Source organism: Calliopsis andreniformis, unplaced genomic scaffold, assembly GCF_051401765.1.
Source record: "Calliopsis andreniformis isolate RMS-2024a unplaced genomic scaffold, iyCalAndr_principal scaffold0008, whole genome shotgun sequence".
NCBI lineage: Eukaryota > Metazoa > Arthropoda > Insecta > Hymenoptera > Andrenidae > Calliopsis > Calliopsis andreniformis.
Genome location: NW_027480426.1, coordinates 5,071,850 through 5,360,207, shown reverse-complemented (window position 1 = coordinate 5,360,207; position 288,358 = coordinate 5,071,850).

Genomic DNA, 288,358 nt, shown 5'->3' with positions numbered 1-288,358 from the left:
TTATTGCATTTTATGCTTCGGGCATTGACTTCTAAGGCCCTAACTATTCAATCTGCTGGAGCAACGCCCTAGGGTGTAGCCTAGGTTGCCCGGAAAGTAGAAATGACCACAACTTTCATACTGGTTGCAATTACTCGTTTTATATGATGGAAAGACTGTTGTATTTATATTGTATTTTATGCTTCTGGCGTTCACTTCTTAGGCCCTAACTATTCGATCTGGTGGAACAACGCCCTAGGGTGAAGCCTAGGTTGCCCGGAACGTAGAAATGACCATAACTTTTACACTGGTTGCAATTATTCGTTTTATATGATGGAAGAACTGTTGTATTTATATTGTATTTTATGCTGCTGGCGTTCACTTCTTAGGCCCTGACTATTCAATCTGTTGGGTCAACGCCCTAGAGTGAAGCCTAGGTTGCTCGGAATGTAGAAATGACCATAACATTCACACTGGTTGCAATTAATCCTTTTATACGATGGAAAAACTGTTGTATTTTTATTGCATTTTATGCTTCCGGCGTTGACTTCTAAGGCCCTAACTATTCAATCTGTTGGAGCAACGCCTTAGGGTGAAGCCTAGGTTGCCCGGAAAGTAGAAATGACGTTAACTTTCATACTGGTTGCAATTATTCGTTTTATACGATGGAAAAACTGTTATATTTATATTGTATCTTATGCTTCTGGCGTTGACTTCTTAGGCCCTAACAATTCGATCTGGTGGAACAACGCCCTAGAGTGAAGCCTAGGTTTCCTGGAACGTACAAATGACCATCACTTTCACACGGGTTGCAATTATTTCTGTTATAGGATGGAAAGACTGTATTATTTTAATTGTATTTTATGCATCAGGCATTAACTTCTGAGGCCGTAGCCATTCGATGTGGTGGAAGAACGCCATAGAGTGAAGCCTAGGTTGCCCGGAACGTAGAAATGACCATAACTTTCATACTGGTTGCAATTACTCGTTTTATATGATGGAAGAACTGTTGTATTTATATTGTATTTTATGCTGCTGGCGTTCACTTCTTAGGCCCTGACTATTCAATCTGTTGGGTCAACGCCCTAGAGTGCAGCCTAGGTTGCTCGGAATGTAGAAATGACCATAACATTCACACTGGTTGTAATTATTCGTTTTATACGATGGAAAAGCTGTTGCATCTTTATTGTATTTTATGCTTCTGGCATTGACTTCTAAGGCCCTAACAATTCGATATTGTGGAGCAACGCGCTAGAGTGTAGCCTAGGTTGCCCGGAACGTAGAAATGACCATCACTTTCAAACTGGTTGCAATTAATCCTTTTATACGATGGAAAAACTGTTGTATTTTTATTGCATTTTATGCTTCCGGCGTTGACTTCTAAGGCCCTAACTATTCAATCTGTTGGAGCAACGCCCTAGTGTGAAGCCTAGGTTGCCCGGAAAGTAGAAATGACGTTAACTTTCATGCTGGTTGCAATTATTCGTTTTATACAATGGAAAAACTGTTGTATTTATATTGTTTTTTATGCTTCTGGCGCTGACTTCTAAGGCACTAGCTATTCGATCTCGTGGAGCAACGCCGTAGAGTGAAGCCGAGGTTGCCCGGAACGTAGAAATGACCATAACTTTCACACTGGTTGCTATTATTCGTTTTATACGATGGAAAAACTGTTATATTTATATTGTACTTTATGCTTCTGGCGTTGCCTTCTTAGGCCCTAACTGTTCGATCTGGTAGAACAACGCCCTAGAGTGAAGCCTAGGTTACCCAGAATGTAGAAATGACCAGTACTTTCACACTGTTTGCAGTGACTCCTGTTATACGACAGAAAAACTGTTGCATCTTTATTGAATTTTATGCTTCTGGCGTTGACTTCTAAGGCCCTAACTATTCTATCTGGTGAATCAACGCCCCAGACTGCAGCCTATGTTGCTCGGAATGTAAAAATGACCATAACATTCACACTGGTTGAAATGATTCGTTTTATACGATGGTAAAACTGTTATATTTAAATTGTATTTTATACTTCTGGCGTTGATTTCTTAGGCCCCAACTATTCAATCTGTTGGAGCAACGCTCTAGGGTGAAGCCTAGGTTGCCCGGAAAGTACAAATGACAATAACTTTCACACTGGTTGCAATTATTCGTTTTATACGATGGAAAAGCTGTTGCATCTTTATTGTATTTTATGCTTCTGTCGTTGACGTCTAAGGCCGTAGCTATTAGATGTGGTGGAGCAACGCACTAGAGTGACGCCTAGGTTGCCTGCAACGTAGAAATGACCATTACTGTCGCAATGTTTGCAATTATTCATTTCATACGTTGGAAAAACTGTTGTACTTATATTGTATTTTATGCTTCTGGCGTTGACCTCTTATGCCATAACTATTCCATCTGGTGGAACAACGCCCTAGGGTGAAGCCTAGGTTGCCCGGAACGTAGAAATGGAAATAACTTTCACACCGGTAGCAATTATTCGTTTTATACGATGGAAAAACAGTTCTATTTATTTTGTATTTTATGCTTCGGCCGTTGACTTCTAAAGCCCTGACTATTCGATCTGTTGGAGCAACGCCCTAGGGTGAAGCCTAGGTTGCCGGAAAGTAGAAATGACCATAACTTTCATACAGGTTGCAATTATTCGTTTTATACGATGGAAAAACTGTTGTATTTATATTGTATTTTATGCTTCTGGCGTTCACTTCTTAGGCCCTAACTATTCGATCTGGTGGAGCAACTCCCTAGAGTGAAGCCGAGGTTGCCCGGAACGTAGAAATGACCATCACTTTCAAACTGGTTGCAATTCTTCCGGTTATATGATGGAAAAACTGTTGTATTTTTATTGCATTTTATGCTTCGGGCATTGACTTCTAAGGCCCTAACTATTCAATCTGTTGGAGCAACGCCCTAGAGTGAAGCCTAGGTTGCTCGGAATGTAGAAATGACCATAACATTCACACTGGTTGCAATTAATCCTTTTATACGATGGAAAAACTGTTGTATTTTTATTGCATTTTATGCTTCCGGCGTTGACTTCTAAGGCCCTAACTATTCAATCTGTTGGAGCAACGCCCTAGGGTGAAGCCTAGGTTGCCCGGAAAGTAGAAATGACGTTAACTTTCATACTGGTTGCAATTATTCGTTTTATACGATTGAAAAACTGTTGTATTTATATTGTTTTTTACGCTTCTGGCGTTGACGTCTAAGGCCCTAACTTTTCGATCTGGTGGAACAACGCCCTAGAGTGAAGCCTAGGTTGCCCGGAACGTAGAAATGACCATCACTTTCACACTGGTTGCAATTATTCCTGTTATACGATGGAAAAGCTCTTGTATATTTAATGTATTTTATGCTTCGGGCGTTGACTTCTATGGCCCTACCTATTCGATCTGGTGGAGGAACGCCCTACAGTCAAGCCTAGGTTGCCCGGAACGTAGAAATGACCATAACTTTCACACTGGATGCTATTATTCGTTCTATACGATGGAAAGACTGTTATATTTATATTGTATCTTATGCTTCTGGCGTTGACTTCTTAGGCCCTAACAATTCGATCTGGTGGAACAACGCCCTAGAGTGAAGCCTAGGTTGCCTGGAACGTACAAATGACCATAACTTTCACATGGGTTGCAATTATTCCTGTTATAGGATGGAAAGACTGTTGTATTTTTATTGTATTTTATGCTTCAGGCGTTAACTTCTGAGGCCCTAACTATTCGATCTGGTGGAGCAACGCCCTACAGTCAAGCCTAGGTTGCCCGGAACGTAGAAATGACCATAACTTTGACACTGGTTGCTATTATTCGTTTTATACGATGGAAAAACTGTTCTATTTATTTTGTGTTTTATGCTTCGGGCGTTGACTTCTAAGGCCCTAACTGTTTGATCTGGTGGAGCAACGCCCTAGAGTGAAGCCTAGGTTGCCTGGAACGTACAAATGACCATAACTTTCACATGGGTTGCAATTATTCCTGTTATAGGATGGAAAGGCTGTTGTATTTTTATTGTATTTTATGCTTCAGGCGTTGACTTCTGAGGCCCTAACTATTCAATCTGTTGGAGCAACGCCCTAGGGTGTAGCCTAGGTTGCTCGGAATGTAGAAATGACCACAACTTTCATACTGGTTGCAATTACTCGTTTTATATGATGGAAAAACTGTTGTATTTTTATTGCATTTTGTGCTTCGGGCATTGACTTCTAAGGCCCTAACTATTCAATCTGTTGGAGCAACGCCCTAGGGTGTAGCCTAGTTTGCCCGGAACGAAGAAATGACCATAACTTTCACACTGGTCGCTATTATTCGTTTTATACGATGGAGAAACTGTTATATTTATATTGTACTTTATGCTTCTGGCGTTGCCTTCTTAGGCCCTAACTGTTCGATCTGGTAGAACAACACCCTAGAGTGAAGCCTAGGTTACCCGGAACGTAGAAATGACCAGTACTTTCACACTGTTTGCAGTGACTCCTGTCATACGACGGAAAAACTGTTGCATCTTTATTGAACTTTATGCTTCTGGCGTTGACTTCTAAGGCCCTAACTATTCTATCTGGTGTATCAACGCACTAGAGTGAAGCCTAGGTTGCTCGGAATGTAAAAATGACCATAACATTCATACTGGTTGAAATTATTCGTTTTATACGATGGAAAAACTGTTATATTTATATTGTATCTTATGCTTCTGGCGTTGACTTCTTAGGCCCTAACAATTCGACATGGTGGAACAACGCCCCAGAGTGAAGCCTAGGTTGCCTGGAACGTACAAATGACCATCACTTTCACACGGGTTGCAATTATTTCTGTTATAGGATGGAAAGACTGTACTATTTTAATTGTATTTTATGCATCAGGCGTCGACTTCTGAGGCCGTAGGCATTCGATGTGGTGGAAGAACGCCATAGAGTGAAGCCTAGGTTGCCCGGGACGTAGAAATGACCATAACTCTCATACTGGTTGCAATTATTCGTTTTATATGATGGAAGAACTGTTGTATTTATATTGTATTTTATGCTTCTGGCGTTGACTTCTAAGGCCCTAACTATTCGATCTGGTGGAGCAACGCCCTAGAGTGAAGCCGAGGTTACCCGGAACGTAGAAATGACCATCACTTTCAAACTGGTTGCAATTATTCCTGTTATAGGATGGAAAGACTGTTATATTTTTATTGTATTTTATGCTTCAGGCGTTGACTTCTGAGGCCCTAACTAGTCAATCTGTTGGAGCAACGCCCTAGTGTGTAGCCTAGGTTGCCCGGAAAGTAGAAATGACCACAACTTTCATACTGGTTGCAATTACTCGTTTTATATGATGGAAAAACTGCTGTATCTATATTGTATTTTATGCTTCTGGCGTTCACTTCTTAGGCCCTAACTATTCGATCTGGTGGAGCAACGCCCTATAGTGAAGCCTAGGTTGCCCGGAACGTAGAAATGACCATAACTTTCACACTGGATGCTATTATTCGTTCTATACGATGAAAAGACTGTTATATTTATATTGTATCTTATGCTTCTGGCGTTGACTTCTTAGGCCCTAACAATTCGATCTGGTGGAACAACGCCCTAGAGTGAAGCCTAGGTTGCCTGGAACGTACAAATGACCATAACTTTCACATGGGTTGCAATTATTCCTGTTATAGGATGGAAAGGCTGTTGTATTTTTATTGTATTTTATGCTTCAGGCGTTGACTTCTGAGGCCCTAACTATTCAATCTGTTGGAGCAACGCCCTAGGGTGTAGCCTAGGTTGCCCGGAATGTAGAAATGACCACAACTTTCATACTGGTTGCAATTACTCGTTCTATACGATGGAAAAACTGTTATATTTATATTGTATCTCATGCTCCTGGCGTTGACTTCTTAGGCCCTAACAATTCGATCTGGTGGAACAACGCCCTAGAGTGAAGCCTAGGTTGCCTGGAACGTACAAATGACCATAACTTTCACATGGGTTGCAATTATTCCTGTTATAGGATGGAAAGGCTGTTGTATTTTTATTGTATTTTATGCTTCAGGCGTTGACTTCTGAGGCCCTAACTATTCAATCTGTTGGAGCAACGCCCTAGGGTGTAGCCTAGGTTGCCCGGAATGTAGAAATGACCACAACTTTCATACTGGTTGCAATTACTCGTTCTATACGATGGAAAAACTGTTATATTTATATTGTATCTCATGCTCCTGGCGTTGACTTCTTAGGCCTTAACAATTCGATCTGGTGGAACAACGCCCTAGAGTGAAGCCTAGGTTGCCTGGAACGTACAAATGACCATCACTTTCACACTGGTTGCAATTATCCCTGTTATACGATGGAAAAGCTCTTGTATATTTAATGTATTTTATGCTTCTGTCGTTGACTTCTTAGGCCCTAACTATTCGATCTGGTGGAACGACGCCCTAGAGTGAAGCCTAGGTTGCCCAGAACGTAGAAATGACCATCACTTTCACACTGGTTGCAATTATTGCTGTTACATGATGGAAAAGCTGTTGTATTTTTATTGCATTTTATGCTTCTGGCATTGACTTATAAGGCCCTAACTATTCAATCTGTTGTAGCAACGCCCTAGGGTGAAGCCTGGGTTTCCCGGAACGTAGATATGACCATAACTTTTACACTGGTAGCAATTATTCGTGTTATACAATGGAAAAACTGTTCTATTTATTTTGTATTTTATGCTTCGGGCGTGACTTCTAAGGCGCTAACTGCTGGATCTGGTGGAGCAACGCCCTAGAGTGTCGCCTAGGTTGCCCGGAACGTAGAAATGACCATAACTTTCACACTGGTTGCTATTATTCGTTCTATACGATGGAAAAACTGTTATATTTATATTGTATCTCATGCTCCTGGCGTTGACTTCTTAGGCCCTAACTATTCGATCTGGTGGAGCAATGCCCTAGGGTGAAGCCGAGGATACCCGGAACGTAGAAATGACCATCACTTTCAAACTGGTTGCAATTATTCCTGTTATATGATGGAAAAACTGTTGTATTTTTATTGCATTTTGTGCTTCGGGCATTGACTTCTAAGGCCCTAACTATTCAATCTGTTGGAGCAACGCCCTAGGGTGTAGCCCAGTGTGCCCGGAACGAAGAAATGACCATAACTTTCACACTGGTCGCTATTATTCGTTTTATACGATGGAGAAACTGTTATATTTATATTGTACTTTATGCTTCTGGCGTTGCCTTCTTAGGCCCTAACTGTTCGATCTGGTAGAACAGCGCCCTAGAGTGAAGCCTAGGTTACCCGGAACGTAGAAATGACCAGTACTTTCACACTGTTTGCAGTGACTCCTGTTATACGACGGAAAAACTGTTGCATCTTTATTGAATTTTATGCTTCTGGCGTTGACTTCTAAGCCCCTAACTATTCTATCTGGTGTATCAACGCCCTAGAGTGAAGTCTAGGTTGCTCGGAATGTAAAAATGACCATAACATTCATACTGGTTGAAATTATTCGTTTTATACGATGGAAAAACTGTTATATTTATATTGTATCTTATGCTTCTGGCGTTGACTTCTTAGGCCCTAACAATTCGACCTGGTGGAACAACGCCCTAGAGTGAAGCCTAGGTTGCCTGGAACTTACAAATGACCATCACTTTCACACGGGTTGCAATTATTTCTGTTATAGGATGGAAAGACTGTTCTATTTTAATTGTATTTTATGCATCATGCATCGACTTCTGAGGCCGTAACCATTCGATGTGGTGGAAGAACGCCATAGAGTGAAGCCTAGGTTACCCGGAACGTAGAAATGACCATAACTTTCATACTGGTTGCAATTATTCGTTTTATATGATGGAAGAACTGTTGTATTTATATTGTATTTTATGCTTCTGGCGTTGAATTCTAAGGCCCTAACTGTTCAATCTGTTGGAGCAACGCCTTAGGGTGTAGCCTAGGTTGTCCGGAAGGTAAAAATGACCACAACTTTCATACTGGTTGCAATTACTCGTTTTATATAATGGAAAAACTGTTGTATTTATATTGTATTTTATGCTTCTGGCGTTCACTTCTTAGGCCCTAACTATTCGATCTGGTGGAGCAACGCCCTAGAGTGAAGCCGAGGTTGCCCGGAACGTAGAAATGACCATCACTTTCAAACTGGTTGCAAATATTCCTGTTATATGATGGAAAAACTGTTGTATTTTTATTGAATTTTGTGCTTCGGGCATTGACTTCTAAGGCCTTAACTATTCAATCTGTTGGAGCAACGCCCTAGGGTGTAGCCTAGGTTGCCCGGAACGTAGAAATGACCATAACTTTCACATTGGCCGCTATTATTCGTTTTATACGATGGAGAAACTGTTATATTTATATTGTATTTTATGCTTCTGGCGTTCACTTCTTAGGCCCTAACTATTCGATCTGGTGGAACAACGCCCTAGGGTGAAGCCTAGGTTGCCCGTAACGTAGAAATGACCATACCTTTTACACTGGTAGCAATTATTCGTTTTATACAATGGAAAGACTGTTCTATTTATTTTGTATTTTATGCTTCGTGCGTTGACTTCTAAGGCCCTAACTGTTGGATCTGTTGGAGCAACGCCCTAGAGTGAAGCCTAGGTTGCCCCGAATGTAGAAATGACCATAACTTTCACACTGGTTGCTATTATTCGTTTTATACGATGGAAAAACTGTTATATTTATATTGTATCTCATGCTCCTGGCGTTGACTTCTTAGGCCTTAACAATTCGATCTGGTGGAACAACGCCCTAGAGTGAAGCCGAGGTTGCCCGGAACGTAGAAATGACCATAACTTTCACACTGGATGCTATTATTCGTTCTATACGATGGAAAGACTGTTATATTTATATTGTATCTTATGCTTCTGGCGTTGACTTCTTAGGCCCTAACAATTCGATCTGGTGGAACAACGCCCTAGAGTGAAGCCTAGGTTGCCTGGAACGTACAAATGACCATAACTTTCACATGGGTTGCAATTATTCCTGTTATAGGATGGAAAGGCTGTTGTATTTTTATTGTATTTTATGCTTCAGGCGTTGACTTCTGAGGCCCTAACTATTCAATCTGTTGGAGCAACGCCCTAGGGTGTAGCCTAGGTTGCCCGGAATGTAGAAATAACCACAACTTTCATACTGGTTGCAATTACTCGTTTTATATGATGGGAAAACTGTTGTATTTATATTGTATTTTATGCTTCTGGCGTCCACTTCTTAGGCCCTAACTATTCGATCTGGTGGAGCAATGACCTAGGGTGAAGCCGAGGTTACCCGGAACGTAGAAATGACCATCACATTCAAACTGGTTGCAATTATTCCTGTTATATGATGGAAAAACTGTTGTATTTTTATTGCATTTTGTGCTTCGGGCATTGAGTTCTAAGGCCCTAACCATTCAATCTGTTGGAGCAACGCCCTAGGGTGTAGCCCAGTTTGCCCGGAACGAAGAAATGACCATAACTTTCACACTGGTCGCTATTATTCGTTTCATACGATGGAGAAACTGTTATATTTATATTGTACTTTATGCTTCTGGCGTTGCCTTCTTAGGCCCTAACTGTTCGATCTGGTAGAACAACGCCCTAGAGTGAAGCCTAGGTTACCCGGAACGTAGAAATGACCAGTACTTTCACACTGTTTGCAGTGACTCCTGTTATACGACGGAAAAACTGTTGCATCTTTATTGAATTTTATGCTTCTGGCGTTGACTTCTAAGCCCCTAACTATTCTATCTGGTGTATCAACGCCCTAGAGTGAAGCCTAGGTTGCTCGGAATGTAAAAATGACCATAACATTCATACTGGTTGAAATTATTCGTTTTATACGATGGAAAAACTGTTATATTTATATTGTATCTTATGCTTCTGGCGTTGACTTCTTAGGCCCTAACTATTCGATCTGGTGGAGCAACGCCCTAGAGTGAAGCCGAGGTTGCCCGGAACGTAGAAATGACCATCACTTTCAAACTGGTTGCAATTATTCCGGTTATATGATGGAAAAACTGTTGTATTTTTATTGCATTTTATGCTTCTGGCATTGACTCCTAAGGCCCTAACTATTCAGTCTGTTGGAGCAACGCCCTAGGGTGTAGCCTAGGTTGCCCGGAAAGTAGAAATGACCACAACTTTCATACTGGTTGCAATTACTCCTTTTATATGATGGAAAGACTGTTGTATTTATATTGTATTTTATGCTTCTGGCGTTCACTTCTTAGGCCCTAACTATTCGATCTGGTGGAGCAACGCCCTAGAGTGAAGCCGAGGTTGCCCGGAACGTAGAAATGACCATCACTTTCAAACTGGTTGCAAATATTCCTGTTATATGATGGAAAAACTGTTGTATTTTTATTGAATTTTGTGCTTCGGGCATTGGCTTCTAAGGCCTTAACTATTCAATCTGTTGGAGCAACGGCCTAGGGTGTAGCCTAGGTTGCCCGGAACGTAGAAATGACCATAACTTTCACATTGGCCGCTATTATTCGTTTTATACGATGGAGAAACTGTTATATTTATATTGTATTTTATGCTTCTGGCGTTCACTTCTTAGGCCCTAACTATTCGATCTGGTGGAACAACGCCCTAGGGTGAAGCCTAGGTTGCCCGGAACGTAGAAATGACCATACCTTTTACACTGGTTGCTATTATTCGTTTTATACGATGGAGAAACTGTTATATTTATATTGTACTTTATGCTTCTGGCGTTGCCTTCTTAGGCCCTAACTGTTCGATCTGGTAGAACAACGCCCTAGAGTGAAGCCTAGGTTACCCGGAACGTAGAAATGACCAGTACTTTCACACTGTTTGCAGTGACTCCTGTTATACGACGGAAAAACTGTTGCATCTTTATTGAATTTTATGCTTCTGGCGTTGACTTCTAAGCCCCTAACTATTCTATCTGGTGTATCAACGCCCTAGAGTGAAGCCTAGGTTGAGCGGAATGTAAAAATGACCATAACATTCATACTGGTTGAAATTATTCGTTTTATACGATGGAAAAACTGTTATATTTATATTGTATCTTATGCTTCTGGCGTTGACTTCTTAGGCCCTAACAATTCGACCTGGTGGAACAACGCCCTAGAGTGAAGCCTAGGTTGCCTGGAACTTACAAATGACCATCACTTTCACACGGGTTGCAATTATTTCTGTTATAGGATGGAAAGACTGTTCTATTTTAATTGTATTTTATGCATCATGCATCGACTTCTGAGGCCGTAACCATTCGATGTGGTGGAAGAACGCCATAGAGTGAAGCCTAGGTTAGCCGGAACGTAGAAATGACCATAACTTTCATACTGGTTGCAATTATTCGTTTTATATGATGGAAGAACTGTTGTATTTATATTGTATTTTATGCTTCTGGCGTTGAATTCTAAGGCCCTAACTGTTCAATCTGTTGGAGCAACGCCATAGGGTGTAGCCTAGGTTGTCCGGAAGGTAAAAATGACCACAACTTTCATACTGGTTGCAATTACTCGTTTTATATGATGGAAAAACTGTTGTATTTATATTGTATTTTATGCTTCTGGCGTTCACTTCTTAGGCCCTAACTATTCGATCTGGTGGAGCAACGCCCTATAGTGAAGCCTAGGTTGCCCGGAACGTAGAAATGACCAGAACTTTCACACTGGTTGCTATTATTCGTTTTATACGATGGAAAAACTGTTCTATTTATTTTGTGTTTTATGCTTCGGGCGTTGACTTCTAAGGCCCTAACTGTTTGATCTGGTGGAGCAACGCCCTAGAGTGAAGCCTAGGTTGCCCGGAACGTAGAAATGACCATAACTTTCACACTGGATGCTATTATTCGTTCTATACGATGGAAAGACTGTTATATTTATATTGTATCTTATGCTTCTGGCGTTGACTTCTTAGGCCCTAACAATTCGATCTGGTGGAACAACGCCCTAGAGTGAAGCCCAGGTTGCCTGGAACGTACAAATGACCATAACTTTCACATGGGTTGCAATTATTCCTGTTATAGGATGGAAAGGCTGTTGTATTTTTATTGTATTTTATGCTTCAGGCGTTGACTTCTGAGGCCCTAACTATTCAATCTGTTGGAGCAACGCCCTAGGGTGTAGCCTAGGTTGCCCGGAATGTAGTAATGACCACAACTTTCATACTGGTTGCAATTACTCGTTTTATATGATGGAAAAACTGTTGTATTTATATTGTATTTTATGCTTCTGGCGTCCACTTCTTAGGCCCTAACTATTCGATCTGGTGGAGCAACGCCCTAGAGTGAAGCCGAGGTTGCCCGGAACGTAGAAATGACCATCACTTTCAAACTGGTTGCAATTATTCCTGTTATATGATGGAAAAACTGTTGTATTTTTATTGCATTTTGTGCTTCGGGCATTGACTTCTAAGGCCCTAACTATTCAATCTGTTGGAGCAACGCCCTAGGGTGTAGCCTAGTTTGCCCGGAACGAAGAAATGACCATAACTTTCACACTGGTCGCTATTATTCGTTTTATACGATGGAGAAACTGCTATATTTATATTGTACTTTATGCTTCTGGCGTTGCCTTCTTAGGCCCTAACTGTTCGGTCTGGTGGAACAACGCCCTAGAGTGAAGCCAAGGTTACCCGGAACGTAGAAATGACCAGTACTTTCACACTGTTTGCAGTGACTCCTGTTATACGACGGAAAAACTGTTGCACCTTTATTGAATTTTATGCTTCTGGCGTTGACTTCTAAGGCCCTAACTATTCTATCTGGTGTATCAACGCCCTAGAGTGAAGCCTAGGTTGCTCGGAATGTAAAAATGACCATAACATTCATACTGGTTGAAATTATTCGTTTTATACGATGGAAAAACTGTTATATTTATATTGTATCTTATGCTTCTGGCGTTGACTTCTTAGGCCATAACTATTCGATCTGGTGGAGCAACGCCCTAGAGTGAAGCCGAGGTTGCCCGGAACGTAGAAATGACCATCACTTTCAAACTGGTTGCAATTATTCCGGTTATATGATGGAAAAACTGTTGTATTTTTATTGCATTTTATGCTTCTGGCATTGACTCCTAAGGCCCTAACTATTCAGTCTGTTGGAGCAACGCCCTAGGGTGTAGCCTAGGTTGCCCGGAAAGTAGAAATGACCACAACTTTCATACTGGTTGCAATTACTCGTTTTATATGATGGAAAGACTGTTGTATTTATATTGTATTTTATGCTTCTGGCGTTCACTTCTTAGGCCCTAACTATTCGATCTGGTGGAGCAACGCCCTAGAGTGAAGCCGAGGTTGCCCGGAACGTAGAAATGACCATCACTTTCAAACTGGTTGCAAATATTCCTGTTATATGATGGAAAAACTGTTGTATTTTTATTGAATTTTGTGCTTCGGGCATTGACTTCTAAGGCCTTAACTATTCAATCTGTTGGAGCAACGCCCTAGAGTGAAGCCTAGGTTGCCCGGAACGTAGAAATGACCATAACTTTCACACTGGTTACCATTATTCGTTTTATACGATGGAAAAGCTGTTGAATTTATATCGTATTTTATGCTTCTGGCGTTGACTTCTTAGGCCCTAACTATTCCATCTGCTGGAGCAACGCCCTAGGGTGTATCCTAGGTTGCCCGGAAAGTAGAAATGACCATAACTTTCATACTGGTTGCAATTATTCGTTTTATATGATGGAAAAACTGTTGTATTTATATTGTATTTTATGCTTCTGGCGTTCACTTCTTAGGCCCTAACTATTCGATCTGGTGGAACAACGGCCTAAGGTGAAGCCTAGGTTGCCCGCAACGTAGAAATGGCCATAACTTTTACACTGGTAGCAATTATTCGTTTTATACAATGGATAAACTGTTCTATTTATTTTGCATTTTATGCTTGGGGCATTGACTTCTAAGGCCCTAACTATTTGACCTGGTGGAGCAACGCCCTAGAGTGAAGCCTATGTTGCCCGGAACGTAGACCATACCATTACCTTCACACTGTTTGCAATTATTCCGGTTATACGATGGAAAAACTGTTGTACTTATATCATATTTTATTCTTCTGGCGTTGACTTCTTAGGCCCTAACTATTTGATCTGGTGGAGCACCGCCCTAGAGTGAAGCCTAGGTTGCCCGGAACGTAGACCATACCATTACCTTCACACTGGTGGAAATTATTCCTGTTATGCGATGGAAAAACTCTTTCATCTTTATTGTATTTTATGCTTCGGGCGTTGACTTCTAAAGCCCTAACTATTCGTTCTGGTGGAGCACGCCCTAGAGTGAAGCCTAGGTTGCCCGGAACGTAGAAATGACCATAACTTTCACACTGGTTGCTATTATTCGTTTTAAACGATGGAAAAGCTGTTCTATTTATATTGCATTTTATGCTTCTGGCATTGAATTCTAAGTCCCTAGCTATTCGGTCTGGTGGAGCAACGCCCTAGAGTGAAGCCTAGGTTGCCCGGAACGTAGAAATGACCATAACTTTCACACTGGTTACCATTATTCGTTTTATACGATGGAAAAGCTGTTGAATTTATATCGTGTTTTATGCTTCTGGCGTTGACTTCTTAGGCCCTAACTATTCCATCTGCTGGAGCAACGCCCTAGGGTGTATCCTAGGTTGCCCGGAAAGTAGAAATGACCATAACTTTCATACTGGTTGCAATTATTCGTTTTATATGATGGAAAAACTGTTGTATTTATATTGTATTTTATGCTTCTGGCGTTCACTTCTTAGGCCCTAACTATTCGATCTGGTGGAACAACGGCCTGAGGTGAAGCCTATGTTGCCCGCAACGTAGAAATGGCCATAACTTTTACACTGGTAGCAATTATTCGTTTTATACAATGGATAAACTGTTCTATTTATTTTGTATTTAATGCATCGGGCGTTGGCTTCTAAGGCCCTAACTGTTTGATCTGGTGGAGCAACGCCCTAGAGTGAAGCCTAGGTTGCCCGGAACGTAGAAATGACCATAACTTTCACACTGGTTGCTATTATTCGTTTTATACGATGGAAAAACTGTTATATTTATATTGTATTTTATGCATCAGGCGTTGACTTCTGAGGCCGTATCTATTCGATGTGGTGGAAGAACGTCACAGAGTGAAGCCTAGGTTGCCCGGAACGTAGAAATGGCCATAACTTTCACACTGGTTGCTATTATTCGTTTTATGCGATGGAAAAACTGTTATATTTATATTGTATTTTATGCATCAGGCGTTGACTTCTGAGGCCGTAGGTATTCGATGTGGTGGAAGAACGTCATAGAGTGAAGCCTAGGTTGCCCGGAACGTAGAAATGTCCATATCTTTCACACTGTTTGCAATTATTCATTTTATACGGTGGCAAAGCTGTTGCATTTATATTGTATTATATGCTTCTGGCGTTGATTCCCTAGGCCCTAACTATTCAATCTGGTGGAGCAATGCCTCAGAGTTAAGTCTAGGATGCCCGAAACGCCGAAATGGTCATTACTTTCACGCATGTTGCTATTATTCCCCTTATACGATGAAAAGACTGATGTATTTTTATTGTATTTTATGCTTCAGGCGTAGGCTTCTAAGGCCGTAGCTATTCGATATGGTGCAGCACCGCCTTAGACTGAAGCCTAGGTTGCTCGGAACGCAGAAATGACCACTACTTTCACACAGTTTGCAATTATTTATTTAATACGATGGAAAAGCTGTTGTATTTATATCGTATTTTATGCTTCGGGCGTTGACTTCTTAGGCCCTAACACTTCGATCTGGTGGAGCAACGCCCTACAGTGAAGCCTAGGTTGCCGGAACGTAGATATGACCATAACCTTCACACAGGTTGCAATTATTCGTTTTATACGGTGTAAAGGCTGTTGTATTTATTTTGTATTTTATTCTTCTGGTGTTGACTTCTTAGGCCCTAACTATTCGATCTGGTGGAACAACGCCGTAGAGTGAAGACTAGGTTGCCCGGAACGTAGAAATGACCACTACTTTCACACAGTTTGCAATTATTTATTTAATACGATGGAAAAGCTGTTGTATTTATATCGTATTTTATGCTTCGGGCGTTGACTTCTTACGCCCTAACACTTCGACCTGGTGGAGCAGCGCCCTACAGTGAAGCCTAGGTTGCCCGGAACGTAGATATGACCATAACTTTCACACTGGTTACCATTATTCGTTTTATACGATGGAAAAGCTGTTGTATTTATATCGTATTTTATGCTTCTGGCGTTGACTTCTTAGGCCCTAACTATTCGATCTGGTGGAACAACGGCCTAAGGTGAAGCCTAGGTTGCCCGCAACGTAGAAATGACCATAACTTTCACACTGGTTGCTATTATTCGTTTTATACGATGGAAAAACTGTTATATTTATATTGTATTTTACGCTTCAGGCGTTGACTTCTGAGGCCGTAGCTATTCGATGTGGTGGAAGAACGTCATAGAGTGAAGCCTAGGTTGCCCGGAACGTAGAAATGTCCATATCTTTCACACTGTTTGCAATTATTCATTTTATACGGTGGCAAAGCTGTTGCATTTATATCGTATTTTATGCTTCTGGCGTTGACTTCTGAGGCCGTATCCATTCGATTTGGTGGAAGAACGTCATAGAGTGAAGCCTAGGTTGCCCGGAACGTAGGAATGGCCATAACTTTCACACTGGTTGCTATTATTCGTTTTATACGATGGAAAGACTGTTATATTTATATTGTATTTTATGCATCAGGCGTTGACTTCTGAGGCCGTAGGTATTCGATGTGGTGGAAGAACGTCATAGAGTGAAGCCTAGGTTGCCCGGAACGTAGAAATGTCCATATCTTTCACACTGTTTGCAATTATTCATTTTATACGGTGGCAAAGCTGTTGCATTTATATTGTATTTTATGCTTCTGGCGTTGATTCCCTAGGCCCTAACTATTCAATCTGGTGGAGCAATGCCTCAGAGTTAAGTCTAGGATGCCCGAAACGCCGAAATGGTCATTACTTTCACGCATGTTGCTATTATTCCGCTTATACGATGAAAAGACTGTTGTATTTTTATTGTATTTTATGCTTCAGGCGTAGGCTTCTAAGGCCGTAGCTATTCGATATGGTGCAGCACCGCCCTAGACTGAAGCCTAGGTTGATCGGAACGCAGAAATGACCACTACTTTCACACAGTTTGCAATTATTTATTTAATACGATGGAAAAGCTGTTGTATTTATATCGTATTTTATGCTTCGGGCGTTGTCTTCTTAGGCCCTAACACTTCGCTCTGGTGGAGCAACGCCCTACAGTGAAGCCTAGGTTGCCCGGAACGTAGATATGACCATAACCTTCACACAGGTTGCAATTATTCGTTTTATACGGTGTAAAGGCTGTTGTATTTATTTTGTATTTTATTCTTCTGGTGTTGACTTCTTAGGCCCTAACTATTCGATCTGGTGGAACAACGCCGTAGAGTGAAGCCTAGGTTGCCCGGAACGTAGAAATGACCACTACTTTCACACAGTTTGCAATTATTTATTTAATACGATGGAAAAGCTGTTGTATTTATATCGTATTTTATGCTGCGGGCGTTGACTTCTTAGGCCCTAACACTTCGATCTGGTGGAGCAACGCCCTGCAGTGAAGCCTAGGTTGCCCGGAACGTAGATATGACCATAACTTTCACACTGGTTACCATTATTCGTTTTAAACGATGGAAAAGCTGTTGTATTTATATCGTATTTTTTGCTTCTGGCGTTGACTTCTTAGGCCCTAACTATTCGATCTGGTGGAACAACGGCCTAAGGTGAAGCCTAGGTTGCCCGCAACATAGAAATGACCATAACTTTCACACTGGTTGCTATTATTCGTTTTATACGATGGAAAAACTGTTATATTTATATTGTATTTTACGCTTCAGGCGTTGACTCCTAAGGACCTAACTATTCGATCTGGTGGAGCAACGCCCTAGAGTGAAGCCTAGGTTGCCCGGAACGTAGAAATGACCATAACTTTTACACAGGTAGCAATTATTCGTTTTATACAATGGGAAAGCTGTTCTATTTATTTTGTATTTTATGCTTCGGGCGTTGACTTCGTTGGCCCTAACAATTCGATCTGGTGGAGCAACGCCCTAGAGTGAAGCCTAGGTTCTCTGGAACGTACAAATGACCATCACTTTCACACGGGTTGCAATTATTCCTGTTATAGGATGGAAAGACTGTTGTATTTTTATTGCATTTTATGCTTCTGGCGTTCACTTCTTAGGCCCTGACTATTCGATCTGGTGGAACAACGCCCTATGGTGAAGCCTAGGTTGCCCGGAACGTAGAAATGACAATTACTTTCACACTGTTTGCAATAATTCCTTTTATACGATGCAAAAGTTGTTGTATTTATATCGTATTTTATGCTTCTGGCGTTGACTTCTAAGGACCTAACTATTCGATCTGGTCGTGTAACGCCCTAGAGTGAAGCCTAGGTTGCTCGGAATGTAGAAATAACCATAACTTTCACACTGGTTGCAATTATTCGTTTTTTACAATGGAAGAGCTGTTGTATTTATATTGTATTTTATGCCTCTGGCGTTGACTTCTAAGGCCCTAGCTATTCGATCTAGTGGAGCAACGCCCTAGAGTGAAGCCTAGGTTGCCCGGAACGTCGAAATGACCATCACTTTCAAACTGGTTGCAATTAATCCTGTTATACGATGGAAAAACTGTTGTATTTTTATTGTATTTTATGCTTCTGGCGTTCACTTCTTAGGCCCTAACTATTCGATCATGTGGAACAACGCCCTAGGGTGAAGCCTAGGTTGCCCGGAACGTAGAAATGACCATAACTTTTACACTGGTAGCAATTATTCGTTTTATACAATGGAAAAACTGTTCTATTTATTTTGTATTTTATGTTTCGGGCGTTGACTTCTGAGGCCCTAACTGTTTGATCTGGTGGAGCAACGCCCTAGAGTGAAGCCAAGGTTGCCCGGAACGTAGAAATGACCATTACTTTCACACTGTTTGCAATTATTCCGTTTACACGATGGAAAAGCTGTTGTATTTATATCGTATTTTATGCTTCTAGCGTTGACTTCTATGGCCCTAGCTATTCGATCTAGTGGAGCAACGCCCTAGAGTGAAGCCTAGGTTGCCCGGAACGTAGAAATGACCATCACTTTCAAACTGGTTGCAATTAATCCTGTTATACGATGGAAAATCTGTTCTATTTATTTTGCATTTTATGTTTCGCGCGTTGACTTCTAAGGCCCTAACTATTCAATCTGTTGGAGCAACGCCCTAGAGTGAAGCCTAGGTTGCTCGGAATGTAGAAATGACCATAACTTTCATACTGGTTGCAATTATTCGTTTTATACGATGGAAAGGCTGTTGTATTTATATCGTATTTTATGCTTCTGGCGTTCACTTCTTAGGCCCTAACTATTCGATCTGGTGGAACAACGGCCTAAGGTGAAGCCTAGGTTGCCCGCAACGTAGAAATGGCCATAACTTTTACACTGGTAGCAATTATTCGTTTTATACAATGGAAAAACTGTTCTATTTATTTTGTATTTAATGCTTCGGGCGTTGGCTTCTAGGGCCCTAACTGTTTGATCTGGTGGAGCAACGCCCTAGAGTGAAGCCTAGGTTGCCCGGAACGTAGAAATGACCATAACTTTCACACTGGTTGCTATTATTCGTTTTATACGATGGAAAAACTGTTATATTTATATTGTATTTTATGCTTCAGGCGTTGACTTCTGAGGCCGTAGCTATTCGATCTGGTGGAGCAACGCCCTACAGTGAAGCGTAGGTTGCAAGGAACGTAGATATGACCATAACCTTCACACAGGTTGCAATTATTCGTTTTATACGGTGTAAAGGCTGTTGTATTTATTTTGTATTTTATTCTTCTGGTGTTGACTTCTTAGGCCCTAACTATTCGATCTGGTGGAACAACGCCGTAGAGTGAAGCCTAGGTTGCCCGGAACGTAGAAATGACCATTACTTTCACGCAGTTTGCAATTACTCATTTTATACCATGGAAAAGCTGTTGTATTTATATCGTATTTTATGCTTCTGGCGTTGACTCCTAAGGACCTAACTATTCGATCTGGTGGAGCAACGCCCTAGAGTGAAGCCTAGGTTGCCCGGAACGTAGAAATGACCATAACTTTTACACTGGTAGCAATTATTCGTTTTATACAATGGAAAAACTGTTCTATTTATTTTGTATTTTATGCTTCGGGCGTTGACTTCTTTGGCCCTAACAATTCGATCTGGTGGAGCAAGGCCCTAGAGTGAAGCCTAGGTTCCCTGGAACGTACAAATGACCATCACTTTCACACGGGTTGCAATTATTCCTGTTATAGGATGGAAAGACTGTTGTATTTTTATTGCATTTTATGCTTCTGGCGTTCACTTCTTAGGCCTTGACTATTCGATCTGGTGGAACAACGCCCTATGGTGAAGCCTAGGTTGCCCGGAACGTAGAAATGACAATTACTTTCACACTGTTTGCAATAATTCCTTTTATACGATGCAAAAGTTGTTGTATTTATATCGTGTTTTATGCTTCTGGCGTTGACTTCTAAGGACCTAACTATTCGATCTGGTGGTGTAACGCCCTATGGTGAAGCCTAGGTTGCCCGGAACGTAGAAATGACAATTACTTTCACACTGTTTGCAATAATTCCTTTTATACGATGCAAAAGTTGTTGTATTTATATCGTATTTTATGCCTCTGGCGTTGACTTCTAAGGCCCTAGCTATTCGATCTAGTGGAACAACGCCCTAGGGTGAAGCCTAGGTTGCCCGGAACGTAGAAATGACCATAACTTTTACACTGGTAGCAATTATTCGTTTTATACAATGGAAAAACTGTTCTATTTATTTTGTATTTTATGCTTCTGGCGTTAACATCTAAGGACCTATCTGTTTGATCTGGTGGAGCAACGCCCTAGCGTGAAGCCTAGGTTGCACGGAACGTAGAAATGACCATTACCTTCACACTGGTTGCAGTTATTCGTTTTATACAATGGAAAAACTGTTCTATTTATTTTGTATTTTATGCTTCTTGCGTTGACTTCTGAGGCCCTAACTGTTTGATCTGGTGGAGCAACGCCCTAGAGTGAAGCCTAGGTTGCCCGGAACGTAGAACTGACCATTACTTTCACACTGTTTGCAATTATTCCGTTTATACGATGGAAAAGCTGTTGTATTTATATCGTATTTTATGCTTCTGGCGTTGACTTCTATGGCCCTAGCTATTCGATCTAGTGGAGCAGCGCTCTAGAGTGGAGCCTAGGTTGCCCGGAACGTAGAAATGACCATCAGTTTCAAACTGGTTGCAATTAGTCCTGTTATACGATGGAAAAACTATTGTATTTTTATTGCATTTTATGCTTCGTGCGTTGACTTCTAAGGCCCTAACTATTCAGTCTGTTGGAGCAACGCCCTAGAGTGAAGCCTAGGTTGCTCGGAATGTAGAAATGACCATAACTTTCACACTGGCTGCAATTATTCGTTTTATACGATGGAAAAGCTGTTGTATTTATATCGTATTTTATGCTTCTGGCTGTGACTTCTAAGGACCTAACTATTCGATCTGGTGGAGGAACGCCCTAGAGTGAAGCCTAGGTTGCTCGGAATGTAGAAATAACCATAACTTTCACACTGGTTGCAATTATTCGTTTTTTACAATGGAAAAGCTGTTGTATTTATATTGTATTTTATGCCTCTGGCGTTGTCTTCTAAGGCCCTAGCTATTCGATCTAGTGGAGCAACGCCCTAGAGTGAAGTCTAGGTTGCCCGGAACGTCAAAATGACCATCACTTTCAAACTGGTTGCAATTAATCCTGTTATACCATGGAAAAGCTGTTGTATTTATATCGTATTGTATGCTTCTGGCGTTAACATCTAAGGACCTATCTGTTTGATCTGGTGGAGCAACGCCCTAGCGTGAAGCCTAGGTTGCACGGAACGTAGAAATAACCATTACCTTCACACTGGTTGCAGTTATTCGTTTTATACAATGGAAAGACTGTTCTATTTATTTTGCATTTTATGCTTCGGGCGTTGACTTCTAAGGCCCTAGCTATTCCATCTGGTGGAGCAACACCCTAGCGTGAAGTCTAGGTTGCCCGGAACGTAGAAATGACCATTACTTCCACACTGTTTGCAAATATACATTATATACGATGGAAAAGCTGTTGTACTTATATTGTAATTTATGCTTCTGGCGTTTACTTCTTAGGCCGTAACTATTTGATCTGGTGGAGCACCGCCCTAGAGTGAAGCCTAGGTTGCCCTGAACGTAGAACATACCATTACCTTCACACTGGTTGCAATTATTCCTGTTATACGTTGGAAAAACTGTTGCACCTTTATTGTATTTTATGCTTCTGGCGTTGACTTCATAGGCCCTAACTATTCGATCTGGTGGAGCAACGTCCTAGAGTGAAGCCTAGGTTGACCGGAACGTAGAAGTGACCATTACTTCCACACTGTTTGCAAATATACATTATATACGATGGAAAAGCTGTTGTACTTATATTGTAATTTGTGCTTCTGGCGTTGACTTCTTAGGCCCTAACTATTTGATCTGGTGGAGCACCGCCCTAGAGTGATGCCTAGGTTGCCCGGAACGTAGAACATACCATTACCTTCACACTGGTTGCAATTATTCCTGTTATACGATGGAAAAACTGTTGCACCTTTATTGTATTTTAGCTTCTGGCGTTGACTTCATAGGCCCTAACTATTCCATCTGGTGGAAAAACGCCCTGGAGTGAAGCCTAGGTTCCCCGGAACGTAGAAATGACCATAACTTTCACACTGGTAGCAATTATTCGTTTTATACGATGGAAAAGCTGTAGTATTTATATCGTATTTTATGCTTCTGGCGTTGACCTCTTAGGCCCTAACTATTCCATCTGGTGGACCAGCGCCCTAGAGTGAAGACTAGCTTGCCCGGAACGTAGAAATGACCATTACCTTCACACTGTTTGCAATTATTCATTTTATACGATGGAAAAGCTGTTGCATTTATATTGTATTTTATGCTTCTGGCGTTGACTTCTAAGGCCGTAGCTATTAGATGTGGTGGAGCAACGCCCTAGAGTGACGCCTAGGTTTCACGGAACGTAGAAATGACCATCATCTTCACTCTGGTTGCAATTATTCCTGTTATACGATGGAAAAACTACTGCATTTTTATTGCATTTTATGCTTCGGTCGTTGACTTCAAAGCACATAGCTATTCGATGTGGTGGAGCAACGCCACAGAGTGAAGCCTAGGTTGCCCGTGACGTAGAAATGACCATCACTTTCACACTGGTTGCAATTATTCCTGTTATACGATGGAAAAAATCTTGTATCTTTATTGTATTTTAGGCTTCGGGCATTGACTTCTATGGCCGTACCTATTCGATCTGGTGGACCACCGCCCGAGAGTGAAGCCTAGGTTGCCGGGAACGCACAAACGACCGCTACTTTCACAATGTTTGCAATTATTCATTTTATACGATCGAAAAATGTTGTATTTACGTTGTATTCTATGCTTCTGACGTTGACTTCTAAGGCCGTAGCTATTCGATGAGGTGGAGCAACGCCCTAGGGTGAAGCCTAGGTAGCGCGGAACGTAGAAATGACCATCATCTTCACACTGTTTGCAATTATTCATTTTATACGATGGAAAAGCTGTTGTATTTATATTGTATTTTATGCTTCTGGCGTTGACTTCTAAGGCCGTAGCTATTCGATGTGGTGAAGCAACGCCCTAGAGTGAAGCCCAGGTTGCCCGGAACGTTGAAACGACCATTACTTTCACACTGGTTGCAATTATTCCTGTTATACGATGGAAAAGCTGTTGTATTTATATTGTATTTTATGCTCCTGGCGTCGACTTCTAAGGCCGTAGCTATTAGATGTGGTGCAGCAACGCCCTAGGGTAACGCCTAGGTTGCCCAGAGCGCAGAAATGACCATCACTTTCACACTGTTTGCAATTGTTCATTTTATATGATGGAAAGCTGTTGTACTTATATTGTATTTTATGTATCGGGCGTTGACTTCTATGGCCCTACCTATTCGATCTGGTGTAGCAACGCCCTAGAGTGAAGCCTAGGTTCCCGGAAGGTAGAAATGACCATTACTTTCACACTGTTTGCAATTATTCCTTCTATACGTTGGAAAAGCTGCTGTATTTTTAACGTATTTTCTGCTTCTGGCAATGACTTCTAAGGTCCTAGCTACTCAATCTGGTGGGGCAACGTCCAGAGTGAACCCTATGTTGCCCGGAACGAAGAAATGACCACAACTTTCACACTGGTTGCAATTATTCGTTTTACACAATGGAAAAACTGTTGTATGTATGGTGTATTTTATGCCTCTGTCGTTGACTTCTAAGGCCGTAGCTATTCGATGTGGTGGAGCAACGCCCTATAGTGAAGCCTAGGTTGCCCGGAAGGTAGGAATGACCATTACTTTCACACTGTTTGCAATTATTCCTTCTATACGTTGGAAAAGCTGCAGTATTTTTATCGTATTTTCTGCTTCTGGCAATGACTTCTAAAGTCCTAGCTACTCAATCTGGTGGGGCAACGTCCAGAGTGAACCCTATGTTGCCCGGAACGAAGAAATGACCACAACTTTCACACTGGTTGCAATTATTCGTTTTACACAATGGAAAAACTGTTGTATTTATGGTGTATTTTATGCCTCTGTCGTTGACTTCTAAGGCCGTAGCTATTCGATGTGGTGGAGTAACGCCCTATAGTGAAGCCTAGGATGCCCGGAACGTAGAACTGAAAATTACTTTCACACTGGTTGCAATTATTCGTTTTATACGTTGGAAAAACTGTTGTATTTATTTTGAATTTGGAGCTTCTGGCGTTGACTTCTTAGGCCCTAACATTTCGAACTGGTGGAGCAACGCCCTAGAGTGAAGCCTAGGTTGCCCGGAACGTAGAAATGACCATCACTTTCACACTGTTTGCAATTGTTCATTTTATATGATGGAAAAGCTGTTGTACTTATATTGTATTTTTGTATCGGGCGTTGACTTCTATGGCCCTACCTATTCGATATGGTGTAGCAACGCCCTAGAGTGAAGCCTAGGTTGCCCGGAAGGTAGAAATGACCATTACTTTCACACTGTTTGCAATTATTCATTCTATACGATGGAAAAGCTGTTGTATTTTTATCGTATTTTCTGCTTCTGGCATTGACTTCTAAGGTCCTAGCTATTCAATCTGGTGGGGCAACGTCCAAGAGTGAACCCTATGTTGCCCGGAACGTAGAAATGACCATTACTTTCACACTGTTTGCAAATATACATTATATACGATGGAAAAGCCGTTGTATTTATAATGTATTTTATGCTTCTGGCGTTGACTTCTAAGGCCGTAGCTATTCGATGTGGTGCAGCAACGCCCTAGAGTGAAGCCTATGTTGCCCGGAACGTAGAAATTACCATTCCCTCCAAACTGTTTGCAATTATTCGTTTTATACGATGGAAAAACTGTTGTATTTATTTTGTATTTGCTGCTTCTGGCGATGACTTCTTAGGCCCTAGCTATTCGATGTGCTGGAGCAACTCCCTAGAGTGAAGCCTAGGATGCCCGGAACGTAGAAATGACCATTATCTTCACACTGGTTGCAATTATTCGTTTTATGCGATGGAAAAACTGATGTATTTATTTTGTATTTGGTGCTTCTGGCGTTTACTTCTTAGGCCCTAACTATTGGATTTGTTGGTCCAACGCCCTAGAGAGAAGCCTAGGTTGCCCGGAACGTAGAAATGACCATCACCTTCAAACGGGCTGCAATTATTCCCGTTGTGCGATGGAAAAACTGTTATATTTTTATTGTATTTTATGCTTCTGGCGTTGACTTCTGAGGTCCTAACTATTCGGTCTGGTGGAGCATCTCCCTAGAGTGAAGCCTAGGTTGCCCGTGACGTAGAAATGGCCATCACTTTCACACTGGTTGCAATTATTCCTGTTATACGATGGAAAAAATCTTGTATCTTTATTGTATTTTATGCTTCGGGCATTGACTTCTATGGCCGTACCTATTCGATCTGGTGGACCACCGCCCGAGAGTGAAGCCTAGGTTGCCGGGAACGCACAAACGACCGCTACTTTCACAATGTTTGCAATTATTCATTTTATACGATCGAAAAATGTTGTATTTATGTTGTATTCTATGCTTCTGACGTTGACTTCTAAGGCCGTAGCTATTCGATGAGGTGGAGCAACGCCCTAGGGTGAAGCCTAGGTAGCGCGGAACGTAGAAATGACCATCATCTTCACACTGTTTGCAATTATTCATTTTATACGATGGAAAAGCTGTTGTATTTATATTGTATTTTATGCTTCTGGCGTTGACTTCTAAGGCCGTAGCTATTCGATGTGGTGAAGCAACGCCCTAGAGTGAAGCCCAGGTTGCCCGGAACGTTGAAACGACCATTACTTTCACACTGGTTGCAATTATTCCTGTTATACGATGGAAAAGCTGTTGTATTTATATTGTATTTTATGCTTCTGGCGTCGACTTCTAAGGCCGTAGCTATTAGATGTGGTGCAGCAACGCCCTAGGGTGACGCCTAGGTTGCCCAGAGCGCAGAAATGACCATCACTTTCACACTGTTTGCAATTGTTCATTTTATATGATGGAAAGCTGTTGTACTTATATTGTATTTTATGTATCGGGCGTTGACTTCTATGGCCCTACCTATTCGATCTGGTGGAGCAACGCCCTAGAGTGAAGCCTAGGTTCCTCGGAATGTTGAAATGACCATAACTTTCACACTGGTTGCAATTATACATTTTATACGATGGAAAAACTGTTGTACTTATATTGTATTTTATTCTTATGGCGTTGAATTCTAGGTCCCTAGCTATTCCATCTCGTGGAACAACGCCCTAGGGAAAGGCCCAGGTTGCGCGGAACGTAGAAATGACCATAACTTTCACACTGGTAGCAATTATTCGTTTCATACGATGGAAAAACTGTTTTATTTATTTTGTATTTTATGCTTTGAGCGTTGACTTCTAAGGCTTTAACTATTCGATCTGGTGGAGCAACGCCCTAGAGTGAAGCCTAGGTTGCCCGGACCGTAGAAATGACCATAACTTTCACACTGGTTGCTATCATTCGATTTACACGATGGAAAAACTGTTATATTTACATTGTATTTTATACTTCTGGCGTTGACTTCTTAGGCCCTAACTGTTCGATCTGGTGGAACAACGCCCTAGAGTGAAGCCTAGGTTATCCGGAACGTAGAAATGACCAGTACATTCACACTGGTTGCAGTTACTCCTGTAAAACGATGGAAAAACTGTTGCATCTTTATTGTATTTTAAGCTTCTGGCGTTGACTTCTAAGGCCCTAACTATTCGATCTGGTGGAGCAACGCCCTAGGGTGAAGCCTAGGTTGGCCGGAATGTAGAAATATCCATAACTGTCACACTGGTTGCAATTATTCGTTTTATACGTTTGTCAAGCTGTTGTATTTATATCGTATTTTATGCTTCTGGCGTTGACTTCTTACGCCCTAACTATTTAATCTGGTAGAGCACCGCCCTAGAGTGGAGCATAGGTTGCCCTGGACGTAGAACATACCATTACCTTCACACTGGTTGCAATTATTCCTGTTATACGATGGAAAAACTGTTGCATCTTTATTGTATTTTCTGCTTCTGGCGTTGACTTCTAAGGCCCTAACTATTCGATCAGGTGGAGCAACGCCCTAGAGTGAAACCTAGGCTACCCGGAACGTAGAAATGACCAGTACTTTCATACTGTCTGCAGTTATTCCTGTTATACGACGGAAAAACTGTTGTACTCATATAGTATTTTATTCTTATGGCGTTGAATTCTAAGTCCCTAGCTATTCGATCTGGTGGAGCAACGCCCTAGAGTGAAACCTAGGCTACCCGGAACGTAGAAATGACCAGTACTTTCATACTGTCTGCAGTTATTCCTGTTATACGATGGAAAAACTTTTGCATCTGCATTGTATTTCATGCTTCTGGCGGTGACTTCTAAGGCCCTAACTATTTTATCTGGTGGAGCACCGCCCTAGAGTGCAGCCTAGGTTGCCGGAACATAGAAATGACCATAACTTCCACACTGGTTGCAATTAGTCGTTTTATAGGATGGAAAATCTGTAGTATTTATATCGTATTTTATGCTTCTGGCGTTGACTTGTTAGGCGCTAACTATTGTATCTGGTGGAACAACGCCCTAGGGTAAAGCCCAGGTTGCGCGGAACGTAGAAATGACCATAACTTTCACACTGGTAGCAATTATTCGTTTTATACGATGGAAAAGCTGTTGTATTTATATCGTATTTTATGCTTCTGGCGTTGACCTCTAAGGCCCTAACTATTCCATCTGGTGGAACAACGCCCTAGGGTGAAGCCTAGGTTGCCCGGAACGTAGAAATGACCATAACTTTCACACTGGTAGCAATTATTCGTTTTATACATGGAAAAACTGTTCTATTTATTTTGTATTTTATGCTTTCGGCGTTGACTTCTAAGGCCCTACCTATCCGATCTGGCGGAGCAACGCCCTCGAGTGAAGCCTAGGTTGCCCGGAACGTAGAAATGACCATCACTTTCACACTGTTTGCCACTGTTCATTTTATATGATGGAAAACCTGTTGTACTTATATTGTATTATTGTATCGGGCGTTGACTTCTATGGCCCTACCTATCCGATCTGGTGTAGCAACGCCCTAGAGTGAAGCCTAGGTTGCCCGGAAGGTAGAAATGACCATTACTTTCACACTCATTGCAATTATTCCTGTTATGCGATGGAAAAACTGTTGTATTTTAATTCTATTTTATGCTTTTAGCGATGAATTCTAAGTCCCTAGCTATTCGATCTGGTGGAGCAACGCCCTAGAGTGACGCCTAGGTTGCTCGGAACGTTGAAATGACCATTACTTTCACACTGGTTGCAATTATTCGTTTTACACAATGGAAAAACTGTTGTATTTATGGTGTATTTTATGCTTCTGGCGTTGACTTCTAAGGTCGTAACTATTAGATGTGGTGGAGCAACGCCCTAGAGTCAAGCCTAGGTTGCCCGGAACGTAGATATGACCATAACTTTCACAGTGGTTGCAATTATTCATGCTATACGGTAGAAATACTGTTGCATTTTTATAGTATTTTCTGCTTCTGGCTTTGACTTCTAAGGTCCTAGCCGTTCCGTCTGGTGGGGCAACGTCCAAGAGTGAAGCCTATGTTGCCCGGAACGTAGAAATGACCATCACTTTCAAACTGGTTGCAATTAATCCTGTTATACGATGGAAAAACTATTGTATTTTTATTGCATTTTATGCTTCGGGCGCTGACTTCTAAGGCCGTAGCTATTGGATGTGGTGGAGCAACGCCCTAGAGTGAAGCCTAGGTAGCCCGGAACGTAGAAATGACCAGCATTTTCACACTGTTTGCAATTATTCATTTTATACGATGGAAAAGCTGTTGTATTTACATTGTATTTTATGATTCTGGCGTTGACTTCTAAGGCCGTAGCTATTCGATGTGGTGGAGCAACGCCCTAGGGTGAAGCCTAGGTTGCCCGGAACGTAGAAATGACCATTACTTTCACACTCTTTGCAAACATACATTATATACGATGGAAAAGCTGTTGTATTCATATTGTATTTTCTGCTTCTGGCGTTGACTTCTAAGGCCTTAACTATTTGATCTGGTGGAGCAACGGTCTAGAGCGAAACCTAGGCTGCCCGGAACGTGGAAATGACCATTACTTTCACACTGGTTACAATTATTCGTTTTATACGATGGAAAAACTATTGTATTTGTTTTCTATTTGGTGCTTCTGCCGTTGACTTCTTAGGCCCTAGCTATTGGATCTGGCGGACGAACGCCCTGGAGTGAAGCCTAGGTGGCCCGGAACGTAGAACTGACCATATCTTTCAGACTTGTTGCAATTATTCGTTTTATACGATGGAAAAGCTGCTGTATTTATATTGTATTTAATGCTTCTGGCGTTGACTTCTTAGGACCTAACTATTCGATCTGGTGGAGCAACGCCAAAGAGTGAAACCTAGGTTACCCGCAACGTGGAAATGACCAGTACTTTCACACTGGTTGCAGTTATTCCTGCTATACGATGGAAAAACTGTTGCATCTTTACTGTATTTTATGCTTCTGCCGTCGACTTCTAAGGCCCTAATTATTCGATCTGGTGAAGCAACGCCCTAGAGTGAAGCCTGGGTTGCTCAAGATGTAGAAATGTCCATAACTTTCACACTGGTTGCAATTATTCGTTTTATACGATGGGAAAACTGTTGTATTTATTTTGTATTTTATGCTTCTGGCGCTGACTTCTTAAGCCCTATCTATTGGACCTGGTGGACCAGCGCCCTAGTGTGACGACTAGGTTGCCCTGAACGTAGAAATGACCAGTACTCCCAAACTGTTTGCAATTTTTCTTTTTATACAAAGGAAAACCTGTTGTATTTATATTGTATTTTATGCTTCTTGCGTTGACTTCTAAGGCACTCACTATTCGATGTGGTGGAGCAACGCCCTAGAGCGAAAGCTAGGTTGCCCGGAACGTAGAAATGACCATTACTTTCACACTTGTTGCAATTATTCGTTTTATACGATGGAAAAGCTGTTGTATTTATTTTGTATTTTATGCTCCTGGCGTTGACTTCTAAGGACCTAACTATTCGATCTGGCGGAGCAACGCCCTAGAGTGAAGCCTAGGATGCTCGGAATGTAGAAATGACCATAACTATCACACTGACTGCAATTATTCGTTTTATACGATGGAAAAGCTGGTGTATTTATTTTGTAGTTTATGCTTCTGGCATAGACTTTTAAGGCCCTGACTATTCGATCTGGTGGAGTTACGCCCTAGAGTGAAGCCTAGGCTGCCCGGAACGTCGAAATGACCATTACTTTCACACTGTTTGCAATTATTCATTTTATACGATGGAAAAGCTGTTGTATTTATATTGTATTTTATGCTTCTGGCGTTGACTTCTAAGGCCGTAGCTATTAGATGTTGTGGAGCAACGCCCTAGGGTGACGCCTAGCTTGCCCGGAACGTAGACACGATCATTGCTTTCACAATGTTTGCAATTATTCATCTTATACGGTGGAAAAACTGTTGTACTTAGATTGTGTTTTATTCTTCTGGCATTGAATTCTAAGTCCCTAGCTATTTTATCCGGTGGAGCAGAGCCCTAGAGTGAAACCTAGGTTACCCGGAACGTAGAAATGACCAGTACATTCACACGGTTTGCAGTTATTCCTGTTATACGATGGAAAAACTGTTGCACCTTTATTGTATTTTACGCTTCTGGCGTTGACTTCTAAGGCCCTAACTATTCGATCTGGTGGAACAACGCCCTAGAGTGAAGCCTATGTTGACCGGAACGTAGAAATGACCATAACTTTCACACTGGCAGCAATTATTCGTTTTATACGATGGAAAAACTGTTCTATTTATTTTATATTTTATGCTTCGGGCGTTGACTTCTAAAGCCCTAACTATTCGATCTGGCGGAGCAACGCCCTAGAGTGAAGCCCAGGTTGCCCGGAACGCAGAAATGACCATAACTTTCATACTGGTTGCTATTATTCGTTTTATACGATGGAAAAACTGTTGTATTTGTATTGTATTTTATGCTTCTAGCGTCCACTACTTAGGCCCTAACTATTCGATCTGGTGGAACAACGCCCTAGAGTGAAGCCTAGGTTGCCCGGAACGTAGAAATGACCATCACTTTCACACTGGTTGCAATTATTCGTTTTATACGATGGAAAAACTGTTGTATTTATATTGTATTTTATGCTTCTGGCGTTGACTTCTAAGGCCGTAGCTATTAGATGTTGTGGAGCAACGCCCTAGAGTGACGCCTAGCTTGCCCGGAACGTAGACACGATCATTGCTTTCACAATGTTTGCAATTATTCATCTTATACGGTGGAAAAACTGTTGTACTTAGATTGCGTTTTATTCTTCTGGCATTGAATTCTAAGTCCCTAGCTATTTGATCCGGTGGAGCAACGCCCTAGTGTGAAGCCTAGGTTGCTCGGAACGTAAAAATGACCGTTACCTTCACACTGTTTGCAAATATTCATTTTATACGATGGCAAAGCTGTTGTATTTATTTTGTATTTTATGCTCCTGGCGTTGACTTCTAAGGACCTAACTATTCGATCTGGTGGAGCAACGCCCTAGAGTGAAGCCTAGGATGCTCGGAATGTAGAAATGACCATAACTGTCACACTGATTGCAATTATTCGTTTTATACGATGGAAAAGCTGTTGTATTTATTTTGTAGTTTATGCTTCTGGCATAGACTTTTAAGGCCCTGACTATTCGATCTGGTGGAGTTACGCCCTAGAGTGAAGCCTAGGCTGCCCGGAACGTCGAAATGACCATTACTTTCACACTGTTTGCAATTATTCATTTTATACGATGGAAAAGCTGTTGTATTTATATTGTGTTTTATGCTTCTGGCGTTGACTTCTAAGGCCGTAGCTATTATATGTTGTGGAGCAACGCCCTAGGGTGACGCCTAGCTTGCCCGGAACGTAGACACGATCATTGCTTTCACAATGTTTGCAATTATTCATCTTATACGGTGGAAAAACTGTTGTACTTAGATTGTGTTTTATTCTTCTGGCATTGAATTCTAAGTCCCTAGCTATTTGATCCGGTGGAGCAGAGCCCTAGAGTGAAACCTAGGTTACCCGGAACGTAGAAATGACCAGTACATTCACACTGTTTGCAGTTATTCCTGTTATACGATGGAAAAACTGTTGCACCTTTATTGTATTTTACGCTTCTGGCGCTGACTTCTAAGGCCCTAACTATTCGATCTGGTGGAACAACGCCCTAGAGTGAAGCCTATGTTGACCGGAACGTAGAAATGACCCTAACTTTCACACTGGCAGCAATTATTCGTTTTATACGATGGAAAAACTGTTCTATTTATTTTATATTTTATGCTTCGGGCGTTGACTTCTAAAGCCCTAACTATTCGATCTGGCGGAGCAACGCCCTAGAGTGAAGCCCAGGTTGCCCGGAACGCAGAAACGACCATAACTTTCATACTGGTTGCTATTATTCGTTTTATACGATGGAAAAACTGTTGTATTTGTATTGTATTTTATGCTTCTAGCGTCCACTACTTAGGCCCTAACTATTCGATCTGGTGGAACAACGCCCTAGAGTGAAGCCTAGGTTGCCCGGAACGTAGAAATGACCATCACTTTCACACTGGTTGCAATTATTCGTTTTATACGATGGAAAAACTGTTGTATTTTTATTGCATTTTATGCTTCGGGCGTTGCCTTCTAAGGCCCTAACTACTCGATCTGGTGGAGAAACGCCCTAGTGTGAAGCCTAGGTTGCCCGGAACGTAGACACGATCATTGCTTTCACAATGTTTGCAAGTATTCATTTTATACGATGGAAAAGCTGTTGTATTTATATTGTATTTTATGCTTCTGGCGTTCACTTCTAAGGCCGTAGCTATTAGATGTTGTGGAGCAACGCCCTAGAGTTACGCCTAGCTTGCGCGGAACGTAGACACGATCATTGCTTTCACAATGTTTGCAATTATTCATCTTATACGGTGGAAAAACTGTTGTACTTAGATTGCGTTTTATTCTTCTGGCATTGAATTCTAAGTCCCTAGCTATTTGATCCGGTGGAGCATCGCCCTAGTGTGAAGCCTAGGTTGCTCGGAACGTAGAAATGACCGTTACCTTCACACTGTTTGCAAATATTCATTTTATACGATGGCAAAGCTGTTGTATTTATATTGTATTTTTTGCTTCCGGCGTTGACTTCTAAGGCCGTAGCTATCAGATGTGGTGCAGCAACGCCCTAGAGTGACGCCTAGGCTGCCAGGAACGCAGAAATGACCATAACTTTCACACTGGTTACCATTATTCATTTTATACGATGGAAAAGCTGTGGTATTTATATCGTATTTTATGCTTCTGGCGTTGACTTCTTAGGCCCTAACTTTTCGATCTGGTGGAACAACGCCCTAGAGTGAAGTCTGGGTTGACCGGAACATAGAAATGACCATCGTTTTCACACTGGTTGCAGTTATTCCTGTCATACGATGGAAAAACTGTTGCATCTTTATTGTATTTTATGCTTCTGGCGTTGACTTCTAAGGCCCTAACTATTCGATCAGGTGGCGCAACGCCCTAGAGTGAAGCCTAGGTTTCTCGGAACGTAGAAATGACCATTACCTTCACACTGTTTGCAATTATTCATTTTATACGATGGCAAAGCTGTTGTATTTATATGGTATTTTATGCTTCTGGCGTTGACTTTTAAGGCCGTAGCTATCAGATGTGGTGCAGCAACGCCCTAGAGTGACGCCTAGGTTGCCAGGAACGTAGAAATGGCCATTACTTTCACATTGTTTGCAAATATTCATTTTACACAGTGGAAAAGCTATTGTATTTATATTGTATTTTATGATTCTGGCGATGACTTCTTAGGCCCTTACTATTCGATCTGGTGGAGCAATGCCCTAGAGTGAAGCCTAGGTTGCCCGGAACGTAGAAATGACCGTTACTTTCACAGTGTTTGAAATTATTCATTATATACGATGGAAAAACAGTTTAATTATATTGTATTTTATGCTTCTGGCGTTGACTTCTAAGGCCATATCTATTCGATGTGGTGGAGCAACGCCCTAGAGTGAAGCGTAGGTTGCCCGGTACGTAGAAATGACCATTACTTTCACATTGGTTGCAATTATTCCTGCTATACGAATCAAAAACTGTTGTATTTATATTGTATTTTATGCTTCTGGCGTTGACTTCTAAGGCCGTAACTATTCGATCTGGTGTAGCAACGTCCTAGAGTGAAGCCTGGGTTGCCCGGAACGTAGGAATGACCGTTACTTTCACACTGTTTGCAATTATTCATTTTATACGATGGAAAAACTGTTTTACTTATATTGTATTTTATGCTTCCGGCGTTGACTTCCAAGGCCCTAACTATTCGATCTGGTGGAGCAACGCCCTAGGGTGAAGCCAAGGTTGCCCTGAACGTAGAAATGACCATCACATTCACACTGGTTGCAATTATTCCTGTTATACGGTGGAAAGACTGTTGTATTTTTATTGTATCTTATGCGCCTGGCGTTGACTTCTAATGCGCTAGCTATTCAATCTGGAGGAGCAACGCCCTAGTGTGAAGCATAGGTTGCCCGGAACGTAGAAATGACCGATAGCTTCACACTGTTTGCAATTATTTATTTTAACCGATGGAAAAACTGTTTTACTTATATTGTATTTTATGCTTCTGGCGTTGAATTCTAAGGCCATAGCTATTCGATGTGGTGGCGCACCGACCGAGGGTGAAGACTAGGGTGCCCGGAACGTAGAAATGACCGTTACCGTCACACTTGTTGCAATTATTCCTGTTATACGATTGAAACATTGTGTATTTTTACTTTATTTTATGCTTTTGGCGTTGGCTTCAAAGGCCCTAGCTGTTGGATCTGGTGGAGCAGCGCCCTAGAGTGAAGCCTAGGTTGCCCGAAACCTAGAAATGACCATTACTTTCACTCTGGTTGCAATTATTCCTGCTATACGATGGAAAACCGGTTGGATTTTTATTGTATTTTATGCTTCGGGCGTTGACTTCTAAGGCCCTATCTATTCAGTCTGGTCGAACAACGCCCTAGAGTGAGGCCTAGGTTGCCCGGAACGTAGAAATGACCATAACTCTCACACTGGTAGCAATTATTCGTTTTATACATGGAAAAACTGTTCTACTTATTCTGTATTTTATGCTTCGGGCGTTGACTTCTAAGGCCCTAACTATTCGATCTGGTGGAGCAACGCCCTAGAGTGAAGCCTAGGTTGCCCGGAACGTAGAAATGGTGATTACTTTCACACTGGTTGCAATTAGTCATGCTATACGATGAAAAATCAGTTGCATTTTTATTGTATTTTATGCTTCTGGCGTTGACTTCTAAGGCCGTAGCTATTAGCTGTGGTGGAGCAATGCCTTAGAGTGACGCCTAGGTTGCCCGGAACGTGGAAATGACCATTACTTTCACAATGTTCGCAATTATTCATTTCATACGATGGAAAAACTGTTGTACTTATATTGTATTTTATTCATCTGGCGTTGACTTCTTAGGCCCTAGCTATTCGATCTGGTGGAGCAAGGCCCTAGAGTGAAGCCTAGGTTGGCCGGAGCGTAGAAATGACCATAACTTTCACACTGGTTGCCATTATTCATTTTATACGATGGAAAAGCTGTTGTATTTATATCGTATTTTATGCTTCTGGCGTTGACTTCTTAGGCCCTAACTATTCCATATGGTGGAAGAACGACCTAGGGTGAAGCCTAGGTTGCCCAGAACGTAGAAATGACCATAACTTTCACACTGGTAGCAATTATTCGATCTATACCTGAAAAAACTGTTATGTTTATATTGCTTTTTATGCTTCTGGCGTTGAATTCTAAGTCCCTAGCTATTCGATCTGGTGGAGCAACGCCCTAGAGTGAAGCCTAGCTTGCCCGGAACGTAGAAATGACCATTACTTTCACACTGTTTGCAACTATTCATTCTATACGATGGAAAAGCTGTTGTATTTATATTGTATTTTATGTTTCTGGCGTTGACTTCTAAGGCCGTAGCTATTAGATGTTGTGGAGCAACGCCCTAGAGTGTCGCCTAGCTTGCCCGGAACGTAGACACGATCATTGCTTTCACAATGTTTGCAATTATTCATCTTATACGGTGGAAAAGCTGTTGTATTTATATTGTATTTTACGCTTCTGGCGTTGACTTCTAAGGCCCTAACTATTCGATCTGGTGCAGCAACGCCCTAGAGTGACGCCTAGGCTGCCAGGAACGCAAAAATGACCATAACTTTCACACTGGTTACCATTATTCGTTTTATACGATGGAAAAACTGTGGTATTTATATCGTATTTTATGCTTCTGGCGTTGACTTCTTAGGCCCTAACTTTTCGATCTGGTGGAACAACGCCCTAGAGTGAAGTCTAGGTTGACCGGAACATAGAAGTGACCATCATTTTCACACTGGTTGCAGTTATTCCTGTTATACGATGGAAAAACTGTTGCATCTTTATTGTATTTTATGATTCTGGCGTTGACTTCTTAGGCCCTAACTATTCGATCTAGTGGAGCAATGCCCTAGAGTGAAGCCTAGGTTGCCCGGAACAGAGAAATGACCGTTACCTTCACAGTGTTTGAAATTATTCATTATATACGATGGAAAAACAGTTTAATTATATTGTATTTTATGCTTCTGGCGTTGACTTCTAAGGCCATATCTATTCGATGTGGTGGAGCAACGCCCTAGAGTGAAGCCTAGGTTGCCCGGTACGTGGAAATGACCATTACTTTCACATTGGTTGCAATTATTCCTGCTATACGAAGGAAAAACTGTTGTATTTATATTGTATTTTATGCTTCTGGCGTTGACTTCTAAGGCCGTAACTATTCGATCTGGTGTAGCAACGCCCTAGAGTGAAGCCTGGGTTGCCCGGAACGAAGGAATGACCGTTACTTTCACACTGTTTGCAATTATTCATTTTATACGATGGAAAAACTGTTGTACTTATATTGTATTTTAATCATCTGGCGTTGACTTCTTAGGCCCTAGCTATTCGATCTGGTGGAGCACCGTCCTAGAGTGAAGCCTAGGTTGCCCGGAACGTAGAACATACCCTTACCTTCACACTGGTTGCAATTATTCCTGTTATACGATGGAAAAACTGTTGCATCTTTATTGTATTTTATGCTTCTGGCGTTGACATCTTAGGCCCTAACCATTCGATCTGGTGGAGCAAGGCCCTAGAGTGAAGCCTAGGTTGCCCGGAGCGTAGAAATGACCATAACTTTCACACTGGTTGCCATTATTCATTTTATACGATGGAAAAGCTGTTGTATTTATATCGTATTTTATGCTTCTGGCGTTGAGTTCTTAGGCCCCAACTATTCCATATGGTGGAAGAACGAGCTAGGGTGAAGCCTAGGTTGCCCAGAATGTAGAAATGACCATAACTTTCACACTGGTAGCAATTATTCGTTTTATACCTGGAAAAACTGTTCTATTTATATTGCTTTTTATGCTTCTGGCGTTGAATTCTAAGTCCCTAGCTATTCGATCTGGTGGAGCAAAGCCCTAGAGTGAAGCCTAGGTTGCCCGGAACGTAGAAATGGTCATTACTTTCACACTGGTTGCAATTAGTCGTGCTATACGATGAAAAATCAGTTGCATTTTTATTGTATTTTATGCTTCTGGCGTTGACTTCTAAGGCCGTAGCTATTAGCTGTGGTGGAGCAATGCCCTAGAGTGACGCCTAGGTTGCCCGGAACGTGGAAATGACCATTAGTTTCACAATGTTTGCAATTATTCATTTCATGCGATGGAAAAACAGATGTACTTATATTGTATTTTATTCTTCTGGCGTTGACTTCTTAGGCCCTAGCTATTCGATCTGGTGGAGCACCGCCCTAGAGTGAAGCCAAGGTTGCCCCGAACGTAGAAATGACCATCACATTCAGACTGGTTGCAATTATTCCTGTTATACGGTGGAAAAACTGTTGTATTTTTATTGTATCTTATGCGTCTGTCGTTGACTTCTAATGCGCTAGCTATTCAATCTGGAGGAGCAACGCCCTAGTGTGAAGCATAGGTTGCCCGGTACGTAGAAATGACCGTTAGCTTCACACTGTTTGCAATTATTCATTTTAACCGATGGAAAAGCTGTTTTACTTATATTGTATTTTATGATTCTGGCGTTGACTTCTAAGGCCATAGCTATTCGATGTGGTGGCGCACCGACCTAGGGTGAAGCCTAGGGTGCCCGGAACGTAGAAATGACCTTTACCGTCACACTTGTTGCAATTATTCCTGTTATACGATTGAAACATTGTGTATTTTTACTTTATTTTATGCTTCTGGCGTTGGCTTCAAAGGCCCTAGCTATTCGATCTGGTGGAGCGACGCCCTAGAGTGAAGCCTAGCTTGCCCGGAACGTAGACACGACCATTGCTTTCACAATGTTTGCAATCATTCATCTTATACGGTGGAAAAACTGTTGCACTTAGATTGTGTTTTATTCTTCTGGCATTGAATTCTAAGTCCCTAGCTATTTGATCCGGTGGAGCAGCGCCCTAGAGTGAAACCTAGGTTACCCGGAACATCGAAATGACCATCATTTTCGCACTGGTTGCAGTTATTCCTGTTATACGATGGAAAAACTGTTGCATCTTTATTGTATTTTATGCTTCTGGCGTTGACTTCTAAGGCCCTAACTATTCGATCAGGTGGCGCAACTCCCTAGAGTGAAGCCTCGGTTTCTCGGAACGTAGAAATGACCATTACCTTCACATTGTTTGCAAATATTCATTTTATACAGTGGAAAAGCTGTTGTATTTATATTGTATTTTATGATTCTGGCGTTGACTTCTTAGGCCCTAACTATTCGATCTGGTGGAGCAATGTCCTAGAGAGAAGCCTAGGTTGCCCGGAACAGAGAAATGACCGTTACCTTCACAGTGTTTGAAATTATTCATTATATACGATGGAAAAACAGTTTAATTATATTGTATTTTATGCTTCTGGCGTTGACTTCTAAGGCCATATCTATTCGATGTAGTGGAGCAACGCCCTAGAGTGAAGCCTAGGTTGCCCGGTACGTAGAAATGACCATTACTTTCACATTGGTTGCAATTATTCCTGCTATACGAAGGAAAAACTGTTGTATTTATATTGTATTTTATGCTTCTGGCGTTGACTTCTAAGGCCGTCACTATTCGATCTGGTGTAGCAACGCCCTAGAGTGACGCCTAGGTTGCCAGGAACGTAGGAATGACCGTTACTTCCACACTGTTTGCAATTATTCGTCTTATACGATGGAAAAACTGTTTTATTTATATTGTATTTTATGCTTCGGGCGTTGACTTCCAAGGCCCTAACTATTCGATCTGGTGGAGCAACGCCCTAGAGTGAAGCCAAGGTTGCCCTGAACGTAGAAATGACCATCACATTCACACTGGTTGCAATTATTCCTGTTATACGGTGGAAAAACTGTTGTATTTTTATTGTATCTTATGCGTCTGGCGTTGACTTCTACTGCGCTAGCTATTCAATCTGGAGGAGCAACGCCCTAGTGTGAAGCATAGGTTGCCCGGTGCGTAGAAATGACCGTTAGCTTCACACTGTTTGCAATTATTCATTTTAACCGATGGAAAAGCTGTTTTACTTATATTGTATTTTATGATTCTGGCGTTGACTTCTAAGGCCATAGCTATTCGATGTGGTGGCGCACCGACCTAGGGTGAAGCCTAGGGTGCCCGGAACGTAGAAATGACCTTTATCGTCACACTTGTTGCAATTATTCCTGTTATACGATTGAAACATTGTGTATTTTTACTTTATTTTATGCTTCTGGCGTTGGGTTCAAAGGCCCTAGCTATTCGATCTGGTGGAGCAACGCCCTAGAGTGAAGCCTAGCTTGCCCGGAACGTAGAAATGACCATTACTTTCACACTGTTTGCAAATATTCATTTTATACGATGGCAAATCTGTTGTATTCATATTGTATTTTATGCTTCCGGCGTTGACTTCTAAGGCCGTAGCTATCAGATGTGGTGCAGCAACGCCCTAGAGTGACGCCTAGGCTGGCAGGAATGCAGAAATGACCATAACTTTCACACTGGTTACCATTATTCGTTTTATACGATGGAAAAACTGTGGTATTTATATCGTATTTTATGCTTCTGGCGTTGACTTCTTATGCCCTAACTTTTCGATCTGGTGGAACAACGCCCTAGAGTGAAGTCTGGGTTGACCGGAACATAGAAATGACCATCATTTTCACACTGGTTGCAGTTATTCCTGTTATACGATGGAAAAACTGTTACATCTTTATTGTATTTTATGCTTCTGGCGTTGACTTCTAAGGCCCTAACTATTCGATCAGGTGGCGCAACTCCCTAGAGTGAAGCCTAGGTTTCTCGGAACGTAGAAATGACCATTACCTTCGCATTGTTTGCAAATATTCATTTTATACAGTGGAAAGGCTGTTGTATTTATATTGTATTTTATGATTCTGGCGTTGACTTCTTAGGCCCTAACTATGCGATCTGATGGAGCAACGCCCTAGTGTGAAGCATAGGTTGCCCCGAACGTAGAAATGACCATTACTTTCACACTATTTGCAAATATACATTATATACGATGGAAAAGCTGTTGTATTTATATTGTATTTTATGCTTCTGGCGTGGACCTCTTAGGCCCTAACTATTTTATCTTGTGGAGCACCGCCCTAGAGTGAAGCCTAGGTTGCCCGGACGTAGAAATGACCATTACCGTCACACTTGTTGCAATTATCCCTGTTATACGATTGAAACATTGAGTATTTTTATTTTATTTTAAGCTTCGGGCGTTGACTTCCAAGGCCCTAACTATTCGATAGGGTGGAGCAACGCCCTAGAGTGAAGCCAAGGTTGCCCTGATCGTAGAAATGACCATTACCTTCACACTGGTTGCAATTATTCCAGTTATACGATAGAAAAACTGTTGTATTTTTATTGTATTTTATGCTTCTGTCGTTGTTTTCTAAGGCCCTAACTATTCGATCTGGTGGAGCAACGCCCTAGAGTGAAGCATAGGTTGCCCGGAACGTTGAAATGACCACTACCTTCACACTGTTTGCAATTATTCATTTTATAAGATGGAAAAACTGTTGTATTTATATTGTATTTTATGCTCCTGGTGTTGACTTCTCAGGCCCTAACTATCGATCTGGTTGAGCAACGCCTCAGAGTTATATCTAGGCCGCCCGGACGTAGAAATGGCCGTCACATTCACACTGGTTGCAATTATTCGTTTTATACGATGGAAAAGCTGTTGTATTTATATCGTATTTTATGCTTCTGGCGTTGACTTCTTAGGCCCTAACTATTCAATCTGGTGGAACAACGCCCTTGGGTGAAGCCTAGGTTGCCCGGAACGTAGAAATGACCATTACCTTCACACTGTTTGCAATTATTCCTGTTATACGACAGAAAAACTGTTGTATTTTTATTGTATTTTATGCTTCTGTCGTTGTTCTCTAAGGCCCTAACTATTCGATCTGGTGGAGCAACGCCCTAGAATGAAGCCTAGGTTGCCCGGGACGTAGAAATGACCATAACTTTCACACTGGTTGCTACTATTCGTTTTATACGATGGAAAAACTGTTATATTTATATTGTATTTTATGCTTCTGGCGTTGACTTCTGAGGCCGTTGCTTTTCCATGTGGTGGAAGAACGCCATAGAGTGAAGCCTAGGTAGCCCGGAACGTAGAAATGTCCATATCTTCCACACTGTTTGCAATTATTCGTTTTATACGATGGAAAAACTTTTGTACTTATATTGTATTTTATTCTTCTGGCGTTGACTTCTTAGTCCCTAACTATTCGATGTGGTGGAAGAACGCCATAGAGTGAAGCCTAGGTAGCCCGGAACGTAGAAATGTCCATATCTTTCACACTGTTTGCAATTATTCGTTTTATACGATGGAAAAACTTTTTTACTTATATTGTATTTTATACTTCTGGCGTTGACTTCTAAGGCCCAAGCTATTCGATATGGTGTAACAACGCCCTAGGGTGACGCCTAGGTTGCCCGGAACGTAGAAATGACCATAACTTTTACACTGGTAGCTATTATTCGTTTTATACAATGGAAAAACCGTTCTATTTATTTTGTGTTTTATGCTTCGGGCGTTGACTTCTAAGGCCCTAACTGTTTGATCTGGTGGAGCAACGCTCTAGAGTGAAGCCTAGGTTGCCCGGGACGTAGAAATGACCATAACTTTCACACTGGTTGCTACTATTCGTTTTATACGATGGAAAAACTGTTATATTTATATTGTATTTTATGCTTCTGGCGTTGACTTCTTAGGCCCTAACTGTTCGATCTGGTGGAACAACGTCCTAGGGTGAAGCCTAGGATCCCTGGAACGTAGAAATGACCATAACTTTTACACTGGTAGCAATTATTCGTTTTATACAATGGAAAAACCGTTCTATTTATTTTGTGTTTTATGCTTCGGGCGTTGACTTCTAATGGCCTAACTGTTCAATCTGTTGGTGCAACGCCCTAGAGCGAAGCCTAGGTTGCCCGGTACATGGAAATGACCATAACTTTCACACTGTTTCCAAATATACATTATATACAATGGAAAATCTGTTGTATTAATGTTGTATTTTATGCTTCTGGCGTTGACTTCTTAGGCCCTAACTATTTGATCTGGTGGCGCAACGCCCCAGAGTGAAACCTAGGTTGCCCGGAACGTAGAAATGACCATAACTTTCACACTGGTTGCTATCATTCGTTTTATACGATGGAAAAACTGTTCTACTTATTTTGTGTTTTATGCTTCGGGCGTTGACTTCTAAGGCCCTAGCTATTCTATCTGGACGAGCGACGCCCTAGAGTGAAGCCTAGGTTGCCCGGAACGTAGAAATGACCATAACTTCCACACTGGTTGGAATTATTCGTTTTATACGATGGAAGAGCTGTTGTATTTATATCGTATTTTATGCTTCTGGCGTTGACTTCTTAGGCCCTAACTATTCGATCTGGTGGAACAGCGCCCTAGAGTGAACGCTAGGTTGCCCGAAAGATAGAAATGACCATTACCTTCACACTGGTTGCAATTATTCCTGTTATATGATAGAAAAACTGTTGTATTTTTATTGTATTTTATGCTTCTGTCGTTGACTCCTAAGGCACTAGCTATTCGGTCTTGTGGAGCAACGCCCTAGAGTGAAGCCTAGGCTGCCCGGAACGTAGAAATGACCATTACCTTCACAGTTGTTGCAATTATTCCTGTTACACGATGGAAAAACTGTGGTATTTTTGTTGCACTTTATGCTTCTGGCGTTGGCTTCTAAGGCCCTATCTATTCGATCTGGTGGAGCAACGCCCTAGAGTGAAGCCTAGGTTGCCCGCAACGTAGAAATGACCATTACTTTCACACTGTTTGCAATTATTCATTTTATACGATGGAAAAACTGTTGTATTTATATTGTATTTTATTATTCTGGCGTTGGCTTCTTAGGCCCTAACTATTCGATGTGGAGGAAGATCGCCATAGAGTGAAGCCTAGGTAGCCCGGAACGTAGAAGTGTCCATATCTTTCACACTGTTTGCAATTATTAGTTTTATACGGCGGAAAAACTTTTTTACTTATATTGTATTTTATGCTTCTGGCGTTGACTTCTGAGGCCCTAGCTATTCGATATGGTGGAACAACGCCCTAGGGTGAAGCCTAAGTTGCCCGGAACGTAGAAATGACCATAACCTTCACACCGGTTGCTATCATTCGTTTTATACGATGGAAAAACTGTTATATTTATATTGTATTTTATGCTTCTGGCATTGACTTCTTAGGCCCTAACTGTTCGATCTGGTGGAACAACGTCCTAGGGTGAAGCCTAGGATGCCCGGAAAGTAGAAATGACCATAACTTTCACACTGGTTGCAATTATTCGTTTTATACGATGGAAAAGCTGTTGCATCTTAATTGTATTTTACTCATCTGGGGCTGACTTCTAAGGCCGTAGCTATTAGATGTGGTGGAGCAACGCCCTAGAGTGACGCCTAGGTTGCCCGGAACGTAGAAGTGACCATCACTTTCACAATGTTTGCAATTATTCATTTTATACGATGGAAAAGCTTTTGTACTTATATTGTATTTTATTCTTCTGGCGTCGACTTCTTAGGCCCTAACTATTCGATCTAGAGGAACAACGCCCTAGAGTGAAGACTTGGTTTCCCGGAACATGGAAATGACCATTACTTTCACACTGTTTGCAGTTATTCCTGTTATACGATGGAAAAACTTTTGCATCTTTATTGTATTTTATGCTTCTGGCGTTGACTTCTAAGGCCCTAGCTATTCGATTTGGTGGAGCAACTCCCGAGAGTGAAGCCTAGGTTGCCCGGAACGTAGAAATGACCATTACATTCACACTGGTTGCAATTATTCGTCTTATACGATGGAAAGGCTGTTGTATTTATATCGTATTTTATGCTTCTGGCGTTGACTTCTTAGGCCCTAACTATTCCATTTGGTGGAACAACGCGCTTGGGTGAAGCCAAGGTAGCGGGGACCGTAGAAATGTCCATAACTTTCACACTGGTAGCAATTATTCGTTTTATACGATTGAAAAACTGTTTTATTTATATTGTATTTTATGCTTCTGGCGTTGACTTCTAGGGCCCTAACTATTCGATCTGGTGGAGCAACGCCCTAGAGTGAAGCCTAGGTTGCCCGGAACGGAGAAATGGCCATAACTTTCACCCCGGTAGCAATTATTCGTTTTATACGATGGTAAAACTGTTCTGTTTATTTTGTATTTTATGCTTCGGGCGTTGACTTCTAAGGCCCTAACTATTCAATCTGTTGGTGCAACGCCCTAGGGTGAAGCCTAGGTTGCCCGGAAAGTAGAAATGATGTTAACTTTCATACTGGTTGCAATTATTCGTTTTATACGATGGAAAAACTGTTGTATTTATATTGTATTTTAGGCTTCGGGCATGGACCTCTAAGGCCCTAACTACTCAATCTGTTTTAGCAACGCCCTACGGTGAAGCCTAGGTTGCCCGGAAAGTAGAAATGACCATAACTTTAATCCTGGTTGCAATTATTCGTTTTATATGATGGAAAAACTGTTGTATTTATATAGTGTTTTATGCTTCTGGCGTTGACTTCTTGGGCCCTAACTATTCCATCTGGTGGAACAACGCGCTTGGGTGAAGCCAAGGTAGCGGGGAACGTAGAAATGTCCATAACTTTCACACTGGTAGCAATTATTCGTTTTATACGATTGAAAAACTGTTTTATTTATATTGTATTTTATGCTTCTGGCGTTGACTTCTAGGGCCCTAACTATTCGATTTGGTGGAGCAACGCCCGAGAGTGAAGCCTAGGTTGCCCGGAACGTAGAAATGACAATAACTTTCACACTGGTTGCTATCATTCGTTTTATACGATGGAAAAACTATTATATTTATTTTGTATTTTATGCTTCTGGCGTTGACTTCTTATGCCCTAACTATTCCCTCTGGCGGATCAACGCCCTAGAGTGAAACCTACGATGCCCGGAACGTAGAAATGACTATTACTTTCACACTGGTTGCAATTATTCGTTTTATACGATGGAAAAGCTGTTCCATTTATTTTGTATTTTATGCTTCTGGCGTTGACTTCTAAGGCCCTAGCTATTCGATTTGGTGGAGCAACGCCCGAGAGTGGGGCCTAGGTTGCCCGGTACATAGAAATGACCATTACTTTCACACTGTTTGCAAATATACATTATATACGATGGAAAATCTGTTGTATTTATGTCGTATTTTACGCTTCTGGCGTTGACTTCTTAGGCCCTATCCATTTGATCTGGTGGAGCACCGCCCTAGAGTGAAGCCTAGGTTGTCCGGAACGTAGAAAAGACCATTACCTTCACACTGGTTGCAATTATTCGTTTTATACGATGGAAAAACTGTTCTATTTATTTTGTATTTTATGCTTCGGGCGTTGACTTCTAAGGCCCTAACTATTCAATCTGTTGGTGCAACGCCCAAGGGTGAAGCCTATGTTTTCCGGAAAGTAGAAATGACGTTAACTTTCATACTGGTTGCAATTATTCGTTTTATACGATGGAAAAACTGTTTTAGTTGTTTTGTATTTTGTGCTTCGGGCGTTGACTTCTAAGGCCCTAACTATTCGATCTGGTGGGGCAACGCCCTAGAGTGAACCCTAGGTTGCCCGGAACGTAGAAATGACCATAACTTTCGCACCGGTTGCTATCATTCGTTTTATACGATGGAAAAACTGTTATATTTATATTGTATTTTATGCTTCTGGCATTGACTTCTTAGGCCCTAACAGTTCGATCTGGTGGAACAACGTCCTAGGGTGAAGCCTAGGATGCCCGGAAAGTAGAAATGACCATAACTTTCACACTGGTTGCAATTATTCGTTTTATACGATGGAAAAGCTGTTGCATCTTTATTGTATTTTATTCATCTGGGGTTGACTTCTAAGGCCGTAGCTATTAGATGTGGTGGAGCAACGCCCGAGAGTGGGGCCTAGGTTGCCCGGTACATAGAAATGACCATTACCTTCACACTGGTTGCAATTATTCGCTTTACACGATGGAAAAACTGTTCTATTTATTTTGTATTTTATGCTTCGGGCGTTGACTTCTAAGACCCTAACTATTCGATCTGGTGGGGCAACGCCCTAGAGCAAAGCCAAGGTTGCCCGGAAAGTAGAAATGACCATAACTTTCATCCTGGTTGCAATTATTCGTTTTATATGATGGAAAAACTGTTGTATTTATATAGGATTTTATGCTTCAGGCGTTAACTTCTTAGGCCCTAACTATTCCATCTGGTGGAACAACGCCCTAGTGTGAAGCGTAGGTTGCCTGGAACGTAGAAATGACCATCACTTTCACACGGGTTGCAATTATTCCTGTTATAGGATGGAAAGACTGTTGTATTTTTATTGTATTTTATACTTCAGGCGTTGACTTCTAAGGCCCTAGCTATTCGATCTGGTCGAGCAACGCCCTAGGGTCAAGCCTAGGTTGCGCGGAACGTAGAAATGACCATAAGTTTCACACTGGTAACAATTATTCGTTTTATACGATGGAAAAACTGTTTTATTTATTTTGTATTTTATGCTTCTGGCGTTGACTTCTTATGCCCTAACTATTCCCTCTGGCGGATCAACGCCCTAGAGTGAAACCTACGTTGCCGGGAACGTAGAAATGACCATAACTTTCACACTGGTTGCTATCATTCGTTTTATACGATGGAAAAACTGTTATATTTATATTGTATTTTATGCTTCTGGCGTTGACTTCTTAGGCCCTAACTGTTCAATCTGGTGGAACCACGTCCTAGGGTGAAGCCTAGAATGCCCGGAAAGTAGAAATGACCATAACTTTCACACTGGTTGCAATTATTCGTTTTATACGATGGAAAAGCTGTTGCATGTTAATTGTATTTTACTCATCTGGGGTTGACTTCTAAGGCCGTAGCTATTAGATGTGGTGGAGCAACGCCCTAGAGTGACGCCTAGGTTGCCCGGAACGTAGAAATGACCATTACATTCACACTGGTTGCAATTATTCGTCTTATACGATGGAAAAGCTGTTGTATTTATATCGTATTTTATGCTTCTGGCGTTGACTTCTTAGGCCCTAACTATTCCATCTGGTGGAACAACGCGCTTGGGTGAAGCCAAGGTAGCGGGGAACGTAGAAATGTCCATAACTTTCACACTGGTAGCAATTATTCGTTTTACACGATTGAAAAACTGTTTTATTTATTTTGTATTTTATGCTTCTGGCGCTGACTTCTAGGGCCCTAACTATTCGATCTGGTGGAGCAACGCCCTAGAGTGAAGCCTTGGTTGCCCGGAACGGAGAAATGACCATAACTTTCACACCGGTAGCAATTATTCGTTTTATACGATGGTAAAACTGTTCTGTTTATTTTGTATTTTATGCTTCGGGCGTTGACTTCTAAGGCCCTAACTATTCAATCTGTTGGTGCAACGCCCTAGGGTGAAGCCTAGGTTGCCCGGAAAGTAGAAACGATGTTAACTTTCATGCTGGTTGCAATTATTCGTTTTATACGATGGAAAAACTGTTTTAGTTATTTTGTATTTTGTGCTTCGGGCGTTGACTTCTAAGGCCCTAACTAGTCGATCTGGTGGCGCAACGCCCTAGAGTGACGCCTAGGTTGCCCGGAACGTAGAAATGACCATCACTTTCACAATGTTTGCAATTATTCGTTTTATACGATGGAAAAGCTTTTGTACTTATATTGTATTTTATTCTTCTGGCGTCGACTTCTTAGGCCCTAACTGTTCGATCTAGTGGAACAACGCCCTAGAGTGAAGACTTGGTTTCCCGGAACATGGAAATGACCATTACTTTCACACTGTTTGCAGTTATTCCTGTTATACGATGGAAAAACTTTTGCATCTTTATTGTATTTTATGCTTCTGGCGTTGACTTCTAAGGCCCTAGCTATTCGATTTGGTGGTGCAATTCCCGAGAGTGAAGCCTAGGTTGCCCGGAACGTAGAAATGACCATTACATTCCCACAGGTTGCAATTATTCGTCTTATACGATGGAAAGGCTGTTGTATTTATATCGTATTTTATGCTTCTGGCGTTGACTTCTTAGGCCCTAACTATTCCATCTGGTGGAACAACGCGCTTGGGTGAAGCCAAGGTAGCGGGGAACGTAGAAATGTCCATTACTTTCACACTGGTAGCAATTATTCGTTTTATACGATTGAAAGACTGTTTTATTTATTTTGTATTTTATGCTTCTGGCGTTGACTTCTAGGGCCCTAACTATTCGATCTGGTGGAGCAACGCCCTAGAGTGAACCCTAGGTTGCCCGGAACGTAGAAATGACCATAACTTTCACACCGGTTGCTATCATTCGTTTTATACGATGGAAAAACTGTTGCATTTTTATTGTATTTTATTCATCTGGGGTTGACTTCTAAGGCCGTAGCTATTAGATGTGGTGGAGCAACGCCCGAGAGTGGGGCCTAGGTTGCCCGGTACATAGAAATGACCATTACTTTCACACTGTTTGCAAATATACATTATATACGATGGAAAATCTGTTGTATTTATGTTGTATTTCATGCTTCTGGCGTTGACTTCTAAGGCCCTAACTATTCGATCTGGTGGCGCAACGCCCTAGAGTGAAGCCTAGGTTGACCGGAACGTAGAAATGACCATAACTTTCACACTGGTTGCTATCATTCGTTTTATACGATGGAAAAACTGTTATATTTATATTGTATTTTATGCTTCTGGCGTTGACTTCTTAGGCCCTATCTGTTCAATCTGGTGGAACCACGTCCTAGGGTGAAGCCTAGAATGCCCGGAAAGTAGAAATGACCATAACTTTCACACTGGTTGCAATTATTCGTTTTATACGATGGAAAAGCTGTTGCATGTTAATTGTATTTTACTCATCTGGGGTTGACTTCTAAGGCCGTAGCTATTAGATGTGGTGGAGCAACGCCCTAGAGTGACGCCTAGGTTGCCCGGAACGTAGAAATGACCATTACATTCACACTGGTTGCAATTATTCGTCTTATACGATGGAAAAGCTTTTGTACTTATATTGTATTTTATTCTTCTGGCGTCGACTTCTTAGGCCCTAACTATTCGATCTAGTGGAACAACGCCCTAGAGTGAAGACTTGGTTTCCCGGAACATGGAAATGACCATTACTTTCACACTGTTTGCAGTTATTCCTGTTATACGATGGAAAAACTTTTGCATCTTTATTGTATTTTATGCTTCTGGCGTTGACTTCTAATTCCCTGGCTATTCGATTTGGTGGAGCAACTCCCGAGAGTGAAGCCTAGGTTGCCCGGAACGTAGAAATGACCATTACATTCACACTGGTTGCAATTATTCGTCTTATACGATGGAAAGGCTGTTGTATTTATATCGTATTTTATGCTTCTGGCGCTGACTTCTTAGGCCCTAACTATTCCATCTGGTGGAACAACGCGCTTGGGTGAAGCCAAGGTAGCGGGGAACGTAGAAATGTCCATTACTTTCAGACTGGTAGCAATTATTCGTTTTATACGATTGAAAAACTGTTTTATTTATTTTGTATTTTATGCTTCTGGCGTTGACTTCTAGGGCCCTAACTATTCGATCTGGTGGAGCAACGCCCTAGAGTTAAGCCTAGGTTGCCCGGAACGGAGAAATGACCATAACTTTCACACCGGTAGCAATTATTCGTTTTATACGATGGTAAAACTGTTCTGTTTATTTTGCATTTTATGCTTCGGGCATTGACTTCTAAGGCCCTAACTATTCAATCTGTTGGTGCAACGCCCTAGGGTGAAGCCTAGGTTGCCCGGAAAGTACAAATGATGTTAACTTTCATACTGGTTGCAATTATTCGTTTTATACGATGGAAAAACTGTTGTATTTATATTGTATTTTAGGCTTCGGGCATTGACCTCTAAGGCCCTAACTACTCAATCTGTTTTAGCAACGCCCTGGGGTGAAGCCTAGGTTGCCCGGAAAGTAGAAATGACCATAACATTAATCCTGGTTGCAATTATTCGTTTTATATGATGGAAAAACTGTTGTATTTATATAGTGTTTTATGCTTCTGGCGTTGACTTCTTGGGCCCTAACTATTCCATCTGGTGGAACAACGCCCTAGGGTGCAGCCAGGTTGCCCGGAACGGAGAAATGACCATAACTTTCACAATGTTTGCAGTTATTCCTGTTATACGATGGAAAAACTTTTGCATCTTTATTGTACTTTATGCTTCAGGCGTTGACTTCTAAGGCCCTAGCTATTCGATTTGGTGGAGCAACGCCCGAGAGTGAAGCCTAGGTTGCCCGGAACGTAGAAATGACAATAACTTTCACACTGGTTGCTATCATTCGTTTTATACGATTGAAAAACTGTTATATTTATATTGTATTTTATGCTTCTGGCGTTGACTACTTAGGCCCTAACTGTTCGATCTGGCGGAACAACGTCCTAGGATGAAGCCTAGGATGCCCGGAAAGTAGAAATGACCATAACTTCCGCACTGGTTGCAATTATTCGTTTTATACGACGGAAGAGCTGGTCTATTTATATCGTATTTTATGCTTCTGGCGTTGACTTCTTAGGCCCTATCTATTCCATCTGGTGGAACAACGCCCTAGGGTGCAGCCAGGTTGCCCGGAACGGAGAAATGACCATAACTTTCACACTGTTTGCAGTTATTCCTGTTATACGATGGAAAAACTTTTGCATCTTTATTGTACTTTATGCTTCAGGCGTTGACTTCTAAGGCCCTAGCTATTCGATTTGGTGGAGCAACGCCCGAGAGTGAAGCCTAGGTTGCCCGTAACGTAGAAATGACAATAACTTTCACACTGGTTGCTATCATTCGTTTTATACGATGGAAAAACTGTTATATTTATATTGTATTTTATGCTTCTGGCGTTGACTACTTAGGCCCTAACTGTTCGATCTGGCGGAACAACGTCCTAGGATGAAGCCTAGGTTGCCCGGAAAGTAGAAATGACCATAACTTTCACACTGGTTGCAATTATTCGTTTTATACGATGGAAAAGCTGTGGCATCTTTATTGTATTTTATTCATCTGGGGTTGACTTCTAAAGCCGTAGCTATTAGATGTGGTGGAGCAACGCCCTAGAGTGACGCCCAAGTTGCCCGGAACGTAGAAATGACCATTACCTTCACACTGGTTGCAATTATTCGCTTTATACGATGGAAAAACTGTTCTATTTATTTTGTATTTTATGCTTCGGGCGTTGACTTCTAAGACCCTAACTATTCGATCTGGTGGGGCAACGCCCTACAGCAAAGCCAAGGTTGCCCGGAAAGTAGAAATGACCATAACTTTCATCCTGGTTGCAATTATACGTTTTATATGATGGAAAAACTGTTGTATTTATATAGGGTTTTATGCTTCAGGCGTTAACTTCTTAGGCCCTAACTGTTCGATCTGGTGGAACAACGTCCTACGGTGAAGCCTAGGACGCCCGGAAAGTAGAAATGACCATAACTTTCACACTGGTTGCAATTATTCGTTTTATACGATGGAAAAGCTGTTGCATCTTTATTGTATTTTATTCATCTGGGGTTGACTTCTAAGGCCGTAGCTATTAGATGTGGTGGAGCAACTCCCTAGAGTGACGCCTAGGTTGCCCGAGACGTAGAAATGACCATTACTTTCACAATGTTTGCAATTATTCATTTTATACGATGGAAAAGCTTTTGTACTTATATTGTATTTTATTCTTCTGGCGTCGACTTCTTAGGCCCTAACTATTCGATCTAGTGGAACAACGCCCTAGAGTGAAGACTTGGTTTCCCGGAACATGTAAATGACCATTACTTTCACACTGTTTGCAGTTATTCCTGTTATACGATGGAAAGACTTTTGCATCTTTATTGCATTTTATGCTTCTGGCGTTGACTTCTAAGGCCCTAGCTATTCGATTTGGTGGAGCATCGCCCGAGAGAGTAGCCTAGGTTGCCCGGAACGTAGAAATGACAATTACATTCACACTGGTTGCAATTATTCGTCTTATACGATGGAAAAGCTGTTGTATTTATATAGTATTTTATGCTTCTCGCGTTGACTTCGTAGGCCCTAACTATTCCATCTGGTGGAACAACGCCCTTGGGTGTATCCTAGGTTGCGCGGAACGTAGAAATGACCTTAACTTTCACAGTGGTAGCAATTATTCGTTTTATACGATGGAAAAACTGTTCTATTTATGTTGTATTTTATGCTACGGGCGTTGACTCCTAAGGCCATAACTATTCAATCTGTTGGTGCAACGCCCAAGGGTGAAGCCTATGTTTCCCGGAATGTAGAAATGATGTTAACTTTCATACTGGTTCCAATTATTCGTTTTATACGATGGAAAAGCTGTTTTATTTATTTTGTATTTTATGCTTCTGGCGTTGACTCCTAAGGCCCTAGCTATTCGATCTAGTGGAGCAACGCCCTAGAGTGATGCCTAGGTTGCCCGGAACGTAGAAATGACCTTCACTATCAAACTGGTTGCAATTAATCCTGTTATACGATGGAAAAACTGTTGCATTTTTATTGCATTTTATGCCTCTGGCGTTCACTTCTTAGACCCTAACTATTCGATCTGGTGGAACAATGCCCTAGGGTGAAGCCTAGGTTGCCCGGAACGTAGAAATGACCATAAGTTTCATAATGGTTGCAATTATCCGTTTTATACGATGGAAAAACTGTTGTATTTCTATTGTATTTTATGCTTCGTGCGTTGACTTCTTAGGCCCTAACACTTCGATCTGGTGGAGCAACGCCCTACAGTGAAGCCTAGGTTGCCCGGAACGTAGATATGACCATAACCTTCACACAGGTTGCAATTATTCGTTTTATACAATGGAAAAACTGTTCTATTTATTTTGTATTTTATGCTTCGGGCGTTGACTTCTTTGGACCTAATAATTCGATCTGGTGGAGCAACGCCCTAGAGTGAAGCCTAGGTTGCCCGGAACGTAGAAATGACCATAACTTTTACACTGGTAGCAATTATTCGTTTTATACATTGGGAAAACTGTTCTATTTATTTTGTATTTTATGCTTCGGGCGTTGACTTCTAAGGACCTAACGGTTTGATCTGGTGGAGCAACGCCCTACAGTGAAGCCTAGGTTGCCCGGATCGTAGATATGACCATAACCTTCACACAGGTTGCAATTATTCGTTTTATACGATGGAAAAGCTGTTGTATTTATATTGTATTTCATTCTTCTGGCTTCGACTCCTTAGGCCCTAACTATGAGATCTGATGCAGCAACGCCCTAGATTGAAGCCAAGGTTGCCCGGAACGTAGAAATGACCATGACTTTCACACTGGTAGCAACTATTCGTTTTATACCTGGTAAAACTGTTATATTTATATTGCTTTTTATGCTTCTGGCGTTGAATTCTAAGTCCCTAGCTATTCGAACTGGTGGAGCAACGCCCTAGAGTGAAGCCTTGGTTGACCGAAACGTAGAAATGGTCTTTACTTTCACACTGGCTGCAATTAGTCATGCTATACGATGAAAAATCAGTTGCATTTTTATTGTATTTTATGCTTCTGGCGTTGACATCTAAGGCCGTAGCTATTAGCTGTGGTGGAGCAATGCCCTAGAGTGACGCCTAGGTTGCCCGGAACGTGGAAATGACCATTACTTTCACAATGTTTGCAATTATTCATTTCATACGATGGAAAAACTGTTGTACTTATATTGTATTTTATTCATCTGGCGTTGACTTCTTAGGCCCTAGCTATTCGATCTGGTGGAGCACCGCCCTAGAGTGAAGCCTAGGTTGCCCGGAACGTAGAACATACCATTACCTTCACACTGGTTGCAATTATTCCTGTTATACGATGGAAAAACTGTTGCATCTTTATTGTATTTTATGCTTCTGGCGTTGACTTCTTAGGCCCTAACCATTCAATCTGGTGGAGCGAGGCCCTACAGTGAAGCCTAGGTTGCCCGGAGCGTAGAAATGACCATAACTTTCACACTGGTTGCCATTATTCATTTTATACGATGGAAAAGCTGTTGTATTTATATCGTATTTTATGCTTCTGGCGTTGAATTCTTAGGCCCTAACTATTCCATCTGGTGGAACAACGCCCTAGCGTGAAGACTAGGTTGCACGGAACGTAGAAATGACCATAACTCTCACACTGGTAGCAATTATTCGTTTTATACATGGAAAAACTGTTCTATTTATTTTGTATTTTATGCTTCGGGCGTTGACTTCTAAGTCCCTAGCTATTCGATCTGGTGGAGCAACGCCCTAGAGTGAAGCCTAGCTTGCCCGGAACGTAGAAATGACCATAACTTTCACACTGGTTGTCATTATTCGTTTTATACGATGGAAAAGCTGTTGTATTTATATCGTATTGTATGCTTCTGGCGTTGACTTCTTAGGCCCTAACTATTCGATCTGGTGGAACAACGCCCTAGAGTGAAGCCTAGGTTGCCTGGAACGTAGAAATGACCATAACTTTCATCCTGGTTGCAATTATACGTTTTATATGATGGAAAAACTGTTGTATTTATATAGGGTTTTATGCTTCAGGCGTTAACTTCTTAGGCCCTAACTGTTCGATCTGGTGGAACAACGTCCTACGGTGAAGCCTAGGATGCCCGGAAAGTAGAAATGACCATAACTTTCACACTGGTTGCAATTATTCGTTTTATACGATGGAAAAGCTGTTGCATCTTTATTGTATTTTATTCATCTGGGGTTGACTTCTAAGGCCGTAGCTATTAGATGTGGTGGAGGAACTCCCTAGAGTGACGCCTAGGTTGCCCGAGACGTAGAAATGACCATTACTTTCACACTGTTTGCAGTTATTCCTGTTATACGATGGAAAGACTTTTGCATCTTTATTGCATTTTATGCTTCTGGCGTTGACTTCTAAGGCCCTAGCTATTCGATTTGGTGGAGCATCGCCCGAGAGAGTAGCCTAGGTTGCCCGGAACGTAGAAATGACAATTACATTCACACTGGTTGCAATTATTCGTCTTATACGATGGAAAAGCTGTTGTATTTATATCGTATTTTATGCTTCTCGCGTTGACTTCGTAGGCCCTAACTATTCCATCTGGTGGAACAACGCCCTTGGGTGTATCCTAGGTTGCGCGGAACGTAGAAATGACCTTAACTTTCACAGTGGTAGCAATTATTCGTTTTATACGATGGAAAAACTGTTCTATTTATGTTGTATTTTATGCTACGGGCGTTGACTCCTAAGGCCATAACTATTCAATCTGTTGGTGCAACGCCCAAGGGTGAAGCCTATGTTTCCCGGAATGTAGAAATGACGTTAACTTTCATACTGGTTCCAATTATTCGTTTTATACGATGGAAAAGCTGTTTTATTTATTTTGTATTTTATGCTTCTGGCGTTGACTCCAAAGGCCCTAGCTATTCGATCTAGTGGAGCAACGCCCTAGAGTGATGCCTAGGTTGCCCGGAACGTAGAAATGACCTTCACTATCAAACTGGTTGCAATTAATCCTGTTATACGATGGAAAAACTGTTGCATTTTTATTGCATTTTATGCCTCTGGCGTTCACTTCTTAGACCCTAACTATTCGATCTGGTGGAACAATGCCCTAGGGTGAAGCCTAGGTTGCCCGGAACGTAGAAATGACCATAAGTTTCATAATGGTTGCAATTATTCGTTTTATACGATGGAAAAACTGTTGTATTTCTATTGTATTTTATGCTTCGTGCGTTGACTTCTTAGGCCCTAACACTTCGATCTGGTGGAGCAACGCCCTACAGTGAAGCCTAGGTTGCCCGGAACGTAGATATGACCATAACCTTCACACAGGTTGCAATTATTCCTGTTATACGATGGAAAAACTGTTGCATCTTTATTGTATTTTATGCTTCTGGCGTTGACTTCTTAGGCCCTAACCATTCAATCTGGTGGAGCGAGGCCCTAGAGTGAAGCCTAGGTTGCCCGGAGCGTAGAAATGACCATAACTTTCACACTGGTTGCCATTATTCATTTTATACGATGGAAAAGCTGTTGTATTTATATCGTATTTTATGCTTCTGGCGTTGAATTCTTAGGCCCTAACTATTCCATCTGGTGGAACAACGCCCTAGCGTGAAGACTAGGTTGCACGGAACGTAGAAATGACCATAACTCTCACACTGGTAGCAATTATTCGTTTTATACATGGAAAAACTGTTCTATTTATTTTGTACTTTATGCTTCGGGCGTTGACTTCTAAGTCCCTAGCTATTCGATCTGGTGGAGCAACGCCCTAGAGTGAAGCCTAGCTTGCCCGGAACGTAGAAATGACCATAACTTTCACACTGGTTGTCATTATTCGTTTTATACGATGGAAAAGCTGTTGTATTTATATCGTATTGTATGCTTCTGGCGTTGACTTCTTAGGCCCTAACTATTCCATCTGGTGGAAGAACGATCTAGGGTGAAGCCTAGCTTGCCCACAACGTAGAAATGACCGTTACTTTCACACTGGTAGCAATTATTCGTTTTATACATGGAAAAACTGTTCTATTTATTTTGTATTTTATGCTTCGGGCGTTGACTTCTAAGTCCCTAGCTATTCGATCTGGTGGAGCAACGCCCCAGAGTGAAGCCTAGCTTGCCCGGAACGTAGAAATGACCATTACTTTCACACTGTTTGCAATTATTCATTTTAAACGATTGATAAGCTGTTGTATTTATATTGTATTTTATGCTTCTGGCGTTGACTTCTTAGGCCCTAACTTTTCGATCTGGTGGAGCGACGCCCTAGAGCGACGCCTAGGCTGCCAGGAACGCAGAAATGACCATAACTTTCACACTGGTTACCATTATTCGTTTTATACGATGGAAAAACTGTGGTATTTATATCGTATTTTATGCTTCTGGCGGTGACTTCTTAGGCCCTAACTTTTCGATCTGGTGGAACAACGCCCTAGGGTGAAGTCAGGGTTGACCGGAACATAGAAATGACCATCATTTTCACACTGGTAGCAATTATTCATTTTATACGATGGAAAAACTGTTGTATTTATATCGTATTTTATGCTTCTGGCGGTGACTTCTTAGGCCCTAACTTTTCGATCTGGTGGAACAACGCCCTAGGGTGAAGTCAGGGTTGACCGGAACATAGAAATGACCATCATTTTCACACTGGTAGCAATTATTCGTTTTATACCTGGAAAAACTGTTATATTTATATTGCTTTTTATGCTTCTGGCGTTGAATTCTAAGTCCCTAGCTATTCGATCTGGTGGAGCAACGCCCTAGAGATAAGCCTAGCTTGCCCGGAACGTAGAAATGACCATTACTTTCACACTGGTTGCAATTATTCCTGTTATACGATGGAAATACTGTTGCATCTTTATTGTATTTTATGCTTCTGGCGTTGACTTCTAAGGCCCTAACTATTCAATCTGTTGGAGCAATGCCCTAGGGTGAAGCCTAGGTTGCCCGGAACGTAGAAATGACCATAACTTTCACAGTGGTTGCAATAATTCGTTTTATACGATGGAAAAGCTGTTGTATTTATATCGTATTTTATGCTTCTGGCGTTGACTTCTTAGGACCTAACTATTCGATCTGGTGGAACAACGCCCTAGAGTGAAGCCTAGGTTGCCTGGAACGTAGAAATGACCATAACTTTCATCCTGGTTGCAATTATACGTTTTATATGATGGAAAAACTGTTGTATTTATATAGGGTTTTATGCTTCAGGCGTTAACTTCTTAGGCCCTAACTGTTCGATCTGGTGGAACAACGTCCTACGGTGAAGCCTAGGATGCCCGGAAAGTAGAAATGACCATAACTTTCACACTGGTTGCAATTATTCGTTTTATACGATGGAAAAGCTGTTGCATCTTTATTGTATTTTATTCATCTGGGGTTGACTTCTAAGGCCGTAGCTATTAGATGTGGTGGAGGAACTCCCTAGAGTGACGCCTAGGTTGCCCGAGACGTAGAAATGACCATTACTTTCACACTGTTTGCAGTTATTCCTGTTATACGATGGAAAGACTTTTGCATCTTTATTGCATTTTATGCTTCTGGCGTTGACTTCTAAGGCCCTAGCTATTCGATTTGGTGGAGCATCGCCCGAGAGAGTAGCTTAGGTTGCCCGGAACGTAGAAATGACAATTACATTCACACTGGTTGCAATTATTCGTCTTATACGATGGAAAAGCTGTTGTATTTATATCGTATTTTATGCTTCTCGCGTTGACTTCGTAGGCCCTAACTATTCCATCTGGTGGAACAACGCCCTTGGGTGTATCCTAGGTTGCGCGGAACGTAGAAATGACCTTAACTTTCACAGTGGTAGCAATTATTCGTTTTATACGATGGAAAAACTGTTCTATTTATGTTGTATTTTATGCTACGGGCGTTGACTCCTAAGGCCATAACTATTCAATCTGTTGGTGCAACGCCCAAGGGTGAAGCCTATGTTTCCCGGAATGTAGAAATGACGTTAACTTTCATACTGGTTCCAATTATTCGTTTTATACGATGGAAAAGCTGTTTTATTTATTTTGTATTTTATGCTTCTGGCGGTGACTTCTAAGGACCTAACTATTCGATCTAGTGGAGCAACGCCCTAGAGTGAAGCCTAGGTTGCCCGGAACGTAGAAATGACCATCACTTTCAAACTGGTTGCAATTAATCCTGTTATACGATGGAAAAACTGTTGTATTTTTATTGCATTTTATGCTTCGGGCGTTGACATCTAAGGCCCTGACTATTCAATCTGTTGGAGCAACGCCCTAGAGTGAAGCCTAGGTTGCTCGGAATGTACAAATGACCATAGCTTTCACACTGGTTGCAATTATTCGTTTTATACGACGGAAAAACTGTTGTATTTATATTGTATTTTATGCTTCTGGCGTTCACTTCTTAGGCCCTAACTATTCGATCTGGTGGAACAACGCCCTAGGGTGAAGCCTAGGTTGCCCGGAACGTAGAAATGACCATAACTTTTACACTGGTAGCAATTATTCGTTTTATACAATGGAAAAACTGTTCTATTTATTTTGCATTTTATGCTTCGGGCCTTGACTTCTAAGGCCCTAACTGTTTAATCTGGTGGAGCAACGCCCTAGGGTGAAGCCTAGGTTGCCGGGAACGTAGAAATGACCATCACTTTCGCACTGTTTGCAATTATTCCTTTTATACGATGGAAAAGCTGTTGTATTTATATCGTATTTTATGCTTCTGGCGTTGACTTCTATGGCCCTAGCTATTCGATCTAGTGGAGCAACGCCCTAGAGTGAAGCCTAGGATGCCCGGAACGTAGAAATGACCATCACTTTCAAACTGGTTGCAATTAATCCTGTTATACGATGGAAAAACTGTTGTATTTTTATTGCATTTTATGCTTCGGGCGTTTATTTCTAAGGCCCTAGCTATTCAATCTGTTGGAGCAACGCCCTAGAGTGAAGCCTAGGTTGCTCGGAATGTAGAAATGACCATAACTTTCACACTGGTTGCAATTATTCGTTTTATACGATGGAAAAACTGTTGTATTTATATTGTGTTTAATGCTTCTGGCGTTCACTTCTTAGGCCCTAACTATTCGATCTGGTGGAGCAATGCCTCAGAGTTAAGTCTAGGATGCCCGAAACGCCGAAATGATCATTACTTTCACGCTTGTTGCAATTACTCCTGTTATACGATGAAAAGACCGTTGTATTTTTATTGTATTTTATGCTTCAGGCGTAGGCTTCTAAGGCCGTTGCTATTCGATATGGTGGAGCAACGCCCTAGAGTGAAGCCTAGGTTGCCCGGAACGTATAAGTGTCCATAACTTTCACACTGGTTGCAATTATTCGTTTTATACGATGGAAAAGCTGTTGTATTTATATTGTATTTCATTCTTCTGGCTTCGACTCCTTAGGCCCTAACTATGAGATCTGATGCAGCAACGCCCTAGATTGATGCCAAGGTTGCCCGGAACGTAGAAATGACCATGACTTTCACACTGGTAGCAACTATTCGTTTTATACCTGGTAAAACTGTTATATTTATATTGCTTTTTATGCTTCTGGCGTTGAATTCTAAGTCCCTAGCTATTCGAACTGGTGGAGCAACGCCCTAGAGTGAAGCCTAGGTTGACCGAAACGTAGAAATGGTCTTTACTTTCACACTGGCTGCAATTAGTCATGCTATACGATGAAAAATCAGTTGCATTTTTATTGTATTTTATGCTTCTGGCGTTGACATCTAAGGCCGTAGCTATTAGCTGTGGTGGAGCAATGCCCTAGAGTGACGCCTAGGTTGCCCGGAACGTGGAAATGACCATTACTTTCACAATGTTTGCAATTATTCATTTCATACGATGGAAAAACTGTTGTACTTATATTGTATTTTATTCATCTGGCGTTGACTTCTTAGGCCCTAGCTACTCGATCTGGTGGAGCACCGCCCTAGAGTGAAGCCTAGGTTGCCCGGAACGTAGAACATACCATTACCTTCACACTGGTTGCAATTATTCCTGTTATACGATGGAAAAACTGTTGCATCTTTATTGTATTTTATGCTTCTGGCGTTGACTTCTTAGGCCCTAACCATTCAATCTGGTGGAGCGAGGCCCTAGAGTGAAGCCTAGGTTGCCCGGAGCGTAGAAATGACCATAACTTTCACACTGGTTGCCATTATTCATTTTATACGATGGAAAAGCTGTTGTATTTATATCGTATTTTATGCTTCTGGCGTTGAATTCTTAGGCCCTAACTATTCCATCTGGTGGAACAACGCCCTAGCGTGAAGACTAGGTTGCACGGAACGTAGAAATGACCATAACTCTCACACTGGTAGCAATTATTCGTTTTATACATGGAAAAACTGTTCTATTTATTTTGTATTTTATGCTTCGGGCGTTGACTTCTAAGTCCCTAGCTATTCGATCTGGTGGAGCAACGCCCTAGAGTGAAGCCTAGCTTGCCCGGAACGTAGAAATGACCATAACTTTCACACTGGTTGTCATTATTCGTTTTATACGATGGAAAAGCTGTTGTATTTATATCGTATTGTATGCTTCTGGCGTTGACTTCTTAGGCCCTAACTATTCCATCTGGTGGAAGAACGATCTAGGGTGAAGCCTAGCTTGCCCACAACGTAGAAATGACCGTTACTTTCACACTGGTAGCAATTATTCGTTTTATACATGGAAAAACTGTTCTATTTATTTTGTATTTTATGCTTCGGGCGTTGACTTCTAAGTCCCTAGCTATTCGATCTGGTGGAGCAACGCCCTAGAGTGAAGCCTAGCTTGCCCGGAACGTAGAAATGACCATTACTTTCACACTGTTTGCAATTATTCATTTTAAACGATTGATAAGCTGTTGTATTTATATTGTATTTTATGCTTCTGGCGTTGACTTCTTAGGCCCTAACTTTTCGATCTGGTGGAGCGACGCCCTAGAGCGACGCCTAGGCTGCCAGGAACGCAGAAATGACCATAACTTTCACACTGGTTACCATTATTCGTTTTATACGATGGAAAAACTGTGGTATTTATATCGTATTTTATGCTTCTGGCGGTGTCTTCTTAGGCCCTAACTTTTCGATCTGGTGGAACAACGCCCTAGGGTGAAGTCAGGGTTGACCGGAACATAGAAATGACCATCATTTTCACACTGGTTGCAATTATTCATTTTATACGATGGAAAAACTGTTGTATTTATATCGTATTTTATGCTTCTGGCGGTGACTTCTTAGGCCCTAACTTTTCGATCTGGTGGAACAACGCCCTAGGGTGAAGTCAGGGTTGACCGGAACATAGAAATGACCATCATTTTCACACTGGTAGCAATTATTCGTTTTATACCTGGAAAAACTGTTATATTTATATTGCTTTTTATGCTTCTGGCGTTGAATTCTAAGTCCCTAGCTATTCGATCTGGTGGAGCAACGCCCTAGAGATAAGCCTAGCTTGCCCGGAACGTAGAACTGACCATTACTTTCACACTGGTTGCAATTATTCCTGTTATACGATGGAAATACTGTTGCATCTTTATTGTATTTTATGCTTCTGGCGTTGACTTCTAAGGCCCTAACTATTCAATCTGTTGGAGCAATGCCCTAGGGTGAAGCCTAGGTTGCCCGGAACGTAGAAATGACCATAACTTTCACAGTGGTTGCAATAATACGTTTTATACGATGGAAAAGCTGTTGTATTTATATCGTATTTTATGCTTCTGGCGTTGACTTCTTAGGCCCTAACTATTCGATCTGGTGGAACAACGCCCTAGAGTGAAGCCTAGGTTGCCTGGAACGTAGAAATGACCATAACTTTCACACTGGTTGCTATTATTCGTTTTATGCGATGGAAAAGCTGTTCTATTTATTTTGTATTTTATGCTTCGTGTGTCGACTTCTAAGGCCCTAACTATTCAATCTGTTGGTGCAACGCCCAAGGGTGAAGCCTATGCTGCCCGGTAAGTAGAAATGACGTTAACTTTCATACTGGTTGCAATTATTCGTTTTATAAGATGGAAAAACTGTTTTAGTTATTTTGTATTTTGTGCTTCGGGCGTTGACTTCTAAGGCCCTAACTATTCGATCTGGTGGCGCAACGCCCTAGAGTGAAGCCTAGGTTGCCCGGAATGGAGGAATGACCATAAATTTCACACTGGCTGCAATTATTCATTTTATACGATGGAATAACTGTGGTACTTATATTGTATTTTATTCTTCTGGCGTTGAATTCTTAGGCCCTAACTATTCCCTTTGGCGGATCAACGCCGTAGAGTGAAACCTACGTTGCCCGGAACGCAGAAATGACCATAACTTTTACACTGGTAGCAATTATTCGTTTTATACAATGGAAAAACTGTTATATTTATATTGTATCGTATGCTTCTGGCGTTGACTTCTTAGGCCCTAACAATTCGATCTGGTGGAGCAACGCCCTAGAGTGTAGCCTAGGATGCCTGGAGCGTACAAATGACCATCACTTTCACACGGGTTGCAATTATTCCTGTTATAGTATGGAAAGACTGTTGTATTTTTATTGTATTTTATGCTTCAGGCGTTGACTTCTGAGGCCGTAGCTAATCGATGTGGAGGAAGAACGCCATACAGTGAAGCCTAGGTTGCCCGGAACGTAGAAATGACCATCACTTTCACACGGGTTGCAATTATGCCTGTTATAGGATGGAAAGACTGTTGTATTTTTATTGTATTTTATGCTTCAGGCGTTGACATCTGAGGCCGTAGCTATTCGATGTGGTGGAAGAACGCCATAGAGTGAAGCCTAGGTTGCCCGGAACGTAGAAATGACCATAACTTTCATACTGGTTGCAATTATTCGTTTTATATGATGGAAAAACAGTTGTATTTATATTGTTTGTTATGCTGCTGGCGTTCACTTCTTAGGCCCTAGCTATTCGATCTGGTTAAACAACGCCCTTGGGTGAAGCCTAGGTTGCCCGGAACGTAGAAATGACCATAACTTTTACACTGGTTGCTATTATTCGTTTTATACGATGGAAAAACTGTTATATTTATATTGTATTTTATGCTTCTGGCGTTGCCTTCTTAGGCCCTAACAGTTCGATCTGGTGGAGCAACGCCCTAGAGTGAAGCCTAGGTTGCCCGGAACGTAGAATCGGCCATCACTTTCAAACTGGTTGCAATTATTCCTGTTATATGATGGAAACACTGTTGTACTTTTATTGCATTTTATGCTTCGGGCATTGACTTCTGAGGCCGTAGCTATTCGATGTGGTGGAAGAACGCCATAGAGTGAAGCCTAGGTTGCCGGGAACGTAGAAATGACCATAACTTTCATACTGGTTGCTTTTATTCGTTCTATACGATGGAAAAACTGTTATATTTATACTGTATCTTATGCTTCTGGCGTTGACTTCTAAGGCCCTAACTATTCGGTCTGGTGGAGCAACGCCCTAGAGTGAAGCCTAGGTTGCCCGGTACGTAGAAATGACCATCACTTTCAAACTGGTTGCAATTATTCCTGTTATAGGATGTATAAACAGTTGTATTTTTATTGCATTTTATGCGTCGGGCATTGACTTCTAAGGCCCTAGCTATTCCACCGGTTTGAGCAACGCCCTAGGGTGAAGCCTAGGTCGCCCGGAAAGTAGAAATGACCATAACTTTCATACTGGTTGCAATTATTCGTTTTATATGATGGAAAAACTGTTGTATTTATATTGTATTTTATGCTTCTGGCGTTCACTTCTTAGGCCCTAACTGTTCGATCTGGTGGAGCAACGCCCTACAGTGAAGCCTAGGTTGCCCGGAACGTAGATATGACCATAACCTTCACACAGGTTGCAATTATTCCTGTTATACGATGGAAAAACTGTTGCATCTTTATTGTATTTTATGCTTCTGGCGTTGACTTCTTAGGCCCTAACCATTCAATCTGGTGGAGCGAGGCCCTAGAGTGAAGCCTAGGTTGCCCGGAGCGTAGAAATGACCATAACTTTCACACTGGTTGCCATTATTCATTTTATACGATGGAAAAGCTGTTGTATTTATATCGTATTTTATGCTTCTGGCGTTGAATTCTTAGGCCCTAACTATTCCATCTGGTGGAACAACGCCCTAGCGTGAAGACTAGGTTGCACGGAACGTAGAAATGACCATAACTCTCACACTGGTAGCAATTATTCGTTTTATACATGGAAAAACTGTTCTATTTATTTTGTATTTTATGCTTCGGGCGTTGACTTCTAAGTCCCTAGCTATTCGATCTGGTGGAGCAACGCCCTAGAGTGAAGCCTAGCTTGCCCGGAACGTAGAAATGACCATAACTTTCACACTGGTTGTCATTATTCGTTTTATACGATGGAAAAGCTGTTGTATTTATATCGTATTGTATGCTTCTGGCGTTGACTTCTTAGGCCCTAACTATTCCATCTGGTGGAAGAACGATCTAGGGTGAAGCCTAGCTTGCCCACAACGTAGAAATGACCGTTACTTTCACACTGGTAGCAATTATTCGTTTTATACATGGAAAAACTGTTCTATTTATTTTGTATTTTATGCTTCGGGCGTTGACTTCTAAGTCCCTAGCTATTCGATCTGGTGGAGCAACGCCCCAGAGTGAAGCCTAGCTTGCCCGGAACGTAGAAATGACCATTACTTTCACACTGTTTGCAATTATTCATTTTAAACGATTGATAAGCTGTTGTATTTATATTGTATTTTATGCTTCTGGCGTTGACTTCTTAGGCCCTAACTTTTCGATCTGGTGGAGCGACGCCCTAGAGCGACGCCTAGGCTGCCAGGAACGCAGAAATGACCATAACTTTCACACTGGTTACCATTATTCGTTTTATACGATGGAAAAACTGTGGTATTTATATCGTATTTTATGCTTCTGGCGGTGACTTCTTAGGCCCTAACTTTTCGATCTGGTGGAACAACGCCCTAGGGTGAAGTCAGGGTTGACCGGAACATAGAAATGACCATCATTTTCACACTGGTTGCAATTATTCATTTTATACGATGGAAAAACTGTTGTATTTATATCGTATTTTATGCTTCTGGCGGTGACTTCTTAGGCCCTAACTTTTCGATCTGGTGGAACAACGCCCTAGGGTGAAGTCAGGGTTGACCGGAACATAGAAATGACCATCATTTTCACACTGGTAGCAATTATTCGTTTTATACCTGGAAAAACTGTTATATTTATATTGCTTTTTATGCTTCTGGCGTTGAATTCTAAGTCCCTAGCTATTCGATCTGGTGGAGCAACGCCCTAGAGATAAGCCTAGCTTGCCCGGAACGTAGAAATGACCATTACTTTCACACTGGTTGCAATTATTCCTGTTATACGATGGAAATACTGTTGCATCTTTATTGTATTTTATGCTTCTGGCGTTGACTTCTAAGGCCCTAACTATTCAATCTGTTGGAGCAATGCCCTAGGGTGAAGCCTAGGTTGCCCGGAACGTAGAAATGACCATAACTTTCACAGTGGTTGCAATAATTCGTTTTATACGATGGAAAAGCTGTTGTATTTATATCGTATTTTATGCTTCTGGCGTTGACTTCTTAGGCCCTAACTATTCGATCTGGTGGAACAACGCCCTAGAGTGAAGCCTAGGTTGCCTGGAACGTAGAAATGACCATAACTTTCATCCTGGTTGCAATTATACGTTTTATATGATGGAAAAACTGTTGTATTTATATAGGGTTTTATGCTTCAGGCGTTAACTTCTTAGGCCCTAACTGTTCGATCTGGTGGAACAACGTCCTACGGTGAAGCCTAGGATGCCCGGAAAGTAGAAATGACCATAACTTTCACACTGGTTGCAATTATTCGTTTTATACGATGGAAAAGCTGTTGCATCTTTATTGTATTTTATTCATCTGGGGTTGACTTCTAAGGCCGTAGCTATTAGATGTGGTGGAGGAACTCCCTAGAGTGACGCCTAGGTTGCCCGAGACGTAGAAATGACCATTACTTTCACACTGTTTGCAGTTATTCCTGTTATACGATGGAAAGACTTTTGCATCTTTATTGCATTTTATGCTTCTGGCGTTGACTTCTAAGGCCCTAGCTATTCGATTTGGTGGAGCATCGCCCGAGAGAGTAGCCTAGGTTGCCCGGAACGTAGAAATGACAATTACATTCACACTGGTTGCAATTATTCGTCTTATACGATGGAAAAGCTGTTGTATTTATATCGTATTTTATGCTTCTCGCGTTGACTTCGTAGGCCCTAACTATTCCATCTGGTGGAACAACGCCCTTGGGTGTATCCTAGGTTGCGCGGAACGTAGAAATGACCTTAACTTTCACAGTGGTAGCAATTATTCGTTTTATACGATGGAAAAACTGTTCTATTTATGTTGTATTTTATGCTACGGGCGTTGACTCCTAAGGCCATAACTATTCAATCTGTTGGTGCAACGCCCAAGGGTGAAGCCTATGTTTCCCGGAATGTAGAAATGACGTTAACTTTCATACTGGTTCCAATTATTCGTTTTATACGATGGAAAAGCTGTTTTATTTATTTTGTATTTTATGCTTCTGGCGTTGACTCCAAAGGCCCTAGCTATTCGATCTAGTGGAGCAACGCCCTAGAGTGATGCCTAGGTTGCCCGGAACGTAGAAATGACCTTCACTATCAAACTGGTTGCAATTAATCCTGTTATACGATGGAAAAACTGTTGCATTTTTATTGCATTTTATGCCTCTGGCGTTCACTTCTTAGACCCTAACTATTCGATCTGGTGGAACAATGCCCTAGGGTGAAGCCTAGGTTGCCCGGAACGTAGAAATGACCATAAGTTTCATAATGGTTGCAATTATTCGTTTTATACGATGGAAAAACTGTTGTATTTCTATTGTATTTTATGCTTCGTGCGTTGACTTCTTAGGCCCTAACACTTCGATCTGGTGGAGCAACGCCCTACAGTGAAGCCTAGGTTGCCCGGAACGTAGATATGACCATAACCTTCACACAGGTTGCAATTATTCGTTTTATACAATGGAAAAACTGTTCTATTTATTTTGTATTTTATGCTTCGGGCGTTGACTTCTTTGGACCTAATAATTCGATCTGGTGGAGCAACGCCCTAGAGTGAAGCCTAGGTTGCCCGGAACGTAGAAATGACCATAACTTTTACACTGGTAGCAATTATTCGTTTTATACATTGGGAAAACTGTTCTATTTATTTTGTATTTTATGCTTCGGGCGTTGACTTCTAAGGACCTAACGGTTTGATCTGGTGGAGCAACGCCCTACAGTGAAGCCTAGGTTGCCCGGATCGTAGATATGACCATAACCTTCACACAGGTTGCAATTATTCGTTTTATACGGTGTAAAGGCTGTTGTATTTATTTTGTATTTTATTCTTCTGGCGGTGACTTCTAAGGACCTAACTATTCGATCTAGTGGAGCAACGCCCTAGAGTGAAGCCTAGGTTGCCCGGAACGTAGAAATGACCATCACTTTCAAACTGGTTGCAATTAATCCTGTTATACGATGGAAAAACTGTTGTATTTTTATTGCATTTTATGCTTCGGGCGTTGACATCTAAGGCCCTGACTATTCAATCTGTTGGAGCAACGCCCTAGAGTGAAGCCTAGGTTGCTCGGAATGTACAAATGACCATAGCTTTCACACTGGTTGCAATTATTCGTTTTATACGACGGAAAAACTGTTGTATTTATATTGTATTTTATGCTTCTGGCGTTCACTTCTTAGGCCCTAACTATTCGATCTGGTGGAACAACGCCCTAGGGTGAAGCCTAGGTTGCCCGGAACGTAGAAATGACCATAACTTTTACACTGGTAGCAATTATTCGTTTTATACAATGGAAAAACTGTTCTATTTATTTTGCATTTTATGCTTCGGGCCTTGACTTCTAAGGCCCTAACTGTTTAATCTGGTGGAGCAACGCCCTAGGGTGAAGCCTAGGTTGCCGGGAACGTAGAAATGACCATCACTTTCGCACTGTTTGCAATTATTCCTTTTATACGATGGAAAAGCTGTTGTATTTATATCGTATTTTATGCTTCTGGCGTTGACTTCTATGGCCCTAGCTATTCGATCTAGTGGAGCAACGCCCTAGAGTGAAGCCTAGGATGCCCGGAACGTAGAAATGACCATCACTTTCAAACTGGTTGCAATTAATCCTGTTATACGATGGAAAAACTGTTGTATTTTTATTGCATTTTATGCTTCGGGCGTTTATTTCTAAGGCCCTAGCTATTCAATCTGTTGGAGCAACGCCCTAGAGTGAAGCCTAGGTTGCTCGGAATGTAGAAATGACCATAACTTTCACACTGGTTGCAATTATTCGTTTTATACGATGGAAAAACTGTTGTATTTATATTGTGTTTAATGCTTCTGGCGTTCACTTCTTAGGCCCTAACTATTCGATCTGGTGGAGCAATGCCTCAGAGTTAAGTCTAGGATGCCCGAAACGCCGAAATGATCATTACTTTCACGCTTGTTGCAATTACTCCTGTTATACGATGAAAAGACCGTTGTATTTTTATTGTATTTTATGCTTCAGGCGTAGGCTTCTAAGGCCGTTGCTATTCGATATGGTGGAGCAACGCCCTAGAGTGAAGCCTAGGTTGCCCGGAACGTATAAGTGTCCATAACTTTCACACTGGTTGCAATTATTCGTTTTATACGATGGAAAAGCTGTTGTATTTATATTGTAATTCATTCTTCTGGCTTCGACTCCTTAGGCCCTAACTATGAGATCTGATGCAGCAACGCCCTAGATTGATGCCAAGGTTGCCCGGAACGTAGAAATGACCATGACTTTCACACTGGTAGCAACTATTCGTTTTATACCTGGTAAAACTGTTATATTTATATTGCTTTTTATGCTTCTGGCGTTGAATTCTAAGTCCCTAGCTATTCGAACTGGTGGAGCAACGCCCTAGAGTGAAGCCTAGGTTGACCGAAACGTAGAAATGGTCTTTACTTTCACACTGGCTGCAATTAGTCATGCTATACGATGAAAAATCAGTTGCATTTTTATTGTATTTTATGCTTCTGGCGTTGACATCTAAGGCCGTAGCTATTAGCTGTGGTGGAGCAATGCCCTAGAGTGACGCCTAGGTTGCCCGGAACGTGGAAATGACCATTACTTTCACAATGTTTGCAATTATTCATTTCATACGATGGAAAAACTGTTGTACTTATATTGTATTTTATTCATCTGGCGTTGACTTCTTAGGCCCTAGCTACTCGATCTGGTGGAGCACCGCCCTAGAGTGAAGCCTAGGTTGCCCGGAACGTAGAACATACCATTACCTTCACACTGGTTGCAATTATTCCTGTTATACGATGGAAAAACTGTTGCATCTTTATTGTATTTTATGCTTCTGGCGTTCACTTCTTAGGCCCTAACCATTCAATCTGGTGGAGCGAGGCCCTAGAGTGAAGCCTAGGTTGCCCGGAGCGTAGAAATGACCATAACTTTCACACTGGTTGCCATTATTCATTTTATACGATGGAAAAGCTGTTGTATTTATATCGTATTTTATGCTTCTGGCGTTGAATTCTTAGGCCCTAACTATTCCATCTGGTGGAACAACGCCCTAGCGTGAAGACTAGGTTGCACGGAACGTAGAAATGACCATAACTCTCACACTGGTAGCAATTATTCGTTTTATACATGGAAAAACTGTTCTATTTATTTTGTATTTTATGCTTCGGGCGTTGACTTCTAAGTCCCTAGCTATTCGATCTGGTGGAGCAACGCCGTAGAGTGAAGCCTAGCTTGCCCGGAACGTAGAAATGACCATAACTTTCACACTGGTTGTCATTATTCGTTTTATACGATGGAAAAGCTGTTGTATTTATATCGTATTGTATGCTTCTGGCGTTGACTTCTTAGGCCCTAACTATTCCATCTGGTGGAAGAACGATCTAGGGTGAAGCCTAGCTTGCCCACAACGTAGAAATGACCGTTACTTTCACACTGGTAGCAATTATTCGTTTTATACATGGAAAAACTGTTCTATTTATTTTGTATTTTATGCTTCGGGCGTTGACTTCTAAGTCCCTAGCTATTCGATCTGGTGGAGCAACGCCCTAGAGTGAAGCCTAGCTTGCCCGGAACGTAGAAATGACCATTACTTTCACACTGTTTGCAATTATTCATTTTAAACGATTGATAAGCTGTTGTATTTATATTGTATTTTATGCTTCTGGCGTTGACTTCTTAGGCCCTAACTTTTCGATCTGGTGGAGCGACGCCCTAGAGCGACGCCTAGGCTGCCAGGAACGCAGAAATGACCATAACTTTCACACTGGTTACCATTATTCGTTTTATACGATGGAAAAACTGTGGTATTTATATCGTATTTTATGCTTCTGGCGGTGACTTCTTAGGCCCTAACTTTTCGATCTGGTGGAACAACGCCCTAGGGTGAAGTCAGGGTTGACCGGAACATAGAAATGACCATCATTTTCACACTGGTTGCAATTATTCATTTTATACGATGGAAAAACTGTTGTATTTATATCGTATTTTATGCTTCTGGCGGTGACTTCTTAGGCCCTAACTTTTCGATCTGGTGGAACAACGCCCTAGGGTGAAGTCAGGGTTGACCGGAACATAGAAATGACCATCATTTTCACACTGGTAGCAATTATTCGTTTTATACCTGGAAAAACTGTTATATTTATATTGCTTTTTATGCTTCTGGCGTTGAATTCTAAGTCCCTAGCTATTCGATCTGGTGGAGCAACGCCCTAGAGATAAGCCTAGCTTGCCCGGAACGTAGAAATGACCATTACTTTCACACTGGTTGCAATTATTCCTGTTATACGATGGAAATACTGTTGCATCTTTATTGTATTTTATGCTTCTGGCGTTGACTTCTAAGGCCCTAACTATTCAATCTGTTGGAGCAATGCCCTAGGGTGAAGCCTAGGTTGCCCGGAACGTAGAAATGACCATAACTTTCACAGTGGTTGCAATAATTCGTTTTATACGATGGAAAAGCTGTTGTATTTATATCGTATTTTATGCTTCTGGCGTTGACTTCTTAGGCCCTAACTATTCGATCTGGTGGAACAACGCCCTAGAGTGAAGCCTAGGTTGCCTGGAACGTAGAAATGACCATAACTTTCACACTGGTTGCTATTATTCGTTTTATGCGATGGAAAAGCTGTTCTATTTATTTTGTATTTTATGCTTCGTGTGTCGACTTCTAAGGCCCTAACTATTCAATCTGTTGGTGCAACGCCCAAGGGTGAAGCCTATGCTGCCCGGTAAGTAGAAATGACGTTAACTTTCATACTGGTTGCAATTATTCGTTTTATAAGATGGAAAAACTGTTTTAGTTATTTTGTATTTTGTGCTTCGGGCGTTGACTTCTAAGGCCCTAACTATTCGATCTGGTGGCGCAACGCCCTAGAGTGAAGCCTAGGTTGCCCGGAATGGAGGAATGACCATAAATTTCACACTGGCTGCAATTATTCATTTTATACGATGGAATAACTGTGGTACTTATATTGTATTTTATTCTTCTGGCGTTGAATTCTTAGGCCCTAACTATTCCCTTTGGCGGATCAACGCCGTAGAGTGAAACCTACGTTGCCCGGAACGCAGAAATGACCATAACTTTTACACTGGTAGCAATTATTCGTTTTATACAATGGAAAAACTGTTATATTTATATTGTATCGTATGCTTCTGGCGTTGACTTCTTAGGCCCTAACAATTCGATCTGGTGGAGCAACGCCCTAGAGTGTAGCCTAGGTTGCCTGGAGCGTACAAATGACCATCACTTTCACACGGGTTGCAATTATTCCTGTTATAGTATGGAAAGACTGTTGTATTTTTATTGTATTTTATGCTTCAGGCGTTGACTTCTGAGGCCGTAGCTATTCGATGTGGAGGTAGAACGCCATACAGTGAAGCCTAGGTTGCCCGGAACGTAGAAATGACCATCACTTTCACACGGGTTGCAATTATGCCTGTTATAGGATGGAAAGACTGTTGTATTTTTATTGTATTTTATGCTTCAGGCGTTGACATCTGAGGCCGTAGCTATTCGATGTGGTGGAAGAACGCCATAGAGTGAAGCCTAGGTTGCCCGGAACGTAGAAATGACCATAACTTTCATACTGGTTGCAATTATTCGTTTTATATGATGGAAAAACAGTTGTATTTATATTGTTTGTTATGCTGCTGGCGTTCACTTCTTAGGCCCTAGCTATTCGATCTGGTTAAACAACGCCCTTGGGTGAAGCCTAGGTTGCCCGGAACGTAGAAATGACCATAACTTTTACACTGGTTGCTATTATTCGTTTTATACGATGGAAAAACTGTTATATTTATATTGTATTTTATGCTTCTGGCGTTGCCTTCTTAGGCCCTAACAGTTCGATCTGGTGGAGCAACGCCCTAGAGTGAAGCCTAGGTTGCCCGGAACGTAGAATCGGCCATCACCTTCAAACTGGTTGCAATTATTCCTGTTATATGATGGAAACACTGTTGTACTTTTATTGCATTTTATGCTTCGGGCATTGACTTCTGAGGCCGTAGCTATTCGATGTGGTGGAAGAACGCCATAGAGTGAAGCCTAGGTTGCCGGGAACGTAGAAATGACCATAACTTTCATACTGGTTGCTTTTATTCGTTCTATACGATGGAAAAACTGTTATATTTATACTGTATCTTATGCTTCTGGCGTTGACTTCTAAGGCCCTAACTATTCGGTCTGGTGCAGCAACGCCCTAGAGTGAAGCCTAGGTTGCCCGGTACGTAGAAATGACCATCACTTTCAAACTGGTTGCAATTATTCCTGTTATAGGATGTATAAACAGTTGTATTTTTATTGCATTTTATGCGTCGGGCATTGACTTCTAAGGCCCTAGCTATTCCACCGGTTGGAGCAACGCCCTAGGGTGAAGCCTAGGTCGCCCGGAAAGTAGAAATGACCATAACTTTCATACTGGTTGCAATTATTCGTTTTATATGATGGAAAAACTGTTGTATTTATATTGTATTTTATGCTTCTGGCGTTCACTTCTTAGGCCCTAACTGTTCGATCTGGTGGAACAACGTCCTAGGGTGAAGCCTAGGTTGCCCGGAACGTCGAAATGACCATAACTTTCACACTGGTTGCTATTATTCGTTTTATACGATGGAAAAACTGTTATATTTATATTGTATTTTATGCTTCTGACGTTGACTTCTTAGGCCCTAACTATTCGATCTGGTGGAACAACGCCCTAGAGTGAAGCCTAGGTTGCCTGGAACGTAGAAATGACAATTACTTTCACACTGTTTGCAGTTATTCCTGTTATATGATGGAAAAACTGTTGCATCTTTATTGTATTTTATGCTTCTGGCGTTGATTTGAAAGGTCCTAACAATTCGATCTGGTGGAGCAACGCCCTAGAGATAAGCCTAGCTTGCCCGGAACGTAGAAATGACCATTACTTTCACACTGTTTGTAATTATTCCTGCTATACGAAGGAAAACCGGTTGGATTTTTATTGTATTTTATGCTTCGGGCGTTGACTTCTAAGGCCCTATCTATTCGGTCTGGTGGAACAACGCCCTAGAGTGAGGCCTAGGTTGCCCGGAACGTAGAAATGACCTTAACTGTCATACTGGTTGCAATTATTTGTTTTATACGATGGAAAAACTGTTGTATTTATATTGTATTATATGCTTCTGGCGATGACTTCTTAGGCCCTAACTATTCGGTCTGGTGTAGCAACGCCCTAGAGTGATGCCTAGGTTGCCCGGAACGTAGGAATGTCCATTACTTTCACAATGTTTGCAATTATTCATTTCATACGATGAAAAATCAGTTGCATTTTTATTGTATTTTATGCTTCTGGCGTTGACTTCTAATGCCGTAGCTATTAGCTGTGGCGGAGCAATGCCCTAGAGTGACGCCTAGGTTGCCCGGAACGCAGAAATGACCATAACTTTCACACTGGTTACCATTATTCGTTTTATACGAGGGACAAACTGTATTAATTATATTGTATTTTATGCTTCTGGAGTTGACTTCTAAGGCCGTAGCTGTTAGCTGCGGTGGAGCAACGCCCTAGAGTGACGCCTAGGTTGCCCGGAACGTGGAAATGTCCATTACTTTCACAAGGTTTGCAATTATTCATTTCATACGATGGAAAAACTGTTGTACTTATATTGTATTTTATTCATCTGGCGCTGACTTCTTAGGCCCTAGCTATTCGATCTGGTGGAGCACCGCTCTAGAGTGAAGCCTAGGTTGCCCGGAACGTAGAACATACCATTACCTTTACACTGGTTGGAATTATTCCTGTTATACGATGGAAAAACTGTTGTATTTATATTGCTTTTTCTGCCTCTGGCGTCGACTTCTAAGGCCCTAACTATTTGATCTAGTGGAGCAACGCCCTAGAGTGAAGCCTTGGTTGCTCGGAATGTAGAAATAACCATTACCTTCACGCTTGTTGCAATTATTCCTGTTATACGGTGAAAAAACTGTTGTATTTTTATTGCATTTTATGCTTCAGGCGTTGACTTCTAAGGCCGGAGCTATTCCATGTGGTGGACCTACGCCCTAGAGTGAAGCCTAGGATGCCCGGAACGTAGAAATGACCATTACTTTCACACTGTTTGCAATTAGACATTATATACGAGGTAAAAGCTGTTGTATTTATATTGTATTTTATGCTTCTGGCGTTGACTTCTTAGGCCCTAGCTATTCGATCTGGTGGAGCACCGCCCTAGAGTGAAGCCTAGGTTGCCCGGAACTTAGAACATACCATTACATTCACACTGGTTGCAATTACTCCTGTTATACGATGGAGATACTGTTGCATCTTTATTGTATTTTATGCTTCTGGCGTTGACTTGTAAGGCCCTAACTATTCAATCTGTTGGAGCAATGCCCTAGGGTGAAGCCTATGCTGCCCGGAAAGTAGAAATGACGTTAACTTTCATACTGGTTGCAATTATTCGTTTTATACAATGGAAAAACTGTTTTAGTTATTTTGTATTTTGTGCTTCGGGCGTTGACTTCTAAGGCCCTAACTATTCGATCTGGTGGTGCAACGCCCCAGAGTGAAGCCTAGGTTGCCCGGAACGCAGAAATGACCATAACTTTCACACTGGTTGCAATTATTCCTGTTCTACGATGGACAAGCTGTTGTATTTATATCGTATTTTATGCTTCTGGCGTTGACTTCTAAGGACCTAACTATTCGATCTGGTGGAGCAACGCTCTAGAGTGAAGTCTAGGTTGCTCGGAATGGAGGAATGACCATAAATTTCACACTGGCTGCAATTATTCATTTTATACGATGGAATAACTGTGGTACTTATATTGTATTTTATCCTTCTGGCGTTGAATTCTTAGGCCCTAACTATTCCCTTTGGCGGATCAACGCCGTAGAGTGAAGCCTACGTTGCCCGGAACGCAGAAATGACCATAACTTTTACACTGGTAGCAATTATTCGTTTTATACAATGGAAAAACTGTTATATTTATATTGTATCGTATGCTTCTGGCGTTGACTTCTTAGGCCCTAACAATTCGATCTGGTGGAGCAACGCCCTAGAGTGTAGCCTAGGTTGCCTGGAGCGTACAAATGACCATCACTTTCACACGGGTTGCAATTATTCCTGTTATAGTATGGAAAGACTGTTGTATTTTTATTGTATTTTATGCTTCAGGCGTTGACTTCTGAGGCCGTAGCTATTCGATGTGGAGGTAGAACGCCATACAGTGAAGCCTAGGTTGCCCGGAACGTAGAAATGACCATCACTTTCACACGGGTTGCAATTATGCCTGTTATAGGATGGAAAGACTGTTGTATTTTTATTGTATTTTATGCTTCAGGCGTTGACATCTGAGGCCGTAGCTATTCGATGTGGTGGAAGAACGCCATAGAGTGAAGCCTAGGTTGCCCGGAACGTAGAAATGACCATAACTTTCATACTGGTTGCAATTATTCGTTTTATATGATGGAAAAACAGTTGTATTTATATTGTTTGTTATGCTGCTGGCGTTCACTTCTTAGGCCCTAGCTATTCGATCTGGTTAAACAACGCCCTTGGGTGAAGCCTAGGTTGCCCGGAACGTAGAAATGACCATAACTTTTACACTGGTTGCTATTATTCGTTTTATACGATGGAAAAACTGTTATATTTATATTGTATTTTATGCTTCTGGCGTTGCCTTCTTAGGCCCTAACAGTTCGATCTGGTGGAGCAACGCCCTAGAGTGAAGCCTAGGTTGCCCGGAACGTAGAATCGGCCATCACTTTCAAACTGGTTGCAATTATTCCTGTTATATGATGGAAACACTGTTGTACTTTTATTGCATTTTATGCTTCGGGCATTGACTTCTGAGGCCGTAGCTATTCGATGTGGTGGAAGAACGCCATAGAGTGAAGCCTAGCTTGCCGGGAACGTAGAAATGACCATAACTTTCATACTGGTTGCTTTTATTCGTTCTATACGATGGAAAAACTGTTATATTTATACTGTATCTTATGCTTCTGGCGTTGACTTCTAAGGCCCTAACTATTCGGTCTGGTGCAGCAACGCCCTAGAGTGAAGCCTAGGTTGCCCGGTACGTAGAAATGACCATCACTTTCAAACTGGTTGCAATTATTCCTGTTATAGGATGTATAAACAGTTGTATTTTTATTGCATTTTATGCGTCGGGCATTGACTTCTAAGGCCCTAGCTATTCCACCGGTTGGAGCAACGCCCTAGGGTGAAGCCTAGGTCGCCCGGAAAGTAGAAATGACCATAACTTTCATACTGGTTGCAATTATTCGTTTTATATGATGGAAAAACTGTTGTATTTATATTGTATTTTATGCTTCTGGCGTTCACTTCTTAGGCCCTAACTGTTCGATCTGGTGGAACAACGTCCTAGGGTGAAGCCTAGGTTGCCCGGAACGTCGAAATGACCATAACTTTCACACTGGTTGCTATTATTCGTTTTATACGATGGAAAAACTGTTATATTTATATTGTATTTTATGCTTCTGACGTTGACTTCTTAGGCCCTAACTATTCGATCTGGTGGAACAACGCCCTAGAGTGAAGCCTAGGTTGCCTGGAACGTAGAAATGACAATTACTTTCACACTGTTTGCAGTTATTCCTGTTATATGATGGAAAAACTGTTGCATCTTTATTGTATTTTATGCTTCTGGCGTTGATTTGAAAGGTCCTAACAATTCGATCTGGTGGAGCAACGCCCTAGAGATAAGCCTAGCTTGCCCGGAACGTAGAAATGACCATTACTTTCACACTGTTTGTAATTATTCCTGCTATACGAAGGAAAACCGGTTGGATTTTTATTGTATTTTATGCTTCGGGCGTTGACTTCTAAGGCCCTATCTATTCGGTCTGGTGGAACAACGCCCTAGAGTGAGGCCTAGGTTGCCCGGAACGTAGAAATGACCTTAACTGTCATACTGGTTGCAATTATTTGTTTTATACGATGGAAAAACTGTTGTATTTATATTGTATTATATGCTTCTGGCGATGACTTCTTAGGCCCTAACTATTCGGTCTGGTGTAGCAACGCCCTAGAGTGATGCCTAGGTTGCCCGGAACGTAGGAATGTCCATTACTTTCACAATGTTTGCAATTATTCATTTCATACGATGAAAAATCAGTTGCATTTTTATTGTATTTTATGCTTCTGGCGTTGACTTCTAATGCCGTAGCTATTAGCTGTGGCGGAGCAATGCCCTAGAGTGACGCCTAGGTTGCCCGGAACGCAGAAATGACCATAACTTTCACACTGGTTACCATTATTCGTTTTATACGAGGGACAAACTGTATTAATTATATTGTATTTTATGCTTCTGGAGTTGACTTCTAAGGCCGTAGCTGTTAGCTGCGGTGGAGCAACGCCCTAGAGTGACGCCTAGGTTGCCCGGAACGTGGAAATGTCCATTACTTTCACAAGGTTTGCAATTATTCATTTCATACGATGGAAAAACTGTTGTACTTATATTGTATTTTATTCATCTGGCGCTGACTTCTTAGGCCCTAGCTATTCGATCTGGTGGAGCACCGCTCTAGAGTGAAGCCTAGGTTGCCCGGAACGTAGAACATACCATTACCTTTACACTGGTTGGAATTATTCCTGTTATACGATGGAAAAACTGTTGTATTTATATTGCTTTTTCTGCCTCTGGCGTCGACTTCTAAGGCCCTAACTATTTGATCTAGTGGAGCAACGCCCTAGAGTGAAGCCTTGGTTGCTCTGAATGTAGAAATAACCATTACCTTCACGCTTGTTGCAATTATTCCTGTTATACGGTGAAAAAACTGTTGTATTTTTATTGCATTTTATGCTTCAGGCGTTGACTTCTAAGGCCGGAGCTATTCCATGTGGTGGACCTACGCCCTAGAGTGAAGCCTAGGATGCCCGGAACGTAGAAATGACCATTACTTTCACACTGTTTGCAATTAGACATTATATACGAGGTAAAAGCTGTTGTATTTATATTGTATTTTATGCTTCTGGCGTTGACTTCTTAGGCCCTAGCTATTCGATCTGGTGGAGCACCGCCCTAGAGTGAAGCCTAGGTTGCCCGGAACTTAGAACATACCATTACATTCACACTGGTTGCAATTACTCCTGTTATACGATGGAGATACTGTTGCATCTTTATTGTATTTTATGCTTCTAGCGTTGACTTGTAAGGCCCTAACTATTCAATCTGTTGGAGCAATGCCCTAGGGTGAAGCCTATGCTGCCCGGAAAGTAGAAATGACGTTAACTTTCATACTGGTTGCAATTATTCGTTTTATACAATGGAAAAACTGTTTTAGTTATTTTGTATTTTGTGCTTCGGGCGTTGACTTCTAAGGCCCTAACTATTCGATCTGGTGGTGCAACGCCCCAGAGTGAAGCCTAGGTTGCCCGGAACGCAGAAATGACCATAACTTTCACACTGGTTGCAATTATTCCTGTTCTACGATGGACAAGCTGTTGTATTTATATCGTATTTTATGCTTCTGGCGTTGACTTCTAAGGACCTAACTATTCGATCTGGTGGAGCAACGCTCTAGAGTGAAGTCTAGGTTGCTCGGAATGGAGGAATGACCATAAATTTCACACTGGCTGCAATTATTCATTTTATACGATGGAATAACTGTGGTACTTATATTGTATTTTATCCTTCTGGCGTTGAATTCTTAGGCCCTAACTATTCCCTTTGGCGGATCAACGCCGTAGAGTGAAGCCTACGTTGCCCGGAACGCAGAAATGACCATAACTTTTACACTGGTAGCAATTATTCGTTTTATACAATGGAAAAACTGTTATATTTATATTGTATCGTATGCTTCTGGCGTTGACTTCTTAGGCCCTAACAATTCGATCTGGTGGAGCAACGCCCTAGAGTGTAGCCTAGGTTGCCTGGAGCGTACAAATGACCATCACTTTCACACGGGTTGCAATTATTCCAGTTATAGTATGGAAAGACTGTTGTATTTTTATTGTATTTTATGCTTCAGGCGTTGACTTCTGAGGCCGTAGCTATTCGATGTGGAGGAAGAACGCCATACAGTGAAGCCTAGGTTGCCCGGAACGTAGAAATGACCATCACTTTAACACGGGTTGCAATTATGCCTGTTATAGGATGGAAAGACTGTTGTATTTTTATTGTATTTTATGCTTCAGGCGTTGACATCTGAGGCCGTAGCTATTCGATGTGGTGGAAGAACGCCATAGAGTGAAGCCTAGGTTGCCCGGAACGTAGAAATGACCATAACTTTCATACTGGTTGCAATTATTCGTTTTATATGATGGAAAAACAGTTGTATTTATATTGTTTGTTATGCTGCTGGCGTTCACTTCTTAGGCCCTAGCTATTCGATCTGGTTAAACAACGCCCTTGGGTGAAGCCTAGGTTGCCCGGAACGTAGAAATGACCATAACTTTTACACTGGTTGCTATTATTCGTTTTATACGATGGAAAAACTGTTATATTTATATTGTATTTTATGCTTCTGGCGTTGCCTTCTTAGGCCCTAACAGTTCGATCTGGTGGAGCAACGCCCTAGAGTGAAGCCTAGGTTGCCCGGAACGTAGAATCGGCCATCACTTTCAAACTGGTTGCAATTATTCCTGTTATATGATGGAAACACTGTTGTACTTTTATTGCATTTTATGCTTCGGGCATTGACTTCTGAGGCCGTAGCTATTCGATGTGGTGGAAGAACGCCATAGAGTGAAGCCTAGGTTGCCGGGAACGTAGAAATGACCATAACTTTCATACTGGTTGCTTTTATTCGTTCTATACGATGGAAAAACTGTTATATTTATACTGTATCTTATGCTTCTGGCGTTGACTTCTAAGGCCCTAACTATTCGGTCTGGTGGAGCAACGCCCTAGAGTGAAGCCTAGGTTGCCCGGTACGTAGAAATGACCATCACTTTCAAACTGGTTGCAATTATTCCTGTTATAGGATGTATAAACAGTTGTATTTTTATTGCATTTTATGCGTCGGGCATTGACTTCTAAGGCCCTAGCTATTCCACCGGTTGGAGCAACGCCCTAGGGTGAAGCCTAGGTCGCCCGGAAAGTAGAAATGACCATAACTTTCATACTGGTTGCAATTATTCGTTTTATATGATGGAAAAACTGTTGTATTTATATTGTATTTTATGCTTCTGGCGTTCACTTCTTAGGCCCTAACTGTTCGATCTGGTGGAACAACGTCCTAGGGTGAAGCCTAGGTTGCCCGGAACGTCGAAATGACCATAACTTTCACACTGGTTGCTATTATTCGTTTTATACGATGGAAAAACTGTTATATTTATATTGTATTTTATGCTTCTGACGTTGACTTCTTAGGCCCTAACTATTCGATCTGGTGGAACAACGCCCTAGAGTGAAGCCTAGGTTGCCTGGAACGTAGAAATGACAATTACTTTCACACTGTTTGCAGTTATTCCTGTTATATGATGGAAAAACTGTTGCATCTTTATTGTATTTTATGCTTCTGGCGTTGATTTGAAAGGTCCTAACAATTCGATCTGGTGGAGCAACGCCCTAGAGATAAGCCTAGCTTGCCCGGAACGTAGAAATGACCATTACTTTCACACTGTTTGTAATTATTCCTGCTATACGAAGGAAAACCGGTTGGATTTTTATTGTATTTTATGCTTCGGGCGTTGACTTCTAAGGCCCTATCTATTCGGTCTGGTGGAACAACGCCCTAGAGTGAGGCCTAGGTTGCCCGGAACGTAGAAATGACCTTAACTGTCATACTGGTTGCAATTATTTGTTTTATACGATGGAAAAACTGTTGTATTTATATTGTATTATATGCTTCTGGCGATGACTTCTTAGGCCCTAACTATTCGGTCTGGTGTAGCAACGCCCTAGAGTGATGCCTAGGTTGCCCGGAACGTAGGAATGTCCATTACTTTCACAATGTTTGCAATTATTCATTTCATACGATGAAAAATCAGTTGCATTTTTATTGTATTTTATGCTTCTGGCGTTGACTTCTAATGCCGTAGCTATTAGCTGTGGCGGAGCAATGCCCTAGAGTGACGCCTAGGTTGCCCGGAACGCAGAAATGACCATAACTTTCACACTGGTTACCATTATTCGTTTTATACGAGGGACAAACTGTATTAATTATATTGTATTTTATGCTTCTGGAGTTGACTTCTAAGGCCGTAGCTGTTAGCTGCGGTGGAGCAACGCCCTAGAGTGACGCCTAGGTTGCCCGGAACGTGGAAATGTCCATTACTTTCACAAGGTTTGCAATTATTCATTTCATACGATGGAAAAACTGTTGTACTTATATTGTATTTTATTCATCTGGCGCTGACTTCTTAGGCCCTAGCTATTCGATCTGGTGGAGCACCGCTCTAGAGTGAAGCCTAGGTTGCCCGGAACGTAGAACATACCATTACCTTTACACTGGTTGGAATTATTCCTGTTATACGATGGAAAAACTGTTGTATTTATATTGCTTTTTCTGCCTCTGGCGTCGACTTCTAAGGCCCTAACTATTTGATCTAGTGGAGCAACGCCCTAGAGTGAAGCCTTGGTTGCTCGGAATGTAGAAATAACCATTACCTTCACGCTTGTTGCAATTATTCCTGTTATACGGTGAAAAAACTGTTGTATTTTTATTGCATTTTATGCTTCAGGCGTTGACTTCTAAGGCCGGAGCTATTCCATGTGGTGGACCTACGCCCTAGAGTGAAGCCTAGGATGCCCGGAACGTAGAAATGACCATTACTTTCACACTGTTTGCAATTAGACATTATATACGAGGTAAAAGCTGTTGTATTTATATTGTATTTTATGCTTCTGGCGTTGACTTCTTAGGCCCTAGCTATTCGATCTGGTGGAGCACCGCCCTAGAGTGAAGCCTAGGTTGCCCGGAACTTAGAACATACCATTACATTCACACTGGTTGCAATTACTCCTGTTATACGATGGAGATACTGTTGCATCTTTATTGTATTTTATGCTTCTGGCGTTGACTTGTAAGGCCCTAACTATTCAATCTGTTGGAGCAATGCCCTAGGGTGAAGCCTATGCTGCCCGGAAAGTAGAAATGACGTTAACTTTCATACTGGTTGCAATTATTCGTTTTATACAATGGAAAAACTGTTTTAGTTATTTTGTATTTTGTGCTTCGGGCGTTGACTTCTAAGGCCCTAACTATTCGATCTGGTGGTGCAACGCCCCAGAGTGAAGCCTAGGTTGCCCGGAACGCAGAAATGACCATAACTTTCACACTGGTTGCAATTATTCCTGTTCTACGATGGACAAGCTGTTGTATTTATATCGTATTTTATGCTTCTGGCGTTGACTTCTAAGGACCTAACTATTCGATCTGGTGGAGCAACGCTCTAGAGTGAAGTCTAGGTTGCTCGGAATGGAGGAATGACCATAAATTTCACACTGGCTGCAATTATTCATTTTATACGATGGAATAACTGTGGTACTTATATTGTATTTTATCCTTCTGGCGTTGAATTCTTAGGCCCTAACTATTCCCTTTGGCGGATCAACGCCGTAGAGTGAAGCCTACGTTGCCCGGAACGCAGAAATGACCATAACTTTTACACTGGTAGCAATTATTCGTTTTATACAATGGAAAAACTGTTATATTTATATTGTATCGTATGCTTCTGGCGTTGACTTCTTAGGCCCTAACAATTCGATCTGGTGGAGCAACGCCCTAGAGTGTAGCCTAGGTTGCCTGGAGCGTACAAATGACCATCACTTTCACACGGGTTGCAATTATTCCAGTTATAGTATGGAAAGACTGTTGTATTTTTATTGTATTTTATGCTTCAGGCGTTGACTTCTGAGGCCGTAGCTATTCGATGTGGAGGAAGAACGCCATACAGTGAAGCCTAGGTTGCCCGGAACGTAGAAATGACCATCACTTTCACACGGGTTGCAATTATGCCTGTTATAGGATGGAAAGACTGTTGTATTTTTATTGTATTTTATGCTTCAGGCGTTGACATCTGAGGCCGTAGCTATTCGATGTGGTGGAAGAACGCCATAGAGTGAAGCGTAGGTTGCCCGGAACGTAGAAATGACCATAACTTTCATACTGGTTGCAATTATTCGTTTTATATGATGGAAAAACTGTTGTATTTTTATTGCATTTTATGCTTCAGGCGATGACATCTGAGGCCGTAGCTATTCGATGTGGTGGAAGAACGCCATAGAGTGAAGCCTAGGTTGCGCGGAACGTAGAAATGACCATAACTTTCATACTGGTTGCAATTATTCGTTTTCTATGATGGAAAAGCTGTTGTATTTATATTGTATTTTATGCTGCTGGCGTTCACTTCTTAGGCCCAAACTATTCGATCTGGTGGAGCAACGACCTAGACTGAGGCCTAGGTTGCCCGGAACGTAGAATCGGCCATCACTTTCAAACTGGTTGCAATTATTCCTGTTATATGGTGGAAACACTGTTGTACTTTTATTGCATTTTATGCTTCGGGCGTTGACTTCTGAGGCCGTAGCTATTCGATGTGGTGGATGAACGCCATAGAGTGAAGCCCAGGTTGCTCGGAACGAAGAAATGACCATAACTATCATACTGGTTGCAATCATTCGTATTATATGATGGAAGAACTGATGTATTTTTTTGTATTTTATGCTGCTGGCGTTCACTTCTTAGGCCCTAACTATTCAGTCTGGTGGAACAACGCCCTGGGGTGAAGCCTAGGTTGCCCGGAACGTAGAAATGACCGTAACTTTCACACTGGTTGCTATTATTCGTTTTATACGATGGAAAAGCTGTTATATTTATATAGCATTTTATGCTTCTGGCATTGAATTCTAAGTCCCTATCTATTCCATCTGGTGGAGCAACACCCTAGAGTGCAGCCTAGGTTGCCCGGAACGTAGAAATGACCATTACTTTCACAATGTCTGCAATTATTCATTTCATACGATGGAAAAACTGTTGTACTTATATTGTATTTTATCCTTCTGGCGTTGAATTCTAAGTCCCTAGCTATTCGGTCTCGTGGAGCAGCGACCTAGTGTGAAACCTAGGTTACCCGGAACGTAGAAATGTCCAGTACTTTCAGACTGGTTGCTGTTATCCGTTTCATACGATGGAAAAGCTGTTATATTTATTTTGCATTTTATGCTTCGGGCGTTGACTTCTAAGGCCCTAACTGTTTGGTCTGGTGGAGAAACGCTCTAGAGTGAAGCCTAGGTTGCCCGGAACGTAGAAATGATCATTACTTCCGCACTGGTTGCAATCAGTCATGCTATACGATGGAAAAACTGTTGCATTTTTATTGTGTTTTATGCTTCTGGCGTTGACTTCTATGGCCCTACCTATTCGATCTGGTGGAGCAACGCCCTAGAGTGCAGCCTAGGTAGCCCGGAACGTAGAAATGACCACAACTTTCACACTGATTGCTATTATTCGTTTTATACGATCGAAAAACTGTTATATTTATGTTGTATATTATGCTTCTGGCGTTGCCTTCTAAGGCACTACCTATTCGATCTTGTGGAGCATCACTCTACAGTGAAGCCTAGGTTGCCCGGGACGTAGAAATGTCCATCACTTCCATACGGGTAGCAATTATTCGTTTTATACGATGGAAAAACTGTTGTATTTATATTGTATTTTATGCTTCTGGCGTTGACTTCTAAGGCACTAACTATTCGATCTGGTGGAGCAACGCCCTAGAGTGAAGCCTAGATTACCCGGAACGTAGTAATGACCAGTACTATCACACTGTGTGCAATTATTCATTTTATACGATGGAAAAGCTGTTGTATTTATATTGTATTTTATGCTTCGGGCGTTGACTTCTAAGGCCCTAACTATTCGATTTGGTGGAGCAACGCCCTAGAGTGAAGCCTATGCTGCCCGGAACTTAGAACATACCATTACATTCACACTGGTTGCAATTACTCCTGTTATACGATGGAGATACTGTTGCATCTTTATTGTATTTTATGCTTCTGGCGTTGACTTCTAAGGCCCTAACTATTCAATCTGTTGGAGCAATGCCCTAGGGTGAAGCCTATGCTGCCCGGAAAGTAGAAATGACGTTAACTTTCATACTGGTTGCAATTATTCGTTTTATACAATGGAAAAACTGTTTTAGTTATTTTGTATTTTGTGCTTCGGGCGTTGACTTCTAAGGCCCTAACTATTCGATCTGGTGGCGCAACGCCCTAGAGTGAAGCCTAGGTTGCCCGGAACGCAGAAATGACCATAACTTTCACACTGGTTGCAATTATTCCTGTTCTACGATGGACAAGCTGTTGTATTTATATCGTATTTTATGCTTCTGGCGTTGACTTCTAAGGACCTAACTATTCGATCTGGTGGAGCAACGCTCTAGAGTGAAGTCTAGGTTGCTCGGAATGGAGGAATGACCATAAATTTCACACTGGCTGCAATTATTCATTTTATACGATGGAATAACTGTGGTACTTATATTGTATTTTATCCTTCTGGCGTTGAATTCTTAGGCCCTAACTATTCCCTTTGGCGGATCAACGCCGTAGAGTGAAACCTACGTTGCCCGGAACGCAGAAATGACCATAACTTTTACACTGGTAGCAATTATTCGTTTTATACAATGGAAAAACTGTTATATTTATATTGTATCGTATGCTTCTGGCGTTGACTTCTTAGGCCCTAACAATTCGATCTGGTGGAGCAACGCCCTAGAGTGTAGCCTAGGTTGCCTGGAGCGTACAAATGACCATCACTTTCACACGGGTTGCAATTATTCCTGTTATAGTATGGAAAGACTGTTGTATTTTTATTGTATTTTATGCTTCAGGCGTTGACTTCTGAGGCCGTAGCTATTCGATGTGGAGGAAGAACGCCATACAGTGAAGCCTAGGTTGCCCGGAACGTAGAAATGACCATCACTTTCACACGGGTTGCAATTATGCCTGTTATAGGATGGAAAGACTGTTGTATTTTTATTGTATTTTATGCTTCAGGCGTTGACATCTGAGGCCGTAGCTATTCGATGTGGTGGAAGAACGTCATAGAGTGAAGCCTAGGTTGCCCGGAACGCAGAAATGACCATAACTTACACACTGGTTGCAATTATTCCTGTTCTACGATGGACAAGCTGATGTATTTATATCGTATTTTATGCTTCTGGCGTTGACTTCTAAGGACCTAACTATTCGATCTGGTGGAGCAACGCTCTAGAGTGAAGTCTAGGTTGCTCGGAATGGAGGAATGACCATAAATTTCACACTGGCTGCAATTATTCATTTTATACGATGGAATAACTGTGGTACTTATATTGTATTTTATCCTTCTGGCGTTGAATTCTTAGGCCCTAACTATTCCCTTTGGCGGATCAACGCCGCAGAGTGAAACCTACGTTGCCCGGAACGCAGAAATGACCATAACTTTTACACTGGTAGCAATTATTCGTTTTATACAATGGAAAAACTGTTATATTTATATTGTATCGTATGCTTCTGGCGTTGACTTCTTAGGCCCTAACAATTCGATCTGGTGGAGCAACGCCCTAGAGTGTAGCCTAGGTTGCCTGGAGCGTACAAATGACCATCACTTTCACACGGGTTGCAATTATTCCTGTTATAGTATGGAAAGACTGTTGTATTTTTATTGTATTTTATGCTTCAGGCGTTGACTTCTGAGGCCGTAGCTATTCGATGTGGAGGAAGAACGCCATACAGTGAAGCCTAGGTTGCCCGGAACGTAGAAATGACCATCACTTTCACACGGGTTGCAATTATGCCTGTTATAGGATGGAAAGACTGTTGTATTTTTATTGTATTTTATGCTTCAGGCGTTGACATCTGAGGCCGTAGCTATTCGATGTGGTGGAAGAACGCCATAGAGTGAAGCGTAGGTTGCCCGGAACGTAGAAATGACCATAACTTTCATACTGGTTGCAATTATTCGTTTTATATGATGGAAAAACTGTTGTATTTATATTGTTTGTTATGCTGCTGGCGTTCACTTCTTAGGCCCTAGCTATTCGATCTGGTTAAACAACGCCCTTGGGTGAAGCCTAGGTTGCCCGGAACGTAGAAATGACCATAACTTTTACACTGGTTGCTATTATTCGTTTTATACGATGGAAAAACTGTTATATTTATATTGTATTTTATGCTTCTGGCGTTGCCTTCTTAGGCCCTAACAGTTCGATCTGGTGGAGCAACGCCCTAGAGTGAAGCCTAGGTTGCCCGGAACGTAGAATCGGCCATCACTTTCAAACTGGTTGCAATTATTCCTGTTATATGATGGAAACACTGTTGTACTTTTATTGCATTTTATGCTTCGGGCATTGACTTCTGAGGCCGTAGCTATTCGATGTGGTGGAAGAACGCCATAGAGTGAAGCCTAGGTTGCCCGGAACGTAGAAATGACCATAACTTTCATACTGGTTGCTATTATTCGTTCTACACGATGGAAAAACTGTTGTATTTATACTGTATCTTATGCTTCTGGCGTTGACTTCTAAGGCCCTAACTATTCGGTCTGGTGGAGCAACGCCCTAGAGTGAAGCCTAGGTTGCCCGGTACGTAGAAATGACCATCACTTTCAAACTGGTTGCAATTATTCCTGTTATAGGATGTATAAACAGTTGTATTTTTATTGCATTTTATGCGTCGGGCATTGACTTCTAAGGCCCTAGTTATTCCACCGGTTGGAGCTACGCCCTAGGGTGAAGCCTAGGTTGCCCGGAACGTAGAAATGACCATAACTTTCATACTGGTTGCAATTATTCGTTTTATGTGATGGAAAAACTGTTGTATTTATATTGTATGTTATGCTGCTGGAGTTCACTTCTTAGGCCCTAGCTATTCGATCTGGTTAAACAACTCCCTTGGGTGAAGCCTAGGTAGCCCGGAACGTAGAAATGACCACAACTTTCACACTGATTGCTATTACTCGTTCTATACGATGGAAAAACTGTTATATTTATATTGTATATTATGCTTCTGGCGTTGCCTTCTAAGGCACTAACTATTCGAACTGGCGGAGCAACGCCCTAGAGTGAAGCCGAGGTTGCCCGGAACGTAGAAATGACCATCACTTTCAAACTGGTTGCGATTATTCCTGTTATATGATGGAAAAACTGTTGTATTTTTATTGCATTTTATGCTTCGGGCATTGACTTCTAAGGCCCTAACTATTCAATCTGCTGGAGCAACGTCCTAGGGTGTAGCCTAGGTTGCCCGGAAAGTAGAAATGACCATAACTTTCATACTGATTGCAATTACACGTTTTATATGATGTAAAAACTGTTGTATTTATATCGTATTTTATGCTTCTGGCGTTGACTTCTTAGGCCCTAACTATTCCATATGGTGGAAGAACGACCTAGGGTGAAGCCTAGGTTACCCGGAACGTAGAAATGACCAGTACATTCACACTGTTTGCAGTTATTCCTGTTATACGATGGAAAAACTGTTGCCCCTTTATTGTATTTTACGCTTCTGGCGTTGACTTCTAAGGCCCTAACTATTCCATCTGGTGGAGCAACGCCCTAGTGTGAAGCCTAGGTTGCTCGGAACGTAGTGAATGACCGTTACCTTCACACTGTTTGCAAATATTCATTTTATACGATGGCCAAGCTGTTGTATTTATATTGTATTTTATGCTTCCGGCGTTGACTTCTAAGGCCGTAGCTATCAGATGTGGTGCAGCAACGCCCGAGAGTGACGCCTAGGCTGCCAGGAACGCAGAAATGACCATAACTTTCACACTGGTTACCATTATTCGTTTTATACGAGGGACAAACTGTTTTAATTATATTGTATTTTATGCTTCTGGAGTAGACTTCTAAGGCCGTAGCTGTTAGCTGCGGTGGAGCAACGCCCTAGAGTGACGCCTAGGTTGCCCGGAACGTGGAAATGTCCATTACTTTCACAATGTTTGCAATTATTCATTTCATACGATGGAAAAACTGTTGTACTTATATTGTATTTTATTCATCTGGCGCTGACTTCTTAGGCCCTAGCTATTCGATCTGGTGGAGCACCGCTCTAGAGTGAAGCCTAGGTTGCCCGGAACGTAGAACATACCATTACCTTTACACTGGTTGGAATTATTCCTGTTATACGATGGAAAAACTGTTGTATTTATATTGCTTTTTCTGCCTCTGGCGTCGACTTCTAAGGCCCTAACTATTTGATCTAGTGGAGCAACGCCCTAGAGTGAAGCCTAGGTTGCTCGGAATGTAGAAATAACCATTACCTTCACGCTTGTTGCAATTATTCCTGTTATACGATGAAAAAACTGTTGTATTTTTATTGCATTTTATGCTTCAGGCGTTGACTTCTAAGGCCGGAGCTATTCCATGTGGTGGACCTACGCCCTAGAGTGAAGCCTAGGTTGCCCGGAACGTAGAAATGACCATTACTTTCATACTGTTTGCAATTAGACATTATATACGAGGTAAAAGCTGTTGTATTTATATTGTATTTTATGCTTCAGGCGTTGGCATCTGAGGCCGTAGCTATTCGATGTGGTGGAAGAACGCCATAGAGTGAAGCCTAGGTTGCCCGGAACGTAGAAATGACAATTACTTTCACACTGTTTGCAGTTATTCCTGTTATATGATGGAAAAACTGTTGCATCTTTATTGTATTTTATGCTTCTGGCGTTGATTTGAAAGGTCCTAACAATTCGATCTGGTGGAGCAACGCCCTAGAGTGAGTCCTAGGTAGCCCGGAACGTAGAAATGACCATTACATTCACACTGGTTGCAATTATTCGTTTTATACGATGGAAAAGCTGTTTTATTTATTTTGTATTTTATGCTTCGGGCGTTGACTTCTAAGGCCCTAACTATTCGATCTGGTGGAGCAACGCCCTAGTGTGAATCCTAGGTTGTCCGGAACGAAGAAGTGACCATAACTTTCACAGTGGTTGCTATTATTCGTTTTATACAATGGAAAAACTGACATATTTATATTGCATTTTATGCTTCTGGCGTTGACTTCTTTGGCCCTAACTGTTCGATATGGTGGAACAACGCCCTAGAGTGAAGCCTAGGTTGCCCGGAACGAAGAAATGACCATCACTTCAAACTCGCTGCAATTATTCCTGTTATATGATGGAAAAACTGTTGTACTATTATTGCATTTTATGCTTCAGGCATTGACCTCTAAGGTCCTATCTATTCAATCTATTGGAGCAATGCCCTAGGGTGAAGCCTAGGTTGCCCGCAAAGTAGAAATGACCATAACTTTCACACTGGTTGCAATTATTCCTGTTCTACGATGGACAAGTTGTTGTATTTATATCGTATTTTATGCTTCTGGCGTTGACTTCTAAGGACCTAACTATTCGATCTGGTGGAGCAACGCTCTAGAGTGAAGTCTAGGTTGCTCGGAATGTAGGAATGACCATAAATTTCACACTGGTTGCAATTATTCATTTTATACGATGGAATAACTGTGGTACTTATATTGTATTTTATCCTTCTGGCGTTGAATTCTTTGGCCCTAACTATTCCCTCTGGCGGATCAACTCCGTAGAGTGAAATCTACGTTGCCCGGAACGCAGAAATGACCATAACTTTTACACTGGTAGCAATTATTCGTTTTATACAATGGAGAAACTGTTATATTTATATTGTATCTTATGCTTCTGGCGTTGACTTCTTAGGCCCTAACAATTCGATCTGGTGGAGCAACGCCCTAGAGTGAAGCCCAGGTTGCCTGGAACGTACAAATGACCACCACTTTCACACGGGTTGCAATTGTTCCTGTTATAGTATGGAAAGACTGTTGTATTTTTATTGTATTTTATGCTTCAGGCGTTGACTTCTGAGGCCGTAGCTATTCGATGTGTAGGAAGAACGCCATACAGTGAAGCCTAGGTAGCCCGGAACGTAGAAATGACCACAACTTTCACACTGATTGCTATTACTTGTTCTATACGATGGAAAAACTGTTATATTTATATTGTATATTATGCTACTGGCGTTGCCTTCTAAGGCACTTCCTATTCGAACTGGCGGAGCAACGCCCTAGAGTGAAGCCGAGGTTGCCCGGAACGTAGAAATGACCATCACTTTCAAACTGGTTGCGATTATTCGTGTTATATGATGGAAAAACTGTTGTATTTTTATTGCATTTTATGCTTCGGGCATTGACTTCTAAGGCCCTAACTATTCAATCTGCTGGAGCAACGTCCTAGGGTGTAGCCTAGGTTGCCCGGAAAGTAGAAATGACCATAACTTTCATGCTGGTTGCAATTACACGTTTTATATGATGTAAAAACTGTTGCATTTATATTGTATTTTATGCTTCTGGCGTTCACTTCTTAGGCCCTAGCTATTCGATCTGATGGAACAATGCCCTAGGGTGAAGCCTACGTTGCCCGGAACGTAGAAATGAGCATAACTTTCACACTGGTTGCTATTATTCGTTCTATACGATGGAAAAACTGTTGTATTTTTATTGCATTCTATGCTTCTGGCGTTTAATTCTAAGTCGCTAGCTATTTGATCTGGTGGAGCAACGACCTAGAGTGAAGCCCAGGTTGCGCGGAACGTAGAAATGACCATTACTTTCACACTGTATGCTATTATTCATCTTGTACGATTGAAAAGCTGTTGTATTTATATCGTATTTTATGCTTCTCGCGTTTACTTCTAAGACCGTAGCTATTCGATGTGGTGGAGCAACGCCCCAGAGTGACGCCTAGGTTGCCCGGAACGTACAAATGACCATTACTTTCACAATGTTTGCAATTATTCATTTCATACGATGAAAAAACTGTTGTACTTATATCGTATTTTATGCTTCTGGCGTTGACTTCTTAGGACCTAACCATTCGATCTGGTGGAGCAACGCCCTAGAGTGAAGCCTAGGTTGCCCGGAACGTAGAAATGACCATAACTTTCATACTGGTTTCAATTATTTGTTTTATGGAGTGAAAAAACTGTTGTATTTATATTGTATTTTATGCTTCTGTCGTTCACTTCTTAGGCCCTAACTATTCGAACTGGTGGAACAACGCCCTAGGGTGAAGCCTAGGTTGCCCGGAACGTAGAAATGACCATAACTTTCACACTGGTAGCAATTATTCGTTTTATACAATGGAAAAACTGTTCCATTTATTTTGTATTTTATGCTTCGGGCATTTACTTCTAAGGCCCTAACTGTTTGATCTGGTGGAGCAACGACCTAGAGTGAAGCCTAGCTTGCCCGGAACGCAGAAATGACCATAACTTTCACACTGGTTGCAATTATTCCTGTTCTACGATGGACAAGATGTTGTATTTATATCGTATTTTATGCTTCTGGCGTTGACTTCTAAGGACCTAACCATTCGATCTGGTGGAGCAACGCTCTAGAGTGATGTCTAGGTTGCTCGGAATGTAGGAATGACCATAAATTTCACACTGGCTGCAATTATTCATTTTATACGATGGAATAACTGTGGTACTTATATTGTATTTTATCCTTCTGGCGTTGAATTCTTAGGCCCTAACTATTCCCTCTGGCGGATCAACGCCGTAGAGTGAAACCTACGTTGCCCGGAACGCAGAAATGACCATAACTTTTACACTGGTAGCAATTATTCGTTTTATACAATGGAAAAACTGTTATATTTATATTGTATCGTATGCTTCTGGTGTTGACTTCTTAGGCCCTAACAATTCGATCTGGTGGAGCAACGCCTTAGAGTGAAGCCTAGGTTGCCTGGAACGTACAAATGACCATCACTTTCACACGGGTTGCAATTATTCCTGTTATAGTATGGAAAGACTGTTGTACTTTTATTGCATTTTATGCTTCGGGCATTGACTTCTGAGGCCGTAGCTATTCGATGTGGTGGAAGAACGCCATAGAGTGAAGCCTAGGTTGCCCGCAACGTAGAAATGACCATAACTTTCATACTGGTTGCTATTATTCGTTCTATACGAAGGAAAAACTGTTATATTTATACTGTATCTTATGCTTCTGGCGTTGACTTCTAAGGCCCTAACTATTCGGTCTGGTGGAGCAACGCCCTAGAGTGAAGCCTAGGTTGCACGGTACGTAGAAATGACCATCACTTTCAAACTGGTTGCAATTATTCCTGTTATAGGATGTAAAAACTGTTGTATTTTTATTGCATTTTATGCGTCGGGCATTGACTTCTAAGGCCCTAGCTATTCCACCGGTTGGAGCAACGCCCTAGGGTGAAGCCTAGGTCGCCCGGAAAGTAGAAATGACCATAACTTTCACACTGGTTGCAATTATTCCTGTTCTACGATGGACAAGCTGTTGTATTTATATCGTATTTTATGCTTCTGGCGTTGACTTCTAAGGACCTAACTATTCGATCTGGTGGAGCAACGCTCTAGAGTGAAGTCTAGGTTGCTCGGAATGTAGGAATGACCATAAATTTCACACTGGTTGCAATTATTCATTTTATACGATTGAATAACTGTGGTACTTATATTGTATTTTATCCCTCTGGCGTTGAATTCTTTGGCCCAAACTATTCCCTCTGGCGGATCAACGCCGTAGAGTGACACCTACGTTGCCCGGAACGCAGAAATGACCATAACTTTTACACTGGTAGCAATTATTCGTTTTATACAATGGAAAAACTGTTATATTTATATTGTATCTTATGCTTCTGGCGTTGACTTCTTAGGCCCTAACAATTCGATCTGGTGGAGCAACGCCCTAGAGTGAAGCCTAGGTTGCCTGGAACGTACAAATGACCATCACTTTCACACGGGTTGCAATTATTCCTGTTATAGTATGGAAAGACTGTTATATTTATTTTGTATTTTCTTCTTCTGGTGTTGACTTCTTAGGCCCTAACTATCCGATCTGGTGGAACAACGCCGTAGAGTGAAGCCTAGGTTGCCCGGAAAGTAGAAATGACCATAACTTTCATACTGGTTGCAATTACACGTTTTATATGATGGAAAAACTGTTGTATTTATATTGTATTTTATGCTTCTGGCGTTGACTTCTAAGGCACTAACTATTCGATCTGGTGGAGCAACGCCCTAGAGTGAAGCCTAGATTACCCGGAACGTAGTAATGACCAGTACTATCACACTGTGTGCAATTATTCATTTTATACGAAGGAAAAGCTGTTGTACTTATATTGTATTTTATGCTTCGGGCGTTGACTTCTAAGGCCCTAACTACTCGATTTGGTGGAGCAACGCCCTACAGTGAAGCCTAGGTTGCCCAGAACGTATAAATGACCATTACTTTTACACTGTTTGCAGTTATTCCTGTTATACGATGGAAAGCTGTTGCATCTTTATCGTATTTTATGCTTCTGGCGTTGACTTCTAAGGCCCTAACTATTCGATTTGGTGGAGCAACGCCCTACAGTGAAGCCTAGGTTGCCCGGAACGTAGAAATGACCAGTACTTTCACACTGGTTACAGTTATTCGTTATATACAATGGAAAAACTGTTCTATTTATTTTGCATATAATGCTTCGGGCGTTGACTTCTAAGGCCCTAACTATTCGAACAGGTGGAGCAACGCCCTAGAGTGATGCCTAGGTTGCCCGGAACGTGGAAATGACCATAACTTTCACACTGGTTGCTATTATTCGTTTTATACGATGGAAAAGCTGTTATATTTATATTGCATTTTATGCTTCCGGCATTGAATTCTAAGTCTTTATCTATTCCATCTGGTGGAGCAACACCCTAGAGTGCAGCCTAGGTTGCCCGGAACGTAGAAATGACCATCACTTTCACAATGTCTGCATTTATTCATTACATACGATGGAAAAACTGTTGTACTTATATTGTATTTTATCCTTCTGGCGTTGAATTCTAAGTCCCTAGCTATTCGATCTGTTGGAGCAACGCCCTAGTGTGAAACCTAGGTTACCCGGAACGTAGAAATGACCAGTACTTTCAGACTGGTTGCTGTTATTCGTTTCATACGATGGAAAAGCTGTTATATTTATTTTGCATTTTATGCTTCGGGCGTTGACTTCTAAGGCCCTAGCTATTCCATCTGGTGGAGCAACACCCTAGAGTGCAGCCGACGTTGCCCGGAACGTAGAAATGACCATTACTTTCACACTGTTTGCAATTATTCATTTTATACGATGGAAAAGCTGTTGTATTTATATTGTATTTTATGCTTCGGGCGTTGACTTCTAAGGCCCTAACTACTCGATTTGGTGGAGCAACGCCCTACAGTGAAGCCTAGGTTGCCCAGAACGTATAAATGACCATTACTTTTACACTGTGTGCAATTATTCATTTTATACGATGGAAAAGCTGTTGTATTTATATTGTATTTTATGCTCCTGGCGTTGACTTCTAAGGCCGTAGCTATTAGGTGTGGTGGAGCAACGCCCTAGAGTGACACCTAGGTTGACCGAAACGTAGAAATGACCATTACTTTCACACTGTTTGCAACTATTCATTTTATACGATGGAAAAGCTGTTGTATTTATATTGTATTTTATGCTCCTGGCGTTGACTTCTAAGTCCCTAGCTATTCGATCTGGTGGAGCAACGCCCTAGAGTGGCACCTGGGTTGACCGGAACGTAGAAATGACCATTACTTTCACAATGTCTGCAATTATTCATTTTATACGATGGAAAAACTTTTGTACTTATATTGTATTTTATCCTTCTGGTGTTGAGTTCGAAGTCCCTAGCTATTCGGTCTGGTGGAGCAGCGACCTAGTGTGAAACCTAGGTTACCCGGAACGAAGAAATGTCCAGTACTTTCAGACTGGTTGCTGTTATCCGTTTCATACGATGGAAAAGCTGTTATATTTATTTTGCATTTTATGCTTCGGGCGTTGACTTCTAAGGCCCTAACTGTTTGGTCTGGTGGAGAAACGCTCTAGAGTGAAGCCTAGGTTGCCCGGAACGTAGAAATGATCAATACTTTCGCACTGGTTGCAATCAGTCATGCTATACGATGGAAAAACTGTTGCATTTTTATTGTGTTTTATGCTTCTGGCGTTGACTTCTATGGCCCTACCTATTCGATCTGGTGGAGCAACGCCCTAGAGTGCAGCCTAGGTAGCCCGGAACGTAGAAATGACCACAACTTTCACACTGATTGCTATTATTCGTTTTATACGATCGAAAAACTGTTATATTTATGTTGTATATTATGCTTCTGGCGTTGCCTTCTAAGGCACTACCTATTCGATCTTGTGGAGCATCACTCTACAGTGAAGCCTAGGTTGCCCGGGACGTAGAAATGTCCATCACTTCCATACGGGTAGCAATTATTCGTTTTATACGATGGAAAAACTGTTGTATTTATATTGTATTTTATGCTTCTGGCGTTGACTTCTAAGGCACTAACTATTCGATCTGGTGGAGCAACGCCCTAGAGTGAAGCCTAGATTACCCGGAACGTAGTAATGACCAGTACTATCACACTGTGTGCAATTATTCATTTTATACGATGGAAAAGCTGTTGTATTTATATTGTATTTTATGCTTCGGGCGTTGACTTCTAAGGCCCTAACTACTCGATTTGGTGGAGCAACGCCCTACAGTGAAGCCTAGGTTGCCCAGAACGTATAAATGACCATTACTTTTACACTGTGTGCAATTATTCATTTTATACGATGGAAAAGCTGTTGTATTTATATTGTATTTTATGCTCCTGGCGTTGACTTCTAAGGCCGTAGCTATTAGGTGTGGTGGAGCAACGCCCTAGAGTGACACCTAGGTTGACCGAAACGTAGAAATGACCATTACTTTCACACTGTTTGCAATTATTCATTTTATACGATGGAAAAGCTGTTGTATTTATATTGTATTTTATGCTCCTGGCGTTGACTTCTAAGTCCCTAGCTATTCGATCTGGTGGAGCAACGCCCTAGAGTGAAGCCTAGGTTGCCCGGAACGTAGAAGTGATCATTACTTTCGCACTGGTTGCAATTAGTCATGCTATACGATGGAAAAACTGTTATATTTATGTTGTATATTATGCTTCTGGCGTTGCCTGCTAAGGCACTAACTATTCGATCTGGTGGTGCAACGCCCTAGGGTGAAGCCTAGGTTGCCCGGAACGTAGAATCGGCCATCACTTTCAAACTGGTTGCAATTATTCCTGTTATATGATGGAAACACTGTTGTACTTTTATTGCATTTTATGCTTCGGGCGTTGACTTCTAAGGCCGTAGCTATTAGATGTGGGGGAGCAACGCCCTAGAGTGACACCTAGGTTGACCGAAACGTAGAAATTACCATTACTTTCACAATGTCTGCAATTATTCATTTTATACGATGGAAAAACTGTTGTACTTTTATTGTATTTTATCCTTCTGGCGTTGAATTCTAAGTCCCTAGCTATTCGATCTGGTGGAGCAACGCCCTAGTGTGAAACCTAGGTTACCCGGAACGTAGAAATGGCCATTACCTTCACACTGTTTGCAAATATTCATTGTATACGATGGAAAAGCTGTTGTATTTGTATTGTATTTTATGCTCCTGGCGTTGACTTCTAAGTCCCTAGCTATTCGATCTGGTGGAGCAACGCACTAGTGTGAAACCTAGGTTACACGGAACGTAGAAATGTCCAGTACTTTCAGACTGGTTGCTGTTATCCGTTTCATACGATGGAAAAGCTGTTATATTTATTTTGCATTTTATGCTTCGGGCGTTGACTTCTAAGGCCCTAACTGTTTGGTCTGGTGGAGCAACGCCCTAGAGTGAAGCCTAGGTTGCCCGGAACGTAGAAATGATCATTACTTTCGCACTGGTTGCAATCAGTCATGCTATACGATGGAAAAACTGTTGCATTTTTATTGCGTTTTATGCTTCTGGCGTTGACTTCTATGGCCCTACCTATTCGATCTGGTGGAGCAACGCCCTAGAGTGCAGCCTAGGTAGCCCGGAACGTAGAAATGACCACAACTTTCACACTGATTGCTATTATTCGTTTTATACGATCGAAAAACTGTTATATTTATGTTGTATATTATGCTTCTGGCGTTGCCTTCTAAGGCACTACCTATTCGATCTTGTGGAGCATCACTCTACAGTGAAGCCTAGGTTGCCCGGGACGTAGAAATGACCATCACTTCCATACGGGTAGCAATTATTCGTTTTATACGATGGAAAAACTGTTGTATTTATATTGTATTTTATGCTTCTGGCGTTGACTTCTAAGGCACTAACTATTCGGTCTGGTGGAGCAACGCCCTAGAGTGAAGCCTAGATTACCCGGAACGTAGTAATGACCAGTACTATCACACTGTTTGCAGTTATTCCTGTTATACGATGGAAAGCTGTTGCATCTTTATCGTATTTTATGCTTCTGGCGTTGACTTCTAAGGCCCTAACTATTCGATTTGGTGGAGCAACGCCCTACAGTGAAGCCTAGGTTGCCCGGAACGTAGAAATGACCAGTACTTTCACACTGGTTACAGTTATTCGTTATATACAATGGAAAAACTGTTCTATTTATTTTGCATATAATGCTTCGGGCGTTGACTTCTAAGGCCCTAACTATTCGAACAGGTGGAGCAACGCCCTAGAGTGATGCCTAGGTTGCCCGGAACGTGGAAATGACCATAACTTTCACACTGGTTGCTATTATTCGTTTTATACGATGGAAAAGCTGTTATATTTATATTGCATTTTATGCTTCCGGCATTGAATTCTAAGTCTTTATCTATTCCATCTGGTGGAGCAACACCCTAGAGTGCAGCCTAGGTTGCCCGGAACGTAGAAATGACCATCACTTTCACAATGTCTGCATTTATTCATTACATACGATGGAAAAACTGTTGTACTTATATTGTATTTTATCCTTCTGGCGTTGAATTCTAAGTCCCTAGCTATTCGATCTGTTGGAGCAACGCCCTAGTGTGAAACCTAGGTTACCCGGAACGTAGAAATGACCAGTACTTTCAGACTGGTTGCTGTTATTCGTTTCATACGATGGAAAAGCTGTTATATTTATTTTGCATTTTATGCTTCGGGCGTTGACTTCTAAGGCCCTAGCTATTCCATCTGGTGGAGCAACACCCTAGAGTGCAGCCGACGTTGCCCGGAACGTAGAAATGACCATTACTTTCACACTGTTTGCAATTATTCATTTTATACGATGGAAAAGCTGTTGTATTTATATTGTATTTTATGCTTCGGGCGTTGACTTCTAAGGCCCTAACTACTCGATTTGGTGGAGCAACGCCCTACAGTGAAGCCTAGGTTGCCCAGAACGTATAAATGACCATTACTTTTACACTGTGTGCAATTATTCATTTTATACGATGGAAAAGCTGTTGTATTTATATTGTATTTTATGCTCCTGGCGTTGACTTCTAAGGCCGTAGCTATTAGGTGTGGTGGAGCAACGCCCTAGAGTGAAGCCTAGGTTGCCCGGAACGTAGAAGTGATCATTACTTTCGCACTGGTTGCAATTAGTCATGCTATACGATGGAAAAGCTGTTGTATTTATATTGTATTTTATGCTGCTGGCGTTGACTTCTAAGTCCCTAGCTATTCGATCTGGTGGAGCAACGCCCTAGAGTGAAGCCTAGGTTGCCCGGAACGTAGAAGTGATCATTACTTTCGCACTGGTTGCAATTAGTCATGCTATACGATGGAAAAACTGTTATATTTATGTTGTATATTATGCTTCTGGCGTTGCCTGCTAAGGCACTAACTATTCGATCTGGTGGTGCAACGCCCTAGGGTGAAGCCTAGGTTGCCCGGAACGTAGAATCGGCCATCACTTTCAAACTGGTTGCAATTATTCCTGTTATATGATGGAAACACTGTTGTACTTTTATTGCATTTTATGCTTCGGGCGTTGACTTCTAAGGCCGTAGCTATTAGATGTGGGGGAGCAACGCCCTAGAGTGACACCTAGGTTGACCGAAACGTAGAAATGACCATTACTTTCACAATGTCTGCAATTATTCATTTTATACGATGGAAAAACTGTTGTACTTTTATTGTATTTTATCCTTCTGGCGTTGAATTCTAAGTCCCTAGCTATTCGATCTGGTGGAGCAACGCCCTAGTGTGAAACCTAGGTTACCCGGAACGTAGAAATGGCCATTACCTTCACACTGTTTGCAAATATTCATTGTATACGATGGAAAAGCTGTTGTATTTATATTGTATTTTATGCTCCTGGCGTTGACTTCTAAGTCCCTAGCTATTCGATCTGGTGGAGCAACGCACTAGTGTGAAACCTAGGTTACACGGAACGTAGAAATGTCCAGTACTTTCAGACTGGTTGCTGTTATCCGTTTCATACGATGGAAAAGCTGTTATATTTATTTTGCATTTTATGCTTCGGGCGTTGACTTCTAAGGCCCTAACTGTTTGGTCTGGTGGAGCAACGCCCTAGACTGAAGCCTAGGTTGCCCGGAACGTAGAAATGATCATTACTTTCGCACTGGTTGCAATCAGTCATGCTATACGATGGAAAAACTGTTGCATTTTTATTGCGTTTTATGCTTCTGGCGTTGACTTCTATGGCCCTACCTATTCGATCTGGTGGAGCAACGCCCTAGAGTGCAGCCTAGGTAGCCCGGAACGTAGAAATGACCACAACTTTCACACTGATTGCTATTATTCGTTATATACGATCGAAAAACTGTTCTATTTATGTTGTATATTATGCTTCTGGCGTTGCCTTCTAAGGCACTACCTATTCGATCTTGTGGAGCATCACTCTACAGTGAAGCCTAGGTTGCCCGGGACGTAGAAATGACCATCACTTCCATACGGGTAGCAATTATTCGTTTTATACGATGGAAAAACTGTTGTATTTATATTGTATTTTATGCTTCTGGCGTTGACTTCTAAGGCACTAACTATTCGGTCTGGTGGAGCAACGCCCTAGAGTGAAGCCTAGATTACCCGGAACGTAGTAATGACCAGTACTATCACACTGTTTGCAGTTATTCCTGTTATACGATGGAAAGCTGTTGCATCTTTATCGTATTTTATGCTTCTGGCGTTGACTTCTAAGGCCCTCACTATTCGATTTGGTGGAGCAACGCCCTACAGTGAAGCCTAGGTTGCCCGGAACGTAGAAATGACCAGTACTTTCACACTGGTTACAGTTATTCGTTATATACAATGGAAAAACTGTTCTATTTATTTTGCATATAATGCTTCGGGCGTTGACTTCTAAGGCCCTAACTATTCGAACAGGTGGAGCAACGCCCTAGAGTGATGCCTAGGTTGCCCGGAACGTGGAAATGACCATAACTTTCACACTGGTTGCTATTATTCGTTTTATACGATGGAAAAGCTGTTATATTTATATTGCATTTTATGCTTCCGGCATTGAATTCTAAGTCTTTATCTATTCCATCTGGTGGAGCAACACCCTAGAGTGCAGCCTAGGTTGCCCGGAACGTAGAAATGACCATTACTTTCACAATGTCTGCATTTATTCATTACATACGATGGAAAAACTGTTGTACTTATATTGTATTTTATCCTTCTGGCGTTGAATTCTAAGTCCCTAGCTATTCGATCTGTTGGAGCAACGCCCTAGTGTGAAACCTAGGTTACCCGGAACGTAGAAATGACCAGTACTTTCAGACTGGTTGCTGTTATTCGTTTCATACGATGGAAAAGCTGTTATATTTATTTTGCATTTTATGCTTCGGGCGTTGACTTCTAAGGCCCTAGCTATTCCATCTGGTGGAGCAACACCCTAGAGTGCAGCCGACGTTGCCCGGAATGTAGAAATGACCATTACTTTCACACTGTTTGCAATTATTCATTTTATACGATGGAAAAGCTGTTGTATTTATATTGTATTTTATGCTCCTGGCGTTGACTTCTAAGGCCGTAGCTATTAGATGTGGTGGAGCAACGCCCTAGAGTGACACCTAGGTTGACCGGAACGAAGAAATGACCATTACTTTCACACTGTTTGCAATTATTCATTTTATACGATGGAAAAGCTGTTGTATTTATATTGTATTTTATGCTCCTGGCGTTGACTTCTAAAGCCGTAGCTATTAGCTGTGGTGGAGCAACGCCCTAGAGTGAAGCCGAGGTTGCCAGGAACGTAGAAATGACCAGAACTTTCATACTGGTTGCAATTATTCGTTTTATATGATGGAAAAACTGTTGTATTTATATTGTATTTTATGCTGCTGGCGTTCACTTCTTAGGCCCTAACTATTCGATCTGGTGTAACAACGCCCTGGGGTGAAGCCTAGGTTGCCCGAAACGTAGAAATGACCATAACATTCACACTGGTTGCCATTAATCGTTTTCTACGATGGAAAAGCTGTTGTATTTGTATTGTATTTTATGCTCCTGGCGTTGACTTCTAAGGCCGTAGCTATTAGATGTGGTGGAGCAACGCCCTAGAGTGACACCTAGGTTGACCGGAACGTAGAAATGACCATTACTTTCACACTGTTTGCAATTATTCATTTTATACGATGGCAAAGCTGTTGTACTTATATTGTATTTTATGCTTCGGGCGTTGACTTCTAAGGCCCTAACTATTCGATTTGGTGGAGCAACGCCCTACAGTGAAGCCTAGGTTGCCCGGAACGTATAAATGACCATTACTTTCACACTGTTTGCAGTTATTCCTGTTATACGAAGGAAAGCTGTTGCATCTTTATGGTATTTTATGCTTCTGGCGTTGACTTCTAAGGCCCTATCTATTCGATCTGGTGGAGGAAGGCCCTAGACTGAAGCCTAGGTTGCCCGGAACGTAGAAATGACCATAACATTCACACTGGTTGCCATTAATCGTTTTCTACGATGGAAAAGCTGTTGTATTTATATCGTACTTTATGTTTCTGGCGTTGACTTCTTAGGCCCTAACTATTCGATCTGGTGGAACAACGGCCTAGGGTGAAGCCTAGGTTTCCCGGAAAGTAGAAATGACCATAACTTTCATACTGGTTGCAATTATTCGTTTTATATGATGGAAAAACTGTTGTATTTATATTGTATTTTATGCTTCTGGCGTTCACTTCTTAGGCCCTAACTATTCGATCTGGTGGAACAACGGCCTAGGGTGAAGCCTAGGTCGTCCGGAACGTAGAAATGACCATAACTTTTACACAGGTAGCAATTATTCGTTTTATACAATGGAAAAACTGTTCTATTTATTTTGTATTTAATTCTTCGGGCGTTGGCTTCTAAGGCCCTAACTGTTTGCCCTGGTGGAGCAACGCCCTATAGCGAAGCCTAGGTTGCCCGGTACGTAGAAATGACCATCACTTTCAAACTGGTTGCAATTATTCGTTTTATACGATGGAAAAGCTGTTATATTTATATTGCATTTTATGCTTCCGGCATTGAATTCTAAGTCTTTATCTATTCCATCTGGTGGAGCAACACCCTAGAGTGCAGCCTAGGTTGCCCGGAACGTAGAAATGACCATTACTTTCACAATGTCTGCATTTATTCATTACATACGATGGAAAAACTGTTGTACTTATATTGTATTTTATCCTTCTGGCGTTGAATTCTAAGTCCCTAGCTATTCGATCTGTTGGAGCAACGCCCTAGTGTGAAACCTAGGTTACCCGGAACGTAGAAATGACCAGTACTTTCAGACTGGTTGCTGTTATTCGTTTCATACGATGGAAAAGCTGTTATATTTATTTTGCATTTTATGCTTCGGGCGTTGACTTCTAAGGCCCTAGCTATTCCATCTGGTGGAGCAACACCCTAGAGTGCAGCCGACGTTGCCCGGAATGTAGAAATGACCATTACTTTCACACTGTTTGCAATTATTCATTTTATACGATGGAAAAGCTGTTGTATTTATATTGTATTTTATGCTCCTGGCGTTGACTTCTAAGGCCGTAGCTATTAGATGTGGTGGAGCAACGCCCTAGAGTGACACCTAGGTTGACCGGAACGAAGAAATGACCATTACTTTCACACTGTTTGCAATTATTCATTTTATACGATGGCAAAGCTGTTGTATTTATATTGTATTTTATGCTCCTGGCGTCGACTTCTAAAGCCGTAGCTATTAGATGTGGTCGAGCGACGCCCTAGAGTGGCACCTGGGTTGACCGGAACGTAGAAATGACCATTACTTTCACAATGTCTGCAATTATTCATTTTATACGATGGAAAAACTTTTGTACTTATATTGTATTTTATCCTTCTGGTGTTGAGTTCGAAGTCCCTAGCTATTCGATCTGGTGGAGCAACGCCCTAGTGTGAAACCTAGGTTACCCGGAACGTAGAAATGACCAGTACTTTCAGACTGGTTGCAGTTATTCGTTTTATACAATCGAAAAACTGTTCTATTTATTTTGCATTTTATGCTTCGGGCGTTGACTTCTAAGGCCCTAGCTATTCCATCTGGTGGAGCAACACCCTAGATTGCAGCCTAGGTTGCCCGGAACGTAGAAATGACCATTACTTTCACACTGTTTGCAATTATTCATTTTATACGATGGAAAAGCTGTTGTATTTATATTGTATTTTATGCTCCTGGCGTTGACTTCTAAAGCCGTAGCTATTAGCTGTGGTGGAGCAACGCCCTAGAGTGAAGCCGAGGTTGCCAGGAACGTAGAAATGACCAGAACTTTCATACTGGTTGCAATTATTCGTTTTATATGATGGAAAAACTGTTGTATTTATATTGTATTTTATGCTGCTGGCGTTCACTTCTTAGGCCCTAACTATTCGATCTGGTGTAACAACGCCCTGGGGTGAAGCCTAGGTTGCCCGAAACGTAGAAATGACCATAACATTCACACTGGTTGCCATTAATCGTTTTCTACGATGGAAAAGCTGTTGTATTTATATTGTATTTTATGCTCCTGGCGTTGACTTCTAAGGCCGTAGCTATTAGATGTGGTGGAGCAACGCCCTAGAGTGACACCTAGGTTGACCGGAACGTAGAAATGACCATTACTTTCACACTGTTTGCAATTATTCATTTTATACGATGGCAAAGCTGTTGTACTTATATTGTATTTTATGCTTCGGGCGTTGACTTCTAAGGCCCTAACTATTCGATTTGGTGGAGCAACGCCCTACAGTGAAGCCTAGGTTGCCCGGAACGTATAAATGACCATTACTTTCACACTGTTTGCAGTTATTCCTGTTATACGAAGGAAAGCTGTTGCATCTTTATGGTATTTTATGCTTCTGGCGTTGACTTCTAAGGCCCTATCTATTCGATCTGGTGGAGGAAGGCCCTAGACTGAAGCCTAGGTTGCCCGGAACGTAGAAATGACCATAACATTCACACTGGTTGCCATTAATCGTTTTCTACGATGGAAAAGCTGTTGTATTTATATCGTACTTTATGTTTCTGGCGTTGACTTCTTAGGCCCTAACTATTCGATCTGGTGGAACAACGGCCTAGGGTGAAGCCTAGGTTTCCCGGAAAGTAGAAATGACCATAACTTTCATACTGGTTGCAATTATTCGTTTTATATGATGGAAAAACTGTTGTATTTATATTGTATTTTATGCTTCTGGCGTTCACTTCTTAGGCCCTAACTATTCGATCTGGTGGAACAACGGCCTAGGGTGAAGCCTAGGTCGCCCGGAACGTAGAAATGACCATAACTTTTACACAGGTAGCAATTATTCGTTTTATACAATGGAAAAACTGTTCTATTTATTTTGTATTTAATTCTTCGGGCGTTGGCTTCTAAGGCCCTAACTGTTTGCCCTGGTGGAGCAACGCCCTATAGCGAAGCCTAGGTTGCCCGGTACGTAGAAATGACCATCACTTTCAAACTGGTTGCAATTATTCGTTTTATACGATGGAAAAGCTGTTATATTTATATTGCATTTTATGCTTCCGGCATTGAATTCTAAGTCTTTATCTATTCCATCTGGTGGAGCAACACCCTAGAGTGCAGCCTAGGTTGCCCGGAACGTAGAAATGACCATTACTTTCACAATGTCTGCATTTATTCATTACATACGATGGAAAAACTGTTGTACTTATATTGTATTTTATCCTTCTGGCGTTGAATTCTAAGTCCCTAGCTATTCGATCTGTTGGAGCAACGCCCTAGTGTGAAACCTAGGTTACCCGGAACGTAGAAATGACCAGTACTTTCAGACTGGTTGCTGTTATTCGTTTCATACGATGGAAAAGCTGTTATATTTATTTTGCATTTTATGCTTCGGGCGTTGACTTCTAAGGCCCTAGCTATTCCATCTGGTGGAGCAACACCCTAGAGTGCAGCCGACGTTGCCCGGAATGTAGAAATGACCATTACTTTCACACTGTTTGCAATTATTCATTTTATACGATGGAAAAGCTGTTGTATTTATATTGTATTTTATGCTCCTGGCGTTGACTTCTAAGGCCGTAGCTATTAGATGTGGTGGAGCAACGCCCTAGAGTGACACCTAGGTTGACCGGAACGAAGAAATGGCCATTACTTTCACACTGTTTGCAATTATTCATTTTATACGATGGCAAAGCTGTTGTATTTATATTGTATTTTATGCTCCTGGCGTCGACTTCTAAAGCCGTAGCTATTAGATGTGGTCGAGCGACGCCCTAGAGTGGCACCTGGGTTGACCGGAACGTAGAAATGACCATTACTTTCACAATGTCTGCAATTATTCATTTTATACGATGGAAAAACTTTTGTACTTATATTGTATTTTATCCTTCTGGTGTTGAGTTCGAAGTCCCTAGCTATTCGATCTGGTGGAGCAACGCCCTAGTGTGAAACCTAGGTTACCCGGAACGTAGAAATGACCAGTACTTTCAGACTGGTTGCAGTTATTCGTTTTATACAATCGAAAAACTGTTCTATTTATTTTGCATTTTATGCTTCGGGCGTTGACTTCTAAGGCCCTAGCTATTCCATCTGGTGGAGCAACACCCTAGATTGCAGCCTAGGTTGCCCGGAACGTAGAAATGACCATTACTTTCACACTGTTTGCAATTATTCATTTTATACGATGGAAAAGCTGTTGTATTTATATTGTATTTTATGCTCCTGGCGTTGACTTCTAAAGCCGTAGCTATTAGCTGTGGTGGAGCAACGCCCTAGAGTGAAGCCGAGGTTGCCAGGAACGTAGAAATGACCAGAACTTTCATACTGGTTGCAATTATTCGTTTTATATGATGGAAAAACTGTTGTATTTATATTGTATTTTATGCTGCTGGCGTTCACTTCTTAGGCCCTAACTATTCGATCTGGTGTAACAACGCCCTGGGGTGAAGCCTAGGTTGCCCGAAACGTAGAAATGACCATAACATTCACACTGGTTGCCATTAATCGTTTTCTACGATGGAAAAGCTGTTGTATTTATATTGTATTTTATGCTCCTGGCGTTGACTTCTAAGGCCGTAGCTATTAGATGTGGTGGAGCAACGCCCTAGAGTGACACCTAGGTTGACCGGAACGTAGAAATGACCATTACTTTCACACTGTTTGCAATTATTCATTTTATACGATGGCAAAGCTGTTGTACTTATATTGTATTTTATGCTTCGGGCGTTGACTTCTAAGGCCCTAACTATTCGATTTGGTGGAGCAACGCCCTACAGTGAAGCCTAGGTTGCCCGGAACGTATAAATGACCATTACTTTCACACTGTTTGCAGTTATTCCTGTTATACGAAGGAAAGCTGTTGCATCTTTATGGTATTTTATGCTTCTGGCGTTGACTTCTAAGGCCCTATCTATTCGATCTGGTGGAGGAAGGCCCTAGACTGAAGCCTAGGTTGCCCGGAACGTAGAAATGACCATAACATTCACACTGGTTGCCATTAACCGTTTTCTACGATGGAAAAGCTGTTGTATTTATATCGTACTTTATGTTTCTGGCGTTGACTTCTTAGGCCCTAACTATTCGATCTGGTGGAACAACGGCCTAGGGTGAAGCCTAGGTTTCCCGGAAAGTAGAAATGACCATAACTTTCATACTGGTTGCAATTATTCGTTTTATATGATGGAAAAACTGTTGTATTTATATTGTATTTTATGCTTCTGGCGTTCACTTCTTAGGCCCTAACTATTCGATCTGGTGGAACAACGGCCTAGGGTGAAGCCTAGGTCGTCCGGAACGTAGAAATGACCATAACTTTTACACAGGTAGCAATTATTCGTTTTATACAATGGAAAAACTGTTCTATTTATTTTGTATTTAATTCTTCGGGCGTTGGCTTCTAAGGCCCTAACTGTTTGCCCTGGTGGAGCAACGCCCTATAGCGAAGCCTAGGTTGCCCGGTACGTAGAAATGACCATCACTTTCAAACTGGTTGCAATTATTCGTTTTATACGATGGAAAAGCTGTTCTATTTATATCGTATTTTATGCTTCTGGCGTTGACTTCTTGGGCCCTAACTATTCCATCAGGAGGAACAACGCCCTAGGCTGAAGCCTAGGTTGCCCGGAAAGTAGAAATGACCATAACTTTCACACTGGTAGCAATTATTCGTTTTATACGATGGAAAAGCTGTTGTATTTATATCGTATTTTATGCTTCTGGCGTTGACTTCTAAGGCCGTAACTATTCGATCTGGTGGAGCAACGCCCTAGAGTGACGCCTAGGGTGCTCGGAACGTAGAAATGACCATAACTTTCATACTGGTTGCAATTATTCGTTTTATATGATGGAAAAACTGTTGTATTTATATTGTATTTTATGCTTCTGGCGTCCACATCTTAGGCCCTAACTATTCGATCTGGTGGAACAACGGCCTAGGGTGAAGCCTAGGTTGCCCGGAACGTACAATTGACCATAACTTTTACACTGGTAGCAATTATTCGTTTTATACGATGGAAAAACTGTTCTATTTACCTTGTATTTTATGCTTCGGGCGTTGACTTCTAAGGCACTACCTATTCGATCTTGTGGAGCATCACTCTACAGTGAAGCCTAGGTTGCCCGGGACGTAGAAATGACCATCACTTCCATACGGGTAGCAATTATTCGTTTTATACGATGGAAAAACTGTTGTATTTATATTGTATTTTATGCTTCTGGCGTTGACTTCTAAGGCCCTAACTATTCGATTTGGTGGAGCAACGCCCTACAGTGAAGCCTAGGTTGCCCGGAACGTAGAAATGACCAGTACTTTCACACTGCTTACAGTTATTCGTTATATACAATGGAAAAACTGTTCTATTTATTTTGCATATAATGCTTCGGGCGTTGACTTCTAAGGCCCTAACTATTCGAACAGGTGGAGCAACGCCCTAGAGTGATGCCTAGGTTGCCCGGAACGTGGAAATGACCATAACTTTCACACTGGTTGCTATTATTCGTTTTATACGATGGAAAAGCTGTTATATTTATATTGCATTTTATGCTTCCGGCATTGAATTCTAAGTCTTTATCTATTCCATCTGGTGGAGCAACACCCTAGAGTGCAGCCTAGGTTGCCCGGAACGTAGAAATGACCATTACTTTCACAATGTCTGCATTTATTCATTACATACGATGGAAAAACTGTTGTACTTATATTGTATTTTATCCTTCTGGCGTTGAATTCTAAGTCCCTAGCTATTCGATCTGTTGGAGCAACGCCCTAGTGTGAAACCTAGGTTACCCGGAACGTAGAAATGACCAGTACTTTCAGACTTTTTGCTGTTATTCGTTTCATACGATGGAAAAGCTGTTATATTTATTTTGCATTTTATGCTTCGGGCGTTGACTTCTAAGGCCCTAGCTATTCCATCTGGTGGAGCAACACCCTAGAGTGCAGCCGACGTTGCCCGGAACGTAGAAATGACCATTATTTTCACACTGTTTGCAATTATTCATTTTATACGATGGAAAAGCTGTTGTATTTATATTGTATTTTATGCTCCTGGCGTTGACTTCTAAGGCCGTAGCTATTAGATGTGGTGGAGCAACGCCCTAGAGTGACACCTAGGTTGACCGGAACGTAGAAATGACCATTACTTTCACACTGTTTGCAATTATTCATTTTATACGATGGCAAAGCTGTTGTATTTATATTGTATTTTATGCTCCTGGCGTCGACTTCTAAAGCCGTAGCTATTAGATGTGGTCGAGCGACGCCCTAGAGTGGCACCTGGGTTGACCGGAACGTAGAAATGACCATTACTTTCACAATGTCTGCAATTATTCATTTTATACGATGGAAAAACTTTTGTACTTATATTGTATTTTATCCTTCTGGTGTTGAGTTCGAAGTCCCTAGCTATTCGATCTGGTGGAGCAACGCCCTAGTGTGAAACCTAGGTTACCCGGAACGTAGAAATGACCAGTACTTTCAGACTGGTTGCAGTTATTCGTTTTATACAATCGAAAAACTGTTCTATTTATTTTGCATTTTATGCTTCGGGCGTTGACTTCTAAGGCCCTAGCTATTCCATCTGGTGGAGCAACACCCTAGATTGCAGCCTAGGTTGCCCGGAACGTAGAAATGACCATTACTTTCACACAGTTTGCAATTATTCATTTTATACGATGGAAAAGCTGTTGTATTTATATTGTATTTTATGCTCCTGGCGTTGACTTCTTAGGCACTAACTATTCGATCTGGTGTAACAACGCCCTGGGGTGAAGCCTAGGTTGCCCGAAACGTAGAAATGACCATAACATTCACACTGGTTGCCATTAATCGTTTTCTACGATGGAAAAGCTGTTGTATTTATATCGTATTTTATGCTTCTGGCGTTGACTTCTTAGGCCCTAACTATTCGATCTGGTGGAGCAACGCCCTAGAGTGCAGCCTAGGTTGCTCGGAACGTAGAAATGGCCATTACCTTCACACTGTTTGCAATTATTCATTTTATACGATGGCAAAGCTGTTGTACTTATATTGTATTTTATGCTTCGGGCGTTGACTTCTAAGGCCCTAACTATTCGATTTGGTGGAGCAACGCCCTACAGTGAAGCCTTGGTTGCCCGGAACGTATAAATGACCATTACGTTCACACTGTGTGCAATTATTCATTTTATACGATGGAAAAGCTGTTGTATTTATATTGTATTTTATGCTCCTGGCGTTGACTTCTAAGGCCGTAGCTATTAGATGTGGTGGAGCAACGCCCTAGAGTGACACCTAGGTTGACCGGAACGTAGAAATGACCATTACTTTCACACTGTTTGCAATTATTCATATTATACGATGGCAAAGCTGTTGTACTTATATTGTATTTTATGCTTCGGGCGTTGACTTCTAAGGCCCTAACTATTCGATTTGGTGGAGCAACGCCCTACAGTGAAGCCTAGGTTGCCCGGAACGTATAAATGACCATTACTTTCACACTGTTTGCAGTTATTCCTGTTATACGAAGGAAAGCTATTGCATCTTTATGGTATTTTATGCTTCTGGCGTTGACTTCTAAGGCCCTATCTATTCGATCTGGTGGAGGAAGGCCCTAGACTGAAGCCTAGGTTGCCCGGAACGTAGAAATGACCATAACATTCACACTGGTTGCCATTAATCGTTTTCTACGATGGAAAAGCTGTTGTATTTATATCGTATTTTATGTTTCTGGCGTTGACTTCTTAGGCCCTAACTACTCGATCTGGTGGAACAACGGCCTTGGGTGAAGCCTAGGTTGCCCGGAACGTAGAAATGACCATAACTTCTACACTGGTAGCAATTATTCGTTTTATACAATGGAAAAACTGTTCTATTTATTTTGTATTTAATGCTTCGGGCGTTGGCTCCTAAGGCCCTAACTGTTTGATCTGGTGGAGCAACGCCCTCGAGTGACGCCTAGGGTGCTCGGAACGTAGAAATGACCATAACTTTCATACAGGTTGCAATTATTCGTTTTATATGATGGAAAAACTGTTGTATTTATATTGTATTTTATTCTTCTGGCGTTCACTTCTTAGGCCCTAACTATTCGATCTGGTGGAACAACGGCCTAGGGTGAAGCCTAGGTTGCCCGGATCGTAGAAATGACCATAACTTTTACACTGGTAGCAATTATTCGTTTTACAAAATGGAAAAACTGTTCTATTTATTTTGTATTTAATGCTTTGGGCGTTGGTTCCTAAGGCCCTAACTGTTTGATCTGGTGGAGCGACGCCCTAGAGTGAAACCTAGGTTGCCCGGAACGTAGAAATGACCACAACTTTCACACTGGTTGCTATTATTCGTTTTATACGATGGAAAAACTGATATATTTATAATGTATTTTATTCTTCTGGCGTTCACTTCTTAGGCCCGAACTATTCGATCTGGTGGAACAACGCCCTAGGGTGAAGCCTAGGTTGCCCGGAACGTAGAATTGACCATAAATTTTACACTGGTAGCAATTATTCGTTTTATACAATGGAAAAACTGTTCTATTATTTTGTATTTTATGCTTCGGGCGTTGACTTCTAAGGCCCTAACTGTTTGATCTGGTGGAGCAACGCCCTAGAGTGAAGGCTAGGTTGCCCGGTACGTAGAAATGACCATCACTTTCAAACTGGTTGCAATTATTCGTATTACGATTGAAACGCTGTTGTATTTATATCGTATTTTATGCTTCTGGCGTTGACTTCTTAGGCCCTAACTATTCCATCAGGTGGAACAACGCCCTAGGGTGATGCCTAGGTTGCCTGGAACGCAGAAATGATCAATACCTTCACACGGGTTGCAATTATTCCTGTTATAGGATGGAAAGACTGTTGTATTTTTATTGTATTTTAGACTTCAAGTGTTGACTTCTGAGGCCGTAGCTATTCGATGTGGTGGAAGAACGCCATAGAGTGAAGCCTAGGTTGCCCGGAACGTAGAAATGACCATAACTTTTACACTGGTAGCAATTACTCGTTTTACACAATGGAAAAACTCTTCTATTTATCTTGTATTTTATGCTTCGGGCGTTGACTTCTGAGGCCCTAACTGTTTGATCTGGTGGAGCAACGCCCTAGAGTGAAGCCTAGGTTGCCCGGAAAGGAGAAATGACCATCACTTTCAAACTGGTTGCAATTAATCCTGTTATACGATGGAAAAACTGTTGTATTTTTATTGCATTATATGGTTCTGGCGTTCACTTCTTAGGCCCTAACTATTCGATCTGGTGGAACAACGGCCTAGGGTGAAGCCCAGGTTGGCCGGAACGTAGAAATGACCATTACTTTAACACTGTTTGCAATTATTCCTTTTATACGATGTTAAAGCTGTTGTATTTATATCGTATTTTATGCTTCTGGCGTTTACTTCTAAGGACCTAACTATTCGATCTGGTGGAGCAACGCCCTAGAGTGAAGCCTAGCTTGCCCGGAACGTAGAAATGACCATAACATTAACACTGGTTGCTATTATTCGTTTTATACGATGGAAAAACTGTTATATTTATATTGTATTTTATTCTTCTGGCGTTCACTTCTTAGGCCCTAACTATTCGATCTGGTGGAACAACACCGTAGAGTGAAGCCTAGGTTGCCCGGAACGTAGAAATGACCATTACTTTCACACTGTTTGCAATTATTCCTTTTATACAATGGAAAGGCTGTTGTATTTATATCGTATTTTATGCTTCTGGCGTTGACATCTAAGGACCTAACTATTCGATCTGGTGCAGCAGCGCCCTAGAGTGAAGCCTAGGTTGCTCGGAATGTAGAAATGACCATTACTTTCACACTGGTTGCAATCATTCGTTTTATACGATGGAAAAGCTGTTGTATTTATACTGTATTTTATGCCTCTGGCGTTGACTTCTAAGGCCGTAGCTATTAGATGTGGTGGAGCAACGCCCTAGAGTGACGCCTTGGGTGCTCGGAACGTAGAAATGACCATTACTTTCACACTGGTTGCAATTATTCGTTTTATACGATGGAAAAACTGTTGCATTTATATTGTATTTTATGCTTCTGGCGTTCACTTCTTAGGCCCTAACTATTCGATCTGGTGGAGCAACGCCCTAGAGTGAAGACTAGGTTGCCCGGAACGTAGAAATGACCATCACTTTCAAACTGGATGCAATTAATCCTGTTATACGATGGAAAAACTGTTGTATTTTTATTGCATTTTATGCTTCGGGCATTGACTTCTAAGGCCCTAACTATTCAATCTGTTGGAGCAACGCCCTAGCGTGAAGCCTAGGTTGCCCGGAAAGTAGAAATGACCATAACTTTCATACTGGTTGCAATTATTCGTTTTATATGATGGAAAACCTGTTGTATTTATATCTTATTTTATGCTTCTGGCTTTCACTTCTTAGGCCCTAACTATTCGATCTGGTGGAACAACGGCCTAGGGAGAAGCCTAGGTTGCCCGGAACGTAGAATTGGCCATAACTTTTACACTGGTAGCAATTATTCGTTTTATACGATGGAAAAACTGTTCTATTTAACTTGTATTTTATGCTTCGGGCGTTGACTTCTACGACCCTAACTATTCAATCTGTTGGAGCAACGCCCTAGGGTGAAGCCTAGGTTGCCCGGAAAGTAGAAATGACCATAACTTTCACACTGGTAGCAATTATCCGTTTTATACAATGGAAAAACTGTTCTATTTATTCTGTATTTTATGCTTCGGGCGTTGACTTCTAAGGCCCTAACTATTCGGTCTGGTTGAGCAACGCCCTCGAGTGAAGCCTACGTTGCCCGGTACGTATAAATGACCATCACTTTCAAATTGGTTGCTACTATTCCTGTTATATGATGGAAAAACTGTTGTATTTTTATTGCATTTTATGCTTCGGGCATTGACTTCTAAGGCCCTAACTATACAAGCTGTTGGAGCAACGCCCTAGGGTGAAGCCTAGGTTGCCCGGCAAGTAGAAATGACCATAACTTTCATACTGGTTGCAATTATTCGTTTTATATGATGGAAAAACTGTTGTATTTATATTGTATTTTATGCTTCTGGCGTTCACTCCTTAGGCCCTAACTATTCGATCTGGTGGAACAACGGCCTAGGGTGAAGCCTAGGTAGCCCGGAACGTAGAAATGACCATAACTTTTACACTGTTAGCAATTATTCGTTTTATGCAGTGGAAAAACTGTTCTATTTATTTTGTATTTAATGCTTCGGGCGTTGGCTTCTAAGGCCCTAACTGTTTGATCTGGCGGAGCAACGCCCTAGAGTGAAAGCTAGGTTGCCCGGAACGTAGAAATGACCATAACTTTCACACTGGTTGCTATTATTCGTTTTATACGCTGTAAAAACTGTTATGTTTATATTGTATTTTATTCTTCTGGCGTTCACATCTTAGGCCCGAACTATTCGATCTGGTGGAACAACGCCCTTGGGTGAAGCCTAGGTTGCCCGGAACGTAGAAATGACCATAACTTTTACACTGGTAGCAATTATGCGTTTTATACAATGGAATAACTGTTCTATTTAATCTGTATTTTATGCTTCGGGCGTTGACTTCTAAGGCCCTAACTGTTTCGTCTGGTGGAGTAACGCCCTAGAGTGAAGCCTAGGTTGCCCGGTACGTAGAAATGACCATCACTTTCAAACTGGTTGCAATTATTCGTTTTATACGATGGAAAAGCTGTTGTATTTATATCGTATTTTATGCTACTGGCGTTGACTTCTTAGGCCCTAACTATTCGATCTGGTGGAACAACGCCCTAGAGTGAAGCCTAGGTTGCCTGGAACGCAGAAATGACCATCACCTTCACACGGGTTGCAATTATTCCTGTTATAGGATGGAAAGACTGTTGTATCTTTATTGTATTTTAGATTTCAGGTGTTGACTTCTGAGGCCGTAGCTATTCGATGTGGTGGAAGAACGCCATAGAGTGAAGCCTAGGTTGCCCGGAACGTAGAAATGACCATAACTTTTACACTGGTAGCAATTATTCGTTTTACACAATGGAAAAACTCTTCTATTTATCTTGTATTTTATGCTTCAGGCGTTGACTTCTGAGGCCCTAACTGTTTGATCTGGTGGAGCAACGCCCTAGAGTGAAGCCTAGGTTGCCCGGTACGTAGAAATGACCATCACTTTCAAACTGGTTGCAATTATTCGTTTTATACGATGGAAAAGCTGTTGTATTTATATCGTATTTTATGCTTCTGGCGTTGACTTCTTAGGCCCTAACTATTCCATCAGGTGGAACAACGCCCTAGGGTATAGCCTAGGTTGGCCGGAAAGTAGAAATGACCATAACTTTCACACTGGTAGCAATAATTCGTTTTATACGATGGAAAAGCTGTTGTATCTATATCGTATTTTATGCTTCTGGCGTTGACTTCTTAGGCCCTAACTATTCCATCATGTGGAACAACGCCCTAGGGTGAAGCCTAGGTTGCCCGGAAAGTAGAAATGACCATAACTTACACGGGTTGCAATTATTCCTGTTATATGATGGAAAGGCTGTTGTATTTTTATTGCATTTTATGCTTTGGGCTTTGACTTCTAAGGCCCTAGCTATTCAATCTGTTGGAGCAACGCCCTACGGTGAAGCCTAGGTTGCCAGGAAAGTAGAAATGACCATAACTTTCATACTAGTTGCAATTATTCGTTTTATATGATGGAAAAACTGTTGTATTTATAATGTATTTTATGCTTCGGGCACTGACTTCTAAGGCCCTAACTATTCAATCTGTTGGAGCAACGGCCTAGGGTGAAGCCTAGGTCGCCCGGAAAGTAGAAATGACCATAACTTTTATACTGGTTGCAATTATTCGTTTTATATGATGGAAAAACTGTTGTATTTATATTGTATTTTATGCTTCTGGCGTTCACTTCTTAGGCCCTAACTATTCGATCTGGTGGAGCAACGCCCTAGAGTGAAGCCTAGGTTGCCCGGTACGTAGAAATGACCATCACTTTCAAACTGGTTGCAATTATTCGTTTTATACGATGGAAAAGCTGTTGTATTTATATCGTATTTTATGCTTCTGGCGTTGACTTCTTAGGCCCTAACTATTCCATCAGGTGGAACAACGCCCTAGGGTATAGCCTAGGTTGGCCGGAAAGTAGAAATGACCATAACTTTCACACTGGTAGCAATAATTCGTTTTATACGATGGAAAAGCTGTTGTATCTATATCGTATTTTATGCTTCTGGCGTTGACTTCTTAGGCCCTAACTATTCCATCATGTGGAACAACGCCCTAGGGTGAAGCCTAGGTTGCCCGGAAAGTAGAAATGACCATAACTTACACGGGTTGCAATTATTCCTGTTATATGATGGAAAGGCTGTTGTATTTTTATTGCATTTTATGCTTTGGGCTTTGACTTCTAAGGCCCTAGCTATTCAATCTGTTGGAGCAACGCCCTACGGTGAAGCCTAGGTTGCCAGGAAAGTAGAAATGACCATAACTTTCATACTAGTTGCAATTATTCGTTTTATATGATGGAAAAACTGTTGTATTTATAATGTATTTTATGCTTCGGGCATTGACTTCTAAGGCCCTAACTATTCAATCTGTTGGAGCAACGGCCTAGGGTGAAGCCTAGGTCGCCCGGAAAGTAGAAATGACCATAACTTTTATACTGGTTGCAATTATTCGTTTTATATGATGGAAAAACTGTTGTATTTATATTGTATTTTATGCTTCTGGCGTTCACTTCTTAGGCCCTAACTATTCGATCTGGTGGAACAACGCCCTAGAGTGAAGCCTAGGTTGCTCGAAATGTAGAAATGACCATAACTTTCACACTGGTTGCAATTATTCATTTCATACGATGGAAAAACTGTTGTACTTATATTGTATTTTATTCTTAAGGCGTTGAATTCTACGTCCCTAGCTATTCGATCTGGTGGAGCAACGCCCTAGCGTGAAAACTAGGTTACCCGGAACGTAGAAATGACCAGTACTTTCATACTGTTTGCAGTTATTCCTGTTATACGATGGAAAAACTTTTGCATCTTTATTGTATTTTATGCTTCTGGCGTTAACTACTAGGGACCTAGCTATTCGATTTGGTGGAGCAACGCCCTAGAGTGGAGCCTAGGTTGCCCGGTACGTAGAAATGACCATTACTTTAACACTGTTTGCAAATATACATTATATACGATGGAAAAGCTGTTGCATTTATATCGTATTTTATTCTTCTGGCGTTGACTTCTTCCAAACCCTAACCATTCCGTCTGGTGGAACAACGCCCTGGGGTAAAGCCCAGGTTGCGCGGAACGTAGAAATGACCATAAGTTTCATACTGGTTGCAATTATTTGTTTTATACGATGGATAAACTGTTGTATTTATCTTGTATTTTATGCTTCGGGCGTTGACTTCTGAGGCCCTAACTGTTTGATCTGGTGGAGCAACGCCCTAGAGTGAAGCCTAGGTTGCCCGGAAAGTAGAAATGACCATAACATTCACACTGGTAGCAATTATTCGTTTTATACGATGGAAAAACTGTTCTATTTATTTTGTATTTAATGCTTCGGGCGTTGGCTCCTAAGGCCCTAACTGTTTGATCTGGTGGAGCGACGCCCTAGAGTGAAACCTAGGTTGCCCGGAACGTAGAAATGACCACAACTTTCACACTGGTTGCTATTATTCGTTTTATACGATGGAAAAACTGATATATTTATATTGTATTTTATTCTTCTGGCGTTCACTTCTTAGGCCCGAACTATTCGATCTGGTGGAACAACGCCCTAGGGTGAAGCCTAGGTTGCCCGGAACGTAGAATTGACCATAAATTTTACACTGGTAGCAATTATTCGTTTTATACAATGGAAAAACTGTTCTATTATTTTGTATTTTATGCTTCGGGCGTTGACTTCTAAGGCCCTAACTGTTTGATCTGGTGGAGCAACGCCCTAGAGTGAAGGCTAGGTTGCCCGTTAGGTAGAAATGACCATCACTTTCAAACTGGTTGCAATTATTCGTTTTATACGATTGAAACGCTGTTGTATTTATATCGTATTTTATGCTTCTGGCGTTGACTTCTTAGGCCCTAACTATTCCATCAGGTGGAACAACGCCCTAGGGTGAAGCCTAGGTTGCCTGGAACGCAGAAATGATCAATACCTTCACACGGGTTGCAATTATTCCTGTTATAGGATGGAAAGACTGTTGTATTTTTATTGTATTTTAGACTTCAAGTGTTGACTTCTGAGGCCGTAGCTATTCGATGTGGTGGAAGAACGCCATAGAGTGAAGCCTAGGTTGCCCGGAACGTAGAAATGACCATAACTTTTACACTGGTAGCAATTACTCGTTTTACACAATGGAAAAACTCTTCTATTTATCTTGTATTTTATGCTTCGGGCGTTGACTTCTGAGGCCCTAACTGTTTGATCTGGTGGAGCAACGCCCTAGAGTGAAGCCTAGGTTGCCCGGAAAGGAGAAATGACCATCACTTTCAAACTGGTTGCAATTAATCCTGTTATACGATGGAAAAACTGTTGTATTTTTATTGCATTTTATGGTTCTGGCGTTCACTTCTTAGGCCCTAACTATTCGATCTGGTGGAACAACGGCCTAGGGTGAAGCCCAGGTTGGCCGGAACGTAGAAATGACCATTACTTCAACACTGTTTGCAATTATTCCTTTTATACGATGTTAAAGCTGTTGTATTTATATCGTATTTTATGCTTCTGGCGTTTACTTCTAAGGACCTAACCATTCGATCTGGTGGAGCAACGCCCTAGAGTGAAGCCTAGCTTGCCCGGAACGTAGAAATGACCATAACATTAACACTGGTTGCTATTATTCGTTTTATACGATGGAAAAACTGTTATATTTATATTGTATTTTATTCTTCTGGCGTTCACTTCTTAGGCCCTAACTATTCGATCTGGTGGAACAACACCGTAGAGTGAAGCCTAGGTTGCCCGGAAAGTAGAAATGACCATAACTTTCATACTGGTTGCAATTATTCGTTTTATATGATGGAAAACCTGTTGTATTTATATCTTATTTTATGCTTCTGGCTTTCACTTCTTAGGCCCTAACTATTCGATCTGGTGGAACAACGGCCTAGGGAGAAGCCTAGGTTGCCCGGAACGTAGAATTGGCCATAACTTTTACACTGGTAGCAATTATTCGTTTTATACGATGGAAAAACTGTTGTATTTAACTTGTATTTTATGCTTCGGGCGTTGACTTCTACGACCCTAACTATTCAATCTGTTGGAGCAACGCCCTAGGGAGAAGCCTAGGTTGCCCGGAAAGTAGAAATGACCATAACTTTCACACTGGTAGCAATTATCCGTTTTATACAATGGAAAAACTGTTCTATTTATTCTGTATTTTATGCTTCGGGCGTTGACTTCTAAGGCCCTAACTATTCGGTCTGGTTGAGCAACGCCCTCGAGTGAAGCCTAGGTTGCCCGGTACGTATAGATGACCATCACTTTCAAATTGGTTGCTACTATTCCTGTTATATGATGGAAAAACTGTTGTATTTTTATTGCATTTTATGCTTCGGGCATTGACTTCTAAGGCCCTAACTATACAAGCTGTTGGAGCAACGCCCTAGGGTGAGGCCTAGGTTGCCCGGCAAGTAGAAATGACCATAACTTTCATACTGGTTGCAATTATTCGTTTTATATGATGGAAAAACTGTTGTATTTATATTGTATTTTATGCTTCTGGCGTTCACTCCTTAGGCCCTAACTATTCGATCTGGTGTAACAACGCCCTAGGGTGAAGCCTAGGTAGCCCGGAACGCAGAAATGACCATAACTTTTACACTGTTAGCAATTATTCGTTTTATGCAGTGGAAAAACTGTTCTATTTATTTTGTATTTAATGCTTCGGGCGTTGGCTTCTAAGGCCCTAACTGTTTGATCTGGCGGAGCAACGCCCTAGAGTGAAAGCTAGGTTGCCCGGAACGTAGAAATGACCATAACTTTCACACTGGTTGCTATTATTCGTTTTATACGCTGTAAAAACTGTTATGTTTATATTGTATTTTATTCTTCTGGCGTTCACATCTTAGGCCCGAACTATTCGATCTGGTGGAACAACGCCCTTGGGTGAAGCCTAGGTTGCCCGGAACGTAGAAATGACCATAACTTTTACACTGGTAGCAATTATGCGTTTTATACAATGGAATAACTGTTCTATTTAATCTGTATTTTATGCTTCGGGCGTTGACTTCTAAGGCCCTAACTGTTTCGTCTGGTGGAGCAACGCCCTAGAGTGAAGCCTAGGTTGCCCGGTACGTAGAAATGACCATCACTTTCAAACTGGTTGCAATTATTCGTTTTATACGATGGAAAAGCTGTTGTATTTATATCGTATTTTATGCTACTGGCGTTGACTTCTTAGGCCCTAACTATTCGATCTGGTGGAACAACGCCCTAGAGTGAAGCCTAGGTTGCCTGGAACGCAGAAATGACCATCACCTTCACACGGGTTGCAATTATTCCTGTTATAGGATGGAAAGACTGTTGTATCTTTATTGTATTTTAGACTTCAGGTGTTGACTTCTGAGGCCGTAGCTATTCGATGTGGTGGAACAACGCCATAGAGTGAAGCCTAGGTTGCCCGGAACGTAGAAATGACCATAACTTTTACACTGGTAGCAATTATTCGTTTTACACAATGGAAAAACTCTTCTGTTTATCTTGTATTTTATGCTTCAGGCGTTGACTTCTGAGGCCCTAACTGTTTGATCTGGTGGAGCAACGCCCTAGAGTGAAGCCTAGGTTGCCCGGTACGTAGAAATGACCATCACTTTCAAACTGGTTGCAATTATTCGTTTTATACGATGGAAAAGCTGTTGTATTTATATCGTATTTTATGCTTCTGGCGTTGACTTCTTAGGCCCTAACTATTCCATCAGGTGGAACAACGCCCTAGGGTATAGCCTAGGTTGGCCGGAAAGTAGAAATGACCATAACTTTCACACTGGTAGCAATAATTCGTTTTATACGATGGAAAAGCTGTTGTATCTATATCGTATTTTATGCTTCTGGCGTTGACTTCTTAGGCCCTAACTATTCCATCATGTGGAACAACGCCCTAGGGTGAAGCCTAGGTTGCCCGGAAAGTAGAAATGACCATAACTTACACGGGTTGCAATTATTCCTGTTATATGATGGAAAGGCTGTTGTATTTTTATTGCATTTTATGCTTTGGGCTTTGACTTCTAAGGCCCTAGCTATTCAATCTGTTGGAGCAACGCCCTACGGTGAAGCCTAGGTTGCCAGGAAAGTAGAAATGACCATAACTTTCATACTAGTTGCAATTATTCGTTTTATATGATGGAAAAACTGTTGTATTTATAATGTATTTTATGCTTCGGGCATTGACTTCTAAGGCCCTAACTATTCAATCTGTTGGAGAAACGGCCTAGGGTGAAGCCTAGGTCGCCCGGAAAGTAGAAATGACCATAACTTTTATACTGGTTGCAATTATTCGTTTTATATGATGGAAAAACTGTTGTATTTATATTGTATTTTATGCTTCTGGCGTTCACTTCTTAGGCCCTAACTATTCGATCTGGTGGAACAACGCCCTAGAATGAAGCCTAGGTTGCTCGAAATGTAGAAATAACCATAACTTTCACACTGGTTGCAATTATTCATTTCATACGATGGAAAAACTGTTGTACTTATATTGTATTTTATTCTTAAGGCGTTGAATTCTACGTCCCTAGCTATTCGATCTGGTGGAGCAACGCCCTAGCGTGAAAACTAGGTTACCCGGAACGTAGAAATGACCAGTACTTTCATACTGTTTGCAGTTATGCCTGTTATACGATGGAAAAACTTTTGCATCTTTATTGTATTTTATGCTTCTGGCGTTAACTACTAGGGACCTAGCTATTCGATTTGGTGGAGCAACGCCCTAGAGTGGAGCCTAGGTTGCCCGGTACGTAGAAATGACCATTACTTTAACACTGTTTGCAAATATACATTATATACGATGGAAAAGCTGTTGCATTTATATCGTATTTTATTCTTCTGGCGTTGACTTCTTCCAAACCCTAACCATTCCGTCTGGTGGAACAACGCCCTGGGGTAAAGCCCAGGTTGCGCGGAACGTAGAAATGACCATAAGTTTCATACTGGTTGCAATTATTTGTTTTATACGATGGAAAAACTGTTGTATTTATATTGAATTTTATGCTTCTGGCGTTGACTTCAAAGGCCCTAGCTATTCGATCTAGTGGAGCAACGCCATAGAGTGTAGCCTGGGTTGCCCGGAACGTAGAAATGACCATAACGTTTACACTGGAAGCAATTATTCGTTTTATACAATGGAAAAACTGTTCTACTTATTTTGTATTTAATGCTCCGGGCGTTGGCTTCTAAGACCCTAACTGTTTGATCTGGTGGAGCAACGCCCTAGAGTGAAACCTAGGTTACCCGGAACGTAGAAATGACCATAACTTTCACACTGCTTGCTATTACTCGTTTTATACGATGGAAAAACTGTTATATTTATATTGTATATTATGCTTCTGGCGTTGCCTTCTAAGGCACTAACTATTCGAACTGGGGGAGCAGCGCCCTAGAGTGAAGCCGAGGTTGCCCGGAACGTAGAAATGACCATCACTTTCAAACTGGTTGCGATTATTCCTGTTATATGATGGAAAAACTGTTGTATTTTTATTGCATTTTATGCTTCGGGCATTGACTTCTAAGGCCCTAACTATTCAATCTGCAGGAGCAGCGTCCTAGGGTGTAGCCTAGGTTGCCCGGAAAGTAGAAATGACCATAACTTTCATACTGGTTGCAATTACACGTTTTATATGATGGAAAAGCTGTTATATTTATACTGTATCTTATGCTTCTGACGTTGACTTCTAAGGCCCTAACTGTTTGATCTGGTGGAGCAACGCCCTAGAGTGAAGCCGAGGTTGCCCGGAACGTAGAAATGACCATCACTTTCACACGGGTTGCAATTATTCCTGTTATAGGATGGAAAGACTGTTGTATTTTTATTGTATTTTATGCTTCAGGCGTTGACTTCTGAGGCCGTAGCTATTCGATGTGGTGGAAGAGCGCCATAGAGTGATGCCTAGGTTGCCCGGAACGTAGAAATGACCAGAACTTTCATACTGGTTGCATTATTCGTTTTATATTATGGAAAAGCTGTTGTATTTATATTGTATTTTATGCTGCTGGCGTTCACTTCTTAGGCCCAAACTATTCGATCTGGTGGAGCAACGACCTAGACTGAGGCCTAGGTTGCCCGGAACGTAGAATCGGCCATCACTCTCAAACTGGTTGCAATTATTCCTGTTATATGGTGGAAACACTGTTGTACTTTTATTGCATTTTATGCTTCGGGCGTTGACTTCTGAGGCCGTAGCTATTCGATGTGGTGGATGAACGCCATAGAGTGAAGCCCAGGTTGCTCGGAACGAAGAAATGACCATAACTATCATACTGGTTGCAATCATTCGTTTTATATGATGGAAGAACTGATGTATTTTTTTGTATTTTATGCTGCTGGCGTTCACTTCTTAGGCCCTAACTATTCAGTCTGGTGGAACAACGCCCTGGGGTGAAGCCTAGGTTGCCCGGAACGTAGAAATGACCGTAACTTTCACACTGGTTGCTATTATTCGTTTTATACGATGGAAAAGCTGTTATATTTATATAGCATTTTATGCTTCTGGCATTGAATTCTAAGTCCCTATCTATTCCATCTGGTGGAGCAACACCCTAGAGTGCAGCCTAGGTTGCCCGGAACGTAGAAATGACCATTACTTTCACAATGTCTGCAATTATTCATTTCATACGATGGAAAAACTGTTGTACTTATATTGTATTTTATCCTTCTGGCGTTGAATTCTAAGTCCCTAGCTATTCGGTCTGGTGGAGCAGCGACCTAGTGTGAAACCTAGGTTACCCGGAACGTAGAAATGTCCAGTACTTTCAGACTGGTTGCTGTTATCCGTTTCATACGATGGAAAAGCTGTTGTATTTATATTGTATTTTATGCTTCGGGCGTTGACTTCTAAGGCCCTAACTACTCGATTTGGTGGAGCAACGCCCTACAGTGAAGCCTAGGTTGCCCAGAACGTATAAATGACCATTACTTTTACACTGTGTGCAATTATTCATTTTATACGATGGAAAAGCTGTTGTATTTATATTGTATTTTATGCTCCTGGCGTTGACTTCTAAGGCCGTAGCTATTAGGTGTGGTGGAGCAACGCCCTAGAGTGACACCTAGGTTGACCGAAACGTAGAAATGACCATTACTTTCACACTGTTTGCAATTATTCATTTTATACGATGGAAAAGCTGTTGTATTTATATTGTATTTTATGCTCCTGGCGTTGACTTCTAAGTCCCTAGCTATTCGATCTGGTGGAGCAACGCCCTAGAGTGAAGCCTAGGTTGCCCGGAACGTAGAAGTGATCATTACTTTCGCACTGGTTGCAATTAGTCATGCTATACGGTGGAAAAACTGTTATATTTATGTTGTATATTATGCTTCTGGCGTTGCCTGCTAAGGCACTAACTATTCGATCTGGTGGTGCAACGCCCTAGGGTGAAGCCTAGGTTGCCCGGAACGTAGAATCGGCCATCACTTTCAAACTGGTTGCAATTATTCCTGTTATATGATGGAAACACTGTTGTACTTTTATTGCATTTTATGCTTCGGGCGTTGACTTCTAAGGCCGTAGCTATTAGATGTGGGGGAGCAACGCCCTAGAGTGACACCTAGGTTGACCGAAACGTAGAAATGATCATTACTTTCGCACTGGTTGCAATCAGTCATGCTATACGATGGAAAAACTGTTGCATTTTTATTGCGTTTTATGCTTCTGGCGTTGACTTCTATGGCCCTACCTATTCGATCTGGTGGAGCAACGCCCTAGAGTGCAGCCTAGGTAGCCCGGAACGTAGAAATGACCACAACTTTCACACTGATTGCTATTATTCGTTCTATACGATCGAAAAACTGTTATATTTATGTTGTATATTATGCTTCTGGCGTTGCCTTCTAAGGCACTACCTATTCGATCTTGTGGAGCATCACTCTACAGTGAAGCCTAGGTTGCCCGGGACGTAGAAATGACCATCACTTCCATACGGGTAGCAATTATTCGTTTTATACGATGGAAAAACTGTTGTATTTATATTGTATTTTATGCTTCTGGCGTTGACTTCTAAGGCACTAACTATTCGGTCTGGTGGAGCAACGCCCTAGAGTGAAGCCTAGATTACCCGGAAAGTAGTAATGACCAGTACTATCACACTGTTTGCAGTTATTCCTGTTATACGATGGAAAGCTGTTGCATCTTTATCGTATTTTATGCTTCTGGCGTTGACTTCTAAGGCCCTAACTATTCGATTTGGTGGAGCAACGCCCTAGAGTGAAGCCTATGCTGCCCGGAACTTAGAACATACCATTACATTCACACTGGTTGCAATTACTCCTGTTATACGATGGAGATACTGTTGCATCTTTATTGTATTTTATGCTTCTGGCGTTGACTTCTAAGGCCCTAACTATTCAATCTGTTGGAGCAATGCCCTAGGGTGAAGCCTATGCTGCCCGGAAAGTAGAAATGACGTTAACTTTCATACTGGTTGCAATTATTCGTTTTATACAATGGAAAAACTGTTTTAGTTATTTTGTATTTTGTGCTTCGGGCGTTGACTTCTAAGGCCCTAACTATTCGATCTGGTGGCGCAACGCCCTAGAGTGAAGCCTAGGTTGCCCGGAACGTAGAAATGACCATAACTTCTACACTGGTTGCTATTATTCGTTTTATACGATGGAAAAACTGTTATATTTATATTGTATTTTATGCTTCTGGCGTTGCCTTCTTAGGCCCTAACAGTTCGATCTGGTGGAGCAACGCCCTAGAGTGAAGCCTAGGTTGCCCGGAACGTAGAATCGGCCATCACTTTCAAACTGGTTGCAATTATTCCTGTTATATGATGGAAACACTGTTGTACTTTTATTGCATTTTATGCTTCGGGCATTGACTTCTGAGGCCGTAGCTATTCGATGTGGTGGAAGAACGTCATAGAGTGAAGCCTAGGTTGCCCGGAACGCAGAAATGACCATAACTTTCACACTGGTTGCAATTATTCCTGTTCTACGATGGACAAGCTGTTGTATTTATATCGTATTTTATGCTTCTGGCGTTGACTTCTAAGGACCTAACTATTCGATCTGGTGGAGCAACGCTCTAGAGTGAAGTCTACGTTGCTCGGAATGGAGGAATGACCATAAATTTCACACTGGCTGCAATTATTCCTGTTATAGGATGGAAAGACTGTTGTATTTTTATTGTATTTTATGCTTCAGGCGTTGACTTCTGAGGCCGTAGCTATTCGATGTGGTGGAAGAGCGCCATAGAGTGATGCCTAGGTTGCCCGGAACGTAGAAATGACCAGAACTTTCATACTGGTTGCATTATTCGTTTTATATTATGGAAAAGCTGTTGTATTTATATTGTATTTTATGCTGCTGGCGTTCACTTCTTAGGCCCAAACTATTCGATCTGGTGGAGCAACGACCTAGACTGAGGCCTAGGTTGCCCGGAACGTAGAATCGGCCATCACTTTCAAACTGGTTGCAATTATTCCTGTTATATGGTGGAAACACTGTTGTACTTTTATTGCATTTTATGCTTCGGGCGTTGACTTCTGAGGCCGTAGCTATTCGATGTGGTGGATGAACGCCATAGAGTGAAGCCCAGGTTGCTCGGAACGAAGAAATGACCATAACTATCATACTGGTTGCAATCATTCGTTTTATATGATGGAAGAACTGATGTATTTTTTTGTATTTTATGCTGCTGGCGTTCACTTCTTAGGCCCTAACTATTCAGTCTGGTGGAACAACGCCCTGGGGTGAAGCCTAGGTTGCCCGGAACGTAGAAATGACCGTAACTTTCACACTGGTTGCTATTATTCGTTTTATACAATGGAAAAGCTGTTATATTTATATAGCATTTTATGCTTCTGGCATTGAATTCTAAGTCCCTATCTATTCCATCTGGTGGAGCAACACCCTAGAGTGCAGCCTAGGTTGCCCGGAACGTAGAAATGACCATTACTTTCACAATGTCTGCAATTATTCATTTCATACGATGGAAAAACTGTTGTACTTATATTGTATTTTATCCTTCTGGCGTTGAATTCTAAGTCCCTAGCTATTCGGTCTGGTGGAGCAGCGACCTAGTGTGAAACCTAGGTTACCCGGAACGTAGAAATGTCCAGTACTTTCAGACTGGTTGCTGTTATCCGTTTCATACGATGGAAAAGCTGTTATATTTATTTTGCATTTTATGCTTCGGGCGTTGACTTCTAAGGCCCTAACTGTTTGGTCGGGTGGAGAAACGCTCTAGAGTGAAGCCTAGGTTGCCCGGAACGTAGAAATGATCAATACTTTCGCACTGGTTGCAATCAGTCATGCTATACGATGGAAAAACTGTTGCATTTTTATTGTGTTTTATGCTTCTGGCGTTGACTTCTATGGCCCTACCTATTCGATCTGGTGGAGCAACGCCCTAGAGTGCAGCCTAGGTAGCCCGGAACGTAGAAATGACCACAACTTTCACACTGATTGCTATTATTCGTTTTATACGATCGAAAAACTGTTATATTTATGTTGTATATTATGCTTCTGGCGTTGCCTTCTAAGGCACTACCTATTCGATCTTGTGGAGCATCACTCTACAGTGAAGCCTAGGTTGCCCGGGACGTAGAAATGTCCATCACTTCCATACGGGTAGCAATTATTCGTTTTATACGATGGAAAAACTGTTGTATTTATATTGTATTTTATGCTTCTGGCGTTGACTTCTAAGGCACTAACTATTCGATCTGGTGGAGCAACGCCCTAGAGTGAAGCCTAGATTACCCGGAACGTAGTAATGACCAGTACTATCACACTGTGTGCAATTATTCATTTTATACGATGGAAAAGCTGTTGTATTTATATTGTATTTTATGCTTCGGGCGTTGACTTCTAAGGCCCTAACTACTCGATTTGGTGGAGCAACGCCCTACAGTGAAGCCTAGGTTGCCCAGAACGTATAAATGACCATTACTTTTACACTGTGTGCAATTATTCATTTTATACGATGGAAAAGCTGTTGTATTTATATTGTATTTTATGCTCCTGGCGTTGACTTCTAAGGCCGTAGCTATTAGGTGTGGTGGAGCAACGCCCTAGAGTGACACCTAGGTTGACCGAAACGTAGAAATGACCATTACTTTCACACTGTTTGCAATTATTCATTTTATACGATGGAAAAGCTGTTGTATTTATATTGTATTTTATGCTCCTGGCGTTGACTTCTAAGTCCCTAGCTATTCGATCTGGTGGAGCAACGCCCTAGAGTGAAGCCTAGGTTGCCCGGAACGTAGAAGTGATCATTACTTTCGCACTGGTTGCAATTAGTCATGCTATACGATGGAAAAACTGTTATATTTATGTTGTATATTATGCTTCTGGCGTTGCCTGCTAAGGCACTAACTATTCGATCTGGTGGTGCAACGCCCTAGGGTGAAGCCTAGGTTGCCCGGAACGTAGAATCGGCCATCACTTTCAAACTGGTTGCAATTATTCCTGTTATATGATGGAAACACTGTTGTACTTTTATTGCATTTTATGCTTCGGGCGTTGACTTCTAAGGCCGTAGCTATTAGATGTGGGGGAGCAACGCCCTAGAGTGACACCTAGGTTGACCGAAACGTAGAAATGACCATTACTTTCACAATGTCTGCAATTATTCATTTTATACGATGGAAAAACTGTTGTACTTATATTGTATTTTATCCTTCTGGCGTTGAATTCTAAGTCCCTAGCTATTCGATCTGGTGGAGCAACGCCCTAGTGTGAAACCTAGGTTACCCGGAACGTAGAAATGGCCATTACCTTCACACTGTTTGCAAATATTCATTGTATACGATGGAAAAGCTGTTGTATTTATATTGTATTTTATGCTCCTGGCGTTGACTTCTAAGTCCCTAGCTATTCGATCTGGTGGAGCAACGCCCTAGAGTGCAGCCTAGGTAGCCCGGAACGTAGAAATGATCATTACTTTCGCACTGGTTGCAATCAGTCATGCTATACGATGGAAAAACTGTTGCATTTTTATTGCGTTTTATGCTTCTGGCGTTGACTTCTATGGCCCTACCTATTCGATCTGGTGGAGCAACGCCCTAGAGTGCAGCCTAGGTAGCCCGGAACGTAGAAATGACCACAACTTTCACACTGATTGCTATTATTCGTTCTATACGATCGAAAAACTGTTATATTTATGTTGTATATTATGCTTCTGGCGTTGCCTTCTAAGGCACTACCTATTCGATCTTGTGGAGCATCACTCTACAGTGAAGCCTAGGTTGCCCGGGACGTAGAAATGACCATCACTTCCATACGGGTAGCAATTATTCGTTTTATACGATGGAAAAACTGTTGTATTTATATTGTATTTTATGCTTCTGGCGTTGACTTCTAAGGCACTAACTATTCGGTCTGGTGGATCAACGCCCTAGAGTGAAGCCTAGATTACCCGGAACGTAGTAATGACCAGTACTATCACACTGTTTGCAGTTATTCCTGTTATACGATGGAAAGCTGTTGCATCTTTATCGTATTTTATGCTTCTGGCGTTGACTTCTAAGGCCCTAACTATTCGATTTGGTGGAGCAACGCCCTAGAGTGAAGCCTATGCTGCCCGGAACTTAGAACATACCATTACATTCACACTGGTTGCAATTACTCCTGTTATACGATGGAGATACTGTTGCATCTTTATTGTATTTTATGCTTCTGGCGTTGACTTCTAAGGCCCTAACTATTCAATCTGTTGGAGCAATGCCCTAGGGTGAAGCCTATGCTGCCCGGAAAGTAGAAATGACGTTAACTTTCATACTGGTTGCAATTATTCGTTTTATACAATGGAAAAACTGTTTTAGTTATTTTGTATTTTGTGCTTCGGGCGTTGACTTCTAAGGCCCTAACTATTCGATCTGGTGGCGCAACGCCCTAGAGTGAAGCCTAGGTTGCCCGGAACGTAGAAATGACCATAACTTCTACACTGGTTGCTATTATTCGTTTTATACGATGGAAAAACTGTTATATTTATATTGTATTTTATGCTTCTGGCGTTGCCTTCTTAGGCCCTAACAGTTCGATCTGGTGGAGCAACGCCCTAGAGTGAAGCCTAGGTTGCCCGGAACGTAGAATCGGCCATCACTTTCAAACTGGTTGCAATTATTCCTGTTATATGATGGAAACACTGTTGTACTTTTATTGCATTTTATGCTTCGGGCATTGACTTCTGAGGCAGTAGCTATTCGATGTGGTGGAAGAACGTCATAGAGTGAAGCCTAGGTTGCCCGGAACGCAGAAATGACCATAACTTTCACACTGGTTGCAATTATTCCTGTTCTACGATGGACAAGCTGTTGTATTTATATCGTATTTTATGCTTCTGGCGTTGACTTCTAAGGACCTAACTATTCGATCTGGTGGAGCAACGCTCTAGAGTGAAGTCTAGGTTGCTCGGAATGGAGGAATGACCATAAATTTCACACTGGCTGCAATTATTCATTTTATACGATGGAATAACTGTGGTACTTATATTGTATTTTATCCTTCTGGCGTTGAATTCTTAGGCCCTAACTATTCCCTTTGGCGGATCAACGCCGTAGAGTGAAACCTACGTTGCCCGGAACGCAGAAATGACCATAACTTTTACACTGGTAGCAATTATTCGTTTTATACAATGGAAAAACAGTTATATTTATATTGTATCGTATGCTTCTGCCGTTGACTTCTTAGGCCCTAACAATTCGATCTGGTGGAGCAACGCCCTAGAGTGTAGCCTAGGTTGCCTGGAGCGTACAAATGACCATCACTTTCACACGGGTTGCAATTATTCCTGTTATAGTATGGAAAGACTGTTGTATTTTTATTGTATTTTATGCTTCAGGCGTTGACTTCTGAGGCCGTAGCTATTCGATGTGGAGGAAGAACGCCATACAGTGAAGCCTAGGTTGCCCGGAACGTAGAAATGACCATCACTTTCACACGGGTTGCAATTATGCCTGTTATAGGATGGAAAGACTGTTGTATTTTTATTGTATTTTATGCTTCAGGCGTTGACATCTGAGGCCGTAGCTATTCGATGTGGTGGAAGAACGCCGTAGAGTGAAGCCTAGGTTGCCCGGAACGTAGAAATGACCATAACTTTCATACTGGTTGCAATTATTCGTTTTATGTGATGGAAAAACTGTTGTATTTATATTGTATGTTATGCTGCTGGCGTTCACTTCTTAGGCCCTAGCTATTCGATCTGGTTAAACAACGCCCTTGGGTGAAGCCTAGGTAGCCCTGAACGTAGAAATGACCACAACTTTCACACTGATTGCTATTACTCGTTCTATACGATGGAAAAACTGTTATATTTATATTGTATATTATGCTTCTGGCGTTGCCTTCTAAGGCACTAACAATTCGAACTGGCGGAGCAACGCCCTAGAGTGAAGCCGAGGTTGCCCGGAACGTAGAAATGACCATCACTTTCAAACTGGTTGCGATAATTCCTGTTATATGATGGAAAAACTGTTGTATTTTTATTGCATTTTATGCTTCGGGCATTGACTTCTAAGGCCCTAACTATTCAATCTGCTGGAGCAACGTCCTAGGGTGTAGCCTAGGTTGCCCGGAAAGTAGAAATGACCATAACTTTCATGCTGGTTGCAATTACACGTTTTATATGATGTAAAAACTGTTGCATTTATATTGTATTTTATGCTTCTGGCGTTCACTTCTTAGGCCCTAGCTATTCGATCTGATGGAACAATGCCCTAGGGTGAAGCCTACGTTGCCCGGAACGTAGAAATGAGCATAACTTTCACACTGGTTGCTATTATTCGTTCTATACGATGGAAAAACTGTTGTATTTTTATTGCATTCTATGCTTCTGGCGTTTAATTCTAAGTCGCTAGCTATTTGATCTGGTGGAGCAACGACCTAGAGTGAAGCCCAGGTTGCGCGGAACGTAGAAATGACCATTACTTTCACACTGTTTGCTATTATTCATCTTGTACGATTGAAAAGCTGTTGTATTTATATCGTATTTTATGCTTCTCGCGTTTACTTCTAAGACCGTAGCTATTCGATGTGGTGGAGCAACGCCCCAGAGTGACGCCTAGGTTGCCCGGAACGTACAAATGACCATTACTTTCACAATGTTTGCAATTATTCATTTCATACGATGAAAAAACTGTTGTACTTATATCGTATTTTATGCTTCTGGCGTTGACTTCTTAGGACCTAACCATTCGATCTGGTGGAGCAACGCCCTAGAGTGAAGCCTAGGTTGCCCGGAACGTAGAAATGACCATAACTTTCATACTGGTTTCAATTATTTGTTTTATGGAGTGAAAAAACTGTTGTATTTATATTGTATTTTATGCTTCTGTCGTTCACTTCTTAGGCCCTAACTATTCGAACTGGTGGAACAACGCCCTAGGGTGAAGCCTAGGTTGCCCGGAACGTAGAAATGACCATAACTTTCACACTGGTAGCAATTATTCGTTTTATACAATGGAAAAACTGTTCCATTTATTTTGTATTTTATGCTTCGGGCATTTACTTCTAAGGCCCTAACTGTTTGATCTGGTGGAGCAACGACCTAGAGTGAAGCCTAGGTTGCCCGGAACGCAGAAATGACCATAACTTTCACACTGGTTGCAATTATTCCTGTTCTACGATGGACAAGCTGTTGTATTTATATCGTATTTTATGCTTCTGGCGTTGACTTCTAAGGACCTAACCATTCGATCTGGTGGAGCAACGCTCTAGAGTGATGTCTAGGTTGCTCGGAATGTAGGAATGACCATAAATTTCACACTGGCTGCAATTATTCATTTTATACGATGGAATAACTGTGGTACTTATATTGTATTTTATCCTTCTGGCGTTGAATTCTTAGGCCCTAACTATTCCCTCTGGCGGATCAACGCCGTAGAGTGAAACCTACGTTGCCCGGAACGCAGAAATGACCATAACTTTTACACTGGTAGCAATTATTCGTTTTATACAATGGAAAAACTGTTATATTTATATTGTATCGTATGCTTCTGGTGTTGACTTCTTAGGCCCTAACAATTCGATCTGGTGGAGCAACGCCCTAGAGTGAAGCCTAGGTTGCCTGGAACGTACAAATGACCATCACTTTCACACGGGTTGCAATTATTCCTGTTATAGTATGGAAAGACTGTTGTACTTTTATTGCATTTTATGCTTCGGGCATTGACTTCTGAGGCCGTAGCTATTCGATGTGGTGGAAGAACGCCATAGAGTGAAGCCTAGGTTGCCCGGAACGTAGAAATGACCATAACTTTCATACTGGTTGCTATTATTCGTTCTATACGAAGGAAAAACTGTTATATTTATACTGTATCTTATGCTTCTGGCGTTGACTTCTAAGGCCCTAACTATTCGGTCTGGTGGAGCAACGCCCTAGAGTGAAGCCTAGGTTGCACGGTACGTAGAAATGACCATCACTTTCAAACTGGTTGCAATTATTCCTGTTATAGGATGTAAAAACTGTTGTATTTTTATTGCATTTTATGCGTCGGGCATTGACTTCTAAGGCCCTAGCTATTCCACCGGTTGGAGCAACGCCCTAGGGTGAAGCCTAGGTCGCCCGGAAAGTAGAAATGACCATAACTTTCACACTGGTTGCAATTATTCCTGTTCTACGATGGACAAGCTGTTGTATTTATATCGTATTTTATGCTTCTGGCGTTGACTTCTAAGGACCTAACTATTCGATCTGGTGGAGCAACGCTCTAGAGTGAAGTCTAGGTTGCTCGGAATGTAGGAATGACCATAAATTTCACACTGGTTGCAATTATTCATTTTATACGATGGAATAACTGTGGTACTTATATTGTATTTTATCCCTCTGGCGTTGAATTCTTTGGCCCAAACTATTCCCTCTGGCGGATCAACGCCGTAGAGTGACACCTACGTTGCCCGGAACGCAGAAATGACCATAACTTTTACACTGGTAGCAATTATTCGTTTTATACAATGGAAAAACTGTTATATTTATATTGTATCTTATGCTTCTGGCGTTGACTTCTTAGGCCCTAACAATTCGATCTGGTGGAGCAGCGCCCTAGAGTGAAGCCTAGGTTGCCTGGAACGTACAAATGACCATCACTTTCACACGGGTTGCAATTATTCCTGTTATAGTATGGAAAGACTGTTATATTTATTTTGTATTTTATTCTTCTGGTGTTGACTTCTTAGGCCCTAACTATCCGATCTGGTGGAACAACGCCGTAGAGTGAAGCCTAGGTGGCCCGGAACGTAGAAATGACCATAACTTTCACACTGGTTGCTATTATTCATTTTATACAATGGAAAAACTGACATATTTATATTGCATTTTATGCTTCTGGCGTTGACTTCTAAGGCCCTAACTGTTCGATATGGTGGAACGACGCCCTAGAGTGAAGCCTAAGTTGCCCGGAACGAAGAAATGACCATCACTTCAAACTGGTTGCAATTATTCCTGTTATATGATGGAAAAACTGTTGTACTTTTATTGCATTTTATGCTTCGGGCATTGACCTCTAAGGTCCTATCTATTCAATCTGTTGGAGCAATGCCCTAGGGTGAAGCCTAGGTTGCCCGGAAAGTAGAAATGACCATAACTTTCACACTGGTTGCAATTATTCCTGTTCTACGATGGACAAGCTGTTGTATTTATATCGTATTTTATGCTTCTGGCGTTGACTTCTAAGGACCTAACTATTCGATCTGGTGGAGCAACGCTCTAGAGTGAAGTCTAGGTTGCTCGGAATGTAGGAATGACCATAAATTTCACACTGGTTGCAATTATTCATTTTATACGATGGAATAACTGTGGTACTTATATTGTATTTTATCCTTCTGGCGTTGAATTCTTTGGCCCAAACTATTCCCTCTGGCGGATCAACGCCGTAGACTGAAACCTACGTTGCCCGGAACGCAGAAATGACCATAACTTTTACACTGGTAGCAATTGTTCGTTTTATACAATGGAAAAACTGTTATATTTATATTGTATCTTATGCTTCGGGCGTTGACTTCATAGGCCCTAACAATTCGATCTGGTGGAGCAACGCCCTAGAGTGAAGCCTAGGTTGCCTGGAACGTACAAATGACCATCACTTTCACACGGGTTGCAATTGTTCCTGTTATAGTATGGAAAGACTGTTGTATTTTTATTGTATTTTATGCTTCAGGCGTTGACTTCTGAGGCCGTAGCTATTCGATGTGGAGGAAGAACGCCATACAGTGAAGCCTGGGTTGCCCGGAACGTAGAAATGACCATCACCTTCACACGGGTTGCAATTATTCCTGTTATAGGATGGAAAGACTGTTGTATTTTTATTGTATTTTATGCTTCAGGCGTTGACATCTGAGGCCGTAGCTATTCGATGTGGTGGAAGAACGCCATAGAGTGAAGCCTAGGTTGCGCGGAACGTAGAAATGACCATAACTTTCATACTGGTTGCAATTATTCGTTTTCTATGATGGAAAAACTGTTGTATTTATATTGTATGTTATGCTGCTGGCGTTCACTTCTTAGGCCCTAGCTATTCGATCTGGTTAAACAACGCCCTTGGGTGAAGCCTAGGTAGCCCGGAACGTAGAAATGACCACAACTTTCATACTGGTTGCAATTACACGTTTTATATGATGGAAAAGCTGTTATATTTATACTGTATCTTATGCTTCTGACGTTGACTTCTAAGGCCCTAACTGTTTGATCTGGTGGAGCAACGCCCTAGAGTGAAGCCGAGGTTGCCCGGAACGTAGAAATGACCATCACTTTCACACGGGTTGCAATTATTCCTGTTATAGGATGGAAAGACTGTTGTATTTTTATTGCATTTTATGCTTCAGGCGTTGATTTCTGAGGCCGTAGCTATTCGATGTGGAGGAAAAACGCCATAGAGTGAAGCCTATGTTGCCCGGAACGTAGGAATGACCATCACTTTCACACGGGTTGCAATTATTCCTGTTATAGGATGGAAAGACTGTTGTATTTTTATTGTATTTTATGCTTCAGGCGTTGACTTCTGAGGCCGTAGCTATTCGATGTGGTGGAAGAGCGCCATAGAGTGATGCCTAGGTTGCCCGGAACGTAGAAATGACCAGAACTTTCATACTGGTTGCATTATTCGTTTTATATTATGGAAAAGCTGTTGTATTTATATTGTATTTTATGCTGCTGGCGTTCACTTCTTAGGCCCAAACTATTCGATCTGGTGGAGCAACGACCTATACTGAGGCCTAGGTTGCCCGGAACGTAGAATCGGCCATCACTTTCAAACTGGTTGCAATTATTCCTGTTATATGGTGGAAACACTGTTGTACTTTTATTGCATTTTATGCTTCGGGCGTTGACTTCTGAGGCCGTAGCTATTCGATGTGGTGGATGAACGCCATAGAGTGAAGCCCAGGTTGCTCGGAACGAAGAAATGACCATAACTATCATACTGGTTGCAATCATTCGTTTTATATGATGGAAGAACTGATGTATTTTTTTGTATTTTATGCTGCTGGCGTTCACTTCTTAGGCCCTAACTATTCAGTCTGGTGGAACAACGCCCTGGGGTGAAGCCTAGGTTGCCCGGAACGTAGAAATGACCGTAACTTTCACACTGGTTGCTATTATTCGTTTTATACGATGGAAAAGCTGTTATATTTATATAGCATTTTATGCTTCTGGCATTGAATTCTAAGTCCCTATCTATTCCATCTGGTGGAGCAACACCCTAGAGTGCAGCCTAGGTTGCCCGGAACGTAGAAATGACCATTACTTTCACAATGTCTGCAATTATTCATTTCATACGATGGAAAAACTGTTGTACTTATATTGTATTTTATCCTTCTGGCGTTGAATTCTAAGTCCCTAGCTATTCGGTCTGGTGGAGCAGCGACCTAGTGTGAAACCTAGGTTACCCGGAACGTAGAAATGTCCAGTACTTTCAGACTGGTTGCTGTTATCCGTTTCATACGATGGAAAAGCTGTTATATTTATTTTGCATTTTATGCTTCGGGCGTTGACTTCTAAGGCCCTAACTGTTTGGTCTGGTGGAGAAACGCTCTAGAGTGAAGCCTAGGTTGCCCGGAACGTAGAAATGATCAATACTTTCGCACTGGTTGCAATCAGTCATGCTATACGATGGAAAAACTGTTGCATTTTTATTGTGTTTTATGCTTCTGGCGTTGACTTCTATGGCCCTACCTATTCGATCTGGTGGAGCAACGCCCTAGAGTGCAGCCTAGGTAGCCCGGAACGTAGAAATGACCACAACTTTCACACTGATTGCTATTATTCGTTTTATACGATCGAAAAACTGTTATATTTATGTTGTATATTATGCTTCTGGCGTTGCCTTCTAAGGCACTACCTATTCGATCTTGTGGAGCATCACTCTACAGTGAAGCCTAGGTTGCCCGGGACGTAGAAATGTCCATCACTTCCATACGGGTAGCAATTATTCGTTTTATACGATGGAAAAACTGTTGTATTTATATTGTATTTTATGCTTCTGGCGTTGACTTCTAAGGCACTAACTATTCGATCTGGTGGAGCAACGCCCTAGAGTGAAGCCTAGATTACCCGGAACGTAGTAATGACCAGTACTATCACACTGTGTGCAATTATTCATTTTATACGATGGAAAAGCTGTTGTATTTATATTGTATTTTATGCTTCGGGCGTTGACTTCTAAGGCCCTAACTACTCGATTTGGTGGAGCAACGCCCTACAGTGAAGCCTAGGTTGCCCAGAACGTATAAATGACCATTACTTTTACACTGTGTGCAATTATTCATTTTATACGATGGAAAAGCTGTTGTATTTATATTGTATTTTATGCTCCTGGCGTTGACTTCTAAGGCCGTAGCTATTAGGTGTGGTGGAGCAACGCCCTAGAGTGACACCTAGGTTGACCGAAACGTAGAAATGACCATTACTTTCACACTGTTTGCAATTATTCATTTTATACGATGGAAAAGCTGTTGTATTTATATTGTATTTTATGCTCCTGGCGTTGACTTCTAAGTCCCTAGCTATTCGATCTGGTGGAGCAACGCCCTAGAGTGAAGCCTAGGTTGCCCGGAACGTAGAAGTGATCATTACTTTCGCACTGGTTGCAATTAGTCATGCTATACGATGGAAAAACTGTTATATTTATGTTGTATATTATGCTTCTGGCGTTGCCTGCTAAGGCACTAACTATTCGATCTGGTGGTGCAACGCCCTAGGGTGAAGCCTAGGTTGCCCGGAACGTAGAATCGGCCATCACTTTCAAACTGGTTGCAATTATTCCTGTTATATGATGGAAACACTGTTGTACTTTTATTGTATTTTATCCTTCTGGCGTTGAATTCTAAGTCCCTAGCTATTCGATCTGGTGGAGCAACGCCCTAGTGTGAAACCTAGGTTACCCGGAACGTAGAAATGGCCATTACCTTCACACTGTCTGCAAATATTCATTGTATACGATGGAAAAGCTGTTGTATTTATATTGTATTTTATGCTCCTGGCCTTGACTTCTAAGTCCCTAGCTATTAGATCTGGTGGAGCAACGCCCTAGTGTGAAACCTAGGTTACACGGAACGTAGAAATGTCCAGTACTTTCAGACTGGTTGCTGTTATCCGTTTCATATTATGGAAAAGCTGTTGCATCTTTATCGTATTTTATGCTTCTGGCGTTGACTTCTAAGGCCCTACCTATTCGATCTGGTGGAGCAACGCCCTAGAGTGCAGCCTAGGTAGCCCGGAACGTAGAAATGACCACAACTTTCACACTGATTGCTATTATTCGTTTTATACGATCGAAAAACTGTTATATTTATGTTGTATATTATGCTTCTGGCGTTGCCTTCTAAGGCACTACCTATTCGATCATGTGGAGCATCACTCTACAGTGAAGCCTAGGTTGCCCGGGACGTAGAAATGACCATCACTTCCATACGGGTAGCAATTATTCGTTTTATACGATGGAAAAACTGTTGTATTTATATTGTATTTTATGCTTCTGGCGTTGACTTCTAAGGCACTAACTATTCGGTCTGGTGGAGCAACGCCCTAGAGTGAAGCCTAGATTACCCGGAACGTAGTAATGACCAGTACTATCACACTGTTTGCAGTTATTCCTGTTATACGATGGAAAGCTGTTGCATCTTTATCGTATTTTATGCTTCTGGCGTTGACTTCTAAGGCCCTAACTATTCGATTTGGTGGAGCAACGCCCTACAGTGAAGCCTAGGTTGCCCGGAACGTAGAAATGACCAGTACTTTCACACTGGTTACAGTTATTCGTTATATACAATGGAAAAACTGTTCTATTTATTTTGCATATAATGCTTCGGGCGTTGACTTCTAAGGCCCTAACTATTCGAACAGGTGGAGCAACGCCCTAGAGTGATGCCTAGGTTGCCCGGAACGTGGAAATGACCATAACTTTCACACTGGTTGCTATTATTCGTTTTATACGATGGAAAAGCTGTTATATTTATATTGCATTTTATGCTTCCGGCATTGAATTCTAAGTCTTTATCTATTCCATCTGGTGGAGCAACACCCTAGAGTGCAGCCTAGGTTGCCCGGAACGTAGAAATGACCATTACTTTCACAATGTCTGCATTTATTCATTACATACGATGGAAAAACTGTTGTACTTATATTGTATTTTATCCTTCTGGCGTTGAATTCTAAGTCCCAAGCTATTCGATCTGTTGGAGCAACGCCCTAGTGTGAAACCTAGGATACCCGGACCGTAGAAATGACCAGTACTTTCAGACTGGTTGCTGTTATTCGTTTCATACGATGGAAAAGCTGTTATATTTATTTTGCATTTTATGCTTCGGGCGTTGACTTCTAAGGCCCTAGCTATTCCATCTGGTGGAGCAACACCCTAGAGTGCAGCCGACGTTGCCCGGAACGTAGAAATGACCATTACTTTCACACTGTTTGCAATTATTCATTTTATACGATGGAAAAGCTGTTGTATTTATATTGTATTTTATGCTCCTGGCGTTGACTTCTAAGGCCGTAGCTATTAGGTGTGGTGGAGCAACGCCCTAGAGTGACACCTAGGTTGACCGAAACGTAGAAATGACCATTACTTTCACACTGTTTGCAATTATTCATTTTATACGATGGAAAAGCTGTTGTATTTATATTGTATTTTATGCTCCTGGCGTTGACTTCTAAGTCCCTAGCTATTCGATCTGGTGGAGCAACGCCCTAGAGTGAAGCCTAGGTTGCCCGGAACGTAGAAGTGATCATTACTTTCGCACTGGTTGCAATTAGTCATGCTATACGATGGAAAAACTGTTATATTTATGTTGTATATTATGCTTCTGGCGTTGCCTGCTAAGGCACTAACTATTCGATCTGGTGGTGCAACGCCCTAGGGTGAAGCCTAGGTTGCCCGGAACGTAGAATCGGCCATCACTTTCAAACTGGTTGCAATTATTCCTGTTATATGATGGAAACACTGTTGTACTTTTATTGTATTTTATCCTTCTGGCGTTGAATTCTAAGTCCCTAGCTATTCGATCTGGTGGAGCAACGCCCTAGTGTGAAACCTAGGTTACCCGGAACGTAGAAATGGCCATTACCTTCACACTGTCTGCAAATATTCATTGTATACGATGGAAAAGCTGTTGTATTTATATTGTATTTTATGCTCCTGGCGTTGACTTCTAAGTCCCTAGCTATTAGATCTGGTGGAGCAACGCCCTAGTGTGAAACCTAGGTTACACGGAACGTAGAAATGTCCAGTACTTTCAGACTGGTTGCTGTTATCCGTTTCATATTATGGAAAAGCTGTTGCATCTTTATCGTATTTTATGCTTCTGGCGTTGACTTCTAAGGCCCTACCTATTCGATCTGGTGGAGCAACGCCCTAGAGTGCAGCCTAGGTAGCCCGGAACGTAGAAATGACCACAACTTTCACACTGATTGCTATTATTCGTTTTATACGATCGAAAAACTGTTATATTTATGTTGTATATTATGCTTCTGGCGTTGCCTTCTAAGGCACTACCTATTCGATCATGTGGAGCATCACTCTACAGTGAAGCCTAGGTTGCCCGGGACGTAGAAATGACCATCACTTCCATACGGGTAGCAATTATTCGTTTTATACGATGGAAAAACTGTTGTATTTATATTGTATTTTATGCTTCTGGCGTTGACTTCTAAGGCACTAACTATTCGGTCTGGTGGAGCAACGCCCTAGAGTGAAGCCTAGATTACCCGGAACGTAGTAATGACCAGTACTATCACACTGTTTGCAGTTATTCCTGTTATACGATGGAAAGCTGTTGCATCTTTATCGTATTTTATGCTTCTGGCGTTGACTTCTAAGGCCCTAACTATTCGATTTGGTGGAGCAACGCCCTACAGTGAAGCCTAGGTTGCCCGGAACGTAGAAATGACCAGTACTTTCACACTGGTTACAGTTATTCGTTATATACAATGGAAAAACTGTTCTATTTATTTTGCATATAATGCTTCGGGCGTTGACTTCTAAGGCCCTAACTATTCGAACAGGTGGAGCAACGCCCTAGAGTGATGCCTAGGTTGCCCGGAACGTGGAAATGACCATAACTTTCACACTGGTTGCTATTATTCGTTTTATACGATGGAAAAGCTGTTATATTTATATTGCATTTTATGCTTCCGGCATTGAATTCTAAGTCTTTATCTATTCCATCTGGTGGAGCAACACCCTAGAGTGCAGCCTAGGTTGCCCGGAACGTAGAAATGACCATTACTTTCACAATGTCTGCATTTATTCATTACATACGATGGAAAAACTGTTGTACTTATATTGTATTTTATCCTTCTGGCGTTGAATTCTAAGTCCCAAGCTATTCGATCTGTTGGAGCAACGCCCTAGTGTGAAACCTAGGATACCCGGACCGTAGAAATGACCAGTACTTTCAGACTGGTTGCTGTTATTCGTTTCATACGATGGAAAAGCTGTTATATTTATTTTGCATTTTATGCTTCGGGCGTTGACTTCTAAGGCCCTAGCTATTCCATCTGGTGGAGCAACACCCTAGAGTGCAGCCGACGTTGCCCGGAACGTAGAAATGACCATTACTTTCACACTGTTTGCAATTATTCATTTTATACGATGGAAAAGCTGTTGTATTTATATTGTATTTTATGCTCCTGGCGCTGACTTCTAAGGCCGTAGCTATTAGATGTGGTGGAGCAACGCCCTAGAGTGACACCTAGGTTGACCGGAACGTAGAAATGACCATTACTTTCACACTGTTTGCAATTATTCATTTTATAGGATGGCAAAGCTGTTGTATTTATATTGTATTTTATGCTCCTGGCGTCGACTTCTAAAGCCGTAGCTATTAGATGTGGTCGAGCGACGCCCTAGAGTGGCACCTGGGTTGACCGGAACGTAGAAATGACCATTACTTTCACAATGTCTGCAATTATTCATTTTATACGATGGAAAAACTTTTGTACTTATATTGTATTTTATCCTTCTGGTGTTGAGTTCGAAGTCCCTAGCTATTCGATCTGGTGGAGCAACGCCCTAGTGTGAAACCTAGGTTACCCGGAACGTAGAAATGACCAGTACTTTCAGACTGGTTGCAGTTATTCGTTTTATACAATCGAAAAACTGTTCTATTTATTTTGCATTTTATGCTTCGGGCGTTGACTTCTAAGGCCCTAGCTATTCCATCTGGTGGAGCAACACCCTAGATTGCAGCCTAGGTTGCCCGGAACGTAGAAATGACCATTACTTTCACACTGTTTGCAATTATTCATTTTATACGATGGAAAAGCTGTTGTATTTATATTGTATTTTATGCTCCTGGCGTTGACTTCTAAAGCCGTAGCTATTAGCTGTGGTGGAGCAACGCCCTAGAGTGAAGCCGAGGTTGCCAGGAACGTAGAAATGACCAGAACTTTCATACTGGTTGCAATTATTCGTTTTATATGATGGAAAAACTGTTGTATTTATATTGTATTTTATGCTGCTGGCGTTCACTTCTTAGGCCCTAACTATTCGATCTGGTGTAACAACGCCCTGGGGTGAAGCCTAGGTTGCCCGAAACGTAGAAATGACCATAACATTCACACTGGTTGCCATTAATCGTTTTCTACGATGGAAAAGCTGTTGTATTTATATTGTATTTTATGCTCCTGGCGTTGACTTCTAAGGCCGTAGCTATTAGATGTGGTGGAGCAACGCCCTAGAGTGACACCTAGGTTGACCGGAACGTAGAAATGACCATTACTTTCACACTGTTTGCAATTATTCATTTTATACGATGGCAAAGCTGTTGTACTTATATTGTATTTTATGCTTCGGGCGTTGACTTCTAAGGCCCTAACTATTCGATTTGGTGGAGCAACGCCCTACAGTGAAGCCTAGGTTGCCCGGAACGTATAAATGACCATTACTTTCACACTGTTTGCAGTTATTCCTGTTATACGAAGGAAAGCTGTTGCATCTTTATGGTATTTTATGCTTCTGGCGTTGACTTCTAAGGCCTATCTATTCGATCTGGTGGAGGAAGGCCCTAGACTGAAGCCTAGGTTGCCCGGAACGTAGAAATGACCATAACATTCACACTGGTTGCCATTAATCGTTTTCTACGATGGAAAAGCTGTTGTATTTATATCGTATTTTATGTTTCTGGCGTTGACTTCTTAGGCCCTAACTATTCGATCTGGTGGAACAACGGCCTAGGGTGAAGCCTAGGTTGCCCGGAAAGTAGAAATGACCATAACTTTCATACTGGTTGCAATTATTCGTTTTATATGATGGAAAAACTGTTGTATTTATATTGTATTTTATGCTTCTGGCGTTCACTTCTTAGGCCCTAACTATTCGATCTGGTGGAACAACGGCCTAGGGTGAAGCCTAGGTCGCCCGGAACGTAGAAATGACCATAACTTTTACACAGGTAGCAATTATTCGTTTTATACAATGGAAAAACTGTTCTATTTATTTTGTATTTAATTCTTCGGGCGTTGGCTTCTAAGGCCCTAACTGTTTGACCTGGTGGAGCAACGCCCTATAGCGAAGCCTAGGTTGCCCGGTACGTAGAAATGACCATCACTTTCAAACTGGTTGCAATTATTCGTTTTATACGATGGAAAAGCTGTTCTATTTATATCGTATTTTATGCTTCTGGCGTTGACTTCTTGGGCCCTAACTATTCCATCAGGAGGAACAACGCCCTAGGCTGAAGCCTAGGTTGCCCGGAAAGTAGAAATAACCATAACTTTCACACTGGTAGCAATTATTCGTTTTATACGATGGAAAAGCTGTTGTATTTATATCGTATTTTATGCTTCTGGCGTTGACTTCTAAGGCCGTAACTATTCGATCTGGTGGAGCAACGCCCTAGAGTGACGCCTAGGGTGCTCGGAACGTAGAAATGACCATAACTTTCATACTGGTTGCAATTATTCGTTTTATATGATGGAAAAACTGTTGTATTTATATTGTATTTTATGCTTCTGGCGTTCACTTCTTAGGCCCTAACTATTCGATCTGGTGGAACAACGGCCTAGGGTGAAGCCTAGGTTGCCCGGAACGTAGAAATGACCATAACTTTTACACTGGTAGCAATTATTCGTTTTATACAATGGAAAAACTGTTCTATTTATTTTGTATTTAATGCTTCGGGCGTTCGCTCCTAAGGCCCTAACTGTTTCATCTGGTGGAGCGACGCCCTAGAGTGAAACCTAGGTTGCCCGGAACGTAGAAATGACCACAACTTTCACGCTGGTTGCTATTATTCGTTTTTTACGATGGAAAAACTGTTATATTTATATTGTATTTTATTCTTCTGGCGTTCACTTCTTAGGCCCGAACTATTCGATCTGGTGGAACAACGCCCTAGGGTGAAGCCTAGGTTGCCCGGAACGTAGAATTGACCATAAATTTTACACTGGTAGCAATTATTCGTTTTATACAATGGGAAAACTGTTCTATTATTTTGTATTTTATGCTTCGGGCGTTGACTTCTAAGGCCCTAACTGTTTGATCTGGTGGAGCATCGCCCTAGAGTGAAGGCTAGGATGCCCGGTACGTAGAAATGACCATCACTTTCAAACTGGTTGCAATTCTTCGTTTTATACGATGGAAACGCTGTTGTATTTATATCTCATTTTATGCTTCTGGCGTTGACTTATTAGGCCCTAACTATTCCATCAGGCGGAACAACGCCCTAGGGTGAAGCCTAGGTTGCCCGGCAAGTAGAAATGACCATAACTTTCACACTGGCAGCAATTATTCGTTTTATACGATGGAAAAACTGTTCTATTTATCTTGTATTTTATGCTACGGGAGTTGACTGCTAAGGCCCTAACTATTCGATCTGGTGGAGCAACACCCTCGAGTGAAGCGTAGGTTGCCCGGTACGTATAAATGACCAGCACTTTCAAATTGGTTGCAATTATTCCTGTTATATGATGGAAATACTGTTGTATTTTTATTGCATTATATGCTTCGGGCATTGACTTCTAAGGCCCTAACTATACAATCTGTTGGAGCAGCGCCCTAGGGTGAAGCCTAGGTTGCCCGGAAAGTAGAAATGACCATACCTTTCATACTGGTTGCAATCATTCGTTTTATATGATGGAAAAACTGTTGCATTTATATTGTATTTTATGCTTCTGGCGTTCACTTCTTAGGCCCTAACTATTCGATCTGGTGGAGCAACGCCCTAGAGTGAAGCCTAGGTTGCCCGGAACGTAGAAATGACCATTACTTTCACACTGTTTGCAATTATTCCTTTTATACGATGGAAAAGCTGTTGTATTTATATCGTATTTTAGGCTTCTGGCGTTGTCTTCTAAGGACCTAACTATTCGATCTGGTGGAGCAACGCCCTAGAGTGAAGCCTAGCTTGCCCGGAACGTAGAAATGACCATAACATTAACACTGGTTGCTATTATTCGTTTTATACGATGGAAAAACTGTTATATTTATATTGTATTTTATTCTTCTGGCGTCCACATCTTAGGCCCTAACTATTCGATCTGGTGGAACAACGGCCTAGGGTGAAGCCTAGGTTGCCCGGAACGTACAATTGACCACAACTTTTACACTGGTAGCAATTATTCGTTTTATACGATGGAAAAACTGTTCTATTTACCTTGTATTTTATGCTTCGGGCGTTGACTTCTAAGGCACTACCTATTCGATCTTGTGGAGCATCACTCTACAGTGAAGCCTAGCTTGCCCGGAACGTAGAAATGACCATAACATTAACACTGGTTGCTATTATTCGTTTTATACGATGGAAAAACTGTTATATTTATATTGTATTTTATTCTTCTGGCGTCCACATCTTAGGCCCTAACTATTCGATCTGGTGGAACAACGGCCTAGGGTGAAGCCTAGGTTGCCCGGAACGTACAATTGACCACAACTTTTACACTGGTAGCAATTATTCGTTTTATACGATGGAAAAACTGTTCTATTTACCTTGTATTTTATGCTTCGGGCGTTGACTTCTAAGGCACTACCTATTCGATCTTGTGGAGCATCACTCTACAGTGAAGCCTAGGTTGCCCGGGACGTAGAAATGACCATCACTTCCATACGGGTAGCAATTATTCGTTTTATACGATGGAAAAACTGTTGTATTTATATTGTATTTTATGCTTCTGGCGTTGACTTCTAAGGCACTAACTATTCGGTCTGGTGGAGCAACGCCCTAGAGTGAAGCCTAGATTACCCGGAACGTAGTAATGACCAGTACTATCACACTGTTTGCAGTTATTCCTGTTATACGGTGGAAAGCTGTTGCATCTTTATCGTATTTTATGCTTCTGGCGTTGACTTCTAAGGCCCTAACTATTCGATTTGGTGGAGCACCGCCCTACAGTGAAGCCTAGGTTGCCCGGAACGTAGAAATGACCACAACTTTCACACTGATTGCTATTATTCGTTTTATACGATCGAAAAACTGTTATATTTATGTTGTATATTATGCTTCTGGCGTTGCCTTCTAAGGCACTACCTATTCGATCTTGTGGAGCATCACTCTACAGTGAAGCCTAGGTTGCCCGGGACGTAGAAATGTCCATCACTTCCATACGGGTAGCAATTATTCGTTTTATACGATGGAAAAACTGTTGTATTTATATTGTATTTTATGCTTCTGGCGTTGACTTCTAAGGCACTAACTATTCGATCTGGTGGAGCAACGCCCTAGAGTGAAGCCTGGATTACCCGGAACGTAGTAATGACCAGTACTATCACACTGTGTGCAATTATTCATTTTATACGATGGAAAAGCTGTTGTATTTATATTGTATTTTATGCTTCGGGCGTTGACTTCTAAGGCCCTAACTACTCGATTTGGTGGAGCAACGCCCTACAGTGAAGCCTAGGTTGCCCAGAACGTATAAATGACCATTACTTTTACACTGTGTGCAATTATTCATTTTATACGATGGAAAAGCTGTTGTATTTATATTGTATTTTATGCTCCTGGCGTTGACTTCTAAGGCCGTAGCTATTAGGTGTGGTGGAGCAACGCCCTAGAGTGACACCTAGGTTGACCGAAACGTAGAAATGACCATTACTTTCACACTGTTTGCAATTATTCATTTTATACGATGGAAAAGCTGTTGTATTTATATTGGATTTTATGCTCCTGGCGTTGACTTCTAAGTCCCTAGCTATTCGATCTGGTGGAGCAACGCCCTAGAGTGAAGCCTAGGTTGCCCGGAACGTAGAAGTGATCATTACTTTCGCACTGGTTGCAATTAGTCATGCTATACGATGGAAAAGCTGTTGTATTTATATTGTATTTTATGCTCCTGGCGTTGACTTCTAAAGCCGTAGCTATTAGCTGTGGTGGAGCAACGCCCTAGAGTGAAGCCGAGGTTGCCAGGAACGTAGAAATGACCAGAACTTTCATACTGGTTGCAATTATTCGTTTTATATGATGGAAAAACTGTTGTATTTATATTGTATTTTATGCTGCTGGCGTTCACTTCTTAGGCCCTAACTATTCGATCTGGTGTAACAACGCCCTGGGGTGAAGCCTAGGTTGCCCGAAACGTAGAAATGACCATAACATTCACACTGGTTGCCATTAATCGTTTTCTACGATGGAAAAGCTGTTGTATTTATATTGTATTTTATGCTCCTGGCGTTGACTTCTAAGGCCGTAGCTATTAGATGTGGTGGAGCAACGCCCTAGAGTGACACCTAGGTTGACCGGAACGTAGAAATGACCATTACTTTCACACTGTTTGCAATTATTCATTTTATACGATGGCAAAGCTGTTGTACTTATATTGTATTTTATGCTTTGGGCGTTGACTTCTAAGGCCCTAACTATTCGATTTGGTGGAGCAACGCCCTACAGTGAAGCCTAGGTTGCCCGGAACGTATAAATGACCATTACTTTCACACTGTTTGCAGTTATTCCTGTTATACGAAGGAAAGCTGTTGCATCTTTATGGTATTTTATGCTTCTGGCGTTGACTTCTAAGGCCTATCTATTCGATCTGGTGGAGGAAGGCCCTAGACTGAAGCCTAGGTTGCCCGGAACGTAGAAATGACCATAACATTCACACTGGTTGCCATTAATCGTTTTCTACGATGGAAAAGCTGTTGTATTTATATCGTATTTTATGTTTCTGGCGTTGACTTCTTAGGCCCTAACTATTCGATCTGGTGGAACAACGGCCTAGGGTGAAGCCTAGGTTGCCCGGAAAGTAGAAATGACCATAACTTTCATACTGGTTGCAATTATTCGTTTTATATGATGGAAAAACTGTTGTATTTATATTGTATTTTATGCTTCTAGCGTTCACTTCTTAGGCCCTAACTATTCGATCTGGTGGAACAACGGCCTAGGGTGAAGCCTAGGTCGCCGGGAACGTAGAAATGACCATAACTTTTACACAGGTAGCAATTATTCGTTTTATACAATGGAAAAACTGTTCTATTTATTTTGTATTTAATTCTTCGGGCGTTGGCTTCTAAGGCCCTAACTGTTTGACCTGGTGGAGCAACGCCCTATAGCGAAGCCTAGGTTGCCCGGTACGTAGAAATGACCATCACTTTCAAACTGGTTGCAATTATTCGTTTTATACGATGGAAAAGCTGTTCTATTTATATCGTATTTTATGCTTCTGGCGTTGACTTCTTGGGCCCTAACTATTCCATCAGGAGGAACAACGCCCTAGGCTGAAGCCTAGGTTGCCCGGAAAGTAGAAATAACCATAACTTTCACACTGGTAGCAATTATTCGTTTTATACGATGGAAAAGCTGTTGTATTTATATCGTATTTTATGCTTCTGGCGTTGACTTCTAAGGCCGTAACTATTCGATCTGGTGGAGCAACGCCCTAGAGTGACGCCTAGGGTGCTCGGAACGTAGAAATGACCATAACTTTCATACTGGTTGCAATTATTCGTTTTATATGATGGAAAAACTGTTGTATTTATATTGTATTTTATGCTTCTGGCGTTCACTTCTTAGGCCCTAACTATTCGATCTGGTGGAACAACGGCCTAGGGTGAAGCCTAGGTTGCCCGGAACGTAGAAATGACCATAACTTTTACACTGGTAGCAATTATTCGTTTTATACAATGGAAAAACTGTTCTATTTATTTTGTATTTAATGCTTCGGGCGTTCGCTCCTAAGGCCCTAACTGTTTCATCTGGTGGAGCGACGCCCTAGAGTGAAACCTAGGTTGCCCGGAACGTAGAAATGACCACAACTTTCACGCTGGTTGCTATTATTCGTTTTTTACGATGGAAAAACTGTTATATTTATATTGTATTTTATTCTTCTGGCGTTCACTTCTTAGGCCCGAACTATTCGATCTGGTGGAACAACGCCCTAGGGTGAAGCCTAGGTTGCCCGGAACGTAGAATTGACCATAAATTTTACACTGGTAGCAATTATTCGTTTTATACAATGGGAAAACTGTTCTATTATTTTGTATTTTATGCTTCGGGCGTTGACTTCTAAGGCCCTAACTGTTTGATCTGGTGGAGCATCGCCCTAGAGTGAAGGCTAGGATGCCCGGTACGTAGAAATGACCATCACTTTCAAACTGGTTGCAATTCTTCGTTTTATACGATGGAAACGCTGTTGTATTTATATCTCATTTTATGCTTCTGGCGTTGACTTATTAGGCCCTAACTATTCCATCAGGCGGAACAACGCCCTAGGGTGAAGCCTAGGTTGCCCGGCAAGTAGAAATGACCATAACTTTCACACTGGCAGCAATTATTCGTTTTATACGATGGAAAAACTGTTCTATTTATCTTGTATTTTATGCTACGGGAGTTGACTGCTAAGGCCCTAACTATTCGATCTGGTGGAGCAACACCCTCGAGTGAAGCGTAGGTTGCCCGGTACGTATAAATGACCAGCACTTTCAAATTGGTTGCAATTATTCCTGTTATATGATGGAAATACTGTTGTATTTTTATTGCATTATATGCTTCGGGCATTGACTTCTAAGGCCCTAACTATACAATCTGTTGGAGCAGCGCCCTAGGGTGAAGCCTAGGTTGCCCGGAAAGTAGAAATGACCATACCTTTCATACTGGTTGCAATCATTCGTTTTATATGATGGAAAAACTGTTGCATTTATATTGTATTTTATGCTTCTGGCGTTCACTTCTTAGGCCCTAACTATTCGATCTGGTGGAGCAACGCCCTAGAGTGAAGCCTAGCTTGCCCGGAACGTAGAAATGACCATAACATTAACACTGGTTGCTATTATTCGTTTTATACGATGGAAAAACTGTTATATTTATATTGTATTTTATTCTTCTGGCGTCCACATCTTAGGCCCTAACTATTCGATCTGGTGGAACAACGGCCTAGGGTGAAGCCTAGGTTGCCCGGAACGTACAATTGACCACAACTTTTACACTGGTAGCAATTATTCGTTTTATACGATGGAAAAACTGTTCTATTTACCTTGTATTTTATGCTTCGGGCGTTGACTTCTAAGGCACTACCTATTCGATCTTGTGGAGCATCACTCTACAGTGAAGCCTAGCTTGCCCGGAACGTAGAAATGACCATAACATTAACACTGGTTGCTATTATTCGTTTTATACGATGGAAAAACTGTTATATTTATATTGTATTTTATTCTTCTGGCGTCCACATCTTAGGCCCTAACTATTCGATCTGGTGGAACAACGGCCTAGGGTGAAGCCTAGGTTGCCCGGAACGTACAATTGACCACAACTTTTACACTGGTAGCAATTATTCGTTTTATACGATGGAAAAACTGTTCTATTTACCTTGTATTTTATGCTTCGGGCGTTGACTTCTAAGGCACTACCTATTCGATCTTGTGGAGCATCACTCTACAGTGAAGCCTAGGTTGCCCGGGACGTAGAAATGACCATCACTTCCATACGGGTAGCAATTATTCGTTTTATACGATGGAAAAACTGTTGTATTTATATTGTATTTTATGCTTCTGGCGTTGACTTCTAAGGCACTAACTATTCGGTCTGGTGGAGCAACGCCCTAGAGTGAAGCCTAGATTACCCGGAACGTAGTAATGACCAGTACTATCACACTGTTTGCAGTTATTCCTGTTATACGATGGAAAGCTGTTGCATCTTTATCGTATTTTATGCTTCTGGCGTTGACTTCTAAGGCCCTAACTATTCGATTTGGTGGAGCACCGCCCTACAGTGAAGCCTAGGTTGCCCGGAACGTAGAAATGACCAGTACTTTCACACTGGTTACAGTTATTCGTTATATACAATGGAAAAACTGTTCTATTTATTTTGCATATAATGCTTCGGGCGTTGACTTCTAAGGCCCTAACTATTCGAACAGGTGGAGCAACGCCCTAGAGTGATGCCTAGGTTGCCCGGAACGTGGAAATGACCATAACTTTCACACTGGTTGCTATTATTCGTTTTATACGATGGAAAAGCTGTTATATTTATATTGCATTTTATGCTTCCGGCATTGAATTCTAAGTCTTTATCTATTCCATCTGGTGGAGCAACACCCTAGAGTGCAGCCTAGGCATGCCCGGAACGTAGAAATGACCATTACTTTCACAATGTCTGCATTTATTCATTACATACGATGGAAAAACTGTTGTACTTATATTGTATTTTATCCTTCTGGCGTTGAATTCTAAGTCCCTAGCTATTCGATCTGTTGGAGCAACGCCCTAGTGTGAAACCTAGGTTACCCGGAACGTAGAAATGACCAGTACTTTCAGACTGGTTGCTGTTATTCGTTTCATACGATGGAAAAGCTGTTATATTTATTTTGCATTTTATGCTTCGGGCGTTGACTTCTAAGGCCCTAGCTATTCCATCTGGTGGAGCAACACCCTAGAGTGCAGCCGACGTTGCCCGGAACGTAGAAATGACCATTACTTTCACACTGGTTGCAATTATTCATTTTATACGATGGAAAAGCTGTTGTATTTATATTGTATTTTATGCTCCTGGCGTTGACTTCTAAGGCCGTAGCTATTAGATGTGGTGGAGCAACGCCCTAGAGTGACACCTAGGTTGACCGGAACGTAGAAATGACCATTACTTTCACACTGTTTGCAATTATTCATTTTATACGATGGCAAAGCTGTTGTATTTATATTGTATTTTATGCTCCTGGCGTCGACTTCTAAAGCCGTAGCTATTAGATGTGGTCGAGCGACGCCCTAGAGTGGCACCTGGGTTGACCGGAACGTAGAAATGACCATTACTTTCACAATGTCTGCAATTATTCATTTTATACGATGGAAAAACTTTTGTACTTATATTGTATTTTATCCTTCTGGTGTTGAGTTCGAAGTCCCTAGCTATTCGATCTGGTGTAACAACGCCCTGGGGTGAAGCCTAGGTTGCCCGAAACGTAGAAATGACCATAACATTCACACTGGTTGCCATTAATCGTTTTCTACGATGGAAAAGCTGTTGTATTTATATCGTATTTTATGCTTCTGGCGTTGACTTCTTAGGCCCTAACTATTCGATCTGGTGGAGCAACGCCCCAGTGTGAAACCTAGGTTACCCGGAACGTAGAAATGACCAGTACTTTCAGACTGGTTGCAGTTATTCGTTTTATACAATCGAAAAACTGTTCTATTTATTTTGCATTTTATGCTTCGGGCGTTGACTTCTAAGGCCCTAGCTATTCCATCTGGTGGAGCAACACCCTAGATTGCAGCCTAGGTTGCCCGGAACGTAGAAATGACCATTACTTTCACACTGTTTGCAATTATTCATTTTATACGATGGAAAAGCTGTTGTATTTATATTGTATTTTATGCTCCTGGCGTTGACTTCTAAAGCCGTAGCTATTAGCTGTGTTGGAGCAACGCCCTAGAGTGAAGCCGAGGTTGCCAGGAACGTAGAAATGACCAGAACTTTCATACTGGTTGCAATTATTCGTTCTATATGATGGAAAAACTGTTGTATTTATATTGTATTTTATGCTGCTGGCGTTCACTTCTTAGGCCCTAACTATTCGATCTGGTGTAACAACGCCCTGGGGTGAAGCCTAGGTTGCCCGAAACGTAGAAATGACCATAACATTCACACTGGTTGCCATTAATCGTTTTCTACGATGGAAAAGCTGTTGTATTTATATCGTATTTTATCCTTCTGGCGTTGACTTCTTAGGCCCTAACTATTCGATCTGGTGGAGCAACTCCCTAGAGTGCAGCCTAGGTTGCTCGGAACGTAGAAATGGCCATTACCTTCACACTGTTTGCAATTATTCATTTTATACGATGGCAAAGCTGTTGTACTTATATTGTATTTTATGCTTCGGGCGTTGACTTCTAAGGCCCTAACTATTCGATTTGGTGGAGCAACGCCCTACAGTGAAGCCTAGGTTGCCCGGAACGTATAAATGACCATTACGTTCACACTGTGTGCAATTATTCATTTTATACGATGGAAAAGCTGTTGTATTTATATTGTATTTTATGCTCCTGGCGTTGACTTCTAAGGCCGTAGCTATTAGATGTGGTGGAGCAACGCCCTAGAGTGACACCTAGGTTGACCGGAACGTAGAAATGACCATTACTTTCACACTGTTTGCAATTATTCATTTTATACGATGGCAAAGCTGTTGTACTTATATTGTATTTTATGCTTCGGGCGTTGACTTCTAAGGCCCTAACTATTCGATTTGGTGGAGCAACGCCCTACAGTGAAGCCTAGGTTGCCCGGAACGTATAAATGACCATTACTTTCACACTGTTTGCAGTTATTCCTGTTATACGAAGGAAAGCTGTTGCATCTTTATGGTATTTTATGCTTCTGGCGTTGACTTCTAAGGCCCTATCTATTCGATCTGGTGGAGGAAGGCCCTAGACTGAAGCCTAGGTTGCCCGGAACGTAGAAATGACCATAACATTCACACTGGTTGCCATTAATCGTTTTCTACGATGGAAAAGCTGATGTATTTATATCGTATTTTATGTTTCTGGCGTTGACTTCTTAGGCCCTAACTATTCGATCTGGTGGAACAACGGCCTAGGGTGAAGCCTAGGTTGCCCGGAAAGTAGAAATGACCATAACTTTCATACTGGTTGCAATTATTCGTTTTATATGATGGAAAAACTGTTGTATTTATATTGTATTTTATGCTTCTGGCGTTCACTTCTTAGGCCCTAACTACTCGATCTGGTGGAACAACGGCCTAGGGTGAAGCCTAGGTTGCCCGGAACGTAGAAATGACCATAACTTCTACACTGGTAGCAATTATTCGTTTTATACAATGGAAAAACTGTTCTATTTATTTTGTATTTAATGCTTCGGGCGTTGGCTCCTAAGGCCCTAACTGTTTCATCTGGTGGAGCGACGCCCTAGAGTGAAACCTAGGTTGCCCGGAACGTAGAAATGAACACAACTTTCACACTGGTTGCTATTATTCGTTTTATACGATGGAAAAACTGTTGTATTTATATTGTATTTTATTCTTCTGGCGTTCACTTCTTAGGACCGAACTATTCGATCTGGTGGAACAACGCCCTAGGGTGAAGCCTAGGTTGCCCGGAACGTAGAATTGACCATAAATTTTACACTGGTAGCAATTATTCGTTTTATACGATGGAAAAACTGTTCTATTTATCTTGTATTTTATGCTACGTGAGTTGACTGCTAAGGCCCTAACTATTCGATCTGGTGGAGCAACGCCCTCGAGTGAGGCGTAGGTTGCCCGGTACGTATAAATGACCATCACTTTCAAATTGGTTGCAATTATTCCTGTTATATGATGGAAATACTGTTGTATTTTTATTGCATTATATGCTTCGGGCATTGACTTCTAAGGCCCTAACTATACAATCTGTTGGAGCAGCGCCCCAGGGTGAAGCCTAGGTTGCCCGGAAAGTAGAAATGACCATAACTTTCATACTGGTTGCAATTATTCGTTTTATATGATGGAAAAACTGTTGTATTTATATTGTATTTTATGCTTCTGGCGTTCACTTCTTAGGCCCTAACTATTCGATCTGCTGGAACAACGGCCTAGGGTGAAGCCTATGTCGCCCGGAACGTAGAAATGACCATAACTTTCACACTGGCAGGAATTATTCGTTTTATACGATGGAAAAACTGTTCTATTTATCTTGTATTTTATGCTACGGGAGTTGACTGCTAAGGCCCTAACTATTCGATCTGGTGGAGCAACGCCCTCGAGTGAAGCGTAGGTTGCCCGGTACGTATAAATGACCATCACTTTCAAATTGGTTGCAATTATTCCTGTTATATGATGGAAATACTGTTGTATTTTTATTGCATTATGTGCTTCGGGCATTGACTTCTAAGGCCCTAACTATACAATCTGTTGGAGCAGCGCCCTAGGGTGAAGCCTAGGTTGCCCGGAAAGTGGAAATGACCATAACTTTAATACTGGTTGCAATTATTCGTTTTATATGATGGAAAAACTGTTGAATTTATATTGTATTTTATGCTTCTGGCGTTCACTTCTTAGGCCCTAACTATTCGATCTGGTGGAACAACGGCCTAGGGTGAAGCCTATGTCGCCCGGAACGTAGAAATGACCATAACTTTTACACTGGTAGCAATTATTCGTTTTATACAATGGAAAAACTGTTCTATTTATTTTGTATTTAATGCGCTGGGCGTTGGCTTCTAAGGCCCTAACTGTTTGACCTGGTGGAGCAACGCCCTATAGTGAAGCCTAGGTTGCGCGGTACGTAGAAATGACCATCACCTTCAAACTGGTTGCAATAATTCGTTTTAGACGATGGAAAAGCTGTTTTATTTATATCGTATTTTATGCTTCTGGCGTTGACTTCTTGGGCCCTAACTATTCCATCAGGTGGAACAACGCCCTAGGGTGAAGCCAAGGTTGCCCGGAAAGTAGAAATGACCATAACTTTCACACTGGTAGCAATTATTCGTTTTATACGATGGAAAAGCTGTTGTATTTATATTTTTATTTTATGTTCTGGCGTTCACTCCTTAGGCCCTAACTATTCGATCTGGTGGAACAACGGCCTAGGGTGAAGCCTAGGTAGCCCGGAACGTAGAAATGACCATAACTTTTACACTGTTAGCAATTATTCGTTTTATACAATGGAAAAACTGTTCTATTTATTTTGTATTTAATGCTTCGGGCGTTGGCTTCTAAGGCCCTAACTGTTTGATCTGGTGGAGCAACGCCCTAGAGTGAAAGCTAGGTTGCCGGGAACGTAGAAATGACCATAACTTTCACACTGGTTGCTATTATTCGTTTTATACGATGGAAAAACTGTTATATTTATATTGTATTTTATTCTTCTGGCGTTCACATCTTAGGCCCGAACTATTCGATCTGGTGGAACAACGCCCTTGGGTGAAGCCTAGGTTGCCCGGAACGTAGAAATGACCATAACTTTTACACTGGTAGCAATTATGCGTTTTATACAATGGAATAACTGTTCTATTTATTTTGTATTTTATGCTTCGGGCGTTGACTTCTAAGGCCCTAACTGTTTCGTCTGGTGGAGCAACGCCCTAGAGTGAAGCCTAGGTTGCCCGGTACGTAGAAATGACCATCACCTTCAAACTGGTTGCAAGTATTCGTTTTATACGATGGAAAAGTTGTTGTATTTATATCGTATTTTATGCTACTGGCGTTGACTTCTTAGGCCCTAACTATTCGAACTGGTGGAACAACGCCCTAGAGTGAGGCCTAGGTTGCCTGGAACGCAGAAATGATCAATACCTTCACACGGGTTGCAATTATTCCTGTTATAGGATGGAAAGACTGTTGTATTTTTATTGTATTTTAGACTTCAAGTGTTGATTTCTGAGGCCGTAGCTATTCGATGTGGTGGAAGAACGCCATAGAGTGAAGCCTAGGTTGCCCGGAACGTAGAAATGACCATAACTTTTACACTGGTAGCAATTACTCGTTTTACACAATGGAAAAACTCTTCTATTTATCTTGTATTTTATGCTTCGGGCGTTGACTTCTGAGGCCCTAACTGTTTGATCTGGTGGAGCAACGCCCTAGAGTGAAGCCTAGGTTGCCCGGAAAGGAGAAATGACCATCACTTTCAAACTGGTTGCAATTAATCCTGTTATACGATGGAAAAACTGTTGTATTTTTATTGCATTTTATGGTTCTGGCGTTCACTTCTTAGGCCCTAACTATTCGATCTGGTGGAACAACGGCCTAGGGTGAAGCCCAGGTTGGCCGGAACGTAGAAATGACCATTACTTTAACACTGTTTGCAATTATTCCTTTTATACGATGTTAAAGCTGTTGTATTTATATCGTATTTTATGCTTCTGGTGTTTACTTCTAAGGACCTAACTATTCGATCTGGTGGAGCAACGCCTTAGAGTGAAGCCTAGCTTGCCCGGAACGTAGAAATGACCATAACATTAACACTGGTTGCTATTATTCGTTTTATACGATGGAAAAGCTGTTCTATTTATATCGTATTTTATGCTTCTGGCGTTGACTTCTTGGGCCCTAACTATTCCATCAGGAGGAACAACGCCCTAGGGTGAAGCCTAGGTTGCCCGGAAAGTAGAAATGACCATAACTTTCACACTGGTAGCAATTATTCGTTTTATACGATGGAAAAGCTGTTGTATTTATATCGTATTTTATGCTTCTGGCTTGACTTCTAAGGCCGTAACTATTCGATCTGGTGGAGCAACGCCCTAGAGTGACGCATAGGGTGCTCGGAACGTAGAACTGACCATAACTTTCATACTGGTTGCAATTATTCGTTTTATATGATGGAAAAACTGTTGTATTTATATTGTATTTTATGCTTCTGGCGTTCACTTCTTAGGCCCTAACTATTCGATCTGGTGGAACAACGGCCTAGTGTGAAGCCTAGGTTGCCCGGAACGTAGAAATGACCATAACTTCTACACTGGTAGCAATTATTCGTTTTATACAATGGAAAAACTGTTCTATTTATTTTGTATTTAATGCTTCGGGCGTTGGCTCCTAAGGCCCTAACTGTTTCATCTGGTGGAGCGATGCCCTAGAGTGAAACCTAGGTTGCCCGGAACGTAGAAATGAACACAACTTTCACACTGGTTGCTATTATTCGTTTTATACGATGGAAAAACTGTTGTATTTATATTGTATTTTATTCTTCTGGCGTTCACTTCTTAGGACCGAACTATTCGATCTGGTGGAACAACGCCCTAGGGTGAAGCCTAGGTTGCCCGGAACGTAGAATTGACCATAAATTTTACACTGGTAGCAATTATTCGTTTTATACGATGGAAAAACTGTTCTATTTATCTTGTATTTTATGCTACGTGAGTTGACTGCTAAGGCCCTAACTATTCGATCTGGTGGAGCAACGCCCTCGAGTGAAGCGTAGGTTGCCCGGTACGTATAAATGACCATCACTTTCAAATTGGTTGCAATTATTCCTGTTATATGATGGAAATACTGTTGTATTTTTATTGCATTATATGCTTCGGGCATTGACTTCTAAGGCCCTAACTATACAATCTGTTGGAGCAGCGCCCCAGGGTGAAGCCTAGGTTGCCCGGAAAGTAGAAATGACCATAACTTTCATACTGGTTGCAATTATTCGTTTTATATGATGGAAAAACTGTTGTATTTATATTGTATTTTATGCTTCTGGCGTTCACTTCTTAGGCCCTAACTATTCGATCTGGTGGAACAACGGCCTAGGGTGAAGCCTAGGTTGCCCGGAACGTAGAAATGACCATAACTTTTACACTGGTAGCAATTATGCGTTTTATACAATGGAATAACTGTTCTATTTATTTTGTATTTTATGCTTCCGGCGTTGACTTCTAAGACCCTAACTGTTTCGTCTGGTGGAGCAACGCCCTAGAGTGAAGCCTAGGTTGCCCGGAAAGTAGAAATGACCTTAACATTCACACTGGTAGCAATTATTCGTTTTATACGATGGAAAAACTGTTCTATTTATTTTGTATTTAATGCTTCGGGCGTTGGCTCCTAAGGCCCTAACTGTTTGATCTGGTGGAGCAACGCCCTCGAGTGACGCCTAGGGTGCTCGGAAAGTAGAAATGACCATAACTTTCATACTGGTTGCAATTATTCGTTTTATATGATGGAAAAACTGTTGTATTTATATTGTATTTTATGCTTCTGGCGTTCACTTCTTAGGCCCTAACTATTCGATCTGCTGGAACAACGGCCTAGGGTGAAGCCTATGTCGCCCGGAACGTAGAAATGACCATAACTTTTACACTGGTAGCAATTATTCGTTTTATACACTGGAAAAACTGTTCTATTTATTTTGTATTTAATGCTTCGGTCGTTGGCTTCTAAGGCCCTAACTGTTTGACCTGGTGGAGCAACGCCCTATAGTGAAGCCTAGGTTGCGCGGTACGTAGAAATGACCATCACTTTCAAACTGGTTGCAATAATTCGTTTTATACGATGGAAAAGCTGTTTTATTTATATCGTATTTTATGCTTCTGGCGTTGACTTCTTGGGCCCTAACTATTCCATCAGGTGGAACAACGCCCTAGGGTGAAGCCTAGGTTGCCCGGAAAGTAGAAATGACCATAACTTTCACACTGGTAGCAATTATTCGTTTTATACGATGGAAAAGCTGTTGTATTTATATTGTATTTTATGATTCTGGCGTTGACTTCTAAGGCCCTAGCTTTTCGATCTAGTGGAGCAACGCCCTAGAGTGAAGCCTAGGTTGCCCGGAACGTAGAAATGACCATCACTTTCAAACTGGTTGCAATTAATCCTGTTATACGATGGAAAAACTGTTGTATTCTTATTGCATTTTATGCTTCGGGCATTGACTTCTAAGGCCCAAACTATTCAATCTGTTGGCGCAACGGCCCAGGGTGAAGCCTAGGTTGCCCGGGAAGTAGAAATGACCATAACTTTCATACTGGTTGCAATTATTCGTTTTATATGATGGAAAAACTGTTATATTTATATTGTAGTTTATGTTCTGGCGTTCACTCCTTAGGCCCTAACTATTCGATCTGGTGGAACAACGGCCTAGGGTGAAGCCTAGGTAGCCCGGAACGTAGAAATGACCATAACTTTTACACTGTTAGCAATTATTCGTTTTATACAATGGAAAAACTGTTCTATTTATTTTGTATTTAATGCTTCGGGCGTTGGCTTCTAAGGCCCTAACTGTTTGATCTGGTGGAGCAACGCCCTAGAGTGAAAGCTAGGTTGCCCGGAACGTAGAAGTGACCATAACTTTCACACTGGTTGCTATTATTCGTTTTATACGATGGAAAAACTGTTATATTTATATTGTATTTTATTCTTCTGGCGTTCACATCTTAGGCCCGAACTATTCGATCTGGTGGAACAACGCCATTGGGTGAAGCCTAGGTTGCCCGGAACGTAGAAATGACCATAACTTTTACACTGGTAGCAATTATGCGTTTTATACAATGGAATAACTGTTCTATTTATTTTGTATTTTATGCTTCGGGCGTTGACTTCTAAGGCCCTAACTGTTTCGTCTGGTGGAGCAACGCCCTAGAGTGAAGCCTAGGTTGCCCGGTACGTAGAAATGACCATCACCTTCAAACTGGTTGCAAGTATTCGTTTTATACGATGGAAAAGTTGTTGTATTTATATCGTATTTTATGCTGCTGGCGTTGACTTCTTAGGCCCTAACTATTCGAACTGGTGGAACAACGCCCTAGAGTGAGGCCTAGGTTGCCTGGAACGCAGAAATGATCAATACCTTCACACGGGTTGCAATTATTCCTGTTATAGGATGGAAAGACAGTTGTATTTTTATTGTATTTTAGACTTCAAGTGTTGATTTCTGAGGCCGTAGCTATTCGATGTGGTGGAAGAACGCCATAGAGTGAAGCCTAGGTTGCCCGGAACGTAGAAATGACCATAACTTTTACACTGGTAGCAATTACTCGTTTTACACAATGGAAAAACTCTTCTATTTATCCTGTATTTTATGCTTCGGGCGTTGACTTCTGAGGCCCTAACTGTTTGATCTGGTGGAGCAACGCCCTAGAGTGAAGCCTAGGTTGCCCGGAAAGGAGAAATGACCATCACTTTCAAACTGGTTGCAATTAATCCTGTTATACGATGGAAAAACTGTTGTATTTTTATTGCATTTTATGGTTCTGGCGTTCACTTCTTAGGCCCTAACTATTCGATCTGGTGGAACAACGGCCTAGAGTGAAGCCCAGGTTGGCCGGAACGTAGAAATGACCATTACTTTAACACTGTTTGCAATTATTCCTTTTATACGATGTTAAAGCTGTTGTATTTATATCGTATTTTATGCTTCTGGCGTTTACTTCTAAGGACCTAACTATTCGATCTGGTGGAGCAACGCCCTAGAGTGAAGCCTAGCTTGCCCGGAACGTAGAAATGACCATAACATTAACACTGGTTGCTATTATTCGTTTTAGACGATGGAAAAGCTGTTCTATTTATATCGTATTTTATGCTTCTGGCGTTGACTTCTTGGGCCCTAACTATTCCATCAGGAGGAACAGCGCCCTAGGGTGAAGCCTAGGTTGCCCGGAAAGTAGAAATGACCATAACTTGCACACTGGTAGCAATTATTCGTTTTATACGATGGAAAAGCTGTTGTATTTATATCGTATTTTATGCTTCTGGCTTGACTTCTAAGGCCGTAACTATTCGATCTGGTGGAGCAACGCCCTAGAGTGACGCCTAGGGTGCTCGGAACGTAGAACTGACCATAACTTTCACACTGGTTGCTATTATTCGTTTTATACGATGGAAAAACTGTTGCATTTATGTTGTATTTTATTCTTCTGGCGTTCACTTCTTAGGACCGAACTATTCGATCTGGTGGAACAACGCCCTAGGGTGAAGCCTAGGTTGCCCGGAACGTAGAATTGACCATAAATTTTACACTGGTAGCAATTATTCGTTTTATACGATGGAAAAACTGTTCTATTTATCTTGTATTTTATGCTACGTGAGTTGACTGCTAAGGCCCTAACTATTCGATCTGGTGGAGCAACGCCCTCGAGTGAAGCGTAGGTTGCCCGGTACGTATAAATGACCATCACTTTCAAATTGGTTGCAATTATTCCTGTTATATGATGGAAATACTGTTGTATTTTTATTGCATTATATGCTTCGGGCATTGACTTCTAAGGCCCTAACTATACAATCTGTTGGAGCAGCGCCCCAGGGTGAAGCCTAGGTTGCCCGGAAAGTAGAAATGACCATAACTTTCATACTGGTTGCAATTATTCGTTTTATATGATGGAAAAACTGTTGTATTTATATTGTATTTTATGCTTCTGGCGTTCACTTCTTAGGCCCTAACTATTCGATCTGCTGGAACAACGGCCTAGGGTGAAGCCTATGTCGCCCGGAACGTAGAAATGACCATAACTTTCACACTGGCAGGAATTATTCGTTTTATACGATGGAAAAACTGTTCTATTTATCTTGTATTTTATGCTACGGGAGTTGACTGCTAAGGCCCTAACTATTCGATCTGGTGGAGCAACGCCCTAGGGTGAAGCCTAGGTTGTCCGGAAAGTAGAAATGACCATAACTTTCATACTGGTTGCAATTATTCGTTTTATATGACGGAAAAACTGTTGCATTTATATTGTATTTTATGCTTCTGGCGTTCACTTCTTAGGCCCTAACTATTCGATCTGGTGGAACAACGGCCTAGGGTGAAGCCTATGTCGCCCGAAACGTAGAAATGACCATAACTTTTACACTGGTAGCAATTATTCGTTTTATACGATTGAAAAGCTGTTGTATTTATATTGTATTTTATGCTTTGGCGTTGACTTCTAAGGCCCTAGGTTTTCGATCTAGTGGAGCAACGCCCTAGAGTGAAGCCTAGGTTGCCCGGAACGTAGAAATGACCATCACTTTCAAACTGGTTGCAATTAATTCTGTTATACGATGGAAAAACTGTTGTATTTTTATTGCATTATGTGCTTCGGGCATTGACTTCTAAGGCCCTAACTATACAATCTGTTGGAGCAGCGCCCTAGGGTGAAGCCTAGGTTGCCCGGAAAGTGGAAATGACCATAACTTTAATACTGGTTGCAATTATTCGTTTTATATGATGGAAAAACTGTTGAATTTATATTGTATTTTATGCTTCTGGCGTTCACTTCTTAGGCCCTAACTATTCGATCTGGTGGAACAACGCCCTTGGGTGAAGCCTAGGTTGCCCGGAACGTAGAAATGACCATAACTTTTACACTGGTAGCAATTATGCGTTTTATACAATGGAATAACTGTTCTATTTATTTTGTATTTTATGCTTCGGGCGTTGACTTCTAAGGCCCTAACTGTTTCGTCTGGTGGAGCAACGCCCTAGAGTGAAGCCTAGGTTGCCCGGTACGTAGAAATGACCATCACCTTCAAACTGGTTGCAAGTATTCGTTTTATACGATGGAAAAGTTGTTGTATTTATATCGTATTTTATGCTACTGGCGTTGACTTCTTAGGCCCTAACTATTCGAACTGGTGGAACAACGCCCTAGAGTGAGGCCTAGGTTGCCTGGAACGCAGAAATGATCAATACCTTCACACGGGTTGCAATTATTCCTGTTATAGGATGGAAAGACTGTTGTATTTTTATTGTATTTTAGACTTCAAGTGTTGATTTCTGAGGCCGTAGCTATTCGATGTGGTGGAAGAACGCCATAGAGTGAAGCCTAGGTTGCCCGGAACGTAGAAATGACCATAACTTTTACACTGGTAGCAATTACTCGTTTTACACAATGGAAAAACTCTTCTATTTATCTTGTATTTTATGCTTCGGGCGTTGACTTCTGAGGCCCTAACTGTTTGATCTGGTGGAGCAACGCCCTAGAGTGAAGCCTAGGTTGCCCGGAAAGGAGAAATGACCATCACTTTCAAACTGGTTGCAATTAATCCTGTTATACGATGGAAAAACTGTTGTATCTTTATTGCATTTTATGGTTCTGGCGTTCAGTTCTTAGGCCCTAACTATTCGATCTGGTGGAACAACGGCCTAGGGTGAAGCCCAGGTTGGCCGGAACGTAGAAATGACCATTACTTTAACACTGTTTGCAATTATTCCTTTTATACGATGTTAAAGCTGTTGTATTTATATCGTATTTTATGCTTCTGGCGTTTACTTCTAAGGACCTAACTATTCGATCTGGTGGAGCAACGCCCTAGAGTGAAGCCTAGCTTGCCCGGAACGTAGAAATGACCATAACATTAACACTGGTTGCTATTATTCGTTTTATACGATGGAAAAGCTGTTCTATTTATATCGTATTTTATGGTTCTGGCGTTGACTTCTTGGGCCCTAACTATTCCATCAGGAGGAACAACGCCCTAGGGTGAAGCCTAGGTTGCCCGGAAAGTAGAAATGACCATAACTTTCACACTGGTAGCAATTATTCGTTTTATACGATGGAAAAGCTGTTGTATTTATATCGTATTTTATGCTTCTGGCTTGACTTCTAAGGCCGTAACTATTCGATCTGGTGGAGCAACGCCCTAGAGTGACGCATAGGGTGCTCGGAACGTAGAACTGACCATAACTTTCATACTGGTTGCAATTATTCGTTTTATATGATGGAAAAACTGTTGTATTTATATTGTATTTTATGCTTCTGGCGTTCACTTCTTAGGCCCTAACTATTCGATCTGGTGGAACAACGGCCTAGTGTGAAGCCTAGGTTGCCCGGAACGTAGAAATGACCATAACTTCTACACTGGTAGCAATTATTCGTTTTATACAATGGAAAAACTGTTCTATTTATTTTGTATTTAATGCTTCGGGCGTTGGCTCCTAAGGCCCTAACTGTTTCATCTGGTGGAGCGATGCCCTAGAGTGAAACCTAGGTTGCCCGGAACGTAGAAATGAACACAACTTTCACACTGGTTGCTATTATTCGTTTTATACGATGGAAAAACTGTTGTATTTATATTGTATTTTATTCTTCTGGCGTTCACTTCTTAGGACCGAACTATTCGATCTGGTGGAACAACGCCCTAGGGTGAAGCCTAGGTTGCCCGGAACGTAGAATTGACCATAAATTTTACACTGGTAGCAATTATTCGTTTTATACGATGGAAAAACTGTTCTATTTATCTTGTATTTTATGCTACGTGAGTTGACTGCTAAGGCCCTAACTATTCGATCTGGTGGAGCAACGCCCTCGAGTGAAGCGTAGGTTGCCCGGTACGTATAAATGACCATCACTTTCAAATTGGTTGCAATTATTCCTGTTATATGATGGAAATACTGTTGTATTTTTATTGCATTATATGCTTCGGGCATTGACTTCTAAGGCCCTAACTATACAATCTGTTGGAGCAGCGCCCCAGGGTGAAGCCTAGGTTGCCCGGAAAGTAGAAATGACCATAACTTTCATACTGGTTGCAATTATTCGTTTTATATGATGGAAAAACTGTTGTATTTATATTGTATTTCATGCTTCTGGCGTTCACTTCTTAGGCCCTAACTATTCGATCTGGTGGAACAACGGCCTAGGGTGAAGCCTAGGTTGCCCGGAACGTAGAAATGACCATAACTTTTACACTGGTAGCAATTATGCGTTTTATACAATGGAATAACTGTTCTATTTATTTTGTATTTTATGCTTCCGGCGTTGACTTCTAAGACCCTAACTGTTTCGTCTGGTGGAGCAACGCCCTAGAGTGAAGCCTAGGTTGCCCGGAAAGTAGAAATGACCTTAACATTCACACTGGTAGCAATTATTCGTTTTATACGATGGAAAAACTGTTCTATTTATTTTGTATTTAATGCTTCGGGCGTTGGCTCCTAAGGCCCTAACTGTTTGATCTGGTGGAGCAACGCCCTCGAGTGACGCCTAGGGTGCTCGGAAAGTAGAAATGACCATAACTTTCATACTGGTTGCAATTATTCGTTTTATATGATGGAAAAACTGTTGTATTTATATTGTATTTTATGCTTCTGGCGTTCACTTCTTAGGCCCTAACTATTCGATCTGCTGGAACAACGGCCTAGGGTGAAGCCTATGTCGCCCGGAACGTAGAAATGACCATAACTTTTACACTGGTAGCAATTATTCGTTTTATACACTGGAAAAACTGTTCTATTTATTTTGTATTTAATGCTTCGGTCGTTGGCTTCTAAGGCCCTAACTGTTTGACCTGGTGGAGCAACGCCCTATAGTGAAGCCTAGGTTGCGCGGTACGTAGAAATGACCATCACTTTCAAACTGGTTGCAATAATTCGTTTTATACGATGGAAAAGCTGTTTTATTTATATCGTATTTTATGCTTCTGGCGTTGACTTCTTGGGCCCTAACTATTCCATCAGGTGGAACAACGCCCTAGGGTGAAGCCTAGGTTGCCCGGAAAGTAGAAATGACCATAACTTTCACACTGGTAGCAATTATTCGTTTTATACGATGGAAAAGCTGTTGTATTTATATTGTATTTTATGATTCTGGCGTTGACTTCTAAGGCCCTAGCTTTTCGATCTAGTGGAGCAACGCCCTAGAGTGAAGCCTAGGTTGCCCGGAACGTAGAAATGACCATCCCTTTCAAACTGGTTGCAATTAATCCTGTTATACGATGGAAAAACTGTTGTATTCTTATTGCATTTTATGCTTCGGGCATTGACTTCTAAGGCCCAAACTATTCAATCTGTTGGCGCAACGGCCCAGGGTGAAGCCTAGGTTGCCCGGGAAGTAGAAATGACCATAACTTTCATACTGGTTGCAATTATTCGTTTTATATGATGGAAAAACTGTTATATTTATATTGTAGTTTATGTTCTGGCGTTCACTCCTTAGGCCCTAACTATTCGATCTGGTGGAACAACGGCCTAGGGTGAAGCCTAGGTAGCCCGGAACGTAGAAATGACCATAACTTTTACACTGTTAGCAATTATTCGTTTTATACAATGGAAAAACTGTTCTATTTATTTTGTATTTAATGCTTCGGGCGTTGGCTTCTAAGGCCCTAACTGTTTGATCTGGTGGAGCAACGCCCTAGAGTGAAAGCTAGGTTGCCCGGAACGTAGAAGTGACCATAACTTTCACACTGGTTGCTATTATTCGTTTTATACGATGGAAAAACTGTTATATTTATATTGTATTTTATTCTTCTGGCGTTCACATCTTAGGCCCGAACTATTCGATCTGGTGGAACAACGCCCTTGGGTGAAGCCTAGGTTGCCCGGAACGTAGAAATGACCATAACTTTTACACTGGTAGCAATTATGCGTTTTATACAATGGAATAACTGTTCTATTTATTTTGTATTTTATGCTTCGGGCGTTGACTTCTAAGGCCCTAACTGTTTCGTCTGGTGGAGCAACGCCCTAGAGTGAAGCCTAGGTTGCCCGGTACGTAGAAATGACCATCACCTTCAAACTGGTTGCAAGTATTCGTTTTATACGATGGAAAAGTTGTTGTATTTATATCGTATTTTATGCTGCTGGCGTTGACTTCTTAGGCCCTAACTATTCGAACTGGTGGAACAACGCCCTAGAGTGAGGCCTAGGTTGCCTGGAACGCAGAAATGATCAATACCTTCACACGGGTTGCAATTATTCCTGTTATAGGATGGAAAGACAGTTGTATTTTTATTGTATTTTAGACTTCAAGTGTTGATTTCTGAGGCCGTAGCTATTCGATGTGGTGGAAGAACGCCATAGAGTGAAGCCTAGGTTGCCCGGAACGTAGAAATGACCATAACTTTTACACTGGTAGCAATTACTCGTTTTACACAATGGAAAAACTCTTCTATTTATCCTGTATTTTATGCTTCGGGCGTTGACTTCTGAGGCCCTAACTGTTTGATCTGGTGGAGCAACGCCCTAGAGTGAAGCCTAGGTTGCCCGGAAAGGAGAAATGACCATCACTTTCAAACTGGTTGCAATTAATCCTGTTATACGATGGAAAAACTGTTGTATTTTTATTGCATTTTATGGTTCTGGCGTTCACTTCTTAGGCCCTAACTATTCGATCTGGTGGAACAACGGCCTAGAGTGAAGCCCAGGTTGGCCGGAACGTAGAAATGACCATTACTTTAACACTGTTTGCAATTATTCCTTTTATACGATGTTAAAGCTGTTGTATTTATATCGTATTTTATGCTTCTGGCGTTTACTTCTAAGGACCTAACTATTCGATCTGGTGGAGCAACGCCCTAGAGTGAAGCCTAGCTTGCCCGGAACGTAGAAATGACCATAACATTAACACTGGTTGCTATTATTCGTTTTAGACGATGGAAAAGCTGTTCTATTTATATCGTATTTTATGCTTCTGGCGTTGACTTCTTGGGCCCTAACTATTCCATCAGGAGGAACAGCGCCCTAGGGTGAAGCCTAGGTTGCCCGGAAAGTAGAAATGACCATAACTTGCACACTGGTAGCAATTATTCGTTTTATACGATGGAAAAGCTGTTGTATTTATATCGTATTTTATGCTTCTGGCTTGACTTCTAAGGCCGTAACTATTCGATCTGGTGGAGCAACGCCCTAGAGTGACGCCTAGGGTGCTCGGAACGTAGAACTGACCATAACTTTCACACTGGTTGCTATTATTCGTTTTATACGATGGAAAAACTGTTGCATTTATGTTGTATTTTATTCTTCTGGCGTTCACTTCTTAGGACCGAACTATTCGATCTGGTGGAACAACGCCCTAGGGTGAAGCCTAGGTTGCCCGGAACGTAGAATTGACCATAAATTTTACACTGGTAGCAATTATTCATTTTATACGATGGAAAAACTGTTCTATTTATCTTGTATTTTATGCTACGTGAGTTGACTGCTAAGGCCCTAACTATTCGATCTGGTGGAGCAACGCCCTCGAGTGAAGCGTAGGTTGCCCGGTACGTATAAATGACCATCACTTTCAAATTGGTTGCAATTATTCCTGTTATATGATGGAAATACTGTTGTATTTTTATTGCATTATATGCTTCGGGCATTGACTTCTAAGGCCCTAACTATACAATCTGTTGGAGCAGCGCCCCAGGGTGAAGCCTAGGTTGCCCGGAAAGTAGAAATGACCATAACTTTCATACTGGTTGCAATTATTCGTTTTATATGATGGAAAAACTGTTGTATTTATATTGTATTTTATGCTTCTGGCGTTCACTTCTTAGGCCCTAACTATTCGATCTGCTGGAACAACGGCCTAGGGTGAAGCCTATGTCGCCCGGAACGTAGAAATGACCATAACTTTCACACTGGCAGGAATTATTCGTTTTATACGATGGAAAAACTGTTCTATTTATCTTGTATTTTATGCTACGGGAGTTGACTGCTAAGGCCCTAACTATTCGATCTGGTGGAGCAACGCCCTAGGGTGAAGCCTAGGTTGTCCGGAAAGTAGAAATGACCATAACTTTCATACTGGTTGCAATTATTCGTTTTATATGACGGAAAAACTGTTGCATTTATATTGTATTTTATGCTTCTGGCGTTCACTTCTTAGGCCCTAACTATTCGATCTGGTGGAACAACGGCCTAGGGTGAAGCCTATGTCGCCCGAAACGTAGAAATGACCATAACTTTTACACTGGTAGCAATTATTCGTTTTATACGATTGAAAAGCTGTTGTATTTATATTGTATTTTATGCTTTGGCGTTGACTTCTAAGGCCCTAGGTTTTCGATCTAGTGGAGCAACGCCCTAGAGTGAAGCCTAGGTTGCCCGGAACGTAGAAATGACCATCACTTTCAAACTGGTTGCAATTAATTCTGTTATACGATGGAAAAACTGTTGTATTTTTATTGCATTTTATGATTCGGGCATTGACTTCTAAGGCCCAAACTATTCAATCTGTTGGCGCAACGCCCCTGGGTGAAGCCTAGGTTGCCCGGAAAGTAGAAATGACCATAACTTTCATACTGGTTGCAATTATTCGTTTTATATGATGGAAAAACTGTTGTATTTATATTGTATTTTATGCTTCTGGCGTTCACTCCTTAGGCCCTAACTATTCGATCTGGTGGAACAACGGCCTAGGGTGAAACCTAGGTAGCCCGGAACGTAGAAATGACCATAACTTTTACACTGTTAGCAATTATTCGTTTTATACAGTGGAAAAACTGTTCTATTTATTTTGTATTTAATGCTTCGGGCGTTGGCTTCTAAGGCCCTAACTGTTTGATCTGGTGGAGCGACGCCCTAGAGTGAAAGCTAGGTTGCCCGGAACGTAGAAATGACCATAACTTTCACACTGGTTGCTATTATTCGTTTTATACGCTGTAAAAACTGTTGTATTTATATTGTATTTTATGCTTCTGGCGTTCACTTCTTAGGCCCTAACTATTCGATCTGGTGGAACAACGGCCTAGGGTGAAGCCTAGGTTGCCCGGAACGTAGAAATGACCATAACTTTTACACTGGTAGCAATTATGCGTTTTATACAATGGAATAACTGTTCTATTTATTTTGTATTTTATGCTTCCGGCGTTGACTTCTAAGACCCTAACTGTTTCGTCTGGTGGAGCAACGCCCTAGAGTGAAGCCTAGGTTGCCCGGAAAGTAGAAATGACCTTAACATTCACACTGGTAGCAATTATTCGTTTTATACGATGGAAAAACTGTTCTATTTATTTTGTATTTAATGCTTCGGGCGTTGGCTCCTAAGGCCCTAACTGTTTGATCTGGTGGAGCAACGCCCTCGAGTGACGCCTAGGGTGCTCGGAAAGTAGAAATGACCATAACTTTCATACTGGTTGCAATTATTCGTTTTATATGATGGAAAAACTGTTGTATTTATATTGTATTTTATGCTTCTGGCGTTCACTTCTTAGGCCCTAACTATTCGATCTGCTGGAACAACGGCCTAGGGTGAAGCCTATGTCGCCCGGAACGTAGAAATGACCATAACTTTTACACTGGTAGCAATTATTCGTTTTATACACTGGAAAAACTGTTCTATTTATTTTGTATTTAATGCTTCGGTCGTTGGCTTCTAAGGCCCTAACTGTTTGACCTGGTGGAGCAACGCCCTATAGTGAAGCCTAGGTTGCGCGGTACGTAGAAATGACCATCGCTTTCAAACTGGTTGCAATAATTCGTTTTATACGATGGAAAAGCTGTTTTATTTATATCGTATTTTATGCTTCTGGCGTTGACTTCTTGGGCCCTAACTATTCCATCAGGTGGAACAACGCCCTAGGGTGAAGCCTAGGTTGCCCGGAAAGTAGAAATGACCATAACTTTCACACTGGTAGCAATTATTCGTTTTATACGATGGAAAAGCTGTTGTATTTATATTGTATTTTATGATTCTGGCGTTGACTTCTAAGGCCCTAGCTTTTCGATCTAGTGGAGCAACGCCCTAGAGTGAAGCCTAGGTTGCCCGGAACGTAGAAATGACCATCACTTTCAAACTGGTTGCAATTAATCCTGTTATACGATGGAAAAACTGTTGTATTCTTATTGCATTTTATGCTTCGGGCATTGACTTCTAAGGCCCAAACTATTCAATCTGTTGGCGCAACGGCCCAGGGTGAAGCCTAGGTTGCCCGGGAAGTAGAAATGACCATAACTTTCATACTGGTTGCAATTATTCGTTTTATATGATGGAAAAACTGTTATATTTATATTGTAGTTTATGTTCTGGCGTTCACTCCTTAGGCCCTAACTATTCGATCTGGTGGAACAACGGCCTAGGGTGAAGCCTAGGTAGCCCGGAACGTAGAAATGACCATAACTTTTACACTGTTAGCAATTATTCGTTTTATACAATGGAAAAACTGTTCTATTTATTTTGTATTTAATGCTTCGGGCGTTGGCTTCTAAGGCCCTAACTGTTTGATCTGGTGGAGCAACGCCCTAGAGTGAAAGCTAGGTTGCCCGGAACGTAGAAGTGACCATAACTTTCACACTGGTTGCTATTATTCGTTTTATACGATGGAAAAACTGTTATATTTATATTGTATTTTATTCTTCTGGCGTTCACATCTTAGGCCCGAACTATTCGATCTGGTGGAACAACGCCCTTGGGTGAAGCCTAGGTTGCCCGGAACGTAGAAATGACCATAACTTTTACACTGGTAGCAATTATGCGTTTTATACAATGGAATAACTGTTCTATTTATTTTGTATTTTATGCTTCGGGCGTTGACTTCTAAGGCCCTAACTGTTTCGTCTGGTGGAGCAACGCCCTAGAGTGAAGCCTAGGTTGCCCGGTACGTAGAAATGACCATCACCTTCAAACTGGTTGCAAGTATTCGTTTTATACGATGGAAAAGTTGTTGTATTTATATCGTATTTTATGCTGCTGGCGTTGACTTCTTAGGCCCTAACTATTCGAACTGGTGGAACAACGCCCTAGAGTGAGGCCTAGGTTGCCTGGAACGCAGAAATGATCAATACCTTCACACGGGTTGCAATTATTCCTGTTATAGGATGGAAAGACAGTTGTATTTTTATTGTATTTTAGACTTCAAGTGTTGATTTCTGAGGCCGTAGCTATTCGATGTGGTGGAAGAACGCCATAGAGTGAAGCCTAGGTTGCCCGGAACGTAGAAATGACCATAACTTTTACACTGGTAGCAATTACTCGTTTTACACAATGGAAAAACTCTTCTATTTATCCTGTATTTTATGCTTCGGGCGTTGACTTCTGAGGCCCTAACTGTTTGATCTGGTGGAGCAACGCCCTAGAGTGAAGCCTAGGTTGCCCGGAAAGGAGAAATGACCATCACTTTCAAACTGGTTGCAATTAATCCTGTTATACGATGGAAAAACTGTTGTATTTTTATTGCATTTTATGGTTCTGGCGTTCACTTCTTAGGCCCTAACTATTCGATCTGGTGGAACAACGGCCTAGAGTGAAGCCCAGGTTGGCCGGAACGTAGAAATGACCATTACTTTAACACTGTTTGCAATTATTCCTTTTATACGATGTTAAAGCTGTTGTATTTATATCGTATTTTATGCTTCTGGCGTTTACTTCTAAGGACCTAACTATTCGATCTGGTGGAGCAACGCCCTAGAGTGAAGCCTAGCTTGCCCGGAACGTAGAAATGACCATAACATTAACACTGGTTGCTATTATTCGTTTTAGACGATGGAAAAGCTGTTCTATTTATATCGTATTTTATGCTTCTGGCGTTGACTTCTTGGGCCCTAACTATTCCATCAGGAGGAACAGCGCCCTAGGGTGAAGCCTAGGTTGCCCGGAAAGTAGAAATGACCATAACTTGCACACTGGTAGCAATTATTCGTTTTATACGATGGAAAAGCTGTTGTATTTATATCGTATTTTATGCTTCTGGCTTGACTTCTAAGGCCGTAACTATTCGATCTGGTGGAGCAACGCCCTAGAGTGACGCCTAGGGTGCTCGGAACGTAGAACTGACCATAACTTTCACACTGGTTGCTATTATTCGTTTTATACGATGGAAAAACTGTTGCATTTATGTTGTATTTTATTCTTCTGGCGTTCACTTCTTAGGACCGAACTATTCGATCTGGTGGAACAACGCCCTAGGGTGAAGCCTAGGTTGCCCGGAACGTAGAATTGACCATAAATTTTACACTGGTAGCAATTATTCGTTTTATACGATGGAAAAACTGTTCTATTTATCTTGTATTTTATGCTACGTGAGTTGACTGCTAAGGCCCTAACTATTCGATCTGGTGGAGCAACGCCCTCGAGTGAAGCGTAGGTTGCCCGGTACGTATAAATGACCATCACTTTCAAATTGGTTGCAATTATTCCTGTTATATGATGGAAATACTGTTGTATTTTTATTGCATTATATGCTTCGGGCATTGACTTCTAAGGCCCTAACTATACAATCTGTTGGAGCAGCGCCCCAGGGTGAAGCCTAGGTTGCCCGGAAAGTAGAAATGACCATAACTTTCATACTGGTTGCAATTATTCGTTTTATATGATGGAAAAACTGTTGTATTTATATTGTATTTTATGCTTCTGGCGTTCACTTCTTAGGCCCTAACTATTCGATCTGCTGGAACAACGGCCTAGGGTGAAGCCTATGTCGCCCGGAACGTAGAAATGACCATAACTTTCACACTGGCAGGAATTATTCGTTTTATACGATGGAAAAACTGTTCTATTTATCTTGTATTTTATGCTACGGGAGTTGACTGCTAAGGCCCTAACTATTCGATCTGGTGGAGCAACGCCCTAGGGTGAAGCCTAGGTTGCCCGGAACGTAGAAATGACCATCACTTTCAAACTGGTTGCAATTAATTCTGTTATACGATGGAAAAACTGTTGTATTTTTATTGCATTATGTGCTTCGGGCATTGACTTCTAAGGCCCTAACTATACAATCTGTTGGAGCAGCGCCCTAGGGTGAAGCCTAGGTTGCCCGGAAAGTGGAAATGACCATAACTTTAATACTGGTTGCAATTATTCGTTTTATATGATGGAAAAACTGTTGAATTTATATTGTATTTTATGCTTCTGGCGTTCACTTCTTAGGCCCTAACTATTCGATCTGGTGGAACAACGCCCTTGGGTGAAGCCTAGGTTGCCCGGAACGTAGAAATGACCATAACTTTTACACTGGTAGCAATTATGCGTTTTATACAATGGAATAACTGTTCTATTTATTTTGTATTTTATGCTTCGGGCGTTGACTTCTAAGGCCCTAACTGTTTCGTCTGGTGGAGCAACGCCCTAGAGTGAAGCCTAGGTTGCCCGGTACGTAGAAATGACCATCACCTTCAAACTGGTTGCAAGTATTCGTTTTATACGATGGAAAAGTTGTTGTATTTATATCGTATTTTATGCTACTGGCGTTGACTTCTTAGGCCCTAACTATTCGAACTGGTGGAACAACGCCCTAGAGTGAGGCCTAGGTTGCCTGGAACGCAGAAATGATCAATACCTTCACACGGGTTGCAATTATTCCTGTTATAGGATGGAAAGACTGTTGTATTTTTATTGTATTTTATACTTCAAGTGTTGATTTCTGAGGCCGTAGCTATTCGATGTGGTGGAAGAACGCCATAGAGTGAAGCCTAGGTTGCCCGGAACGTAGAAATGACCATAACTTTTACACTGGTAGCAATTACTCGTTTTACACAATGGAAAAACTCTTCTATTTATCTTGTATTTTATGCTTCGGGCGTTGACTTCTGAGGCCCTAACTGTTTGATCTGGTGGAGCAACGCCCTAGAGTGAAGCCTAGGTTGCCCGGAAAGGAGAAATGACCATCACTTTCAAACTGGTTGCAATTAATCCTGTTATACGATGGAAAAACTGTTGTATCTTTATTGCATTTTATGGTTCTGGCGTTCACTTCTTAGGCCCTAACTATTCGATATGGTGGAACAACGGCCTAGGGTGAAGCCCAGGTTGGCCGGAACGTAGAAATGACCATTACTTTAACACTGTTTGCAATTATTCCTTTTATACGATGTTAAAGCTGTTGTATTTATATCGTATTTTATGCTTCTGGCGTTTACTTCTAAGGACCTAACTATTCGATCTGGTGGAGCAACGCCCTAGAGTGAAGCCTAGCTTGCCCGGAACGTAGAAATGACCATAACATCAACACTGGTTGCTATTATTCGTTTTATACGATGGAAAAGCTGTTCTATTTATATCGTATTTTATGGTTCTGGCGTTGACTTCTTGGGCCCTAACTATTCCATCAGGAGGAACAACGCCCTAGGGTGAAGCCTAGGTTGCCCGGAAAGTAGAAATGACCATAACTTTCACACTGGTAGCAATTATTCGTTTTATACGATGGAAAAGCTGTTGTATTTATATCGTATTTTATGCTTCTGGCTTGACTTCTAAGGCCGTAACTATTCGATCTGGTGGAGCAACGCCCTAGAGTGACGCATAGGGTGCTCGGAACGTAGAACTGACCATAACTTTCATACTGGTTGCAATTATTCGTTTTATATGATGGAAAAACTGTTGTATTTATATTGTATTTTATGCTTCTGGCGTTCACTTCTTAGGCCCTAACTATTCGATCTGGTGGAACAACGGCCTAGTGTGAAGCCTAGGTTGCCCGGAACGTAGAAATGACCATAACTTCTACACTGGTAGCAATTATTCGTTTTATACAATGGAAAAACTGTTCTATTTATTTTGTATTTAATGCTTCGGGCGTTGGCTCCTAAGGCCCTAACTGTTTCATCTGGTGGAGCGATGCCCTAGAGTGAAACCTAGGTTGCCCGGAACGTAGAAATGAACACAACTTTCACACTGGTTGCTATTATTCGTTTTATACGATGGAAAAACTGTTGTATTTATATTGTATTTTATTCTTCTGGCGTTCACTTCTTAGGACCGAACTATTCGATCTGGTGGAACAACGCCCTAGGGTGAAGCCTAGGTTGCCCGGAACGTAGAATTGACCATAAATTTTACACTGGTAGCAATTATTCGTTTTATACGATGGAAAAACTGTTCTATTTATCTTGTATTTTATGCTACGTGAGTTGACTGCTAAGGCCCTAACTATTCGATCTGGTGGAGCAACGCCCTCGAGTGAAGCGTAGGTTGCCCGGTACGTATAAATGACCATCACTTTCAAATTGGTTGCAATTATTCCTGTTATATGATGGAAATACTGTTGTATTTTTATTGCATTATATGCTTCGGGCATTGACTTCTAAGGCCCTAACTATACAATCTGTTGGAGCAGCGCCCCAGGGTGAAGCCTAGGTTGCCCGGAAAGTAGAAATGACCATAACTTTCATACTGGTTGCAATTATTCGTTTTATATGATGGAAAAACTGTTGTATTTATATTGTATTTTATGCTTCTGGCGTTCACTTCTTAGGCCCTAACTATTCGATCTGGTGGAACAACGGCCTAGGGTGAAGCCTAGGTTGCCCGGAACGTAGAAATGACCATAACTTTTACACTGGTAGCAATTATGCGTTTTATACAATGGAATAACTGTTCTATTTATTTTGTATTTTATGCTTCCGGCGTTGACTTCTAAGACCCTAACTGTTTCGTCTGGTGGAGCAACGCCCTAGAGTGAAGCCTAGGTTGCCCGGAAAGTAGAAATGACCTTAACATTCACACTGGTAGCAATTATTCGTTTTATACGATGGAAAAACTGTTCTATTTATTTTGTATTTAATGCTTCGGGCGTTGGCTCCTAAGGCCCTAACTGTTTGATCTGGTGGAGCAACGCCCTCGAGTGACGCCTAGGGTGCTCGGAAAGTAGAAATGACCATAACTTTCATACTGGTTGCAATTATTCGTTTTATATGATGGAAAAACTGTTGTATTTATATTGTATTTTATGCTTCTGGCGTTCACTTCTTAGGCCCTAACTATTCGATCTGCTGGAACAACGGCCTAGGGTGAAGCCTATGTCGCCCGGAACGTAGAAATGACCATAACTTTTACACTGGTAGCAATTATTCGTTTTATACACTGGAAAAACTGTTCTATTTATTTTGTATTTAATGCTTCGGTCGTTGGCTTCTAAGGCCCTAACTGTTTGACCTGGTGGAGCAACGCCCTATAGTGAAGCCTAGGTTGCGCGGTACGTAGAAATGACCATCACTTTCAAACTGGTTGCAATAATTCGTTTTATACGATGGAAAAGCTGTTTTATTTATATCGTATTTTATGCTTCTGGCGTTGACTTCTTGGGCCCTAACTATTCCATCAGGTGGAACAACGCCCTAGGGTGAAGCCTAGGTTGCCCGGAAAGTAGAAATGACCATAACTTTCACACTGGTAGCAATTATTCGTTTTATACGATGGAAAAGCTGTTGTATTTATATTGTATTTTATGATTCTGGCGTTGACTTCTAAGGCCCTAGCTTTTCGATCTAGTGGAGCAACGCCCTAGAGTGAAGCCTAGGTTGCCCGGAACGTAGAAATGACCATCACTTTCAAACTGGTTGCAATTAATCCTGTTATACGATGGAAAAACTGTTGTATTCTTATTGCATTTTATGCTTCGGGCATTGACTTCTAAGGCCCAAACTATTCAATCTGTTGGCGCAACGGCCCAGGGTGAAGCCTAGGTTGCCCGGGAAGTAGAAATGACCATAACTTTCATACTGGTTGCAATTATTCGTTTTATATGATGGAAAAACTGTTATATTTATATTGTAGTTTATGTTCTGGCGTTCACTCCTTAGGCCCTAACTATTCGATCTGGTGGAACAACGGCCTAGGGTGAAGCCTAGGTAGCCCGGAACGTAGAAATGACCATAACTTTTACACTGTTAGCAATTATTCGTTTTATACAATGGAAAAACTGTTCTATTTATTTTGTATTTAATGCTTCGGGCGTTGGCTTCTAAGGCCCTAACTGTTTGATCTGGTGGAGCAACGCCCTAGAGTGAAAGCTAGGTTGCCCGGAACGTAGAAGTGACCATAACTTTCACACTGGTTGCTATTATTCGTTTTATACGATGGAAAAACTGTTATATTTATATTGTATTTTATTCTTCTGGCGTTCACATCTTAGGCCCGAACTATTCGATCTGGTGGAACAACGCCCTTGGGTGAAGCCTAGGTTGCCCGGAACGTAGAAATGACCATAACTTTTACACTGGTAGCAATTATGCGTTTTATACAATGGAATAACTGTTCTATTTATTTTGTATTTTATGCTTCGGGCGTTGGCTTCTAAGGCCCTAACTGTTTCGTCTGGTGGAGCAACGCCCTAGAGTGAAGCCTAGGTTGCCCGGTACGTAGAAATGACCATCACCTTCAAACTGGTTGCAAGTATTCGTTTTATACGATGGAAAAGTTGTTGTATTTATATCGTATTTTATGCTGCTGGCGTTGACTTCTTAGGCCCTAACTATTCGAACTGGTGGAACAACGCCCTAGAGTGAGGCCTAGGTTGCCTGGAACGCAGAAATGATCAATACCTTCACACGGGTTGCAATTATTCCTGTTATAGGATGGAAAGACAGTTGTATTTTTATTGTATTTTAGACTTCAAGTGTTGATTTCTGAGGCCGTAGCTATTCGATGTGGTGGAAGAACGCCATAGAGTGAAGCCTAGGTTGCCCGGAACGTAGAAATGACCATAACTTTTACACTGGTAGCAATTACTCGTTTTACACAATGGAAAAACTCTTCTATTTATCCTGTATTTTATGCTTCGGGCGTTGACTTCTGAGGCCCTAACTGTTTGATCTGGTGGAGCAACGCCCTAGAGTGAAGCCTAGGTTGCCCGGAAAGGAGAAATGACCATCACTTTCAAACTGGTTGCAATTAATCCTGTTATACGATGGAAAAACTGTTGTATTTTTATTGCATTTTATGGTTCTGGCGTTCACTTCTTAGGCCCTAACTATTCGATCTGGTGGAACAACGGCCTAGAGTGAAGCCCAGGTTGGCCGGAACGTAGAAATGACCATTACTTTAACACTGTTTGCAATTATTCCTTTTATACGATGTTAAAGCTGTTGTATTTATATCGTATTTTATGCTTCTGGCGTTTACTTCTAAGGACCTAACTATTCGATCTGGTGGAGCAACGCCCTAGAGTGAAGCCTAGCTTGCCCGGAACGTAGAAATGACCATAACATTAACACTGGTTGCTATTATTCGTTTTAGACGATGGAAAAGCTGTTCTATTTATATCGTATTTTATGCTTCTGGCGTTGACTTCTTGGGCCCTAACTATTCCATCAGGAGGAACAGCGCCCTAGGGTGAAGCCTAGGTTGCCCGGAAAGTAGAAATGACCATAACTTGCACACTGGTAGCAATTATTCGTTTTATACGATGGAAAAGCTGTTGTATTTATATCGTATTTTATGCTTCTGGCTTGACTTCTAAGGCCGTAACTATTCGATCTGGTGGAGCAACGCCCTAGAGTGACGCCTAGGGTGCTCGGAACGTAGAACTGACCATAACTTTCACACTGGTTGCTATTATTCGTTTTATACGATGGAAAAACTGTTGCATTTATGTTGTATTTTATTCTTCTGGCGTTCACTTCTTAGGACCGAACTATTCGATCTGGTGGAACAACGCCCTAGGGTGAAGCCTAGGTGGCCCGGAACGTAGAATTGACCATAAATTTTACACTGGTAGCAATTATTCGTTTTATACGATGGAAAAACTGTTCTATTTATCTTGTATTTTATGCTACGTGAGTTGACTGCTAAGGCCCTAACTATTCGATCTGGTGGAGCAACGCCCTCGAGTGAAGCGTAGGTTGCCCGGTACGTATAAATGACCATCACTTTCAAATTGGTTGCAATTATTCCTGTTATATGATGGAAATACTGTTGTATTTTTATTGCATTATATGCTTCGGGCATTGACTTCTAAGGCCCTAACTATACAATCTGTTGGAGCAGCGCCCCAGGGTGAAGCCTAGGTTGCCCGGAAAGTAGAAATGACCATAACTTTCATACTGGTTGCAATTATTCGTTTTATATGATGGAAAAACTGTTGTATTTATATTGTATTTTATGCTTCTGGCGTTCACTTCTTAGGCCCTAACTATTCGATCTGCTGGAACAACGGCCTAGGGTGAAGCCTATGTCGCCCGGAACGTAGAAATGACCATAACTTTCACACTGGCAGGAATTATTCGTTTTATACGATGGAAAAACTGTTCTATTTATCTTGTATTTTATGCTACGGGAGTTGACTGCTAAGGCCCTAACTATTCGATCTGGTGGAGCAACGCCCTAGGGTGAAGCCTAGGTTGTCCGGAAAGTAGAAATGACCATAACTTTCATACTGGTTGCAATTATTCGTTTTATATGACGGAAAAACTGTTGCATTTATATTGTATTTTATGCTTCTGGCGTTCACTTCTTAGGCCCTAACTATTCGATCTGGTGGAACAACGGCCTAGGGTGAAGCCTATGTCGCCCGAAACGTAGAAATGACCATAACTTTTACACTGGTAGCAATTATTCGTTTTATACGATTGAAAAGCTGTTGTATTTATATTGTATTTTATGCTTTGGCGTTGACTTCTAAGGCCCTAGGTTTTCGATCTAGTGGAGCAACGCCCTAGAGTGAAGCCTAGGTTGCCCGGAACGTAGAAATGACCATCACTTTCAAACTGGTTGCAATTAATTCTGTTATACGATGGAAAAACTGTTGTATTTTTATTGCATTTTATGATTCGGGCATTGACTTCTAAGGCCCAAACTATTCAATCTGTTGGCGCAACGCCCCTGGGTGAAGCCTAGGTTGCCCGGAAAGTAGAAATGACCATAACTTTCATACTGGTTGCAATTATTCGTTTTATATGATGGAAAAACTGTTGTATTTATATTGTATTTTATGCTTCTGGCGTTCACTCCTTAGGCCCTAACTATTCGATCTGGTGGAACAACGGCCTAGGGTGAAACCTAGGTAGCCCGGAACGTAGAAATGACCATAACTTTTACACTGTTAGCAATTATTCGTTTTATACAGTGGAAAAACTGTTCTATTTATTTTGTATTTAATGCTTCGGGCGTTGGCTTCTAAGGCCCTAACTGTTTGATCTGGTGGAGCGACGCCCTAGAGTGAAAGCTAGGTTGCCCGGAACGTAGAAATGACCATAACTTTCACACTGGTTGCTATTATTCGTTTTATACGCTGTAAAAACTGTTATGTTTATATGGTATTTTATTCTTCTGGCGTTCACATCTTAGGCCCGAACTATTCGATCTGGTGGAACAACGCCCTTGGGTGAAGCCTAGGTTGCCCGGAACGTAGAAATGACCATAACTTTTACACTGGTAGCAATTATGCGTTTTATACAATGGAATAACTGTTCTATTTATTTTGTATTTTATGCTTCCGGCGTTGACTTCTAAGACCCTAACTGTTTCGTCTGGTGGAGCAACGCCCTAGAGTGAAGCCTAGGTTGCCCGGAAAGTAGAAATGACCTTAACATTCACACTGGTAGCAATTATTCGTTTTATACGATGGAAAAACTGTTCTATTTATTTTGTATTTAATGCTTCGGGCGTTGGCTCCTAAGGCCCTAACTGTTTGATCTGGTGGAGCAACGCCCTCGAGTGACGCCTAGGGTGCTCGGAAAGTAGAATTGACCATAACTTTCATACTGGTTGCAATTATTCGTTTTATATGATGGAAAAACTGTTGTATTTATATTGTATTTTATGCTTCTGGCGTTCACTTCTTAGGCCCTAACTATTCGATCTGCTGGAACAACGGCCTAGGGTGAAGCCTATGTCGCCCGGAACGTAGAAATGACCATAACTTTCACACTGGCAGGAATTATTCGTTTTATACGATGGAAAAACTGTTCTATTTATCTTGTATTTTATGCTACGGGAGTTGACTGCTAAGGCCCTAACTATTCGATCTGGTGGAGCAACGCCCTCGAGTGAAGCGTAGGTTGCCCGGTACGTAGAAATGACCATCACTTTCAAACTGGTTGCAATTATTCGTTTTATACGATTGAAACGCTGTTGTATTTATATCGTATTTTATGCTTCTGGCGTTGACTTCTTAGGCCCTAACTATTCCATCAGGTGGACAACGCCCTAGGGTGAAGCCTAGGTTGCCCAGCAAGTAGAAATGACCATAACTTTCACACTGGCAGCAATTATTCGTTTTATACGATGGAAAAACTGTTCTATTTATCTTGTATTTGATGCTTCGGGAGTTGACTTCTAATGCCCTAACTATTCGATCTGGTGGAGCAACGCCCTCGAGTGAAGCGTAGGTTGCCCGGTACGTATAAATGACCATCACTTTCAAATTGGTTGCAATTATTCCTCTTATATGATGGAAATACTGTTGTATTTTTATTGCATTATGTGCTTCGGGCATTGACTTCTAAGGCCCTAACTATACAATCTGTTGGAGCAGCGCCCTAGGGTGAAGCCTAGGTTGCCCGGAAAGTGGAAATGACCATAACTTTAATACTGGTTGCAATTATTCGTTTTATATGATGGAAAAACTGTTGTATTTATATTGTATTTTATGCTTCTGGCGTTCACTCCTTAGGCCCTAACTATTCGATCTGGTGGAACAACGGCCTAGGGTGAAGCCTAGGTAGCCCGGAACGTAGAAATGACCATAACTTTTACACTGTTAGCAATTATTCGTTTTATACAGTGGAAAAACTGTTCTATTTATTTTGTATTTAATGCTTCGGGCGTTGGCTTCTAAGGCCCTAACTGTTTGATCTGGTGGAGCGACGCCCTAGAGTGAAAGCTAGGTTGCCCGGAACGTAGAAATGACCATAACTTTCACACTGGTTGCTATTATTCGTTTTATACGCTGTAAAAACTGTTATGTTTATATTGTATTTTATTCTTCTGGCGTTCACATCTTAGGCCCGAACTATTCGATCTGGTGGAACAACGCCCTTGGGTGAAGCCTAGGTTGCCCGGAACGTAGAAATGACCATACCTTTTACACTGGTAGCAATTATGCGTTTTATACAATGGAATAACTGTTCTATTTATTTTGTATTTTATGCTTCGGGCGTTGACTTCTAAGACCCTAACTGTTTCGTCTGGTGGAGCAACGCCCTAGAGTGAAGCCTAGGTTGCCCGGTACGTAGAAATGACCATCACCTTCAAACTGGTTGCAATTATTCGTTTTATACGCTGGAAAAGTTGTTGTATTTATATCGTATTTTATGCTACTGGCGTTGACTTCTTAGGCCCTAACTATTCGATCTGGTGGAACAACGCCCTAGAGTGAAGCCTAGGTTGCCTGGAACGCAGAAATGACCATCACCTTCACACGGGTTGCAATTATTCCTGTTATATGATGGAAAGACTGTTGTATTTTTATTGTATTTTAGACTTCAGGTGTTGACTTCTGAGGCCGTAGCTATTCGATGTGGTGGAAGAACGCCATAGAGTGAAGCCTAGGTTGCCCGGAACGTAGAAATGACCATAACTTTTACACTGGTAGCAATTATTCGTTTTACACAATGGAAAAACTATTCTATTTATCTTGTATTTTATGCTTCGGGCGTTGACTTCTGAGGCCCTAACTGTTTGATCTGGTGGAGCAACGCCCTAGAGTGAAGCCTAGGTTGCCCGGAAAGTAGAAATGACCATAACATTCACACTGGTAGCAATTATTCGTTTTATACGATGGAAAAACTGTTCTATTTATTTTGTATTTAATGCTTCGGGCGTTGGCTCCTAAGGCCCTAACTGTTTGATCTGGTGGAGCAACGCCCTCGAGTGACGCCTAGGGTGCTCGGAACGTAGAAATGACCATAACTTTCATACAGGTTGCAATTATTCGTTTTATATGATGGAAAAACTGTTGTATTTATATTGTATTTTATGCTTCTGGCGTTCACTTCTTAGGCCCTAACTATTCGATCTGGTGGAACAACGGCCTAGTGTGAAGCCTAGGTTGCCCGGATCGTAGAAATGACCATAACTTTTACACTGGTAGCAATTATTCGTTTTATAAAATGGAAAAACTGTTCTATTTATTTTGTATTTAATGCTTCGGGCGTTGGTTCCTAAGGCCCTAAATGTTTGATCTGGTGGAGCGACGCCCTAGAGTGAAACCTAGGTTGCCCGGAACGTAGAAATGACCACAACTTTCACACTGGTTGCTATTATTCGTTTTATACGATGGAAAAACTGATATATTTATATTGTATTTTATTCTTCTGGCGTTCACTTCTTAGGCCCGAACTATTCGATCTGGTGGAACAACGCCCTAGGGTGAAGCCTAGGTTGCCCGGAACGTAGAATTGACCATAAATTTTACACTGGTAGCAATTATTCGTTTTATACAATGGAAAAACTGTTCTATTATTTTGTATTTTATGCTTCGGGCGTTGACTTCTAAGGCCCTAACTGTTTGATCTGGTGGAGCAACGCCCTAGAGTGAAGGCTAGGTTGCCCGGTACGTAGAAATGACCATCACTTTCAAACTGGTTGCAATTATTCGTTTTATACGATTGAAACGCTGTTGTATTTATATCGTATTTTATGCTTCTGGCGTTGACTTCTTAGGCCCTAACTATTCCATCAGGTGGAACAACGCCCTAGGGTGAAGCCTAGGTTGCCTGGAACGCAGAAATGATCAATACCTTCACACGGGTTGCAATTATTCCTGTTATAGGATGGAAAGACTGTTGTATTTTTATTGTATTTTAGACTTCAAGTGTTGACTTCTGAGGCCGTAGCTATTCGATGTGGTGGAAGAACGCCATAGAGTGAAGCCTAGGTTGCCCGGAACGTAGAAATGACCATAACTTTTACACTGGTAGCAATTACTCGTTTTACACAACGGAAAAACTCTTCTATTTATCTTGTATTTTATGCTTCGGGCGTTGACTTCTGAGGCCCTAACTGTTTGATCTGGTGGAGCAACGCCCTAGAGTGAAGCCTAGGTTGCCCGGAAAGGAGAAATGACCATCACTTTCAAACTGGTTGCAATTAATCCTGTTATACGATGGAAAAACTGTTGTATTTTTATTGCATTTTATGGTTCTGGCGTTCACTTCTTAGGCCCTAACTATTCGATCTGGTGGAACAACGGCCTAGGGTGAAGCCCAGGTTGGCCGGAACGTAGAAATGACCATTACTTTAACACTGTTTGCAATTATTCCTTTTATACGATGTTAAAGCTGTTGTATTTATATCGTATTTTATGCTTCTGGCGTTTACTTCTAAGGACCTAACTATTCGATCTGGTGGAGCAACGCCCTAGAGTGAAGCCTAGCTTGCCCGGAACGTAGAAATGACCATAACATTAACACTGGTTGCTATTATTCGTTTTATACATTGGAAAAACTGTTATATTTATATTGTATTTTATTCTTCTGGCGTTCACTTCTTAGGCCCTAACTATTCGATCTGGTGGAACAACACCGTAGAGTGAAGCCTAGGTTGCCCGGAACGTAGAAATGACCATTACTTTCACACTGTTTGCAATTATTCCTTTTACACAATGGAAAGGCTGTTGTATTTATATCGTATTTTATGCTTCTGGCGTTGACATCTAAGGACCTAACTATTCGATCTGGTGCAGCAGCGCCCTAGAGTGAAGCCTAGGTTGCTCGGAATGTAGAAATGACCATTACTTTCACACTGGTTGCAATCATTCGTTTTATACGATGGAAAAGCTGTTGTATTTATACTGTATTTTATGCCTCTGGCGTTGACTTCTAAGGCCGTAGCTATTAGATGTGGTGGAGCAACGCCCTAGAGTGACGCCTAGGGTGCTCGGAACGTAGAAATGACCATTACTTTCACACTGGTTGCAATTATTCGTTTTATACGATGGAAAAACTGTTGCATTTATATTGTATTTTATGCTTCTGGCGTTCACTTCTTAGGCCCTAACTATTCGATCTGGTGGAGCAACGCCCTAGAGTGAAGACTAGGTTGCCCGGAACGTAGAAATGACCATCACTTTCAAACTGGATGCAATTAATCCTGTTATACGATGGAAAAACTGTTGTATTTTTATTGCATTTTATGCTTCGGGCATTGACTTCTAAGGCCCTAACTATACAATCTGTTGGTGCAGCGCCCTAGGGTGAAGCCTAGGTTGTCCGGAAAGTAGAAATGACCATAACTTTCATACTGGTTGCAATTATTCGTTTTATATGACGGAAAAACTGTTGCATTTATATTGTATTTTATGCTTCTGGCGTTCACATCTTAGGCCCGAACTATTCGATCTGGTGGAACAACGCCCTTGGGTGAAGCCTAGGTTGCCCGGAACGTAGAAATGACCATAACTTTTACACTGGTAGCAATTATGCGTTTTATACAATGGAATAACTGTTCTATTTATTTTGTATTTAATGCTTCGTGCGTTGGCTTCTAAGGCCCTAACTGTTTGATCTGGCGGAGCAACGCCCTAGAGTGAAAGCTAGGTTGCCCGGTACGTAGAAATGACCATAACTTACACGGGTTGCAATTATTCCTGTTATATGATGGAAAGGCTGTTGTATTTTTATTGCATTTTATGCTTTGGGCTTTGACTTCTAAGGCCCTAGCTATTCAATCTGTTGGAGCAACGCCCTACGGTGAAGCCTAGGTTGCCAGGAAAGTAGAAATGACCATAACTTTCATACTAGTTGCAATTATTCGTTTTATATGATGGAAAAACTGTTGTATTTATAATGTATTTTATGCTTCGGGCATTGACTTCTAAGGCCCTAACTATTCAATCTGTTGGAGCAACGGCCTGGGGTGAAGCCTAGGTCGCCCGGAAAGTAGAAATGACCATAACTTTTATACTGGTTGCAATTATTCGTTTTATATGATGGAAAAACTGTTGTATTTATATTGTATTTTATGCTTCTGGCGTTCACTTCTTAGGCCCTAACTATTCGATCTGGTGGAACAACGCCCTAGAGTGAAGCCTAGGTTGCTCGAAATGTAGAAATGACCATAACTTTCACACTGGTTGCAATTATTCATTTCATACGATGGAAAAACTGTTGTACTTATATTGTATTTTATTCTTAAGGCGTTGAATTCTACGTCCCTAGCTATTCGATCTGGTGGAGCAACGCCCTAGCGTGAAAACTAGGTTACCCGGAACGTAGAAATGACCAGTACTTTCATACTGTTTGCAGTTATTCCTGTTATACGATGGAAAAACTTTTGCATCTTTATTGTATTTTATGCTTCTGGCGTTAACTACTAGGGACCTAGCTATTCGATTTGGTGGAGCAACGCCCTAGAGTGGAGCCTAGGTTGCCCGGTACGTAGAAATGACCATTACTTTAACACTGTTTGCAAATATACATTATATACGATGGAAAAGCTGTTGCATTTATATCGTATTTTATTCTTCTGGCGTTCACTTCTTCCAAACCCTAACCATTCCGTCTGGTGGAACAACGCCCTGGGGTAAAGCCCAGGTTGCGCGGAACGTAGAAATGACCATAAGTTTCATACTGGTTGCAATTATTTGTTTTATACGATGGAAAAACTGTTGTATTTATCTTGTATTTTATGCTTCGGGCGTTGACTTCTGAGGCCCTAACTGTTTGATCTGGTGGAGCAACGCCCTAGAGTGAAGCCTAGGTTGCCCGGAAAGTAGAAATGACCATAACATTCACACTGGTAGCAATTATTCGTTTTATACGATGGAAAAACTGTTCTATTTATTTTGTATTTAATGCTTCGGGCGTTGACTTCTAAGGCCCTAACTATTCGGTCTGGTTGAGCAACGCCCTCGAGTGAAGCCTAGGTTGCCCGGTACGTATAAATGACCATCACTTTCAAATTGGTTGCTACTATTCCTGTTATATGATGGAAAAACTGTTGTATTTTTATTGCATTTTATGCTTCGGGCATTGACTTCTAAGGCCCTAACTATACAAGCTGTTGGAGCAACGCCCTAGGGTGAAGCCTAGGTTGCCCGGCAAGTAGAAATGACCATAACTTTCATACTGGTTGCAATTATTCGTTTTATATGATGGAAAAACTGTTGTATTTATATTGTATTTTATGCTTCTGGCGTTCACTCCTTAGGCCCTAACTATTCGATCTGGTGGAACAACGGCCTAGGGTGAAGCCTAGGTAGCCCGGAACGTAGAAATGACCATAACTTTTACACTGTTAGCAATTATTCGTTTTATACAGTGGAAAAACTGTTCTATTTATTTTGTATTTAATGCTTCGTGCGTTGGCTTCTAAGGCCCTAACTGTTTGATCTGGCGGAGCAACGCCCTAGAGTGAAAGCTAGGTTGCCCGGAACGTAGAAATGACCATAACTTTCACACTGGTTGCTATTATTCGTTTTATACGCTGTAAAAACTGTTATGTTTATATTGTATTTTATTCTTCTGGCGTTCACATCTTAGGCCCGAACTATTCGATCTGGTGGAACAACGCCCTTGGGTGAAGCCTAGGTTGCCCGGAACGTAGAAATGACCATAACTTTTACACTGGTAGCAATTATGCGTTTTATACAATGGAATAACTGTTCTATTTAATTTGTATTTTATGCTTCGGGCGTTGACTTCTAAGGCCCTAACTGTTTCGTCTGGTGGAGCAACGCCCTAGAGTGAAGCCTAGGTTGCCCGGTACGTAGAAATGACCATCACTTTCAAACTGGTTGCAATTATTCGTTTTATACGATGGAAAAGCTGTTGTATTTATATCGTATTTTATGCTACTGGCGTTGACTTCTTAGGCCCTAACTATTCGATCTGGTGGAACAACGCCCTAGAGTGAAGCCTAGGTTGCCTGGAACGCAGAAATGACCATCACCTTCACACGGGTTGCAATTATTCCTGTTATAGGATGGAAAGACTGTTGTATCTTTATTGTATTTTAGACTTCAGGTGTTGACTTCTGAGGCCGTAGCTATTCGATGTGGTGGAAGAACGCCATAGAGTGAAGCCTAGGTTGCCCGGAACGTAGAAATGACCATAACTTTTACACTGGTAGCAATTATTCGTTTTACACAATGGAAAAACTCTTCTATTTATCTTGTATTTTATGCTTCGGGCGTTGACTTCTGAGGCCCTAACTGTTTGATCTGGTGGAGCAACGCCCTAGAGTGAAGCCTAGGTTGCCCGGTACGTAGAAATGACCATCACTTTCAAACTGGTTGCAATTATTCGTTTTATACGATGGAAAAGCTGTTGTATTTATATCGTATTTTATGCTTCTGGCGTTGACTTCTTAGGCCCTAACTATTCCATCAGGTGGAACAACGCCATAGGGTATAGCCTAGGTTGGCCGGAAAGTAGAAATGACCATAACTTTCACACTGGTAGCAATAATTCGTTTTATACGATGGAAAAGCTGTTGTATCTATATCGTATTTTATGCTTCTGGCGTTGACTTCTTAGGCCCTAACTATTCCATCATGTGGAACAACGCCCTAGGGTGAAGCCTAGGTTGCCCGGAAAGTAGAAATGACCATAACTTACACGGGTTGCAATTATTCCTGTTATATGATGGAAAGGCTGTTGTATTTTTATTGCATTTTATGCTTTGGGCTTTGACTTCTAAGGCCCTAGCTATTCAATCTGTTGGAGCAACGCCCTACGGTGAAGCCTAGGTTGCCAGGAAAGTAGAAATGACCATAACTTTCATACTAGTTGCAATTATTCGTTTTATATGATGGAAAAACTGTTGTATTTATAATGTATTTTATGCTTCGGGCATTGACTTCTAAGGCCCTAACTATTCAATCTGTTGGAGCAACGGCCTGGGGTGAAGCCTAGGTCGCCCGGAAAGTAGAAATGACCATAACTTTTATACTGGTTGCAATTATTCGTTTTATATGATGGAAAAACTGTTGTATTTATATTGTATTTTATGCTTCTGGCGTTCACTTCTTAGGCCCTAACTATTCGATCTGGTGGAACAACGCCCTAGAGTGAAGCCTAGGTTGCTCGAAATGTAGAAATGACCATAACTTTCACACTGGTTGCAATTATTCATTTCATACGATGGAAAAACTGTTGTACTTATATTGTATTTTATTCTTAAGGCGTTGAATTCTACGTCCCTAGCTATTCGATCTGGTGGAGCAACGCCCTAGCGTGAAAACTAGGTTACCCGGAACGTAGAAATGACCAGTACTTTCATACTGTTTGCAGTTATTCCTGTTATACGATGGAAAAACTTTTGCATCTTTATTGTATTTTATGCTTCTGGCGTTAACTACTAGGTACCTAGCTATTCGATTTGGTGGAGCAACGCCCTAGAGTGGAGCCTAGGTTGCCCGGTACGTAGAAATGACCATTACTTTAACACTGTTTGCAAATATACATTATATACGATGGAAAAGCTGTTGCAATTATATCGTATTTTATTCTTCTGGCGTTGACTTCTTCCAAACCCTAACCATTCCGTCTGGTGGAACAACGCCCTGGGGTAAAGCCCAGGTTGCGCGGAACGTAGAAATGACCATAAGTTTCATACTGGTTGCAATTATTTGTTTTATACGATGGAAAAACTGTTGTATTTATCTTGTATTTTATGCTTCGGGCGTTGACTTCTGAGGCCCTAACTGTTTGATCTGGTGGAGCAACGCCCTAGAGTGAAGCCTAGGTTGCCCGGAAAGTAGAAATGACCATAACATTCACACTGGTAGCAATTATTCGTTTTATACGATGGAAAAACTGTTCTATTTATTTTGTATTTAATGCTTCGGGCGTTGGCTCCTAAGGCCCTAACTGTTTGATCTGGTGGAGCAACGCCCTCGAGTGACGCCTAGGGTGCTCGGAACGTAGAAATGACCATAACTTTCATACAGGTTGCAATTATTCGTTTTATATGATGGAAAAACTGTTGTATTTATATTGTATTTTATGCTTCTGGCGTTCACTTCTTAGGCCCTAACTATTCGATCTGGTGGAACAACGGCCTAGGGTGAAGCCTAGGTTGCCCGGATCGTAGAAATGACCATAACTTTTACACTGGTAGCAATTATTCGTTTTATAAAATGGAAAAACTGTTCTATTTATTTTGTATTTAATGCTTCGGGCGTTGGTTCCTAAGGCCCTAACTGTTTGATCTGGTGGAGCGACGCCCTAGAGTGAAACCTAGGTTGCCCGGAACGTAGAAATGACCACAACTTTCACACTGGTTGCTATTATTCGTTTTATACGATGGAAAAACTGATATATTTATATTGTATTTTATTCTTCTGGCGTTCACTTCTTAGGCCCGAACTATTCGATCTGGTGGAACAACGCCCTAGGGTGAAGCCTAGGTTGCCCGGAACGTAGAATTGACCATAAATTTTACACTGGTAGCAATTATTCGTTTTATACAATGGAAAAACTGTTCTATTATTTTGTATTTTATGCTTCGGGCGTTGACTTCTAAGGCCCTAACTGTTTGATCTGGTGGAGCAACGCCCTAGAGTGAAGGCTAGGTTGCCCGTTACGTAGAAATGACCATCACTTTCAAACTGGTTGCAATTATTCGTTTTATACGATTGAAACGCTGTTGTATTTATATCGTATTTTATGCTTCTGGCGTTGACTTCTTAGGCCCTAACTATTCCATCAGGTGGAACAACGCCCTAGGGTGAAGCCTAGGTTGCCTGGAACGCAGAAATGATCAATACCTTCACACGGGTTGCAATTATTCCTTTTATAGGATGGAAAGACTGTTGTATTTTTATTGTATTTTAGACTTCAAGTGTTGACTTCTGAGGCCGTAGCTATTCGATGTGGTGGAAGAACGCCATAGAGTGAAGCCTAGGTTGCCCGCAACGTAGAAATGACCATAACTTTTACACTGGTAGCAATTACTCGTTTTACACAATGGAAAAACTCTTCTATTTATCTTGTATTTTATGCTTCGGGCGTTGACTTCTGAGGCCCTAACTGTTTGATCTGGTGGAGCAACGCCCTAGAGTGAAGCCTAGGTTGCCCGGAAAGGGGAAATGACCATCACTTTCAAACTGGTTGCAATTAATCCTGTTATACGATGGAAAAACTGTTGTATTTTTATTGCATTTTATGGTTCTGGCGTTCACTTCTTAGGCCCTAACTATTCGATCTGGTGGAACAACGGCCTAGGGTGAAGCCCAGGTTGGCCGGAACGTAGAAATGACCATTACTTTAACACTGTTTGCAATTATTCCTTTTATACGATGTTAAAGCTGTTGTATTTATATCGTATTTTATGCTTCTGGCGTGTACTTCTAAGGACCTAACTATTCGATCTGGTGGAGCAACGCCCTAGAGTGAAGCCTAGCTTGCCCGGAACGTAGAAATGACCATAACATTAACACTGGTTGCTATTATGCGTTTTATACGATGGAAAAACTGTTATATTTATATTGTATTTTATTCTTCTGGCGTTCACTTCTTAGGCCCTAACTATTCGATCTGGTGGAAAAACACCGTAGAGTGAAGCCTAGGTTGCCCGGAACGTAGAAATGACCATTACTTTCACACTGTTTGCAATTATTCCTTTTATACAATGGAAAGGCTGTTGTATTTATATCGTATTTTATGCTTCTGGCGTTGACATCTAAGGACCTAACTATTCGATCTGGTGCAGCAGCGCCCTAGAGTGAAGCCTAGGTTGCTCGGAATGTAGAAATGACCATTACTTTCACACTGGTTGCAATCATTCGTTTTATACGATGGAAAAGCTGTTGTATTTATACTGTATTTTATGCCTCTGGCGTTGACTTCTAAGGCCGTAGCTATTAGATGTGGTGGAGCAACGCCCTAGAGTGACGCCTAGGGTGCTCGGAACGTAGAAATGACCATTACTTTCACACTGGTTGCAATTATTCGTTTTATACGATGGAAAAACTGTTGCATTTATATTGTATTTTATGCTTCTGGCGTTCACTTCTTAGGCCCTAACTATTCGATCTGGTGGAGCAACGCCCTAGAGTGAAGACTAGGTTGCCCGGAACGTAGAAATGACCATCACTTTCAAACTGGATGCAATTAATCCTGTTATACGATGGAAAAACTGTTGTATTTTTATTGCATTTTATGCTTCGGGCATTGACTTCTAAGGCCCTAACTATTCAATCTGTTGGAGCAACGCCCTAGCGTGAAGCCTAGGTTGCCCGGAAAGTAGAAATGACCATAACTTTCATACTGGTTGCAATTATTCGTTTTATATGATGGAAAACCTGTTGTATTTATATCTTATTTTATGCTTCTGGCTTTCACTTCTTAGGCCCTAACTATTCGATCTGGTGGAACAACGGCCTAGGGAGAAGCCTAGGTTGCCCGGAACGTAGAATTGGCCATAACTTTTACACTGGTAGCAATTATTCGTTTTATACGATGGAAAAACTGTTGTATTTAACTTGTATTTTATGCTTCGGGCGTTGACTTCTACGACCCTAACTATTCAATCTGTTGGAGCAACGCCCTAGGGTGAAGCCTAGGTTGCCCGGAAAGTAGAAATGACCATAACTTTCACACTGGTAGCAATTATCCGTTTTATACAATGGAAAAACTGTTCTATTTATTCTGTATTTTATGCTTCGGGCGTTGACTTCTAAGGCCCTAACTATTCGGTCTGGTTGAGCAACGCCCTCGAGTGAAGCCTAGGTTGCCCGGTACGTATAGATGACCATCACTTTCAAATTGGTTGCTACTATTCCTGTTATATGATGGAAAAACTGTTGTATTTTTATTGCATTTTATGCTTCGGGCATTGACTTCTAAGGCCCTAACTATACAAGCTGTTGGAGCAACGCCCTAGGGTGAAGCCTAGGTTGCCCGGCAAGTAGAAATGACCATAACTTTCATACTGGTTGCAATTATTCGTTTTATATGATGGAAAAACTGTTGTATTTATATTGTATTTTATGCTTCTGGCGTTCACTCCTTAGGCCCTAACTATTCGATCTGGTGGAACAACGGCCTAGGGTGAAGCCTAGGTAGCCCGGAACGTAGAAATGACCATAACTTTTACACTGTTAGCAATTATTCGTTTTATACAGTGGAAAAACTGTTCTATTTATTTTGTATTTAATGCTTCGGGCGTTGGCTTCTAAGGCCCTAACTGTTTGATCTGGCGGAGCAACGCCCTAGAGTGAAAGCTAGGTTGCCCGGAACGTAGAAATGACCATAACTTTCACACTGGTTGCTATTATTCGTTTTATACGCTGTAAAAACTGTTATGTTTATATTGTATTTTATTCTTCTGGCGTTCACATCTTAGGCCCGAACTATTCGATCTGGTGGAACAACGCCCTTGGGTGAAGCCTAGGTTGCCCGGAACGTAGAAATGACCATAACTTTTACACTGGTAGCAATTATGCGTTTTATACAATGGAATAACTGTTCTATTTAATTTGTATTTTATGCTTCGGGCGTTGACTTCTAAGGCCCTAACTGTTTCGTCTGGTGGAGCAACGCCTTAGAGTGAAGCCTAGGTTGCCCGGTACGTAGAAATGACCATCACTTTCAAACTGGTTGCAATTATTCGTTTTATACGATGGAAAAGCTGTTGTATTTATATCGTATTTTATGCTACTGGCGTTGACTTCTTAGGCCCTAACTATTCGATCTGGTGGAACAACGCCCTAGAGTGAAGCCTAGGTTGCCTGGAACGCAGAAGTGACCATCACCTTCACACGGTTTGCAATTATTCCTGTTATAGGATGGAAAGACTGTTGTATCTTTATTGTATTTTAGACTTCAGGTGTTGACTTCTGAGGCCGTAGCTATTCGATGTGGTGGAAGAACGCCATAGAGTGAAGCCTAGGTTGCCCGGAACGTAGAAATGACCATAACTTTTACACTGGTAGCAATTATTCGTTTTACACAATGGAAAAACTCTTCTATTTATCTTGTATTTTATGCTTCGGGCGTTGACTTCTGAGGCCCTAACTGTTTGATCTGGTGGAGCAACGCCCTAGAGTGAAGCCTAGGTTGCCCGGTACGTAGAAATGACCATCACTTTCAAACTGGTTGCAATTATTCGTTTTATACGATGGAAAAGCTGTTGTATTTATATCGTATTTTATGCTTCTGGCGTTGACTTCTTAGGCCCTAACTATTCCATCATGTGGAACAACGCCCTAGGGTATAGCCTAGGTTGGCCGGAAAGTAGAAATGACCATAACTTTCACACTGGTAGCAATAATTCGTTTTATACGATGGAAAAGCTGTTGTATCTATATCGTATTTTATGCTTCTGGCGTTGACTTCTTAGGCCCTAACTATTCCATCATGTGGAACAACGCCCTAGGGTGAAGCCTAGGTTGCCCGGAAAGTAGAAATGACCATAACTTACACGGGTTGCAATTATTCCTGTTATATGATGGAAAGGCTGTTGTATTTTTATTGCATTTTATGCTTTGGGCTTTGACTTCTAAGGCCCTAGCTATTCAATCTGTTGGAGCAACGCCCTACGGTGAAGCCTAGGTTGCCAGGAAAGTAGAAATGACCATAACTTTCATACTAGTTGCAATTATTCGTTTTATATGATGGAAAAACTGTTGTATTTATAATGTATTTTATGCTTCGGGCATTGACTTCTAAGGCCCTAACTATTCAATCTGTTGGAGCAACGGCCTGGGGTGAAGCCTAGGTCGCCCGGAAAGTAGAAATGACCATAACTTTTATACTGGTTGCAATTATTCGTTTTATATGATGGAAAAACTGTTGTATTTATATTGTATTTTATGCTTCTGGCGTTCACTTCTTAGGCCCTAACTATTCGATCTGGTGGAACAACGCCCTAGAGTGAAGCCTAGGTTGCTCGAAATGTAGAAATGACCATAACTTTCACACTGGTTGCAATTATTCATTTCATACGATGGAAAAACTGTTGTACTTATATTGTATTTTATTCTTAAGGCGTTGAATTCTACGTCCCTAGCTATTCGATCTGGTGGAGCAACGCCCTAGCGTGAAAACTAGGTTAGCCGGAACGTAGAAATGACCAGTACTTTCATACTGTTTGCAGTTATTCCTGTTATACGATGGAAAAACTTTTGCATCTTTATTGTATTTTATGCTTCTGGCGTTAACTACTAGGGACCTAGCTATTCGATTTGGTGGAGCAACGCCCTAGAGTGGAGCCTAGGTTGCCCGGTACGTAGAAATGACCATTACTTTAACACTGTTTGGAAATATACATTATATACGATGGAAAAGCTGTTGCATTTATATCGTATCTTATTCTTCTGGCGTTGACTTCTTCCAAACCCTAACCATTCCGTCTGGTGGAACAACGCCCTGGGGTAAAGCCCAGGTTGCGCGGAACGTAGAAATGACCATAAGTTTCATACTGGTTGCAATTATTTGTTTTATACGATGGAAAAACTGTTGTATTTATCTTGTATTTTATGCTTCGGGCGTTGACTTCTGAGGCCCTAACTGTTTGATCTGGTGGAGCAACGCCCTAGAGTGAAGCCTAGGTTGCCCGGAAAGTAGAAATGACCATAACATTCACACTGGTAGCAATTATTCGTTTTATACGATGGAAAAGCTGTTCTATTTATTTTGTATTTAATGCTTCGGGCGTTGGCTCCTAAGGCCCTAACTGTTTGATCTGGTGGAGCAACGCCCTCGAGTGACGCCTAGGGTGCTCGGAACGTAGAAATGACCATAACTTTCATACAGGTTGCAATTATTCGTTTTATATGATGGAAAAACTGTTGTATTTATATTGTATTTTATGCTTCTGGCGTTCACTTCTTAGGCCCTAACTATTCGACCTGGTGGAACAACGGCCTAGGGTGAAGCCTAGGTTGCCCGGATCGTAGAAATGACCATAACTTTTACACTGGTAGCAATTATTCGTTTTATAAAATGGAAAAACTGTTCTATTTATTTTGTATTTAATGCTTCGGGCGTTGGTTCCTAAGGCCCTAACTGTTTGATCTGGTGGAGCGACGCCCTAGAGTGAAACCTAGGTTGCCCGGAACGTAGAAATGACCACAACTTTCACACTGGTTGCTATTATTCGTTTTATACGATGGAAAAACTGATATATTTATATTGTATTTTATTCTTCTGGCGTTCACTTCTTAGGCCCGAACTATTCGATCTGGTGGAACAACGCCCTAGGGTGAAGCCTAGGTTGCCCGGAACGTAGAATTGACCATAAATTTTACACTGGTAGCAATTATTCGTTTTATACAATGGAAAAACTGTTCTATTATTTTGTATTTTATGCTTCGGGCGTTGACTTCTAAGGCCCTAACTGTTTGATCTGGTGGAGCAACGCCCTAGAGTGAAGGCTAGGTTGCCCGTTACGTAGAAATGACCATCACTTTCAAACTGGTTGCAATTATTCGTTTTATACGATTGAAACGCTGTTGTATTTATATCGTATTTTATGCTTCTGGCGTTGACTTCTTAGGCCCTAACTATACCATCAGGTGGAACAACGCCCTAGGGTGAAGCCTAGGTTGCCTGGAACGCAGAAATGATCAATACCTTCACACGGGTTGCAATTATTCCTTTTATAGGATGGAAAGACTGTTGTATTTTTATTGTATTTTAGACTTCAAGTGTTGACTTCTGAGGCCGTAGCTATTCGGTGTGGTGGAAGAACGCCATAGAGTGAAGCCTAGGTTGCCCGGAACGTAGAAATGACCATTACTTTCACACTGTTTGCAATTATTCCTTTTATACAATGGAAAGGCTGTTGTATTTATATCGTATTTTATGCTTCGGGCGTTGACTTCTGAGGCCCTAACTGTTTGATCTGGTGGAGCAACGCCCTAGAGTGAAGCCTAGGTTGCCCGGAAAGGGGAAATGACCATCACTTTCAAACTGGTTGCAATTAATCCTGTTATACGATGGAAAAACTGTTGTATTTTTATTGCATTTTATGGTTCTGGCGCTCACTTCTTAGGCCCTAACTATTCGATCTGGTGGAACAACGGCCTAGGGTGAAGCCCAGGTTGGCCGGAACGTAGAAATGACCATTACTTTAACACTGTTTGCAATTATTCCTTTTATACGATGTTAAAGCTGTTGTATTTATATCGTATTTTATGCTTCTGGCGTTTACTTCTAAGGACCTAACTATTCGATCTGGTGGAGCAACGCCCTAGAGTGAAGCCTAGCTTGCCCGGAACGTAGAAATGACCATAACATTAACACTGGTTGCTATTATTCGTTTTATACGATGGAAAAACTGTTATATTTATATTGTATTTTATTCTTCTGGCGTTCACTTCTTAGGCCCTAACTATTCGATCTGGTGGAACAACACCGTAGAGTGAAGCCTAGGTTGCCCGGAACGTAGAAATGACCATTACTTTCACACTGTTTGCAATTATTCCTTTTATACAATGGAAAGGCTGTTGTATTTATATCGTATTTTATGCTTCTGGCGTTGACATCTAAGGACCTAACTATTCGATCTGGTGCAGCAGCGCCCTAGAGTGAAGCCTAGGTTGCTCGGAATGTAGAAATGACCATTACTTTCACACTGGTTGCAATCATTCGTTTTATACGATGGAAAAGCTGTTGTATTTATACTGTATTTTATGCCTCTGGCGTTGACTTCTAAGGCCGTAGCTATTAGATGTGGTGGAGCAACGCCCTAGAGTGACGCCTAGGGTGCTCGGAACGTAGAAATGACCATTACTTTCACACTGGTTGCAATTATTCGTTTTATACGATGGAAAAACTGTTGCATTTATATTGTATTTTATGCTTCTGGCGTTCACTTCTTAGGCCCTAACTATTCGATCTGGTGGAGCAACGCCCTAGAGTGAAGACTAGGTTGCCCGGAACGTAGAAATGACCATCACTTTCAAACTGGATGCAATTAATCCTGTTATACGATGGAAAAACTGTTGTATTTTTATTGCATTTTATGCTTCGGGCATTGACTTCTAAGGCCCTAACTATTCAATCTGTTGGAGCAACGCCCTAGCGTGAAGCCTAGGTTGCCCGGAAAGTAGAAATGACCATAACTTTCATACTGGTTGCAATTATTCGTTTTATATGATGGAAAACCTGTTGTATTTATACCTTATTTTATGCTTCTGGCTTTCACTTCTTAGGCCCTAGCTATTCGATCTGGTGGAACAACGGCCTAGGGAGAAGCCTAGGTTGCCCGGAACGTAGAATTGGCCATAACTTTTACACTGGTAGCAATTATTCGTTTTATACGATGGAAAAACTGTTGTATTTAACTTGTATTTTATGCTTCGGGCGTTGACTTCTACGACCCTAACTATTCAATCTGTTGGAGCAACGCCCTAGGGTGAAGCCTAGGTTGCCCGGAAAGTAGAAATGACCATAACTTTCACACTGGTAGCAATTATCCGTTTTATACAATGGAAAAACTGTTCTATTTATTCTGTATTTTATGCTTCGGGCGTTGACTTCTAAGGCCCTAACTATTCGGTCTGGTTGAGCAACGCCCTCGAGTGAAGCCTAGGTTGCCCGGTACGTATAGATGACCATCACTTTCAAATTGGTTGCTACTATTCCTGTTATATGATGGAAAAACTGTTGTATTTTTATTGCATTTTATGCTTCGGGCATTGACTTCTAAGGCCCTAACTATACAAGCTGTTGGAGCAACGCCCTAGGGTGAAGCCTAGGTTGCCCGGCAAGTAGAAATGACCATAACTTTCATACTGGTTGCAATTATTCGTTTTATATGATGGAAAAACTGTTGTATTTATATTGTATTTTATGCTTCTGGCGTTCACTCCTTAGGCCCTAACTATTCGATCTGGTGGAACAACGGCCTAGGGTGAAGCCTAGGTAGCCCGGAACGTAGAAATGACCATAACTTTTACACTGTTAGCAATTATTCGTTTTATACAGTGGAAAAACTGTTCTATTTATTTTGTATTTAATGCTTCGGGCGTTGGCTTCTAAGGCCCTAACTGTTTGATCTGGCGGAGCAACGCCCTAGAGTGAAAGCTAGGTTGCCCGGAACGTAGAAATGACCATAACTTTCACACTGGTTGCTATTATTCGTTTTATACGCTGTAAAAACTGTTATGTTTATATTGTATTTTATTCTTCTGGCGTTCACATCTTAGGCCCGAACTATTCGATCTGGTGGAACAACGCCCTTGGGTGAAGCCTAGGTTGCCCGGAACGTAGAAATGACCATAACTTTTACACTGGTAGCAATTATGCGTTTTATACAATGGAATAACTGTTCTATTTAATTTGTATTTTATGCTTCGGGCGTTGACTTCTAAGGCCCTAACTGTTTCGTCTGGTGGAGCAACGCCTTAGAGTGAAGCCTAGGTTGCCCGGTACGTAGAAATGACCATCACTTTCAAACTGGTTGCAATTATTCGTTTTATACGATGGAAAAGCTGTTGTATTTATATCGTATTTTATGCTACTGGCGTTGACTTCTTAGGCCCTAACTATTCGATCTGGTGGAACAACGCCCTAGAGTGAAGCCTAGGTTGCCTGGAACGCAGAAGTGACCATCACCTTCACACGGTTTGCAATTATTCCTGTTATAGGATGGAAAGACTGTTGTATCTTTATTGTATTTTAGACTTCAGGTGTTGACTTCTGAGGCCGTAGCTATTCGATGTGGTGGAAGAACGCCATAGAGTGAAGCCTAGGTTGCCCGGAACGTAGAAATGACCATAACTTTTACACTGGTAGCAATTATTCGTTTTACACAATGGAAAAACTCTTCTATTTATCTTGTATTTTATGCTTCGGGCGTTGACTTCTGAGGCCCTAACTGTTTGATCTGGTGGAGCAACGCCCTAGAGTGAAGCCTAGGTTGCCCGGTACGTAGAAATGACCATCACTTTCAAACTGGTTGCAATTATTCGTTTTATACGATGGAAAAGCTGTTGTATTTATATCGTATTTTATGCTTCTGGCGTTGACTTCTTAGGCCCTAACTATTCCATCATGTGGAACAACGCCCTAGGGTATAGCCTAGGTTGGCCGGAAAGTAGAAATGACCATAACTTTCACACTGGTAGCAATAATTCGTTTTATACGATGGAAAAGCTGTTGTATCTATATCGTATTTTATGCTTCTGGCGTTGACTTCTTAGGCCCTAACTATTCCATCATGTGGAACAACGCCCTAGGGTGAAGCCTAGGTTGCCCGGAAAGTAGAAATGACCATAACTTACACGGGTTGCAATTATTCCTGTTATATGATGGAAAGGCTGTTGTATTTTTATTGCATTTTATGCTTTGGGCTTTGACTTCTAAGGCCCTAGCTATTCAATCTGTTGGAGCAACGCCCTACGGTGAAGCCTAGGTTGCCAGGAAAGTAGAAATGACCATAACTTTCATACTAGTTGCAATTATTCGTTTTATATGATGGAAAAACTGTTGTATTTATAATGTATTTTATGCTTCGGGCATTGACTTCTAAGGCCCTAACTATTCAATCTGTTGGAGCAACGGCCTGGGGTGAAGCCTAGGTCGCCCGGAAAGTAGAAATGACCATAACTTTTATACTGGTTGCAATTATTCGTTTTATATGATGGAAAAACTGTTGTATTTATATTGTATTTTATGCTTCTGGCGTTCACTTCTTAGGCCCTAACTATTCGATCTGGTGGAACAACGCCCTAGAGTGAAGCCTAGGTTGCTCGAAATGTAGAAATGACCATAACTTTCACACTGGTTGCAATTATTCATTTCATACGATGGAAAAACTGTTGTACTTATATTGTATTTTATTCTTAAGGCGTTGAATTCTACGTCCCTAGCTATTCGATCTGGTGGAGCAACGCCCTAGCGTGAAAACTAGGTTAGCCGGAACGTAGAAATGACCAGTACTTTCATACTGTTTGCAGTTATTCCTGTTATACGATGGAAAAACTTTTGCATCTTTATTGTATTTTATGCTTCTGGCGTTAACTACTAGGGACCTAGCTATTCGATTTGGTGGAGCAACGCCCTAGAGTGGAGCCTAGGTTGCCCGGTACGTAGAAATGACCATTACTTTAACACTGTTTGGAAATATACATTATATACGATGGAAAAGCTGTTGCATTTATATCGTATCTTATTCTTCTGGCGTTGACTTCTTCCAAACCCTAACCATTCCGTCTGGTGGAACAACGCCCTGGGGTAAAGCCCAGGTTGCGCGGAACGTAGAAATGACCATAAGTTTCATACTGGTTGCAATTATTTGTTTTATACGATGGAAAAACTGTTGTATTTATCTTGTATTTTATGCTTCGGGCGTTGACTTCTGAGGCCCTAACTGTTTGATCTGGTGGAGCAACGCCCTAGAGTGAAGCCTAGGTTGCCCGGAAAGTAGAAATGACCATAACATTCACACTGGTAGCAATTATTCGTTTTATACGATGGAAAAGCTGTTCTATTTATTTTGTATTTAATGCTTCGGGCGTTGGCTCCTAAGGCCCTAACTGTTTGATCTGGTGGAGCAACGCCCTCGAGTGACGCCTAGGGTGCTCGGAACGTAGAAATGACCATAACTTTCATACAGGTTGCAATTATTCGTTTTATATGATGGAAAAACTGTTGTATTTATATTGTATTTTATGCTTCTGGCGTTCACTTCTTAGGCCCTAACTATTCGACCTGGTGGAACAACGGCCTAGGGTGAAGCCTAGGTTGCCCGGATCGTAGAAATGACCATAACTTTTACACTGGTAGCAATTATTCGTTTTATAAAATGGAAAAACTGTTCTATTTATTTTGTATTTAATGCTTCGGGCGTTGGTTCCTAAGGCCCTAACTGTTTGATCTGGTGGAGCGACGCCCTAGAGTGAAACCTAGGTTGCCCGGAACGTAGAAATGACCACAACTTTCACACTGGTTGCTATTATTCGTTTTATACGATGGAAAAACTGATATATTTATATTGTATTTTATTCTTCTGGCGTTCACTTCTTAGGCCCGAACTATTCGATCTGGTGGAACAACGCCCTAGGGTGAAGCCTAGGTTGCCCGGAACGTAGAATTGACCATAAATTTTACACTGGTAGCAATTATTCGTTTTATACAATGGAAAAACTGTTCTATTATTTTGTATTTTATGCTTCGGGCGTTGACTTCTAAGGCCCTAACTGTTTGATCTGGTGGAGCAACGCCCTAGAGTGAAGGCTAGGTTGCCCGTTACGTAGAAATGACCATCACTTTCAAACTGGTTGCAATTATTCGTTTTATACGATTGAAACGCTGTTGTATTTATATCGTATTTTATGCTTCTGGCGTTGACTTCTTAGGCCCTAACTATACCATCAGGTGGAACAATGCCCTAGGGTGAAGCCTAGGTTGCCTGGAACGCAGAAATGATCAATACCTTCACACGGGTTGCAATTATTCCTTTTATAGGATGGAAAGACTGTTGTATTTTTATTGTATTTTAGACTTCAAGTGTTGACTTCTGAGGCCGTAGCTATTCGGTGTGGTGGAAGAACGCCATAGAGTGAAGCCTAGGTTGCCCGGAACGTAGAAATGACCATTACTTTCACACTGTTTGCAATTATTCCTTTTATACAATGGAAAGGCTGTTGTATTTATATCGTATTTTATGCTTCGGGCGTTGACTTCTGAGGCCCTAACTGTTTGATCTGGTGGAGCAACGCCCTAGAGTGAAGCCTAGGTTGCCCGGAAAGGGGAAATGACCATCACTTTCAAACTGGTTGCAATTAATCCTGTTATACGATGGAAAAACTGTTGTATTTTTATTGCATTTTATGGTTCTGGCGCTCACTTCTTAGGCCCTAACTATTCGATCTGGTGGAACAACGGCCTAGGGTGAAGCCCAGGTTGGCCGGAACGTAGAAATGACCATTACTTTAACACTGTTTGCAATTATTCCTTTTATACGATGTTAAAGCTGTTGTATTTATATCGTATTTTATGCTTCTGGCGTTTACTTCTAAGGACCTAACTATTCGATCTGGTGGAGCAACGCCCTAGAGTGAAGCCTAGCTTGCCCGGAACGTAGAAATGACCATAACATTAACACTGGTTGCTATTATTCGTTTTATACGATGGAAAAACTGTTATATTTATATTGTATTTTATTCTTCTGGCGTTCACTTCTTAGGCCCTAACTATTCGATCTGGTGGAACAACACCGTAGAGTGAAGCCTAGGTTGCCCGGAACGTAGAAATGACCATTACTTTCACACTGTTTGCAATTATTCCTTTTATACAATGGAAAGGCTGTTGTATTTATATCGTATTTTATGCTTCTGGCGTTGACATCTAAGGACCTAACTATTCGATCTGGTGCAGCAGCGCCCTAGAGTGAAGCCTAGGTTGCTCGGAATGTAGAAATGACCATTACTTTCACACTGGTTGCAATCATTCGTTTTATACGATGGAAAAGCTGTTGTATTTATACTGTATTTTATGCCTCTGGCGTTGACTTCTAAGGCCGTAGCTATTAGATGTGGTGGAGCAACGCCCTAGAGTGACGCCTAGGGTGCTCGGAACGTAGAAATGACCATTACTTTCACACTGGTTGCAATTATTCGTTTTATACGATGGAAAAACTGTTGCATTTATATTGTATTTTATGCTTCTGGCGTTCACTTCTTAGGCCCTAACTATTCGATCTGGTGGAGCAACGCCCTAGAGTGAAGACTAGGTTGCCCGGAACGTAGAAATGACCATCACTTTCAAACTGGATGCAATTAATCCTGTTATACGATGGAAAAACTGTTGTATTTTTATTGCATTTTATGCTTCGGGCATTGACTTCTAAGGCCCTAACTATTCAATCTGTTGGAGCAACGCCCTAGCGTGAAGCCTAGGTTGCCCGGAAAGTAGAAATGACCATAACTTTCATACTGGTTGCAATTATTCGTTTTATATGATGGAAAACCTGTTGTATTTATACCTTATTTTATGCTTCTGGCTTTCACTTCTTAGGCCCTAGCTATTCGATCTGGTGGAACAACGGCCTAGGGAGAAGCCTAGGTTGCCCGGAACGTAGAATTGGCCATAACTTTTACACTGGTAGCAATTATTCGTTTTATACGATGGAAAAACTGTTGTATTTAACTTGTATTTTATGCTTCGGGCGTTGACTTCTACGACCCTAACTATTCAATCTGTTGGAGCAACGCCCTAGGGTGAAGCCTAGGTTGCCCGGAAAGTAGAAATGACCATAACTTTCACACTGGTAGCAATTATCCGTTTTATACAATGGAAAAACTGTTCTATTTATTCTGTATTTTATGCTTCGGGCGTTGACTTCTAAGGCCCTAACTATTCGGTCTGGTTGAGCAACGCCCTCGAGTGAAGCCTAGGTTGCCCGGTACGTATAGATGACCATCACTTTCAAATTGGTTGCTACTATTCCTGTTATATGATGGAAAAACTGTTGTATTTTTATTGCATTTTATGCTTCGGGCATTGACTTCTAAGGCCCTAACTATACAAGCTGTTGGAGCAACGCCCTAGGGTGAAGCCTAGGTTGCCCGGCAAGTAGAAATGACCATAACTTTCATACTGGTTGCAATTATTCGTTTTATATGATGGAAAAACTGTTGTATTTATATTGTATTTTATGCTTCTGGCGTTCACTCCTTAGGCCCTAACTATTCGATCTGGTGGAACAACGGCCTAGGGTGAAGCCTAGGTAGCCCGGAACGTAGAAATGACCATAACTTTTACACTGTTAGCAATTATTCGTTTTACACAGTGGAAAAACTGTTCTATTTATTTTGTATTTAATGCTTCGGGCGTTGGCTTCTAAGGCCCTAACTGTTTGATCTGGCGGAGCAACGCCCTAGAGTGAAAGCTAGGTTGCCCGGAACGTAGAAATGACCATAACTTTCACACTGGTTGCTATTATTCGTTTTATACGCTGTAAAAACTGTTATGTTTATATTGTATTTTATTCTTCTGGCGTTCACATCTTAGGCCCGAACTATTCGATCTGGTGGAACAACGCCCTTGGGTGAAGCCTAGGTTGCCCGGAACGTAGAAATGACCATAACTTTTACACTGGTAGCAATTATGCGTTTTATACAATGGAATAACTGTTCTATTTAATTTGTATTTTATGCTTCGGGCGTTGACTTCTAAGGCCCTAACTGTTTCGTCTGGTGGAGCAACGCCCTAGAGTGAAGCCTAGGTTGCCCGGTACGTAGAAATGACCATCACTTTCAAACTGGTTGCAATTATTCGTTTTATACGATGGAAAAGCTGTTGTATTTATATCGTATTTTATGCTTCTGGCGTTGACTTCTTAGGCCCTAACTATTCCATCAGGTGGAACAACGCCCTAGGGTATAGCCTAGGTTGGCCGGAAAGTAGAAATGACCATAACTTTCACACTGGTAGCAATAATTCGTTTTATACGATGGAAAAGCTGTTGTATCTATATCGTATTTTATGCTTATGGCGTTGACTTCTTAGGCCCTAACTATTCCATCATGTGGAACAACGCCCTAGGGTGAAGCCTAGGTTGCCCGGAAAGTAGAAATGACCATAACTTACACGGGTTGCAATTATTCCTGTTATATGATGGAAAGGCTGTTGTATTTTTATTGCATTTTATGCTTTGGGCTTTGACTTCTAAGGCCCTAGCTATTCAATCTGTTGGAGCAACGCCCTACGGTGAAGCCTAGGTTGCCAGGAAAGTAGAAATGACCATAACTTTCATACTAGTTGCAATTATTCGTTTTATATGATGGAAAAACTGTTGTATTTATAATGTATTTTATGCTTCGGGCATTGACTTCTAAGGCCCTAACTATTCAATCTGTTGGAGCAACGGCCTAGGGTGAAGCCTAGGTCGCCCGGAAAGTAGAAATGACCATAACTTTTATACTGGTTGCAATTATTCGTTTTATATGATGGAAAAACTGTTGTATTTATATTGTATTTTATGCTTCTGGCGTTCACTTCTTAGGCCCTAACTATTCGATCTGGTGGAACAACGCCCTAGAATGAAGCCTAGGTTGCTCGAAATGTAGAAATGACCATAACTTTCACACTGGTTGCAATTATTCATTTCATACGATGGAAAAACTGTTGTACTTATATTGTATTTTATTCTTAAGGCGTTGAATTCTACGTCCCTAGCTATTCGATCTGGTGGAGCAACGCCCTAGCGTGAAAACTAGGTTACCCGGAACGTAGAAATGACCAGTACTTTCATACTGTTTGCAGTTATTCCTGTTATACGACGGAAAAACTTTTGCATCTTTATTGTATTTTATGCTTCTGGCGTTAACTACTAGGGACCTAGCTATTCGATTTGGTGGAGCAACGCCCTAGAGTGGAGCCTAGGTTGCCCGGAAAGTAGAAATGACCATAACTTTTACACTGGTAGCAATTATGCGTTTTATACAATGGAATAACTGTTCTATTTAATTTGTATTTTATGCTTCGGGCGTTGACTTCTAAGGCCCTAACTATTCCATCTGGTGGAGCAACGCCCTAGGGTGAATGGTAGGTTACCCTGAACGTAGAAATTACCATAACTTTCACACTGGTAGCAATTATTCGTTTTATACGATGGAAAAACTGTTCTATTTATTTTTCATTTTATGCTTCGGGCGTTGACTTCTAAGGCCCTAACTGTTCGATCTGGTGGAGCACCGCCCTAGGGTAAAGCCCAGGTTGCCCGGAACGTAGAAATGACCACAACTTCCACACTGGCATCAATTATTCGTTTTATATGATGGAAAAACTGTTGTATTAATATTGTATTTTATGCTTCTGGCGTTCACTGCTTAGGCCATAACTATTCGATCTGGCGGAACAACGCCCTAGAGTGAAGCCTAGGTTGCCTGGAACGTAGAAATGAACATAACTTTCACACTGATTGCTATTATTCGTTTTATACGATGGTAAACTGTTACATTTATATTGTATTTTATTCATCTGGGGTTGACTTCTAAGGCCGTATCTATTAGGTGTGGTGGAGCAACGCCCTAGCGTGAAGCCTAGAGTGCCCGGTACGTAGAAATGACCATCACTTTCAAACTGCTTGCAATTATTCCTGTTATGTGATGGAAAAACTGTTGTACTTTTATTGCATTTTATGCTTTTGGCATTGACTTCTAAGGCACTAACTATTCAATCTGCTGGAGCAACGCCCTATCGTGAAGCCTAGGTTGCCAGGAAAGTAGAAATGACCATAACTTTCATACTGGTTGCAATTATTCGTTTTATATGATGGAAAAACTGTTGTATTTATATTGTATTTTATGCTTCGGACGTTGCCTTCTAAGGCCCTAACTGATTGATCTGGTGGAGCAACGCCCTAGAGTGAAGCCTAGATTGCCCGGAACGTTGAAATGACCATAACCTTCACACTGGTTGCAATTTTTCGTGTTATACGGTGGAAAAACTGTTGTACTTATATTGTATTTTATTCTTATGGCGTTGAATTCTAAGTCGCTAGCTACTCGATCTGGTGTAGCAACGCCCTAGAGTGAAACCTAGGTTACCCGGAACGTAGAAATTACCAGTACTTTCATACTGTTTGCAGTTATTCCTGTTATACGATGGAAAAACTGTTGCATCTTTATTGTATTTTATGCTTCTGGCGTTCACTTCTTAGGCCCTAACTATTCCATCTGGTGGAGCAACGCCCTAGGGTGAATGGTAGGTTGCCCTGAACGTAGAAATTACCATAACTTTCACACTGGTAGCAATTATTCGTTTTATACGATGGAAAAACTGTTCTATTTATTTTTCATTTTATGCTTCGGGCGTTGACTTCTAAGGCCCTAACTATTCGATCTGGTGGAGCAACAACCTAGAGTGATGTCTAGGTTGCCCGGAACGGAGAAGTGACCATAACTTTCGCACTGGTTGCTATCATTCGTTTTATACGATAGAAAAACTGTTATATTTATATTGTATTTTATGCTTCTGGCGTTGACTTCTTAGTCCCTAACTGTTCGAACTGGTGGAACAACGCCCTAGGGTGACGCCTAGGTTGCCCGGAACGTAGAAATGACCATTACTTTCACAATGTTTGCAATTATTCATTTTATACAATGGAAAAACCTTTGGACTTATATTGTATTTTAGTCTTCTGGCGTTGACTTCTTAGGCCCTAACTACTAGATCTGGCGGAGCAATGCCTCAGAGATAAGTCTAGGATGCCCGAAACGCCGAAATGATCATTACTATCACGCTTGTTGCAATTATTCCTGTTATACGATGAAAAGACTGTTGTATTTTTATTGTGTTTTATGCTTCAGTCGTAGACTTCTCAGGCCGTAGCTATTCGATATGTTGGAGCACCACCCTAGAGTGAAGCCTAGGTTGCTCGGAACGTAGAAATGGCCACTACTTTCACACTGTTTGCAATTATTCATTTAGTACGATGGAAATGCTGTTGTATTTATATCGTATTTTATGCTTCTGGCGTTGACTTCTAAGGACCTAACTATTCGATCTGGTGGTGCAACACCCTAGAGTGAAGCCTAGGTTGCCCGGAACGTAGATATGACCATAACCTTCACACAGGTTGCAATTATTCGTTTTATACGATGGAAAAACTGTTGCATCTTTATCGTATTTTATGCTTCTGGCGTTGACTTCTTAGGCCGTAACTATTCGATCTGGTGGAGGAACGCCCTGGAGTGAAACCTAGGTTGCGCGGAAAGTAGAAATGACCATAACATTCACACTGGTTGCAATTATTCGTTTTGTACGATGGAAAAGCTGTGGCATCTTTATTGTATTTTATTCATCTGGGGTTGACTTCTCAGGCCGTAGCTAGTAGGTGTGGTGGAGCAACGCCCTAGAGTGACGCCTAGGTTGCCCGGAACGTAGAAATGACCATTACTTTCACAATGTTTGCAATTATTCATTTTATACGATGGAAAAACCTTTGTACTTATACTGTATTTTATTCTTCTGGCGTTGACTTCTTAGGCCCTAACTATTAGATCTGGTGGAACAACACCCTAGAGTGAAGACTACGTTGCCCGGAACATGGAAATGACCATTACTTTCACACTGTTTGCAAATATACATTATATACGATGGAAAAGCTGTTGTACTTATATTGTGTTTTATGCTTCTGGCGTTGACTTCCTAGGCCCTAACTATTTAATCTGGTAGAGCACCGCCCTAGAGTGAAGCATAGGTTGCCCGGAACGTAGAACATACCATTACCTTCACACTGGTTGCAATTATTCCTGTTATACGATGCAAAAACTGTTGCATCTTTATTGTATTTTATGCTTCTGGCGTTGACTTCTAAGGCCCTAACTATTCCATCTGGTGGAGCAACACCCTAGAGTGCAGCCTAGGTTGCTCGGAACGTAGAAATGGCCATTACCTTCACACTGGTTGCTATTATTCGATTTATACGATGGAAAAACTGTTTTATTTATTTTGTATTTTATGCTTCGGGTATTGACTTTTAAGGCCCTAACTATTCAATCTGTTGGAGCAACGCCCTAGAGTGAATCCTAGGTTGCCCGGAACGTAGAAATGACCATTACATTCACACTGTTTGCTATTATTATTGTTATACGGTGGAAAAACTGTTGCACTTTTATTGTATTCTATGCTTCTGGCGTTTAATTCTAAGTCACTAGCTATTTGATCTGGTGGAGCAACGACCTAGAGTGAAGCCTAGGTTGCCCGGAACGTAGAAATGACCATTACTTTCACAATGTTTGCAATTATTCATTTTATACGATGGAAAAACTGTTGTATTCATATTGTATTTTATGCTTCTGGCGTTGACTTCTAAGGTACTAACTATTCGATCTGGTGCAGCAATGCCTCAGAGATAAGTCTAGGATGCCCGAAACGCTGAAATGATCATTACTATCACGCTTATTGCAATTATTCCTGTTATACGATGAAAAGACTGTTGTATTTATATTGTATTTTGTGCTTCTGGCGTTGATTTCTAAGTCCCTAGCTATTCGATCTGGTAGAGCATCGCCCTAGAGTGAAACCTAGGTTATCCGGAACGTAGAAATGTCCAGTACATTCACACTGGTTGCAGTTATTCCTGTTAAACGATGGAAAAACTGTTGCATCATTATTGTATTTTATGCTTCTGGTGTTGACTTCTGAGGCCCTAACTATTCGATCTGGTGGAGCAACGCCCTAGAGTGAAGCCTAGGTTGGCCGGAATGTAGAAATGTCCATAACTTTCACACTGGTTGCAATTATTCCTGTTATACGATGGAAAAACTGTTGTATTTTAATTGTATTTTATGCTTTTAGCGATGAATTATAAGTCCCTAGCTATTCGATCTGGTGGAGCAACGCCCTAGAGTGACGCCTAGGTTGCTCGGAACGTAGCAATGACCATTACTTACACACTGGTTGCAATTATTCCTGTTATACGAAGGAAATACTGTTGTATTTTAATTGTTTTTTATGCTTTTAGCGATGAATTATAAGTCCCTAGCTATTCGATCTGGAGGTGCAACGCCCTAGAGTGACGCCTAGGATGCTCGGTACAGAGAAATGACCATTACTTTCGCGCTGGTTGCAATTATTCGTTTTATACGATGGTAAAACTGTTGTATTTATATCGTATTTTATGCTTCTGGCGTTGACTTCTTAGGACATAACTATTCAATCTGGTGGAGCATCGCCCTGGATTGAAACCTAGGTTGCCCGGAACGTAGAAATGACCATTACTTTCACACTGGTTGCAATTATTCCTGTTATACGATGGAAAAACTGTTGTATTTTAATTGTATTTTATGCTTTTAGCGATGAATTATAAGTCCCTAGCTATTCGATCTGGTGCAGCAACGCCCTAGAGTGACGCCTAGGTTGCTCGGAACGTAGAAATGACCATTACTTTCACACTGGTAGCAATTATTCGTTTTATACGATGGAAAAACTGATCTATTTATTTTGCATTTTATGCTTCCGGCATTGACTTCTAAGGCCCTAGCTATTCAATCTGTTGGAGCAACGCCCTAGGGTGAAGTCTAGGTTGCCCGGAAAGTAGAAATGACCACATCTTCAATACTGGTTGCAATTATTCGTTTTATACGATGAAAAAACTGTTGTATTTATATTGTATTTTATGCTTCCGGCGTTGACTTCTAAGGCCCTAACTATTCCATCTGGTGGAGCAACGCCCTAGAGTGAAGCCTATGCTGCACGGAACGTAGAAATGACCATAGCTTTCACACTGGTTGCTATTATTCGTTTTATACGATGGAAAAACTGTTTTATTTATTTTGTATTTTATGCTTCGGGTATTGACTTTTAAGGCCCTAACTATTCAATCTGTTGGAGCAACGCCCTAGAGTGAATCCTAGGTTGCCCGGAACGTAGAAATGACCATTACTTTCACAATGTTTGCAATTATTCATTTTATACGATGGAAAAACAGTTGTATTGATATTGTATTTTATGCTTCTGGCGTTGACTTCTAAGGTACTAACATTTCGATCTGGTGGAGCAACGCCCTACAGTGAAGCCTAGGTTGCCCGGTACGTAGATATGACCATAACCTTCACACAGGTTGCAATTATTCGTTTTATACGGTGTAAAGGCTGTTGTATTTATTTTGTACTTTATTTTTCTGGTGTTGACTTCTTAGGCACTAACTATTCGATCTGGTGGAACAACGCCGCAGAGTGAAGCCTAGGTTGCCCGGAACGTAGATATGACCATTACTTTCACCCTGTTTGCAATTATTCCTTTTATACGATGGAAAATCTGTTGTATTTATATCGTATTTTATGCTTCTTGCGTTGACTTCTAAGTCACTAGCTATTTGATCTGGTGGAGCAACGACATAGAGTGAAGCCTAGGTTGCCCGGAACGTAGAAATGACCATTACATTCATACTGTTTGCTATTATTCATTTTGTACGATCGAAAAGCTGTTGTATTTATATTGTATTTTATGCCTCTGGCGTTGACTTCTAAGGCCGTAGCTATTAGATGTGGTGGAGCAACGCCCTAGAGTGACGCCTAGGTTGCACGGAACGTAGAAATGACCATTACTTTCACAATGCTTGCAACTACTCATTTTATACGATGGAATAACTGTTGTATTTATGTTGTGTTTTATCGTTTTGGCGTTGAATTCTAAGTCCCTAACTGTTTGATCTGGTGGGGCAACGCCCTAGAGTGAAGCCTAGGTTGCCCGGATCGTAGAAATGACCATAACTTTCACACTGGTTGCTATTATTCGTTTTATACGATGGAAAATCTGTTGTATTTATGTTGCATTTTATGCTTCTGGCGTTGACTTCTTAGGCCCTAACTATTTGATCTGGTGGAGCAACGCCCTAAAGTGAAGCCTAGGTTGCCCGGAACGTGGAAGTGACCATAACTTCCACACTGGTTGCTATCGTTCGTTTTATATGACGGAAAAACAGTGTATTTATATTGTATTTTATGCTTCTGGCGTTCACTTCTTAGGCCCTAACTATTCGATCTGGTGGAACAACGGCCTAGGGTGAAGCCCAGGTTGTCCGGAACGTAGAAATGACCATAACTTTTACACTGGTTGCAATTATTCATTTTATACGATGGAAAAACTGTTGGACTTATATTGTATTTTATTCTTATGGCGTTGAATTCTAATTCCCTAGCTATTCGATCTGGTGGAGCAACGCCCTAGAGTGAAACCTGGGTTACCCGGAACGTAGAAATGACCTTTACTTTCATACTGTTTGCAGTTATTCATGTTATACGATGGAAAAACTTTTGCTTCTTTATTGTATTTTATGCTTCTGGCGTTGACTTGTAAGGCCCTAGCTATTCGATTTGGTGGAGCAACGCCCTAGAGTGGAGCCTAGGTTGCCCGGTACGTAGAAATGACCATTACTTTCACACTGTTTGCAAATATACTTTATATACGATGGAAAGTCTGTTGTATTTATGTTTTATTTTATGCTCCTGGCGTTGACTTCTTAGGCCCTAACTATTTGATCTGGTGGAGCAACGCCCTAGAGTGAAGCCTAGGTTGCTCGGAATGTAGAAATGACCATAACTTTCACACTGGTTTCAATTATTCGTTTTATACGATGGAAAAACTGTTGCATCTTTATCGTATTTTATACTTCTGGCGTTGACTTCTTAGGCCGTAACTATTCGATCTGGTGGAGCAACGCCCTGGAGAGAAACCTCGGTTGCCCGGAACGTAGAAATGACCACTACTATCACACTGGTTTCAATTATTCCTGTTATATGATGGAAAAACTGTTGTATTTTTATCGCATTTTATGCTTCGGGCAATGACTTCTAAGGCCCTAACTATTCAATCTCTTGGAGCAACGCCCTAGGGTGAAGCCTAGGTTGCCCGGAACGTAGAAATGACCATAACTTTCACACAGGTTGCAATTATTCGTTTTATACGATGGAAAAGCTGTTGTATTTATATCGTATTTTATGCTTCTGGCGTTGACTTCTTAGGCCCTAACTACTCAATCTGTTGGAGCAACGCCCTAGGGTGAAGCCTAGGTAGCCCGGAATGTACAAATGACCATAACTTTCACACTGGTTGCAATTATTCCTGTTATACGATGGAAAAGCTCTTGTATATTTAATGTACTTTATGCTTCGGGCGTTGACTTCTATGGCCCTACCTATTCGATCTGGTGGAGCAACGCCCTAGAGTGAAACCTAGGTTGCCCGGAATGTAGAAAGAACCATAACTTTCACACTGGTAGCAATTATTCGTTTTATACGATGGAACAACTGTTCTATTTATTTTGTATTTCATGCTTCGGGGGTTGACTTCTAAGGCCCTAACTATTCAAGCTGCTGGAGCAACGCCCTAGGGTGGATCCTAGGTTGCCCGGAAAGTAGAGATGACCATAACTTTCATACTGGTTGCAATTATTCGTTTTATACGATGGAAAAACTGTTGTATTTATATTGTATTTTATGATTCTGGCGCTGACTTCTAGGGCACTAACTATTCGATCTGGTGGAGCAGCGCTCTCGGGTGATGCCTAGGTTGCCCGGAACGTAGAAATGACCATTACTATTACACTGGTTTCAATTATTCGTTGTTTACGATGGAAAAACTGTTGTAGTTTCATTGAATTTTATGCTTTCGGCGTTGACTTCTAAGGCCCTAACTATTCAATCTGTTGGTGCAACGCCCTAGGGTCAAGCCTAGGTTGCCCGGAAAGTAGAAATGACGTTAACTTTCATACTGGTTGCAATTACTCGGTTTATACGATGGAAAAACTGTTGTATTTTTATTGCATTTTATGCTTCTTGCATTGACTTCTAAGGCGCTAACTATTCAATCTGTTGGAGCAACGCCCTAGGGTGTAGCCTAGGTTGCCCGAAAAGTAGAAATGACTATAACTTTCATACTGGTTGCAATTATTCGTTTTATACGATGGAAAAGCTGTTGTATTTATACCGTATTTTATGCTTCTGGCGCTGACTTCTTATGACCTAACTATTCCATCTGGTGGAACAACGCCCTAGGGTGAAGCCTATGTTGCCCGGAACGTACAAATGACCATCACTTTCAAACTGGATGCAATTAATCCTGTTATACGATGGAAAAACTGTTGTATTTTTATTGCATTTTATGCTTCGGGCATTGACTTCTAAGGCCCTAACTATTCAATCTGTTGGAGCAACGCCCTAGCGTGAAACCTAGGTTGCCCGGAAAGTAGAAATGACCATAACTTTCATACTGGTTGCAATTATTCGTTTTATATGATGGAAAACCTGTTGTATTTATACCTTATTTTATGCTTCTGGCTTTCACTTCTTAGGCCCTAGCTATTCGATCTGGTGGAACAACGGCCTAGGGAGAAGCCTAGGTTGCCCGGAACGTAGAATTGGCCATAACTTTTACACTGGTAGCAATTATTCGTTTTATACGATGGAAAAACTGTTGTATTTAACTTGTATTTTATGCTTCGGGCGTTGACTTCTACGACCCTAACTATTCAATCTGTTGGAGCAACGCCCTAGGGTGAAGCCTAGGTTGCCCGGAAAGTAGAAATGACCATAACTTTCACACTGGTAGCAATTATCCGTTTTATACAATGGAAAAACTGTTCTATTTATTCTGTATTTTATGCTTCGGGCGTTGACTTCTAAGGCCCTAACTATTCGGTCTGGTTGAGCAACGCCCTCGAGTGAAGCCTAGGTTGCCCGGTACGTATAGATGACCATCACTTTCAAATTGGTTGCTACTATTCCTGTTATATGATGGAAAAACTGTTGTATTTTTATTGCATTTTATGCTTCGGGCATTGACTTCTAAGGCCCTAACTATACAAGCTGTTGGAGCAACGCCCTAGGGTGAAGCCTAGGTTGCCCGGCAAGTAGAAATGACCATAACTTTCATACTGGTTGCAATTATTCGTTTTATATGATGGAAAAACTGTTGTATTTATATTGTATTTTATGCTTCTGGCGTTCACTCCTTAGGCCCTAACTATTCGATCTGGTGGAACAACGGCCTAGGGTGAAGCCTAGGTAGCCCGGAACGTAGAAATGACCATAACTTTTACACTGTTAGCAATTATTCGTTTTACACAGTGGAAAAACTGTTCTATTTATTTTGTATTTAATGCTTCGGGCGTTGGCTTCTAAGGCCCTAACTGTTTGATCTGGCGGAGCAACGCCCTAGAGTGAAAGCTAGGTTGCCCGGAACGTAGAAATGACCATAACTTTCACACTGGTTGCTATTATTCGTTTTATACGCTGTAAAAACTGTTATGTTTATATTGTATTTTATTCTTCTGGCGTTCACATCTTAGGCCCGAACTATTCGATCTGGTGGAACAACGCCCTTGGGTGAAGCCTAGGTTGCCCGGAACGTAGAAATGACCATAACTTTTACACTGGTAGCAATTATGCGTTTTATACAATGGAATAACTGTACTATTTAATTTGTATTTTATGCTTCGGGCGTTGACTTCTAAGGCCCTAACTGTTTCGTCTGGTGGAGCAACGCCCTAGAGTGAAGCCTAGGTTGCCCGGTACGTAGAAATGACCATCACTCTCAAACTGGTTGCAATTATTCGTTTTATACGATGGAAAAGCTGTTGTATTTATATCGTATTTTATGCTTCTGGCGTTGACTTCTTAGGCCCTAACTATTCCATCAGGTGGAACAACGCCCTAGGGTATAGCCTAGGTTGGCCGGAAAGTAGAAATGACCATAACTTTCACACTGGTAGCAATAATTCGTTTTATACGATGGAAAAGCTGTTGTATCTATATCGTATTTTATGCTTCTGGCGTTGACTTCTTAGGCCCTAACTATTCCATCATGTGGAACAACGCCCTAGGGTGAAGCCTAGGTTGCCCGGAAAGTAGAAATGACCATAACTTACACGGGTTGCAATTATTCCTGTTATATGATGGAAAGGCTGTTGTATTTTTATTGCATTTTATGCTTTGGGCTTTGACTTCTAAGGCCCTAGCTATTCAATCTGTTGGAGCAACGCCCTACGGTGAAGCCTAGGTTGCCAGGAAAGTAGAAATGACCATAACTTTCATACTAGTTGCAATTATTCGTTTTATATGATGGAAAAACTGTTGTATTTATAATGTATTTTATGCTTCGGGCATTGACTTCTAAGGCCCTAACTATTCAATCTGTTGGAGCAACGGCCTAGGGTGAAGCCTAGGTCGCCCGGAAAGTAGAAATGACCATAACTTTTATACTGGTTGCAATTATTCGTTTTATATGATGGAAAAACTGTTGTATTTATATTGTATTTTATGCTTCTGGCGTTCACTTCTTAGGCCCTAACTATTCGATCTGGTGGAACAACGCCCTAGAATGAAGCCTAGGTTGCTCGAAATGTAGAAATGACCATAACTTTCACACTGGTTGCAATTATTCATTTCATACGATGGAAAAACTGTTGTACTTATATTGTATTTTATTCTTAAGGCGTTGAATTCTACGTCCCTAGCTATTCGATCTGGTGGAGCAACGCCCTAGCGTGAAAACTAGGTTACCCGGAACGTAGAAATGACCAGTACTTTTACACTGGTAGCAATTATGCGTTTTATACAATGGAATAACTGTTCTATTTAATTTGTATTTTATGCTTCGGGCGTTGACTTCTAAGGCCCTAACTATTCCATCTGGTGGAGCAACGCCCTAGGGTGAATGGTAGGTTACCCTGAACGTAGAAATTACCATAACTTTCACACTGGTAGCAATTATTCGTTTTATACGATGGAAAAACTGTTCTATTTATTTTTCATTTTATGCTTCGGGCGTTGACTTCTAAGGCCCTAACTGTTCGATCTGGTGGAGCACCGCCCTAGGGTAAAGCCCAGGTTGCCCGGAACGTAGAAATGACCACAACTTCCACACTGGCATCAATTATTCGTTTTATATGATGGAAAAACTGTTGTATTAATATTGTATTTTATGCTTCTGGCGTTCACTGCTTAGGCCATAACTATTCGATCTGGCGGAACAACGCCCTAGAGTGAAGCCTAGGTTGCCTGGAACGTAGAAATGAACATAACCTTCACACTGGTTGCAATTACTCGTGTTATACGATGGAAACGCTGTTGTACTTATATTGTATTTTATTCTTATGGCGTTGAATTCTAAGTCGCTAGCTATTCGATCTGGTGTAGCAACGCCCTAGAGTGAAACCTAGGTTACCCGGAACGTAGAAATTACCAGTACTTTCATACTGTTTGCAGTTATTCCTGTTATACGATGGAAAAACTGTTGCATCTTTATTGTATTTTATGCTTCTGGCGTTGACTTCTCAGGCGCAAACTATTCCATCTGGTGGAGCAACGCCCTAGAGTGAAGCCTAGGCTGCCCGGAACATAGAAATGACCATAACTTTCACACTGGTTGCCATTATTCGCTTTATACGATGGAAAAACTGTTATGTTTATATTGTATTTTATGCTTCCGGCGTTGACTTCTTAGGCCCTAACTGTTCGATCTGGTGGAACAACGCCCAAGGGTGAAGCCTAGGTCGCCCGGAACGTATAAATGACCACAACTTTCACACTGGTAGCAATTATTAGTTTTATACGATGGAAAAACTGTTTTATTTATTTTGTATTTTATGCTTCGGGCGTTGACTTCTAAGGCCCTAACTATTCGATCTGGTGGAGCAACAACCTAGAGTGATGTCTAGGTTGCCCGGAACGGAGAAGTGACCATAACTTTCGCACTGGTTGCTATCATTCGTTTTATACGATAGAAAAACTGTTATATTTATATTGTATTTTATGCTTCTGGCGTTGACTTCTTAGTCCCTAACTGTTCGAACTGGTGGAACAACGCCCTAGGGTGACGCCTAGGTTGCCCGGAACGTAGAAATGACCATTACTTTCACAATGTTTGCAATTATTCATTTTATACAATGGAAAAACCTTTGGACTTATATTGTATTTTAGTCTTCTGGCGTTGACTTCTCAGGCCCTAACTACTAGATCTGGCGGAGCAATGCCTCAGAGATAAGTCTAGGATGCCCGAAACGCCGAAATGATCATTACTATCACGCTTGTTGCAATTATTCCTGTTATACGATGAAAAGACTGTTGTATTTTTATTGTGTTTTATGCTTCAGTCGTAGACTTCTCAGGCCGTAGCTATTCGATATGTTGGAGCACCACCCTAGAGTGAAGCCTAGGTTGCTCGGAACGTAGAAATGGCCACTACTTTCACACTGTTTGCAATTATTCATTTAGTACGATGGAAATGCTGTTGTATTTATATCGTATTTTATGCTTCTGGCGTTGACTTCTAAGGACCTAACTATTCGATCTGGTGGTGCAACACCCTAGAGTGAAGCCTAGGTTGCCCGGAACGTAGATATGACCATAACCTTCACACAGGTTGCAATTATTCGTTTTATACGATGGAAAAACTGTTGCATCTTTATCGTATTTTATGCTTCTGGCGTTGACTTCTTAGGCCGTAACTATTCGATCTGGTGGAGGAACGCCCTGGAGTGAAACCTAGGTTGCGCGGAAAGTAGAAATGACCATAACATTCACACTGGTTGCAATTATTCGTTTTGTACGATGGAAAAGCTGTGGCATCTTTATTGTATTTTATTCATCTGGGGTTGACTTCTCAGGCCGTAGCTAGTAGGTGTGGTGGAGCAACGCCCTAGAGTGACGCCTAGGTTGCCCGGAACGTAGAAATGACCATTACTTTCACAATGTTTGCAATTATTCATTTTATACGATGGAAAAACCTTTGTACTTATACTGTATTTTATTCTTCTGGCGTTGACTTCTTAGGCCCTAACTATTAGATCTGGTGGAACAACACCCTAGAGTGAAGACTACGTTGCCCAGAACATGGAAATGACCATTACTTTCACACTGTTTGCAAATATACATTATATACGATGGAAAAGCTGTTGTACTTATATTGTGTTTTATGCTTCTGGCGTTGACTTCCTAGGCCCTAACTATTTAATCTGGTAGAGCACCGCCCTAGAGTGAAGCATAGGTTGCCCGGAACGTAGAACATACCATTACCTTCACACTGGTTGCAATTATTCCTGTTATACGATGCAAAAACTGTTGCATCTTTATTGTATTTTATGCTTCTGGCGTTGACTTCTAAGGCCCTAACTATTCCATCTGGTGGAGCAACACCCTAGAGTGCAGCCTAGGTTGCTCGGAACGTAGAAATGGCCATTACCTTCACACTGGTTGCTATTATTCGATTTATACGATGGAAAAACTGTTTTATTTATTTTGTATTTTATGCTTCGGGTATTGACTTTTAAGGCCCTAACTATTCAATCTGTTGGAGCAACGCCCTAGAGTGAATCCTAGGTTGCCCGGAACGTAGAAATGACCATTACATTCACACTGTTTGCTATTATTATTGTTATACGGTGGAAAAACTGTTGCACTTTTATTGTATTCTATGCTTCTGGCGTTTAATTCTAAGTCACTAGCTATTTGATCTGGTGGAGCAACGACCTAGAGTGAAGCCTAGGTTGCCCGGAACGTAGAAATGACCATTACTTTCACAATGTTTGCAATTATTCATTTTATAGGATGGAAAAACTGTTGTATTCATATTGTATTTTATGCTTCTGGCGTTGACTTCTAAGGTACTAACTATTCGATCTGGTGCAGCAATGCCTCAGAGATAAGTCTAGGATGCCCGAAACGCTGAAATGATCATTACTATCACGCTTATTGCAATTATTCCTGTTATACGATGAAAAGACTGTTGTATTTATATTGTATTTTGTGCTTCTGGCGTTGATTTCTAAGTCCCTAGCTATTCGATCTGGTAGAGCATCGCCCTAGAGTGAAACCTAGGTTATCCGGAACGTAGAAATGTCCAGTACATTCACACTGGTTGCAGTTATTCCTGTTAAACGATGGAAAAACTGTTGCATCATTATTGTATTTTATGCTTCTGGTGTTGACTTCTGAGGCCCTAACTATTCGATCTGGTGGAGCAACGCCCTAGAGTGAAGCCTAGGTTGGCCGGAATGTAGAAATGTCCATAACTTTCACACTGGTTGCAATTATTCCTGTTATACGATGGAAAAACTGTTGTATTTTAATTGTATTTTATGCTTTTAGCGATGAATTATAAGTCCCTAGCTATTCGATCTGGTGGAGCAACGCCCTAGAGTGACGCCTAGGTTGCTCGGAACGTAGCAATGACCATTACTTACACACTGGTTGCAATTATTCCTGTTATACGAAGGAAATACTGTTGTATTTTAATTGTTTTTTATGCTTTTAGCGATGAATTATAAGTCCCTAGCTATTCGATCTGGAGGTGCAACGCCCTAGAGTGACGCCTAGGATGCTCGGTACAGAGAAATGACCATTACTTTCGCGCTGGTTGCAATTATTCGTTTTATACGATGGTAAAACTGTTGTATTTATATCGTATTTTATGCTTCTGGCGTTGACTTCTTAGGACATAACTATTCAATCTGGTGGAGCATCGCCCTGGATTGAAACCTAGGTTGCCCGGAACGTAGAAATGACCATTACTTTCACACTGGTTGCAATTATTCCTGTTATACGATGGAAAAACTGTTGTATTTTAATTGTATTTTATGCTTTTAGCGATGAATTATAAGTCCCTAGCTATTCGATCTGGTGCAGCAACGCCCTAGAGTGACGCCTAGGTTGCTCGGAACGTAGAAATGACCATTACTTTCACACTGGTAGCAATTATTCGTTTTATACGATGGAAAAACTGATCTATTTATTTTGCATTTTATGCTTCCGGCATTGACTTCTAAGGCCCTAGCTATTCAATCTGTTGGAGCAACGCCCTAGGGTGAAGTCTAGGTTGCCCGGAAAGTAGAAATGACCACATCTTCAATACTGGTTGCAATTATTCGTTTTATACGATGAAAAAACTGTTGTATTTATATTGTATTTTATGCTTCCGGCGTTGACTTCTAAGGCCCTAACTATTCCATCTGGTGGAGCAACGCCCTAGAGTGAAGCCTATGCTGCACGGAACGTAGAAATGACCATAGCTTTCACACTGGTTGCTATTATTCGTTTTATACGATGGAAAAACTGTTTTATTTATTTTGTATTTTATGCTTCGGGTATTGACTTTTAAGGCCCTAACTATTCAATCTGTTGGAGCAACGCCCTAGAGTGAATCCTAGGTTGCCCGGAACGTAGAAATGACCATTACATTCACACTGTTTGCTACTATTCCTGTTATACGGTGGAAAAACTGTTGCATTTTTATTGTATTCTATGCTTCTGGCGTTTAATTCTAAGTCACTAGCTATTTGATCTGGTGGAGCAACGACCTAGAGTGACGCCTAGGTTGCCCGGAACGTAGAAATGACCATTACTTTCACAATGTTTGCAATTATTCATTTTATACGATGGAAAAACAGTTGTATTCATATTGTATTTTATGCTTCTGGCGTTGACTTCTAAGGTACTAACTATTCGATCTGGTGGAGCAATGCCTCAGAGATAAGTCTAGGATGCCCGAAACGCTGAAATGATCATTACTATCACGCTTATTGCAATTATTCCTGTTATACGATGAAAAGACTGTTGTATTTTTATTGTATTTTATGCTTCAGTCGTAGACTTCTAAGGCCGTAGCTATTCGATATGTTGGAGCACTGCCCTAGCGTGAAGCCTAGGTTGCTCGGAACGTAGAAATGACCACTACTTTCACACTGTTTGCAATTATTCATTTAATACGATGGAAATGCTGTTGTATTTATATCGTATTTTATGCTTCGGGCGTTGACTTCTTAGGCCCTAACATTTCGATCTGGTGGAGCAACGCCCTACAGTGAAACCTGGGTTGCCCGGTACGTAGATATGACCATAACCTTCACACAGGTTGCAATTATTCGTTTTATACGGTGTAAAGGCTGTTGTATTTATTTTGTACTTTATTTTTCTGGTGTTGACTTCTTAGGCCCTAACTATTCGATTTGGTGGAACAACGCCGCAGAGTGAAGCCTAGGTTGCCCGGAACGTAGATATGACCATTACTTTCACCCTGTTTGCAATTATTCCTTTTATACGATGGAAAAGCTGTTGTATTTATATCGTATTTTATGCTTCTTGCGTTGACTTCTAAGTCACTAGCTATTTGATCTGGTGGAGCAACGACATAGAGTGAAGCCTAGGTTGCCCGGAACGTAGAAATGACCATTACATTCACACTGTTTGCTATTATTCATTTTGTACGATCGAAAAGCTGTTGTATTTATATTGTATTTTATGCCTCTGGCGTTGACTTCTAAGGCCGTAGCTATTAGATGTCGTGGAGCAACGCCCTAGAGTGACGCCTAGGTTGCACGGAACGTAGAAATGACCATTACTTTCACAATGTTTGCAACTACTCATTTTATACGATGGAATAACTGTTGTACTTATGTTGTGTTTTATCGTTCTGGCGTTGAATTCTCAGTCCCTAGCTACTCGATCTGGTAGAGCAACGCCCTAGAGTGATACCTAGGTTATCCGGAACGTAGAAATGATCAGTACATTCACACTGGTTGCTATTATTCGTTTTATACAATGGAAAAACTGTTATATTTATATTGTATTTTATGCTTCTGGCGTTGACTTCTTTGGCCCTAACTGTTCGATATAGTGGAACAACGCCCTAGAGTGAAGCCTAGGTTGCCCGGAACGAAGAAATGACCATCACTTTCAAACTGCTTGCAATTATTCCTGTTATACGATGAAAAAACTGTTGTATTTTTATTGCATTTTATGCTTCGGGCATTGACTTCTAAGGTCCTAACTATTCAATCTGTTGGAACAGCGACCTAGGGTGAAGCCTAGGTTGCCCGGAAAGTAGAAATGACCACAACTTTCACACTGGTTGCAATTATTCGTTTTATACGATTGAAAAGCTGATGAAACTTTATTGTATTTTATTCTTCTGGCGTTGACTTCTAAGGCCGTAGCTATTAGATGTGGTGGAGCAACGCCCTAGAGTGAAGCCTAGGTTGCCCGGAACGTAGAAATGACCATTACTTTCACAATGTTTGCAATTATTCATTTTATACGATGGAAAAACTGTTGTATTCATATTGTATTTTATGCTTCTGGCGTTGACTTCTAAGGTACTAACTATTCGATCTGGTGGAGCAACGCGCTAGAGTGAAGCCTAGGTTGGCCGGAATGTAGAAATGTCCATAACTTTCACACTGGTTGCAATTATTCCAGTTATACGGTGGAAAAACTGTTGTACTTATATTGTGTTTTATTCTTATGGCGTTGAATTCTAAGTCCCTAGCTATTCGATCTGGTGGAGCAACGCCCTAGAGTGTCGCCTAGGTTGCTCGGAACGTAGAAATGACCATTACTTACACACTGGTTGCAATTATTCCTGTTATACGATGGAAAAACTGTTGTATTTTAATTGTATTTTATGCTTTTAGCGATAAATTATAAGTCCCTAGCTATTCGATCTGGAGGAGCAACGCCCTAGAGTGACGCCTAGGTTGCTCGGAACGTAGAAATGACCATTACTTTCACACTGGTAGCAATTATTCGTTTTATACGATGGAAAAACTGTTCTATTTATTTTGCATTTTATGCTTCCGGCATTGACTTCTGAGGCCCTAGCTATTCAATCTGTTGGAGCAACGCCCTAGGGTGAAGTCTAGGTTGCCCGGAAAGTAGAAATGACCACATCTTCAATACTGGCTGCAATTATTCGTTTTATACGATGGAAAAGCTGTGGCACCTTTATTGTATTTTATTCTTCTGGCGTTGACTTCTAAGGCCGTAGCTATTAGATGTGGTGGAGCAACGCCCTAGAGTGATGCCTAGGTTGCCCGGAACGTAGAAATGACCATTACTTTCACAATGTTTGCAATTATTCATTTTATACGATGGAAAAACTGTTGTATTCATATTGTATTTTATGCTTCTGGCGTTGACTTCTTAGGCCCTAAATATTCGATCTGGTGGAACGACGCCCTAGAGTGAAGACTAGGTTGCCCGGAACATGGAAATGACCATTACTTTCACACTGTTTGCAAATATACATTATATACGATGGAAAAGCTGTTGTACTTATATTGAGTTTTATGCTTCTGGCGTTGACTTCCTAGGCCCTAACTATTTAATCTGGTAGAGCACCGCCCTAGAGTGAAGCATAGGTTGCCCGGAACGTAGAACATACCATTACCTTCACACTGGTTGCAATTATTCCTGTTATACGATGCAAAAACTGTTGCATCTTTATTGTATTTTATGCTTCTGGCGTTGACTTCTAAGGCCCTAACTATTCCATCTGGTGGAGCAACGCCCTAGAGTGAAGCCTAGGCTGCACGGAACGTAGAAATGACCATAACTTTCACACTGGTTGCTATTATTCGTTTTATACGATGGAAAAACTGTTGTATTTATATCGTATTTTATGCTTCTGGCGTTGCCTTCTTAGGCCCTAACTACTCAATCTGTTGGAGCAACGCCCTAGGGTGAAGCCTAGGTAGCCCGGAACGTACAAATGACCATAACTTTCACACTGGTTGCAATTATTCCTGTTATACGATGGAAAAGCTCTTGTATATTTAATGTACTTTATGCTTCGGGCGTTGACTTCTATGGCCCTACCTATTCGATCTGGCGGAGCAACGCCCTAGAGTGAAACCTAGGTTGCCCGGAATGTAGAAAGTACCATAACTTTCACACTGGTAGCAATTATTCGTTTTATACGATGGAACAACTGTTCTATTTATTTTGTATTTCATGCTTCGGGGGTCGACTTCTTAGGCCCTAACTATTCAAGCTGTTGGAGCAACGCCCTAGGGTGGATCCTAGGTTGCCCGGAAAGTAGAGATGACCATAACTTTCATACTGGTTGCAATTATTCGTTTTATACGATGGAAAAACTGTTGCATTTATATTGTATTTTATGATTCTGGCGCTGACTTCTAGGGCACTAACTATTCGATCTGGTGGAGCAGCGCTCTAGGGTGAAGCCTAGGTTGCCCGGAACGTAGAAATGACCATTACTATTACACTGGTTTCAATTATTCGTTGTTTACGGCGGAAAAACTGTTGTAGTTTCATTGCATTTTATGCTTTCGGCGTTGACTTCTAAGGCCCTAACTATTCAATCTGTTGGTGCAACGCCCTAGGGTCAAGCCTAGGTTGCCCGGAAAGTAGAAATGACGTTAACTTTCATACTGGTTGCAATTATTCGGTTTATACGATGGAAAAACTGTTGTATTTTTATTGCATTTTATGCTTCGTGCATTGACTTCTAAGGCGCTAACTATTCAATCTGTTGGAGCAACGCCCTAGGGTGTAGCCTAGGTTGCCCGAAAAGTAGAAATGACTATAACTTTCATACTGGTTGCAATTATTCGTTTTATACGATGGAAAAGCTGTTGTATTTATACCGTATTTTATGCTTCTGGCGTTGACTTCTTATGACCTAACTATTCCATCTGGTGGAACAACGCCCTAGGGTGAAGCCTATGTTGCCCGGAACGTACAAATGACCATAACTTTCACACTGGTTTCTATTATTCATTTTATACGATGGAAAAACTGTTATATTTATATTGTATTTTATGCTTCTGGCGTTGACTTCTTAGGCCCGAACTATTCGATCTGGTGCAACAACGCCCTAGAGTGAAGCCTAGGTTGCCTGGAACGTAGAAATGACCATCACTTTCACACGGGTTGCAATAATTCCTGTTATAGGATGGAAAGACTGTTGTATTTTTATTGTATTTTATACTTCAGGCGTTGACTTCTGTGGCCGTAGCTATTCGATGTGGTGGTAGAACGCCAGAGTGTGAAGCCTAGGTTGCCCGGAAAGTAGAAATGACCATAAGTTTCATACTGGTTGCAATTATTCGTTTTATTCGATGGAAAAACTGTTGTATTTATATTGTATTTTATGCTTCTGGCGTTCACTTCTTAGGCCCTAACTATTCGATCTGGTGGAACAACGCCCTAGGGTGAAGCCTAGGTTGCCCGGAACGTAGAAAAGACCATAACTTTTACACTGGTAGCATTTATTCGTTCTATACAATGGAAAAACCTTTCTATTTATTTTGTATTTTATGCTTCGGGCGTTGACTTCTAAGGCCCTAACTGTTTGATCCGGTGAAGCAACGCCCTGGAGTGAAGCCAAGATTGCCCGGAACGGAGAAATGACCATAACTTTCACACTGGTTGCTATTATTCGTTTTATACGATGGAAAAGCTGTTGTATTTATATCGTACTTTATGCTTCTGGCGTTGACTTCTAAGGCCCTCAACTATTCGATCTGGTGGAGCAACGCTCTAGAGTGTCGCATAGGTTGCTTGGAACGTAGAAATGACCATTACTTTCACAATGTATGCAAATATTCATTTTATACGATGGAAAAACTGTTGTGCTTATATTGTATTTTATTCTTCTGGCGTTGAATTCTAAGTCCCTAGCTTTTCAATCTCGTGGAGCAACGCCCTAGAGTGAAACCTAGGTTACCCGGAACGTAGAAATGACCAGGACTTTCACACTGGTTGCAGTTATTCCTGTTATACGATGGAAAAACTGTTGCACCTTTATTGTATTTTATGCCTCTGGCGTTGATATCTAAGGCCCTAACTGTTTGATCTGTTGGAGCAACGCCCTAGAGTGAAGCCTAGGTTGCCCGGATCGTAGAAATGACCATAACTTTCACACTGGTTGCTATTATTCGTCTTATACGATGGAAAATCTGTTGTATTTATATTGTATATTATGCTTCTGGCGTTGACTTCTAAGGCACTAACTATTCGGTCTGTTGGAGCAACGCCCTAGAGTGAAGCCTAGGTTGCCCGGAACGTAGAAATGACCATCACTTTCAAACTGGTTGCAATTATTCCTGTTATATAATGGAAAAACTGTTGTATTTTTATTGCATTTTATGCTTCGGGCATTGACTTCTAGGGTCCTAACTATTCAATCTGTTGGAGCAACGCCCTAGGGTGAAGCCTAGGTTGCCCGGAAACTAGAAATGAAAATAACTTTCACACTGGTTGCAATTATTCGTTTTATACGATGGAAAAGCTGTTGCATCTTTATTGCATTTTATGCTTCTGTCGTTGACGTCTAAGGCCGTAGCTATTATTTGGTGGAGCAACGCACTAGAGTGACGCCTAGGTTGCCTGGAACGTAGAAATGACCATTACTTTCGCAATGTTTGCAATTATTCATTTTATACGATGGAAAAACTGTTGTACTTATATTGTATTTTATGCTTCTGGCGTTGACTTCTTATGCCACAACTATTCCATCCGGTGGAACAACGCCCTAGGGTGAAGCCTAGGTTGACCGGAAAGTAGAAATGACCATCACTTTCAACCTGGTTGCAATTATTCCTGTTATAGGATGGAAAAACTGTTGTATTTTTATTGCATTTTGTGCGTCGGGCATTGACTTCTAAGGCCCTAATTATTCTATCTGGTGTATCAACGCCCTAGAGTGAAGCCTAGGTTGCTCGGAATGTAAAAATGACCATAACATTCACACTGGTTGAAATTATTCGTTTTATACGATGGAAAAACTGTTATATTTAAATTGTATTTTATGCTTCTGGCGTTGATTTCTTAGGCCCTGACTATTCAATCTGGTGGAACAACACCCTAGAGTGAGGCCTAGGTTTCCCGGAACGTAGAAATGACCATCACTTCTATACTGGTAGCAATCATTCGTTTTATACGATGGAAAAACTGTTGTATTTATATTGTATTTTACGCTTCTGGCGTTGACTACTAAGGCACAAACTATTCGATCTGGTGGAGCAATGCCCTAGAGTGAAGCCTAGGTTGCCCGGAACGTAGAAATGACCGTCACTTTCAAACTAGTTGCAATTAATCCTTTTATACGATGGAAAAACTGTTGTATTTTTATTGCATTTTATGCTTCCGGCGTTGACTTCGAAGGCCCTAACTATTCAATCTGTTGGAGCAACGCCCTAGGGTGTAGCCTAGGTTGCCCGGAACGTAGAAATGACCATAACTTTCATACTGGTTGCAATTATTCGTTTTATACGATGGAAAAACTGTTGTGTTTATATTGTATTTTATGCAACTGGCGTTGACTTCAAAGGCACTAACTATTCGATCTAGTGGATCAACGCCCTAGAGTGAAGCCTAGGTTGCCTGGAACGTAGAAATGACCATCACTTTCACACGGGTTGCAATTATTCCTGTTATAGGATGGAAAGACGGTTGTATTTTTATTGTATTTTATGCTTCACGCGTTGACTTCTGAGGCCGTAGCTATTCGATGTGGTGGATGAACGCCATAGAGTGAAACATGGGTTGCCCGGAACGTAGAAATGTCCATATCTTTCACACTGTTTGCAATTATTCATTTTATACGATGGCAATGCTGTTGTATATTTACTGCATTTTATGCTTCGGGCATTGATTTCTAAGGCCCTAACTATTCAATCTGTTGGAGCAACGCCCTTGGGTGAAGCCTAGGTTGCACGGAACGTAGAAATGACCATAACTTTCACACTGGTTGCAATTATTCGTTTTATATGATGGAAAAGCTTTTGTATTTATATCGTATTTTATGCTTCTGGCGTTGACTTCTTAGGCCCTAACAATTCCATCTGGTGGAACAACGCCCTAGGGTGAAGCGCAGGTTGCCCGGAAAGTAGAAAAGACCATCACTCTCAAACTGGTTGCAATTATTCCTGTTATATGATGGAAAAACTGTTGTATTTTTATTGCATTTTATGCTTCGGGCATTGACTTCTAAGGCCCTAACTGTTTGATCTGTTGGAGCAATGCCCTAGGGTGAAGCCTAGGCTGCCCGGAAAATATAAATGACCATAAGTTTCATACTGGTTGCAATTATTCGTTTTATACGATGGAAAAACTGTTGTATTTATATTGTATTTTATGCTTCTGGCGTTCACTTCTTAGGCCCGAACTATTCGATCTTGTGGAACAACGGCCGAGGGTGAAGTCTAGGCTGCCCGGAACGTAGAAATGACCATAACTTTTACACTGGTAGCAATTATTCGTTTTATACAATGGAAAAACTGTTCTGTTTATTTTGTATTTAATGCTTCGGGCGTTGGCTTCTAAGGCCCTAACTGTTTGATCTGGTGGAGGAACGCCCTACAGTGAAGCCTAGGTTGCCCTGAACGTAGAAATGACCATAACTTTCACACTGGTTGCTATTATTCGTTTTATACGATGGAAAAGCTGTTACATTTATTTTGTATTTTATGCTTCGGGCGTTGACTTCTACGGCCGTAGCTATTCGATGTGGTGGAGTAATGCCCTAGAGAGCAACCTGGGTTACCCGGATCGTAGAAATGACCATCACTTTCACACTGGTTGCAATTATTCGTATTATACGATAGAAAAGCTGTTGTATTTATATCGTATTTTATGCTTCTGCCGTTGACTTCTTAGGCCCCAACTATTCCATCTGGTGGAGCAAACCCCTATGGTGAAGCCTAGGTTGCCCGGAACGTAGAAATGACCATAACTTTCACACTGGAAACAATTATTCGTTTTATACATGGAACAGCTGTTCTATTTATTTTATATTTTATGCTTCGGGCGTTGACCTCTAAGGCCCTAACTATTCGATCTGGTGGAGCAACGGCCTAGAGTGAAGCCTAGGTTGCCCTGAACGTAGAAATGCCCATAGCTTTCACACTGGTTACTATTATTCGTTTTATACGTTGGAAAAACTGTTATATTTATATTGTATTTTATGCTTCTGGCGTTGACTTCTTAGGCCCTAACTATTCAATCTGTTGGAACAACGCCCTAGGGCGAAGCCTAGGCTGCCCGGAACGTAGAAATGACCATAACTTTCACACTGGTAGCAATTATTCGTTTTATGCGATAGAAAAACTGTTGTATTAATATTGCATCTTATGCTTCTGGCTTCGACTTCTAAGGTCCTAGCTATTCGATCTGGTGGATCAACGCCCTAGGGTGAAGCCTAGGTTGCACGGAAAGTAGAAATGACGTTAACATTCACACTGGTTGCTATTATTCGTTCTATACGATGCAAAAACTGTTATATTTATATTGTATCTTATGCTTCTGGCGTTGACTACTTAGGCCCTAACAATTCGATCTGGTGGAACAACGACCTAGAGTGAGGCCTAGGTTGCCCGGAATGTAGAATTGACCATAACTTTCACACTGGTTGCTATTATTCGTTCTATACGATGGAAAAACTGTTGTATTTATTTTGTATTTTATGCTTCTGGCGTTGACTTCTTATGCCCTAACAATTCGATCTGGTGGAACAACGACCTAGAGTGAGGCCTAGGTAGCCCGGAACGTAGAATTGACCATCACTTCCATACTGGTAGCAATTAATCCTTGTATACGTTGGAAAAACTGTTGTATTTTTATTGAATTTTATGCTTCCGGCGTTGACTTCTAAGGCCCTAACTATTGAATCTGTTGGAGCAACGCCCTAGGCTGAAGCCTAGGTTGCCCGGAACGTAGAAACGACGTTAACTTTCTTACTGGTTGCAATTACTCGTTTCATACGATTGAAAAGCTGTTGTATTTATATTGTATTTTATGCTTCTGGTGTTGACTTCTTATGCCCTAACTTTTTCATCTGGTGGAACAACGCCCTATGGTGAAGCATAGGTTGCCCGGAACGTAGAAATGACCATAACTTTCACACCGGTAGCAATTATTCGTTTTATACGATGGAAAAACTGTTGTATCTGTATTGTATTTTATGCTTCTGGCGTTGACTTCTAAGGCCGTAGCTATTCGATGTGGTGGAGCAACGCCCTAGATTGACGCCTAGGTTGACCGGAACGTAGAAATGACCATATCATTCAAACTGGTTGCAATTATTCCTGTTATACGATGGAACAGCTGTTGTATTCATATGGTATTTTATGTCTCTGGCGTTGACTTCTTAGGCCCTAACTATTCGATCTGGTGGAGCAATGCCATAGAGTGAAACGTAGGTTGCCCAGAACGTAGAAATGACCATTACTTTCACACTGGTTGCAATTATTCCCCTTATACGATTGAAAAACTGTTGTATTTTTATTGTATTTTATGCTTCTGGCGTTGGATTCTAAGTCCGTAGCTATTCGATCTGGTGGTGCAACGCCCTAGAGTGAAGCCTAGGTTGCCCGTAACGTAGAAATGACCATTACTTTCACACTGTTTGCAATTATTCATTTTATGAAATGGAAAAACTGTTCTATTTATTTTGTATTTTTGTCTTCGGGCGTTGACTTCGGAGGCCATAACTATTCGATCTGGTGGAACAACGCCCTAGAGTGAAGCCTAGATTGCCCGGAACGTAGAAATGAACATAACTTACACACTGGTAGCAATTATTCGTTTTATGCAATGGAAAAACTGTTGTATTTATTTTGTATTTCTTGCTTCGGGCGTTGGCTTCTAAGGCCCTGACTATTCAATCTGTTGGTTCAACGCCCTAGGGTGAAGCCTAGGTTGCCCGGAACGTAGAAATTTCCATAACATTCACACCGGTAGCAATTATTCGTTTTATGCGATAGAAAAACTGTTGTATTAATATTGCATTTTATGCTTCTGGCTTCGTCTTCTAAGGTCCTAGCTATTCGATCTGGTGGGCCAACGTCCAAGAGTGAAGCCTATGTTGTCCGGAACGTAGAAATGACCATAACTTTCACACTGGTTGCTATTATTCGTTCTACACGATGGAAAAACTGTTATATTCATATTGTATCTTAAGCTTCTGGCGTTGACTTCTTAGGCCCTAACAATTCGATCTGGTGCAACAACGCCCTAGAGTGAAGCCTAGGTTGCCTGGAACGTACAAATGACCATCACTTTCACACTGGTTGCAATTATTCGTTTTATACGAAGGAAAAGCTGTTGCATCTTTATTGTACGTTATGCTTCTGTCGTTGACGTCTAAGGCCGTAGCTATTGGATGTGGTGGAGCAACGCCCTAGAGTGACGCCTAGGTTACCTGGAACGTAGAAATGACCATTACTTTCACAATGTTTCCAATTATACATTATATACGATGGAAAAACTGTTGTACCTATATTGTATTTTATTCTTATGGCGTTGAATTCTAATACCCTAGCTATGCGATCTGGTGGAGCAACGCCCTAGAGTGAAACCTAGGTTGCCCGGAAAGTAGAAATGACGTTAACTTTCATACTGGTTGCAATTATTCGTTTTATACGATGGAAAGACTGTTGTATTTATATTGTATTTTATGCTTCTGGCGTTCACTTCTTAGGCCCTGACTATTCGATCTGGTGGAACAACGCCCTATGGTGAAGCCTGGGTTGACCGGAACGTAGAAATGACCATAACTTTCAAACTGGTTGCAAATATTCGTTTTATGCGGTAGAAAAACTGTTGTATTAATATTGCATTTTATGCTTCTGGCTTCGACTTCTAAGGCCCTAGCTGTTTGATCTGGTGGAGCAACGCCCTAGGGTGAAGCCTAGTTTGCCCGGAAAATAGAAATGACCATAACTTTCATACTGGTTGCAATTATTCGTTTTATACGATGAAAAACCTGTTGTATTTATATTGTATTTTATGCTTCTGGCGTTGACTTCTTAGGCCCTAACAATTCGATCTGGTGGAACAACGACCTAGAGTGAGGCCTAGGTAGCCCGGAACGTAGAAATGACCATCACTTCCATACTGGTAGCAATTAAGCCTTTTATACGATGGAAAAATTGTTGTATTTTTATTGCATTTTATGCTTCCGGCGTTGTCTTCTAAGGACCTAACTATCCAATCTGTTGGAGCAACGCCCTAGGGTGAAGCCTAGGTTGGCCGGAACGTAGAAATGACGTTAACTTTCATACTGGTTGCAATTACTCGTTTTATACGATTGAAAAGCTGTTGTATTTATATTGTATTTTATGCTTCTGGCGTTGACTTCTTATGCCCTAACTATTCCATCTGATGGAACAGCGCCCTATGGTGAAGCCTAGGTTGCCCGGAACATAGAAGTGACCATAACTTTCACACTGGGTGCAAATATTCGTTTTATGCGGTAGAAAAACTGTTGTATTAATATTGCATTTTATGCTTCTGGCTTCGACTTCTAAGGCCCTAGCTGTTTGATCTGGTGGAGCAACGCCCTAGGGTGAAGCCTAGTTTGCCCGGAAAATAGAAATGACAATTACCTTCACACTGGTTGCAATTATTCCTGTTATACGATGGAAAAACTGTTGCATCTTTATTGTATTTTATGCTTCTGGCGTTGACTTCTAAGGCCCTATCTATTAGATCTGGTGGAGCAGCGTCCCAGAGTGAAGCCTAGGTTGCCCGGAACGTAGAACTGACCATTACTTTCACACTGGTTGCAATTATTCCTGTTATACGATGGAAAAACTGTTGCATCTTTATTGTATTTTATGCTTCTGGCGTTGACTTCTAAGGCCCTATCTATTCGATCTGGTGGAGCAACGTCCCAGAGTGAAGCCTAGGTTGCCCGGAACGTAGAAATGACCATAACTTTCACACCGGTAGCAATTATTCGTTTTATACGATGGAAAAACTGTTTTATTTATTTTGTATTTTATGCTTCGGGCGTTGACTTCTAAGGCCCTAACTATTCAATCTGTTGAAGCAACGCCCTAGGGTGAAGCCTAGTTTGCCCGGAAAATAGACATGACCATAACTTTCATACTGGTTGCAATTATTCGTTTTATACGATGAAAAACCTGTTGTATTTATATTGTACTTTATGCTTCTGGCGTTGACTTCTATGGCCCTAACTATTCAATCTGTTGGGGCAACGCCCTAGGGCCAAGCGTAGGTTGCCCGGAAAGTAGAAATGACGTTAACTTTCATACTGGTTGCAATTATTCGTTTTATACGATGGAAAGACTGTTGTATTTATATTGTATTTTATGCTTCTGGCGTTCACTTCTTAGGCCCTGACTATTCGATCTGGTGGAACAACGCCCTATGGTGAAGCCTGAGTTGACCGGAACGTAGAAATGACCATAACTTTCAAACTGGTTGCAAATATTCGTTTTATGCGGTAGAAAAACTGTTGTATTAATATTGCATTTTATGCTTCTGGCTTCGACTTCTAAGGCCCTAGCTGTTTGATCTGGTGGAGCAACGCCCTAGGGTGAAGCCTAGTTTGCCCGGAAAATAGAAATGACCATAACTTTCATACTGGTTGCAATTATTCGTTTTATACGATGAAAAACCTGTTGTATTTATATTGTATTTTATGCTTCTGGCGTTGACTTCTTAGGCCCTAACAATTCGATCTGGTGGAACAACGACCTAGAGTGAGGCCTAGGTAGCCCGGAACGTAGAAATGACCATCACTTCCATACTGGTAGCAATTAAGCCTTTTATACGATGGAAAAACTGTTGTATTTTTATTGCATTTTATGCTTCCGGCGTTGTCTTCTAAGGACCTAACTATCCAATCTGTTGGAGCAACGCCCTAGGGTGAAGCCTAGGTTGGCCGGAACGTAGAAATGACGTTAACTTTCATACTGGTTGCAATTACTCGTTTTATACGATTGAAAAGCTGTTGTATTTATATTGTATTTTATGCTTCTGGCGTTGACTTCTTATGCCCTAACTATTCCATCTGATGGAACAGCGCCCTATGGTGAAGCCTAGGTTGCCCGGAACATAGAAGTGACCATAACTTTCACACTGGGTGCTATTATTCATTCTATACGATGGAAAGACTGTTATATTTATATAGTATCTTATGCTTCTCGCGTTAACTTCTTAGGCCCTAGCAATTCGATCTTGTGGAACAACGCCCTAGAGTGAAGCCTAGGTTGCCTGGAAAGTACAAATGACCATCACTTTCACACGGGTTGCAATTATTCCTGTTATAGGATGGAAAGACTGTTGTATTTTTATTGTATTTTATGCTTCAGGCGTTGACTTCTGAGGCCGTAGCTATTCGATGTGGTGAAAGAACGCCATAGAGTGAAGCCTAGGTTGCCCGGAACGTAGAAATGACCATCCCTTTCAAACTGATTGCAATTATTCCGGTTATATGATGGAAAAACTGTTGTATTTTTATTGCGTTTTATGCTTCGCGCATTGACTTCTAAGGCCCTGACTATTCAATCTGTTGGAGCAACGCCCTAGGGTGTAGCCTAGGTTGCCCGGAAAGTAGAAATGACCACAGCTTTCATACTGGTTGCAATTACTCGTTTTATATGATGGAAAAACTGTTGTATTTATATTGTATTTTATGCTCGCTGGCGTTCACTTCTTAGGCCCTAACTATTCGATCTGGTGGAACAACGCCCTAGGGTGAAGCCTAGGTTGCCCGGAACGTAGAAATGGCCATAACCTTTACACTGGTAGCAATTATTCGTTTTATACGATGGAAAAACTGTTCTATTTATTTTGTATTTTATGCTTCGGTCGTTGACTTCCAAGGCCCTAACTGTTTGATCTGGTGGAGCAACGCCCTAGAGTGAAGCCTACGTTGCCCGGAACGTAGAAGTGACCTTATCCTTCACACTGGTTGCTATTATTCGTTCTATGCGATGGAAAAACTGGTATATTTATATTGTATCTGATGCTTCTGGCGTTGACTTCTTAGGCCCAACCAATTGGATTTGGTGGAACAACGCCCTAGAGTGAAGCCTAAGTTGCCTGGTACGTACAAATGACCATCACTTTCACACGGGTTCAATTATTCCTATTATAGGATGGAAAGACTGTTGTACTTTTATTGTATTTTATGATTCAGGCTTTGACTTCTGAGGCCGTAGCTATTCGATGTGGTGGAAGAACGCCATAGAGTGAAGCCTAGGTTGCCCGGAACGTAGAAATGACCATAACTTTCATACTGGTGGCAATTATTCGTTTTATATGATGGAAAAACTGTTGTATTTATATTGTATTTTATGCTGCTGGCGTTCACTTCTTAGGCCCTAACTATTCGATGTGGTGGAACAACGCCCTGGGGTGAAGCCTAGGTTGCCCGGAACGTAGAAATGACCATAACTTTCACACTGGTTGCTATTACTCGTTTTATACGATGGAAAAACTGTTGTATTTATATTGTATTTTATGCTTCTGGCGTTGACTTCTAAGGCACTAACTATTCGATCTGGTGGAGCAACGCACTAGAGTGGAGCCGAGGTTGCCCGGAACGTAGACATGACCATAACTTTCACACCGGTAGCAATTATTTGTTTTATACGATGGAAAAACTGTTCTATTTATTTTGTATTTTATGCTTCGGGCGTTGACTTCTAAGGCCCTAACTATTCAATCTGTTGAAGCAACGCCCTAGGGTGAAGCCTAGGTTGCCCGTAAAATAGAAATGACCATAACTTTCATACTTGTTGCAATTATTCGTTTTATACGATGGAAAAACTGTTCTATTTATTTTGTATTTTATGCTTCGGGCGTTGACTTCTAAGGCCGTAGCTATTCGATGTGGTGGAAGAACGCCATAGAGTGAAGCCTAGGTTGCCCGGAACGTAGAAGTGACCATAACATTCATACTGGTTACAATTATTCGTTTTATATGATGGAAGAACTGTTGTATTTATATTGTATTTTATGCTGCTGGCGTTCACTTCTTAGGCCCTAACTAGTCGATCTGGTGGAACAACGCCCTGAGCTGAAGCCTAGGTTGCCCGAAACGTAGAAATGACCATAACTTTCACACTCGTTGCTATTATTCGTTTTATACGATGGAAAAACTGTTATATTTGTATTGTATTTTATGCTTCTGGCGTTGCCTTGTTAGGCCCTAACTGTTCGATCTGGTGCAACAACGCCCTAGAGTGAAGCCTAGGTTACCCGGAACGTAGAAATGACCAGTACTTTCGCACTGTTTGCAATTATTCATTTTATACGATGGAAAAGCTGTTGTATTTTTATTGCATTTTATGCTTCGGGCATTGACTTCTAAGGCCCTAGCTATTCAATCTGTTGGAGCAACTCCCTAGGGTGAAGCCTAGGTTGCCCGGAACGTAGAAATGACCATCACTTTCAATCTGCTTGCAATTAATCCTTTTATACGATGGAAAAACTGATGGATTTTTATTGCATTTTATGCTTCCGGCGTTGACTTCTAATGCCCTAACTATTCAATCTGTTGGAGCAACGCCCTAGGGTGAAGCCTAGGTTGCCCGGAAAGTAGAAATGACCACAACTTTCATACTGGTTGCAATTACTCGTTTTATATGATGGAAAAACTGTTGTATTTTCATTGCATTTTATGCTTCCGGCGTTGACTTCTAAGGCCCTAACTATTCAATCTGTTGGAGCAACGCCCTAGTGTGAAACCTAGGTTGCCAGGAACGTAGAAGTGACCATAACTTTCACACTAGGTGCTATTATTCGTTCTATACGATGGAAAGACTGTTATATTTATATAGTATCTTATGCTTCTGGCGTTAACTTCTTAGGCCCTAACAATTCGATCTGGTGGTACAACGCCCTAGAGTGAAGCCTAGGTTGCCCGGAACGTACAAATGACCATCACTTTCACACGGGTTCAATTATTCCTATTATAGGATGGAAAGACTGTTGTACTTTTATTGTATTTTATGCTTCAGGTGTTGACTTCTGAGGCCGTAGCTATTCGATGTGGTGGAAGAACGCCATAGAGTGAAGCCTAGGTTGCCTGGTACGTAGAAATGACCATCACTTTCACACGGGTTCAATTATTCGTGTTATAGGATGGAAAGACTGTTGTACTTTTATTGTATTTTATGCTTCAGGCGTTGACTTCTGAGGCCGTAGCTATTCGATGTGGTGGAAGAACGCCATAGAGTGAAGCCTAGGTTGACCGGAACGTAGAAATGACCATAACTTTCATACTGGTGGCAATTATTCGTTTTATATGATGGAAAAACTGTTATATTTATATTGTACTTTATGCTTCTGGTGTTGCCTTCTTAGGCCCTAACTGTTCGATCTGGTGGAACAACGCCCTAGAGTGAAGCCGAGGTTACCCGGAACGTAGAAACGACCAGTACTTTCACACTGTTTGCAGTGACTCCTGTTATACGATGGAAAAACTGTTGCATCTTTACTGAATTTTATGCTTCTGGCGTTGACTTCTAAGGCCCTAACTATTCTATCTGGTGTATCAACGCCCTAGAGTGAAGCCTAGGTTGCTCGGAATGTAAAAATGACCATAACATTCACACTGGTTGAAATTATTCGTTATATACGATGGAAAAACATTTGTATTTAAATTGTATTTTATGCTTCTGGCGTTGATTTCTTAGGCCCTAACTATTCAATCTGGTGGATCAACACGCTAGAGTGAAGCCTAGATTTCCCGGAAAGTTGAAATGACATTAACTTTCATACTGGTTGCAATTATTCGTTTTATACGATGGAAAAACTGTTGTATTTATATTGTATTTTATGCTTCTGGCGTTGACTTCTAAGGCACTAACTATTCGATCTGGTGGAGCAACGCACTAGAGTGAAGCCGAGGTTGCCCGGAACGTAGAAATGACCATCACTTTCAAACTGGTTGCAATTATTCCGTTTATATGATGGAAAAACTGTTGTATTTTTATTGCATTTTATGCTTCGGGCATTGACTTCTAAGGCCCTAACTATTCAATCTGTTGGATCAACGCCCTAGGGTGTAGCCTAGGTTGCCCGGAAAGTAGAAATGACCACAACTTTCATACTGGCTGCAATTACTCGTTTTATATGATGGAAAAACTGTTATATTTATATTGTATTTTATGCTTCTGGCGTTGCCTTCTTAGGCCCTAACTGTTCGATCTGGTAGAACAACGCCCTAGAGTGAAACCTATGTTACCCGGAACGTAGAAATGACCAGTACTTTCACACTGTTTGCAGTGACTCCTGTTATACGACAGAAAAACTGTTGCATCTTTATTGAATTCTATGCTTCTGGCGTTGACTTATAAGGCCCTAACTATTCTATTTGGTGTATCAACGCCCCAGAGTGCAGCCTAGGTTGCTCGGAATGTAAAAATGACCATAACATTCACACTGGTTGAAATGATTCGTTTTATACGATGGTAAAACTGTTATATTTAAATTGCATTTTATGCTTCCGGCGTTGATTTCTTAGGCCCTAACTATTCAATCTGTTGGAGCAACGCTCTAGGGTGAAGCCTAGGTTGCCCGGAAAGTAGAAATGACAATAACTTTCACACTGGTTGCAATTATTCGTTTTATACGATGGAAAAGCTGATGCATCTTTATTGTATTTTATGCTTCTGTCGTTGACGTCTAAGGCCGTAGCTATTAGATGTGGTGGAGCAACGCACTAGAGTGACGCCTAGGTTGCCCGGAACGTAGAAATGACCATTACTATCGCAATGTTTGCATTTATTCATTTTATACGTTGGAAAAACTGCTGAACTTATATTGTATTTTATGCTTCTGGCGTTGACCTCTTATGCCATAACTACTCCATCTGGTGGAACAACGCCCTAGGGTGAATCCTAGGTTGCCCGGAACGTAGAAATGGAAATAACTTTCACACCGGTAGCAATTATTCGTTTTATACGATGGAAAAACAGTTCTATTTATTTTGTATTTCATGCTTCGGCCGTTGACTTCTAAGGCCCTAACTATTCGATCTGTTGGAGCAACGCCCTAGGGTGAAGTCTAGGTTGCCGGAAAGTAGAAATGACCATAACTTTCATACTGGTTGCAATTATTCGTTTTATGCGATGGGAAAACTGTTGTATTTATATTGTATTTTATGCTTCGGGCGTTGACTTCTAAGGCCCTAACTATTCAATCTGTTGGAGCAACGACATAGGCTGAAGCCTACGTTGCCCGGAAAGTAGAAATGACGTTAACTTTCATACTGGTTGCAATTATTCGCTTTATACGATGGAAAAACTGTTGTATTTATATTGTTTTTTATACTTCTGGCGTTGACTTCTAAGGCACCAACTATTCGATCTGGTGGAGCAACGGCCTGGAGTGAAGCCGAGGTTGCCCGGAACGTCGAAATGACAATCACTTTCAAACTGGTTGCAATTATTCCGGTTATATAATGGAAAAACTGTTGTATTTTTATTGCATTTTATGCTTCGTGCATTGACTTCTAAGGCCCTAACTATTCAATCTGTTGGATCAACGCCCTAGGGTGTATCCTAGGTTGCCCGGGAAGTAGAAATGACCACAACTTTCATACTGGTTGCAATTACTCGTTTTATATCATGGAAACCTGTTGTATTTATATTGTATTTTATGCTTCTGGCGTTCACTTCTTAGGCCCTAACTATTCGATCTGGTGGAACAACGCCCTAGGGCGAAGCCTAGGTTGCCCGGAACGTAGAAATGACAATAACTTTTACACTGGTAGCAATTATTCGTTTTATACGATGGAAAAACTGTTATATTTATATTGTATCTTATGCTTCTGGCGTTGACTTCTTAGGCCCTAACAATTCGATCTGGTGGAACAACGCCCTAGAGTGAAGCCTAGGTTGCCTGGAACGTACAAATGACCATCACTTTCACACGGGTTGCAATTATTTCTGTTATAGGATGGAAAGACTGTACTATTTTAATTGTATTTTATGCATCAGGCATTGACTTCTGAGGCCGTAGCCATTCGATGTGGTGGAAGAACGCCATAGAGTGAAGCCTAGGTTGCCCGGAACGTAGAAATGACCATAACTTTCATACTGGTTGCAATTACTCGTTTTATATGATGGAAGAACTGTTGTATTTACATTGTATTTTATGCTGCTGGCGTTCACTTCTTAGGCCCTGACTATTCAATCTGTTGGGTCAACGCCCTAGAGTGCAGCCTAGGTTGCTCGGAATGTAGAAATGACCATAACATTCACACTGGTTGAAATTATTCGTTTTATACGATGGAAAAGCTGTTGCATCTTTATTGTATTTTATGCTTCTGGCATTGACTTCTAAGGCCCTAACAATTCGATCTTGTGGAGCAACGCGCTAGAGTGAAGCCTAGGTTGCCCGGAACGTAGAAATGACCATCACTTTCAAACTGGTTGCAATTAATCCTTTTATACGATGGAAAAACTGTTGTATTTTTATTGCATTTTTTGCTTCCGGCTTTGACTTCTAAGGCACTAACTATTCGATCTGGAGGAGCAACGCACTAGAGTGGAGCCGAGGTTGCCCGGAACGTAGAAATGACCATCACTTTCAAACTGGTTGCAATTATTCCTGTTATATGATGGAAGAACTGTTGTATTTTTATTGAATTTTGTGCTTCCGGCGTTGATTTCTTAGGCCCTAACTATTCAATCTGTTGGAGCAACGCTCTAGGGTGAAGCCTAGGTTGCCCGGAAAGTAGAAATGACAATAACTTTCACACTGGTTGCAATTATTCGTTTTATACGATGGAAAAGCTGTTGCATCTTTATTGTATTTTATGCTTCTGTCGTTGACGTCTAAGGCCGTAGCTATTAGATGTGGTGGAGCAACGCACTAGAGTGAAGCCTAGGTTGCCCGGAAAGTAGAAATGACCACAACTTTCATACTGGTTGCAATTACTCGTTTTATATCATGGAAACCAGTTGTATTTATATTGTATTTTATGCTTCTGGCATTGACTTCTAAGGCCCTAACAATTCGATCTTGTGGAGCAACGCGCTAGAGTGAAGCCTAGGTTGCCCGGAACGTAGAAATGACCATCACTTTCAAACTGGTTGCAATTAATCCTTTTATACGATGGAAAAACTGTTGTATTTTTATTGCATTTTTTGCTTCCGGCTTTGACTTCTAAGGCCCTAACTATTCAATCTGTTGGAGCAACGCCCTAGGGTGAAGCCTAGGTTGCCGGGAAAGTAGAAATGACGTTAACTTTCATACTGGTTGCAATAATTCGTTTTATACGATGGAAAAACTGTTGTATTTATATTGTATTTTACGCTGCTGGCGTTCACTTCTTAGGCCCTAACTATTCGATCTGGTGGAACAACGCACTCGGGTGAAGCCTAGGTTGCCCGGAACGTAGAAATGACCAGTACTTTCACACTGTTTGCAGTGACTCCTGTTATACGACAGAAAAACTGTTGCATCTTTATTGAATTCTATGCTGCTGGCGTTGACTTATAAGGCCCTAACTATTCTATTTGGTGTATCAACGCCCCAGAGTGCAGCCTAGGTTGCTCGGAATGTAAAAATGACCATTACATTCACACTGGTTGAAATGATTCGTTTTATACGATGGTAAAACTGTTATATTTAAATTGCATTTTATGCTTCCGGCGTTGATTTCTTAGGCCCTAACTATTCAATCTGTTGGAGCAACGCTCTAGGGTGAAGCCTAGGTTGCCCGGAACGTAGAAATGACCATAACTTTTACACTGGTTGCAATTATTCGTTTTATATGATGGAAGAACTGTTGTATTTATATTGTATTTTATGCTGCTGGCGTTCACTTCTTAGGCCCTGACTATTCAATCTGTTGGGTCAACGCCCTAGAGTGCAGCCTAGGTTGCTCGGAATGTAGAAATGACCATAACATTCACACTGGTTGCAATTAATCCTTTTATACGATGGAAAAACTGTTGTATTTTTATTGCATTTTATGCTTCCGGCGTTGACTTCTAAGGCCCTAACTATTCAATCTGTTGGAGCAACGCCCTAGTGTGAAGCCTAGGTTGCCCGGAAAGTAGAAATGACGTTAACTTTCATGCTGGTTGCAATTATTCGTTTTATACAATGGAAAAACTGTTGTATTTATATTGTTTTTTATGCTTCTGGCGCTGACTTCTAAGGCACTAGCTATTCGATCTCGTGGAGCAACGCCCTAGAGTGAAGCCGAGGTTGCCCGGAACGTAGAAATGACCATAACTTTCACACTGGTTGCTATTATTCGTTTTATACGATGGAAAAACTGTTATATTTATATTGTACTTTATGCTTCTGGCGTTGCCTTCTTAGGCCCTAACTGTTCGATCTGGTAGAACAACGCCCTAGAGTGAAGCCTAGGTTACCCGGAATGTAGAAATGACCAGTACTTTCACACTGTTTGCAGTGACTCCTGTTATACGACAGAAAAACTGTTGCATCTTTATTGAATTTTATGCTTCTGGCGTTGACTTCTAAGGCCCTAACTGTTCTATCTGGTGAATCAACGCCCCAGACTGCAGCCTATGTTGCTCGGAATGTAAAAATGACCATAACATTCACACTGGTTGAAATGATTCGTTTTATACGATGGTAAAACTGTTATATTTAAATTGTATTTTATACTTCTGGCGTTGATTTCTTAGGCCCCAACTATTCAATCTGTTGGAGCAACGCTCTAGGGTGAAGCCTAGGTTGCCCGGAAAGTACAAATGACAATAACTTTCACACTGGTTGCAATTATTCGTTTTATACGATGGAAAAGCTGTTGCATCTTTATTGTATTTTACGCTTCTGTCGTTGACGTCTAAGGCCGTAGCTATTAGATGTGGTGGAGCAACGCACTAGAGTGACGCCTAGGTTGCCTGCAACGTAGAAATGACCATTACTGTCGCACTGTTTGCAATTATTCATTTCATACGTTGGAAAAACTGTTGTACTTATATTGTATTTTATGCTTCTGGCGTTGACCTCTTATGCCATAACTATTCCATCTGGTGGAACAACGCCCTAGGGCGAAGCCTAGGTTGCCCGGAACGTAGAAATGGAAATAACTTTCACACCGGTAGCAATTATTCGTTTTATACGATGGAAAAACAGTTCTATTTATTTTGTATTTTATGCTTCGGCCGTTGACTTCTAAAGCCCTAACTATTCGATCTGTTGGAGCAACGCCCTAGGGTGAAGCCTAGGTTGCCGGAAAGTAGAAATGACCATAACTTTCATACAGGTTGCAATTATTCGTTTTATACGATGGAAAAACTGTTGTATTTATATTGTATTTTATGCTTCTGGCGTTCACTTCTTAGGCCCTAACTATTCGATCTGGTGGAGCAACTCCCTAGAGTGAAGACGAGGTTGCCCGGAACGTAGAAATGACCATCACTTTCAAACTGGTTGCAATTATTCCGGTTATATGATGGAAAAACTGTTGTATTTTTATTGCATTTTATGCTTCGGGCATTGACTTCTAAGGCCCTAACTATTCAATCTGTTGGAGCAACGCCCTAGAGTGAAGCCTAGGTTGCTCGGAATGTAGAAATGACCATAACATTCACACTGGTTGCAATTAATCCTTTTATACGATGGAAAAACTGTTGTATTTTTATTGCATTTTATGCTTCCGGCGTTGACTTCTAAGGCCCTAACTATTCAATCTGTTGGAGCAACGCCCTAGGGTGAAGCCTAGGTTGCCCGGAAAGTAGAAATGACGTTAACTTTCATACTGGTTGCAATTATTCGTTTTATACGATTGAAAAACTGTTGTATTTATATTGTTTTTTACGCTTCTGGCGTTGACGTCTAAGGCCCTAACTTTTCGATCTGGTGGAACAACGCCCTAGAGTGAAGCCTAGGTTGCCCGGAACGTAGAAATGACCAGTACTTTCACACTGTTTGCAGTGACTCCTGTCATACGACGGAAAAACTGTTGCATCTTTATTGAACTTTATGCTTCTGGCGTTGACTTCTAAGGCCCTAACTATTCTATCTGGTGTATCAACGCACTAGAGTGAAGCCTAGGTTGCTCGGAATGTAAAAATGACCATAACATTCATACTGGTTGAAATTATTCGTTTTATACGATGGAAAAACTGTTATATTTATATTGTATCTTATGCTTCTGGCGTTGACTTCTTAGGCCCTAACAATTCGACATGGTGGAACAACGCCCTAGAGTGAAGCCTAGGTTGCCTGGAACGTACAAATGACCATCACTTTCACACGGGTTGCAATTATTTCTGTTATAGGATGGAAAGACTGTACTATTTTAATTGTATTTTATGCATCAGGCGTCGACTTCTGAGGCCGTAGCCATTCGATGTGGTGGAAGAACGCCATAGAGTGAAGCCTAGGTTGCCCGGGACGTAGAAATGACCATAACTCTCATACTGGTTGCAATTATTCGTTTTATATGATGGAAGAACTGTTGTATTTATATTGTATTTTATGCTTCTGGCGTTGACTTCTAAGGCCCTAACTATTCGATCTGGTGGAGCAACGCCCTAGAGTGAAGCCGAGGTTACCCGGAACGTAGAAATGACCATCACTTTCAAACTGGTTGCAATTATTCCTGTTATAGGATGGAAAGACTGTTATATTTTTATTGTATTTTATGCTTCAGGCGTTGACTTCTGAGGCCCTAACTATTCAATCTGTTGGAGCAACGCCCTAGTGTGTAGCCTAGGTTGCCCGGAAAGTAGAAATGACCACAACTTTCATACTGGATGCAATTACTCGTTTTATATGATGGAAAAACTGCTGTATCTATATTGTATTTTATGCTTCTGGCGTTCACTTCTTAGGCCCTAACTATACGATCTGGTGGAGCAACGCCCTATAGTGAAGCCTAGGTTGCCCGGAACGTAGAAATGACCAGAACTTTCACACTGGTTGCTATTATTCGTTTTATACGATGGAAAAACTGTTCTATTTATTTTGTGTTTTATGCTTCGGGCGTTGACTTCTAAGGCCCTAACTGTTTGATCTGGTGGAGCAACGCCCTAGAGTGAAGCCTAGGTTGCCCGGAACGTAGAAATGACCATAACTTTCACACTGGATGCTATTATTCGTTCTATACGATGAAAAGACTGTTATATTTATATTGTATCTTATGCTTCTGGCGTTGACTTCTTAGGCCCTAACAATTCGATCTGGTGGAACAACGCCCTAGAGTGAAGCCTAGGTTGCCTGGAACGTACAAATGACCATAACTTTCACATGGGTTGCAATTATTCCTGTTATAGGATGGAAAGGCTGTTGTATTTTTATTGTATTTTATGCTTCAGGCGTTGACTTCTGAGGCCCTAACTATTCAATCTGTTGGAGCAACGCCCTAGGGTGTAGCCTAGGTTGCCCGGAATGTAGAAATGACCACAACTTTCATACTCGTTGCAATTACTCGTTCTATACGATGGAAAAACTGTTATATTTATATTGTATCTCATGCTCCTGGCGTTCACTTCTTAGGCCTTAACAATTCGATCTGGTGGAACAACGCCCTAGAGTGAAGCCAAGGTTGCCTGGAACGTACAAATGACCATCACTTTCACACTGGTTGCAATTATTCCTGTTATACGATGGAAAAGCTCTTGTATATTTAATGTATTTTATGCTTCTGTCGTTGACTTCTTAGGCCCTAACTATTCGATCTGGTGGAACGACGCCCTAGAGTGAAGCCTAGGTTGCCCAGAACGTAGAAATGACCATCACTTTCACACTGGTTGCAATTATTGCTGTTACATGATGGAAAAGCTGTTGTATTTTTATTGCATTTTATGCTTCTGGCATTGACTTATAAGGCCCTAACTATTCAATCTGTTGTAGCAACGCCCTAGGGTGAAGCCTGGGTTTCCCGGAACGTAGATATGACCATAACTTTTACACTGGTAGCAATTATTCGTGTTATACAATGGAAAAACTGTTATATTTAAATTGCATTTTATGCTTCCGGCGCTGATTTCTTAGGCCCTAACTATTCAATCTGTTGGAGCAACGCTCTAGGGTGAAGCCTAGGTTGCCCGGAACGTAGAAATGACCATAACTTTTACACTGGTTGCAATTATTCGTTTTATATGATGGAAGAACTGTTGTATTTATATTGTATTTTATGCTGCTGGCGTTCACTTCTTAGGCCCTGACTATTCAATCTGTTGGGTCAACGCCCTAGAGTGAAGCCTAGGTTGCTCGGAATGTAGAAATGACTATAACATTCACACTGGTTGCAATTAATCCTTTTATACGATGGAAAAACTGTTGTATTTTTATTGCATTTTATGCTTCCGGCGTTGACTTCTAAGGCCCTAACTATTCAATCTGTTGGAGCAACGCCTTAGGGTGAAGCCTAGGTTGCCCGGAAAGTAGAAATGGCGTTAACTTTCATACTGGTTGCAATTATTCGTTTTATACGATGGAAAAACTGTTATATTTATATTGTATCTTATGCTTCTGGCGTTGACTTCTTAGGCCCTAACAATTCGATCTGGTGGAACAACGCCCTAGAGTGAAGCCTAGGTTTCCTGGAACGTACAAATGACCATCACTTTCACACGGGTTGCAATTATTTCTGTTATAGGATGGAAAGACTGTATTATTTTAATTGTATTTTATGCATCAGGCATTAACTTCTGAGGCCGTAGCCATTCGATGTGGTGGAAGAACGCCATAGAGTGAAGCCTAGGTTGCCCGGAACGTAGAAATGACCATACCTTTCATACTGGTTGCAATTACTCGTTTTATATGATGGAAGAACTGTTGTATTTATATTGTATTTTATGCTGCTGGCGTTCACTTCTTAGGCCCTGACTATTCAATCTGTTGGGTCAACGCCCTAGAGTGCAGCCTAGGTTGCTCGGAATGTAGAAATGACCATAACATTCACACTGGTTGCAATTAATCCTTTTATACGATGGAAAAACTGTTGTATTTTTATTGCATTTTATGCTTCCGGCGTTGACTTCTAAGGCCCTAACTATTCAATCTGTTGGAGCAACGCCCTAGTGTGAAGCCTAGGTTGCCCGGAAAGTAGAAATGACGTTAACTTTCATGCTGGTTGCAATTATTCGTTTTATACAATGGAAAAACTGTTGTATTTATATTGTTTTTTATGCTTCTGGCGCTGACTTCTAAGGCACTAGCTATTCGATCTCGTGGAGCAACGCCCTAGAGTGAAGCCGAGGTTTCCCGGAACGTAGAAATGACCATAACTTTCACACTGGTTGCTATTATTCGTTTTATACGATGGAAAAACTGTTATATTTATATTGTACTTTATGCTTCTGGCGTTGCCTTCTTAGGCCCTAACTGTTCGATCTGGTAGAACAACGCCCTAGAGTGAAGCCTAGGTTACCCGGAATGTAGAAATGACCAGTACTTTCACACTGTTTGCAGTGACTCCTGTTATACGACAGAAAAACTGTTGCATCTTTATTGAATTTTATGCTTCTGGCGTTGACTTCTAAGGCCCTAACTGTTCTATCTGGTGAATCAACGCCCCAGACTGCAGCCTATGTTGCTCGGAATGTAAAAATGACCATAACATTCACACTGGTTGAAATGATTCGTTTTATACGATGGTAAAACTGTTATATTTAAATTGTATTTTATACTTCTGGCGTTGATTTCTTAGGCCCCAACTATTCAATCTGTTGGAGCAACGCTCTAGGGTGAAGCCTAGGTTGCCCGGAAAGTACAAATGACAATAACTTTCACACTGGTTGCAATTATTCGTTTTATACGATGGAAAAGCTGTTGCATCTTTATTGTATTTTACGCTTCTGTCGTTGACGTCTAAGGCCGTAGCTATTAGATGTGGTGGAGCAACGCACTAGAGTGACGCCTAGGTTGCCTGCAACGTAGAAATGACCATTACTGTCGCAATGTTTGCAATTATTCATTTCATACGTTGGAAAAACTGTTGTACTTATATTGTATTTTATGCTTCTGGCGTTGACCTCTTATGCCATAACTATTCCATCTGGTGGAACAACGCCCTAGGGCGAAGCCTAGGTTGCCCGGAACGTAGAAATGGAGATAACTTTCACACCGGTAGCAATTATTCGTTTTATACGATGGAAAAACAGTTCTATTTATTTTGTATTTTATGCTTCGGCCGTTGACTTCTAAAGCCCTAACTATTCGATCTGTTGGAGCAACGCCCTAGGGTGAAGCCTAGGTTGCCGGAAAGTAGAAATGACCATAACTTTCATACAGGTTGCAATTATTCGTTTTATACGATGGAAAAACTGTTGTATTTATATTGTATTTTATGCTTCTGGCGTTCACTTCTTAGGCCCTAACTATTCGATCTGGTGGAGCAACTCCCTAGAGTGAAGACGAGGTTGCCCGGAACGTAGAAATGACCATCACTTTCAAACTGGTTGCAATTATTCCGGTTATATGATGGAAAAACTGTTGTATTTTTATTGCATTTTATGCTTCGGGCATTGACTTCTAAGGCCCTAACTATTCAATCTGTTGGAGCAACGCCCTAGAGTGAAGCCTAGGTTGCTCGGAATGTAGAAATGACCATAACATTCACACTGGTTGCAATTAATCCTTTTATACGATGGAAAAACTGTTGTATTTTTATTGCATTTTATGCTTCCGGCGTTGACTTCTAAGGCCCTAACTATTCAATCTGTTGGAGCAACGCCCTAGGGTGAAGCCTAGGTTGCCCGGAAAGTAGAAATGACGTTAACTTTCATACTGGTTGCAATTATTCGTTTTATACGATTGAAAAACTGTTGCATTTATATTGTTTTTTACGCTTCTGGCGTTGACGTCTAAGGCCCTAACTTTTCGATCTGGTGGAACAACGCCCTAGAGTGAAGCCTAGGTTGCCCGGAACGTAGAAATGACCAGTACTTTCACACTGTTTGCAGTGACTCCTGTCATACGACGGAAAAACTGTTGCATCTTTATTGAACTTTATGCTTCTGGCGTTGACTTCTAAGGCCCTAACTATTCTATCTGGTGTATCAACGCACTAGAGTGAAGCCTAGGTTGCTCGGAATGTAAAAATGACCATAACATTCATACTGGTTGAAATTATTCGTTTTATACGATGGAAAAACTGTTATATTTATATTGTATCTTATGCTTCTGGCGTTGACTTCTTAGGCCCTAACAATTCGACATGGTGGAACAACGCCCTAGAGTGAAGCCTAGGTTGCCTGGAACGTACAAATGACCATCACTTTCACACGGGTTGCAATTATTTCTGTTATAGGATGGAAAGACTGTACTATTTTAATTGTATTTTATGCATCAGGCGTCGACTTCTGAGGCCGTAGCCATTCGATGTGGCGGAAGAACGCCATAGAGTGAAGCCTAGGTTGCCCGGGACGTAGAAATGACCATAACTCTCATACTGGTTGCAATTATTCGTTTTATATGATGGAAGAACTGTTGTATTTATATTGTATTTTATGCTTCTGGCGTTGACTTCTAAGGCCCTAACTATTCGATCTGGTGGAGCAACGCCCTAGAGTGAAGCCGAGGTTACCCGGAACGTAGAAATGACCATCACTTTCAAACTGGTTGCAATTATTCCTGTTATAGGATGGAAAGACTGTTATATTTTTATTGTATTTTATGCTTCAGGCGTTGACTTCTGAGGCCCTAACTATTCAATCTGTTGGAGCAACGCCCTAGTGTGTAGCCTAGGTTGCCCGGAAAGTAGAAATGACCACAACTTTCATACTGGATGCAATTACTCGTTTTATATGATGGAAAAACTGCTGTATCTATATTGTATTTTATGCTTCTGGCGTTCACTTCTTAGGCCCTAACTATTCGATCTGGTGGAGCAACGCCCTATAGTGAAGCCTAGGTTGCCCGGAACGTAGAAATGACCAGAACTTTCACACTGGTTGCTATTATTCGTTTTATACGATGGAAAAACTGTTCTATTTATTTTGTGTTTTATGCTTCGGGCGTTGACTTCTAAGGCCCTAACTGTTTGATCTGGTGGAGCAACGCCCTAGAGTGAAGCCTAGGTTGCCCGGAACGTAGAAATGACCATAACTTTCACACTGGATGCTATTATTCGTTCTATACGATGAAAAGAATGTTATATTTATATTGTATCTTATGCTTCTGGCGTTGACTTCTTAGGCCCTAACAATTCGATCTGGTGGAACAACGCCCTAGAGTGAAGCCTAGGTTGCCTGGAACGTACAAATGACCATAACTTTCACATGGGTTGCAATTATTCCTGTTATAGGATGGAAAGGCTGTTGTATTTTTATTGTATTTTATGCTTCAGGCGTTGACTTCTGAGGCCCTAACTATTCAATCTGTTGGAGCAACGCCCTAGGGTGTAGCCTAGGTTGCCCGGAATGTAGAAATGACCACAACTTTCATACTCGTTGCAATTACTCGTTCTATACGATGGAAAAACTGTTATATTTATATTGTATCTCATGCTCCTGGCGTTCACTTCTTAGGCCTTAACAATTCGATCTGGTGGAACAACGCCCTAGAGTGAAGCCTAGGTTGCCTGGAACGTACAAATGACCATCACTTTCACACTGGTTGCAATTATTCCTGTTATACGATGGAAAGACTGTTCTATTTTAATTGTATTTTATGCATCATGCATCGACTTCTGAGGCCGTAACCATTCGATGTGGTGGAAGAACGCCATAGAGTGAAGCCTAGGTTACCCGGAACGTAGAAATGACCATAACTTTCATACTGGTTGCAATTATTCGTTTTATATGATGGAAGAACTGTTGTATTTATATTGTATTTTATGCTTCTGGCGTTGAATTCTAAGGCCCTAACTGTTCAATCTGTTGGAGCAACGCCTTAGGGTGTAGCCTAGGTTGTCCGGAAGGTAAAAATGACCACAACTTTCATACTGGTTGCAATTACTCGTTTTATATAATGGAAAAACTGTTGTATTTATATTGTATTTTATGCTTCTGGCGTTCACTTCTTAGGCCCTAACTATTCGATCTGGTGGAGCAACGCCCTAGAGTGAAGCCGAGGTTGCCCGGAACGTAGAAATGACCATCACTTTCAAACTGGTTGCAAATATTCCTGTTATATGATGGAAAAACTGTTGTATTTTTATTGAATTTTGTGCTTCGGGCATTGACTTCTAAGGCCTTAACTATTCAATCTGTTGGAGCAACGCCCTAGGGTGTAGCCTAGGTTGCCCGGAACGTAGAAATGACCATAACTTTCACATTGGCCGCTATTATTCGTTTTATACGATGGAGAAACTGTTATATTTATATTGTATTTTATGCTTCTGGCGTTCACTTCTTAGGCCCTAACTATTCGATCTGGTGGAACAACGCCCTAGGGTGAAGCCTAGGTTGCCCGGAACGTAGAAATGACCATACCTTTTACACTGGTAGCAATTATTCGTTTTATACAATGGAAAGACTGTTCTATTTATTTTGTATTTTATGCTTCGGGCGTTGACTTCTAAGGCCCTAACTGTTGGATCTGTTGGAGCAACGCCCTAGAGTGAAGCCTAGGTTGCCCCGAATGTAGAAATGACCATAACTTTCACACTGGTTGCTATTATTCGTTTTATACGATGGAAAAACTGTTATATTTATATTGTATCTCATGCTCCTGGCGTTGACTTCTTAGGCCTTAACAATTCGATCTGGTGGAACAACGCCCTAGAGTGAAGCCGAGGTTGCCCGGAACGTAGAAATGACCATAACTTTCACACTGGATGCTATTATTCGTTCTATACGATGGAAAGACTGTTATATTTATATTGTATCTTATGCTTCTGGCGTTGACTTCTTAGGCCCTAACAATTCGATCTGGTGGAACAACGCCCTAGAGTGAAGCCTAGGTTGCCTGGAACGTACAAATGACCATAACTTTCACATGGGTTGCAATTATTCCTGTTATAGGATGGAAAGGCTGTTGTATTTTTATTGTATTTTATGCTTTAGGCGTTGACTTCTGAGGCCCTAACTATTCAATCTGTTGGAGCAACGCCCTAGGGTGTAGCCTAGGTTGCCCGGAATGTAGAAATAACCACAACTTTCATACTGGTTGCAATTACTCGTTTTATATGATGGGAAAACTGTTGTATTTATATTGTATTTTATGCTTCTGGCGTCCACTTCTTAGGCCCTAACTATTCGATCTGGTGGAGCAATGCCCTAGGGTGAAGCCGAGGTTACCCGGAACGTAGAAATGACCATCACATTCAAACTGGTTGCAATTATTCCTGTTATATGATGGAAAAACTGTTGTATTTTTATTGCATTTTGTGCTTCGGGCATTGACTTCTAAGGCCCTAACCATTCAATCTGTTGGAGCAACGCCCTAGGGTGTAGCCCAGTTTGCCCGGAACGAAGAAATGACCATAACTTTCACACTGGTCGCTATTATTCGTTTCATACGATGGAGAAACTGTTATATTTATATTGTACTTTATGCTTCTGGCGTTGCCTTCTTAGGCCCTAACTGTTCGATCTGGTAGAACAACGCCCTAGAGTGAAGCCTAGGTTACCCGGAACGTAGAAATGACCAGTACTTTCACACTGTTTGCAGTGACTCCTGTTATACGACGGAAAAACTGTTGCATCTTTATTGAATTTTATGCTTCTGGCGTTGACTTCTAAGCCCCTAACTATTCTATCTGGTGTATCAACGCCCTAGAGTGAAGCCTAGGTTGCTCGGAATGTAAAAATGACCATAACATTCATACTGGTTGAAATTATTCGTTTTATACGATGGAAAAACTGTTATATTTATATTGTATCTTATGCTTCTGGCGTTGACTTCTTAGGCCCTAACTATTCGATCTGGTGGAGCAACGCCCTAGAGTGAAGCCGAGGTTGCCCGGAACGTAGAAATGACCATCACTTTCAAACTGGTTGCAATTATTCTGGTTATATGATGGAAAAACTGTTGTTTTTTTATTGCATTTTATGCTTCTGGCATTGACTCCTAAGGCCCTAACTATTCAGTCTGTTGGAGCAACGCCCTAGGGTGTAGCCCAGGTTGCCCGGAAAGTAGAAATGACCACAACTTTCATACTGGTTGCAATTACTCCTTTTATATGATGGAAATACTGTTGTATTTATATTGTATTTTATGCTTCTGGCGTTCACTTCTTAGGCCCTAACTATTCGATCTGGTGGAGCAACGCCCTAGAGTGAAGCCGAGGTTGCCCGGAACGTAGAAATGACCATCACTTTCAAACTGGTTGCAAATATTCCTGTTATATGATGGAAAAACTGTTGTATTTTTATTGAATTTTGTGCTTCGGGCATTGACTTCTAAGGCCTTAACTATTCAATCTGTTGGAGCAACGCCCTAGGGTGTGGCCTAGGTTGCCCGGAATGTAGAAATAACCACAACTTTCATACTGGTTGCAATTACTCGTTTTATATGATGGGAAAACTGTTGTATTTATATTGTATTTTATGCTTCTGGCGTCCACTTCTTAGGCCCTAACTATTCGATCTGGTGGAGCAATGCCCTAGGGTGAAGCCGAGGTTACCCGGAACGTAGAAATGACCATCACATTCAAACTGGTTGCAATTATTCCTGTTATATGATGGAAAAACTGTTGTATTTTTATTGCATTTTGTGCTTCGGGCATTGACTTCTAAGGCCCTAACCATTCAATCTGTTGGAGCAACGCCCTAGGGTGTAGCCCAGTTTGCCCGGAACGAAGAAATGACCATAACTTTCACACTGGTCGCTATTATTCGTTTCATACGATGGAGAAACTGTTATATTTATATTGTACTTTATGCTTCTGGCGTTGCCTTCTTAGGCCCTAACTGTTCGATCTGGTAGAACAACGCCCTAGAGTGAAGCCTAGGTTACCCGGAACGTAGAAATGACCAGTACTTTCACACTGTTTGCAGTGACTCCTGTTATACGACGGAAAAACTGTTGCATCTTTATTGAATTTTATGCTTCTGGCGTTGACTTCTAAGCCCCTAACTATTCTATCTGGTGTATCAACGCCCTAGAGTGAAGCCTAGGTTGCTCGGAATGTAAAAATGACCATAACATTCATACTGGTTGAAATTATTCGTTTTATACGATGGAAAAACTGTTATATTTATATTGTATCTTATGCTTCTGGCGTTGACTTCTTAGGCCCTAACTATTCGATCTGGTGGAGCAACGCCCTAGAGTGAAGCCGAGGTTGCCCGGAACGTAGAAATGACCATCACTTTCAAACTGGTTGCAATTATTCCGGTTATATGATGGAAAAACTGTTGTATTTTTATTGCATTTTATGCTTCTGGCATTGACTCCTAAGGCCCTAACTATTCAGTCTGTTGGAGCAACGCCCTAGGGTGTAGCCCAGGTTGCCCGGAAAGTAGAAATGACCACAACTTTCATACTGGTTGCAATTACTCCTTTTATATGATGGAAATACTGTTGTATTTATATTGTATTTTATGCTTCTGGCGTTCACTTCTTAGGCCCTAACTATTCGATCTGGTGGAGCAACGCCCTAGAGTGAAGCCGAGGTTGCCCGGAACGTAGAAATGACCATCACTTTCAAACTGGTTGCAAATATTCCTGTTATATGATGGAAAAACTGTTGTATTTTTATTGAATTTTGTGCTTCGGGCATTGACTTCTAAGGCCTTAACTATTCAATCTGTTGGAGCAACGCCCTAGGGTGTGGCCTAGGTTGCCCGGAATGTAGAAATAACCACAACTTTCATACTGGTTGCAATTACTCGTTTTATATGATGGGAAAACTGTTGTATTTATATTGTATTTTATGCTTCTGGCGTCCACTTCTTAGGCCCTAACTATTCGATCTGGTGGAGCAATGCCCTAGGGTGAAGCCGAGGTTACCCGGAACGTAGAAATGACCATCACATTCAAACTGGTTGCAATTATTCCTGTTATATGATGGAAAAACTGTTGTATTTTTATTGCATTTTGTGCTTCGGGCATTGACTTCTAAGGCCCTAACCATTCAATCTGTTGGAGCAACGCCCTAGGGTGTAGCCCAGTTTGCCCGGAACGAAGAAATGACCATAACTTTCACACTGGTCGCTATTATTCGTTTCATACGATGGAGAAACTGTTATATTTATATTGTACTTTATGCTTCTGGCGTTGCCTTCTTAGGCCCTAACTGTTCGATCTGGTAGAACAACGCCCTAGAGTGAAGCCTAGGTTACCCGGAACGTAGAAATGACCAGTACTTTCACACTGTTTGCAGTGACTCCTGTTATACGACGGAAAAACTGTTGCATCTTTATTGAATTTTATGCTTCTGGCGTTGACTTCTAAGCCCCTAACTATTCTATCTGGTGTATCAACGCCCTAGAGTGAAGCCTAGGTTGCTCGGAATGTAAAAATGACCATAACATTCATACTGGTTGAAATTATTCGTTTTATACGATGCAAAAACTGTTATATTTATATTGTATCTTATGCTTCTGGCGTTGACTTCTTAGGCCCTAACTATTCGATCTGGTGGAGCAACGCCCTAGAGTGAAGCCGAGGTTGCCCGGAACGTAGAAATGACCATCACTTTCAAACTGGTTGCAATTATTCCGGTTATATGATGGAAAAACTGTTGTATTTTTATTGCATTTTATGCTTCTGGCATTGACTCCTAAGGCCCTAACTATTCAGTCTGTTGGAGCAACGCCCTAGGGTGTAGCCCAGGTTGCCCGGAAAGTAGAAATGACCACAACTTTCATACTGGTTGCAATTACTCCTTTTATATGATGGAAATACTGTTGTATTTATATTGTATTTTATGCTTCTGGCGTTCACTTCTTAGGCCCTAACTATTCGATCTGGTGGAGCAACGCCCTAGAGTGAAGCCGAGGTTGCCCGGAACGTAGAAATGACCATCACTTTCAAACTGGTTGCAAATATTCCTGTTATATGATGGAAAAACTGTTGTATTTTTATTGAATTTTGTGCTTCGGGCATTGACTTCTAAGGCCTTAACTATTCAATCTGTTGGAGCAACGCCCTAGGGTGTAGCCTAGGTTGCCCGGAACGTAGAAATGACCATAACTTTCACATTGGCCGCTATTATTCGTTTTATACGATGGAGAAACTGTTATATTTATATTGTATTTTATGCTTCTGGCGTTCACTTCTTAGGGCCTAACTATTCGATCTGGTGGAACAACGCCCTAGGGTGAAGCCTAGGTTGCCCGGAACGTAGAAATGACCATACCTTTTACACTGGTAGCAATTATTCGTTTTATACAATGGAAAGACTGTTCTATTTATTTTGTATTTTATGCTTCGGGCGTTGACTTCTAAGGCCCTAACTGTTGGATCTGTTGGAGCAACGCACTAGAGTGAAGCCTAGGTTGCCCCGAATGTAGAAATGACCATAACTTTCACACTGGTTGCTATTATTCGTTCTATACGATGGAAAAACTGTTATATTTATATTGTATCTCATGCTCCTGGCGTTGACTTCTTAGGCCTTAACAATTCGATCTGGTGGAACAACGCCCTAGAGTGAAGCCTAGGTTGCCTGGAACGTACAAATGACCATCACTTTCACACTGGTTGCAATTATTCCTGTTATACGATGGAAAAGCTCTTGTATATTTAATGTATTTTATGCTTCTGTCGTTGACTTCTTAGGCCCTAACTATTCGATCTGGTGGAACGACGCCCTAGAGTGAAGCCTAGGTTGCCCAGAACGTAGAAATGACCATCACTTTCACACTGGTTGCAATTATTGCTGTTATATGATGGAAAAGCTGTTGTATTTTTATTGCATTTTATGCTTCTGGCATTGACTTATAAGGCCCTAACTATTCAATCTGTTGTAGCAACGCCCTAGGGTGAAGCCTGGGTTTCCCGGAACGTAGATATGACCATAACTTTTACACTGGTAGCAATTATTCGTGTTATACAATGGAAAAACTGTTCTATTTATTTTGTATTTTATGCTTCGGGCGTTGACTTCTAAGGCGCTAACTGCTGGATCTGGTGGAGCAACGCCCTAGAGTGAAGCCTAGGTTGCCCGGAACGTAGAAATGACCATAACTTTCACACTGGTTGCTATTATTCGTTCTATACGATGGAAAAACTGTTATATTTATATTGTATCTCATGCTCCTGGCGTTGACTTCTTAGGCCCTAACTATTCGATCTGGTGGAGCAATGCCCTAGGGTGAAGCCGAGGTTACCCGGAACGTAGAAATGACCATCACTTTCAAACTGGTTGCAATTATTCCTGTTATATGATGGAAAAACTGTTGTATTTTTATTGCATTTTGTGCTTCGGGCATTGACTTCTAAGGCCCTAACTATTCAATCTGTTGGAGCAACGCCCTAGGGTGTAGCCCAGTTTGCCCGGAACGAAGAAATGACCATAACTTTCACACTGGTCGCTATTATTCGTTTTATACGATGGAGAAGCTGTTATATTTATATTGTACTTTATGCTTCTGGCGTTGCCTTCTTAGGCTCTAACTGTTCGATCTGGTAGAACAACGCCCTAGAGTGAAGCCTAGGTTACCCGGAACGTAGAAATGACCAGTACTTTCACACTGTTTGCAGTGACTCCTGTTATACGACGGAAAAACTGTTGCATCTTTATTGAATTTTATGCTTCTGGCGTTGACTTCTAAGCCCCTAACTATTCTATCTGGTGTATCAACGCCCTAGAGTGAAGCCTAGGTTGAGCGGAATGTAAAAATGACCATAACATTCATACTGGTTGAAATTATTCGTTTTATACGATGGAAAAACTGTTATATTTATATTGTATCTTATGCTTCTGGCGTTGACTTCTTAGGCCCTAACAATTCGACCTGGTGGAACAACGCCCTAGAGTGAAGCCTAGGTTGCCTGGAACTTACAAATGACCATCACTTTCACACGGGTTGCAATTATTTCTGTTATAGGATGGAAAGACTGTTCTATTTTAATTGTATTTTATGCATCATGCATCGACTTCTGAGGCCGTAACCATTCGATGTGGTGGAAGAACGCCATAGAGTGAAGCCTAGGTTAGCGGGAACGTAGAAATGACCATAACTTTCATACTGGTTGCAATTATTCGTTTTATATGATGGAAGAACTGTTGTATTTATATTGTATTTTATGCTTCTGGCGTTGAATTCTAAGGCCCTAACTGTTCAATCTGTTGGAGCAACGCAATAGGGTGTAGCCTAGGTTGTCCGGAAGGTAAAAATGACCACAACTTTCATACTGGTTGCAATTACTCGTTTTATATGATGGAAAAACTGTTGTATTTATATTGTATTTTATGCTTCTGGCGTTCACTTCTTAGGCCCTAACTATTCGATCTGGTGGAGCAACGCCCTATAGTGAAGCCTAGGTTGCCCGGAACGTAGAAATGACCAGAACTTTCACACTGGTTGCTATTATTCGTTTTATACGATGGAAAAACTGTTCTATTTATTTTGTGTTTTATGCTTCGGGCGTTGACTTCTAAGGCCCTAACTGTTTGATCTGGTGGAGCAACGCCCTAGAGTGAAGCCTAGGTTGCCCGGAACGTAGAAATGACCATAACTTTCACACTGGATGCTATTATTCGTTCTATACGATGGAAAGACTGTTATATTTATATTGTATCTTATGCTTCTGGCGTTGACTTCTTAGGCCCTAACAATTCGATCTGGTGGAACAACGCCCTAGAGTGAAGCCCAGGTTGCCTGGAACGTACAAATGACCATAACTTTCACATGGGTTGCAATTATTCCTGTTATAGGATGGAAAGGCTGTTGTATTTTTATTGTATTTTATGCTTCAGGCGTTGACTTCTGAGGCCCTAACTATTCAATCTGTTGGAGCAACGCCCTAGGGTGTAGCCTAGGTTGCCCGGAATGTAGTAATGACCACAACTTTCATACTGGTTGCAATTACTCGTTTTATATGATGGAAAAACTGTTGTATTTATATTGTATTTTATGCTTCTGGCGTCCACTTCTTAGGCCCTAACTATTCGATCTGGTGGAGCAACGCCCTAGAGTGAAGCCGAGGTTGCCCGGAACGTAGAAATGACCATCACTTTCAAACTGGTTGCAATTATTCCTGTTATATGATGGAAAAACTGTTGTATTTTTATTGCATTTTGTGCTTCGGGCATTGACTTCTAAGGCCCTAACTATTCAATCTGTTGGAGCAACGCCCTAGGGTGTAGCCTAGTTTGCCCGGAACGAAGAAATGACCATAACTTTCACACTGGTCGCTATTATTCGTTTTATACGATGGAGAAACTGCTATATTTATATTGTACTTTATGCTTCTGGCGTTGCCTTCTTAGGCCCTAACTGTTCGGTCTGGTGGAAGAACGCCCTAGAGTGAAGCCAAGGTTACCCGGAACGTAGAAATGACCAGTACTTTCACACTGTTTGCAGTGACTCCTGTTATACGACGGAAAAACTGTTGCACCTTTATTGAATTTTATGCTTCTGGCGTTGACTTCTAAGGCCCTAACTATTCTATCTGGTGTATCAACGCCCTAGAGTGAAGCCTAGGTTGCTCGGAATGTAAAAATGACCATAACATTCATACTGGTTGAAATTATTCGTTTTATACGATGGAAAAACTGTTATATTTATATTGTATCTTATGCTTCTGGCGTTGACTTCTTAGGCCATAACTATTCGATCTGGTGGAGCAACGCCCTAGAGTGAAGCCGAGGTTGCCCGGAACGTAGAAATGACCATCACTTTCAAACTGGTTGCAATTATTCCGGTTATATGATGGAAAAACTGTTGTATTTTTATTGCATTTTATGCTTCTGGCATTGACTCCTAAGGCCCTAACTATTCAGTCTGTTGGAGCAACGCCCTAGGGTGTAGCGTAGGTTGCCCGGAAAGTAGAAATGACCACAACTTTCATACTGGTTGCAATTACTCCTTTTATATGATGGAAAGACTGTTGTATTTATATTGTATTTTATGCTTCTGGCGTTCACTTCTTAGGCCCTAACTATTCGATCTGGTGGAGCAACGCCCTAGAGTGAAGCCGAGGTTGCCCGGAACGTAGAAATGACCATCACTTTCAAACTGGTTGCAAATATTCCTGTTATATGATGGAAAAACTGTTGTATTTTTATTGAATTTTGTGCTTCGGGCATTGACTTCTAAGGCCTTAACTATTCAATCTGTTGGAGCAACGCCCTAGGGTGTAGCCTAGGTTGCCCGGAACGTAGAAATGACCATAACTTTCACATTGGCCGCTATTATTCGTTTTATACGATGGAGAAACTGTTATATTTATATTGTATTTTATGCTTCTGGCGTTCACTTCTTAGGCCCTAACTATTCGATCTGGTGGAACAACGCCCTAGGGTGAAGCCTAGGTTGCCCGGAACGTAGAAATGACCATACCTTTTACACTGGTAGCAATTATTCGTTTTATACAATGGAAAGACTGTTCTATTTATTTTGTATTTTATGCTTCGGGCGTTGACTTCTAAGGCCCTAACTGTTGGATCTGTTGGAGCAACGCCCTAGAGTGAAGCCTAGGTTGCCCCGAATGTAGAAATGACCATAACTTTCACACTGGTTGCTATTATTCGTTCTATACGATGGAAAAACTGTTATATTTATATTGTATCTCATGCTCCTGGCGTTGACTTCTTAGGCCTTAACAATTCGATCTGGTGGAACAACGCCCTAGAGTGAAGCCTAGGTTGCCTGGAACGTACAAATGACCATCACTTTCACACTGGTTGCAATTATTCCTGTTATACGATGGAAAAGCTCTTGTATATTTAATGTATTTTATGCTTCTGTCGTTGACTTCTTAGGCCCTAACTATTCGATCTGGTGGAACGACGCCCTAGAGTGAAGCCTAGGTTGCCCAGAACGTAGAAATGACCATCACTTTCACACTGGTTGCAATTATTGCTGTTATATGATGGAAAAGCTGTTGTATTTTTATTGCATTTTATGCTTCTGGCATTGACTTATAAGGCCCTAACTATTCAATCTGTTGTAGCAACGCCCTAGGGTGAAGCCTGGGTTTCCCGGAACGTAGATATGACCATAACTTTTACACTGGTAGCAATTATTCGTGTTATACAATGGAAAAACTGTTCTATTTATTTTGTATTTTATGCTTCGGGCGTTGACTTCTAAGGCGCTAACTGCTGGATCTGGTGGAGCAACGCCCTAGAGTGAAGCCTAGGTTGCCCGGAACGTAGAAATGACCATAACTTTCACACTGGTTGCTATTATTCGTTCTATACGATGGAAAAACTGTTATATTTATATTGTATCTCATGCTCCTGGCGTTGACTTCTTAGGCCCTAACTATTCGATCTGGTGGAGCAATGCCCTAGGGTGAAGCCGAGGTTACCCGGAACGTAGAAATGACCATCACTTTCAAACTGGTTGCAATTATTCCTGTTATATGATGGAAAAACTGTTGTATTTTTATTGCATTTTGTGCTTCGGGCATTGACTTCTAAGGCCCTAACTATTCAATCTGTTGGAGCAACGCCCTAGGGTGTAGCCCAGTTTGCCCGGAACGAAGAAATGACCATAACTTTCACACTGGTCGCTATTATTCGTTTTATACGATGGAGAAGCTGTTATATTTATATTGTACTTTATGCTTCTGGCGTTGCCTTCTTAGGCCCTAACTGTTCGATCTGGTAGAACAACGCCCTAGAGTGAAGCCTAGGTTACCCGGAACGTAGAAATGACCAGTACTTTCACACTGTTTGCAGTGACTCCTGTTATACGACGGAAAAACTGTTGCATCTTTATTGAATTTTATGCTTCTGGCGTTGACTTCTAAGCCCCTAACTATTCTATCTGGTGTATCAACGCCCTAGAGTGAAGCCTAGGTTGAGCGGAATGTAAAAATGACCATAACATTCATACTGGTTGAAATTATTCGTTTTATACGATGGAAAAACTGTTATATTTATATTGTATCTTATGCTTCTGTCGTTGACTTCTTAGGCCCTAACAATTCGACCTGGTGGAACAACGCCCTAGAGTGAAGCCTAGGTTTCCTGGAACTTACAAATGACCATCACTTTCACACGGGTTGCAATTATTTCTGTTATAGGATGGAAAGACTGTTCTATTTTAATTGTATTTTATGCATCATGCATCGACTTCTGAGGCCGTAACCATTCGATGTGGTGGAAGAACGCCATAGAGTGAAGCCTAGGTTAGCCGGAACGTAGAAATGACCATAACTTTCATACTGGTTGCAATTATTCGTTTTATATGATGGAAGAACTGTTGTATTTATATTGTATTTTATGCTTCTGGCGTTGAATTCTAAGGCCCTAACTGTTCAATCTGTTGGAGCAACGCCATAGGGTGTAGCCTAGGTTGTCCGGAAGGTAAAAATGACCACAACTTTCATACTGGTTGCAATTACTCGTTTTATATGATGGAAAAACTGTTGTATTTATATTGTATTTTATGCTTCTGGCGTTCACTTCTTAGGCCCTAACTATTCGATCTGGTGGAGCAACGCCCTATAGTGAAGCCTAGGTTGCCCGGAACGTAGAAATGACCAGAACTTTCACACTGGTTGCTATTATTCGTTTTATACGATGGAAAAACTGTTCTATTTATTTTGTGTTTTATGCTTCGGGCGTTGACTTCTAAGGCCCTAACTGTTTGATCTGGTGGAGCAACGCCCTAGAGTGAAGCCTAGGTTGCCCGGAACGTAGAAATGACCATAACTTTCACACTGGATGCTATTATTCGTTCTATACGATGGAAAGACTGTTATATTTATATTGTATCTTATGCTTCTGGCGTTGACTTCTTAGGCCCTAACAATTCGATCTGGTGGAACAACGCCCTAGAGTGAAGCCCAGGTTGCCTGGAACGTACAAATGACCATAACTTTCACATGGGTTGCAATTATTCCTGTTATAGGATGGAAAGGCTGTTGTATTTTTATTGTATTTTATGCTTCAGGCGTTGACTTCTGAGGCCCTAACTATTCAATCTGTTGGAGCAACGCCCTAGGGTGTAGCCTAGGTTGCCCGGAATGTAGTAATGACCACAACTTTCATACTGGTTGCAATTACTCGTTTTATATGATGGAAAAACTGTTGTATTTATATTGTATTTTATGCTTCTGGCGTCCACTTCTTAGGCCCTAACTATTCGATCTGGTGGAGCAACGCCCTAGAGTGAAGCCGAGGTTGCCCGGAACGTAGAAATGACCATCACTTTCAAACTGGTTGCAATTATTCCTGTTATATGATGGAAAAACTGTTGTATTTTTATTGCATTTTGTGCTTCGGGCATTGACTTCTAAGGCCCTAACTATTCAATCTGTTGGAGCAACGCCCTAGGGTGTAGCCTAGTTTGCCCGGAACGAAGAAATGACCATAACTTTCACACTGGTCGCTATTATTCGTTTTATACGATGGAGAAACTGCTATATTTATATTGTACTTTATGCTTCTGGCGTTGCCTTCTTAGGCCCTAACTGTTCGGTCTGGTGGAACAACGCCCTAGAGTGAAGCCAAGGTTACCCGGAACGTAGAAATGACCAGTACTTTCACACTGTTTGCAGTGACTCCTGTTATACGACGGAAAAACTGTTGCACCTTTATTGAATTTTATGCTTCTGGCGTTGACTTCTAAGGCCCTAACTATTCTATCTGGTGTATCAACGCCCTAGAGTGAAGCCTAGGTTGCTCGGAATGTAAAAATGACCATAACATTCATACTGGTTGAAATTATTCGTTTTATACGATGGAAAAACTGTTATATTTATATTGTATCTTATGCTTCTGGCGTTGACTTCTTAGGCCATAACTATTCGATCTGGTGGAGCAACGCCCTAGAGTGAAGCCGAGGTTGCCCGGAACGTAGAAATGACCATCACTTTCAAACTGGTTGCAATTATTCCGGTTATATGATGGAAAAACTGTTGTATTTTTATTGCATTTTATGCTTCTGGCATTGACTCCTAAGGCCCTAACTATTCAGTCTGTTGGAGCAACGCCCTAGGGTGTAGCCTAGGTAGCCCGGAAAGTAGAAATGACCACAACTTTCATACTGGTTGCAATTACTCCTTTTATATGATGGAAAGACTGTTGTATTTGTATTGTATTTTATGCTTCTGGCGTTCACTTCTTAGGCCCTAACTATTCGATCTGGTGGAGCAACGCCCTAGAGTGAAGCCGAGGTTGCCCGGAACGTAGAAATGACCATCACTTTCAAACTGGTTGCAAATATTCCTGTTATATGATGGAAAAACTGTTGTATTTTTATTGAATTTTGTGCTTCGGGCATTGACTTCTAAGGCCTTAACTATTCAATCTGTTGGAGCAACGCCCTAGGGTGTAGCCTAGGTTGCCCGGAACGTAGAAATGACCATAACTTTCACATTGGCCGCTATTATTCGTTTTATACGATGGAGAAACTGTTATATTTATATTGTATTTTATGCTTCTGGCGTTCACTTCTTAGGCCCTAACTATTCGATCTGGTGGAACAACGCCCTAGGGTGAAGCCTAGGTTGCCCTGAACGTAGAAATGACCATACCTTTTACACTGGTAGCAATTATTCGTTTTATACAATGGAAAGACTGTTCTATTTATTTTGTATTTTATGCTTCGGGCGTTGACTTCTAAGGCCCTAACTGTTGGATCTGTTGGAGCAACGCCCTAGAGTGAAGCCTAGGTTGCCCCGAATGTAGAAATGACCATAACTTTCACACTGGTTGCTATTATTCGTTCTATACGATGGAAAAACTGTTATATTTATATTGTATCTCATGCTCCTGGCGTTGACTTCTTAGGCCTTAACAATTCGATCTGGTGGAACAACGCCCTAGAGTGAAGCCTAGGTTGCCTGGAACGTACAAATGACCATCACTTTCACACTGGTTGCAATTATTCCTGTTATACGATGGAAAAGCTCTTGTATATTTAATGTATTTTATGCTTCTGTCGTTGACTTCTTAGGCCCTAACTATTCGATCTGGTGGAACGACGCCCTAGAGTGAAGCCTAGGTTGCCCAGAACGTAGAAATGACCATCACTTTCACACTGGTTGCAATTATTGCTGTTATATGATGGAAAAGCTGTTGTATTTTTATTGCATTTTATGCTTCTGGCATTGACTTATAAGGCCCTAACTATTCAATCTGTTGTAGCAACGCCCTAGGGTGAAGCCTGGGTTTCCCGGAACGTAGATATGACCATAACTTTTACACTGGTAGCAATTATTCGTGTTATACAATGGAAAAACTGTTCTATTTATTTTGTATTTTATGCTTCGGGCGTTGACTTCTAAGGCGCTAACTGCTGGATCTGGTGGAGCAACGCCCTAGAGTGAAGCCTAGGTTGCCCGGAACGTAGAAATGACCATAACTTTCACACTGGTTGCTATTATTCGTTCTATACGATGGAAAAACTGTTATATTTATATTGTATCTCATGCTCCTGGCGTTGACTTCTTAGGCCCTAACTATTCGATCTGGTGGAGCAATGCCCTAGGGTGAAGCCGAGGTTACCCGGAACGTAGAAATGACCACAACTTTCATACTGGTTGCAATTACTCGTTTTATATGATGGAAAGACTGTTGTATTTATATTGTATTTTATGCTTCTGTCGTTCACTTCTTAGGCCCTAACTATTCGATCTGGTGGAGCAACGCCCTATAGTGAAGCCTAGGTTGCCCGGAACGTAGAAATGACCAGAACTTTCACACTGGTTGCTATTATTCGTTTTATACGATGGAAAAACTGTTCTATTTATTTTGTGTTTTATGCTTTGGGCGTTGACTTCTAAGGCCCTAACTGTTTGATCTGGTGGAGCAACGCCCTAGAGTGAAGCCTAGGTTGCCCGGAACGTAGAAATGACCATAACTTTCACACTGGATGCTATTATTCGTTCTATACGATGGAAAGACTGTTATATTTATATTGTATCTTATGCTTCTGGCGTTGACTTCTTAGGCCCTAACAATTCGATCTGGTGGAACAACGCCCTAGAGTGAAGCCCAGGTTGCCTGGAACGTACAAATGACCATAACTTTCACATGGGTTGCAATTATTCCTGTTATAGGATGGAAAGGCTGTTGTATTTTTATTGTATTTTATGCTTCAGGCGTTGACTTCTGAGGCCCTAACTATTCAATCTGTTGGAGCAACGCCCTAGGATGTAGCCTAGGTTGCCCGGAATGTAGTAATGACCACAACTTTCATACTGGTTGCAATTACTCGTTTTATATGATGGAAAAACTGTTGTATTTATATTGTATTTTATGCTTCTGGCGTCCACTTCTTAGGCCCTAACTATTCGATCTGGTGGAGCAACGCCCTAGAGTGAAGCCGAGGTTGCCCGGAACGTAGAAATGACCATCACTTTCAAACTGGTTGCAATTATTCCTGTTATATGATGGAAAAACTGTTGTATTTTTATTGCATTTTGTGCTTCGGGCATTGACTTCTAAGGCCCTAACTATTCAATCTGTTGGAGCAACGCCCTAGGGTGTAGCCTAGTTTGCCCGGAACGAAGAAATGACCATAACTTTCACACTGGTCGCTATTATTCGTTTTATACGATGGAGAATCTGCTATATTTATATTGTACTTTATGCTTCTGGCGTTGCCTTCTTAGGCCCTAACTGTTCGGTCTGGTGGAACAACGCCCTAGAGTGAAGCCAAGGTTACCCGGAACGTAGAAATGACCAGTACTTTCACACTGTTTGCAGTGACTCCTGTTATACGACGGAAAAACTGTTGCACCTTTATTGAATTTTATGCTTCTGGCGTTGACTTCTAAGGCCCTAACTATTCTATCTGGTGTATCAACGCCCTAGAGTGAAGCCTAGGTTGCTCGGAATGTAAAAATGACCATAACATTCATACTGGTTGAAATTATTCGTTTTATACGATGGAAAAACTGTTATATTTATATTGTATCTTATGCTTCTGGCGTTGACTTCTTAGGCCATAACTATTCGATCTGGTGGAGCAACGCCCTAGAGTGAAGCCGAGGTTGCCCGGAACGTAGAAATGACCATCACTTTCAAACTGGTTGCAATTATTCCGGTTATATGATGGAAAAACTGTTGTATTTTTATTGCATTTTATGCTTCTGGCATTGACTACTAAGGCCCTAACTATTCAGTCTGTTGGAGCAACGCCCTAGGGTGTAGCCTAGGTTGCCCGGAAAGTAGAAATGACCACAACTTTCATACTGGTTGCAATTACTCGTTTTATATGATGGAAAGACTGTTGTATTTATATTGTATTTTATGCTTCTGGCGTTCACTTCTTAGGCCCTAACTATTCGATCTGGTGGAGCAACGCCCTAGAGTGAAGCCGAGGTTGCCCGGAACGTAGAAATGACCATCACTTTCAAACTGGTTGCAAATATTCCTGTTATATGATGGAAAAACTGTTGTATTTTTATTGAATTTTGTGCTTCGGGCATTGACTTCTAAGGCCTTAACTATTCAATCTGTTGGAGCAACGCCCTAGGGTGTAGCCTAGGTTGCCCGGAACGTAGAAATGACCATAACTTTCACATTGGCCGCTATTATTCGTTTTATACGATGGAGAAACTGTTATATTTATATTGTATTTTATGCTTCTGGCGTTCACTTCTTAGGCCCTAACTATTCGATCTGGTGGAACAACGCCCTAGGGTGAAGCCTAAGTTGCCCGGAACGTAGAAATGACCATACCTTTTACACTGGTAGCAATTATTCGTTTTATACAATGGAAAGACTGTTCTATTTATTTTGTATTTTATGCTTCGGGCGTTGACTTCTAAGGCCCTAACTGTTGGATCTGTTGGAGCAACGCCCTTGAGTGAAGCCTAGGTTGCCCCGAATGTAGAAATGACCATAACTTTCACACTGGTTGCTATTATTCGTTCTATACGATGGAAAAACTGTTATATTTATATTGTATCTCATGCTCCTGGCGTTGACTTCTTAGGCCTTAACAATTCGATCTGGTGGGACAACGCCCTAGAGTGAAGCCTAGGTTGCCTGGAACGTACAAATGACCATCACTTTCACACTGGTTGCAATTATTCCTGTTATACGATGGAAAAGCTCTTGTATATTTAATGTATTTTATGCTTCTGTCGTTGACTTCTTAGGCCCTAACTATTCGATCTGGTGGAGCGACGCCCTAGAGTGAAGCCTAGGTTGCCCAGAACGTAGAAATGACCATCACTTTCACACTGGTTGCAATTATTGCTGTTATATGATGGAAAAGCTGTTGTATTTTTATTGCATTTTATGCTTCGGGCATTTACTTCTAAGGCCCTAACTATTCAATCTGTTGTAGCAACGCCCTAGGGTGTAGCCTATGTTGCCCGGAAAGTAGAAATGACCACAACTTTCATACTGGTTGCAATTACTCGTTTTATATGATGGGAAAACTGTTGTATTTATAATGTATTTTATGCTTCTGGCGTTCACTTCTTAGGCCCTAACTATTCGATCTGGTGGAACAACGCCCTAGGGTGAAGCCTAGGTTGCCCGGAACGTAGAAATGACCATAACTTTCACACTGGTAGCAATTATTCGTTCTATACGATGGAAAAACTGTTATATTTATATTGTATCTCATGCTCCTGGCGTTGACTCCTTAGGCCTTAACAATTCGATCTGGTGGAACAACGCCCTAGAGTGAAGCCTAGGTTGCCTGGAACGTACAAATGACCATCACTTTCACACGGGTTGCAATTATTCCTGTTATAGGATGGAAAGACTGTTGTATTTTTATTGTATTTTATGCCTCGGGCGTTGACTTCTAAGGCCCTAACAATTCGAGCTGGTGGAGCAACGCCCTAGAGTGAAGCCTAGGTTGCCCGGAACGTAGAAATGACCAGAATTTTCACACTGGTTGCTATTATTCGTTTTACACGATGGAAAATCTGTTATATTTATATTGTATTTTATGCTTCTGGCGTTGACTTCTTAGGCCCTAACTTTTCGATCTGGTGGAACAACGCCCTAGAGTGAAGCCTAGGTTGCCCGGAACGTAGTAATGACCATCACTTTCAGACTGGTTGCAATTATTCGTTTTATACAATGGAAAAACTGTTCTATTTATTTTGTATTTTATGCTTCGGGCGTTGACTTCTATGGCCCGACCTATTCGATCTGGTGGAGCAACACCCTACAGTCTAGCCTAGGTTGCCCGGAACGTAGAAATGACCATAACATTCACACCGGTTGCAATTATTCATGCTATACGTTGGAAAAGCTGTTGCATTTTTATTGTAATTTATGCTTCTGGCGTTGACTTCTAAGGCCCTAACTATTCGATCTGGTGGAGCAACGCCCTAGAGTGAAGCCTAGGTTGCCCGGAACGTAGAAATGACCATAACTTTCACACTGGTTGCTATTATTCGTTCTATACGATGGAAAAACTGTTATATTTATATTGTATCTCTTGCTCCTGGCGTTGACTTCTTAGGCCTTAACAATTCGATCTGGTGGAACAACGCCCTAGAGTGAAGCCTAGGTTGCCTGGAACGTACAAATGACCATCACTTTCACACGGGTTGCAATTATTCCTGTTATAGGATGGAAAGACTGTTGTATTTTTATTGTATTTTATGCCTCGGGCGTTGACTTCTAAGGCCCTATCTATTCGATCTGGTGGAGCAACGCCCTAGAGTGAAGCCTAGGTTGCCCGGAACGTAGAAAGGACCATAACTTTCACACTGGTTGCTATTATTCGTTCTATACGATGGAAAAACTGTTATATTTATATTGTATCTCATGCTCCTGGCGTTGACTTCTTAGGCCTTAACAATTCGATCTGGTGGAACAACGCCCTAGAGTGAAGCCTAGGTTGCCCGGAACGTAGAAATGACTATCACTTTCACACTGGTTGCAATTATTCCTGTTATACGATGGAAAAGCTCTTGTATATTTAACGTATTTTATGCTTCGGGCGTTGACTTCTATGGCCCTACCTATTCGATCTGGTGGAGCAACGCCCTACAGCCAAGCCTAGGTTGCCCGGAACGTAGAAATGAACATAACTTTCACACTGATAGCAATTATTCGTTTTATACAATGGAAAAACTGTTGAATTGATATTGTGTTTTATGCTTCTGACGTTGACTTCTAAGGCACTAACTATTCGATCTGGTGGAGCAACGCCCTAGGGTGAAGCGTAGGTTGCCCGGAACGTAGAAATGACCATAACTTTCACATCGGTAGCAATTATACGTTTTATACGATGGAAAAACTGTTCTATTTGTTTTGTATTTTATGCTTCGGGCGTTGACTTCTAAGGCCCTAACTATTCAATCGGTTGCAGCAACGCCCTAGGGTGGATCCTAGGTTGCCTGGAAAGTAGAAATGACCATAACTTTCTTACTGGTTGCAATTATTCGTTTTATACGATGGAAAAACTGCTGAATTGATATTGTGTTTTATGCTTCTGGCGTTGACTTCTAAGGCACTAACTATTCGATCTGGTGGAGCAACGCCCTAGAGTGAAGCCGAGGTTGCCCGGAACGTAGAAATGACCATAACATTCACACTGATTGCTATTATTCGTTCTATACGATGGAAAAACTGTTATATTTATTTTGTATCTTATGCTTCTGGCGGTGACTTCTTAGGCCCTAGCAATTCGATCTGGTGGAACAACGACCTAGAGTGAAGCCTAGGTTGCCTCGAACGTACAAATGACCATCACCTTCACACGGGTTGCAATTGTTCCTGTTATAGTGTGGAAAAATTGTTGTATTTATACTGTATTTTATGCTTCTGGCGTTGACTTCTAAGGCCGCAGCTATTCGATTTGGTGGAGCAACGCCCTAGAGTGAAGCCTAGGTTTCCCGGAACGTAGAAATGCCCATTACTTTCACACTGGTTGCAATTATTAGTTTTATACGATGGAAAAACTGTTCCATTTATTTTGTATTTTATGCTTCGGGCGTTGACTTCTAAGGCCCTAACTATTCAATCTGTTGGAGCAACGCCCTAGCGTGAAGCCTAGGTTGCCCGGAAAGTAGAAATGACCATACCTTTCATACTGGTTGCAATTATATGTTTTATACGATGGAAAAGCTGTTGTATTTATACCGTATTTTATGCTTCTGGCGTTGACTTCTAAGGCCGTAGCTATTCGATGTGGTGGAGCAACGCCCTAGATTGAAGCCTAGGTTGACGGGAACGTAGAAATGACCATATCATTCAAACTGGTTGCAATTATTCCTGTTATACGATGGAACAGCTGTTGCATTCATATCGTATTTTATGTCTCTGGCGTTGACTTCTTAGGCCCTAACTATTCTATCTGGTAGAGCAATGCCATAGAGTGAAACGTAGGTTGCCCAGAACGTAGAAATGACCATTCCTTTCACACTGGTTGCAATTATTCCTCTTATACGATGGTAAAACTGTTGTATTTTTATTGTATTTTATGCTTCTGGCGTTGAATGCTAAGTCCATAGCTATTCGATCTGGTGGAGCAACGCCCTAGAGTGAAGCCTAGGTTGCCCGGAACGTAGAAATGACCATAATTTTCACACTGGTTACTATTATTCGTTTTATACAATGGAAAAACTGTTCTATTTATTTTGTATTTTATGCTTCGGGCATTGACTTCTAAGGCCCTAACTATTCGAACTGGTTTGGCAACACGGTAGGGTGTAGCCAAGCTGGCTCGGAACGTAGGACATACCATTACCTTCACACTGGTTGCAATTATTCCTGTTATACGATGGATAAATTGTTGCATCTTTATTGTATTTTATGCTTGTGGCGTTGACTTCTAAGGCTCTATCTATTCGATCTGGTGGAGCAACGCCCCAGAGTGAAGCCTAGGTTGCCCGGAACGTAGAAATGACCATAACTTTCACACTGGTTGCAATTATTCGTTTTATACGACGGAAAAGCTGTGGTATTTATATCGTATTTTATGCTTCGGGCATTGACTTCTAAGGCCCTAACTATTCGATCTGGTTTAGCATCACGCTAGGGTGTAGCCAAGCTGGCTCGGAACGTAGGACATACCATTACCTTCACACAGGTTGCAATTATTCCTGTTATACGATGGATAAATTGTTGCATCTTTATTGTATTTTATGCTTCTGGCGTTGACTTCTAAGTCCCTAACTATTCGATCTGGTGGAGCAACGCACTAGAGTGAAGCCTAGGTTGCTCGGAATGTAGAAATGTCCATAACTTTCACACTGGATGCAATTATACGTTTTATACGATGGAAAAGCTGTTGTATTTTTATTGCATTTTATGCTTCGGGCATTGACTTCTAAGGCCCTAACTATTCGAACTGGTTTAGCAACACTCTAGGGTGTAGCCAAGCTGGCTCGGAACGTAGGACATACCATTACCTTCACACTGGTTGCAATTATTCCTGTTATGCGATGGATAAATTGTTGCATCTTTATTGTATTTTATGCTTGTGGCGTTGACTTCTAAGGCTCTATCTATTCGATCTGGTGGAGCAACGCCCCAGAGTGAAGCCTAGGTTACCCGGAACGTAGAAATGACCATAACTTTCACACTGGTTGCAATTATTCGTTTTATACGACGGAAAAGCTGTGGTATTTATATCGTATTTTATGCTTCGGGCATTGACTTCTAAGGCCCTAACTATTCAATCTGGTTTAGCAACACCCTAGTGTGTAGCCAAGCTGGCTCGGAACGTAGGACATACCATTACCTTCACACTGGTTGCAATTATTCCTGTTATACGATGGAAAAACTGTTGCATCTTTATTGTATTTTATGCTTCTGGCGTTGACTTCTAAGTCCCTAACTATTCGATCTGGTGGAGCAACGCACTAGAGTGAAGCCTAGGTTGCTCGGAATGTAGAAATGTCCATAACTTTCACACTGGTTGCAATAATTCGTTTTATACGATGGAAAAACTGTTGTATTTATTATGTATTTTATGCTTCTGACGTTGTATTTTAAGGCCGTAGCTATTCGATGTGGTGGAGCAACGCCCTAGAGTGAAGCCTAGGTTGCCCGGAACCTAGAAATGACCATTACTTTCACACTGGTTGCAATTATTCGTTTTATACGATGGAAAAACTGTTGTATTGATATTGTATTTTATGCTTCTGGCGTTGACTTCTAAGGCACTAACTATTCGATCTGGTGGAGCAACGCCCTAGAGTGATGCCGAGGTTGCCCGGAACGTAGAAATGACCACCACTTTCAAACTGGTTGCAATTATTCCGGTTATATGATGGAAAGACTGTTGTATTTTTATTGCATTTTATGCTTCGGGCATTGACTTCTAAGGCCCTAACTATTCAATCTGTTGGAGCAACGCCCTAGGGTGTAGCCTAGGTTGCCCGGAACGTAGAAATGACCACAACTTTTATACTGGTTGCAATTACTCGTTTTATAAGATGGAAAAACTGTTGTATTTATATTGTATTTTATGCTTCTGGCGTTCACTTCTTAAGCCCTAAATATTCGATCTGGTGGAACAACGCCCTAGGGTGAAGCGTAGGTTGCCCGGAACGTAGAAATGACCATAACTTTCACATCGGTAGCAATTATTCGTTTTATACGATGGAAAAACTGTTCTATTTGTTTTGTATTTTATGCTTCGGGCGTTGACTTCTAAGGCCCTAACTATTCAATCGGTTGCAGCAACGCCCTAGGGTGGATCCTAGGTTGCCCGGAAAGTAGAAATGACCACAACTTTCTTACTGGTTGCAATTATTCGTTTTATACGATGGAAAAACTGTTGAATTGATATTGTGTTTTATGCATCTGGCGTTGACTTCTAAGGCACTAACTATTCGATCTGGTGGAGCAACGCCCTGGGGTGTAGCCTAGGTTGCCCGGAACGTAGAAATGACCATAACTTTTACACTGGTAGCAATTATTCGTTTCATACAGTGGAAAAACTGTTCTATTTATTTTGTATTTTATGCTTCGGGCGTTGACTTCTAAGGCCCTAACTGTTGGATCTGGTGGAGCAACGCCCTAGAGTGAAGCCTAGGTTGCCCGGAACGTAGAAATGACCATAACATTCACACTGATTGCTATTATTCGTTCTATACGGTGGAAAAACTGATATATTTATTTTGTATCTTATGCTTCTGGCGGTGACTTCTTAGGCCCTAACTTTTCGATCTGGTGGAACAACGCCCTAGAGTGAAGCCTAGGTCGCCCGGAACGTAGAAATGACCATCACTTTCACACTGGTAGCAATTATTCGTTTTATACAATGGAAAAGCTGTTCTATTAATTTTGTATTTTATGCTTCGGGCGTTGACTTCTTTGGCCATACGTATTCGATCTGGTGGAGCAACACCCTACAGTCAAGCCTAGGTTGCCCGGAACGTAGAAATGACCATAACATTCACACCCGTTGCAATTATTCATGCTATACGATGGAAAAACTGTTGCATTTTTATTGTATTTTATGCTTCTAGCGTTGACTTCTAAGGCAGTAGCTATTAGATGTGGTGGAGTAACGCCCTAGAGTGACGCCTAGGTTGCCTGGAACGTAGAAATGACCATTACTTTCACAATGTTTCCAATTATTCATTTTATACGATGGAAAAACTGTTGTACTTATATTGTATTTTATTCTTATGGCGTTGAATTCTAAGTCACTAGCTATGCGATCTGGTGGAGCAACGCCATAGAGTGAAACCAAGGTTGCCCGGAACGTAGAAATTACCATGGCTTTCAAACTGGTAGCAATTATTCGTTTTATACGATGGAACAACTGTTCTATTTATTTTGTATTTCATGCTTCGGGCGTTGACTTCTAAGGCCCTAACCTTTCAATCTGTTGGAACAACGCCCTAGGGTGAAGCCTAGGTTGCCCGTAAAGTAGAAATGCCCATAACTTTCATACAGGTTGCAATTATTCGTTTTATACGATGGAAAAACTGTTGTATCTATATTGCATTTTATGCTTCTGGCGCTGACTTCTAGGGCACTAACTATTCGTTCTGCTGGAGCAGCGCCCTAGGGTGAAGCCTCGGTTGCCCGGAACGCAGAAATGACCATTACTTTTACACTGGTTTCAATTATTCGTTTTATACGACGGAAAAGCTGTGGTATTTATATCGTATTTTATGCTTCTGGCGTTGACTTCTTAGGCCCTAACTATTCGATCTGGTGGAACAACGCCCTAGGGTGAAGCCTGGGTTTCCCGGAACGTAGAAATGACCATAACTTTCACGCCGGTAGCAATTATTCGCTTTATACGATGGAAAAACTGTTCTATTTATTTTGTATTTTATGCTTCGGGCGTTGACTTCTAAGGCCCTAACTATTCAATCTGTTGGAGCAACGCCCTAGGGCGAAGCCCAGGTTTCCCGGAACGTAGAAATGTCCAGAACTTTCACACTGGTTGCTATTATTCGTTTTATACGATGGAAAAACTGTTGCATCTTTGTTGTATTTTATGCTTCGAGCGTTGACTTCTAAGGCCCTAACTATTCCATCTGGTGGAACAACGCCCTAGGGTGAAGCCTAGGTTGCCCGGAACGTAGAAATGACCATAACTTTCACACTGGTTGCAATTATTCGTTTTATACGACGGAAAAGCTGTGGTATTTATATCGTATTTTATGCTTCTGGCGTTGACTTCTTAGGCCCTAACTATTCGATCTGGTGGAACAACGCCCTAGGGTGAAGCCTAGGTTGCCCGGCACGTAGAAATGACCATAACTTTCACAATGGTAGCAATTATTCGTTTTATACAATGGAAAAACTGTTCTATTTATTTTGTAGTTTATGCTTCGGGCGTTGACTTCTAAGGCCCTAACTATTCGATCTGGTGGTGCAACGCCCTAGAGTGAGGCCTAGGTTGCCCGGAACGTAGAAATGACCATAATTTTCACACTGGTTACTATTATTCGTTTTATACAATGGAAAAACTGTTCTATTTATTTTGTATTTTATGCTTCGGGCATTGACTTCTAAGGCCCTAACTATTCAATCTGTTGGAGCAACGCCCTAGGGTGAAGCCTAGGTTTCCCGGAACGTAGAAATGACCATCACTTTCAAACTGGTTGCAATTATTGCTGTTATATGATGGAAAAGCTGCTGTATTTTTATTGCATTTTATGCTTCTGGCATTGACTTATAAGGCCCTAACTGTTCAATCTGTTGTAGCAACGCCCTAGGGTGAAGCCTGGGTTTCCCGGAACGTAGAAATGACCATAACTTTCACGCCGGTAGCAATTATTCGCTTTATACGATGGAAAAACTGTTCTATTTATTTTGTATTTTATGCTTCGGGCGTTGACTTCTAAGGCCCTAACTATTCAATCTGTTGGAGCAACGCCCTACGGCGAAGCCTAGGTTTCCCGGAACGTAGAAATGTCCAGAACTTTCACACTGATTGCTATTATTCGTTTTATACGATGGAAAAACTGTTGCATCTTTGTTGTATTTTATGCTTTGAGCGTTGACTTCTAAGGCCCTAACTATTCCATCTGGTGGAACAACGCGCTAGGGTGAAGCCTAGGTTGCCCGGAACGTAGAAATGACCACAACTTTCACATCGGTAGCAATTATTCGTTTTATACGATTGAAAAACTGTTGTATTGATATTGTATTTTATGCTTCTGGCGTTGCCTTCTTAGGCCCTAAGTGTTCGATCTGGTGGAGCAACGCCCTAGAGTGAAGCCTAGGTTGCCTGGAACGTAGAAATGATCATCACTTTCAAATTGGTTGCAATTAATCCTTTTATACGATGGAAAAACTGTTGTATTTATATTGCATTTTATGCTTCTGGCGCTGACATCTAAGGCCGTAGCTATTCGATGTGGTGGAGCAACGCCCTAGAGTGAAGCCTAGGTTGCCCGGAACCTAGAAATGCCCATTACTTTCACACTGGTTGCAATTACTCGTTTAATACAATGGAAAAACTGTTCTATTTATTTTGTATTTTATGCTTCAGGCGTTGACTTCTAAGGCCCTAACTATTCGATCTGGTGGTGCAACGCCCTAGAGTGAGGCCTAGGTTTCCCGGAACGTAGAAATGTCCAGAACTTTCACACTGGTTGCTATTATACGTTTTATACGATGGAAAAACTGTTGCATCTTTGTTGTATTTTATGCTTCGAGCGTTGACTTCTAAGGCCCTAACTATTCCATCTGGTGGAACAACGCCCTAGGGTGAAGCCTAGGTTGCCCGGAACGTAGAAATGACCATAACTTTCACACTGGTTGCAATTATTCGTTTTATACGACGGAAAAGCTGTGGTATTTATATCGTATTTTATGCTTCTGGCGTTGACTTCTTAGGCCCTAACTATTCGATCTGGTGGAACAACGCCCTAGGGTGAAGCCTAGTTTGCCCGGAACGTAGAAATGACCATAACTTTCACACCGGTAGCAATTATTCGTTTTATACGATGGAAAAACTGTTGTATTAATATTGCATTTTATGCTTCTGGCGTTTACTTCTTAGGTCCTAACTACTCGATCAGGTGGAGTAATGCCATAGAGTTAAGTCTAGGATGCCCGAAACGTCGAAATTATCTTTACTTTCGCTCTGGTTGCAATTAGTCATGCTATACAATGGAAAGACTGTTGTATTTATGCTGTATTTTATGCTTCTGGCGTTGACTTCTAAGGCCGTAGCTATTCGATGTGGTGGAGCAACGCCCTAGAGTGAAGCCTAGGTTGCCCGGAACGTAGAAATGCCCATTACATTCACACTGGTTGCAATTATTAGTTTTCTACGGTGGAAAAACTGTACTATTTATTTTGTATTTTATGCTTCGGGCGTTGACTTCTAAGGCCCTAACTATTCAATCTGTTGGAGCAACGCCCTAGGGTGAAGCCTAGGTTTCCCGGAACGTAGAAATGTCCAGAACTTTCACACTGGTTGCTATTATTCGTTTTATACGATGGAAAAACTGTTGCATCTTTGTTGTATTTTATGCTTCGAGCGTTGACTTCTAAGGCCCTAACTATTCCATCTGGTGGAACAACGCCCTAGGGTGAAGCCTAGGTTGCCCGGAACGTAGAAATGACCATAACTTTCACATCGGTAGCAATTATTCGATTTATACGATGGAAAAACTGTTGCATCTTTATTGTATTTTATGCCTCTGGCGTTGACTTCTAAGGCCCTAACTATTCGATCTGGTGGATCAACGCCCTAGAGTGAAGCCTAGGTTGCCCGGCACGTAGAAATGACCATAACTTTCACAATGGTAGTAATTATTCCGGTTATATGATGGAAAGACTGTTGTATTTTTATTGCATTTTATGCTTCGGGCATTGACTTCTAAGGCGCTAACTATGAAATCTGTTGTAGCAACGCCCTAGGGTGTAGCCTAGGTTGCCCGGAAAGTAGAAATGACCACCACTTTCATACAGGTTGCTATTATTCGTCTTAGACGATGGAAAAACTGTAATATTTATATTGTATTTTATGCTTCAGGCGGTGCCTTCTTAGGCCCTAAGTGTTCGATCTGGTGGAGCAACGCCCTAGAGTGAAGCCTAGGTTGCCCGGAACGTAGAAATGATCATCACTTTCAAATTGGTTGCAATTAATCCTTTTATACGATGGAAAAACTGTTGTATTTATATTGCATTTTATGCTTCTGGCGCTGACTTCTAAGGCCGTAGCTATTCGATGTGGTGGAGCAACGCCCTAGAGTGAAGCCTAAGTTGCCCGGAACCTAGAAATGCCCATTACTTTCACACTGGTTGCAATTATTCGTTTAATACAATGGAAAAACTGTTCTATTTATTTTGTATTTTATGCTTCGGGCGTTGACTTCTAAGGCCCTAACTATTCGATCTGGTGGAGCAACGCCCTAGAGTGAAGCCTAGGTTGCCCGGAACGTAGAAATGAACATAACTTTCACACTGGTAGCAATTATTCGTTTTATACAATAGAAAAGCTGTTCTATTTATTTTGTATTTTATGCTTCGGGCGTTGACTTCTTTGGCCATACCTATTCGATATGGTGGAGCAACACCCTACAGTCAAGCCTAGGTTGCCCGGAATGTAGAAATGACCATAACATTCACACCCGTTGCAATTATTCATGCTATACGATGGAAAAACTGTTGCATTTTTATTGTATTTTATGCTTCTAGCGTTGAGTTCTAAGGCCGTAGCTATTAGATGTGGTGGAGTAACGCCCTAGAGAGACGCCTAGGTAGCCTGGAACGTATAAATGACCATTACTTTCACAATGTTTCCAATTATTCATTTTATACGATGGAAAAACTGTTGTACTTATACTGTATTTTATTCTTTTGGCGTTGAATTCTAAGTCCCTAGCTATGCGATCTGGTGGAGCAACGCCATAGAGTGAAGCCTAGGTTGCCCGGCACGTAGAAATGACCATAACTTTAACAATGGTAGCAATTATACGTTTTATACAATGGAAAAACTGTTCTATTTATTTTGTAGTTTATACTTCGGGCGTTGACTTCTAAGGCCCTAACCATTCGATGTGGTGGAGCAACGCCCTAGAGTGAAGCCTAGGTTGCCCGGAACGTAGAAATGCCCATTACATTCACACTGGTTGCAATTATTAGTTTTATACGTTGGAAAAACTGTTCTATTTATTTTGTATTTTATGCTTCGGGCGTTGACTTCTAAGGCCCTAACTATTCAATCTGTTGGAGCAACGCCCTAGGGTGAAGCCTAGGTTTCCCGGAACGTAGAAATGTCCAGAACTTTCACACTGGTTGCTATTATTCGTTTTATACGATGGAAAGACTGTTGCATCTTTGTTGTATTTTATGCTTCGAGCGTTGACTTCTAAGGCCCTAACTATTCCATCTGGTGGAACAACGCCCTAGGGTGAAGCCTAGGTTGCCCGGAACGTAGAAATGACCATAACTTTCACATCGGTAGCAATTATTCGATTTATACGATGGAAAAACTGTTGCATCATTATTGTATTTTATGCCTCTGGCGTTGACTTCTAAGGCCCTAACTATTCGATCTGGTGGAGCAACGCCCTAGAGTGAAGCCTAGGTTGCCCGGCACGTAGAAATGACCATAACTTTCACAATGGTAGCAATTATTCGTTTTATACAATGGAAAAACTCTTCTATTTATTTTGTAGTTTATACTTCGGGCGTTGACTTCTAAGGCCCTAACTATTCGATCTGGTGGCGCAACGCCCTAGAGTGAGGCCTTGGTTGCCCGGAACGTAGAAATGGCCATAATTTTCACACTGGTTACTATTATTCGTTTTATGCAATGGAAAAACTGTTCTATTTATTTTGTATTTTATGCTTCGGGCATTGACTTCTAAGGCCCTAACTATTCGATCTGGTTTAGCAACACCCTAGGGTGTAGCCAAGCTGGCTCGGAACGTAGGACATACCATTACCTTCACACTGGTTGCAATTATTCCTGTTAGACGATGGATAAGCTGTTGCATCTTTATTGTATTTTATGCTTTTGGCGTTGACTTCTAAGGCTCTATCTATTCGATCTGGTGGAGCAACGCCCCAGAGTGAAGCCTAGGTTGCCCGGAACGTAGAAATGACCATAACTTTCACACTGGTTGCAATTATTCGTTTTATACGACGGAAAAGCTGTGGTATTTATATCGTATTTTATGCTTCTGGCGTTGACTTCTTAGGCCCTAACTATTCGATCTGGTGGAACAACGCCCTAGGGTGAAGCCTAGGTTGCCGGAACGTAGAAATGTCCATAACTTTCACACTGGTAGCATTTATTCGTTATATACAATGGAAAAACTGTTCTACTTATTTTGTATTTTATGCTTCGGGCGTTGACTTCCATGGCCCTACCTATTTGATCTGGTGGAGCAACGCCCTACAGTGAAGCCTCGTTTGCCCGGAACGTAGAAATGACCATAACTTTCACACCGGTAGCAATTATTCGTTTTATACGATGGAAAAACTGTTGTATTAATATTGCATTTTATGCTTCTGGCGTTTACTTCTTAGGTCCTAACAACTCGATCTGGTGGAGTAAAGCCATAGAGTTAAGTCTAGGATGCCCGAAACGTCGAAATTATCTTTACTTTCGCACTGGTTGCTATTAGTCATGCTATACAATGGAAAAACTGTTGTATTTATACCGTATTTTATGCTTCTGGCGTTGACTTCTAAGGCCGTAGCTATTCGATGTGGTGGAGCAACGCCCTAGAGTGAAGCCTAGGTTGCCCGGAACGTAGAAATGCCCATTACATTCACACTGGTTGCAATTATTAGTTTTATACGGTGGAAAAACTGTTCTATTTATTTTGTATTTTATGCTTCGGGCGTTGACTTCTTTGGCCATACCTATTCGATCTGGAGGAGCAACACCATACAGTCAAGCCTAGGTTGCCCGGAACGTAGAAATGACCATAACATTCACACCCGTTGCAATTATCCATGCTATACGATGGAAAAACTGTTGCATTTTTATTGTATTTTATGCTTCTAGCGTTGACTTCTAAGGCCGTAGCTATTAGATGTGGTGGAGTAACGCCCTAGAGTGACGCCTAGGTTGCCTGGAACGTAGAAATGACCATTACTTTCACAATGTTTCCAATTATTCATTTTATACGATGGATAAACTGTTGTACTTATACTGTATTTTATTCTTATGGCGTTGAATTCTAAGTCCCTAGCTATGCGATCTGGTGGAGCAACGCCATAGAGTGAAACCAATGTTGCCCGGCACGTAGAAATGACCATAACTTTCACAATGGTAGCAATTATTCGTTTTATACAATGGAAAAACTGTTCTATTTATTTTGTAGTTTATGCTTCTGGCGCTGACTTCTAAGGCCGTAGCTATTCGATGTGGTGGAGCAACGCCCTAGAGTGAAGCCTAGGTTGCCCGGAACCTAGAAATGCCCATTACTTTCACACTGGTTGCAATTGTTCGTTTAATACAATGGAAAAACTGTTCTATTTATTTTGTATTTTATGATTCGGGCGTTGACTTCTAAGGCCCTAACTATTCGATCTGGTGGAGCAACGCCCTAGAGTGAAGCCTAGGTTGCCCGGAACGTAGGACATACCATTACCTTTACACTGGTTGCAATTATTCGTTTTATACGATGGAAAAACTGTTGTATTTATATTGTATTTTATGCTTGTGGCGCTAACTTCTAGGGCACTAACTATTCAATCTGTTGGAGCAACGCCCTAGGGTGAAGCCTAGGTTTCCCGGAACGTAGAAATGACCATCACTTTCAAACTGGTTGCAATTATTGCTGTTATATGATGGAAAAGCTGTTGTATTTTTATTGCATTTTATGCTTCTGGCATTGACTTATAAGGCCCAAACTATTCAATCTGTTGTAGCAACGCCCTAGGGTGAACCCTGGGTTTCCCCGAACGTAGAAATGACCGTAACTTTCACGCCGGTAGCAATTATTCGTTTTATACAATGGAAAAACTGTTCTATTTATTTTGTAGTTTATGCTTCTGGCGCTGACTTCTAAGGCCCTCACTATTCGATCTGGTGGAGCAACGCCCTAGAGTGAAGCCTAGGTTGCCCGGAACGTAGAAATGAACATAATTTTCACACTGGTTGCTATTATTCGTTTTATACAATGGAAAAGCTGTTCTATTTATTTTGTATTTTATGCTTCGGGCATTGACTTCTAAGGCCCTAACTATTCGATCTGGTTTAGCAACACCCTAGGGTGTAGACAAGCTGGCTCGGAACGTAGGACATACCATTACCTTCACACTGGTTGCAATTATTCGTTTTATACGATGGAAAAACTGTTGTATTTATATTGTATTTTATGCTTGTGGCGCTAACTTCTAGGGCACTATCTATTCGATCTGGTGGAGCAGCGCCCTAGGGTGAAGCCTAGGTTGCCCGGAACGTAGAAATGACCATAACTTTCACACCAGTTGCCATTATTCGTTTTATACGATGGAAAAGCTGTTATATTAATATTGCATTTTATGCTTCTGGCGTTGCCTTCTGAGGCACTAACTATTAGATCTGGTGGAGCAACGCCCTAGAGTGATGCCGAGGTTGCCCGGAACGTAGAAATGACCATCACTTTCAAACTGGTTGCAATTATTCCGGTTATATGATGGAAAGACTGTTGTATTTTTATTGCATTTTATGCTTCGGGCATTGACTTCTAAGGCACTAACTATGAAATCTGTTGTAGCAACGCCCTAGGGTGTAGCCTAGGTTGCCCGCAAAGTAGAAATGACCACAACTTTCATACAGGTTGCTAT